This window comes from Tiliqua scincoides, chromosome 3, assembly GCF_035046505.1.
Source record: "Tiliqua scincoides isolate rTilSci1 chromosome 3, rTilSci1.hap2, whole genome shotgun sequence".
NCBI lineage: Eukaryota > Metazoa > Chordata > Lepidosauria > Squamata > Scincidae > Tiliqua > Tiliqua scincoides.
In genome coordinates this window covers 159,559,569-159,831,682 of record NC_089823.1, presented here as the reverse complement: position 1 = coordinate 159,831,682, position 272,114 = coordinate 159,559,569, and the positions used below count along the sequence as shown (strand labels likewise).

The 272,114-nt window shown below is 44.6% G+C and overlaps 4 protein-coding genes and 2 pseudogenes across 4 annotated transcripts; all 6 read right to left on the bottom strand.

Annotated features, from left to right (window-relative positions):
• Positions 1 to 35,141: 35,141 nt before the first annotated feature.
• LOC136645173 (putative lysosomal acid lipase/cholesteryl ester hydrolase) lies at positions 35,142 to 56,021 on the bottom strand. Its single transcript, XM_066621411.1, has 9 exons — positions 55,920 to 56,021; positions 54,896 to 55,013; positions 51,289 to 51,487; positions 48,032 to 48,141; positions 44,559 to 44,695; positions 42,984 to 43,127; positions 41,019 to 41,090; positions 39,169 to 39,234; positions 35,142 to 35,375 (listed from the first exon to the last, which is right to left on the bottom strand). Exons 1-9 carry the CDS (start codon positions 56,019 to 56,021, stop codon positions 35,142 to 35,144), a joined length of 1,182 nt encoding a protein of 393 aa, XP_066477508.1.
• A 34,987-nt stretch (positions 56,022 to 91,008) lies between these two features.
• On the bottom strand, positions 91,009 to 111,592 carry LOC136644082 (putative lysosomal acid lipase/cholesteryl ester hydrolase). Its single transcript, XM_066619596.1, has 9 exons — positions 111,497 to 111,592; positions 109,884 to 110,001; positions 108,242 to 108,440; positions 104,954 to 105,063; positions 103,228 to 103,364; positions 101,969 to 102,115; positions 97,332 to 97,403; positions 93,209 to 93,274; positions 91,009 to 91,242 (listed from the first exon to the last, which is right to left on the bottom strand). Exons 1-9 carry the CDS (start codon positions 111,590 to 111,592, stop codon positions 91,009 to 91,011), a joined length of 1,179 nt encoding a protein of 392 aa, XP_066475693.1.
• A 15,513-nt stretch (positions 111,593 to 127,105) lies between these two features.
• Positions 127,106 to 156,977, bottom strand: LOC136645172 (lipase member M-like; annotated as a pseudogene).
• A 25,294-nt stretch (positions 156,978 to 182,271) lies between these two features.
• LOC136645570 (lipase member M-like) lies at positions 182,272 to 206,284 on the bottom strand (annotated as a pseudogene).
• Positions 206,285 to 214,593: 8,309 nt separating this feature from the next.
• On the bottom strand, positions 214,594 to 236,740 carry LOC136644501 (lipase member M-like). Its single transcript, XM_066620429.1, has 9 exons — positions 236,639 to 236,740; positions 231,774 to 231,891; positions 229,842 to 230,040; positions 226,961 to 227,070; positions 225,856 to 225,992; positions 223,133 to 223,270; positions 221,538 to 221,609; positions 220,092 to 220,157; positions 214,594 to 214,827 (listed from the first exon to the last, which is right to left on the bottom strand). Exons 1-9 carry the CDS (start codon positions 236,738 to 236,740, stop codon positions 214,594 to 214,596), a joined length of 1,176 nt encoding a protein of 391 aa, XP_066476526.1.
• Positions 236,741 to 249,262: 12,522 nt separating this feature from the next.
• On the bottom strand, positions 249,263 to 269,268 carry LOC136645171 (lipase member M-like). The gene is made up of 9 exons (XM_066621410.1): positions 269,167 to 269,268; positions 263,624 to 263,741; positions 263,046 to 263,244; positions 261,434 to 261,543; positions 258,998 to 259,128; positions 256,242 to 256,379; positions 254,317 to 254,388; positions 253,067 to 253,132; positions 249,263 to 249,496 (listed from the first exon to the last, which is right to left on the bottom strand). The coding sequence occupies exons 1-9, from the start codon at positions 269,266 to 269,268 to the stop codon at positions 249,263 to 249,265; spliced, it is 1,170 nt and encodes a 389-aa protein (XP_066477507.1).
• Positions 269,269 to 272,114: the final 2,846 nt, after the last annotated feature.

Sequence of the window (272,114 nt, the reverse complement as noted above, 5' to 3'; positions counted from 1 at the left end):
TGTTCCATTTTGCAAATGCTGCTGCAACCTTGGTCCAATTTGCCAATGCTTGGCAGAAGTCTATTTTCTAAAACACCAGGATGTCATCCTCGTTTCCATGTGAAACAAAATCCCAAAGAGATGGAAATTAAGGAGCTAGGAGATGTCATACCGTCTTCACTTCCATCTAAGGCATTGCTAATGCCACATTTTTTGAATGACATTTTTTGAATGTGAGCATAAACTGGCATGAAGATCCCCCTCTTCTTAGGGTGAATGGGATCATAAACTGGCATGAAGATCCCTCCCTTTATTAGGGTGAATGGGATCATAAACTGGCATGAAGATGCCCCCTTCATTAAGGTTCCCAACATGCATTCTTTTTTGCAGTATTCACTCCATAAGACGCACACACTTTTCCCCCCACTTTTTTGGGGGGGGAAAGTGCGTCTTATGGAGCAAAAAATACGGTATATAGGACTGTGTAGTGACTCTTACTAAAATATACTTTATTGTATATTAGAAAGCTTCTTGTGAAGGGGACCACATAAAATACAAGCTGTTAAGATAGTATTCCTAAAGAAAGCTGCACAACTACCAACTGAAATTAAAAATTCATCATAGAAAATCCTTCTTTCTTACCTTGCTTCTCTTCTCTGACAGAGTTTGGATCTCTGATGCTGTGAAAAGTCTTCAGTAGAAGAACAAGTTACTCATATAGTGCATTTAGTTTTGCAGCATATAAATATGTACTGATCATATTAGACCCTTTCAATCATTAAATAACAATTAAAGAATATTAGGCCTATAATTATGCACCAATGATACTTACAGCTATTTTTGACAACTCCCTGATGGGAAGGGAAAGGGAGGATACGCATCTTAATAAAAATAAAACTATTTTTATGAGTACATTGCTCACCTTCTGAAACTGAGATCATTATATAATGCCTGACCTGTAGGTAGAGACAATGATGAGGCAAACGAGTGCCAAGCTATTGCCAGGCTCTGATGTTGTGGGGACTAATGAGTTCAGACAAAATGCAAATCACCGCCCAGAAATTTCCTTGGTGCAAATTTCTTTCCCATCACTGTTTTCTGATTTGGGGGGGGGGGGGGGGTTGAACTTCTATTGTCACCTGCCTTGATTCTTTGGAAATCAGGCAGGAAGTATGAGTTTTAAAATAAACTTCAAAACCGATGCAGGGTCCAGTTAAGATAATGGCATAATCAAAGCAGTTTCAGTGCTGTCTTTGCAGTCTTTCAGCCCAGTCCTGAGCTCCCATGGTGCACAGCTTCGGCGGCACAGAAAACGGCTGCCGCCGCATCCCACATGACACGGGCTACCGCGGACGGCACCTCGACCACTGAGCAGCAGAGGCCAGGCACCTGCCTGGTGCAGGGCTAGCATGGGCGCTGGCCCGGTGTTGGGCCTCGCAAACATGCCTTATGGCATGTTTGCAACAGTGTGCGCCGGTCCTACGCCAGCACATCAAGCCCAGGATTGGGCTCTTTGTCATTTCTTTTCATATATTCAGATTGAGACTTTTCATCTGATTAATGGGTTCACTGGCTTTGTTTCATTTTTGACTTTAATTAGATTGCTCTTGAATGTTGATTTTTCTTTGGCTTGTCTTAAGTAGCTACACTTCCAAAAAGAATAAGCCCAATCCTGAACTTGGCGTATCGGCTCACCGCTACTCGGCTCACCGCTACTCGGCTCATCGGCTCACTGCAATAAGGCACGTTTGCGAACCTACTGCCGGGTGAACGCCGGTGGTAGCCCAGCAGTGACCAGGCACGGACTGCTGAGTAGTGGAGAAGTAAGCATGAGTGTGGGAGGAGGTGGGGAAGAGACTTCCAGGGAGAGGGAAGGCAAGTTGAGGGCAGGCAGAGGGCAGGGAGTGTTGGAGTTGGTGCAACTCCATCTGCTGTCCAGAGGGGGCAGGATCTGTCCAGAAGGGGTCAAGTTATGGCCCAGTGAATCTGACCTTTCTACCTGTTCTCTCTGTGATCCTTGTGGGCTGTGATCCAGGCTGGGACACAAGGACACAACTGCAGTCCTAGACTTGCAAAACAAGGACCTTGCAAAGGGAATAAAGGTAAAACACTGTGAAAACCATCCAGACAGGTGTGCATGCTGCATCAAAGCCAAGGCAGTCAGTCCATCCTTTCCAAAGAGGAATGAACAGCGCAGTGCCAAAGTCTTGGAAATTATCTACAGTGATTTAATTGGTCCAATGCCCAATTTAACCGCAAACATATTAAAACACATTAACAAATACCCTTAAAAACAGTAGTCAGATAAAAAGTCAGATAAAAAGAGCAAAACGCAGCAAATCATAGAGGAATTAGGCCTATAAAAATACTAAAAGATATAGAAAAGCTATTTAAAAAGGCCATGAACTCAGAAGGCTTGTTTAAACAAAAAGGTCTTCAGGCCTCGCCAAAAAGTCTCAAGAGAGGGAGCCATTCTCAAATCTTTATCTACTAAGAGAGAAGAGTGAAGTTCCTGAGATGCTCAGAAAATACCTAGCTATGGTGAAGAACAGATTTGGAAGGAATCCTGGCGCATTACAGATGGACAATGGTGGTGAGTACACCTCACAGCACACAAAGTCCCTTTTAGAAAACCAAGGAATCAAACATAATTTGACTGTCCCATACACTCCACAACAAAATGCCATTGCAGAATGCAAAAACAGAAGCCTCTTGGAAATCGATAGATGCATGCTGATGCAGAGCTACCCACAAATTTTTGGAGTGAAGCAATAGTCACAGCTAACTATTTGCAAAACAGACAACCCACTAAGGGTGTTTTAGACAGCAAAACTCCTTTTGAGCTGTGGCATGGCATAAGAACATAAGAACATAAGAACAGCCCCACTGGATCAGGCCATAGGCCCATCTAGTCCAGCTTCCTGTATCTCACAGCGGCCCACCAAATGCCCCAGGGAGCACACCAGATAACAAGAGACCTCATCCTGGTGCCCTCCCTTGCATCTGGCATTCTGACATAACCCATTTCTAAAATCAGGAAGTTGCGCATACACATCATGGCTTGTACCCCATAATGGATTTTTCCTCCAGAAACTTGTCCAATCCCCTTTTAAAGGTGTCTAGGCTAGACACCAGCAACACATCCTGTGGCAAGGAGTTCCACAGACCAACCACACGCTGAGTAAAGAAATATTTTCTTTTGTCTGTCCTAACCCGCCCAACACTCAATTTTAGTGGATGTCCCCTGGTTCTGGTATGTGAGCATCTCCCTATCCACTCTGTCCATCCCCTGCATAATTTTGTATGTCTCAATCATGTCCCCCCTCAGGCGTCTCTTTTCTAGGCTGAAGAGGCCCAAACGCCGTAGCCTTTCCTCATAAGGAAGGTGCCCCAGCTCCGTAATCATCTTAGTCGCTCTCTTTTGCACCTTTTCCATTTCCGCTATGTCTTTTTTGAGATGCGGCGACCAGAACTGGACACAATACTCCAGGTGTGGCCTTACCATAGATTTGTACAACGGCATTATAATACTAGCCGTTTTGTTCTCAATACCTTTTCTAATGATCCCAAGCATAGAATTGGCCTTCTTCACTGCCGCCGCACATTGGGCTGATACTTTCATCGACCTGTCCACCACCACCCCAAGATCTCTCTCCTGATCTGTCACAGACAGCTCAGAACCCATCAGCCTATATCTAAAGTTTTGATTTTTTGCCCCAATGTGCATGACTTTACACTTACTGACATTGAAGCTCATCAGAAACATGCAGAGAAGTAATGTGGCTTTCCCAGTTGTTAAGTGATTTGGGCATAGATGAACAAAAGGCAATCCAAGTGTTTGAAGACAACCAGAGTTGTATCAGATTGGCACAATCAGAAAGCCAAAATGCACGCACAAAGCACATAGATATCAGAAATCACTTTGTGTGTGATATGGTCAAGAAAGGACCTGTCAGTCTTGGAACATTAATGGAGCTAATGCTCCAAATAAGAGGAAAAAAATATTTTATTATTTGAAGAAACTTTAAAAAGATGTGATTTGCCTTTTAGAGACGCATATTAAAAAAGGTCATACAAATTATTTAATACAGAGAAAGTTAGGACAAGAATTTTTTTCAACAAATTCAAAGAAGAAAAATGGTGTGGTTATGTATGTTAAAGATTATTTAAAACCAAAACTTGTGTTTGCAGATGAAAAAGGCAGGTGGTTGGCTGTGGAAGTTATAATTTCTGGAGTAAGAACTTTACTTTTGGGTTTGTAAGCTCCAAATCAAGAAAGAGAAGTTTTTTTTAGGCAATTATTGGATGTACTCTTAAATTACTCATATTCAAGTTATTGTTTGATGGGAGATTGGAATGCAGTTGTGTCACCACAAAGGGACAAAAAATCTGAGAAGGAGATTAAGATTTCTCAAGGGAATTTACCAAAAACTTTTTTTGATTTGGTAGAAGCTTTAGGGGTTGTAGATATTTGGCAACAAATGAATGGAAATATAAAAGAGTTTGCTTATTATTCAGAAAGACACAGATCATTTTCAAGAATAGATATGTTCTGGGTGACAAAGGATGTTGCAATAAAAACTTCTAAAACAGAAATTCTATCAAAGACTCTTTCAGATCATAAGCCAATAACTATGACTATTAAGAAGAAACCTACAACATATAGATGGAGATTGAATGAATTGTTGCTACAAAAAGAGGTTATAATAAAGGATGCTAAGCAGAAATTAAGGGAATTTTTTAATTTAATTTAAATAAGGGAACAGAAATGAGGATAGTTTGGGACGCTAGTAAAGCTTTTATGAGAGGATACTTTATTCAGAAAAGTATAGAATGGAAAAAAGAGAGATAAATTAAGTTTCAGAAAATTGAGGAGGAAATTAAAAAGAAGGAATATGAGTTAATAGAAGTCCCAGGAGATTAAAAAATAGTACAACAAATAAAAGATTTACAGCATCAATTATCTTTGATGATGGTGAATCAAATGGAAATTAAATTAAAGTTTCTATTTGTGAAACAAAGATATTTTGAGCATGCCAATAAACCAGGGAAATGGTTGGCCTACAAATTGAGGAAGCAGAGAGAGAAGAGAGTAATTTTAAAATTGCAGGAGGCGGGAAAAATGTATACTGATCAGGAGGATATAAAAAAAATAATTACAAATTATTATGCTAATTTATACAAAAGTCAAAAACTAGATCAAGTAGAAGTAAAGAACTACTTGGATAAACAAAATTTACCAGAAATGTCTGAAGAACAAAGGGAAATCTTAAATAATAGAATAACTCTGTGTGAAGTTGTAGAGGCAATAAAGAAGATTAATATAGATAAAGCTCCGGGTTCAGATGGTTTAACAGGTAGATTCTATTAATGTTTAGAAGAAGAAGTAAGTTTACCATTGCTTAACACGATGAATGATATTTTGCAGACTGGGAAAATGCCAGATTCATGGAAAGCAGCAAATATAACTTTGATTCCTAAAGAAGGACAGGATTTGATGGATATAAAAAATTACAGACCTATTTCCTTGTTGAATAATGATTGTAAAATATTTACAGCAATTTTAGCAAACAGAATGAAGAAGATATTACAAAATCTTATACATGAAGATCAATGTGGTTTTTTACCGAAAAGACACATGAGTGATAATATTAGAATAGTATTGGATTTGCTGGAATATTATGATAAAAGGATAGAGAAACAATTAGCATTGATTTTTTTTGGACTTTGAGAAGGCATTTGACAATTTGAGTTGGACTTCCTTGATTGCTGTCTTAGAGAAGATGAACTTTGGAGGGAACTTTATGCAATGGATAAAGTCAATTTATACATCACAAACTGTGCAGGTAGTGGTAAATGGAGAACTATCAACAGTGTTTGAGATTCAAAAGGGAACACAACAAGGATGTCCATTGTCGCCACTTTTATTTATACTTGCCCTAGAAGTGTTGTGTAGAGATATTAGACAAGATGAAAGACTACATGGTGCAAAGATTAAAGATGTATGCTTTAAATTAAGAGCATTTGCAGATGATATGGTTTTGATTTTAGAAAAACCTTTAAAAGACATAGAGTTGTTGATGGTTAAGTTGAAGAAGTTTGAATCATTAGCAGGATTTAAGATAAATAAACAGAAAACTAAAATTTTATCTAAAAATATGAATGAACAAGATCAATCGAAGTTGATGAATAAGACTGGGTTCAAAGTGGAGAAGAAGATTAAGTATTTAGGTATTATTTTGACAAACATGAATTGTATGTTATTTCAAAATAATTATGTTAAAGCTTGGGGTGAAATTAAAAAAGATTTTGCAAGATGGGAAAGGTTGAAATTATCTTTTTTGGGAAGAATATCTGTAATTAAAATGAATGTACTACCAAAAATGCTTTTTCTTTTCCAGAATATACCAATATTACTTTCTGATAAACCTTTTAAAGAGTGGCAGAAAGATGTGACAGGTTTTATATGGCAAGGGAAAAAACCAAGAGTGAAACTTAAGATTTTGCAAGATGCAAAAGAAAGAGGAGGTTTAGGACTGCCTGATCTGAAGACTTATTATGCATCATGTTGCTTTCTGTGGCTTAAAGAATGGATATTGTTGCAAAACAAAAAGTTGTTGAAGTTAGAAGGATATGATTTAAGATTTGGTTGGCATGGATATCTTTGGTATGATAAGTTGAAAGTGAATATGGAATTCAAGAATCATTATGTTAGACATGCACTGTGGAAGATATGGAATCGTTATAAGAAAAGGTTTTACAACAAAATTCCACTCTTAACTTCACCACAAGAAGCACATTTTGGTTTGGGAACTGTACCAAGAGATAAATGGTTATTGTATAAGAACTTATTGAAATGTAATCAAGGTCAATGTATTTTGAAGTCTAGAGAGGAATTGTTTGTAGAGGGTTTTGACTGCCAATGCTTTATGTATTTACAATTATTAGAAAGATTTAAAATTGATAAAAAATTATATGGTTTTGAAGAGGGAGAGACAATATTGGAGAAACAATTAAGATCAGATGAGCAGGTAATATCTAAAATATATAAATTGCTTTTGAAGTTTGAAACAGAAGATGAACAGGTTAAAAAATGCATGATCCCGTGGGCAAAAAATGTGGGTTATGAACTTTCAATGGACAGATGGGAGAAATTATGGATAAAACAGACAAAATTTACTTTGAGTGTTAGCATTAAGGAAAATATATATAAGATGATCTATTGTTGGTATGTGACACCAAGTAAATTAGCTAAAATGTATGAAACTATGTCCAATAGTTGTTGGAAATGTAAGAAACAAGAGGGAACATTCTACCACATGTGGTGGACGTGTTCAAAAGTTAAAAAATATTGGTCACAGATTCATGCACAGATACAGTTGATCTTAAAAACAAATATACAATTGAAGCCAGAAGTATTTTTATTAGGTATGACAGATGAGTATGTGGAAAGAAAAAATGCAGTTTTATTTTTGTATATGATAAGTGCTGCCAGAATACTTTATGCTCAAAATTGGAAGACTATGAATATACCTTCGGTGGAGGAATGGTGGATAAGACTTATGGATTATGCGGAGATGGATAAATTAACAATTTTGCTTAAGGAGAATTCAACAGAAACCTTTTTGAAGAATTGGAGTCCAGTTATTGATTTTTTGAATCAGAAAGAGGATGGGGATTTGAGGTATTTTGGATTTGAAGATTGATTTTGAAGTATTAGTGGTATAGATTAACATTTGTTAATGTTTGGACTGTATGTATTTGGATTATAAGTATGGGAATGTTTTGGCTTCGCTCGTGCTGCTTTATTGGAATTTTGTTTATGTATGTATTTGTTTTTCTATTTTATGTTTATTATAGTTAAATAAATAAATAAATGACAAAAAAAAGAAGAAGAAAAAAAAGAAAGGACCTGTCCGGATAGACTACTGTCCAACCCAAGAAATGATAGCAGACATCCCAACTAAGCCACTAGTAAGAGATAAATTCCAGAGTCTACGAGAAAGTACGAATCTGCTAGACTCGTGCATCCAGAGTTGAGAAGGGGTGTTGGAGTTGGTGCAACTCTGTCTGCTGTCCAGAGGAGGCAGGATGCTGTCCAGAAGGGGTCAAGCTATGGCCCAGTGAATCTGACCTTTCTACCTGTTCTCTCTGTGATCCTTGTGGGGTGTGGCCCTAACCCATTATCCTTCCCTTCTCCTCTGAGCACTTTCTCTTGTCCTCTGACCACCGACCTGTTAAGATGGCGCACACCAGGGCCCTGATGCCCAGGCCATCTTGAGCACAAGGCATGCAGGGCAAGGCAGCTCCAGGGCCTTTAACAAGCCATTGCCTCTTTGTCTTTTTTTATTGATTAGCAGTCAGCCGGGTGAGGGAGGTTCCCTTGGGTGATACCCAAGGGGGGGTCCGCTGCTTAAGTTACTCTGCTTCCCCCCAAAGAGGAACTATTTTTAATTTCCTCCAACAGGGAGGAAGCATTCCGGGGAGGCAGGAGGCAGTGAGAGGGTGGGGGGAGACATGCTAGGGGAGGGAGGGAGCAGGGAGGAATGGAGGCGGGACCTGTGGAGCTTCGCTCCACCGAATCCAAAGCCTCTGTGTTGGGCTCACCACCCGACAGGAAGGCACTTGATTCACTGCCAACGTTTGGGTTGGTGGTGAATCGAGTAGCTCCATTGCAGGGCTACTGCACTTCCCCGGGGCAAGGAGACAAAAGTCCCCTTCTGCCGAGGTGCTGCCAGCAGCTGCCTTGGGTGTGCACGATGTGGCGTCAGCCATTTTCAGCACCACCACAGTCACACACCCCGGGCAGCTCAGGATTGGGCTGCCGCCTGCTTCTTCTTCTCCTGTGGCTATTAAAACTATAGACTCTCCCATTCGAGGTTTGGATAACTCATTGTTTTGTTAACAACTTTCAGAGCAACTTCACAATCTCTGATTCTGATAGCAGTCTGAGCAATTGTTGCAACTTTTGCCAATGGGAAGGGTTTGAAGGCCTCCATTCACTCCCCTGCAATTTTCTTTTTAATTTTTCTTTTTTCTAATGTATCAACTGGATTGGGCTATATTTTTCTAGTGGGGGTAGGTGCTATAATTTATTATTCTATTGTGATTTATGTAAAATGTTTGATTTTATGGAATGTAAAGGGCTTCAAGATTCTAGCAAGCATTTAAAAGGTTTCTATAACTTGTAAGACTTAATGCTGAAATGGTTTAATTGCAAGAAACCCTCTTAATGGCAGCTGATAAGAGTTATCTATTTAAAGACTGGATTGATGACACTTATACATATGTTAAGGCTGCAGTTTTCAAACTCTCCAGGAGTTTGAAAAGTGCAGTAAGTCCTTGCGGGGGCGGGGGGAGGCAGTGGGAGCAGGGGGAAGGCAATGAAGCAATCCCCGGGATTGGTTTTGCGGACATGGAGCGCGATCACTCTACTTTCATTTCGAACCAGCTGGGGAGCCCAGCAGGCACTCACACAGGACGATGCTGCAGGGACTGGTGAGTACATGTCAGTCCCTGCAGCCCCCCTGAGTGGCATGATCCTGGGGATCGTGTTGGTGCCTCCCCCCTGCCCCCAACCCTTAAGGGGGCAGAGACCAGGGCCTTCAGGCTGGAGTGTCACAACGCCCCTGTCTGAAAACCTCTGTGTTAAGGTGTTAAGATGTCAAGTTAAACGAACCTATGGTTTCACCACTGTTTTAATTAATTGGTAAACGCATCTTAATACTGTTGATTGGTGACAAACTATATGATATATTGGATTCTAAATTAGATAAAAACAGCTCTCCACATAGAACGGAAAGCTTAGATTTATTATTTATACCCTGCCTTTCCTCTGCCTGAGCAAATGTCTAAGGCGGCTTATAATTTCAGACGTTCAATAAAAAACTCACAATATATACAATAATAAAACAATAAATAAAACTTAATAAGGGCATATAGAGGCACAGGGTTCAGATAGACAATACCTCATGCATGCACACACACACACAAAATGAATCAGAAACATTTTGAGCCCTCACTAAAAAGCCATGAGGGAGGGGGTAGTCTCTAGTTTCCCCAGTTCAAATTCCATAGTTGTGGTGTGTAACTGTGGTGAGGCAGATGATGTGGTCTTGTATAGAGATATAATTCTTCTAAGAAGAGGTTATTAGCTGCATTAATTTTGTATTATATCAGACATTGATATTTGAGGATAGTTATGTCATTTTCAACTGCCTAGCTGATGGAAGTTAACTACAGAATAGTGGAAATTGATTCTTTGTGCCCTTGTAATAGCAAGATATATTGAACCGCTGCAAAGATATTTGCCCCCCCCCCCCCACTATTCTTCTAAGGATTGAAAACCTTTTAACTTTATGAACTTTTGAACGTATGGCCTATAGAAGGCAATTACCGATGGACATGTGTCCTAGACATTTGGCAGCTTTCTTAAAGATTTATATATAGATGGCTTATTAATATTTTAATAAGCCGCCCTGGGCCCCTTTAAGGAGAAGGGCGGGACATAAATAAAGTTCATTAGTATTATTATTTTAAGATTTTTGGTAGGTTTTGTAGTCTGCATGTCTTTTATTCATAGTATTATGTAATTTCCTTTTTATTTTTTTTTCCTTTTTTATTTTGTTGTTTTCGTTTTCATTCACAATGAAAGGAGGCTGAAAAAACAATGTTGCTTTTTTAAAATGTTTTTTAACCATTATGGTACAACATGCTATTTCACTTCCAGATTCAAACCAAATGAGATCCATAGGCATCGAGACCTTGCAAACCAAAAATGTAGGTTTCTATTATATGAAAATTGACCAGAATATCATATGCAGGTTGAGTCTCATTATTTGCGAGGAACTCACGTGGATGGCACAAAAACACAAGAAAGCAAATCAATTTAAAAAACAAAGTTTCTTTGCTCCAGTGATTTAAAAACAGCCTTGCTGACCCTTGTGATGTAAGATAAGAGTCATTAAGACTACAATCCATCAGTCGTCCTCCAAGTGCTTAGAAAGGTGCTTCACTCCGCCCCTCCCTTCACCAATGCAAAGTGATTACCTTTATTTCACGTGCTCAGTGGGAAGGGAAGGGTCACCTGGAGAGAGAAGGATTGATGGATTGTCAGCCACCCTCTCTCTCTCTCTCTCTCTCTCTCTCTCTCTCTCTCTCTCTCTCTCTCTCTTTAGCGAGGCTATTGTTAAACGACTGTTCAGTTTTTTAAATTGATTTTAAAGGGGTGCATTTTTCCCCTTCTCCAGGGATCAGCACATTTTTTCTCATTTGCAGTGGCCATTTATGTTGAATCAAATCAATGTATAAAAAATTTGTGTATAACAAGGTTGGACTTGTATATGCATATGTATAACATAAGACAATTATGGAAATAGAAAGAACAAGAAAAATAAAATGTTGCTTCACAGCAGAACTATTTTATTTTGTAGTTAATTTTCTTGTGGCATATAAGGGTGGTTGTGACAGGGAAATTCTGATTAGGGAGTCTGAGGGCCCAATCCTATTCAATTTTCAAGCACTGGTGCAGTCATACCGATGGGGTACACGCTGCATCCTGTGGTGGCAGGAACATTTATTCCCTTACATCGGGACTGTGCTGCAGCTGCATCAGTGCTCGAAAGGTGGATAGGATTTGGCCCTCAGCCATTTGCAACATGCAAAGAGGATTGTTTTAGTATATGATATCATGATAGATGATGTCACAGTCCTGGGTCTCTCCAACTGATTTTATGCATTCCTAGCACTGGCTTAATACTCCCCAGCGTGTCAGCAGTACATGTTCCCACAATTAGTTCTTATGCATCCTACACTCTCAAGGGTCTTCAGTTACGGACCTGCCCCTCATCACGCCCCAGGATGCTGGTCCGTGATCCGACTCCTGCATCACACCACCTTGCTGCCCAGATACCTACCCAGCACAACAGAGCCTTGTGCAACATTAGGGATGACTCAAAAAGCCTCTGAAGCTTCCCACGTACTGCTTAAGACTATATCAGAAGCATCAGAAGGCTTTCTGAGCTGTCCACAACCCCACACAGGTGCTGTGCTCAGGAAGGAAATTTCTACACGGTGAGGGCGCAGGGTGCAGTCCCCAGGCAATAAAGCCAAACATTGAGTACAAGTTCTTGCACGCAGCCAGCCCTTCAGCCAAAGGGATACTGAAGCTCTATGAGCAAACTCAGTTCCTTTGTACTCATGCAAACACAAGCCAGTCATAATATTATTAATTATTATTATTATTAACAGTATTTATATACCGCTTTTCAACTAAAAGTTCACAAAGCGGTTTATAGAGAAAAATCAAATAACTAAATGGCTCCCTGTCCCAAAAGGGCTCACAATCTAAAAAGATGCAAAAGAATACCAGCAGACAGCCACCAGAACAGACACTGCTGGGGTGAGTGATTTATTAGAATGATAATAAATCTATAATAGAATTATAGATAATAGAATGATTTATTTAGAGCAGGGGTGCCGAAACCCTGCCCTGGAGCCACATGCGGCCTTCAAGGCCTCTCAATGCGGCCCTCAGCGAGCCCTCAGTCTCCAATGAGCCTCTGGCCCTCCAGAGATTTGTTGCAGCCTGCACTGGCCCGACACTACTGCTGTCAGCGTGAAGGCAACTGTTTGACCTTTTGCATGAGCTGTGGGATGAGGGCTTCCTCCACTGCTTGCTGTTTCATGTCTGTGATGCAGTAGTGGCTGCAAAGGAAAGGCCAGCCTTGCTATGTGCAAGGCCTTTTATAGGCCTTGAGCGATTGCAAGACCTTCATTCATTCATCTTTAATATATTCACTTATGTAAATTTATGTAAATGTATTCAAATTTTAATTGTAAATTAATTCTTTCTTTCCTCGGCCCCCGACACAGTGTCAGAGAGATGATGTGGCCCTCCTGCCAAAAACTTTGGACACCCCTGATTTAGAGAATAGGATTAAAGTTTTATCTTAAGATGGAAGGCATTTAGATATTTCAGAGATAATTACAATTATAATAAGCTAAGCTCCTCAGCCTACTTACTCCTAATGCTCACCTGGACCGTTTTCAACTTTCTGAGCATAAGCAAAGCTTAGCTCTTCTACCTGTCACACTAAGACAGAAACCAAGAGCTGCCCCTGATGGATGGCAAAGAGCAACTCCAGAACACCCCCTCCCATTACACCCCCTCCCATTACAGGATTTTTTAATACCAAACTTAGCTCTTAGCTAACCGGTGGTTTGGTCTAGCTATCCCAAGTTCCTTCTTATCGCTGGATGTTATCGCTGGAAGCTACTGTCATGCAGTCTGACTATTCCCAATTAGCAAGACAATTTCACATGGCCACCCAAGATAAGGAGCTTTGTACCTTAGCTTTGGGCAGGAGGTCTGGTCTAGAGGGTTGAGCCTCCATTTGCCTGAAGATAACATCTGAAGGTCACCAATTCGAGGCCACCAGCACCGTGCGACCTTGAAGCAGATGACAAGCTGAGCCGAGCTATTCCATCTGCTCTGAGCGTGGGAGGATGGAGGCCAGAATGTGCGGCCAGATCATGAAAGAAACATCTTGAATGTTGTGGTTTCTTGAAAGATAGAAACCTTATTTCAAATTGTAAAAATCCCTACGGGGATTTAAATTGCCTGCCTGTGTAAACCACCTTGAATAAAGTCTAAGGAGAAATCTGAGGACCAAGAAAGGCGGTATAGAAATACAATATAGGTAATTATTATTATTATTCTCAATTAGCTTGCTTCCCACAGCTGCTGGCAAAGGGACTGCAGGCTTATAAAATGGATTCAGTGGTTATAAAACCTACACCAGTGGTTTTAAGCTGTTTGGCATGGATTATAGAAACTTAAATGAAATAAACTTAGGTATGGAGTCCAGAATCATAGTTAGTGATTGTATTAGGCCCAAGCTGAATCCAAAATGATACCCGCCTGTGCCCCATTTCCTACTTCTTTTTCCTTGGAGAAACTGTATGTAAATTTCCAAAGAAATTGCACATGCACAACCAAGGTGTGTAGGATATGGCCCAACGTTGAGTCATCCCACTGATAGAAAGTGCATTGCAACAAAATCAAATAGGTCAACAGAAGAACACGTTTGAAGGCAAGAAGGGCAAAATGGGTACAGTAGGTGAGCAATCAGCAAAAGCACACCCATTCGATGGTAAGATATCCCATACAAAATATTATTTTCTGTATTTTGTATTTTCAAAATACAAAAATATTTACATAATATCATAAATATTATGATACAAAATATCAACAAGCAGATTGGGTCCAGGTTATCTAAGGGACTGCCTTCTCCCATACAGTTCAGCCCATGCTCTTAGGTCATCTGAAGGGGCTCTTCTTCAAGTGCCACCTTTAACCCAAGTTAGAAGAATGGAGGCACGAGGGAGAGCCTTCTCTGTAGTGGTACCACAACTATGGAATTCCATACCGGGGGAATGAAGAACTTCCCCTTCCCTCATGGTCTTTTGGCAAGGACTCAAAACATTTTTATTCCGTCTTGCGTTTGTGTGACGGGTTGTTTGTCTGCCCCCCTGTGCCTCTGTAGCAGTTCTTTGTTTTCAAATAGTTGCTCTCCTCCAGTTAGTTGTGTTCCCTTATTATGAGTTTATTTCCCTTATTTGAATCTGAATTGTAAGCTGCCTTGAGCTTTTGCTTCAGCATAAGAAAGGCGAGATCTAAATCTTCTAAATACATAAATAATTCCCAGGAGTGGAGGCTGGTAAGGTTTTCATAAGGAATAATTTACTCATAGTTCATAGTTGCTTACATACATCTTCTGAAGTGATCAGAAGCCCTTGTACTTTGCAACAGAGAACACTAGAGCTGTTCACTTTGTGTGAAATCTGGTGAGGATGGCCTGATGGGGATGGAACCCTGGCACAGCACATTGTTCTCCTACGATGATCTGGAGAGAAGGGAGAGTGTGAGAAGGAGGGGAGGAAGGAAATCATGTTTAGGACCACACATCTTGCAAGAACCATAGAGGGGGCAGGTGAAGAGGTCTCAGGTGACTGGACATTACAGTCTTCTTGAGTCCTTGAGGTGGAATTGCATTCAAATTCCGATACCCCAACGTTACATGCATGAGCCCACGATTTGCATCTTTTCACACAGACTCTGGAAACAATCTCTTGGTAGGGGCTAAGTCATGTCTCACGTTGAACAGTAGCCCATCTCGATAAGCCCTTGCTCATGCAAGTCATGAACAAAGTGATGCTTGACATCAATGCGCTTTGTGCATCCATTGCCTTTGTCTGGTTGTGCCAACCGTATATGTTTCTGGTTGTCTTCTCTAATTTGAATCACTTACAGACATCTTTAGTTTGTAGGCTAGAGTACCTTTCAAGTAACTGCCTATTCATAAAACTAACAGTTTTATTGGAAAACTTATTTTATTGGGAAATTATTTGATTGGAAAACAGCTTTTTTCTCTGAGGGGTGTATATATAACCATTGTTATATACATGCAGGTACATCCAGTTTGAAAGGCTATCCAGTGCTTAGCCTTTGAAAATGCCTACCATAGCAGTTCACAAAAGGTCAAGTAAAAATGGTTTTATTCAAGCATGGTCTACTAACCCAAATAATTTTAGGAATACTTTTGTGAATAAATTATTTCTTATGAAACCTTTACCAGCGTCCTCTCCTGTGCAGGTGTAGTTGATAGTAACTAGCCTGGGTGCTGAGATATTTTGTCATAGGAAGGGAGTGTTTTTGCTGATTACTCTCCCCCCCTCCTTCCAACAAGATCTGGGCTGGAGGAGGTTCCAAGATGGCTGCCGGTGCAGCTGTTTCTTCAGAGTGCTCCGGCTTTTAACTCGTAAATATTCGTTTTATCTTCCCAATTCTGTTTTTTTTTACTCCCTTATTGCTTATCTATAGTGTATTTTATTTTTTGTAAGCCGAGTGAGATACTGAGTAGTCTTCGAGTCAAAATATAGCATAGTTAAGTTCCTGAAGAGCACAATGCCAACAGCCGCTTCTAGGAAAAAGCCGACAATACCGACAGCTTCTTCAAAGAAGAGACGGAGAACTAGTCCGGTGTCCAGTGGGATTGATAAGAAAGGTGCCAAAAGGAAAAAAAAGAACCTTTGCAACACGGTAAAAGTTTCTCCCTCTATTTGAGCCTTTTCTTTCTCGGACTAAATTACATTTCCTGCCCACAAACTGCAAACAACAGCCGGAGGCTACAATTGTTACTCCTCTCTGCTCCTCCTCCCTGGACTTATCAATAGTTTGTTTACCTGTTCCTGATAAGGAAGAAATTATCCAGAATACAGACTCTGAGACGTTAGGTGGAGCACAGACAAGTTTGGACGGTAATGCATCCTCTGTGGTGCAATTAAAAACCTTGGGTGATGCCTGTCTGTTTTCCGCCCAGACCCTTCAAACAATTTATGAACGGTTTAATATACTAGAAGGCCATTTGCAAACTGCTCTACAGGCATTACAGCATTTGGAAAACAAGGTCCAAATTGGCAGTAATTCTCAGCTATGCCAGCTTGGCTCTCTTTCAGTACCATCCTCTCCTTTAAGAGCTAAGTCTTGCTATAATCCACTACTGGGAGGGGGTAGCTCAACTACCACTGTTTGTAATACACACCTGAGACTAATTCCTTCAGCTGTGGTTCTCAACATTCCCTTTGGGGATGGTTTTTTGTGGTCTTCTAAGTTCAGGATGGTTAAGGCTCTGTCTCAATTGTTGAAGGTACATGTAGATTTGCCTGCTCTCCGGGAATTTTTCTTTTTGCCCTCCAGGAACTATTTTAAAAGGCTTTACTTGGCTTTTAATTCAGATGCAGTACCTAAGCTTATTTTTAATGCCAGAACACATTTTAGGAATTTTAATATAATTATTCAGAGAACTTTTTCACAGTCTGGAAGCCAAATGCTTTTTAAATCCAAACCTCTCAAGCAATTTGTCCCAACTAGGAGATCATCTTCTAGCTCTCGAACAAATGTTTCTTCCAGGATCCCCTCGTGCAATTTAGTGCACAACTTTACTCGAACTACACCTGTGGTGGATCCTGTGGATGCAGGTACTATGTCCACGAAATGTCAGCATATGAAGGCCTTCTCCTGTCCTCAACAGGACTCTCTGATTCATCCCCCTCGCGCTGGTTCAGGAATGCTTCCTTGGGATGATCCTCTCCTGGCCTTAAACCCACAGACTTCAGACAAGCTTTTGATGCCTAATATAGCTGACAAGCTGTTACTTCCGCTTTCTTTGTCTAACTCAACTTCTGATTATTGATTAATCTTATGGACTCTAATTTACAACCAGAGAGGACTAGTGTGCATTCTGCCATAAATGATTTGAGGAATTCGCATACCAATGTGTCCGAGGTGCATGAGACCCAGCAGTGTGAGCGTCTCCCTTCTTTGGAGATTGCGGCATGCCAGCCTCTGCTAACTGCAAGTTCTCCGCTCACACATGATTTAGTTCTCTGTCCTAAGGTATCTTATCATCGATCTCCCCCTAGACAATCCTTCTATCCAACTCTCCCAGCACAGAAGGAACTGTTAGACGCTCCTAATATGTTTATTACGAAGCCTGATCCAGCTGGAAGTCACTTTGATCCAGCAAGAATTAATTCTGGCCGGCCTGTCAAGCGCCCCGCTATGCCTTCACTGAATTCTAATGATTCTCAACAGTGACTAAGGCAACTCTCACCTGATAGCCACTCTTTTAATAGCCCTGATGTTGCCATACACTTACCCAAGCAGGTAAAGCTGGTGTCCTGGAACATTGCGGGCTGGAAACGGAAGTGCATCGACAAGGAATTTCTAACTTATTTAACATCCTTTGACATTATACTTTTGCAAGAAACATGAACCAATTTTTTTTGAGGATTATCAAACTTTCCATCTACCAGCTTATAGACTCAATAAGATGGGCCGTGCTCAAGCGGGCTTAGCAGTACTTATTAACCCACTTCTCCCAGCGACTCTGGTGGAGGCATCAAAAAACTTATGTAATTTATTAATCATCAAATTGGTTGTTCAGCAGCGGACATTTCTTGTTTTCAATGTTTATTTACCCCCTTGTCAAAATAGTTCGCAGTGGGAGCAAGCTTGGAATTTTCTCTCAGAACAAAGTAACGCGATGACAAGTATTTTCCCCAGTGCTACAGTAATTCTTGGTGCTGATTTTAACTCAAGAGTTGGGGATGGTAATGAGATTTTTTATAAGATGGCCTGTGAGGACTGTGAACCTTTTATTTCTACTCATTGACACCTTGTGAGATTTTCTAAAGACACCAGTTTTAATGCTGCTGGGTTTTCTCTGGCAAATTTTAGCCTCCAGTTCAATTTGATCTGGCTTAATGGCCTGTGTAATTTTTCTGGGGCTTCGGAATTTACCTATGTTTCCCCAGCAGGCACCAGTGTCATTGATTATGTTTTAATCTCAGCTCCTTTTTTGCCTTTTGTTTCTACTTTTAAAGTTGATGATTTTAAATTGAGTGACCATCTGCCTTTATGTACTGTTTTTAGCGTAGGCTTACCTTGTATTGATCCTCCTTTGTGTGATAGGGATAGCCCCATTTGTCCTGCAAAAATTAGATGGAATGATTCCATTCTCTCTGAAATTCAATTATTGTTGAATAATTCGAGTGGTTAGATCTTGTGGGAACATGTTCGGACTTTAACAGAACCTGAACTTATTGTGTCTGCCTTTGAATCCTTAATGAACTATCTTCATGTTAATATTGCCAATTCTTTGGCTGTGACTGAGGCTAAAGGCAGACCCAGTAATGACAACCCAGGATGGTATGATCAGGACTGCAAGGCCCATGCCAGGGTGTGTTTTGGGAATTTTAGAGCCAGTAATTCTAAGGATGATTTAAAAACTTATTTCACAACTCCTGCTTTCCTAAAGGATCTGACTCAGTCCAAGCGGCATGAGTTTATTAAAAAGTCCTGGGGAAGATTGATTCAAGCTACAATTAGCAATAACCGTAAGGTATTCTGGGACATTGTCAACAGGTATAGGTAAGCCCAATTTAATTTCTAATCATATCTGGTGCCAACATTTTTCGGATCTTTTTTTATGATCCAGCGGATGTCTGCAACGGGGGCCTAGAGATTCCCTTCTCTAATTTTGAGGTTTGGCCCGACGTATCTGAAAGGGAAATCCTTGATTTAATTGTAGCCTTAAAGTTGGGCAAGGCTCCGGGTCCTGATGCCATTCCTACCATCTGGCTTAAAGAAGATCCTTCATTTGGATTAGGTCATTTAACAATTCATTAGAGCAGATTCAATCAGTTTTCTTAAGAAGCACACTGGGTTTGCCCCGGTGTGCGTCTTATGAGGTGCTCTGCATTGAATCAGGCCAAATCCAACTTGAAACACCCGCGTGGATTAGAGTGATTAAATTTTGGCTCAAAATATTCTATAATACTGACCCTAACACTCTCCTATATCATCTCCTTGATGACCCTTACTTTTCTGATAAACCTTGGAGCGCAAAAATAAAACAATTGGGAGTTGAGCCTGGTTTACTTGGTTATTTGTCACAAGCCGAGACTTTCAGGCTCATTAAAGGGAGACTCCTGGATATTCATTCTTCCAATATTTTATCTGCCACCAATAAAACTTGTTCACCTTTATATTATCACTTGCCGGTTAAAGTAGGCGTAATTCCCAACTATCTTTATATTTTGGAATGCCCAAAAATTAGAAGGACCTTTTCTATGGCCCGTTGCAATTCTATCCCATCTTCTGTTCTTTGGGGTAGATTTAATGGCATCCCTTTTCAGGAAAGAATTTGTCTCTGTCCTCAGCGGGTTGTAGCAACGTTAGACCTTCTTCTTCTTCATTGTCCGCTTCACAATGAGGCCAGAAGGAAATGTCTGGCCCTCCAATTTCACCTTAACTCCCTTGCTAAGGATTTTGCTATACTGCAATTTTTATTAACCTCCTCTGATCTTGACATTGTTTCTCAGATAGCTAAATTTATCTTACAAATTGTGGCGACTAATCTGAAGCATGCCCCTAATCATTGAAGTGCTTGGTTTATAGGTGTGATTTGCAGTCTGCCACGTTATACTTGTGCACATCTGTATGTTCTTTGTTTGTATTTTCAATAATGCCTAATAAAGGTGTCTGAATCTGAATCTGAACAAGATCTGGGATTGGATCAGGGCTGGGGACACATACACCTCGCAACACACAGCCACCTGCACCAATTGCACTCCCATCCCAATCCTGGATGCAAAATGGCTTTTAGAAATCTGACTACTAAAATCAAACCAAAAACTGAAGCTAAAGGGTCACCAGGGTTGGTGCTAATAACACTTGGAGGCCGTGGCATCACTAGGGTTCGCATCACCTGGTGCGGGATGCCAGCACATCACCCCCCATGCAGTGGGTGGGGCAACACCCCAGGTGGTGGGCATGGCGATGTACCATCACTCTGCCCCCACTGGTTTTTGGGCTGTACCTTTTGATAGAGCAAAGATAGAACACATTCTGCATGAAATTACACATTGATTAATATATAACATGCTGGTATTATTCCTCCAAACTGTGATTTTAGTGATTTTGGTCACTAGTGGTGCCACACACCCCACAGGGTGTCAACTTACTAACAACGTATTGCAGCAGTTCTCAAACTTTTAGCACTGGGACCCGCTTTTTAGAATGACAATCTGTCCAAGACCCACCAGAAGTGATGTCATGGTGGAAGTGACATCATCAGGCAAATTAAAATAAATAAGTATACCGCAAAGAAAGAAGGGTTCCACTAAATCCAGGAGAGTGCCCGCATGGCTAACCAGCCAAGTTAGAGAGGCTGTGAAGGGCAAGGAAGCTTCCTTCCATAAATGGAAGTCTTGCCCTAATGAGGAGAATAAAAAGGAACATAAACTGTGGCAAAAGAAATGTAAGAAGGTGATACGGGAGGCCAAGTGAGACTATGAGGAACGCATGGCCAGCAACATTAAGGGGAATAATAAAAGCTTCTTCAAATATGTTAGAAGCAGGAAACCCGCCAGAGAAGCGGTTGGCCCTCTGGATGGTGAGGGAAGGAAAGGGGAGATAAAAGGAGACTTAGAGATGGCAGAGAAATTAAATGAGTTCTTTGCATCTGTCTTCATGGCAGAAGACCTCGGCAGATACCGCTGCCCGAACGGCCCCTCATGACCGAGGAGTTAAGTCAGATAGAGGTTAAAAGAGAAGATGTTTCAGACCTCATTGGTAAATTAAAGATCAATAAGTCACCGGGCCCTGATGGCATCCACCCAAGAGTTATTAAGGAATTGAAGAATGAAGTTGCAGACCTCTTGACTAAGGTATGCAACTTGTCCCTCAAAACGGCCATGGTGCCAGAAGATTGGAGGATAGCAAATGTCACGCCTATTTTTAAAAAGGGAAAGAGGGGCGACCCGGGAAACTATAGGCCGGTCAGCCTAACATCCATACCGGGTAAGATGGTGGAATGCCTCATCAAAGATAGGATCTAAAAACACATAGACGAACAGGCCTTGCTGAGGGAGAGTCAGCATGGCTTCTGTAAGGGTAAGTCTTGCCTCACGAACCTTATAGAATTCTTTGAAAAGGTCAACAGGCATGTGGATGCGGGAGAACCCGTAGACATTTTATATCTGGACTTTCAGAAGGCGTTTGACACGGTCCCTCACCAAAGGCTACTGAAAAAACTCCACAGTCAGGGAATTAGAGGACAGGTCCTCTCGTGGATTGAGAACTGGTTGGAGGCCAGGAAGCAGAGAGTGGGTGTCAATGGGCAATTTTCACAATGGAGAGAGGTGAAAAGCGGTGTGCCCCAAGGATCTGTCCTGGGACCAGTGCTTTTCAACCTCTTCATAAATGACCTGGAGACAGGGTTGAGCAGTGAAGTGGCTAAGTTTGCAGACGACACCAAACTTTTCTGAGTGGTGAAGACCAGAAGTGATTGTGAGGAGCTCCAGAAGGATCTCTCCAGACTGGCAGAATAGGCAGCAAAATGGCAGATGCGCTTCAATGTCAGTAAGTGTAAAGTCATGCACATTGGGGCAAAAAATCAAAACTTTAGATATAGGCTGATGGGTTCTGAGCTGTCTGTGACAGATCAGGAGAGAGATCTTGGGGTGGTGGTGGACAGGTCGATGAAAGTGTCGACCCAATGTGCGGCGGCAGTGAAGAAGGCCAATTCTATGCTTGGGATCATTAGAAAGGGTATTGAGAACAGAATGGCTAGTATTATAATGCCGTTGTACAAATCGATGGTAAGGCCACACCTGGAGTATTGTGTCCAGTTCTGGTCGCCACATCTCAAAAAAGACATAGTGGAAATGGAAAAGGTGCAAAAGAGAGCGACTAAGATGATTACGGGGCTGGGGCACCTTCCTTATGAGGAAAGGCTACGGCGTTTGGACCTCTTCAGCCTAGAAAAGAGACGCCTGAGGGGGGACATGATTGAGACATACAAAATTATGCAGGCACCAGGATGAGGTCTCTTGTTATCTGGTGTGCTCCCTGGGGCATTTGGTGGGCTGCTGTGAGATACAGGAAGCTGGACTAGATGGGCCTATGGCCTGATCCAGTGGGGCTGTTCTTATGTTCTTATGTTCTTAAGTATAAATAATTAAAGTAAAACAAATAATTAAATAAGCAGAAACCAGTCCTGTTTCACCAAGTGAATTTCCTCTGTAGCTTGCCTGCAATAATACCCATCCCTCCAAAATCAGTAAGGTTTTCAGCCCTACCCAGTGCCCAGTTCAATTTAAAAATTTCTGTTTAAACAAGATCACTGTCAGGATCCACCTGGCTTTCCAAGTCTCAGAAAGGTTTAGCTTATCAACTGAAACCTCTGTTTTGATCCTTTTTAGTGGGGGGGGGGGAGGCTGCCTTCTGGAGCACTTGTTTATCTGCAGGTGCATAGGATCAGGACCATTCTGATAGACTTGCATTCTCCTTCACCTGATCTTCCACACCAGCCAAGGCACGTTTGCTTACTCATGAATAAAGTAAGACCATGAGGCTTTGTTCTGCTTTCCATGGGGCTCAGTACATTCGTCTGCTTGGAGGGAGGGCGTGCCTCTCAGCCTGCCCTTTCCTATGAACTAAGGCATGTTCACCTACTTGCAAGTAAATGCGCTATATGGCTCACTTTCACTTTCCATAGGGATTCATGCAGTTTTTGTTCTCTAGTTTTTTGGCCATAACTTTTGATAGAAAGGAGATATTTCACTTGGGTTTTTTGCACTGCACTCCGCTCGAAATTCCACATCCAACGGTATATAATATGTTGGGGTTACTTCTAACGTGTCTCCCCCAGTGCACGTCACCCCCCTGTGCGCATCACCGGTGCAGTTCGCACTCCCCGCACCCTCCTAGTGACGCCACTGCTTGGAGGAAAAGTGTTCCATCAGATTCTCATTAATAACCACTCTTCCAAGGACAGGAGGCAATGCCCAAAACCAAACTCTCTAAGGCATAGGTCCTCAAACTCTTTGGGAATTTGAGAACCAAGGTAAGTGTGTGCAGGGAAGGGCTAAGGCAGCAATGTGATTCCCAGGATTGTGTTGCTGCCAAGGAAAAGAGGGTTTTTTTTTGTTTTTTTTTTACTTACTAGGAGCCAGCGCCATCATCTGGGGGGGGAATCCAGGAGGCCTTCAGCAGGGCTCCCCGTGCCTCTAAATGTTTAAAAACATTCTCGGCCACCACCGAGAAGGCCCTCTTTCTGGCCGCCGCCCCTCTCACATCTCTTAGTGGTGGCACAGTCAAAAGGGCCCCCCCAGATGATCGAAGAGCACGGGCAGGATTGTAGGGAAGGAGGCAGTCCCTCAAATACCGTTTAAATGTATAATGGAACAAGGAGCAAAAATGAAGGTATGTGTGTGGCAACAACACACACATTTTCATGCCTATTTCTATTCACCTCCTTTGGTTGGGAAGCATGAAGAAGAAGAAATGGACAAACCTGCCCACCACACACTATCCAGTTATGGTTCAGGACTAGAAGAGCAGATTTCTGTTCACTCAACCTTAAAACTTAGCAATCGCTTCGGTATGACAATTGAGCTAAAATGGCAGACTGCTGGGGTTCAGTGCTAAGTGAGCAGAAAGAGATGTAGCTTGACCTGGAGTGCAGCATTTTAACACAATTTTAACAAAATTTTAGCATTTTAACATTATTGTGTGTGATAAGAATTTAACATCACTTCCCATTGTTGATTCCTTGTATTCCCTCCCCCCCTTTATGGGCTTGGGCCATTAGCTTGCCCATCATTTTCTTGGTCACTGAATCTTTAAGCCAAGACAGGGCCCTTTAAGTTGGGAAGAGAGGTCCAAGGCAGTACACATAGCTTGATTGTTTATTGTTTTGCTCATGGATTAACAAGCCCACATTCTGGCATACGTAATTTTCTACCAAGTATGTAATAAGTATCAGACTTATTCTTATCCGTGAGATGGCCAGCCTTCCAGGCCTGCATGCTGAGAAGACTTTGTTATTGTGACACTTGTGCTAATAATTCATATTGCTGCATCATTATGTAATCCAGCAGTAGCTTGGCAGTAAAAACACTTTAAGGTGCAATATAAAGGAATGTAATTTTGTTTTATTGTTCATTGGCAATTGTGATGAGTTGTATGCTCGTTCTAGCTTATTGGATACACGTGCGCACCATTAAGTTTCCTAATAAACTTCCTGGTAAGTAAACCTTTGCTTTGTCTCATTGTTTCTTTGACATCCAAAAAGGCCTTGAAGCCCTTGGCCGGGGCAAAACACGCTATCTCCAGAAGAATTGCACAATGACTACACTAAACAAAGTTGGACTAGAGTTCATGCCTATCTCGCTTGAATCAGACATCTTGGTGATTATCCATGGCGGATTTCAAGTAGATGCTGCAAGATGCTACTGTTGTGATGTAAAGTTCTACAGACTTTTGAACCAGTGAAATCTCAATAAAACAGAATGACAAAACCCCTAAAGCAATTTCAGATCTATTGTTTTTTTTTTAAATGGACAACATATAGCAATCTGTGCATTTTCCATTGCAACAAGTCATGTCTCCCAAAACTGTTTTCCTTAGAATGTTGTAAGCATATAATAACAGCTTTGTATGTGATGCATTCCATTTAGGATGTGTGATGAATCTCTGATTCCCCAGGTTTCTCTCTGAGTCCTTTCTAGCTATTTTCCTGTGTTTTGAGCAGTTTTGGCTTCCCAGCAGCTTCTGTTCCTTTAGATCAGGGGTTTCAAAAAGTTTTCGGCAGGAGGGCCACATCATCTCTCTGACACTGTGTTGGGGGCCGGGGAAAAAAAGAATTAATTTGCATTTAAAATTAGAATAAATTTACATAAGTTTACATAAATTAATATATTAGAGGTGGAATTTATATGAATGAATGAAGGGCTTGCAATAGCTCAAGGCCTATAAAAGGCCTTGCACAAAGCAAGGCTGGCCTTTTCTTTGCTGCCGCTATTTCATCACAGACATGAAACATCCAGCAGTGGAGGGAGCCCTTATCCCACAGCTAACGCGAGAGGTCAAACAGTCACCCTCACGCTGAGAGAAGTTGCATTGGGCCAGTGTAGGCTCCAGCAAGTTTCCGGAGGGCCGGAGTCTCATTGGAGGCTGTGGTCTCCCTGAGGGCCGCATTGGGAATCCTCAAGGGCTGCAAGTGGCCCCAGGGCCTGGGTTTTGGGCACCCCTGCTTTAGATCCAGAAAGCAGCAAGCCTGCAGCCCTAATCCCTTTGTTTTGCAAAGGCCATAAGGGGGAAGCCCTTATCTTTCATTTGAGGTAGGAATGAGCCCACTGATTGACTCAAATCAATGAGCCCCAGGATTGACTCCTGGAAGTGGGGGAGGCAGATAATCAGCCCAGCATGGTAGACAGAAGACATCCCTATAGCCAAGTGATAAAATTTGTATGCCAAAAGGAAGGCATGTTCTTCATTCCAGCTGCCCAAAGCTCATTCAGGGAGCTCCAGGAAGAAGAGACCAACTCATGGGGAAGTGAGTGAAAAGTGGCGGAGGTCCCATCCTTCAAGTTCTTAAGCAGAGAATAAGTCTAGCTAGCAATTCTAAGGACTTGGGCCACAATCCTAACCAATTTTCCAGCACTGACATAAGGGCAATTGAACTCCGAAGTAAGGGAACAAACACTGCCCTACCTTGAGGAGTCCTCCATGACTACCCCCAACTGCAGGATGCAGCACATGCCCCACTGGCACAGCTATGCCAGTGCTGGAAAGTGGGTTAGGATTGCGCCCTTAGACTAATTTTCCCTGTTTGCAGTCCTTCCAGCACATGTACTGAGTCTCCAGTTGAACTTGCAACTTCTGGTTTGACACGCAGCACCTGAAATCCTGTGGCATCTCAGCCACCTCTGCTGGTCCCAATTATAATGGAATCTCTTGGAAAACCTCTTTTTATGTTCTGCCAAGCTTACCTCTTGTGGCAGAACAGTGGCAAAGCAGAGGGTGGTACTCTTGGGCTTCCTCAGGGGCTGGATCATGGCCACATAGTATCAGGAACATGCGGTGTGAGGGCAGATGAGGCGGAACCACCCCGTCATTGTCTGTGGAAAAGCACCACAGCTGCCCCGCCTGTTTACACCCAAGGAGGCTCTCCTTACACTTGCTTTCATGGGTATAAGGAGAGCCTCTGCAGGTGTAAGCAGCTGTGGTGCTTTTCCATGGATTATGATGGGGTGTTTCTGCCTCACCTTCCAACCCTGTACCCCATGTCCCTGTAGTAAACAAATGGTTCTGGCTTAGAGGGAACTCAATGAAACCCCCAAATCCCAGATGAACAGCCCTTGTTGTCTCCAAACTGTGTGGAGCCTATGCACAAGTGCTCTAGGCTATCTGAAGCTGTTCAGACCCCCTTTCCCTATTCCAGCACTTCCCAAACTTCTGTGTCCTGTGATCCCCCTACATACTACAAACACAGCATTACTCCTGGAAGTGACTAGCGATTATGTCATCACCAGTTACTTCAGGAATTGGGGACTGTGCAGGATGCTGGAAATGGCCAGTAAGAGGCTAAAGGCAGGTGGGCAAGTGCATGAAAGCCATGCGCAGGAGCTTTGTCCACTGAGCAGAGCCTCATACTGGCCATTTCCAGTATCCTGTATGGTGTCATTGCCAGCTGGCTGGAGGTCCACAGCTCCCTGGAAACTGTCTTGTGTTGCCTCAGGGTATCATGGCACACAGTTTGGGAAACCTGCCATATTCCCAAGAACATCTAAGTCAGGGCTTTTCAAACTGGGGCGTCGCGACCCCCCACCATGTGGGCTCTGACCTGTTTCCCCTTAAGGGGCAGGGGCTGCCTGGAGGCAGGGAGGAGGCAGCAGCGTGATCCCCAAGATCGCGCCGCTCAGGGGGTCTGCAGGGGCTTGGGTACACTTACCAGAGCCTCCCACAGCCTCCAGGGTGTGTGGGGAGCTCTGTGCAGCTGTCTGCAGGGCTCCCCAAAGCTTAACAAGTGAAAGTGGAGCAATTGCGTTCCACTTCCGCTGAAGCGTGGAAAAATCACTCCACTTTCACTTTTGAAGATCTAAGGGAACGTAGGCCAGAAGTCAGTTCAGTATTTTGAGATTCAATAATGTAATGTATTCAATGATGTAGTGTAATGTACACATTACATAAGCCACCAATTAATGAAGCATTTCCAAGAAAGCAAATGTCACACCCAACTCATGTGCTAACAAAAAGAAGACAACAGGACTGGTTTTATCTCTACACCATTGGCCCTACCACTTCTGACCATGCAAAGAAGAATGCTCCAGGTCGCGGGTGGGCAAACATTTTGGCAGGAGGGTCACATTATCTCTCTGACACTGTGTTGGGGGGCCGGGAAAAAAAAAAGAATTAATTTACATTTCAAATTTGAATAAATTTATATAAATGAATACATTAGAGATGGAACTTACATGAATGAGTGAATTTTAGTGAACTTATTTATAAATACACATGAGAACAGGTATGTAGAAATACACATGTAATACACATGAGAACAGGTATGTAGAATCACATGAGAACTATGAACTGTTTGCCACACCTCTTGCACAGTGCAAACATACAGACCAAGCCAGAAACACGGTTAGGGGAGGGGGGTTAAAATAATGCCCAGGGAAAAGCAGAAAATACATGGAGACTATAAAAGGCCTTGCTCTAAGTTGGCCTCCAGCTTGCATCTGGCAGTTGCTACCGGCAGTCAAGGGCCAGCACAGGCTCCAACTGTCTCTGACGGGCCAGAGGCTCTCTGGAGACTGGGGGCTCCCTGCAGGCCAAATTGGGAGTTGATACTAGTTTGCAGTATGAAAAGGAGCATAAAAGACCCGAATGAAGGTACACGAGAGACATTGAAAAATCAGCAATTGCAGAACACGCAGTTACTCCAGCACATAACACACTGGTTATTCTCGTGGTTTCTTCTTTCTTAGTCATGTTGTTTTGGTGCTTGTATCGCTTCTCTATGCATGCGTATATAATAATGCACGGTGTTTAACAATACCCTAGTCATGGGTCAGTGCAGGCTCCAACAGTCTCCAACGGGCCAGAGGCTCACTGGAGATTCCCTGTGGGCCAGATTGGGGGGGTTGCCGAGGGTAGCAAATGACCAGCGGGCCGGGGTTAGCCCACCCCTGCTCCAGGCCCTGAATAAGCTTGGGAATTTATCCAGGTAAGCTGCCTTGCAGATGGTATGGTCTGGTTTGGCCCCCATAAACTTTACTGCTTAAAACAAAGTTCTCATAGTTTGCTGTGGGATAATTGCACCATCTGCCCTTTCTCTTGTTCACCCAAAGCAGAGCAGACACAGAAACAAATGAAGGGAAAGCTGGAGTCGTCTTTTTCTTTTTAAGCTGTGTGAAAGGATGACTGGTTCTTTTGTAATTGTGACAAAATACACGAAGCAGCACTCCCAACTTCTGGCACAGGTCCATTTTCAAGATCTCCCCTTCTCACGCCTTCCGAGTCTTCCTTGGAGACAAAACAAAAATTACTTGAAGAGGCAAAACTTAGCCAGGGAGACACATGGTTTCATCCACCCCTGTTTTGGGCTCTGCCCAAGAGAAAGACTCCAGTACTACCCATGAAAGAGGCTTTTTCTGGTGACAGGACGCACTGCCACTCTGGTTCCAAGCCAGCACATGGAAACAGTGGCTTTGCTAGCGAGGGGCAGGGGGTGGGGTGGTCCGCCCTAGGTATCAGCCTTGAGGGGGTGACATCACAAGTGACAAAAATAGCTAAAATCACAGTGGTTAGGAATAACCCCATCATGTCATATACCGTTGGATGTAGAATTTGCAGCAGAATGCAATGCAAAAACCAGGAGCAAAATATCTCCATTCTATCAAAAGCTATGATTGAAAAGCCAGAAAACAAAAAATGCATGTAGCCCTATGGAAAGTGAAACCGAGCCATATCCCGCGTTTACTCACAAGTGGGCGAACTCACCTTAGTCCATCAGAAAGGCTGAGAAGAATCCAAGGATACCAGAATGGTCCCAATGCAAAGAAAGCAGCCTCCCAAAAACACCTGAGAAGAAAGTCCCTCCCTCCAAGCTGACGAATGTATTGAGCCCTATGGAAAGCAAAACTAAACCATGCATTTACTTGTGAGTAAGCAAACATGCCTTGGCCCTTGGTCAGTTCAGGCAAAGAGGAATACAAGGCTACCAGAATGATCCCAATTGATGAAACTGGAGCTCAACAAATGCTCCAGAAGGCAGCCCCCCCTCCCATAAGAAGAATAAAACAGAGACTTCAGCTGGTAATGTGAATTTTACTCATTTAGACTTGTAAAGTCAGATGGGTCCTGATAGTGATAGTGATGTGGTTTAAATGTAAGAACGTAAATTGAACTGAGCACTGGGTAGGGCATGTTGGGTAGGGCTGAAAACATGAAAAAAACATGTTGAGCATGTTGGGTAGGGCTGAAAATCTCACTGACTTTTGTGTGTATGGGGGGAGGGTTACTACAGGCAGGCTAATTATGGGGTGACAAAAATTTATGGGCCTCGGGTGTCAAATGACCTAGTTACGCCACTGCATGGAAAGCTGTTGCAGCTGTGAATCCCCAGGGCCTGCTCTGCGCAGGCAGCCAAATCTGCATCCTGTCACTGACTTCTGGGATTGTAGCAGCTGCTCTGGATTGAAGACTGCCACTTGGCTGAATTTTAAGGTGGAGGTTGTGATGGCTAGGTTGCCTCTTCTGGGTTGCTTGGGTCACTTCTGGGCAGGCTGCCTGCCTCTCACATGTTTTCTGGTGCTCCAGGGGCCATGCCAGCCATGCTCACTATCACAACGGCTTATGGGCAGCCACATGCCATCTGCTGCAGGCTGGATCAGCCACAGTGACCAGCAACACTGTTCAGCCTGCTTCCTGGGGCCTTCATCGTCACTTCATGTTCTCGCAACACTTTGCTTTGTGTTCATGAAAGAACACAAAGCATCTATGAAGGCCTCCAGAGTGGGGTGAAAAGCACCAAGAGATCAACATGCTCCAGAGATCAACGCTACCACTGGCTTGGGCATTGTGGCTGCTACCGGCTTGGGTTTTTGGTATCACCCTTTGTGAGGGTGACACCCAGCGCGTCCCATACCCCCTAGCGACACAACTGCCCGTCTCCTGGCTTAGGACACCTCTCATGAGGTCTTCGTGTGTATTGGTGGCCTTTAAGGAGCAAGGGCAGAGAGAGTAGTAAGGCAGTGATGATAGCATAGGTGCCTCCTGTTTCCTGGCTGGGACTGCCTTCTCACAGTGAGGAAGGGTTGTGCCAGAGAAGTGTGCCTGCAGTGGTGTGAGCATGGAAACACGAGTCCTTACCTTTCCTTCAACTCACAGATGACTGCATCTGCTGACATTCCTTCCTCTACACAACAGTTAAAGGTCCAGGAGCCTAAAGTTGAAAGGTTGGCCATCTCTGGTTTAATACATGAACTAGCCAATTGCAGTAGGTTCTGCCTAATTGTTCTGGGTGGAACTAATCTGTGCAGGCACCACACTTGGAAGAGAGATGCCTGCCTGAAGCCCTCCTTCTGGCATAGCTACCCTGGCTCAGAATCTAAGATGATCTTGTGACTCTGAACTTCCTAATTGCCAATCCCTGTGGAAGGGGGAAAGGAAGCTGAATTGACCTGTCAGCCCTAAACTGGGTGGTTACTAAGGCTTGCATTACACTCCAAGTCAGTCTCTACCAGCCTGTGCCCCTATGCCAGAAGGCCACTTGAGACGGTTCTGGTTATTCTTCATAACTCTTGCTTGCCTAAGGGCAGGCACCTTTATATCCCCATCTCTTCTCCCTTCCCTATACTAACCTGGCACAACCTACCAGCGCGAAGCTGCCTGCCCAGTCTGGAGTCGGCAAAAAAACCATACCCATGGAACCAATGTGGAATACAGTAATGAATTCTTAACCAGCCCCCCCAAAGCCAGGCATCAGACCAGCCAGGCATCAGTTTGAGCCTGTGGATAGGTTGGGTCTTTGTGTCTAATCGTAGAATGATGTTTGCCTTTTTCCCAGCTGCAGCTTAGGGGCAGCCACAACCAATCCCTTCCCGATACTCCAAATGTGTGCAGGGGGAAAACTGGGCAAGTTAGCCCTACCCACATATTCGTGTGGGCCTGATAGCATTCTGATAAGACAAGTGTTAACATAGTATCTTGCCATATATGTTGTGAGGACAAGAGTTTGTTTATACAAAGTGCTCCCTATCTACTCCAAGTGCATTTTCACCATGATTCCCAGCACTAGTCCTCCTTTGTGCACTCTAAATATGAGCTGTGAGAGGCTAGAAATATATAGCCCCATGTTGCATGGATTATCATCAGAGCTGTAATCCCCCTGGTTGGAGTCCCCCTAGTTGGAATGTTGTGATTGGCTGCCAAATGTAGTCTGTATCCCATGCTCCATTGCAGGAAAGTTGGGTGGTATGGGGGTGGTAGGAGGTACAGTTTTCTTGCGTTATTTTTCCCTTCCCCCTTTTTCCCCCCTATAGGGTTACTGCTTCATATGCCAGCTGTGTCATTACTGTAGCATTTGTCTGGCATTTAGGGGCATGTCTGTTGTCAGAGAGGCATTTGGAAAATGACATACAGACTCCTGCTGATCACACCCACATTAAGCCCCAGTCTCTCCCTATTTTGGTCCCTCCTTTGGTGAAGTAGCACTTTAGGGGCACATTTACCTACAGGCTGATTGCTGGACTGGAAGGGCTGCTGTTGTACCTGTGGACATATGCTATGGTGTACTTGTACATGTCACTGACTAATGGGATAAAAGACTAATTACCCTAAATTTAGTGGCCACTCTGAAATATAGGATTGGACTGAGTTTAATTAATGCGAAATTTGAAACACCATATTCTGGTAAAGGAAACAAAAGTAACTTCTGTAGTGGCTACTAAATTGAGGGTAATTAGGGCGCAAACCTATCCTGCGCTGGAACAGGCAAACCAAGAGGCAAGGGGAAACATTTCCCCTTACATCTGGGTAAGGGCCGCTGGCGCTTATGGGTCTCCTTGGTCTTGCGCCACCTCTTGAGGTGGCGCAAGTTCAAGGAGAGCGGAGCAGCTGGGAACAGGGATCCCCTGGGAACAGGGGTTGGGATCTGGCGTAACTGCCAGATCCAGCCCTGCCTCCCTCTCCCCACCCTGTCCACCCACGGGGCTGCCCACCGCCCGCCCTCCCCCCACTCAGGAATGCATCCCGCCCGCCTCATTCCCACCTCCTTCCTGACTCCCCCCACCTACCTTTAGTCCTTGCATCAGTAAATCCAATCCAATGCAGGGCACTTGCCTCCATCAGCCTCCACAGGCCGCTGCTTCTCCGAGCGCAGGCCTGGCTTCCTCCTGAGGAGGAAGGGAATTGCACCAGCTCAAGTCAAGGGCAGGATTGTGCCCTTAGTCTTTTATCCCATTTGTCAGTGACATGTACAAGTGCACTTATGTACAAGTGTACATATGTACCCAAACATGCATGCTTTGAAGGATCTTTGGGCTGCTGGCTCATGACTCACTCTATCAGAGACTGGTGTTCACGAAAGATGAGAGAGGCCAAAATAGGCATAAGAACATAAGAAGAGCCCTGCTGGATCAGGCCCAGGGTCCATCCAGTCCAGCATCCTGTATCTCACAGCTGCCCAGGTCACCTGATGCCTCAGGGAACACACACAAGACACTTGCATTTCTCTGCCACCTCCCTACACCTAGCATTCTATACACACTCACACCCCCCAGTGAAGACACCAGATTGTCGACAAAGGGACAAGCATGGTAGTATTTCTTGGGGGGGGGGATAAACATACAATCAGAGGGAGGGGCAACAAGGAATGAAAATTAGACAAGGATTCAAGTAGCTACATTCACAATTCAGTTAGCTAGTCTAGTTGCTAGAAAATGGTGCTAGACGAACTCAATTTCTCCAAACTACTAACTTGTCTATGGATGGCGCTATGTTGTACATGAACCTATGGGTACTCTACTATAGATTGGCAATCTGCTTGTAAGTTGGGAAGTTAACTTTCCTTAACCCATTTTTGCCTGGCCCACAGGTGTACACATTTGGTCTCTGTTGTGTACATGCAACGTTGGGCAGATATACTACAGCCCATTCAAATCCATCTGATTTTAATGGCCGAATTAAGTGCATGCACTTATCCCCAATCCCCTGGGGGCTGGGGATAAGAATAGGCTCTCAGTTTGGCTGTACTTGTCGTAAGAGGCAACTAAACAGCCACCAGGTAATAATAATAATAAACTTTATTTATATCCCGCCCTTCTCCCCGAAAGGGACCCAGGGCAGCTTACAACATATTAAAAACAGATTAAAAACATAATTTAACCGCAAATAAAAACATATTAAAACACATTAACAGATACCCATAAAAACAGTAGTCAGATAAAAAGTCAGATAAAAAGAGCAAAACACAGCAAATCATAGAGGAATCAGGCCTGTAAAAATACTAAAAAGATATAGAAAAGATGTTAAAAAAGGCCATGAACTCAGAAGGCTTGTTTAAACAAAAAGGTCTTCAGGCCTCACCGAAAAATCTCAAGAGAGGGAGCCATTCTCAGATCAAGGGGAGATGGGACTCATCAGCCTGGGAAGGCAGCTCATCTGAGAGAAGGAAAACTCTGATCCCAAACCTCCACTGCCTTGTGGCTACATCCAGTTATGGAAAAGGCTTCAGGAGTCAACCTCGAGGCAAAATTCAGAGCCGGAGTCCCTGAGGCAGTTCATGGCTGAACAGTCACATTCTGGCAACTCCTGCGACGCCGCTGGAACCAACCGTATTAGCCTCTGCCTTTCCATTGGACCATTTCAGCGACGTGGAGAGGGGGGATTTGCTGCATGGGAAACAGTCTAACCTCCATATCTGCTTTACCCAGGCTTTGCGCACTGGAGAGGACACTCTGTTCCAGAACCATGATTCAGAGTGCAATACCATAGTCTTCCAAGACTGAAGGATGCCAACAACTTCACAACCCAATCTTTACATGTAATTGAATCAGCTCTTGAGTGTTGTAATTCACATTTGTGCCAACTCGAGAGCTGGCAGTGCCAGTGCAAGGATGTGTACTGATCATCTGGTGCCAGGTATCTTCCCTGTGTTGGCTGAAGCAGGTGAGTTTGCTTAGGGCAGCACAGGAGTAAGAGAGGATGGTGGAAGGGCATTCCACGGGGGGTTTCTGGGCAGGGGACAGCAGAATGGTGGGGTGATTGGGCCCAGGAGGGGGTGGCATCGGCAGCGGGTATCCTAACCCCTTCTCCCAGACCTCAGAGTCCTACATAGGCTGCTTGAATCTGAGTAGTCCCATAGAGCAGGATGGGGTGTTACATGGGGTAAGGAGAAAACTATCTCCAGCCTGCTCCTAACCTGCATTAGATACAGCGCAGGCCATTGTGGCCTGGCTGTACCAGTACAGGTTATGTTTCCACGCTAAATCGGTTGCAATGAAATTGATGGCATTTAAAACGGTTTAGGAAGGATTGTGCCCATTGATTATCATCTGAGAGACCAGTTAAAGAAAAATTAGTTGGTGAATGACAACTACTGGTAGTTAAAATCTAAATTGTTTAAGGAAGAATTCAGAAAAAACAAGCTCTAAAGACACAACATCCATCAGGTTTCTAAATAAACAAAATGTTTGAATAGGAATATACAACATATGCCACATATACCTTAATAAAATTTGTGGTTTTATTTGTACTGCTGCAACAGAGAAAGCACATCAGGATACAGGTGCTCTGGAGCATCAAGACCCCAGATAAAATCTAAATGATTCCATGAGGGAATCAATTTTTTGAAAACTAAATGGGGGATGTGAGGGAGTAACAGTTCAATATCTGTTATGGGTACAAGAATGTCATGTCCTCCATACCACACAGCAGCTGGCACAAGCATGTCTTCTATTTTATAAAATGGAGGTGTGGTCTGTTGATTTAAAAAATCAGAAAGACGGAAACAGGTTTCAGTGATCAATTTTATATATTCTCTGAAGTTTCAGTACCCCAGTACTCTTGGATTTGTAATATCTGGTCCTGAAAGGGTATTCTCTAACCATTAATACCAGCTTTTCTTTTTCAGTGTCGGGGTGTCTCCCTTGGTCAGTAAGGGCCAAGCTAGATATTACAGAAAATGTTTAATGTGATCTAACGGGTGTTCTTTTTCCTTAAAAAAATACTGGCCAGATGAGCCACAGAACAGAATGGAATCACATTGGCGTCTTTGGTCCTGCTGCAGTTCCAGTTCCAACTGCAACATCAGTTGCACTATTTTAAATAGAAAAAAAAGGTTTCCTTTGGCTTTCAACTGACTTTTTTCTATTTAAAACAGCATGCCAGGGAGGGGAGCACAATCAGAAACAATGTGAAGTTTAGTGCTAAAAAGTAATGAACTTTTCCTCAGATAAAGTCAAAGTACACTGTTCTAGAAGTTATATATGCTTGTATTCAGGCTATTTTTTTCTAGCAGGGTCTTTCCCAGTGCCCTGGCATTGCTAAGAGATCAGTGGTAGAACTGCCGCCTCTTTCCCTTTGTGCCTACCTGGGAAGGTAAGTCAATGACTCCTCTGGTCCAGGACACTCTTGTTCAAGCTCTCAGGGTACTGAGAGAAAAGGGCCCAGAGACTACCGACAAAGGACTATTGGCTCAATCCTCTCCAACTTTTCAGCGGTGATGCAGTTGCGATGCAGTCCCAACAATAAGGGAACATTCCCTTACCATGAGGTGGCCTCTGAGACTGTCCCCCCATGCAGCACACACCCTGTTGGCATAGTGGCATCAGTGCTAGAAAGTTGGATGGGATTGAGCCCTAAGTTCTTTGGCCACTCGGCTTTCAGTCCCCAGGCAGTGCTGAAACAAGGGCATCACAAGCTGCTTCAGTTTATCCTTTCCAGGTGACCAAGAAGGTGCAAAGGCAGCACTTCAGCTGCTCTTTACTCAGCACCCAGCACTGCTGCATCAGCAGGGGAGAGCCATAGGATTGGGCTATGTTAATTTACAATCCACTAAATGCTTAGCTGCTCAAGTGTTTTAGTGTTTTTCACCCAAAAGGCTGACCTTTCAATCTACATATTGGGTATTCTTGAAGAGTATACTTTGATTAATGAGATCTCTTCTAATGCCAATTAATTCTGTTATTTTGGTTTCAAGAACTCTAATGGCGAGCAGAGAGTTCTGTAACAGTTTTAAGGAAAAGAAAGAGTAGTCTTCCCAACTGGATAAAGGGGCACCATTTAAGTATGAATTCTCCCAGGAGGGGAGAACAACTGTCCCTGTTCATCTCAGCATCACATCTTTTCCAATAGTGGCTAGCTGGGATCTTAAAAACAAATCTTAAAAAAATGTCAAATTATGAGCCTTCTCATGGGATGAAATAAAGTGCCATTATGCTGCATTTGATAGAACTGATTGTGTTGAATTCCCCCCTTCCACCACAACTTCATTATTGCACATCTTGGGAAGACTGATTTGACATGAATTATGGGTCTTTGGCTGCTCAGGACATGGAGACACCTACAATACTTTTTCCAGGGATCCTTCTGGTGGAGATGCTGCACACAGGGAATGGCAGAAGGCTAGGAACCCTGCCACTATGGAAAGTACATAAAATAAGATTGATCAGGATGTTGCCAAATTGAGACATGGTCTGGAGGGCAGATATGGTAGTAAACCCGCTGGCTTTCTCTCCAGAAATAGTGGGTGAGGAACTTCTGCCATGGTTGGGATGGAGCCTTGGGATGGAACCAAGAGGAATGTGACGACGTTTGCATAGTAGTGGGGCAAGAAGGTGACAAGCAGAGCTGTCATCTTCTCATCACAGGTTGTGAATGGTATGAAGGATGAGCGGGGGCTTAGCACAGGGACTACGCCATGGGAAAGAGTTGAGGCATTGGGGGAGGGGTCCCACTGCCAAAGCTCTTATGACTTTGGGCTTGGAATAGTGTAGCCAAATCATTCTCTACAATCTAACCTCAACCATTTCTTTCCAGTGTTGATCTCTCCTGCTGCTCTTAGTCCCTCATAAGAACAGCCCCGCTGGATCAGCCCATAGGGTCATCTAGTCCAGCTTCCTCTAACTCACAGTGGCCCACCAAATGCCCCAGGGAGCACACAAGACAACAAGAGACCTGGATCCTGGTGCCCTCCCTTGCATCTGGCATTCTGACGTAGCCCATTTCTAAAAATCAGGGGTTGCACACATATCATGGCTTGTAACCCATGATGGATGTTTCCTCCAGAAATTTGTCCAAACCACTTTTAAAGGCATCTAGGCCAGATGTCATCACCACATCCTGTGGCTGGGACTTCCACAGACTAACTACATGCTGAGTAAAGAAATATTTTCATTTGTCTGTCCTAACTCTCCCAACACTCAATTTTAGCCATGTCTCCTGGTTCTGGTGTTGTGTGAGAAAGAAAAAAACATCTCTCTATCTACTCTATGCAACCTCTGCATAATTGCAAAAAAGATAATTTAACTCAATTGCTTTCCATGCCCTCGGCTCGGCAAAGTTTTTTCACTGTCCTTCTCCACGGACCCCTGCATAATTTTGTATGTCTCAATCCTGTCCTCCCTTTGGTACCCTCCAGCCCTGCTTGCCTCACCCACCACCAGCAGCCAGGCAGCTGACGACACTGAGGCAAAGGTGAATATTACAGTGCTCACACCAGGCTACTGATCTGATCAGTCTATCTCACTCATAGGCATCCAGCAATCACTCTCAATTATTTGTTGTATCTCATGCACAGTAGGTGGATTAGACATTAGTGTGCAGATGCGGTTGTGGGGAGCATGCAGGTGTAGCCTTGCCTCTATTTTTATCCTTTTTAGTATGGTGGGGGGCCACCCTCTTGAGCGATTGTTGAGCTCCACGTTCACTGGATCAGGACCATTCTGGTGGCCCTGTGTTCCCCTTCACCTGGCCTTCGATCAAAAGGCCTGGTGGTTACCTACTTGTGAGTAAACGTACACATGTGGCCCAGTTTCACTTGCTATAGGGCTCAATACATTTTCCTTGTCAGATTAGGACTACCTTCATGAGTATTTGTTGGGGCCTGTCCATTGGATCGGGACCATTGTGGTGGTATTACATTCCCCTTGACCTGCCCTTTGAAGTGGACCAAGGCATGTTTGCCTCCTCACAAGTAAACACACACATGTGCTGCTTCATTTCAGTTTCCAGAGGGCTCAATACATTTTCATTGTCTGCTATCAGCTTGTCAGTTTCATGACCCACCAAAAATTGAGTCAGGACTCAGTTTGAGAACTGATTTGCTATAGGATTTTCTGTTCCTTAAGAATTATCTGCTATTTCAGATGTGTATGCTTGAGAAACAAGAAACAATTAGGTATTTTTTTTTTAAAACCATTAACTGCCTCTGCTCCCATGTGTTCACTAAAAGCAGCAAACTAGCTAGGTGGTGGAATTTACCATAGGAGAAGGGGACTTCTGCAGATGGTTTGACTTGCTAGAACTAACTCTGTTTTCCAACAAGCAGAGGGTGCTTGCTGGCAGCAGGATAGAAGTGGGGGGGGGGTGAAGATACCATGGGAAAGGCACAGAAGTGTGCAGTGAGTGGGGCAGTGGGGGCGGGGCAAACCCCAAAGGCCCTCATCCAGTGCCCAACATGACCAGCTTCTATCCCCACCCATATCTGATTCAGACCTCTTAAGAACCAGCTCAAGCTACTCACTTCCAAAATACTACTTCTTTTTCCTTACCGTGTTATAAACTTCTTTATTTCTGGATCCATAGTCAAAATTTTTAAATTGTTTTGATTTGAATATCTAGAAAGAGGAACAGGACATACTCACTTTAAAATCTACTGAACTGTTCAAATTCTAACTCTGAAACACAATTCGTCATATCCAAATTAATACTTGGAGAACAGAAATTCAGAATGCCTTTTATGAAATGTGTAAGAACTTTGCAACAATATTTGAATGTCTAGAAAGTCATTTCAAAAATCATTAACATATGTTGCAATCCTACACACACTTTTATAGAACTAAATCCCATTTAACACAATGAATTCAAGAGTAGATTTCCGTAAGTTCACACTGATATCTATAGGTTTGTAAATCTTGGGAAACTACAAATGCAGTGGTTAAAGTTTTAACTGGATTCTATGTTTGGAAAATGTTGGTTTTCTTTTCATTGCTGGCATAAAATTCTGGAGGGCCATTAGAAAAAGACATGTGCTGCCATCCCATGGTGCTCTCTGTTGCACATGTGCTTCCACACACATGCACGCTGCAGCCACTAAAGTGGTTTGGATGCTCCTTTCTCAGTGTCTCCTGGGTGCTAAGAGGGGATCAGCTGAACTGCCCTCCTTGTTTGTTCTCTTGCTGAGCGCACACAAGGGGGCCACATCTGTAACAGTGCGTAAGTTGTCAGTGTCCTCCGAAGCACCTCTTTGACCATCATCTGTTGCCCATTAGAGACCATTCTTTGACTGAGGCTTGTTTTTTGTCCCATTTTGCTCTTCTAATGATCATGTAATGGATGTTTTAGGATATACCTTAAAAATATTACTATGGAAAATATGCACAGCTCACTAGTGGGTTGTGACCCAATTTTTGGTGGGTCATGGCCCATGTGACTAGGAAGCTGGCAGGCGTCATGGCATGCGATGCAGAAGACCCACATCATTGGCTGTGTCATGCTACAGTGTGCCACAGGGTGCCCTGCAGCTTCCAGATTGCAGCAGGCCTACAAACCAACTCAAAATTGGTTCATGACCCAACAGTGGGTCGCAACCCAGTTTGGGACTGCATCTCATTACGGGGAGTGACATGGTGTGATCCTGTCAATGTCGCAGGTCACATGCCAGCCTGATGCAGAAGCAGCTTCCACATCATACCCCATAATTCTTGGTGGGCCAGCAGCTAGTGGCAGGCCTGCAACCCAATGATGTTGACAATGTGGGCAGCAAATCTCAAAAGTTTGGGAACTGCTATCCTGCAATATTCACAGGGAAGGACCCAAATTATTGTTGTTGTTGTGTGACATTTTATATTTGAGTTTTCAGTCTCTGACCATAATCCTTCACCTTTCATATGCACTCCTTGTGACGCTTCTGATTTCTTCCAACACCCAGCTCTGGCTGGCCCTAAGCTCACCACACCCCTACCGTGCCAAGTCCACTGAAGTGTGCCTGGTTGTCCCTGATTATGATGCAGCCTACGGGGTAAACAGATGGTCTGGTCTTGCCAAGACTCCTCCTTGCTTGCATCATACTAATGCTCAACGATTTATAGACTATAAAGTTAGATGAGATGCAGGAATAGTAGCATATTCAGGAATTATAATTGGTGGCAATTCAAAATTCAGGAATTCAAACCATGAGAATTTCTTGTAAATTTATTATCCATCTAGTTGGAACAAAAGAGCTCCTACAAAACCAATTAAGATGACATTTGATATTTGAGTTAGAATATTACTTTGAACAGATTAAAACAAACATTGTCAATACTAACTGTTTATACACACATACAGTAGAAACTGAACATTCAGTCAAATATTGATTTTTGGACTTTCAACTGCAGAGACTACATTAAGGAAATCCTACCTGGCCCCAATGGATTCCCACCTTCACAGAAGTAAAATCAGGACAGATCCCAGTGTATACATCTGCTCGACTCTGGGGGGGGGGGGGAAATATTATAGAATCTGAGTTCTCAAGACAAAACAAATGAATGCCTTCATTATATAAGCCAGTAGTTCATGACTAATAAAAACATATGCCTTGATTCAGCACCGAATTCCAGAAGTAGAAGCAGATACCGGAGCACACAGACATGGATCCAGATGAGTGTCCAGTTATGCAAAATTAGCTTCACAATCCTTGATTTACTAACACTTCAAGAAATATACTAATATTTCACACTCACGTGTACAGGAACAACTGCTAGGGAAGCATGAACTAAACCCAGGGATGGGAAAACCCAGCATGGCTTGACTCAAATCGAGTTGCCAAGTCACCACCCCCCACGACTCGACTTGAAAAAGAGTAATAATGGGGGCATTTTCTGAGTCTCCGAGTCACCCTTTAATGACTCTAATGGACTCAACTTGAGTCATGTGTCCCCCTTAAAAAGCCAACTGTGGAAAAAACTGGGCTGCTGCCAGTGTGTGTATGTGTGTTGGAGTTCTCTTTAGTCACTCCAAGGTGCCCATCCTTGGTGTGCCCAAGGTGTGTTTCAAGAGCCTCTTCCCCACAGAGACTCCCTCCATTTTGGTGGCGCTTTCTTCCCTGGTGAAAGCCTTCTCCAGTGGTAGGTCTGTGGCTGCACATGTATCGCTCAGTTGCCACCCTGGCACTCCCTTTGGTGATAGCAATTGGGGGAGGTGGTATGATTGCCATGGAAGCCAGCCTTGTTGATGGGCTGGCTACCTGTGCCCAGTGGCTTGCTCTCCACTGCCTCCCTCCTCCCTGTCTTTTGTGGCAATGCTTATGGTATGGCATACATTGCACTGACCTCCATACAGCATCCAGATAGAATTGGGCCTTTAGTGCTTGTGACTTTTTCCTTTCTGTGTATGTGAGCTAATTTACGTGTACATCCATTCTATTGTTGAACTGTTTAAGGGGAAGCCCAAAACTGCATCAGGGCTCTATCAAACAAATCCGCATCTGCTAAGGATTTCAGAACATTCCTCCTACCAAATTCATTTCAGTGGCTTGAGATTTTGGTTGAGGAGATATTTGGTGGGAGAGATTAGTCACCCCACTGCAAGTGGGTGGATTTCACAACAGGCTCTCCCCTTGCTTGTAGCCCATGGGTTTAGGCTACTGAGAACCACTATCCATCACAGCCTTCCACCATGGTCTGAACCGCAGGAACCTTTCTCTCTTCCTTTTCAACCAATCCTCCAATTGTTCTCCCTGCACCTTCCTTTTCTGCACCTTAAATCCCTAATTTCGTAACCCCCAGGTCCCACTGGGAAACCCCAGTTTCCCTTGGTCCTTTCGCATCTTCTGTTCCCCTTCACACCTGCACTGCTTTGTGCCCCCCTTTTCCTTCTACAAAGGTTTTTCTCCTTTTTTCTTCCTACCAATGTCTTACTCTTAGGGTCTAGCCATGAATGAGTGCCAGCCAGTGGTGAACCTCCCCAACCCCGAGCCCCGGGCCAAAGGTCCACAATCGCACCTCTCTGTGGGCTGTCGCCACCCCCTGCATGGAAATCCACCACCCCCACTCAGCTGAGGGTTACGGAGCCTCACACAACCCGTGCCTGTGTCGGGAAAGTCTTCTAAAGTTTCCCCGACGCTATAAACTGTGCTTCCGAGAATAGGCACTGTTTTAGTTCCGGATCTCTCTTCCTCATTTTGAAACTTTGCCCACTTTCACTTTTTGTTGCACATTCACTCTCATGTCCCTATTCCTGTCCCACCAAATTACTATGCAGGATCCCTACGCACAGGTTAATTTTCTCCTGTGTGCAATTCTTATGTTTAAAAAGCACCATTGGTACTTGCAACTTCTCTGACTTTAAAGGAATGTACACAAATAAGAATACAGATTCAGCTTACCACATTGAAGTTCTCATTATATCCTACGAACTTGAGGATGGCTTGGACACAAAGTTGGTCCAACCAAGTATAGCTGCAGATTCCAGCATTGATGGCTTTCAGGTAGTTAGTGAATAAACGGAGTTCTTTCTGCCCCCATATAACCTGGGAATTGAACATGCAGAATCCTTAGAAATGGCTGACCAAATGGTTGGCCCTGAATCACATGGGCTCATTAAGATTCTGTCCAATGATTGTTCTGCCTTAGATTAAGCCATTTCTGCCCAATGTTGCATATACGCAACAGGGACCAAATTTGTACACCTGTGGGTCAGGCAAAAATGAATTCAAGCCGTCTATTTTGCAATGGAGAAGCCATTACATAAACCTGAGACACTTCTTTACTTGAGTCATATTCCTCAATAGGGCCTCTGACACCGCACCTGGGGCCTTGTCCCATGGTGTCACAGGGTTTGGGGTGTGACAACTGTACTTGAGAGAAGTGAACAGGTCAAGCTGTTTGTTGAGTTCAGCTATTTTGTTGCTCATTCTCAGGAGTTGTACACCATTATCCCCAGCACACAGGTTCTGATTCCTTTCAAAGATGTGTGTTATCCCTGGGCTATTTCCTGGTATCTACCACATGGGTTTACCTTGCTTCTGGCCCAATTTTCCCACTTTGCTTCTCCATCATGGCTTCAACCCCTTGCTTCTTCTCTAGTCCATCTTTCCCGTTGCTCCTGCTTCTGCAGCCCCATCTCCTATCCCTGTCACTTGCCCCGTCTGTTCATTCCTCCACTGTCTTCCTTCTTCCATCAGCTCCCTTACATTTTTTGCCCTTGCTTCAGCACTCCTGATTCCCCTCTACCTACTCACTTGCTCCAAGCCTCTCTTAATCCTCAAGCTGCTCTTCCTCCTCCTTCCTCATTCCTTTCTTCCCTAGCCTCACTCTGGTCACTCAGCTTCTCTCCCAGTCCTCCTTCTCCCTTGTTTTCTCTTCACTTGCTTCATGTCTGTCTTGCAGCTTCCAAGCTTCCGTCCTTCATTTTCCTTCCTCTCAGGTCTCCTTCTTTTTCACCCACACCCTGCTTCAGCTCTCCCCATTACATCTCCCTGCTGCCACATTCTCCCACCTTTCCTGATTGCCATAGCTGTGCTTTGGCTAACTCCCACCTATGCACTTTCCCCCAACCAGCATTCCTGTGGCCTTGCCACCAGGAGAACAATATGGGGCTGCCAAGCCTCCTTACCTGCATCTCAGAAGCTGGAGCAGCTGCAGCCATTGCAGCCTCCCATAACACAAAGCTACAACGGGTGATTGACAGGGCACAATCTATCTCAAGAAGCATTTGAATTCCTTTGCGTGTTCAGGGACATCATTGGGTGCAATAACGGTGTACACAGGACAACGTCATTGCTTCGCCAGTATGAAAAGACATGGTCGTGCTTGCGACAGTGTCCTTTTCTTTCACCTACACTTTTTTCCAGATTTATTATCAAGTGGATGTCAGGAGAACTTAGCCCACCGCTAAGGTAAGAAAAAAGATATTGGAATGATTGCTGGTACAATAACAACATAATATAAAAAATACTGACTTTTATCATTGCTTCAGGAAGTGACACAAGTATTTTAAGAGGGCCCTGCACGTTCACCATTGTGTGGCCAGGAGAAAAGCTGATGAAAAGTTTGACCTTTTGAGCCAGCTGCGGCAGAACCGAAAAGGCAATAAGGCCTGCAAAAGAGAATTTCAGAACTAGATAACCTGTAGGACTATGCATTGGAGGAAAGTACTTGCATTAGTTTGTATGTATTGACACCTTTTACTTGTATTCAGGTTTTGGACACCTGAAAATAAATCCCAGTAATGAGATTGCTGTCCCTGTCTGCTCCTCATGCAATCTGATCCTTCTTTCTCAGTATTCCTGATCTTCCAGATTTGGTTTTTTGTGTGTGAGTGTGAGTGTGAATGTGAGTGTTTTTTGGGGGGAGGGTGCCCACGTGCCTTTACAAAAGGCTGAACTTTTCATTTCAGCCTTTTCTATCAGTCCATTAAAGATGTCTGTGTGATCTAGACTAAATTACTAAGGGCTCAATCCTAACAGTACCCTGGGCCAGTGCAAGTCCCTTGTGCCAGCCCAGGAGGGTCACAGACTTGCCATAAAACACATTTGTGCCTCCCCAAGAGTTGGCTGGGCCGGCACAAGGACATGCGCTGGCCCACAGAGGCTGTATCCTGCCTCCGTGCCAACTTGATGAGGGAGAGTTGCATTGGCCGAGCTTGGCCAATGCAGGGGTCTTGGGAGGGTGGGGAAGAGGTGGGGAGGGGGTGGGAGGGAAGCATTCTGTGGTGGGCAGAAGGTGGGCAGAAGTGGTCCCGGGGCAGGTGGGGAGCAAGAGGGGGGCTGGAGCCCTGCTGTTATCCGAGATCCCAACCCCATTCTCCGAGCAATGTGGAGTGGCTTGAAGTCGCTCCGTACTCCTCAGACATGTGCCACCTCCTGAAGCGCTGCAAGTCCAAGAAGACCCATTGGGGCCGTGGTGGCTTACCTGGGGGTAAGGGAAAGTTTCCCCTTGCCTCCAGCTGAGCCATTTCAGGCCCCAATCTTGTGCTCAATACAGCGTAGGCCTCCTGGCCTGCCTGTTCCAGCGCAAGATATGATTGTGCTGTAACTAATTAATCCTGGTTTTCATTAAGTTATCCATTGCTTCTCTCTCCTGTCTGAGTCTCTAGTTTCAAGCTGACTTTTCATCCAGGTCTCTCAAGGGCTGGCAGGGCAAGAGGGAGCAGCCTAAAGAAAGAGACTCGCATGACAGGACTCCATCTCAGTGCAAGAAGGAGCAATTTCTTCCAATTGTTTTGGCCTTTCTTCTCAACAGTAATTGGTTGAAAGTTCGGATAATTCCTTCTCAAAACTTTCAGCCAATTGCTGCTGTGAGGCCATTTTCAGCCAATCACATATAGAACATCCAGTGAGCCTGTCATTAGGCTATATAACAACCAAGAGCCTTGAGTAGGTCAGGCTCTGCTCAGGACACCCCTTGGACACCACTTAGGAGGTAGCTGCCATATTAGAAAGAAAAGACACAGTTCTAAAGATCCGATACCCCCTTCCATTTGGAACAGATTTTGTTCCTGACAGACACAATTGGTGTAGAAAGGTAGGCCTGGCTTAGCACACTTTTGAAAGGCCCATTCAGGAGCAAAATCAGAGCTTTCTCCCTCCACAATGGAGGGATTTGCAGTTTTCTTTGAAGCCTCTATTTCAGATTCCCCCTAAACTCAAGTTATTGAGACAGAAGGAATTATAGCTACAAATCCCAGAGATCCCAGCAACAACTGAGGTTTAAGCAGGCTGGAAAGCCTCCACGGTGCCAGTAATTCAGTGAAAACCTCACAGCTTCCCTTGTCCAAATTTAGGGATAGAAAAGGAGGTCAGAAGCTGACAACTGAGAAGATTTGAAATTAGATGGTCAGTGCCAAACCAAACTGAATTTCAGCTGAGTCAAACTTCAGAGAAAAGTTGAGGTTATCTCATAATGGCCCTTCAAAGAAGTTCATCTCCTCTCCCCCAGCCCTGAAATTAAGTGCCATCTCTACACACAATCTACATGTTAGGCACATGTCACTGCTACTGAAATCCCTATGAACACTCAGTCAGCGCCCAGCCTGGCCAACCCCTGACACCTCCCCATCTATGACCAGCGGTTAAGACCAGCCTTGGATTTCTCTAGCATTGCTTTCAGGAGCTTTCGCCTGAAAATAAGACATGAAAATGGTAACGTGTGTCCTGAAAGAACAATTAAATGCGCTTGGGGTAATTAAATCTGCAATTAAAAGATAGCATAGTTTAATATATATCTTTGAGAGAGGATTGTTGCAAGTTATGTCCATGATACATTAGCTCCACATAGTGGATAACAGAAAAAGCAGCAGTCTAATTGCACAAGCTTATGCATATCTATGCAGAAGTAAGTCCAATTGTTTTCAGTGGGGTTTACTTCTAGGAAAGTGTGTATAGGATTGCAGACAAACAGCCCAATCCTATTCACAGGCTTTGCTGCTATAACTAGCATTCCAGATGTGGAGTGGGCTTTATGGAATTGTAAACGCCATTATAGAAGCGTGTGTATCCATGTGTTTCCAGGACACCTTCACTGATGGTGAGGCAGACCCCCCCCCCATGTGATGGTGGCCAGGAGAGGCCCTGTCAATGTTGGTAAGCTGGCAGGGTGTGTGGAATAGGGTGGGGGATGGGTAGATGGGGAAGGGAAAGGGGCAGAGGCAAGAGGGGGTGGATCTTGTCACAAGCGATTTGCACTGGGATGCTAAGCCCTCCAGAGCCTCCTGACATGCCCCCTTTCTCTTTTCGGACTTGTGCCAGCTAAAGCGCTGACACAGGTCTGAGGAGACCAACTGGTGACCAAGGGGCTTCCAGAAGGTTAAGGGAAGATATTCTCCCTTACCTCTCCCAAGCCTCCCAAATGGCCCCCACACAATAGCATGCAGCACAGCTCGTTTTATCATGGCTGCATACTGTGGTGGAGAAAAGGATAGAATTGGGCTATAAGGATGTAATGTAGCCATAAGTCAAAGAGTAAGAAGAGGTGGGTGACTCCCAAACCCTGAAGAGGCTTTCAGATGGAAAACTGGAAGAATCGTACGAAATGATCATAATCTGACAGGGCTATTCAGATCTTATCAAAGTGTATAGAAAGAAAGTGTGGGGGAAGCGATCTCTGCCCAATCCTGTCATACTCCCCTTGAAGCTCTGGCTCTTGTCTCCAGTGTCAAATGCTCATCATGGGGAGAGGTCCAACCAGTGATTTTGCATCCCGGGCTTCCCTCTCCTGCTCTAGAACATGGGGAGGAGGTTGATCAGACTCAGACAAGGTGCCCTGGGCGTAGCTGAGCCCTGCACTTTCCTTTCATGCTCCACTTGTGGCATGTTCTATGAACCTGAGTTTCAGTCTCCCCCCCCCCCCGACCTTTTCTGCCCCTTGGAGAGACTGGAGAACTCAAGAAGGATTTAAGTGTGAAGCACATTACATTCTATACCTCTCAACTTACCTACTGTAGCACCCTGGGAGTGGCCTACATAGTATAATGAATCTTGCTTAATTTTCTGCAGGATAAAGTTTATTGTTGCTGGAACATCATATATCCCGATTTCATGTAAACTGCAAAACACACATTTAGAAAAAAAAGGAGTTGATATGTTTCCCAACTACACTTAGATATCCAAAAACCACCCACAAACTGACCCTGCCTGCACTGGCCCTGGTGCAGGCTGAGTCCATCAGTGGCATGAGTGGCACTGATGTGGCAATTACAACAGAAGAATGTGAATTCAGCCATGCGTTTCCAGGTCACTTGGAATGTGATGTGAATTCAGACAATGAAATGGATGAGAGATGGAATGCCAGGCTGTAACAAACTGCAGTACCTGTTGTGACAGGATGGAGTCACTGTTGAGCTGATTAGCAAAGCAGTGAGAGAAGTTGTGAATGTGTGAAGCTGGGAATGTGTGAAAAGGCCAGCTGGCAAAGAATGGAGAACAACGTTGAGGACCTGTCTGGGCCTGATTTACGATTGCCTACTGAAGCTCCATGGTAAGCAGCCGGAGGACATAACCACACTGTAAAGGCAGCACCTGGTGACTGAGGATTCTGTGACTCACAGAATATATTTGTAAAATAAAAAAAATGGTGGTTTAGAATAGCCTACCCATGTCAACCACCTTGAACGTCATCTAAACAACAAAGAAAGGTAGTATATAAATACTGAAATAAATAACTAATAAATAAAATAAAATGCCCTGTAGGATTGGGCCATCAGAGCAGTTTTAGGCATACTTATCGGGGAGTAAGAACCGCTAAATAACATTGGACTTCTCAGTACATATACAGTATAATCCTGCATACCCCTGTGATTAACAGATAAGGCCAAGGGTGTCAAACTTGTTTCATACCGAGGGCTGACTGGCATTCATGATGCCTGCTGAGGGCCGGAAGTGATGTCATTAAACAGGTCATAACCAAAAATAAGAACCTTTTCTTACTTAGGAACTCATTAACTGCAAATGACAGAAGAAAAAATACACAAATCTTGATCATATTTCAAGCTACGGGAGAGCCCAATTTTCATGTGGGTTCCCCTTACAGCAGTAATACCTCAGCACTGCTCAGCAGCCGAGAGCCTGAGGGACGGATAAAAAGCTTCCATGGGCTGCATCTGGCCTCTGGGCCTTATGTTTGACGCCCCTGGATAAGGCCATGCTTATCAAATGGCTTATCTGCGGCCATCTGAAGCCAAGGGGATGGTGGTAAGGTGCAGGGCCTTTTCTGTTGTGGCACCACATCTCTGGAATAAGCTACCAGAATATTTGTTTGAACCAGCCTATATGGTTTCTGTAGGAGTCTAAAAACCTATTTTTTTCACTTGGCCTTTGATGAGGGAGGTACCCCCTCCTAGGAACTTTTTATTTATTTATTTTTTATTGTTACTTTTAGGCCATAGTTTTGAAGCTGCTGCTGCTTTTGTAATTTTATCTATATCAGTGGTTCCAAAACTGCGGGTCAGGATCCACTGCTGGGTCATGACCTGATTTTTGGTGGGTCACCAAAGGGTGATGGAAAGATCTAATTATCCTGCAAAGAGCACAGTTCCTACAATTTGCAAGCATGTGTAAGTATAGGGAGATGATGTTTGAGGGTCTTTTGGTGGTTATTACTTATAAATAAATAAATCTGTCAAACCTAGGTGGGTCCCAATAGAGTGTCGTTTAAAAAAGTGGGTCCTGGTGCTTAAAAAGTTGGGTAACCACTGATCTATATCATTTAACATTGTATTTTAAAAAAATTTTCATGTTTCTTATTCATGCACTTTTATAGTTGCATTTTTATTTTTTTTAACCATGCACCAACTGGAACATAGAAAAGACAGTACATAAATTTTTCAAAAAAAAAAAAAAAAGGAATACATAAAGTTGCTGTGCTAAGAAGGGGAAGGTATAAGCCTAGGCATGAAACTGAGTGAATTGCAACAATATCTTCTGTAATCAGTGGTGGGCCTGGAGGGGGGCCAGGGGGGCAAATGCCCCGAGCGCTGCATCCACGGAGTGCTCCAGACTGTGTGGGAAGCCTTCTGAGGCTTCCGAAGCTATCTTAGGCAGTACTTCTGGTTTCCCAGAAGTACTGTTTAAGACCATGGAGAATCCTCAGAACGCTTTTGCAGTGGGTCTCAACATTGCACGAGGCTCCATAGTGCTGGGGAAGTACGGGGGTGGCGGCATGGTGGGGGGGTGGCATTGCGGACCTTTGCCCTGGGACTTGTAGTGGAGCAGGTTCGTTACTGTTTGTAATTCTTTTGAAGGTTTTCTGGGGTGACAACGGTAATCCCACAACACTATGTAGCAGTCAATAGGGGAAGAAAATGCATTCCAACTTCACCTTGTGGCTGTCAGGCAGAACAGCAGTCACTAACTTCAGAAGGAAAGAAATGTGAAAGCACAAGGTCTGCCTAGGCTAGGTGGACTCTTCAATATAGTAATCAAGCTAGAATTCCATTCCATTTTCTTCCACTTCGCAGCTTTGCACCATTGCTATTTTGAATGAGTACTATCTTGATCAAGACTCCTTTGCTATCTTCATGGACTCAACCTAAGATTAAGTTAACATCCATGCATGTGAAATCATATTGTCTGATTTCATAGTTTAGTGAGGATTTTGAATTATTAATTTTGTCTACAGTACAAACACAGGGTAGGAAGCTGCTGGAGGTCACCTTGGAGTAAGGCGATTTTTCCCCATTACTCCGTGTAACACCCCAGCATGCCTTATGAGGCAACTTGGATCTGCACCAGCTATACTGGAGTGGGGAGTGGGATATGGGAGTGGGGGTTAGGAGTGGGGGTTAGGATATGGCATGAGCTGCCACTGCCGAGCCTGCTCCCTCCCAGGCCAGATCCTCCCCCCCATTCCACCCTACCCACACCCAGAAATGCCCCCTTCCCGCTCTGGAATGTTCTCCAGACATGCTCTCCCACCCTCTGCATCATCTGGCACAATCCGACCTGTGTTGGTTAGTACAATTGACCTGAGCTGACAGGATGACTCATATCTTTGTGCAGGCACTACCAGCTCTTGAGTCAGTGTAAACATGCCTTATGGCATGTTTGCAATACTTAAGAGCTGGCATAGGGGGCCTGCACTGGCTCAAGTCCATGTTAGGGTTGAGGTGCCCTGAAATAAAATTACAAAAGATGCCCTTTCACCCAAAAAATTGTTTCCCATCTACCCAAGCCGTGAACTGTTTCTTCAGCTTACCTAAAATTCCAAAATTGTTCCTGATCAATGGACAGATGCTGGTGCCTTCTAGACCAGGTCGTCCCTCTGCAATTTAGAATCCATACATCATAGCCAGCATCAGCTAGAAAAAATGCTAGACTGTTGCTGGGGAGATTTGCAATCCAGACCCTACCCTCAGTCAGAGAAGCATGTACCAGTAATATAGCTGGCCTATATCCTGAAAAAAAAACAGAGGAAACTGTGGAATCTGAGGTTAGTCACTCTGTCCTGACAGGATGGTGGCACCTGGGAGGGGCAGTCCGGACCTGAAGGTCATCAACAGTCATACTAGCTAATTGAAGGAGTTATAGCCCAATCTTATTCTCCCCCACCACCACCATTGCAGCAACACCAAACTGGCAAATACTGCATTCCATGGAAACGGGTGGGCCAGGAGGCTACAGCAGAGAAAGGAGGTTTTAAATTCCCTTGCCACGCATAAGCCTCCCAACCACAATGTTTGCCAGCACAAGTCTGAGGAAAGAAAGGGGATGGAGAGGCCACTGCTCGAGGGGATAATATCTTGTGCAGGCCCCCTCCTAGGCCTCCCCACCCCTTTAAGCCCTCCCCCCACTCAGTTTCACTGCCTCCCAGCCTTCATTCTGTCCTTGCCACCCTCTCCTACCTCTCCTGTTGTCTTACCTGCTCCAGCAAGTGGGAATGTCAGCGATGGCAGGGGCGAAAGGGCACATGCTACCCACCCACACTTCCGGCAGCATGCTAACTCTTGTACTGTCAGAGTGCCTGTTGCAACTGCTTTATGGCAGTGAGCACTATCCTGGGAGTGTCGGCCCCATTGGGCAGCAAGGTGAAGATTGGGCAGCGAGGTGACAATTGGGCTTTACTCCTCATATTCTCCTCATACTATGAGGGGAGTAAAATCTGAAGTTTGGGGGAAGGAAGGCCTTTAGTGTCTCCTTGCCATAGTTTTAATCCTGGTTGCGCACAAACATCCTGGACACTATTTTTATTGGTGAAAAGCCAATGGAAGCCCCCCCCCCACTAAAGATAGCAGACTGGGGGACCTATGATCAGGATCAAAGCAATGGTACTAACCCCTCATCCCACTTAAGGGCCCAATCCTATAAAACTTTCTAGTGCTGATGTAACTGCCATGCAGCTTTGAGGCAAGGGAATAAATGTTCACCACAGGATGCCACACACACCACTTTGGCACAGCTGCATCAGTGCTAAAAAGCTTGGGCCTTTAGAGTGCATTTCTTCTCTGATCCTTATCAGCTCACTCAGAGCTCTCCTAGAGTCAACAGCCTTACCTTACAGTCTGCCACTTGGAGGGCAAAATGGAACATCCAAGAAGATGATTGCATGGTACAAACATCACCTAACCAAGGTCTTAATAACATTAAGGACTACCCCATTAATTAAGAAAAGGTGCCAGCATAAGAACAGCTAAGAACAAATTCAGGGGTGCTCATGTGGTCCACTTGCCAACTGCAATGGCATGAAATTTTCCAGAGGGGTGCAACTGCCATGCCACAATCATAACTTTGAATGGGGTTTCCATTTCCATACACATACATAATATCCCAAGTTGCCCCAGTACAGACTCGCAAGAGGAAAAGAGGGAGAAACCAACAGTTTTTCAAAAGACTGTGATCCTTGTCCTCCACAATTCTTTTCTGCTTAAAGAAAATCTCCCAATTTCTTCTCTTCCACCCCCACCCTCTCATCCAGGCCAAACCGAGACTGACATACATACAACACCTGCAAGCTGGGATGAGGAGAAATGAACTTGCAGCTGGTCTTTCCCCTCACTGAGAAATAAGGGTAGGTTGAACATATGAATATGTTCATATAAACCAGTGTTATTCGAACTGTGAGGCGAGGCTCCTTAGGGAAGCGCCAGGAACTCAAAGGGGAGGTGCGGGATGTCCTCTCACAGCGATACAGTCACACCGCTGGGTAGAATACCAGCCTGTCTTCTGCGCTTTTTTTTAAAGCAGAAGAAAGGGGAGTTGCTCAGCTACTCCCTCCAAGGGGGACTGCGAGAGTGGCTGCTGCGGCCTGCCCTCTTCTCCCTCCACTCTGAGGCTGCCGCCTTCTGCGTTCGCTGCATGTTGTTTCCAAAGTTCTTTGACTCCAACCCCCATCTGGCAAGTACCAAGCATGCTCAGCTTGCAGTCCTTAACCCTCGATGATCCTTGTCTGGTTGGTTCTTAGTTCCCAGCCTGGGATCGCTTCTCATCAAAGTGAAATCTCTCTTTTCAACCCCCTCCCTCTTCCACTGGTTGGTTGGTTGGCAACCTTCAGTCTCGAAAGACTATGATATAAGCCTACAGCACCCGGTATTCCCAGGCAGTCTCCCATCCAAGTACTGACCAGGCCTGACCCTGCTTAGCTTCCAAGATCAGACGAGATTGAAACCCTGCACATGCCCAATCTCCAAACCTTCCCGCTTTCTCCCCCTCCACAAATAAAACGCTTCCTATTTTACCAGTCAGCAGGAGTCTTAAAGTTGTTTCCATGCAATTGGCAAAGGGGGGGGGGGAGAGAGAGACAAGCACACACTTTACTTGGCCAGGAGCAGAAAAAGGGTACTGTTTTTAAAGTGATTTATTTATCTTGTTGTTTGAAGAGGAAAGGCTGTATTTTAAAGTGATGAATCTTGCTATTTGAAGGGAATACTTATCAGCCATTGATGAAGTGATTGCCAGCCCAATCCTATCCACACTTTCCTGGGAGTAAGCCTCATTGACTCTAATGGGACTTGCTTCTGAGTAGGCATGCTTGGGCTGTGCATCTCCTAGTATAGGAGACAAATCAGCTTCCTAACCAAACCCTTATCAGCTCTGATATATTTTCGTGGTCTACTTTTGTTTTCCCCACCAGCTGCTGGAAAAATTTAATTTAATTCATAAAGGGTTCAATCCTATCCAAGGAGAATGGGAGAAATGACTAGTTGGATTGGGGTCCACAGGGGTGTGTGTGTGTAATGTTGGTCAGGCTGGTTGTTCACAAAGTTCATTTGACAAAACAATTATATTGGTATGCTTACAAAGTTTTAAAAAATGAGTCCTCCTGGACCAGACAAAATCTACCTACTCCAGCATCCTGTCTCCAAAAGTGATCAGCAGTTGATCATTTATCAAGCATGTATATTGCTGTGTATTAATAATATATTTTTAAGATCTGCATTTAATTAATGATATGATATGATGAATATAATATTAATATAGTTAATATTTCTGGCCACTTCCTGCTTAATGATGTCACTTCCAGCCCTCAGGAACATGATGGAGAGTCATGGCCAACAGCCACTGGGGATCAAGGGAGCCACTGGGCGGAAAAGTTTGAGTACCGCTGATACAAACCTATGAATAGTACCCTCAAACAATCAAACAAAACACTAGTGGTTTGGGAATTGCACTTAGACCAAGAAGATACAGGTTCAAATCCCCTCTCAGACATGAAGTTTCTAAGGTGACCCTGGGCCAGTCCCTATCTTTCAGCTTCACCTACCTCACAGGGTTGTTGTGAGGACAAAAGGAGGGGAGGAGCAATGTACACCACCATGAGCTCCTTGGAGGAAGGGCAGTACTGTATATAAATATGAAAAAAAATGTACCCATCTTTCCAGGACTAAGCACTCCATACGGAATTCGGTTGGTCTGTAGATAATAGCCATCGGCTGTCAGGATTTCATACCGTTCACTGCGGAATCCCCAATAGTTGATAATTTCACTCTGCAAGGAAGAAGAAAAAATTAACCTTTGACAAAAGTATACAGGAGAACTGTTAAGTTACTTGGCTAACCCAAAGCTCTCATAAAAAAGCAAGCAACATCAAACGATAACATGCTCTCCATCAGAACAAGTCTAGAATTAATACAGTTTCCGATTCCTTCTCCTTGCTAAGACTCAACTGACAGAGCCAATGTTCTACAGAAATGTGAATCTTAAATCTTAAATTAACAGAATATCTTACTGCCCAGTCCTATCCCCTGCCACATTATAGTGTGCAGCCACGTCAATGAAGGATGACCATGAGAAACCAAATGTTCAGCTAAATTCGCTTTCCATGTTCTACATATGAATTAAGTTCCACACGTGAATTCAGGCTCTGTGAGTTCTCTAGGTCCTAGACCAGGGGTGTCAAACATAAGCCCGGGAGCTGGAAGCAGCCCTCAGAAGCTCTTTATTTGGCCCTCAGGCTCTCCCGGCATCAACACCAGCTGCTGAGCTGTGCTCAGGTGTCACTGCTGACAGGGCAGCCCACATGATAATGGGGCTTCCATATCTTGAAAATATGATCAAGATTTGCTTATTTTCTCTTGTCATTTGCAGCTAATGAGTTCCTAAGTGAGAAAAAAGCACTTATTCCTGGTCACGACCTGATTAATGACATCACTTCTGGTCCTCAGCAGGAATCATGAATGCTGTTCAGCCCTCTGTAAGAAATGAGTTTGACACCTCTGTCCTAGACTGTGGAAGGAAAACTTGAACAAAGCACTTCTGAATAATGTGCCACTTTGGGTTAACCTGAGCAGAGATGAAGATTCTCCCAAGAAACATCCCAAAAATTGTTCAATCATCAGATTTCACCACAACAGTGCAACTTACTATTTCAAAACGTATTTATCCTTAACTTACAATATTCATAAATCCTTGAGGATTCACGTGTCTTTTTCTTATCAACTCCTCTATATTTGCTGATTGTAGGATCCAGCATGCCACCACCATAAACAGCCACATTGTAGACCTGTGTAAAATAAAGTCAGTTGTTTCAAAAGGGTGTAATGTCTAGCTATGCAATTGTTAAAACCACTATTTGACCACCTTAAAGAAGGTCAAGATCCTGCAAAGCAAATTTTGCTTTCGACAGAAGCACACAACTCCCTACAACAAATACAACAGCTTAAGAAATGTCAGTTTGTAGATGCCTTCCATTTCAACCTCTTTTGTGGCTAGTACTCCTCCCTTCCACTCATACCCCTACCGGGGTATTGTGTGCTCAAAAATCTGATACTCAAGTTTACATCCTTGAGTGGCTTTATTTGTCATCTAATCCCTCAAGGAATGTCCTGTCCTATCAAGAAGCCATCATTTCCCTCATAAGAAAGGGCAGAGAGAGATCCATGAAGCTTCAGGGGCAGGACCTAGTTAAAATTGTTTTGCCCATCACAAAAAATGAAGAATTACATCTGTGGGAATTTTCCACCTCTTATCAAATTGCCCTAGCGGACTACGTAGGAAAAATAACATTCCACACCCCCAAGGATCAGAGGTTCTCCCTGGTAACACAGGCAAATTTCTCTGTGAAACCAGTCAGACACTCACTTCCCATCTCAAAAGCAATCACAGTTTTTACTGATGGATCCCCAACTCGGGGGGGGGGTGGTTACATATCAGAAAGAGGGTCAATGGAAAACCCACTTTACCAGTTTACAGATCTCAGCACAAAGAACAGAATTAGCTGCAGTGATAACAGCTTTCAAAATCATGAAGGATCAGCCCTTCAACTTAATTGTAGACACACAATATGTTTATAATTTGTTAGAGCACCTCCCCCTTGCCTGCATAACAACTCAATTGGATTATCATTTATTATCTCTTTTTCTCACCCTGCAAAATCTGCTTCAAACCAGAACTCAGCCTTATTTCGCAGCTCATATCAGAAGCCACTCCTCCTTGCCCGGTTTCTTGGCAGAAGGCAATGCAAGAGCTGACCAAGCCCTTAAAAACCTCCCAGTTTCTTCTGTCAACTCCTTGTTTTCAGATCCGATAGCTAGTCACGCTTTTTTTCATCAGTCGGCCAAAATGTTAGTCAAACAATTTTCAATCACTCTCTCACAAGCACAGGCCATAGTTCATGCTTGCCCACATTGTTCCCGAGGCCCTGCCTCATTTCCACATGCTGTAAATCCACGTGGAACCCAAAGCAATCGACTTTGGCAGATGGACGTAACTCACGTTCCTGAATTTAAACCATATTCATATTTACATGTGTGCATTGACACCTATTCAGGTTTTGTGAGGGTCTCAGCTTTTAAAAAAGAGACTGCAAACCATGTAATTGCTCACCTTGTCCATTCAATTGCAGTAATGGGCAAGCCACTTGCATTAAAAACAGACAATGCTCCTGCTTATACTTCACAACAACTTCTTTCCTTTTGCACCACCTGGAACATTGTTTTATGCCATGGTCTCCCTTGGAACTCAACGGGACAAGCAATTATTGAACGCGCGCACCGTTCACTCAAAGCCCTCTTATCTAAACAATTAAAAACAGGGGATATGAGGCATCGTTTGTTTGGACCCATACACATTCAAGAAACGCTGTATGTGTTGCTATATACTTTGAACTTTTTAACACTCAATGCAGAAGGCTTCACTCCCCATGAAAGGCACGTGGGAGTCATGAAAGCCCTTCCCAGGCCAATGGTGTATTATAGACAATTGCCAGATCCAGAATGGAAGGGCCCAGAATCGTTAGTAACCTGGGGACGGGGTTATGCTGCTGTTCTTACTCAGGTACGTTGTGGGTTCCAGCATGCTGTGTGAGGCCAGCAAGGGATGTCGTGGAGCCAAGGGTTGGAGAATCCGATTCCAGAGTTCCAGATGACCCTGGGACTCCAGGAAAGACCCAAGAATCGGTGACCAGCCAAGAGACCGAGGCAGCAAGGCCAATGCCAGGCCCATCCCATAACCTGGGGGGATCTGAAAGCTCTCACGTCCAAAGCCCAGAGACAACTGATGACATCTAATGAACCTGAGACCCCTGAGAAACTGCTTTTAGCAATGATGAGTCAAATCACAAAAAATTCAATGATGATGTTGTTTTTTCTTTCTTTTCTTTGTATGATCCCACTAGGGGAAAGTCACCCAGCACCCCCCTTAAGGGAACGTATGAATTATAACCTCTGGGAGCATCTTGCTCAAATAGTTAACACCACACACTTTTGTCTTTCTAATGATCTCGACGCAGGAAGCATTCTGGGGTCTTGTTTGATACCTGTCTGTAAACAGCCAGAGGCAGTAGCCAATGAGACCATGTTTTTTGGGTTTCCTAATGTCTCCATAAATTATGCCACAATGTCCAACTGGGGACAAGTACAATCACAACTCCCTTATGGAGCACTGTCATTGCACACTCCTCACGTGGCAAGCACAGGCAACCTAACATGTGCCAGAATAGTGAACTGTACTCAGAAACTCAAAAAACCTTGTATGCCTGTGGGAACAGACTCCATGAATTGCTCCATGTATGAAAATGTTACCTTTAATTATGCCAATGTATTGCTTCCCCCTGTATGGTTTTTTACATGTGGAAGTCGCACTTTTAGTTATATTCCTGCTAATTTGACAACCAGTTCTTGTTGCCTTAGTAGATTTGCAATCATTTTACCCACAGCATCTCACTATCATGAAAAAAGAAGTATTGCTCTTCCTTCTGATTGTGATTCAAATGTACATTTATTAAGTAAAGCTGAATATATGTCTTCAGCCATCTCTTTGATAGGTGTCCCAGGTCTAGCAGTAAACACCGTAAAGCAATTAAATAGATTAGCCTGTTACGCAGTCAAAACAATTAATGTAACTAGCCAAGCTGTCGCCCTCCTCAACAATGAGCAGCAACAATTGCGAGAGGCGATACTTGACAACTGCGCAACAATAGATTTTTTGCTTTTTAAACATCATCATGGCTGTACATCATTCAAACATATGTGCTGTTTTAACCTTTCTGACAACAGTCATAGCATTGAAGAACGATTAGCAACATTAAAAAATCTTACTGCTCATATTCAACAAGATATAGGCTTTGGTAATGGATTCTGGGACTGGCTGACAAGTTGGCTCCCTGATTTTGGATGGCTCAAACAGATTTTCGTGTATGGAATTTTTGTTGTTATTTTTTTGATATTAACCTGTTGTTTTATTCAATGTATTCCTTCATTATGTCAAACTTTGCGCTTTGTAGTCCCACAACGCCAACCTGGCATCCTCTCAGTGGACCGAAAAGGCCTGGACATATTGCATAAGCGCCTTTCAAGTTATAGTCCACAAAAACAATAAAAATGGGAAGATGTAGTAAAATGCATAGAATCATAGGTTTTTAGTGAACATGGCAATACGCTGGCAAACCGCATGGCTCTCTGACACATTGGAAAGCCCCTGTTGCTCTCAAACTCTAGCCTTGATTCATTGCTTGGTACGGTAGGGAGGATGGGAGAATAATGTTCTGAAGACTCACTTTCTTATCTAAGGTATGTATTGTGCACTGAAGCTAGAGCTAACGTAATCTTTCACCGGTAGTAACCTCAGCTTGTTTTTGTACATCTTGAGAAACAAATAAAAGCCCAGAAGAGAGTGATCTCAACATCTCTTTCTCCTGCACCTAGATTCAAACCTGTCTGTCTTTTTTCTTGCTGCGACTTCTGCGCCATTCCAAGCAGGCCCAGCTCGGGCTGCTCCCCAAGTAGCATTGCACTGCTACACATGTGGCACTTGATGCAAAACACTGGATAGCCCCCACCCTGCTGCTGGCTGTCTGACTGCATAGCTTTTTTGTTGTTGTTGTTGTTGTTTTATTTAGGGGTACTTTTAAAAACCCTACACTGGTTAGCAGCCCTCTTCTCAAGAGAAGAGGAAGGGCAGTGTCTGGGGCCCTGGCCTCCTCGCCCTGCTGCTGCACTCACCCAGATGCTAAACTCTCGGTTCCTTAGCTGGCACTTAGTTCCCAGAGGCACTTGGGTTCCCAGAGGCCACACTCGTCTACAGAGAGCCTGACACGATGGCAGGCCCTAAGCTTTATACTCCTGGCTGGCTCCTCCTCCCTCCTTCCTTGCTGATTGAAAGGGGGGCTGGTCTTCCCAGGTAAATTTACAAAAGCTCAGGAAGACAAAAGGCTCCTGATGGGCATAACCTACTCTGCAGGCTCCTGAATGGAGTGCTTGAATTAGCCTAATGGGGCTCTTATCACCTCCTACAGGTGGTGATGCTGAATTTCTAAAATGGACTATGCCTGGGTGGTTAGGAACTGGCCCTTCCTAGGTTCTTTCCCTCCTAGTTCTGTTCTCTTAGGCTGGACTGTTTTTGTAACCTCAAGCTAGTTTTTATTTGAGTTTGTTTAATTATTTATTGCTCTCTAGATCCTGTGTCCTCTGTCCCAATTTACTGAACTGTTTAGGTTATGTTCTAACTTACATTAAGTTTAACTTGGGTTAAGTGTAGGTTTAATTTAAAACAAAGTAGAAAAACCTGCTTTCCACTTTATCCTCCTCCCTTCCTTCAGTTAGATTAGGTGCTAACTTAGGTGCAGCTAACTTTCAACTTTGATTTAAGTGCCTGACCCTTCGGCTCTTACTCACAAGTAGGACTCTGCTCCTGCTCAGAGTAGACCTATGTACCTCCCTTACGTGCTAACTTTCAATTTTGATTTAAGGTTGATTTAAAGTTAAAGTTAAGGTTAGAAGACAGGGAGTTAGAAAGACAAAGAGTTAGAAAGAGTACACTTACCTTCTCGTAGTCTTCCTCCTCCTCCTCTCCTTCTCCAAAACTCAGAGGTCTACTTGCCTTCTCCTCGCCCAGATGCTAAACTCTCGGTGCCTTACCTGGCACTTAGTTCCCAGAGGCACTTGGGTTCCCAGAGGCCACACGCATCTGCCACAATGTCTCTGAGCATGTACAGAGTGCCTTTGCTTTAGTGTTCAATAATCACAGCCATCCATCCACACATCAAACATTATGGGACAGTTCCAGACCATTTTGAGCCTCAGCACCTCTCTTTTTTGCAATTCTTAACTTTTGCTTATTGGCTTGCACAAATTACCCATAAGGAGGAAGAAGGAAAGCCCGAAGGGGCCTTTCCTTGGGAGCTAGCACAAGTTGTTCCCGCATTGTCAGCCCAAGCCCATACTGTCATAGGGGTAGATGCCAGATTCCTTAGCTATGCCACTGGCAGTGACAAAGACAGGGCCAGACTCGCTCTTCTGAATGTGCTAATTTTCTCCTTTAAAAAGTTCTTTTGCATTCAAAGGACCACTCAGAAAGAGAGCAAAGAGCACCCTGTGACACAGCCACCCTGCCACCTCTGAATTCTTCCTCCACCGTCCACTGCATGTGCAAACCAGCCTAAGCACTTGCCACACAATGTACCTCCAAGGTTCTGACAAAGCATGTTGCTGCCTCGTGCACAAAGAGAGTGACCACTGTCATTCCACCCTCTTTGGCACTGCCACAGCTCCATAGTATGATAGTGATGCACAAACCCAGCTCTTCCTACAGATGATCATTCCCATGTAACACTTACTGGTATTTTCAGTCCAGCCATGGTCCCAGTGGGTGCATTTAGGGTCACAGACAGATGACTCCACACTAAGTTGGGTAGAATTTCTGCAATCTAGTTTCAAGTGAACTATTAGGGAGAGATGCGTTGTGCGTTTCCATCCCATCCAGAGGTTCTGCATTTTAACACTTGTAATCCAATTAGCAGCTCCACTTTAAAAAAAAAAGTTACATAATTAAAAGAATTTAGCTGATTACCTTATTTTAAAGTTGATCTGTTATATTTCCATTGCTTTCATATTACAAAGTCCTCCTGACAGGGCGAGTTTTGATAGCTAAGAAATGCTAAGGTAATTTACAGCCTTTCCAACAAAAATTGCCACTTAGTTTTGAATGGAAAGACCAGGTTTTCCACTTCCACACCAGAACTGGGGTTTGCATTTTAGCTTTAGATTTGAATACTTTTTTTCAAATTAACCCCCCCCCCCCATGATCAAATAAAACCACAATCAGTTGCCTCAGATAAATTCAGATAAGTTTGCAGCCCGTAGAAATTCAATGACCCAGCCTCCTCCTGGTTATTTAAAAATAAACCCCACTATGTGACCTACTTTCAAAACAAAAGAACAAAGCATAGAATTGCAGTCTTACTGCCAAATAAATACAAACTGGATAAAGGCTCATTTTAGGCTGAAATCCTTGGCATGCTTGCCAAGTAAACATATTTAATATGAGACAAGCTTCTCTCGTATAATCTAAGACATTTTCTCAAACTGGAGCATTGTGACACCCCAGCCCGAGAAGCTCTGACCCTGCAACCTTAAGGGGCAGAGCAACCATGACAGCAGCACCAGCGCTTCTGCAATCACGCTAGTGCTGGGGACATTGAGACTGATTTTAGACTCACTGAAGCCCACAGATGCCCTCCTGGAGGGTGGGAAAGCCTGTGGAATCCTCTGCAAGTCTCCCACACCTTGGAATTGCTGAAATGCTCACATAACCCACCTTTGGTTTTCGTTGTGACTCACCCACAGAAAGTTTGGAAACCACTGATCTGGGAGTAAGACCCATTAAACACAATAGTAATTACTTGAGTTCCGAGTGTACATGAGTAGGATCCAGCTGTTCACCTACTGGCTAAAGCTTATCTGTTTTACATTGCAAAATAAAGTTCTCTCTCCCTGAATTCACACCAAAAACTATCTTCCTTAAAAAAGCTACAGCTTAGAACTGTACTTTGGAAGGCACTTAAGCACCAGTCCTCTGGTTTCTGAAGCTTCCCATTCACCTACTGAGCCAACTCTGCTTCAAAACAAAGATTCAAGGATTTCTGCCTTGCATTTGCACAAGGTGCAGGGAACAAAAAGATCACAGTAGAGAACTGAGGGCCCAATCCTCTCCACCTTTCCAGCACTGGTGCAGCTGCAATGCAGCCTCCAGGTAAGGGAACAAATGTTCCCATACCTTGAGGAGGTCTCTGAGACAGCCTCCCCAACACAGGATGCAGTGCATACCCCATTGGCACAGCAGCACGGGTACTGGAAAATTGGATAGGATTGGGCTCTGAGATAGTTATCAGCCACAGTAATCAAAGCTGAGATGCTGAAACTGATTTAAAAAAATTTTTTTAAAGGATTTCAGCAACAGCTTCCCAAGCAAGGGCTGATCTATAAACTACATTGGTCTTATCTGTCAAGAACCAGATAGAAGAAAACAAACCCAATGAGCCAAAAGCTTATTTCCCTCTGGGAAAAGTTTGAAAGACTGGGTTTGGGTTAAGCACATGATTCCTGAAAGCGAAGTGAAACAGCATCAATGTTTCTATGCCTGGGTACTTTCAAGTGTTTCTGTTGATAGAACAGAGAGCAAAAAAGAGATTTGTTTGGGTGGAGGTGAATTAGGAGTCCAGGAGTCTATTCAAATCTAACATTCATTTACTATTATAAATTACTTTTAAAGGCAAAGAAGTAGCTATAAAACAAAGCTCATCTAAAAGAACCTAGGACTTTTAGGGCACAATCCTAACCAGGTCTACTCAGAAGTAAGTCCTATTTTGTTCAATTGGGCTTATTCTCAGGACAGTGTGGTTAGCATTGCAGCCTTAGTCTCTGCTCCCACAAAACCTAAACCAAAAAGTTGTACTTACCAGCCTGAATGGTTGCCGTATTTGAGCCATTTCATCCTACGTATGCTTTCTTGGAAGTAAGAATCATTGAACTACTGAGTAAACTTGCAGAGGCTTAGGCTGCATGGTAAGTTTCAAGAAATAGGATGCATGCAATTCTTTTCTTAGGCTTTGCGGCACTCACTCCCTCCAGTGTCTCCAAATGGAAGTGATTGTTTCTGCATCCTCCTCTCTAAGGAGTGTCTGCAGGGGGAGTGATTTCTGCCCACAGATATTACTGGAGGACGGGGAGATGTGTGAGGCTTTAGGATCTGCAATGATAAGTCTGCTGCTCCACATCTCCTCTTGGCTCCCTTTGCAGTCAAGACAGGAACTTCCTTACCTGCTGCAGTCAGGGAAGCCCTACTCGCACCTGTACTGAGCTGCATACCCTTCCACCATCTTGTCCTGGTTTAAAATTATTTCCCTGTGACATCAAACTCTGCAGCATGCATGCTCTGGTCCTCATGCCAGGTCCTAGTTCTAAGGCCTACTACTGCCTATCACTGGCAAGTGAGTTGAGCCTCCTCTGAGCACTTGCAAGAACAGGAAGCACTGCATAAACTCTAAAGCTTGGGGCAGCTGTTTCTCAGAGCACATGCACACTCACAGCAGGGGTTGGGGCAATTTTTAGTGATGTCTGAAATAGTGAGTGCGTGCACGCTCCAAGAAGCGGCCACTCAAGTCACTGTAGTGCTTGCCATTCTTGTGAGTGCTTGGGATCAGTGACTCTGCAAAGCTCAGCAGCTGAAGAAGCAACTGCTCCAAGATTTGCTGTGTCACCAAGGTAGGGTGCCTGTTACCACCATCTTGGCAGGGCCTCACATGGCACCCCTTCCAGCCTAGCACCCAGGCTACCTCCACCCCCTGCTTGCTATGCCACTGCCAGGAGGGAATGAGGCATGGCTCCAACTAATTAGGAACATGCTAAAGAACCATTGATTGGAACGGAAAGTTAGAGCAATGTGAGGCATCTGTGTGTCACCTTCCTCTAAGGCAGGGGTGCCCAAACCTCGGCCCAGGGGCCACTTGTGGCCCTCAGGGGCTCCCAATCTGGCCCATGGGGAGCCCCCAGTCTTCAATGATTCTATGGCCCACCGGAGACTCTCGTTTGCAAGCACAAGTCCTCCCAAATAATAAATTAATCTCCAATTTCTAATGTCCAGGCCAGCTGGACAGTCTTCTCAGATTCCTTCTCCAGGAAGCTACTCTTACCAATGACCTAAGCGTTGGTATAGCCCACGTCCTACCACACCTTTTGTCCCTTTCCAACTGGGTGCAACTAAACTTGAATCAACATATCTTAATTCAGTCAAGCACATCAAACTCCTGGTTGCGTGCCCAGGAGATGTGCCTGGAGCAAAAGGTGGCAACAGTGCCAAAAATAGCTGCTGTGGCATCCTGAGCATGCCAGACAGCCGCCGGCAGCTTCTCAGGGGAAGGGGATATTCATTCCCTTCCCCCAGGTAGGGAAAGTAGCCTTACAATGGGACTACTCAACTCTGCACTGGCTATTTAGCTGGTGCAGAGTAACGATGCCTCGTGTCAGGCCACAACAGCCGACAAGGGGCTCTGGATCCAGTGGAGCAGGGTTCCACCAGTCCCACCCCTCCCGCTCCCCCATCACGCCTTCTTCCTGTCTTCCCACACCTTCCCCCACCCCAGAGCACCTCACTCACACCCTCACTCACCTCTCTGCCGCCCGGCACTTCTCACGGAGCACCAAGCAGCAGTCCACTGGCCTCTGACCGGTGCTGCCCTAGTGTGGGCTTGCGCTGGGCCAGCTCTGGTGATGTGCTGTGGTAATGGTCGCAGATGTGCCTTACAGCACATTTGCGACAGTGCACGCTGGCAGTGAGCCAGTGCTCATTCATCAAGATTAGGCCATCAGTTCAGCTGCCAGCCTGACTCTCACTCGCTCTTTCCCTCCTTCACTTAACTTGCACCTGTCCAAATAGAGCTATTTACCAATATTTTTTCACCTACAGCCACTTATATCTCTGTGCAACTGATCACCCCTGCTAACTGGTAAGAGGCACTTTTTCAAGTGGGTGCTCCTCTTTTATTCAGTAGGGGGAGAGTAACTGGCCCACCTCCCCCCAGCAGTGTCTTTTCTAGTGGCTGTCTGCTGGTGTTCTTTTGCATCTTTTTAGATTGTGAGCCCTTTTGGGACAGGGAGCCATTAGTTATTTGATTTTTTTCTTCTGTAAACCGCTTTGGGAACTTTTTGTTGAAAAGCGGTATATAAATACTGTTATTATTATTATTATCTTACAAGTAAGCATTGCCTTTTCCTTGTTTCTCTGTATTGCTTAATAAAATCTACCATAGATACCACATACAGTATGTGAAATTTCTGCCAAGTAATCAAGCTCCAATTATCACTTCACCTTATCTCCAGGTCAATCAGAGGGCAGAGCCTTTCAACTCTGAACAGTTTCCTTTCTCAAGTGGCAGGCAGGCACCAGGCAGGCAGGGCAGAGATCCTTTCTATGGCAACAGGGAAATTCCAGCCAAAGTTCACCTTTTAATCTCCTTCCTTCTGCTGCAGCCTGGTTCTGCTTGGCAAATGCTTGCAAAGCAGGTCTGTTTTTGGAAACACCAGGATGGGACCCTCCTTCCCAGGCTACAATTCAGTGCACCATGACTTCAGAATAACACCCATGGAAAGCAGTGGGTCTGCTTCTGAGTAAAAAGGACTGCAAATATATGCAGCTGCATCTCTCTGCTGTGAATTGAATTGTACACTCCCAGTTATGTGTTCTATGCTGTATGTAGAGCTTCTGGCTTAACACACCAGACACCTTAAAGGTGGATTTGATTCATGGTTCAACCTTTTTCATATGCATATCCCTTGGCAGCCATTTCCATAAATTGTACCCTTCCTATTAGCAAAATGTTTGTAATTAGTAAGACAAACCCTCATCTCCCCCATATGAAAGCCCAGACTTCATGTATTTATCATAGTGTTTTCTCTTTTTATCTGCTTGAAGAACAGAAGACTCTGCCTTTGCACTGTTTTGCACCAGAAGTGTGCTGAGAAATTCTGGGTGATTGATCACTTTCCATATTACGTTTCATCTTTTTTACTGTGCTGGTTTTCAATCACTGGTTCATACATGAATTGATGACCAAAAACTAGCTATTGGTGGGGCTTTCACAGCCAACTAGCTACCTCCCTTCCTGCCTTGCTGGTCCTTGCAAGGCATTCCTGTCTTGCAAGACATTCTGGAGCATGACCTGCATTATGCCATTCTTTTTCAAGTACCCCTAAAGGTCCTGTTGAGTGTCCCTGGGAGTACATGAATCCCAGGTTGGGAACCACTGTTCTACTGGTATGTAGTTTACAGTGCACTTACTCTGATAGTGTTTACAAAAAGGTGGTGAAGACCAGATAATAAACTTTATTTATATCCCGCCCTTCTCCCTAAAGGGACCCAGGGCGGTTAACAACATATAAAAAACACATTTAAAAACATAAATTAAAACAAATAGCAGATAAAAACATTAAAAACACATTAACAGCGACCTTAAAAAACAGTAGTCAGATTAAAAGACAGAATAAAAAGAGTACAAAAGAGCAAGTTACAGTGGAATCAGACCTGTAAAAGCTCCAAAATGTGTAAAAAAATGTTAAAAAGGCCAAAGAATCAGAAGGCTTGTGTAAACAGCAGTGTCTTCAGGCCTCGCCGGAAACTCTCAAGAGAGGGAGCCATTCTCAAGTCAAGGGGAAGGGAGTTCCATAATGTTGGTGCCACTACCGAGAAGGCCCTATTTCTTGCAGCCGCCCCCCGGACCTCCTTGGGTGGCGGCACTTGTAAAAAGGCCTTCTCTGATGACCTGAGAGGGCGAGCCGGATTGTACGGGAGTAGGCGGTCTCTAAGATATCCTGGCCCAGAGCAGTATAGGGCTATAAAAAATGTATCTTATGATATTTTACTATGTTTTTAATAAATTAGAGATACAGTTCTTAGGTAACAATTAGTGGTAGGCTATTTTTCAGGATCTGGCCTCGGGTAAAATCAGACAAAACTATAGTCAGACACCCCCCTAAGTTTAACCCCCAACTTATCCGAGGGTCATAGAAAATTCCATGATAGTTGGCTCATGCCCTCAACTTATTTGTGGGGTCAACTTATAGGCGAGTATCTATGGTATATTCTTTTGGAGAATATCTGTCTTGCAGTTACTGTCAGCCTAATTAGAAGCACTTTGAGTCTTTGGTCTATTATCCAGTCAGTGATCCTAAAGCAGCCATACTTTGCACTGTGGATTTTTGAAACAGGAGAACCCTGTCTTTGTCTGGATTTGATCTCAACAGGTTCATCCTCATTTAGGCCCAACTGCCTCCAGGCAGCACTCCAGGGCCTCAACAGCTACCCTGGAATCTAGAGGAAAGGATAGAGCTTGGTGTCACTCCGAATCCCTGGATGACCTCTCCTGGTTTCATGTAAATGTTAAATAGCATGAGGGGCAGAACTGACCTCTGTGGCACCCCACAACTCAAGGGCCAGGATATTAAACATTTCACAGCAGGTTACCATGTGTTCCTTCTGGCCTATCAGAGGGGCCTAATGGAGTAAGCCTTGCACCACACAGCACAGTTCTGCTGGATGGTTCTCTGCAGTTGCAATAACAGCAGAGAAGAAAGTTTGCTTCACTGCTATCACCACCACAGAAAAAGCTCTATTATAAGCTCTATTCTGTGTTCAGTTGGACTCAGCACAAGTTTTTCATCACTGTCACTTGAGACATCTACCCTGTCGCTTCAACATTCACAATTCCTCAGTAAACCAAGGAGCAGCGCTGAGTTTGCAACCTGGCAGAGGTTGTCCAGGAGCAACCTCATCCATTTCCTCATTCCAGAGGTCTGCCAGGACTTCAGATGAGTCACCAAACTCCCTGGCAAGGGTGTATATACTGGTGTTGGGTATGCTGTGAGAGGCTTCCAAATATAGTCTATATTCCATGCTCAGTCATAAGAAAGCAGATGGCATGATGTGTGATGGGAAGTGCAGTTTTCTAGTGCTTTTCATTCTCTTATTGCTCCATAAGGGGTTACTCCTTGCCAGCTGTCATTGGTGTAACATTTTCTGACATTAGGGACATGTCTACAAACTGAGAAGCACTTGGGAGCAGGGCCTAGGAGAGGGGGGTAAAGGGGGTAATTTGTACCTGGGCCCAGGGTCAAAAAGGGGGTCCAGGAGCCAAAGGAGGGGGTCCAGAAATTTCTTGAAATCTTACATTTTCCTATCTGCACAGGATGCTGGGGATACTACCTCGAGTATATAGCTGCAGCTACTGACAACCCATATATGTTAGGCCAAGGAATGCATGCATGACACAGTGTCATATCTGGGAGAAAACTGGCCTGCTATAGTACCTCTTTGGTTTGTGCACCTGATTACCATGAAGGAGGGTAGAGGAGCTCAGCGACACAGCTACAGAGCTACTGCTACTGCAGAAGCAATTTTTGGTACACACAGGACACTTTCCATTCTAGTGTGAGTCTAAATATGATGATGCAAATTTTCGGCATGGTTTTCTAGATTTAAAAGATTTTAGAGAGACTTAGGAATGTGTTTGGTTTTCTGTATTACTGTATCTAGATGCCAATGCCACATGGGTGGGTAGACCTGGGCTCCAAAGCAGTGGTATCACTAGGGTTCACGTCACCCGGTGTGGGATGCCAGCGCATAACCCCCATGCAGTGGGTGGGGTGATGTACCATCACTCCACCCCCACTGGTTTTTTGGCTGTACCTTTTGATAGAACAAAGATAGAACACATTCTGCATGAAATTATGCATTGATTGATATATAACATGATGGTATTATTCTTCCAAATTATGATTTTAGTGATTTTGGTCACTAGTGGTGTCACACACACACACACACCCGGGTGTCAGCTTACTAATACCTTATTGCAGCAGTTCTCAAACTTTTAGCACTGGGACCCACTTTTCAGAATGACAATCTGTCTAAGACCCACCAGAAGTGATGTCATGGTGGAAGTGACATTATCAGGCAAATTAAAGTAAATCAGTATAAATAATTAAAGTAAAACAAATAATTAAATAAGCAGAAGCCAGCCCTGTCCCACCAAGTGAATTTCCTCTGTAGCCTGCCTGCAATAATACCCCTCCAAAATCAGTAAGGTTTTCAGCCCTACCCAGTGCCCAGTTCAATTTAAGAACTTCTGTTTAAACCAGATCACTGTCAGGATCCATCTGGCTTTGCAAGTCTCAGAAAGGTTCACCTTATCAGCTGAAGCCTGTTTTGATCCTTTTTAGTGGGGGGGCTGCCTTCTGTAGCACTTGTTTAGCTGCAAGTGCATAGGATCAGGACCATTCTGATAGCCTTGCACTCTCCTTCACCTGTTCTTCCACACCAGCCAAGGCACGTTTGCTTACTCATGAGTAAACATGACCATGAGGCTTAGTTTCGCTTTCCATAGGACTGAATACATTCATCTGCTTAGAGGGAGGGACTTCCTTCTCAGGTGTTTTTTGGGGCTGCATTCATTGGATCAGGACCATTCTAGTGTTGTTGGATTCCTCTCAGCCTGCCCCTTCCGATGAACTAAGGCAGGTTTGCCTACTCGTGCATAAACGCGCAATACGGCTCACTTTCACTTTCCATAGGGATCCATCCATTTTTTGTTCTCCGGTTTTTTGGCCATAACTTTTGATAGAAAGGAGATAGTTGCTCTGGTTTTTTGCATTGCATTCCACTCAAACTTCCGCATCCAACAGTGTATAATATGATGGGGTTACTCCTAACCACCATGATTTTAGCACATCACTCCCCAGTGTGCGTCACTCAGTGCAGCCCACACCCCCTGCACCCCCTAGCAACACCACTGCTCCAAAGACTTTTCCAGCTGTGTCCGCCCCTCAATGCCCACAGTCTGCTCACCCATCACCACCCTCCCCCTCTCTGTTTCAGCCATCCCCCTTTGCAAAGGTACCCAAAAGAAATTTTGTACCCCCTGATAAAATTCCTCTCAGAGGCCCTGCTTGGGAGTGCACTGAGAGGCATATATGGACTCTAATTGGCTTAGATAAGATAAAAAGAACTCTTTGTCAGTCGCATTCTCAGAGCGGAAGCAAAGTGCTAAGTTTTGCAAGACGCCTCAATGCGTCTGCCCCTCAGAGCCAGGAACCCAGGAATTGTGACCTGGCCAGCTACAAAACTCTTTTTGATGTGCCTTCCCAACAGTTCCAATCCTATGTGTGTTAATCTGGAAGCAAGCCTTTCTGAATTTAATAGAACTTGTTCCCAAAATAATTCTGCCAATCAGTGCATGTGCTGTGAAGTTTACTTCCAAGGAAATAAGCACGGGGATTGAGCTGCAGGTGACCTTCTGGATTTTTGGCAGCTGCAATCTGTATTTAATTACATCTGTATTTAGATCAATGCAAAGTATTTAAATAAATAAATAAATAAATAATAAATAAATAAATCTAACCTCCTCTTGCCAAAGATATTCAGAGGATTGGTCGCTGGAAGTTTATGGCTTTTTGGTATTATGTTTGGCCATGAGGGGTTGTACCCTGCCTGGTTGGCTATGGTGTGTTGATAATGCTCACTGGCTATCTTAGGATAAGTTGGTGCTTTACAATTGGTAATGGTGTGTTGATAACCCTGGCTAGATACAGCAGCACGGGTTGGTATTTGGCAATGGTTAACTATTCTCTTTTTTCTTAGCATGTGGCAGCTACATAGCACCACTGAAAGTGTTGATTATGGGATATTCCATCATACTTGGAACATGCAAGAGCTCAGTAACCAATAGTGTTGGTACCCAGCTAGGGCTTGTTGAGATGTCCAGCATCAGCTGGGTAGACAAACACGGGATGTTTTGGAACCAGTTATTGCCTCCAGTTCAGGAATATTTGCAATGGAATCCAACCCACCCCATCCTACCCCACCGAGTCTTGCTGATTCTCTTGGGTGAGAATGACCAGGGTCAGATTATATAGGCTTGTCTTTGAGAAGTCAGGCCTGTAGGGGTCTCACTATCATTAAGCATTGACTCTCTGGAATACTGTTGCTCTGGTCAAACATTTTGCAATGGAGAATATTGGGGCAGGGGTCAGCAACCTTAAACACTCAAAGAGCCATTTGGACCCATTTTCCGGAGGGAAAAAAACCTCAGGAGCCACAAAACCCTTTTGACATCTAAAATGAAGATAATACTGCATATATAGTTTTTTTTTTTACCTTTATGCTCTTATAGGTCCCATTTTTATAATGTAGCCCCCTCTTGTAACTTTTAGTTAGTTTTGTCATACATTCTTGTCCTGTGTTTTCAGACGCCTGGTCTTCTATGGTGTTTTGCCTGATTCCAAGGCCAGTCTCTGCCTGGAGAATTATGCCCACTCTAAGCAAATTAGCTCCTCTTCTTTCCCCCAACAAATGACCTTGGTTCTGCCCTGCACTCCTGCTGAACCCCACCTCCAGGGTAGCTTGCCTGTTCAACCTGCAGAGGTCCTCTCTCCTGCCAGCAGCCTCCCACAGCTACAGTAGACCCTTGGTCCTCAGCAGGTCTTGGGCACAGCAGCCACACACCAAACTCCAGTGTCTCCAGCAGTCCATTAGTCACAAAGTCAGTCAGAGTATCCAGGGCAGAATCCAAAGTCAATAAGCCAAGTCACAGTCCAAGGTCAGATTCCAAAGTCAGTCAGTCAAATCAGCCAGAGTATCCAAGTCAAAATCAATAAGCCCAGTCAGTCTCCTCTCCAACCTGCACTCCTTCTCCAACCCACACCCCTCTTCCTGCCTCAGGTGCTCCTTATATCCCTGAGGGCCCTATCGCCTTCAAGTGGCTGCAGCTGTGCAGCACACTCTTCTGGATGCCCAGGCCTTACCCTTAAAGGGGCCACTGCTGACACCACACCTACCTCCTCACCAGATCTTCCAGGATCTAATACATATGGTGGTTATGACATCTGCTTATCTTACATGGATACTAAAGAACTCCCCCCACCTTCCAGAGACACCCTGCTGGAAGGAAAAAAGGACACAGACTCCAGAGGTGGGGAAGAGAAGAAGCCAGAGCTTGGGGGGAGAAGGGGGGGCAGCCACAGGCCAGCTTCTGCCCTGCCTGCCTGCCTGCCTCCCTCACTCAGGCTGCAACCCTCTCCACACTATCCTGGGAGTAAGCCCCATTGACTACAATGGGACTTCTGAGCAGACAAGTTGGTTGGAGCTCTCGGGTTGCAGTCCTCAGGTTGCAGTAACCTGTTCTCCGGCAGGTACCACTACCTCCCCGGGTATAGCCAAGTCCACCCCAACGCTACCAGGGGTGGCACGTATTGGTAGAATGCCACCAGTGTTTGTCTTCCACACCTTCAGGACTGCAGCTGGGGTGGGGGTTCCTAATCCCACCATACGTTGCAGGGGGGTCTGACCTCTGCTAATGGGCCTGCTATTTAATTCAAACTCTGCCTGGTCTAGTACTAGGCTCCATCTTTTTAACGTATGGTCAGGGGTCAACTATCTAATCTTCTGTTTTAGCAGCCCATTCATCCTTTCTATTAATCCAACTGCCCGGGGATGCTGTGGGATGTGGAAGACCCACTGGATCCCCCCACTCGTTGGCCCAGTCCTGCACTGCGGCCCCTGCAAAGTGGCTACCATTATCGCTCTGGACTTGTGTGGGCACGCCATACCCTATCTCCTCGGTAATATCTTCTGCGATGTCACTACAGAAGCCTCCTTGAATGCAGTGCATGCCACACTGGCACAGCTATGTCAGTGCTGGAAAGTTGGTTAGGATTGTGCCCTATGTGTGCAATCCTTAGTGATAGATGGACCAGCACAAGTCTCCTGCTCCAGTCAAGGAGTGCCGCAAAAGTGCTGTAAAGCATGTTTGAGCCTCTGTGTGAACAAGCTAGGCCAGTGTGAGGACACATGCTGAACTCCCAATGCCTGATCCAGACCAGGAAGATGTGAGTTTGTGCCTGCCCAGGCAGGCCAGCGTGGGCGCTGGAGAAGGTGGAACAGAGGCAGGGAGAGGGCATTTTGGGTGACAGTGGGCAGATTGGGAGGTGGTTAGAGCCTAGGAGAGAGTGGGATCAACCATGGCACCTTAGGCCACATCCTAAACTGTGCTGCTCAGATTTGCATTAGCAAATTCACTGGCACAAATTCGAGTAGCCCCATAGGAATGGCTGACACACGACACAGAATAAGGGGGAAAATGTTCTCTTACCCCAAGTTGCACTGCAGCACCTAACTTGTGCTAGTTAGAGCACAGGCCACACAGCCTGCCTGTTCCAGCACAAGTTAGAATTGTGCTGCCAGTCTCCTAAAAAGGATAAGCCTGGTTTTCCTTCTCCTACTGCTGTGAAAACTACAGACTCTCCCATTGGAGGTTTGGATGAACTACCGTATTTTTCGCTCTATAAGACGCACTTTTCCCCCCCAAAAAAGTGGGGGGAAAAGTGTGTGTGTCTTATGGAGCGAATACTGCAAAAAAAAAAAAAAAAAAAACTCCGCCCCTGACCCCCCCCCTGCCCGCTCTGCTCGGCTCCGCTTCCCAGGAAAGCGTGGGTGGGGTGGCAGTCTTGCTGAGCAAGCCCGTGTGTCTACTCAGAAGTAAGTCTCAGACTCACTGGGACTCACTCCCAGGAAAGGGGGGGGGATGGCAGGCTCGCTGAGAAAGCCCACGTGTCTACTCAGAAGTAAGTCTCAGAGTCACTGGGGCTCACTCCCAGGAAAGCGTGGGTGGGATGGCAGTCTTGCTGAGCAAGCCCCTAGAGCAGGGGTGCTCATTACGTCGACCCTCGAGCTACCAGTCCATCTCCAGGCGAAATGAGTCAATCGCGGGCTTCTCTCCTGTCCACGCATCCCTAGGAGTGAGCCCCTGGCAGGCTTGTGAGCCCAGGGAGCGAGCCTAGGGAGTGAGTCCAGGGAGCCCAGGGACTGAGACGGGCTCCTCCCTGGGAGAGGAGGCGCTGGCAGGCTTTTCTCCTGCCCACTCATCCCTGGGAGTGAGCCCCATTGGCTCTACTGGGGCTGACTTACCTTTCCCCTGCTTTTGCACTGCTATGTATGGAGATCTGCGCCCCCCCCCCCACTTCCATCTGTTGGTTCTGTGTGCAAGGGGTTTTGCAATGGCCTTGCTGTGATGCCTATACAGAGATCTTACCTGCCCCACACTTTTCCCCTGCTTTTGCACTGCTATGTATGGAGATCTGCGCCCCCCCCCCACTTCCATCTGTTGGTTCGGTGTGCAAGGGGTTTTGCAATGGCCTTGCTGTGATGCCTATACAGAGATCTTACCTGCCCCACACTTTTCCCCTGCTTTTGCACTGCTATATATGGAGATCTGCGCCCCCCCCCCACTTCCATCTGTTGGTTCTGTGTGCAAGGGGTTTTGCAATGGCCTTGCTGTGATGCCTATACAGAGATCTTACCTGCCCCACACTTTTCCCCTGCTTTTGCACTGCTATGTATGGAGATCTGCGCCCCCCCCACTTCCATCTGTTGGTTCTGTGTGCAAGGGGTTTTGCAATGGCCTTGCTGTGATGCCTATACAGAGATCTTACCTGCCCCACACTTTTCCCCTGCTTTTGCACTGCTATGTATGGAGATCTGCGCCCCCCCCACTTCCATCTGTTGGTTCTGTGTGCAAGGGGTTTTGCAATGGCCTTGCTGTGATGCCTATACAGAGATCTTACCTGCCCCACACTTTTCCCCTGCTTTTGCACTGCTATGTATGGAGATCTGCGCCCCCCCCCCACTTCCATCTTGGTTCTGTGTGCAAGGGGTTTTGCAATGGTCTTGCTGTGATGCCTATACAGAGATCTTACCTGCCCCACACTTTTCCCCTGCTTTTGCACTGCTATGTATGGAGATCTGCACCCCCCCCCACTTCCATCTGTTGGTTCTGTGTGCAAGGGGTTTTGCAATGGCCTTGCTGTGATGCCTATACAGAGATCTTACCTGCCCCACACTTTTCCCCTGCTTTTGCACTGCTATGTATGGAGATCTGCGCCCCCCCCCACTTCCATCTGTTGGTTCTGTGTGCAAGGGGTTTTGCAATGGCCTTGCTGTGATGCCTATACAGAGATCTTACCTGCCCCACACTTTTCCCCTGCTTTTGCACTGCTATATATGGAGATCTGCGCCCCCCCCCCACTTCCATCTGTTGGTTCTGTGTGCAAGGGGTTTTGCAATGGCCTTGCTGTGATGCCTATACAGAGATCTTACCTGCCCCACACTTTTCCCCTGCTTTTGCACTGCTATGTATGGAGATCTGCGCCCCCCCCACTTCCATCTGTTGGTTCTGTGTGCAAGGGGTTTTGCAATGGCCTTGCTGTGATGCCTATACAGAGATCTTACCTGCCCCACACTTTTCCCCTGCTTTTGCACTGCTATGTATGGAGATCTGCGCCCCCCCCACTTCCATCTGTTGGTTCTGTGTGCAAGGGGTTTTGCAATGGCCTTGCTGTGATGCCTATACAGAGATCTTACCTGCCCCACACTTTTCCCCTGCTTTTGCACTGCTATGTATGGAGATCTGCGCCCCCCCCCCACTTCCATCTTGGTTCTGTGTGCAAGGGGTTTTGCAATGGTCTTGCTGTGATGCCTATACAGAGATCTTACCTGCCCCACACTTTTCCCCTGCTTTTGCACTGCTATGTATGGAGATCTGCACCCCCCCCCCCACTTCCATCTGTTGGTTCTGTGTGCAAGGGGTTTTGCAATGGCCTTGCTGTGATGCCTATACAGAGATCTTACCTGCCCCACACTTTTCCCCTGCTTTTGCACTGCTATGTATGGAGATCTGCGCCCCCCCCCACTTCCATCTGTTGGTTCTGTGTGCAAGGGGTTTTGCAATGGCCTTGCTGTGATGCCTATACAGAGATCTTACCTGCCCCACACTTTTCCCCTGCTTTTGCACTGCTATGTATGGAGATCTGCGCCCCCCCCCCACTTCCATCTTGGTTCTGTGTGCAAGGGGTTTTGCAATGGTCTTGCTGTGATGCCTATACAGAGATCTTACCTGCCCCACACTTTTCCCCTGCTTTTGCACTGCTATGTATGGAGATCTGCACCCCCCCCACTTCCATCTGTTGGTTCTGTGTGCAAGGGGTTTTGCATTGGTCTTGCTGTGATGCCTATACAAAGATCTTACCTCCCCCACACCTTTCCCCTGTTTTTGCACTGGTCTGTATAGAGATCTGCTCCCCCCCCCCCCTTGTATTGGAATCCAGGAAGATCTGGTGAGGAGGTAGATGTGGTGTCAGCAGTGGCCCCTTTAAGGGTAAGGCCTGGGCAACCTGGGCACAGCTGCAGCCACTAGAAGGCAATAGGGCCCTCAGGGATATAAGGAGTACCAGAGGCAGAAAGGGTTTGTGGGTTTTGAAGGGGGGGGGGGGGGACTGACTGGGTTTATTGAATTTGGAATCTGACTGTGGCTGGACTTGTATACCCTGATGGATTTAACTGACCTACCTGGAACCTGACCTTGGACTGTAATTTGGCTTATTGGCTCTGGACTCTGATTTGGTAACTCTGAATGATGGGACTGATTTACTTGGCATCTGTGGACTAGAACTGGACTCATTTTTGCTTGCTGCACTGGTGAGTTGCACAAGGGGGACTGATCAGCCTTAAGCGGGCATGAGGCCCAGTGGATTGGAATTTGGCAGAACATCATTGTAGCAGAAAGATAATGTGATCCCCTATTTGTGTGCACCTGCTTTTGTGAGCTTCATAAATTCTGACTCTAGTGATGATGAGTTCTTGGGATTTCCAGAAAACTAGAGTACTCAAACCTTTAAGTCTCTCCATTTGTTAATGACAGTGATAATGGTTCTTAATGCCACTGTTGACTGCTGTTCACTTTACATGGTTCAAATGTTATTCTGTTATAGTTTATTAAATATTTTATTACACTATTTGGTTCAGAATATTTTTTCCTTGTTTTTCTCCTCTAAAAACTAGGTGCGTCTTATGGTCAGGTGCGTCTTATAGAGCGAAAAATACGGTAAATGCTTTGTTAACAGCTTTTGGAGCAATTTCACAATCACCATAATTTTGTCAGCAGTCTGTGCAACTGTTGCAACTTTTTGCCATTGGAAAGGTTATTGAAGGATTGATTCAACTGTTATGAAACTCTTGAAATTCTGAAATGTAATCTTTCAGAGATGAATAATCAGACCGCATGTTCTCAGTAAATAGTCAGGAGATTACTTTGTTCACCTCTCATCATGTTTTATCTAGTAGAATTTCTCAACTAGAACTTGCAGTTCATTCTTGTACCCTGTGTATAAGAACATCAAGATAAGATAAAAAGAACCGCACTGGATTAAGCCAAAGCTTCTTGGATCTAGCCCAGCTTTTTGGATCTCACAGTGGCCACCAGATGCTTCAGGGAGCACAGAAGACAACAAGATACTGCATCCTGTTGCCACTCCCCTGCACCTAGAATTCTGAGGCAGCCTACTTACAAATCAGGTTACATATACCATGGCATGCAACCTTTGTTGAACTTCTCTTCTAGAAATCTGTCCAATCCCCTTTTAAAGGCATCTAGACCAGATACCATCACCACATTCTGTGGCAAGGGGTTCCACAGATTAATTATGCTCTGGATAAATAAATATTTCCTTTTGTCTGTTCGAACTCTCCCAATACTAAATTTTAGTAGATGTTCCCTGGTTCTGGTGTTGTGCAAGAGAGAAGAGAATACCATTCTATCCACTCTATCCATCCCTTGCATAATTTTATACATCTCCTTCATGGCCCCCCTCAGGTGCTTTCTTTCTATACTGAAGATCCCCAAAAGTTGTAGCCATTTCTCATAAGGGTGGTGCTCCACTATATCCTTTTTAAGAGGTACAGTTCTGGTACGCAATACTCCAGATGTGGCCTTACCATCAATTTGTATAATGGCATTATGATATGGGCCATTTTATTATCAACCCCCTTCTTAATTATCTCAAGCATGGAACTGGCCTTCTTCACCACCTCTGCACGCTGAGTCGACACTTTCATCGAGCTGTCCACAAGCATCCCAGGATCTCTCTCCTGATCCATCACAGACAGCTCAGAACCCATCAGCCTATATGTGAAGCTTTGATTTTTTTTGCCCCAATGTGCAATGCTTTACACTTACTTACATTGAAGTGCATCTACCATTTTGCTGCCCATTCTCCCAGTGTGGAGGGATCCTTCTCGAGCTCTTCACAATCCTCTCTGCTCTTCACCAGAAAAGTTTAGAGTCTTCATAAACTTGGCCACCTCGCTGCTTATCCCTGTCTCCAGGTCATTTATGAACAAGTTGAAAAGCACCAATCCCAATACTGATGCTTGGGGCACACCACTGTTCACCTCTCTCCATTGTGAAAATTGCCTATTGACACCCACTCTTTATTTGCTGATCTTCAACCAATTCCTAATCCATAAAGAGGACTTGCCCTCTTATTCCCTGACTGTGGAGTTTTCTCGGCAGCCTTATATGAGGGACCACGTCAAATGCATTCTGAAAATCAGGATATATAACAGGTTCGCCTGCATCCACATGACTGCTGACCTTTTCAAAAAGGAGGTCTTGGTATGCGTGTTGCAACAACAGACACACCTTGTTGCCTATGTCTCTTCTCAACCCTCCTTCAGTTGAGAAGCATGCAGAAGAAGAGATGCACAAACCTGCCCATCATACATTGTCCAGCTATGGTTCAGAACTAGATGACCAACTTTCTGTTCACTCAGCCTTGAACCTCAGTTTCTGTATCACAACTGTGCTAAAATGGCAGGCTGCTGGGGTTCCATGCTCAGTGAGCAGAAACTGATGTAGCTTGACCTGGAGTGCAGCATTTTAACACAATTGTGTGTGAGAAGAGTTTAATTCTACTTTGCATTGATGATTCCTTACACCCTCACCCCTGTATAGCTTCAGGCCTTTAGGCTTCATTTTCCTGACCAGTGTAACTTTCAGCCAAGACAGGGCTCTCTAAGTGGAGAAGAAGGTCCAAGGCCATACATGTAGCTTGATCGTCTACTGTTTTGCTCATGGATTAACAAGCCAACATTCTGGCATACGTAATTATAAAAATATTCTCTGCCAAGTACGTAGCCTGATTTAGTCTTATCAGAGACATGACTTAATTCATGTCAGTGCATCGTTATGTAACTGAGGTGTAACTTGGCAGTAAACACTGTAATATAAAAAGTAAAGTAATGTTTGGACCTGTCGATTGTTTGCAGTGATATGTATGTTTGTTCCAGCTTTTTGGGTACAGGTATGCATTATAAGTTATCTAATTAACCTCTTTGTAAATAAACCTTGGATCTCTCTCATTCTTTCATTGACATCAAGAAAAAAAACAACTTTGAAGCTCACGGCTGGGGTAGTACATCCACCCCCCTTAAGAACTGCGCAATTACTACACTAATCCAGGTTGGACTAGATTTAATGTCTATGTTGCTTGAATCAAACATCTTCACTGTTGGTGCTTATCCACTGCTAATTTCTTTTTTTAAATAATAATAATTTTATTTTTAAAACACGAAAACTTAACAAATACAAACTAAAAATAAAAAAATCTACAAAACATGTATTGAAAGTTATGTGGCAAGTGAGGAGTTCTGAAATAACATTTCTTTTTCTTCTTCTTCTACAAAATCATAAATTAGAAATCATATCTTAAACAGTCTATTGGTATGTCTAAACTACTTTTTCAACCACAGGAAAGAGAAAGAAAAAAGAAGAAGAAAATGTATATCTATATGCCAGTAATTTACTCATTGAATCCATAATTCTTTAAACCCATTTTCCCTTTCGCACGCAGGAAGTCTATGAAAAAGCTTCTGGTTTCATCTGCAAATTGACCTTAAATATCAGTTGCATTTGCTGACGTTTCAGTCCACTATTTTTTCACTTTGATACAAGTCCACCACATATGATTAAATGATCCTTCTTGTTGCTTACATTTCCAACTCAGTGGATAGAAATTTACTGTGGGGGAAACTTGATAAATTGGGACTCAATAAGAGCCTTCTCTACTTAATTTGAAATCTGTATTCACAAACCTCCCTTTTTATAAAAACTTCACTTCAAGGACATCTCTCAGGTATGGTTTCTACAAATATTGGCGTAAGCATGGATGTGTGCTTGCCCCTACATTATTTAATTTATTAATGATAAGGTCTCAGTCTTGACCTCACTGAATGTGCATTACTCTAAGTTAGGTACCTGGGGTGTCCCACTTTTACTGTAAGCCAACGACATGGTATTGTTATTGCACACCAGAAAAGGCTTACGCAAATTGATTTTGAGATGTTTTGATTGTTCGGAAGATAACTTAAAACTAAATTTCAAAAAAATCAAAAATAGTGGTATTTGGTAATTCATGGAAGCCTTATTCATTGTTATTTAAGGGGCAGAGGATACAGCAGGTCAAAGAATTTACCATAGATACTCGTGTAGAAGGCGAAATTTTTTTACCAAAAAAATCAGCTTAGGTCTTTCCCCCACCCTATCTCCAGGACACATGGTGGGTCCGGGGAGAGGGAGAGATATTTCCGTGGAGTCTTAGTGCATGCCTCCTCTCCTTCTCTCTCATTTATACAGGGGGAATGAACAAACACACATACACACACATCCTGCCGTTACTCAGCACAGCTTCTGCCTCTGGAAAATCTTTTACACATCTCTTTTGTCTTGGCAGTAGGCAATGGGGTGCAGGAACAGGAATCACCGCAATCAGCAAGGCACAAAGCTTGCAAACAGGCTCTTGCAGGAAAGCGAGACAAGATTGAAGAAGCAGGGAGAGGGAGAGAAATTTCCCCAGGTCCTAGTGCTTGCCCTCACTCCTTGCTTAAGCAGGGGGAATGAACACACACACAGAGACATGGACACACACAGAGAGAGATAGAGTCCCGATTGCCCAATTACAGCAGGGAAATCGGAGTTTGTATGGCCTGGCCGGAACACATGAGCCCCTTCCCCTGAGGGGATTGGCGGAGGGCTGTGGCTGGGGGGAGCAGAGGTAATTTAAGGACACAGCAACAGCCCCCTTTCCTTCTTTGCTTGTGGGCACCGAGCAGACACCCACCCACCCACCCATTACACAGTCTGAGTTGTACTGGTTGCGGTTTGGTGCCGGGTAGGAAATTTTTGCTGCCTGTCAAGATTGGATGGTGACGGGCAGTTTTTTCACCTACCCCAGACTGCCATGGGTATGGGGCTGCACCCCTATTATATAATCGGGGTAAAAAGCATAAATTTTATGCTGGCAGGTGGTGCGGTAGAGGTGTGCTTGGGACTTTGGAGTGCACCTTCAGACAGCATAGGCCGGGCAGAACCCAATAGCAGTCCTCAGTGGCTCAGCGGCACAAGGACATTGACTGGGTCCTCCTCAGAGGCTCAGAGGTTCAGTGGCGGCACAGCCCGCGGTACGGCTGCCTTCCCCTTATGGGACAGACCTGGATGAGCTGCGTCGCCCAAGAACGGGGCGCAGCTTGGAGTCGGGTGCACATCCAGCCTGGGGGACAGAGTTGGTTCTGGGGCCACCCAGTGGTCCCACCTCCACAACACGCAGGGGTTTTCGCTGCCCCTGCAACTGCAGGTCTCAGCCTCCTTTTCTGTATTAAAATGCTAATAAAGTGGCCCTTTCTCCCATGTGTGTTGTCTCAAGTGTTCATTGGACTGTGCCCAGAGAGAGAGAGAGACAGAGAGAGAGAGACCACAGTGGAAGTGGAAGAGAGAGACCAGCCTCAGCCACTGGAAAAATCTCCTTCTACTCACCTCCTTAGTCTTGGCAGTGGGCAACAGGGGGGGGGGGAGAGAGAGTGGGAGGGAGAATCAACATACCAGTAATGAGCAAGATGTGTTTTAAAAAGACACGAATTGCAAAGGCACTATGGCAGAGACTCAGGGCGCAAATCCTATCCTGTGCTGGAACAGGCAAGCCAGGAAGCTTGCGCTGTATCCAGCACAGGATAGTGGCCAGAGGCAGCTCAGCCAGAGGTAAGGGAAAAATATTTTCCCTTAGCTCCACGTAAGGGCTCCTGGCCCCTATGAGTCTCCTCAGACTTGTGCCACCTCTTGAGGTCTGGGGAGAGTGGAGCGGCTTGAAGCTGCTCCGTTCTCCCTGGGAACGGGGGTTGGGATCCGGCATAACTGCCACTCCCTGCCCACCCACCCGCCCCTGCGGTTGCAACTGACCAGTTTGAGAACCACCGCAATATAAAGTTCCATTGTTTTTTTGAACGGGTGAAATCTCAAATAGCTGGGCTTGTTTCTGGTAAGATAGGATTACAGCCTACATCTTACTGAACTCAATGTGTTTACTTCTGAGTAAAATAAATAACACCATTTTCAAATACCTCTATCTATAAACCAGCACGGTAAAAACCCTAAAACAATTTCAGAGGTGTTTTTTGTTGTTGTTGTTGTTTTTTAAATGGCTAACATATTGCAATCTGTTCATTTTCCATTGCAACAAGTCATGTTTCCCAAATTATTTTCCTCAGAATGTTAGAAGCATTTAGTGATAGCTTTGCATGTGATGCATTCCATTTCGGGTGTGTGATGATTCCCCATTTTCCAAAAGTTGCCCTTTCTGCATATTTTCCTTCTGTTTTCCAGGGATGGGCACTTGAGTGACTAGTCCATGAGTCAGTCTTAAGTCACTTCCATCAAAGTCTCTCACTCGACTCACAACTCGCAGCCAAATGGAATTGGGCCATTTTGGCCTCAAGTTCCTATCAAGTCCATTTATCGTGTGCACTCTTGCTTACTTTTTTTTCTTTGCTGCTTCCACATCACACCGCAAGACCTCGTGGCTGATCCAAAAGCAGGCACCCTGAAGGATGGCAGCAGTCATGGTGGGTGGGTAGCTTCCAGGAGGTGGGGCCAGGTGGGAGGAACGTGCAATGAGGGGAGGAGGAAGGTTTCAGGGATATTTTTGCTGCGAGAGGGTCCAGAAGATGGGGGCAGAGTGCAGGGAGGTTTCACCATGATATAAAAAATAGAATGGCTAAAGATTTCTTTGCTGAACTAAGAAGGAATGGATGAGGTGGGCTACCAAGAGGAGAGGTGGTTCTTTGTGATATACGAGAAACAGCTTCAGCTCCTCTGGCCTACTTTGCATTCAGTGCTGCAGAAGCAAAGTGGGTTCCTCTTACCTTTGCTCTCCTGTATGTTCCTTTCTTTGAGGCCAGGGGAGCAAGCAAGTTTGAACTTAGATGCAATCACTGGTTGTGGCGTACCTGCAACGGGGGAAGGGGGTGGTAACTGCCATCATTTGCATCACCTATTTGTGTGATGCATTAAACACATGTGTAGTTTACTTCATAGCATTTGATTCCTGGTAAGGCCATGAGTTTCCAAGGTACTTTAGCTCATCTCTCAGTTGAGGGGTGAACTGAGTATTTCAGGGGATGCTGCAGGATGCTGAAGTGAGGTTGTTTTTTGAGTTCAGGTCAAGACAGACTTTTTTTCCTACTGCTGCACAGTGAACTCCCTCAGGTGCTATGTGGTTCATTTGCATCATATGTGTTCATTTGTGTCATGTCAGCTTATTATTAGCAGGCAGTCAGTGGCGTAGCTGGTGGGGGGGTCTGCCCCAGGTACCAGCCTGGGGGGGGGGTAACACCACAAATGACCCAACATTGCGGAGGTTACGAATAACCCCATCATGCTATATACTGTTGGATGCTGAATTTCCAGTGGAATAGGATACAAAACAGTGGAGTAAAATATCTCCTTTCCATCAAAAGTTAGACCTATTCCTGGGTATATTTGGGGACATCAGTTTTGCCCTATTGCATCTAGTTTTGGAGGTGTGGCAGAGCCTTTTTGGTGAATAGTTCAAGCAGCTTCCTTATGAAGAACCATGGTATAGGCTTCCTTGTGAGGAAGCTGCTTGGACCATTCACTAATGAGGCTAGGCTGTTGTCATGTCAAGCATGATGGAACATAATTTTCTCTCTATGCCACAAGCCCAGGCTTACTAAATCTACCAAAAAGGCTCCCTGGGCAGAGCCCTTCAATCTTCAAAAAAACTAAAAGGATTATCACCTGCTAATGCAGACAAGGGAAAGGTAAATAAGAATTTAATATTACAACAGGAAGGCAGAGAAACAAAACTTCAACACTACCAATCACTGTAACCAAATTGACAAGGCAAACTTCTGTATAAAAAATAAATATAAAACTTCTGTATATAAAATAAAACCCTAATTACCCTCCCCCAAATAAACACTCACTGGTTATTGTAATCCCTCAAATTTAACACCCCATTCAACATAACCACATAGAATCTAAAATGATTGATAAGACAAACTAGGCCACCACTAAAAGCCTATGCTCTACCTGGTAAGCTATTTCTTACCTTAATCCACCATTCTTTCTAAATCAGGGGTGCTCAAACTTTCAACTTTAGGGATGCTGGACCTTTAACAAGTGTATAGAAGAGAGAATTTCAGCAGGTGCAACTTGTCATCCCACAGATGACAAGCTGCACCTGCTGAAATTATCTCTCCTACACAATTTTAAAGATCCAGGATCCCTAAAGTTGAAAGTGTGAGCACCCCTGTTCTAAATTCTTTACACTCACTACCCAGAACAGCAAGAGTGCTACAACCTTAGTATTTACCTCCCAGCTGAAACCTACTCCACTTGCTAACTGGATAGTGCCAATTCCTTCCTCTCCACTTCATTTAAAGCTAACCCTTCCCTTTTCTACATTCATACAAAAGGAACAAAGGGAGATACAGCTGTAGTGAAATCTCCAAAACAAGATCTCCAAAACAAGACATGATAGGGCAAAACTGATTCCATTTTTGGAATTGGTGCCCCTAATTGGAATTGTGCCTAATTGTGCCCCAAACCACAAATTTTGGGAAAAGAAAAAAAAAAAAGTTTTTCTGACCCTCAAAGTCACAGGCCTGTGTTATTGTTTGTGTTTAACATTTCTTGATAGTATTTTGTTACCCACAAGGTTCTTCCTAAGTATTGAAGCAATTCATGATCATCTTGGTTAATACCCACTTTAAGATCAGGCTAGGGGTGGTTTAAAAAAAAAAGTCTCCCTTCTAAAACAGGAATGACATTCTAAAATCTGACATTATGCTTACCAGGTGTGTGGGTTGAGTCATGCTCCCACCCAGGCTCAGCTGCTGGTAGGAAGGTGGCTGCACTTGAAATAAGCACCCCAACACAATGGAAATTGTTTGCTCTGCAGTGTTATCAGTGGATCTCTGCATTGCTGTGAAGGTTCTCCTCTGTGGTGTTCTCTAGCTGCTATCAGCAGAACTCCACATTGCTGTAAGAGCAAGAGGATTTTCTCTGCCATGCATATGGGTCTCCACTTGCTCTTGGAGCAAACTTTTCTAGCACTTGCTGCATTTAAAAGGTAATCCCTCTCTCTCTCTCCCCCTCTCTCCTGGAATTGCTTATGTGTGATATTGGTTGAATGCCATTTGCAACACAATGGAAGTTTGTGCTCTCTCTCAAGGTTTCCAGGATAAAAGTCAAGAACTGTTCAAGCTCTTGGATGACATTCACATAGGTAATAAACAATACCTTTTATATTTGTATAATGCTATTAGGAAAGAATAATAATTAATTTGCTAGAATCAGGAACTGTTACATAACAAAGAGCTAATGTGGTATGCTGGATGCTATACACACTAGAATCTAGATAAAGGATCATAAAGTTAGTATAATGTATGGTGAAGAGGGACCCCTGGAACCTTACTTCATGTTTCTCATAAGCTCAGTGATTCAGTAAAAATAATAATAATAAACTTTATTTGTATCCCGCCCTTCTTCCTGAAAGGGACCCAGGGCGGCTAGAAAAACCACTGAGTTTCCCAAAAATCTAACTCCAATGGATTATGAGAACTGACTGTACTAATAAGATCTTTGCAGAAGAGACCACTTAAGAAAATATTGCAAAACAAAGATGTCCATTGCCTAACTAAATTAAAGAGAGTCATTACGGGAAAGGCTTCTTTCGTTCTCTGCTTTGATGTTTAGGGTGCTGTTTTATGAATTCAGTTACAATCCAAATTACCTTCCTGATATTGATTATTCTCACCTCCCTTTTAAACTTATGTTGTGAGCTGCCTTGAGTCCTTGTTGAGAATGTAAATGTTTTAAAATAAAATTTGAAAATGATGTTGCTTTCTTAACAGCATCTTTATCATTATAGTTACAACATGATATTTTATTTTCAAACCAAATCAAATCTGGGGGCATGGAACCCTTGCAATTCAAAAATATGGGTTTCCATGAATAAGTATTGACCAGGATGAGATAAATGTACATGTAAAATTAAAGTCAAATATGAGAGGAAAAAGAATGAGAAATTTTTTTAAAAATTGCATCCACATCAGAATTCATTTATTTTAGTTACATTTCTTGTGGCATTTCAGGATGGTTGTGGTGGAGAAATCCTGATTAGGAAGTTATTCATTTGCAACATAGAAAAAGGATCATTTTAATATATTGCACCTATCACAATATTATATGTATGGAATACAGGGTTAGAGTTAATGAATGCTAGAAATGATTAGGGTCAAGCTGAATTCAAAATGAGAGCTGGTTTTCTTTGCATCATTTTTCACTCCTCTGCTTGAAGATCAGATCAGAAACCTTTATTGGCATCACAGACAACAAATAAAAACAAGCAGAGAAGAAACAGCCAATATAAGAGCCTAAAAAAATCACACATCTTCCAATTCACATAGAGCTGCCCAAGACACACACAGTTTCCCCTACACAGTTTCTCAATGTTCATAGCTCATATATTATATAAATCATGGAAATGTTTGCGCCTACTAAAAATCAGACAAAGATACTTGGCAGTCATACAAATGCGTTCTTGATCTCTTCCTACTAACAAGAAACGCACGGTGTCCTGCCCCTCCCACCCTGATGGGGTAACTATCTGATCTTTGTAGTTGCAAATCATTATATAAGCAGCAAGTAAACATCATATGCGCTAGAGTCTCAACAGTACATTTATCACAAGGACATGATCTTCTGCTTATCTCCATCCCCGAAAATCTACCCCAGGGGAGATTAGATGGAAATGTATGAATCTAGCTATGGTGAAGGCTTGGCATTCAAACAGTATAAATAATTGCAGCTTGATTCTTGCACCCAGGAGAGATGAAAAAAAGGGGTATGTTTTTTTAGCTGCCGCTGCTAATTCTTCTTTTCTATATCCCACAATCTAATCCTTACCATTTTGTATGCAGATATTAGAGGTAAGGTACCTATCAGATCACCTGAAAGACCTAGTTGTTGTACTTTTTTTTATAAAATTGGGATAATCCTGGGGATAGAAAAGAATCCCTCAGGACATTTTGTAACAGGGGATCTTCATCTGCCTTATAACAGATATTCATCCAGGTTTTAATATACCTGACCCAGGCTATCGTCTCTATTTTATGCTGTCCTGACTCAAGACATAAAGCTGCATAAGGTACACAATGCGCCACAGCAAAAATTTTATAAAGAAATGTTGCTTGAACTTGTTCCATGAGTTTCGAAAAACCTGTCATCCACACTGGGCTACCATATAACAATTGACCTATTATTTTAGTATTAAAAACCTTTAAGGATGATGGGATATAAGAGTTTCCCTGATTTACAAAAAATCGCAAAACTGCCTGAGATGTTAGCTTTGCAGACTTGATGGCCATGTTACGTTGGGCGACCCACTGATGCCTTTTATCAAATATAATACCCAAATATTTAAACTCAGAGATCTGTTGGTTTGTGTTTCCCCTAAATGACCATCTGTGCCTCCTGTTAACTTTCCCAAATATCATAATTTTTGACTTCTCATAATTTAATTCCAATTTGAGGGCCCAATCCTATCCAATTTTCTAGTGCCAGTGCTGCTGTGCAAATGGGGTATGCACTGCTTCCTGTGGTGGGGAGGCAATCACAGAGGCCTCCTCAAGTTCTGGGGACATTTGTTCCCTTACCTCGAGGCTACATTGCAGCTGCACCGGTGCTAGAAAGTTGGATAGGACTGGGCCCTGAGTTTAGTCAAATAGTCAATTGTTGCATTAATCAAGTGTGACAGACCGACTTTAGTATGTGACAGCAATATCATATCATTTGCATATAACAGAATAGGAATCTGAACCTAACTTTGGGGTAAGAGCATCTATAGAAGTTAAGAGAGGGGATGAATTATTAAGATATAAATTAAAAAGTTTCTTCTGCTTGAAGAAACTGGATGGACATATCTGAAAAACCTGCACTTGTATTGTCCAGGTGTGTAAGGCATGGCACAGTAATGAGTCATCCTATTTGACGAGGATGCATTGCAACAAAGCCAGTTAGGCCAAAAGACAATCAATGGGCTTCTGTTTGAAGGCAAAATAGGTACAGTGCCTAGTGGCGAATGTACCTTCTTCTTGCTCTACTGTTCTTGGTTATACTGGGATTTAATGGGAAATTGATGGCTTTTGCTGCAACCACCAAAGACTAAGGGATCAGGCAGAAACAGGCTGCTTTTGGGGATCCTCCCTCCCGAGTCAGCAAGGAGCATCTCAGTTGGAGGGGTTCCATGGAATCCACACAGTAACCAAACAGCAGCACAGTCTGGTAAGCATAACAAGCTGCTCCCTCCCTTTTGAGCCAAAACCAGATAAGGAATTGGTAAACAATGGAAGAAAGATTGCAATTGAACTTAACAGTTTTTTGGGCTGGGTGCTGTGGTCTAGCCTTTTTACCTAATGAGCCTAAACCAATCCTAAAAGGGGAGGGGGGGTTAACTATCACCAACACTAAAACTAAGTTAAAAACTGAAAACTATAACTAAAACTCAACCTAAAAAGCTAAAACTAAAACCAAGCTAAAAACTAAGAACCAAAAACACTTGAAGCTGTTTGTGGTGTTTCAAGTGTTTTTGGTTTTTGGTTTTTAAGAGTTTTTAGCTTGGTTTTAGTTTTAGCTTTTTAGGTTGAGTTTTAGTTGTTTTACTTTTCAGTTTTTAACTTAGTTTTAGTGTTGGTGCCCCCCCCCCTTTTAGAATTGGTTTAGGCTCATTCGGTAAAAAAAGCTAGACCTTGGTACCCAGCCCCAAAAACTGTTAAGCTCAGTATGGATTCCAGCTGTGAAAGCTTTAGAGCCCAGTCCTGAGGTCTGCAGCAAGGGTCTGCGCCGTGGACCTCAGTTGCAAATGTGCCGCAAGGCACGTTTGTGGGGCTCACTGCCGGCGCTGGGCTAGCATGTGGTGGTTGCCCGGGTTCTGCAGCTCTGTGGTCTCCCGGACTGCCAAGTTGCAGAACGGGAGGCGAGGGCATGGCCAGGGGTGTGGGGGAGGTGTGCCGGGGAGGGGGAGGTGTGGCCAGGGGCATGGGGGAGGCATGTCTGGGGAAGGGAGAGAGGCAGATCTGCAGAGCTGAACGCCACAGGATCCAAGGCGCTTGTGCAGGGCTGTGCGCCCTACACGAGTGCCTTTAATTTAGCGCCGATCTTTTGGTCTCCGCTAAAGTGAGTAGCCCCTTTGTGGGGCTGCTTCCCTTACTCGGGGGAAGGGGGTGAATGTCCCCTTCTCCTGAGGAGCTGCCCGTGGTAGCGCGGGAGGCGCAGGATCCAGCAGTAGCCCTCCACGCAGCTGCCGGACCTGGGCGCTGTGGACAGCTCAGGATTGGGCTGCCCACATGTTTATCAAAGATTGCAATTGATTGGAAAAGTAATGAAGAAAGCCAGGGGTGGTTCAAATGGCAAGCAAGAGCTGCACCACGGGGAAGGGGGGCTGCTGGTAAAGGTGGGCAGAGAGATTACAAGGCAACCAAAACAAGTAACACCCAAGGGAAAATAGCTGGGTACTTTTTCTTACATAGTTCCAGGATTCTGGTCCCTGCTTTCACAAGCCAGGTCTGTCAGTGGTGGACATATAGAGCAGCTGATTGTATCAATTACTCCGAAGCTACCAGCAGAAGCAGCATTTACAATGGTGAAATGTGAATTCCACTATCATAAATCAGTCACAGGGTTGGGCCAAAAGGCAAGCTACAGGGTAGGCCAAAAGCGCATCTGAGCAATGCCTGGGTTATGTGTCCCTCAGAAGGTAGTGGAGTGCAAAACATGTGTGCATAACTACTTCATATCCCCAATAGTACTTGTGCAACCAATTTAATGAAGATTAGTTCATGAGTTACAGCTAGTAACAATATAAATTGTTTAAGGAAGGATTCAGAAACATAAGCTCTAGAGACACACTGGCTATCAGATTTTAAGTTTGAACATTAATATACAATATATGTCGGTTATACCTCAATATGATATGCAGTCTTATTTGTATTGCTGCATCAGAAGAAGCATATCATGATATAGAAGCTCTGGAGCATCAAGACCCACGATGAAATCTATATGATTCCAAGAGGGAATGTACTTTTGGAAAACTAAATGAGAGATGCGAGGGAGCAACTTTTCAACACTTTTTTTGGATACAACAAAGTCATTTCCACCATACCACACAGCTGTTGGCACCATCATATCTTCTACTTTATAAAATGGAGGTGTAGTCTAAAAAAAGAGAGATGAAAAAGGGTTTCAGGGATCAATTTCATATTCATATATGAATGTTTTCTTTCTCTGATGTTTCAGAAATTACACTTTTCATTACACACAGTACTTGGCAGCCCAATCCACCAGGGCTGCAGCCCCAGTCTCAGGCACTCAGCCCTGGCAATGGCTGTCATGAAAATGCTAGAAAGTACTTCGCGGTGGTCACGCAGAGACAGGCACCAACATGGAGGCCAGTGCAGGCAAGGTTCTGGGTGGATGCACTGGTTGGAGAGGCTCTGGGTGCTGACAGCAGGAAGTTCACTGTCGAGCAGGTGTTTCACGAAAATCCCCTTTTGCCTTTTAGTTGTGATTTTTTCTCTATCTGGTTATGTACTATGGACTAAAATATCATGCAGGTTAAACTCACACAGGCCACAATCAAGTCAAGTCAGGCTCATGGTTACACAACCTCCACCTCCCTGTGGTCCCACATTATGGGAGGAAGTCTGGCATCTTAAATCATTGTTTAAGTGTCTCCTACATTACTGTATTCATTGTATTGTTTAACCCAATCACTGCTTAAGCACTGTATGCAAACTGGAACTGCCTTCTTGTGTTGGTATTGTTTAAGTTCCCCCAGCTAGGAAGCCAGCCATTAGACCCCACTGAATTTTGCTGATAAGGGACATCCTGACCCTTTCAATGTTTTACACACTCCAAGCACCCTGCTGGGTGGTAGTAAGCAAGCTACAATCCAGCTCTGTCTGAAAACTCCTTTTCTAAGAGAGGGCTTCATCCCACATGCTCTCTCTGGCTCGATCTCCAAGGACCAACACATTTGAGTTGTGTCAGAGAGTCCTCCACACAGGACTTTCCCGCCCCCCATCCAACTGCTCTACAGGACAGTTGTGCCTGAACTATCTTGTGCCTGAAACTCTTTCTCTTCTTCCCCCCTTTTTTTCTCCCCTTCTCTCCCCATCTTTAGTCAGCAGCTGGGTTTGGCAGACCAGGGACCCCTAAAATCCTTCCTTACAACCTTTCCTTTTTCTAATTTCCTCGGATGCACCAAATACTCTCCACACGCAACCACCATGAAAGCTAGGTACACTGGATTCAAGTACTAGGACCAAGAAACATACGCTTATCATTTCTCCATGTGCATTATGTTTACCTTTGTGCTTTTGTAATAAAACTATAATCTTAAAAGTTATCTTTCTCTCAGTCTCCTCTTTAAGCTAAAGGGAATTTCTCTGCATTTTGCCGTCTTGTTATCCAGCCTGCGATCCTAAGGTTCCAATAAGGGCAGTATAATAATTCCCCTAAACAAAACAGCCCTTTTGGTAACACAGGATGGAGTGTTCCAGGGCAGAGGAGGGCAGGAAAGGGGCAAAACAGAATGGTTGGAGAGTGGTGGTGGGGCAGGGATGGGTGGATGGGGCAGGGATAGGCCTGGGAGGGGGTGGGGATGGCAGCAGAGGAATAAAGTAGGCAAATCTTCAGTTATTAGATTGCCTACTAACCAATCAACTAACCTCAGTGTTTATTTTCACTGTTGGCCTGGCCTGCTGCTCTTAGTTCCTCCAGCCCTGCTTTTCTCAGCAGCCAGGCAGCCAAAGGTGAACATTGCTCTGCTCATCTCACACACAGACAGCTAGCCATCATTCTTGCTTATTTGTTGCACCTCCAGCACAGTGGCTGGATCAGTTATTAGTGCCCAGGTGCAGATGGGGGAAGTGAGCAGGTGCTGAGCTGAATGTGCTTTCTCACAGCAGGGTAGAATTGGGGTGGATGGAAGCCACCATGGGAGAGCCATGGAAGTGTGCAGTGGGGATTGTCACTGGGGCAGTGATGGGCCTGCCAATTTCCAAAGCCCTCATTCAGTTCTCAACTTGGCCACTGCTGATAACCACCCACATTTGACTCAGACCTTTTAATGACCACCTCAAATTGTTTGCTCCCAAAATATTGCCTCTTTTCTTCTTACCATGTTGTAAACTTCCTTGTTCCTGGTTCCATAGTCAAAATATTTAAATTGCTTTGATTTGAATACCTAGAAAGAAGAAAAGGTAATGGTTTGAAATCTGCTGGATTGTCAAAACTGTAACTTTGATATGTTTACTTGCATCCAAATTATCTGGAGAACTAAATAACCAGAATCTCTTCTATACAATGTGCAGGGCTTTTTTTCTAATGGAATGCGGGGAAATGGCGTTCCGGCACCTTTCTGCAGGGGCCCCTCCCCTTCGGAGGCATTCCAGGAAGGGGGGGAGCAAAACAAAGGTATTCGCTGGGTGGGTGCTGGGGGGTGCAGGGTGGGCAGGCTCCTGGCCCCTGCCTGACCGCACAACAACCCCCTCCTGCCCCCATCTCCAAGCTCTCACCTGAGCCCAGCCCAACTCCCCTCCCCCCATGCTCTGCTTCCCAGTGCAGCTTCCAAGCCAGTGGAGGGTGCGGGGGACACGCGCGGACGCCGAGGAGGAGGACGTACAGCCAGCCAGCCAGGGAGACGGGCTGCGGCACCCACAGAATGCCCAGGTACTGGCTTGGCGGAGGAGGAGGGGAAGGAAGCTGGCTGGTGCAGCGCCCCCCCCCCCCCACCAATCTGCAGCATGAGCCTAGGTGTGTCTACTCAGAAGTAAGTCTCATTGTGCTCAATGGGGCTTGCTCCTGGGAAAGGGTGCATAGCCTTGCAGCCTGAGAGCCCAAGCCTATGCATGTCTACTCAGAAGTAAGTTCCATTGTGTTCAATGGGGCTTACTCCCGGAAAGTGCTGTAGCCTTGCAGCCTGAGTAGATAGGCAGATGAAAGGCTCTGAGGCTGCAGTCCTCTCCACACTTTCCTGGGAGGAAGTCCCACTGCCTCTAGTGGGACTGACTTCTGAGACAGGCAGAGGAGGGGCTCTGAGGCTGCAGTCCTCTCCACACCTTCCTGGGAGGAAGCCCCTCTGCCTCTAGTGGGACTGACTTTTGAGGAGACAGGCACAGGATTGGGCCCTGAGGCTGCCATCCTATCCACAGTAAGCCCCATTCACTAAAGTGGACTTAAAGTGGACTGAGTAGACATGCATAGGATTGGGGTCTTAGGCTGCAATCCTAGGCACTTTCCTCGGAGTAAGCTCCATTGACTAGAACAAGACTTACTTCAGAGCAGACTTACCTAGGATTGGGCTCTTAATCCTGGCAGAGATATATATCTGCACCCGTTTTCACATGCTAAGGGCAGGTGAAAAGGGATTCTACGTGTGTACAACGTGCTGTCCAGCCTTGCCAGAGATCCTCCTCATCCTTCCCCCACAAGCATGCCCTCCTCCAGCCAGTGTTTGCAGCTCCTCTCCAGCAATGCACAGCAGCTACTCAGGGCAGCAGAGAACATACAATTGCATTCCAAGTGCCTTCCCAAAGACACAGAGTGTTCTGATACCTGAATTAAACCATATTTAATGGCTTGTTTGCAAACATAGCTGTTTCTATGTGCACCTAAGGACCCCTCTTGTCTAAGAATTCCTTTTTTGGTCTTACTCCCACAGTTGCTTAGAGTAATTTTACTACATGGAACTCATGTAAGCCATTTTTTGGAATCCATTCACTGTTTCCTCTCCTCGAAGTAGTGCCACACTACATAATAATAATAATTAATAACTTAATTTTTATCCCACCTTTCTCCACGAAGGGACTCAAGGTGGCTTACAACAGGTTAAAACAGATTAAAAACATAATTTAAAAACAGATAAAAGCATAGTAACAAGTCCACCTGTACAGTATTTTTCCCCATGTATAGAAAAAGTAGCTAGGGGGAAGGGGATGTGGAGGTTGACAGCCCAATCCTATGCATGTCTACTCAGAAGTAAGTTCATCTTTAGGGGAGAAGCATATAAAAATATTTTATTTCTCCAATAAAAAATGGTTTATAAATAAATAAATAAATAAATAAATAAATAAAAGATTAACAAGTTGTGAGTTCCTGCACTTTTTTTTTTTTTTTACAAAAAAAGCACTGACAATGTGTGAGAGCTTTTGCAGTAATGGAATCTCAAGAAAGTCATTTCAAAAATCATTAACACAGCGGGCTATCCTATATACACTTACCTGGAAGTAGGTCTTTTTCTACTCAAAGAGTTCATGAGTAGACCTGCATAGGCTTGCATTGATACCTGCATATTTATCATTCTTGGGAAACTATAAATGCAATGGCTAAAGTTTTCACTTGATCCTTGTTGGTCGTTTTTCCATTGCTGGCACCACATCGTGGAGGGTCATTAAAAAAGACATGTGCTGCCCACCATGGTGCTCTTTGTTACATGTGTGCTTCCACACACACACACACACACTGCAGCCATTGGAATGGTTTGGACGCTCCTTTCTCAGTGTCTCCTAGGTGTTGAGAGAGGAACAGCTGAACCCCCCCCCCCCCCGCACCTTTTTGGTCACTCAGGTTAAACAGACAGCTTGTGATGCTCTTGTTTCAGCACTGCTTGGGAACTGAGAGAGGTGTGGCCAAAGAGCATAGTCCTTTGCCAGTAGTCTCTGACCCCTCCTCTTACAGTGCCCTGAGAGACTGAGACAAGAGTGTCCTGGATCCAAAGAGCCGTCACCTTACCTTCCCAGGTAGGCACCAGTGTAAAAAGGAGGCCATTCAGCCACTTGTCTCTCAGCAGTGCCAGGGCAATGGGAAAGAAACAACTGAAACTGCTGCCTTTTACTTTGCCAGCTCTCAGGTAAGGTAAACAGCACCAGACTCTACTTGTACTTCTGCATATACTTTCCTCATTAAGTGTCCCAGAGGCTGGAGAAGAGAGATAATACAAGAGTGAATCACTGCCATAATTTCTTTTCTCATTCTTTTCTGGAACACGGAGCTCCTCTGACACAACCAAATTGCATGTGATGAGCGTGGGAAAAGGCAGCACTATCAGGCATTAACTGAATGTTCCCAGCTCTGTGTTATCATCGCCTTCAAAGCCTTAATGTTTTGGCTCCAAGGCTCTTAAAATGCTGTCTCCTTACATATGAACCTGCTGATCCACTTGGATCATCTGGGAAAACCATTTTCTGTAGCCCATCTCCACCTGAAGTGGAGGGCTGGTTTTGTTTTGATAACACTTGGCTCTTCTGATGATCATGCCATTTATTTTTGTTTCATCATGTCTGGTTCTTTACACTTTTGTTTCATTTTGTCATTTAAAATCTATGTAAGCAGCTGTGGATGTCTTCAGCAACACAGAATACACGTAGTTCGTCATGATTCTGCATACCCCAACAGATGCTGGTAGCTGAATTTGGCCTGCTGAATATCTAGTCCTGCTGAAGGATCTGGAATATTCACAGCTATTTTGGTTAAAACGTATTATTTATTTGTTATGATGCGTATATTCTGCAATTTGGGATCTAGCCAAGATACAGGACATCACAGAGATGTCTTCATAGGATCTCTGTTGTTCCAAGTAGCAGTGTTTTCTGGAGCTGAGCTGGTGTCATTTGCTCAAGGCCAAGAATATCGAGGTGTTTCTTCAGACTTCTGGGCACTGCTCCAAGGGCCCCAATGACAATTGGCAAAATATCGACCTTCTACCAGCAACTCTGGTTCTACTCACAGGTCTTGATCTTCTCACATTATTTACCTTCAGTTCTACTGGCTCCTGGGATTGCAATATCAGTGATCAATATCACTGTTATATCTGGCTCATTGTGTTCTAGATGTTTATCTGCCTGTAATCCAAAGACCCAAAGAATATTTGCTTGGTTGTTCTCATTAATTTTATCAGATGAATGTGGTGGGAAGGTAAATTGTATTGTTTGCAAAGATACCAGTGAACCATAGCTGTAGATATATTATGATGTTCTTTACAGACAGCTTGACTGATCTTTTTCACAGGCACCGAGCAGGTGCTTGATAGTTTCTTCTTACAAAGCCAACAGGTGCTGTTGTCACTGGTCTTCTGAATCTAATCTAATCTGAAACTAACTATAGATTTGATATATGAGTTTTGGAAACTACTTTCAATAGATTAAAATAAATCTTGAGCTGTTGGCACACATACAACCGAATCGGAATATTCAAAGATTGACTTTTGGATTTGAATTGCAGAGAAAACATTCACAAAATCCTACCTGTTGCCAATGGATTCCTGTCTTCACAGAAGTATAATCAGGACAAAATGCAACATACTCATCTACTAGACTCTGAGGAAAAAATAGAATAGGATATATTGCAGAATCTTGGCATTCTCAAAGAAGAATGAATGTCCTTATTGTATAAGTTGTTCATGACAATGAAGACACATTCCTTGATTCACCACAGAAAGTCAAAAAGTAGGAGCAGATGTGGTTCCAGATGAATGTCTAGATATCCAATGCTACCTGCTCAATCTTTTTTTTTTCTATTTCAAGCTATGCAGGAGTCGCACGTGGTTACTTGGTGTCCGTTAGGGAAGCCCAACCCAGCCCATTAATGTATTATTATTTCCTAGCCTGCTGGTAAGCAAGAACTTTGAGAACCACAGACCAAGAAAGCTGTTTTTGGTTGACTGATTGCCCAATCTAATGCCCACCATTGTCACTGATGCAGCTGCGCTTGCAGAGCTACCTGTGTTTGTGGAGCCTTGGGGAGTCATTGCCTGCGCAGCTCACCGTTTGCTGCAGGGTCTAAACAGCTTACAACTGTACCACTGGAAAGCTAGTTTTGGCTGCACAAAGCCTCAATAGGATTTGGGCCTGAGTAATTTATCTCTCCCCCCTCCCATGCATTGCCAGTGGCTTCACTTTCCAAAAGTGCACAGTCTCTCCTCCTTCCATCTGGGTTCCCTAGCTGACATTCCTGAGAGTTGACCAGGATTTTGTGCAGGATGCAATGAGGCACGGCTTCATGCTCATAAATAGCCATTGAGTGGCATAGAAAGTTGTAGCACTGGGGGGCATCTGTGTGTCACCTTGCTCTGAGGCAGTGGTTGGGATTCTCCCAACCCACCAGCCAGGGAAGTACTCCTCTCTGGCCCCTTAAGTAAGTAGTTTTCAATCATTATTTTTACTCAGTCAGAGGCTTGGGAGCCATGTTAAGGCACTCATAGGGCTACCTTCACACGCAGCCCCCCCCCCCCAAAAACCTTGTCACTTCAGGAACCTTTCCAATTGGGTGTAAATAAACCTTTATGTACTCCCGGAATGCTGCACCATAACTTGGTCAAATCCAGGAAACTGCTGGCTGCATGCCAAGAGAGGTTCGAGATAACATTATTGCCAAGGAATGCCTTTAATTATTCCCTGCTCTGGGAGTAGAATTTTGGGGTTTATTCCCAACTGAAGTCATCCATGCCATCAGTTTTGGTCTCCAAAAGAGATTTCCATGCTGTTCTCGGTGAGAGTACCCTGCTTAGAAAGCCTCTTGCCTCAGTAGCCCCTACCTTGATCTCCAGCTACTTTCTCTGCCCACCAAGGGAAAACTTTTGGGCTGCATTTTTTGTTTTTTCTTTTCTGTCCTTGCAGAACGACATTGTACCCTAGCTTACCCAGCAGTTTAGTTGCCCAGATAGGCAACTTCTCTTCTCCTCTCTGCCTCTTAGCCTTGTAAAAACTTCCTCTCCCTTCTAAAATTACCCATTCCCTGGTGTTTGTTTTCAGCATCCCACTAACTCCCTCCTCTGTTCATCTAAGGAAGAGAAAACTCAGCCCAGCTGCCAACCTGGTTCTCACTCTCTCTTTCTCTCCTTCACTTAACCTCCACCTGTCCAAACAGAGCTTATCTACCAATATTTTTTCACCTTCAGCCACTTATCACTGTGCAACTGATCTTAAAAGTAAGCATTGTCTTTTCCTTGTTTCTCTCTTTCTCTAAATCTCTCTATAAAAATATATAGTTTTTTTTAAATGTCTGTCATGCAGTTGCTGTCAGCCTTTTTTGTTATTTGATTTTTCTCTGTAAACTGCTTTGTGAACTTTTGTTGAAAAGCAGTATATAAATACTGTTAATAACACAGGCCTACAAAATTGAGGGTCAGAAAAGTTTTTCCCAAACTTTATGGTTGTTTGATATGAATTGGGAGTGCCCATTCCAAAAATGGCATCCGTTTGCCCTATCATGTCTAGTTTTGGAGATATAGTATAGCCTCATTAGTGAATGGTTCAAGCAGCTTCCTCATGAGGAAGCTGCTTGAACCATTCACTAAAGAGGCTATGCAGTGTCTCCAAAACTGGACATGATAGGGCAAAACAGATGCCATTTTTCGGATCGGCACCCCAAATATACCCAGGAATTGGTGTAAAGTTTAAGGAAGCAAAATGTGTGTTGGCCTGTGTAATTAGAGGCACTTTGAGCTTGTTTGCTCTGAGATCCAGTCAATGGTCCTCAAACAGCCACACACTGCATTTCAGCCTCTCGAGTTATAAATTCCCTCCGTCTAGCTTAATGCTAGTTCAGGCAACCCCTGTGTGTGCATGCTTGCTTGTTGGCAACAGTGTTGGCAACGCTTGCTTCTAGTGAGGTTCACCTGCTTCAAAATTAGTAATTTCTCTGGGAACTGGCTGGACGCCCACTAACTCTCTGCATCCAGTGAGCCCAGACTCCAGTCCCTGCCTGACACCCCCAACAACAGGCTGGTAGAGCCCGCTTCACTGGCGTACCTGGGGGGGCGGGGCAAATGCCCCAAGTGCCGACCCTCCAGGGGCACCTCGGAGCCCCGCCCCCACCCCCGGAGAAGCGCCCAGAAAAGCTGCAGAGAGGCAGCTTGCTGCCTCTCCGTCAGCACCTGGGCGCTGACTAAGCTGCCTCTCCCCCTCCCCTCCTCTTTTATAGGAGGATAGGAGACAGGCACCCGAGAGAGGCACTGATGCTCTAGGGCACCCATTTTGTCTCCTCCTATAAAGGAGGAGGGGAGGGGGCGGCCCACTCGGCTCCGAGATGATGTCATTGCAATTACTTCCGTGTCAGGTGCGGGGGGGAGAAGGGGGGTGAAACAGGGTGTGGGGGCGGAATCCTGGGGGTTGCCCCAGGTGTGGGGAACCCGAGGAATGCCACTGGCCTGCTTGCATGGCCAATTCAGGTAGTTGTGTGCCCGAGGGGCCTGACAGGCTGCAGAGAAGTAGAAGTAAGGCCACCAATGGGGCTTCTGGGGTACCAGCTAGCTCTGCAAGCAGAAAGCAGGTGGCCCACCTCCTCCATCCTGGTCATAGATTAAAAGTTATGGCAGTGGCTCTCCAAGCAGCTCTGCTTATTCCTGGACAGCAGCAGAGTGCCAGCGAGCCTTCAGTAAGGGAGCAGAAGGGATACCCATGAGAAAGCACACAGGAAGTGATAAATCTGGCTTATACTGCCTGGGTAGAGAGAAGGGGTGAATCCCTGGGGAGGATACATCCTACTAAACCCCATGGCAGGGTGGTGATGAGAGCAGTAGTGATGAGGCACGCTAGCAAGGCAGACCCTGGCTCACCAGTGACTCTGCACCAAACTGCAGTCAGGGAGGAGGATGGAGAATGCAGGTGTTGGAGGAAATTAAGAATAGTTTCCTCTTTGGGGGGAAACAGAGTAGCTTATGCAGCAGACCCCCCCCCCCTTTTGGGGATCACCCCAGGGAACCTCCCTCACCCAGCTGACTACTATTCAATAAAAAAGACAGAGGCAATGGCTTGTTAAAGTTGCAAAAGTAAAAGTTATTTACTTACAGTTCCATTGAGTGTATAATTATAGCATCTGATTAGGATCAGAGGTTCAGCTGACACTTAGAGATAGCAAGGCCCTGGAGCTGCCTCGCCCTGCATGCCTTGTGCTCAAGATGGCCTGGGCATCAGATCCCTGGTGTGCACCATCTTAACAGGTCGGTGGTCAGGGGACAAGAGAAAGTGCTCAGAGGAGAAGGGAAGGATAAAGGGTTAGGGCCACACCCCACAAGGATCACAGAGAGAACAGGTAGAAAGGTCAGATTCACTGGGCCATAGCTTGACTCCTTCTGGACAGCATCCTGCCCGCTCTGAACAGCAGACGGAGTTACATCAACTCCAACAGCAGGAACCCCCTCCCCCTGAAATCTATCAGAGACCATTCTTGCCCCAGCACTAGCCTGGGGGGACCACTGAGGCAGCACTCTCATAATGGCCGCAAGTCCTCATCACAGCCCTCCGGAGGTCCTGCAGTCAGAGTGCCCCGGGTGGGGATAGGCTCCTGCAGGCGCCAACATAATCACAATTTACCTTGTGACCACAGCCACCCCTTCCAGGCTCCCACCTTTAGGAAAGACAAGATGAGTAAAACAAGGAAAGATTCCCAAGTCCAATTGTCCTCACCACTAATTAAACCCAAATAAGGAAGCATGTTCACAGGCCAATGGAGCTCCTAAACTAGCTACCACACCTGTAGCTGGGTGAGACAGACAAAGGCAGGACATGTCAAGCAGCATTAAGTAACAAAGAAAGGGGCCTTGATTAGCTTACCCCACAAAGAATCCCATAGGATTCTATGGGCAAAAAGATCTATAAAGACCCTGGGCACAAGACCCTCATGTTCTTCATTCTTTGCCTCCATCCTTCCTTGCTGTTGTCTGTGATGTCCTGAATGCACTGGTGCTGTGTGATGCAGTCCAGCTGCCATTCAAGGACCACCATGCCAGAATGCATTCAGAAGGGATCACCCCACTATGCAGGGTCCCTGCATTTCCCCCATGTCCCTACATGTTACTCATGTTCTAAAAAGCAACACCAGTCCTTGAAAAGTTTCTGCCATTTAGGCAAAATATAAACATAAGAATATAGAATCCGCTTACCACATTTTGATTATTCTCATTAAATCCTGCTGCTGTGTAGACAAATTGGAGACAAAGTTGGTCTATCCCTTCATAGCTGCATATTTTGGCACAGTTGGCTTTCACATGTTTACTAGCAAAACTGAGTTCTCTCGTCCCCCATATAAGCTGGGAATTAAACATGCAGGATATTTAGAAAACTGTCCAAATGTCGCCTGAGTCACAGTGAAGCATAAAGGTTCTGTCCGAGGATTTTTCTTCATTAGATTAAGGTTGGCTTTTTTTATACCCATGAATGTAAGTATTTCCTTGTCCTGAGATACCTAGACTTTCAGGTCCCAAAGGGGGGGGAATAGGATTTGGATTAGACCTCTTCAGCCAATCACACCCCTCCCCACCCTTCTTGCACCCAGTTACACCCGCCCCCATTCCACCCTCCCCTACCCCTGCGCTGCCTGGCGGTAGCTTACCTGCTGCATCCGGTGTAGTGTCTGGATGCAGCAGTGACGTGCTGTGGCATTCTGTGCTGGTGATGCACGGAACATCTAGTGATCTGGAAGTGATTTAACACTTCTGAGATACTAGGGCTCCAGGTGCAACTGGAACCTTGTTCTGGTCAGGTCTGGAGCCTGAGGCCTGCAGAGGTTGCGCGCAGCCTCTGCGGGCTTCAGAAAGTCCCTGCAGGTGTTTTAAAAGCTCTTCTGGCATTTGGCAAAAACTGGAAGTGCTTTTAAAACAACTCTAGAGGGCTTTCCGAAGCCTTCAAAGGCCATGCACAGCCTCTGCAGGCCTCAGAAAGGCTCCTGGACATGACCAGAGAACATCTGTTCATCTCTGGGATGCAGTGCCAGTGGGACGGCGCGGGCCTTTCTACCAGTGCATTCAAAAGGTGCATTACAGCACATCTGTGACATCCTAGGCTGGCACAGCAGCCACTGCACTAGTACTAAAAAAGAATAGGATTGTGCCACCAAAATAATCATTTGTGCCTCCCATAACACAAAGCAGATAGGGGTGCTTTGCAGAGCCTGTTCTATCTCAAGAGGCATCTGTGTGTTCAGGTTTATCATCGGGTACATAACAGTGTGTATAGACCACACTTCTAGCTAACTGATGTGAAGAACAGATTGTCAAACATCCAAAAGTGTTATTTTCATTCATCTACAGTTTTTCCAGATTATCAAGTGGATGTCAGTGGCAATCGCCCACTACTAATGTAAGAAAAAAGATAATGGCATGATGAATTAGTACAATGACAACGTTATATGTGAAATACTGACTTTTGCCAAGTTTTCTGGTATTGACAGAAGGATTTTAAATAAACCTTTGGTGTTCACCAGTGTGTAGACAGGAGCAAGGCTGATGAAGAGTTTGACCTTTTGAGCCAACTGAGGCAGGACTGAAAAGGCAATGAGGCCTGCAAAAGAGAATGAGAAAAATCTCAGCTGCACTATATACCTGTATTCAGGTTTTGGACACCTGAAAATAAATCCCAGTAATGAGATTGCTGTCCCTGCCTGTTCCTCATTCAATTTGATCCTTCTTTCTGGGTATCCTGCTAACTTACCCCTGCTAACTGGGTAAGAGGAACTTTTTCAATTGGGTGCTCCTCTTTTCAGCAGGGGGAGAGTAAACTGGCCCGCCTCACCCCAGCAGTGTCTTTTCTAGCGGCTATCTGCTGGTGTTCTTTTGCGTCTTTTTAGATTGTGAGCCCTTTTGGGACTGGGAGCAATTATTTATTTCATTTTTCTCTGTAAACCTCTTTGTGAACTTTTTGTTAAAAAGTGGTATATAAATACTGTTATTAATATTAATATTAGTAAGATAAGAACAGGCCCTCAGTTTGGCTGTACTTGTCGTAAGAGGCGACTAAACAGCCACTGGGTAGATGGGACTCATCAGCCTGGGAAGGCAGCTCATCTGAGAGAAGGAAAACTCTGATCCCAAACCTCCACTGCCTTGTGGCTACATCCAGTTATGGAAAAGGCTTCAGGAGTCAACCTCGAGGCAAAATCCGGAGCCGGAGTCCCTGAGGCAGTTCAAGGCTGAACACAGTCACGTTCTGGCAACTCCTGCGACGCCGCTGGAACCAACCATATTGGCCTCTGCCTTTCCATTGGACCATTTCAGCGACGTGGAGTGGGGGGATTTGCTGCATGGGTAACAAACAGCCTATCCTCCATACCTACTTTACCCAGGCTTCGCGCACTGGAGAGGACACTCTGTTCCAGAACCACCATTCAGAGCATGACACCATAGTCTTCCGAGACTGAAGGATGCCAACAACAATATTAATATTATTAATAATAATATCCTTGATTCTGTGTATTGAGTTGGTTTCTCTTTTTTGGAGTGAGGGTGCCCGCATGCCTTAATATAAGACCAAACTCTGACCAACAGGGAACCATCTTTTCATTTATTTTTCTATACAAGTTACTTTGTAAATACCAAATGTTTTTGTTGGGCAATGGTAGATAATTTTTACTACTACTAAGAGCAATTTGGTCTGTACAGTTCCCAGGGGCCAGTGACTTTATCCACATCTGGTCCTTGTCTGTGCTCTGAAGACTTGCCCCTGCAGTGACCTGAAGTATAGTCTTTCTCTCTAGGGAGGGAGAGATCATGCCTTTGGACAGGCCTATTCAGATCTTGTCAAAGTGCGTAGAAAGAATGTGTGGGGGAAGCAAGCAAGCTCTGTCCCATCCTGTTGTGCTCCCCTTAAAGCCCCGGCCCTTGGCTACAGTGTCAGATGCTCATCACAGGGAGAGGTCCTCCCAGTGATTCCTCTCCTGTTCCAGATCATGGGGAGGAGGTGGATCACATGTAGTCAAGTGTCCTGGGTGCAACTGATCCCTGAACTTTGCTTTCATGCTCCACTTGTGGCATGTTATATAAACCTGAGTTTCAGCATGTTTTTATCCTGAGATCTGTTTTGCCCCTATGGCTGGGAGACTGAGACTTCAGAAAGGATTTAAAAGTGAATTTAATTCTGTTTTCTCAACTTACCTGCTGCAGAACCCTGGGAATGGCCCATATAATATAATGCATGTTGCTTAGTTTTCTGCAGAATAAAGTTTATTGTTGCTGGAACATCATACATCCCTACTTCATGAACACTGAAATGTACACACAAACAAAAAAATTGAGTTGAGACATCTCACAACTATACTTGGATATTATAGTAGAGTATGTGGAACAGAGCATAATAACATTTTCATTAACAGGACAATATTGTAGGCTTATTGTTCTGTGGAAATGATATGATAATAAGCAATATATTTTAGTGCATTTATGCCCTAATTCTGTCCCAAATCTAGATCATCCTGGAACCTTTCAGAAAGCAGCAGGCCCTTGAGCTCATCTGGAAGTATTTCCTCTCCCACCAGAATCTGGATTTTGAACAGAGTAGAATTCTCCCCTATCTCAAATTATGAATAGTGAATATTGAAAATGCTGGTGTTTCCTTTATTAACAGAATTCACATCCCTTGAAAATGCCCTCTCTTTCCACTGATACTTCACAAATATTTCGTTTGGAACATGGTAACTGCTCTGCATTCTAAATCTTTCATCCACCTTTCATTACTCTTGACTTCTAAGCAGGAAACTGAGTAACAATGAACTGCAACTGATCCTCTGAAGTTCTTTAGACCAGTGGTTCCCAAACAAGCTCCGAGTTTGGAAACTACTGTAAGTGCTTGTGAGGAAGGGACAAAGGCAACAATGTGATCACCAGGATTGCGCTGCTGCCAGGGACAAAAGGGTTTTGTTTTTTTTACATACCCTTGGCAGCACCAGCCTTTCTGGGGGTGTGGGGAGCCCGCAGAGCCCTCCGTCTTACGATTTGTGATCACAAAACTGGAAGTGAATTACAACCACTATTTTTAGCTATTCTGTGGTTTAGGGAGTACTGCAGAAGGGTCTGTAGGCTTTCTGCACTTTTCAGAAGATTGGCGCTGCTAAGGATATGTTTAAAAAAAAAACCCTTTGGTCCCTGGCAGCGACACAATCATGGCAATTATGTCACAGCCTTTGCCATTATCCCATCCCTTAAGGAGACAAGTCTTCCCTGGCTAGGCTATCATGATGCCCCAGTTGGGAACCTCTGCTTCAGACAGGTGTTGTTTTTGGAAGTATTAATCCTGCACAACCCTGAGACAGTCAACTGGAAAGAAAATGCAGTTCAACTCCACCTTGTGGCTGACAGACAGAACCACAGTCGGCTGACTCCAGATGAAAGGAAAGTGAAAGCAAATACTTTGTATAGGGTGGTTGGACACTTTGATGTGGTCATCTTGTCAGAATGTCATTTCTTTTTCTGCCACTCAGAAATATTGCATCATTGCTACTTATGAATGAACACTTCCTTGGTTAAAGCCCCAAACCCATCCTCTGCCAGCCTGGATGTTGCAGCACTGCCGGCACAGCGTCCACTGCATTTTATGAACCAGATGAGAACCAGGTGGTCTAGGAGAGGTAAGCAATGACATTTTTACTTACTTCCTCTTCTTCTCCCTGTTCCCAAACCAGATCTATACCAGTTATTTTGCTGGCATAAATCTGTTCAGCTGAAGGGAGCATTTCAGGCCTGGAAGGGAGACATAGGATCCAGCAAACATCGCTGCCACCAAGATCCACCCTAATTCTCTCCTGACTTGCCCCCAGCTTGGCCCAATTCCTGCACTGGTTCCCCAGCCACCTCGTTACCTGTACCAACAACAAGTCTGCACCCTTTCATTGCCAGCGCAGGGCTTACTGGCTGCTGCACTATTAGCAGCAAACTATAAACCATCAGAGGAGCTGCAGCGATGGCAGCCCATGCAATATGTTGGAGGACCACAAGATCTTGTAGCATATCAGGTGGCTATGATTGGGCTGTGTGCCTCGGGATGCAATCCTAACCAACTCTCCAGCACTAAGGGCATGACAACTCTAAGGTAGGGGAGCAAATATTGCCTTATCTTGAGGAGGCCTCCGTAACTGCTCTTCAACTGCAGAATGCAGCACATGCCCCGTTGGCACAGCTATGCCAGAGCTGGAAAGTGGGTTAGGATTGCTCCTTCAGTTACCATCTATATGAAGGGCACAAATGGCAAGTTGAGGAGTCTCCTGAATTCTCAGCATAATCACTGAGAACACTAAAGCAAGTCAATTCAGATATACTATTCACATATAGCACACATGCTACATTTTCAGTGTGTACTTCCAAAACAGTGAGTTTCCTTCCCATTAGAATTCTGAACTGGGAAACCCCCAGGCAAAAATCACAGCTGACCCACAAAATCAGTAGGAAAATTTAGACAAGTCCTGATCTTCAAGGGCCAAGTTGTTCATATTTACATAAAAGAAAAAAAATACACATTCAGTCTCATGTATGTGAAACACAAACCAACAACTAGTTTGCTTGTGGTGCGTAAGAAGCAACTGTTTGCCATTGCATTTGAAGCATGAGTAGCATGACTATTTTCTATCAGCAGTTTGAGGATAATAATATTGACCTGTTTTATGGACTGTTATAAGGATTAAGGATTATTGAGATAATATATAAGAAGCACTTGGAACTACAACTGTCATGGTAGCTGTCCCCCTCCACAGCTGCTAGCCAGTCTGACCTAAGTGATTCTTCCTGGATCAGTCCAACAGAGCAAATCCTAGTCACTATCTATGTGGAAAGAACCTAAGATAATTCTAACATCCAAAGCAAGAAACAACCTCCGTGGATGTGTGATCATAGTATTTAGTTTGATTGTTCAACCAGGATTTTAAAATATTAATTTCGTCAACAATGCTGGAATGGGTTTATTATTTATCAATAACCCTGAGTCAGAATTCATACCAGGAAGGCAGCCATTGTTGTAATTCTTTTTCAGGTAATGTGGAGCCCAATCCTATCCAATTTTCCAGCACCAGTGCAGCTGCATTGCAGCCCCAATCTAAGGGAACAGATGTTCCCTTACCTTGAGGAGGCCTCTGTGACTGCCTCCCCACCAGCACATGCCTCATTGGCATGGTTGCACCAGCACTGGACAGTTGGATAGGATTGGGTCCTCATACTCTCTGAAAAAAGCAAAGAGGCAGTGGAACTTCTTGAATGGTCATTTTTAGGAAAGCTCTGAAAAGCGTTTGACTTGATGTTCACATTATGACATGAGCCCCTGTGTTTGGGAAAACCTCACTGCAAGGACTTGAATTAACAATTCCTGGAATAAAGCTGCAAAGGGGTAGAAGGCAAAGATGCCCTTTCACCAAGATTTGTTGCCCATCTCCCAAACTGTAAACTGTTCCTTGAGCTTACCTGAAATCCCAAAATTGTTGCTGGTCAATGGACAGATCCAGGTGCTTTCTAGACCAGGTGGTCCCTCTGCAATTTAGAATCCAGACATCATAGCCAGCATCTGCTAGGACAAATGCCAGACTGTTGCCGGGGAGATTCATTATCCAGCACCTGCCCTCAGTTGGAAGACCATGTACCAGTAATATAACTGGCCTATGTCCTGAAAAAGGAACAAAGAGAAAACTGGAATCTGAGGTTGGTCACTCTGCCTTGACAGGAAAGTGGCACCTGGGATGCTTAGTCTGGACCCAGGAGTATTATGTGTCACTCTACACAAGTAACTAATTCCATTATGTTGGAGAGGTGCAGCACAATCCTATCTTGCACTGGAACGGGCAAGCCAGGAGGCTTGTGCTGGATTCAGCACAAGATAGGACTGCAAAGTGGCTCAGCCGAAGGTAAGGGGAAACTCTTCCCCTTACCCCTGGGCAAACCACTGCAGCCCCTATGGGTCTCCTTAGACTTGCGCCACCTCCTGAGAGCAGCGGAGTCTGAAGAGAGCTGAGTCTGTGCTACGCTGCTTGGGGAGCAGGGTTGGGATCCAGCATAACTGCTGGGGCCCAGCCCTGCCTCCCACTCCCCACCCATCCACCCCCAGAACCGCCCTCTACTTGTTCTTCCCCGCCCCAAAATACCTCCCTCCCACTTCCTCCCCACCCATCCCAGAGCCTTGCATTGGCCGATGCAAGGTTCAGTCCCTCTGTCGGCGCGGAGACTAGATTCAACCTCTGCAGGCTGGCACAGGGAAGAAGTGGGTGAAGACAAGTGCAGTTTGGGGCCACAAAGGGGGTGAGTTCAGTGGCAGCTGTGTCCACCAATTCCGAACCCCCTTCCTGGGCCTGATCCACCTTCCTGGGTCAGTATGGACTTGCATCAGTGATATTGCTGGCTCGGGTCTGAGTTGACCCACTGGGCCAGCAGGGGCTTACCCTGGGGGAACAAATGTCTCCTTAGTTCTTTACCCCCAAGTAGACCTCCCCCAGGGCCAATATTCTCCTATGAGATTCAGCAGACACTGGGTTGGTGCTGCTGCATTACTGCATGGGGAGTTAATAGGATTGGGCTGCCTGTTAAAAAACAAAACCACCAACATAAGGACAGGTAAGAGCAACTTCAGGTATGCTCATGTGGTCCTGGTGACTCACAAACTGCATTAGCAGGAAATCTTCCAGGGGGTGCAACTGCCGTGGCTTAATCATAACTCTGAATGGGCTTTCCATTTCCAGGCACATACCTAATATCCCCAGCTGCCCCGATAACTGACTTGCAGGAGGAGAAGAGGAAGTCAACAGTTATTCAAAAGATTGTGATCCTTTTCTCCATGAATCTTTTGTGCATAAAGATATATCTCCCAGTCTCTCCCCACCCCACCACCTCATTTGTCCCAAACCAACACCAAAACACACACACACACACACACACACACACACACACACACACACACACACACACACACACACACACACAGTGCATACAGACTGGGATGAGCAAAAGGGAATCTTCCAGCTGGTCTTTCCCTCACAGAGAAATTAGGGAGGATCAAATGTAAAAACAGTAACCTTCAAACAGTTGTACAAAGCACTGGCATTCCATGATAAAATACCTGTCTTTCCAGGACTGTGCACTCCATAAGGAATTCTGTTTACCTGTAGAAAATAGCCATCTGCTGTCAGAATTTCATACTCTTCACTGGGGTATCCCCAATAGTCAATAATTTCACTCTGCAAGGGAAAAAAATAAATAATGCTTGACAAACGTATCCAGGAGTCCAGTTAAATAATTTGGTTAGCCAAAGGTCTCATAAAGAAACAACAACCGAATCCTAAGGTTTAACCCTCCCCCCTTGCAGCTGCACCAATATGGCTCACACTGCATCCAGTGGGGGGGGGGGCAGTCCCAGAGGTCTCCCCTGGGTAAGCCTCCACAGCACAGATGGGTGTACTCAGACTTGTGCCAGCAAAATCACTGCCGCAGGTCTGCATGGACCCATGTTGCAGGATGGGTCCCGCAAACAAAACAAAAAGGAGGTTTAGATTCAGCGGCAGCGACTGAAAGCACCCTCTTCTCAGACCTGATCCACCTGCAGTGCTGCCTCCATTGCCTTCCCTTTCTGACCAACCCCTGTCCCCATTCCTCTTTCCCTCCTGCCCTGTCATGCTCTCCTACTGTCCTATTTGTGTCAGTGATGATGATGGGGATCCATGATGATCCTCCGGCGCACATGAGAAGGTTCTAGCCTTCCTGCTGGCACTCTGGCAGCACACAACCCCATGTGCTGCATGAGGGCTTTTACAACTACTGTAAGGTAGGTAATGATGCTAGTGGAACACTTATTCTCCCAGTATTGGGCTCTAAGTGACATCAAACCATAATATGCTATCAGAACAGTCTAGAATTAATACGTTTCCTGATTCCTTCTTGCTAATGTTCAACTGGTAGAGCCAATGTTCTACAAAAAAATGTGAATCTTAAAGCAGAATTGCAATAACAGAATGTCCTACAGCCCTATCCTAGGCACGCCTAATCACAAGCAAGTCCCACTATAGCCAATAGGGCTTGCTGCCAGGTAAGTGTAGATAGGATTGCACTCAGCTTCACCACTGCTAACATGTGTAACCTAAAGGCATTTATGATGACTCCAGATCTGAGGATCTCCATCTCAGAGCCAATGATCCCAAAGAGCCTTCAGATCAGCCATTCAGAGTGGAATGGGCTGAAGTATATATTAAGAAATAGACAAGTTGAAGGCCCAGGTCACATTTATAGCCACCAGAAAGAGGCTACTTTCACTTTTGGGCAACCATCACCATTTGATGGTTGAGAATTGCTGTTGCCATGTTGAGTGATGCTGGTTTTCTCTTGACGACAATAAACAGCCAATGAAAAAATGGTCCATAGTACTATAAGGTATGCTGTCTAGTGTCCATCTGTATGGTGAATCACTGCACAGGAATGGATGAACATGTGAAATGTATGGCTCACTCAGCTAAGCCCCCTTTCCTTGGTTCTTTATAGGAAATAAAGCTTTGGAAGTCCTCCAGGTCCCTGAATATGAAAAGAAGACCTGACTCAAGCACTTGACTCAATACCCTGAGAAAGGATGAAGATTCTCCCAAGATATATCCTGCTCCTGAACACTGGTTTTTAAAAAGTCGTGCAATTCCTTCATAACAATGCAACTTACTATTTCAATATGCAGCTGAGTAAGTAACTTACAATATTCATAAATTCTTGAGGATTCACGTGTCTTTTTATTAACTCTGTATTTGCAGGCTGTAGGATCCAGCATGCCACCACCATAAACAGCCACATTGCAGACCTGTGTAAAATAATATCAGTTGTTTCAAAAGAATACCATGTCTAGCCTCTGAAATACCCATTTTGAGGATTAAGGCTGAACGATGCAATATAGATTTAAAGATACAACCATACAGCAACCTGAAGGAAACTGTGAAGCAAGGTAAATGTCAAGGTAAGTGTTGAAATATCCTACAACCTTCTGCCTGCTTGCTGCTGCGGAGAGGAGGAAAGGAATCTCTCTAGCCTAATACTCTCTTCTCCACCACCTTCTCTTCTGCTTCTCCTTTCCCAGTTCAGTGCAGGACATTAAGCATCTATTTACCTGCCACCCAGGTGTTTCACCACCAACCCCTGGAAAGAGGGTCAAGGAAACTGAATTGTTCTGTCTACCTGAAGCCAAACAGCTTTTAAGGTAGACATTGCAGTGCTATGATGTAGCATATGCTATGCTATGCAGTGCTATGATGACATCACGTAGCTAATGATCGTGTAACCCAGTGCCAAGCTCAAAATGTTGCCCCGGAAGTGACATCACAATCGGAAGTGACGTCACGCTCAGGCTTTTTAAAAAGTGAAAATTGGGAGGAACCCACGTCCTCTCCCCAGCAGCTTGCCACCTACTTGCTCTGCTGCCTCCCCCCAGTCAGTGGCATAGCTAAGGCATCTATCTGCTACCTGGGGTCAAAGAAGGTTTGTGCGCCCCCCAGACAAAATCAAATTAAGTAAATAAATAAAACGTGTGCCCCTTATAGTTTTGAGATAATGTGCTGGGGTGAAGAGGGATGATTGTTCTCCCCTTGCTAAATATAAGAGGGGCACCACTTGAAAATGTGCCTTTTACCCAGTTAGCAGGGGTAACTGTATTATGATACATGGAAATGAGAGCTGACTCATATTAGCAAATAATTGGTTTCATGCTATATCATGATAACATGTCATTGCAATGTCAATAATAATAATAATAATAATAATAATAATAATACAGGCATTTATATACCGCCTTTCTTGGTCATCAGATTTCTCCTCAGAATTTCATTCAAGGCAGTTTACATGGGCAGGCTGTTCTAAATCCCCATAGGGATTTTTACAATTGAAGAAAGGTGCTATCTTTCAAGAACCACAACATTTCAGATGGATCTTTTATGGTCTGTTATCACTTTCTGGCCTCCAGATTCCTCCCACGCAGGCTGACAAGCAACTCCTTCATCTCTCCAAGAGCAGGTGGAATAACTTGGCTGGGCTTGTCAGCTGCATTCAAGGTCTTGCCATTCACGGTGCCGGTGGCCTCGAACTAGCGACCTTTGGATGTTATCTTCAGGCAAACGGAGGCTCAACCCTCTAGACCAGACCTCCTGCCCTAGACCAGACCTGACCTCCTATTAATAACATAATAATATGTCACTGGCTCTCAGAACTATCCGTCTCATAGGTCAGTTTTCAGTTAAGAAAATCCACTTTTTGTTCCATAATGCAATTCTGTTTTGATTTTCTGATTAATTGGCCATAACTTTTGATAAAATACAGATATTCCAGTGCAGCTTGTTTCATTGCATTCTGCATTAAATTACCTTTCCAATGATATACAGTACAACCTCCATAGTTGACCACCTCTCTATAATGACCACCTCCTTAAGTTGAACTAATTTTCACAGTATGGACAGACACTGCATATAAGCTATGGGAGACCAACCCCTCTATATTGACCACCTCCATAAGTTGTATCTTGACCACTTAGACCATTGCACAGAGTATTAATTTACCCTCTGTAAGTTGCCCACTGAACGCGATACTGTGGGCCTGTGTTTTGTCTGGTTTGTCCCATCTTGGAAAAGCAAGAAGCCATGTAACAATCCCTCTCCTATGCCTGCTAGTGCATGTGCGAAAGGTTTTTTATAGGTGGGCACACTGCACATAGCCGACAGACCTGCACCGGCTGCCAATTGTACCTGGACATGTACCAAGTTGTGAGGGACATGAGATTGCTTGTGCATAATTAAGCCACTGTCCTTTCACTTTGGTTCCCATCACCAGTGCATTACTTTACACTTATATTGAAACACAACTGCTATTTTGCTGCCTATTCTCCCGGTTTGGAGAGCTCCTTCTGGAGCACTTCACAATCCCTTCTGGTCTTCACCACTCAGAAAAGTTTAGTGTCATCCACAAACTTGTCCAGCTCCCTGCTTATCCCTGTTTCCAGGTCATTTATGAAGATGTTGAAAAGCACCAGTCCCAGGACAGATCCTTGAGGCACTCCACTTTCCACCTCTCTCCACCTTTTTGTCAATTGCCCATCGACACCCACTCTCTGTTTCCTGGTCCTCAACCAATTCCCAATCCATGAGAGGACCTGTCCTCTTATTCCCTGACTGTGGAGTTTTCTCAACAGCTTTTAGTGAGGGACCGTATCAAACACCTTCTGGCATTTAGTGAATCTGAGGAGACTCAGTGGAGGCCAGGCAGCCTAAGTAAAAAAGTGTTGTTTTTTTTAGCTGTTGGGGCTATGTAACATGCTACATGCTATGGGCTGGCAAGGGATAGCATTAGTCTGCCTGTCTGCTATGAAACCAAGTATTTTTTTTAACTTACAATTTTTTTTAAGCTTATGAATTTTCAGGGTTTTTTAAAACACTGATTGTGGGCTGTTTATTCTCTCTCTCTAGATATAGGTGATATAAATAGTAAGCATCACAAGAGGATCAATTCTCATTGATATTTGCAATAAAACTTTTAAAAAATCCAATCTAAATAATAACTTGGCCTTGCATTTGTTGTCCTGGGAGCTAAACATGATAATATTTAAATGCCTTTTTTCCCCTGTATGTTGACCACCTCCCTATGTTGACCAATTTCCTCCAGTCCCTTGGGTGGTCAACTTAAAGAGGTTCTACTATATAACATGATAGTATTATTCATACATACCAAGATTTACATACCAAGATTTTCACAATTTTGGTCACTAGTGTCATGCTCAGCCTGTTGCCCCCCCCTAAAGCTTGATGCCCGGTGCAACTGCTACCGCCTGCACTCCCTTAGCTACGCCACTGAGTGCAAGCCTGGACCACCAGCCTGAATCCGTGAGAGTGACAGGCTATTGAGGTCAGTTCAGGTTTTCTTTCTGACTCCTGCATGCCTCAGGGCAGGCACAGGGTCCCAACTCCCTCTCTGTCCCACACTATACCTGACATCCATTTCTGCATATTTTTTGGTATTTTTGTACACTTCTAGACCACCAGAGGACTACTCTTTCCTAACATATTAATATACATGTGTATGCAGTGCCAGTGCAGGAGGTCTGGTCTAGAGGGTAGAGCCTCCGTTAGCCTAAAGATAACATCGGAAGGTCGCCAGTTCGAGGCCACTGGCCACTTCTTGAATGGCGAGACCTTGAAGCAGCTGACAAGCCGAGCTATTCCACCTGTTCTTTGATATGAGCGAAGAAGTGTCTTGGCTGCCCTTCAAGTGAGAGATGCTGCTTGTCAGCCTGCGTGGGAGGCAACTGGAGGCCAGAAGTGATACCAGACAAGAAAGATTCACCTGAAATGTTGTGCGGTTCTTGAAAGAGAGAACCTGCATCTGTGATTGTAAAAATCCCCTTGGGGATTTAGAAACAGCCTGCCTTTGTAAACCGTCTTGAATAAAGTCAGAGGACTAATCCGATGACCAGAAAGGCGGTATATAAATACCCAGTTATTATTATTATTATTATTATTATTATTATTATTATTATTATTATTATTATTATTGGCATACCAAGCGAGCCAAACCCATTTCCACCTTTGCACCCTCTGAACTGGGAAATCATTTTATTTAGCTAAGTAGCCGTAATCCCTGCATCTACTCAAGCTTCCTCCCAGCAGATACAGTAAGATAATATTGGCCATTGGCACTGCTGGTCATTGGTCCCTATATGGTCTTCGGTGTCTTGTGAGCAGTCAAACTAACACCCTTCGTGTTTCTATCTCCCCCCTTTGGTTTGGTGTGATTGTTGTGTATTTGAGTCTAGGACAGTGTTTCCCAAACTGTGGGTTGGGACCCACCAGTGGGTCATGAGGTGATTTTTTTCTTTTTGTAGGTTATGAAAAGTTTTTGAAACATTAAAAAAAAGCTTTGTAAGCATCCTTCCCTGGTTTACAGAAGAAAAGCATTAGCTGGAATGCTAACCTGTGGTTTATGGTAATCTTCATAACCCAAAATTAAAATGCCATTTTTTAAATTTTCTCTAGCAATTGGTGTGCCATAGATCATGTGTGAACGCAGTTTTAGCCTTCTGCCTGGCCTGGAAGCCCCCAATTGCACATCTTGCTCTCCAGTTCAGCCTTCTGGGTAACCTGGAATGACTGTAAAGGTTTGGGAGGAACAGTCCTTGGACTCCATTTCTAGGGAGAGTCTAGAAAATATTCACACACATACTATATATAATAGCAGCTTTAGATACACAGGACACCAATTATTATTAATAAATTAATTATAAATTATAAATTAATAATATATAATTTCTTTCTAGATCTCTTTTTTTTCTAGTGGGCTACGATAGATTGTCATTTTTAAAAGTGGGTCCCGGTGTTGAAAAGTTTGGAAAGCACTGGTCTAGGATGTCTTGATCTATCTTTTAATTATTAAGAAGGAGGCCTGGAAATTAGTCCAAGGTCTCTAAAAAAATGCACAGCTTACCTTTATCTGATAGAGCAGTGTTTCTCAAACTGTAAGCTGGCACCCACTACATGGGTCGCAAGCCCATTTCAGGTGAGTTCCAAATTCATTTCAATGTGTTATTTTATTTTTAATATATTAGACTTAATGCTACCAGGGTATGCGACTTCATTTGGGGAAATTACAGAACTGTACTTTTAATAGACTACTATGTATATGCTTTTAACAATTATAGTCAATGGGTTTCTCTCATCCATTCAGATGACTCTATCACAGGTATGTGTGGATGTCAGTCTTTGAAATATTTGGGAAATTTTTTAAAAAACAGATCAGCTTGGGAGGGTTAGGAGGGTGGTTTTTTATTTTAAATAAATTTTTAAACTTATACATAAGCTTTTAATTTACTTAGGCTGCAATCCTAACCACACTTTCCTGAGAGTAAACCCCATTGAACAAAATAGGACTTACTTCTGAGTAGACCTGGTTAGGATTGTGCCCTTAATTGATTTGATTTTGTTGTATGGGAGGTTTTCCTCCTTGATTATGTCACTTCCAACCATGACATCACTTCCAGTGGGTCCCAACAAACTGTCATTCTAAAAAGTGGGTTCCAGTGCTAAAACATTTTAGAATCACTGCATAGAGCAAGGGCTCTGAGGAGCAAGGACAATCTCTACTTTCACACGATCTCCTCCTTAGTCACTTGGAGCAGTGATTCAGAGTAATTGGGCAGTGGGAGAGACTAGCTTCTCCCCTCCAAACAAGTGAAGTGCTTTACAATCTGTTTGGGGGCTCACTTTTGCACCTCAGTCCCTGCTCATGCAGTCAATACCCCCATTGCACACATGTTAGCCCATGTCACAGAGCATGCCAGATCACACTACTCCACCCTAAAGAGGCTGCTTGACATCCTAGATGCAGGAGCTATTATCTGCGGTTTCACCTCTGAGGTTCTTTGAAAACCACATGTGCAGGGTTTACTTGATCTTTTTGCTCTGCTGCTGAGACTGCATGCGCCCAAGTCTTGAAAAAGGCATTGGGATGGAGTGGCCGGGTGGGTTTCCCTCATCCATTCAGATGACTCTGTGTATGACATCACCAAATCTAGATGATTTAAGTTCCAGCACATAGCTAGAGACATTCATGGAAGGCACATCCATTTACTTTGCCATTAATACAGAAGGCCAGCATTACTGAGACAATGTAAATAGTTATCAATAGGGACTGAATTTCTAGCTAGATGCAGTTAGGGCAGGGTTTTTCAAACTGGGGCGTCGCGGCGACCCAGCCAGTGGGCCCTGGCCTCTGCCCCCTTAAGGGGCGGGGGCAGCCTGGAGGCAGGATGGAGGCAGCGGCGCGATCCCCAGGATCTGCTTTAGTGGAGGTGGGATGCGATCGTTCCGCTTTTACATTCACTGCTGCAGGGAGCCCTGCCAAAGGTTCGTACCGGGCTCCGCATACCCTGGGGAGGCTGCAGGAGTCTTGGGTAAGTGCTCCCATGCCCCTGCAGCCCCCTGAGCAGCACAATCCTGGGGATTGCGACACTGCCTTCCACCTGCCCCTGCTGCCTCCCCCCCCACCCCCCTCAAGCACTTACAGTGGCTCAAACTCTCTATGAGAGTTTGAAAACCACTGAGTTCGGGAATTTATCTTGTTTTGCTTGCTCCTCCCACTTCAAGCCATCCTGCAGAATTCATGGTAGGGATTCAGTGATGTAGTTGAGGTTTTGTGTGCTCTTTTTCTTGAGAAGCTATCTGGCTCCCCCTGCTGGGCATTACTAATTACTGCATCCAGTTCAAGCTGCTTGTGATCACTGCTGCCAAACCTAGCATTTTTCATCAACCTGCTTGTTCTACTTCCCTCTATCCCTCTTCCAATCTGTTGAATTATTTTTTCCCTTTGGGGCTTTAATCTTGACTCTTTGCCCGCCTAGTCCAAGTTCACTTGGGCCTATTGGAGTAGGTCTTCCCATCTCTGGCGCTGCTCAAGTTCACTACTGCAATTTGTTTTTAAACAAGAATCACAAAGCTCTGTGCTTTCCTGGGAGGAGAGCTCTTCCTCAGGCAACCTCCCTCTACTTGGTTCCCCCAGCCACTGACCCAGTAAATCAGTAAAACAGAGAGCAAGAAGGAGTGTGCTGAGCACTAACCACTAGTTACTACCGAGTTCCCTAACACTCCAAAACAAACAGGCTATGGCTCTGGTTATTCATAAGCTATTTTGTATCAGTAGCAGGCCAGAAAGCAGTGTCTTTAGCAGGTGCAGATCTGAGTAGACCACTGGTTCCCAACCCATGGTCCAGGGACCACAGGTGGTCCGCAAGACCCTGAGAAGTGGTTCGCGAAGTCTCAGGGAAAAAAATAAGTTTTGATCACTTTCAGTGTCTCTGAGCAAGCAGTCCCCCATGGACTCCAGAGAGGGTGGAGAATGGACCTCCTGCAGCTGGCAGCAAAAGCAGCAAACCACAAATCTTCTGTATTAATAATAAATCTCTAATAAATCTTTTCTAATTACAGGCAACCTGCATTCTCCGTAGGTTTGGTACCCATGGATGACTTCATCCATGGGTTTTCGAGTCTGTGGTGCAGGCCAACCTGGAGCCACCAGAGGTGAGGGGAGCCATGCTCCTCTCATCTCCGTAGGCTCTTCCAAAGCCCGCAGAGGCCATGCACATCTGCCTGAGGCCTCTTTGGGATTCAGAAGAACCTCTGGACTGACCGGAGCTTAGGTCCAGACAGGTTCAGGGGGGCGAAAACTGCAGGTTTCAAATACTTTCAGTTTTCTTTATCCACAGAGGTTCCAGAAATTGGAACCCCCATGGATAATGAGGGCCACCTGTATGATTTAAATGTATTTTTTGTGTTCAAGCGTGGGGAGTTGCATGTGGTCCATGACAATTCCAATTTTTCCCTCAGTGGTCCACAGTCTCCTAAAGGTTGGGAACCACTAGAGTAGACCCACAGAGTAGGCTGGGGCATTACTCAATGTAAAGGGATATGAGGAAACCTCCAGCCTGCTCCAGAGCTGTGCTGGACACAGCAGAGGCCATGTGGCTCTACTGTGACCATGCAGTTTAGGATTAGGCTGCCCACATTTTAACAGCAAGTAATTTTTTTATTTCTAATTCGACACAATTTGTTCACTAAATTCTGCATTAAATTACCTTTCTAATGATATATAACTTATGGCGCAATCCTAACAAACTTTCCAACACTGAGGAAAGTCCAATACAGCTCCTAGGTAAGGGAACAAACATTCCCTTATCTTGAGCAGGCCTCTGTAACTGCTCTCCAAGTGTAGGATGCAGCATATGTCCATTGGGACAGCTATGTCAGAGCTGGAAAGTTGGTTAGGATTTGGGCCTCAATGGTATTATTCATAAATACAAATTTTCCAAATAATTGTCCACAATTTTGGCCACTAGTGGTGTCACCTGGTGTGATCTCCCCTCCCCCCCCATTGTCAGTGTTGTGAGTGTATTTATTTTTATTTATTTAAGAAATTTATATCCCATGCCAAAGCAATTGCCCAAGGCAGTTAACAAAGCTTTGTAACCAAATAAAGTACAAAGTATAGCAACAGGTAGAAACACCAAATAAGGCATTAAAAATGTTAAATTTTCACATTCTGCACTAATTGCAGTTTCTGAACTGTTTTAGAGGGTAGTTCCCAGTGGAGCACATTGCAGTAGCCCAGTTGCAGTAGTCTTGAAGTTACTAAAACATGGGTCACCGTAGCCAGGTCCAGATAGCTCAAGTATTGTCTCAGTTGACGCACCAGCCTAAGCTGGGTGAACACACTTCTAGCAACTGCTGTTACCTCATTATCCAGGGAGAACTGAGGGTTCAGGAGAACTCCCAAGCTGCACACCTGTTCTTGTAAGGGGAGTGCAACCCCATTCAAAGAGGGTAGATGATTCAGTGTCTGCATTGAGGATTTCTTGATCAGGAGAACCTCTGTCTTTTCAGGATTTAGTTTCATGCTATTGGCTTTCATCCAGTCCCTAATGGCATCCAAACAGCACCCCAGGACTTCCAGAGCTTCCTTGGAGCAGGATGGCAAGAAGAGATAGAGTTGGGTGTCATCCGCATATTGGTGGCCCCCCATTCCAAATCCATGGATGATCTCCCGCAGCGGTTTCATGTAGATGTTAAAAAGCATGGGGGACAGGATAAACCCCTGAGGATAAACCCCATACCATAACAGCCAGGTGCCAAACAGGTGTCTCCCAGCATCACCATCTGGGACTTGTTAGATAAGAAGGAGTGGAACCATTGCAGAACAGTGCCCCGAAGCCTAATTTGGTCAGCTGATCCAGGAGGATACAGTGGTCAATGGTGTCAAAAGCTGCTGTTAATAAATTTTAATAATTAATAAAGTTTCAGCAGGACCAGCAGTGATGCACTACTCCATCTAATCCTTGGCAAAGGTCATTTATCAGAGTGACCATGACTGTCTCCATTCTGAAACCCAGTCAGAAACCAGATTGGAAGGGGTCCAGATAGTCCTTCTCATCTAGGAACCCCTGGAGCTGGGACACCATCACTCACTCAATCGCTATCCCCAAGAAAGGAAAATTGGAAACTGGTCGATAATTGTTTAAATTGTTGGAGTCCAAAGATTGCTTTTTAAGGAGGGGGCGCGCAACTGCAGTCATCAGGATGTTGGGCATCACTCCCTCCTACAAGGATGAATTTACCATGGGTTCCATCCAATCAACTAGCATGTATTATGATTATTAGTCTGCTTTTAAAATGTTTTAGGGGAGGACTGAGCCCAGTCTCTGACATCCTTTCCAGGCAGATTCCCTTAACTCTCACAACAGCCACTCAAACTCAGCACTTCAGGCCCCTTGGCCCAGGAAGGTTCTCACATCTTGCCTGAAGCCAACTGTTCAGGCTACAAAGTCATGTAATTGAGGTTTGGCCTTTTGACATAGCCTGAACTTTGCAAACCTCTTTGCTTCTTTTTTCAATATCCAACAGTTTTTCTCCAGGGATGAATTGAGTCATGAGTCTCCACCCCCGTCAAGTAGAAAATGAGTCATAACAAGAGGACTTTTTGAGTTGCCCAGTTTGGTTTCGTGACTCAAAAAGATTTGAGTCTCAAGTCTTTCCCTTTAAAAACCCAGCCTTGGAAAAATACAGGGCTGCTGCCAGGGTGTGTGTGTGTTGGAGGTCTCTTTAAATACTCCCCTGGTGTCCCCATTCCATCTGTAAACAAGGCAGGAGGGGGTGGGATGAACTGTGTGAGAGCAGGGACAGAAGTGGCAAGAGGGAGGAGGGTCACGCTCAGCAGCTACGAGGCTTACCAGGGTGACCCAATCTACGTGTTGCACGGAGCCTCACTGCAGGCATACAAGCAGCCCCCTCCCCTTCAGAGCAGGGATGTACAGTGTGTGGGGCAGTAGGTGAAGCAGAACTGCCCTGTTGTTGTCCATGGAAAAACACCACAACTGCCCAACCTGCTTACATACGAGGAGGCTCTCCTTACACTCAAGGAAGTGGGTGCAAGGAGAGCCTCCTCGGGAGTAAGCAGGCAGGGCAGCTGCAGTGCTTTCATACGCCTCTCTCATATCTTTATATAGCCTGTTATTCTGAGTATTAACATTTTGCACTATTTCCCCCTTTCCCTTTATCCTATTCTCTGTAAACTAACTTGTTTACAATCATCAATGTGTTTTAAATTCCAGAAGCTGCTCCAGCCAGGCTCTGCTTTTATCTGGTACAGAGGGTTGCAAAATCCCTTTTTCCTCATTGAAGCACTCCAATTAGTCTAGATACCGAGGCACACCTGCAGAGTTCCATGAACTCCAAAGGTTATTGGCATTCCTGAGTCTTGTATACTCTCAGGGAAGCTACCAGAATCTACTAATAGCTTCTGCATAAAGATAGTATACTGCCTTCCTCTCCTAGTCCTTGGCCTTGTCTAGACTATGGCTGAGACCATTTGTGCTACTATTACACAAAACAAGAGCTGTGACTGCAGATCTCAGGCCTTGATATCTTGAGTAGGCAAACAGGCAAAGAGTGAAAGTGAACCTGCAGTGCAATCCTCTGCAAATCATGTCAGAAATAAGTCAGGTGATAGAATTGTAACCCTGGACTCCTTCTGGCCTTCCGGTATCAGCCACTATGCAAGGATGTCTGAAAGTGTCTGTGGTTACAAAAAACGCCAGTAATTTGGCACCAGACTATAAACCGATGAACACACGGCAATGAAAAAGGACTTCTGCAAAAATCCTCTTTAGCTGCAGTGTCCACTTAAAATGGTCAGTGTTCCTGACATACAAGTTTCTATTGGTGACCAGGAAAATTTTTTAAAAAATAGAATAGAAAATAGAATGCTTTTGCCCAGGCTGAGGCAGATCCAAGTTTTTCCCACACGACCATGATATACAACCAAGGGCGCAATCCTAACCAACTTTCCAGCACTGAGGTAAGGGCAATGCAGCTCTGAGGAAAGAAAACAAACATTCCCTTACCTTGAGGAGGTCTCCATGACTGCCCCCCAACTGCAGGATGCAGCACATGCCCCACTGGCACAGCTATGCCAGTGCTGGAAAGCTGATGAGGACTGCACCCTAAAGCACTTGTGATCTCAAACCATGAGATTATCCATGTTTTAGATTGCTATAATAATCATGTTTCCCTAGAAGTAGATCCCACTGAGGTCAATGGGACTTATTTCTAAGTGCACATGCCTAGCATTGTGCTGTAACTTTTACTAAAATATACTTTATTATATACTAGGAAATAAAAGTAAAGTACAAGCTGATACAGAGGGCCCCCATATCCACAGATCTGTATCAGCAGATTCAGTTACCCACGGATTGGGTCTGCAAGCATCCTGGACTGGATCTAAGTGTGTGCACCCCCCTGGGCTTTCCTGGAACTCCCAAAGCCTTAGGGCACAACCCTCTCCAACTTTCCAGCACCAGTGCAGCTGCAATGCAGTCCCCAAGTAAGGGAACAAATGTTCCCATACCTTGAGGAGGCCTCTGTGACTGCCTCCCCACCACAAGATGCAGTGCATGCCCGCTCTGGCGCTGGAAAATTGGATAGGATTGGCTTCTTAGAAGGCATTAAAAATGTTGCTTCCAGTTTCACAGAGAAACTGGATCTTTATGGGCTGAACTCTAGGGCTCTGTCTGAGCCCGGCAGAGGCCATGGACACGCCTCTGCTAGGCTCAGAGGACCCACCAGACGTGAGGGGAGATAAGTTCTCCTTGACTCCAGAGGGTAGGGGGCAGGCATTCACCCATATTTGCAGTTTCAGTTAACAGTGGGGGGTTCCAGAACAGAACCCCTGCAGATACAGGAGCATGTCTGTATTGCAAAACAAAGCTAATCATCAATTTAAATTAAGAGATTCACCATGGAAAAGCCTTCTTTCTTACCTTGCCTCTTATCTCCAGTATAGTAAGAATCTCTGGTGCTGCAGAAAAGTCTGCAATGAAATAACTTGTAACTCATAAAGTGTATTTAACTTTACTGTTTACAAGTAGGCACCAATGATATTAGATCTTTTTAATTATTAAATAAATAAAGAATATTAGGCCTCTAATTATACACCTATATTAAACACTTTTCTTCCATACCTCCCTGATAAGCAAGTGTAGGATGTACATCTAAAGACAAGATAACCGCAATTATTATTATGAACAACCTATCACTTCTGTTGAAATAAGGATCATTACACCATGCCTCACATGTTCTTTGAAACAAGGAAGAGGCAAACCATTGCAAAGCTCTTTGGCAAGATTTAATGTGTTTCCATCCAAGGTCACAGAAGGCAGATATAGGCAAATACCATATAAAGAACGCCTCTGCCCTTGTAATTTGGGAAACATTGAATCAGTCATACACATTCTTTTTTATTGTCCTCGGCTCACTAGGTCCCGCCATTCTTACATGACTCCACTTCTCGGCAAAATGAATGGCCTTTTGGATGAGGCAAAACTGAAGTGTCTCCTAAATGACTGCTCACCAGATGTGCTAGAGAGAGTTTCTAAATTTTTACTTTTAGTGATTTCTAAGCCTTCTTAATGTAATGTGTCAAAAAATTGATATTTTATGTTGAACTGTAAATGTATTATTAGTAATTATGTAAAATGTATTAGTAACTTAACTCCATTTTTGATAAACGGGATTAGGACTGATTATGTTTGCTTTTACAGTTTCTTTATCTATGCCTAATAAAGGTTCATTCATTCATTCATTCATTCATTACAAAGCTTTGATGTTGCAGGTGCTGTCTTATGAATTCAGAAAAACTGCAAGTTTCCTTTCTGGGGACATCTTTGCTGCAAATTTCCTTCTTTGAATGGCTTGTTGGTTTTCTTCCCCTTTTTAAGCCATTTGTGTCCAACATGCAACATGGACCAAGTGTGGACACCTGTGGGCTAGGGCAAAAATGGGTTAATTGTTTTGCTTTTATTGTGCATTTAAACATATTTTGTGAGCTGCCTTGAGTCTTTGAACATAATACAGAATATAGAGGTTTTAAAATAAAACAAATTTTTAAAATGATGTTGATTTCATAAAATTTTTTATCTTTTTAAATAAGATTTTTTAAACCATTATATTGTAACATGGCCTCCTAACATGGAGATCCTGGCTGAGGCAGTGGGCAATGTATTTGCCACCCCAGCATGGGAGGAGGGGGGGCAAAGTGCAGGGTCCAATTTTGTCAGATCAGCTAAATCAGCTTAAGGCCTGCCCTGAATTCACATGTATAATGTAAAGTAATTATAGAAAGAGATAAACAGAAAATTGCATCCACAGCAGAATTCATTTTACAACTAATCTTCTTAGGCATTTAAGGGTGGCTGTGGTGGGAAAATTCTGATTGGGGAGTTCCATTCATTTGCAACATGGAAAAAGGATCATTTTAATATACCATATCATAATATGGTATGGATAGAGAGATGCTCTTTTCCCTCTCACATAACACCAGAACCAGAGGACATCCACTAAAATTGAGTGTTGGGAGAGTTAGAACAGACAAAATAAATTATTTCTTTACTCTGCATGTAACTAGTCTGTGGAACTCCTTGCCACAGGAAATAGTGATGGCATCTTGTCTAGATGCCTTTAAGAGGGAATTGGACAAATTTTTGGAGGAAGAGTCCATCATGGGTTACAAGTCATGGTAGATGTGTGAGCTCCTGGTTTTAGAGGTAGGCTACGTCAGATTGCCAGATGCAGGGGAGGGTACCAGGACGCAGGTTGTGTCTTGTTGTCTTGTGTGCTCCCTAAAGCATTTGGTGGGCCACTGTGAGATTCTAGAAGCTGGATTGACCTGATCCAGCGGGGCTCTTCTTATGTTCTTATAGTAGATGCTATATGTATGGAATCTAGGGTTATAATTATTGAATACTAGAAATAACTTGGTCCAAGATGAATTCAAAATGGCACTTTTCCTTGCACTCCTTTTTGGTTGGAGAAACTGTATGGACATTTCTGAAGGAACTGCATGTGCACAATCAAGGTACATCATGTATGGTACAGCATGGAGACACCCTACTAAAAGAGAGTACATTGCAACAAAATGAATTGCAGCCCAATCCTAATTAAATTCCCGCATGGCAAGGCATCAGCACAGATGCAGGCTGCACTGCATCCTGAGGGGGAATTTCAGCTGCTGGAGGTCTCCTTGAGGTAAGGGGACATTTATCCCTTGCCCCAGGGTAAGACCTAGCAACTGCAATAGGTCAACTTGGATCTGCGGCAGTGATATTGCTGGCACTGCGTCAGCAGATCAGGCCCAGGAAGAAGAATAGGTAGAAAACACAAAACACTGCATTGAAGTTATTTTCCAGAAATTGAAATAGATTACTTTTCCAATTAGAAGTAATACATGGGGCTGCATCTGCTGACACTATGTCACCTACATAGTACACTTTTAAAGCGTTCAAAAATAATAAAAATGAGCATTAGAAATAAAAACATGGAACACCACTTTCTGCCTTTCAGATCACAAAATCTGTTTAAAAAAACTATTTTCAAACACTCCTAGGGATTGGTGCAGCTGATCCCACCCCCAGGCCCAATCCATTCACTCCCTGCCCCCATCTCTATCCTCCCCCACCCTGTTTCACACCCTCCCTGACCTACCTGCTCTAGCAGGCATCCATGGGTGCTTCAGTACCAGCAGGAATGTACTAGCCATCCCACTCACAGGCCTAACCTTCCTATTGTCACATGATAATGATGGCTTTTGCAGCAACCACCCAAGGCTAAGTGCTTGGGCTTGAAGAGGTTTCTAGGTTTTGGGTGGCCAGAGCCATCAGTGATGGTCACTGGGTTAAGGGTGGCAGCGAGGGAGAGGTATCCAGGACAGAGGCTTAGGGCCTTCGAGTAGTAAAAAGAGAAACCCAAGTAGCCTCAGACATGGTCAGGGGAGGTGGTTAAACCACCCAGCTTCCTCCTCCTGCCTCTTTCCCCCAGGGATCACAGGCAGCCACCCTCACAGGGCAGATGCCCATCCTCTACCGAGCTCCTCATTGGCTGCTGGGGAATCTTTATATACAGGCCTCTCCACCCTACCCCTTCCTGCCCTTGTCCCTGTGTAGTGCTGATCCTCACAGGCCCTGATCTTGAAGGGAGCATTCTCTTCATGCCTGGTTGTCCTTCTGCTGGCAGTCGTTGTGGTTGAATGGCTGTACCATAGGCCAGTTATCTGGAGGGAGTGGGACCATCCATTATCTAGGTCAGGGATCGGCAACCCGCGGCTCCGGAGCCACATGCGGCTCTTTCAGCCGTCTGCTGCAGCTCCAGAGTCCGGGTGAAAGTGGCAAAGGGACCTTGTCAGTTGTTAAAAACCTGATGGGGTTCCTTCTCGTGTTCCGCGGACATCGCCGGCGCAGCATCACTCCAGGCCCCACCGGAAAACAGCTCTGAGAGTGGGAGGGGCCGAGGCCGTGGCCAGCGCTCCTGCAGTCCAGCGGCCACCGTCCTCCCTCAGTTGCTGCTGCTGGCGGCAGCAGGTGGGAAGGTGCCCTGTGGGGGCTGGTGGCGGAGGCCAGGCCCCTTCCGCCGTCAGCCCCCAGCCAGCCTTGGGGAGGTGCCTCCGCGGCAGCAGCAAGCAAGAAGCTCCACCTTGGCCCTGAGGAGCAGGGACGCCGCCACCCTCAGGGAAGTGCGGCCCAGGCAGGGGAGGGTTCCCCCTAAGGCTGCAGTCCTGTCCATGCTGGCCTGGGAGGAGGCCCCATTGACTATGATGGGACTTACTTCTGAGTAGCCATGCCTAGGCTGGGGCCCTGAGGCTGTAGTCCTATCCACACTTACCTGGGAGTAAGCCCCCTTGACTACAGTGGGCCTTACTTCTGAGTAGACCTGCTTAGGGTTGCGCTCTCAGACTGCTGTCTACACTTTCCTGGGAGTAAGCTCCACTTAATATAATGGGGCTTGCTTCTGAGTAGGCATGCATGGGATTGGGCTCTGAGGCTGCAGTCCTACCCACACTTTCCTGGGAGTAAGCTCCATTGACTCTAATGGGACTTACTTCTGAGTAGACATGCATAGAGTGGGCTACGCCACTGTATGTGAGTGCCCTTGGCAGGGGTGCCTGGGTGGCCCAAAGGCTGTGCTTTCTGAGGCAGCATCTGCCATAAACAGGCACCAAGTCGTGGTTGGGACAGTGATCAGCACATACAGCCTTCCTGGGTTTCTCCACCAGTAAACACAGTCGTACCACCAGTGATGCTTGAGGGGTGTCTGGTGGGATTCACACGACACCTGCCACAGAGACCAGGAGGCCCATCTGAGTGGGCAGTGTTATCTTCATTTTAGATGTCAAAAGGGTTCTGTGGCTCCCGAGGTTTTCTTTTCTCCAGAAAATGGGTCCAAATAGCTCTTTGAGTGTTTAAGGTTGCCTACCCCTGATCTAGGTGCATCACAGTGAACCTGGGGGTGAATGCTGCATTGGGCAAGGATCCTGTCAGCTGGCTGAGCTCACCCCAGCAGCTGAGTTGCTGCTTCAGGGGGATGCTGTGGTCAGGCCTCCTGGCAAAGGGCCTGATCAGACCACAGAAAAGACCGCTGGCCGTCAGGGTCAGCCTGCAGGGGCCAGAGGTTAGGACCACCCCAGACAAGGCTGCTTTGGGGAAGCTTGCCTCCCAGGTCAACAAGGATCTCTTCAATTGGACAGGTTCCACTGAATATAGACAGTAGCCAAGCAGTAGTACAGTCTGGTAAGTATAACATGCTGCTCCCTCCCTGTTGAATGGAGGCCAGGTAGGTGATCAGTAAACAATGGAAGGAGTCTATGGTAAAGGGCTGAAGGAAGAGCATAATCAATGGGAAAAGCAATGAAGAAAGCCAGGCATGACTCATACAGCAGCCAGGGGCTGCACAAACTGGAAGGGGGATTGCTGACAAAGGTGGGCACAGAGGTTACAAGGCAAGCAAAGGAAAACATAAATCCCAGGTGGAAAAAACTGAGTACTTTTCAACTACTTTTTTATGCAGTTCCAGGAGTGTGGTTCTTGCACTCATAGACTGAGTGGACATGACTTCCACTGAAACAATAGTCATTTCCATTGACAGACTGGGGCAATACTGGGGCAGTCCCTGTCCAGGACTCTAGGATTTATAAACCTAGAGATGACAGTGTCACACAGGGCTGGCCCAACCATGAGGCCAACTGAAGTAGTTGCTTCAGGCATCAGGTTTGTGGGGGGACACCCATCTCTGTCCATCTACTTGCCTTCACTGCTCCTCCTTCTACTCCCTGGACTGTAAAAATGAAAACTGAATAGCCTCATCTTCTCTCCATTATCACTTCCCCATCTTCTCCATGCAACAACCCTCCTGTTTACTTGACCTTTCTTTTGTTTCAGACAGCACTAAACACCCCCTTTTTGTTGTTTTTGGCATCCCTTGCCACCTTCAGCTTATTCTGTGCTTCCTGACATCAACCTGCAAGAGCAGCCCTGACCTGTCCCTTTGTTAACTGTTCCTTCTTCTACTTCTTGTATTCCTGCCTAGTGAGGATTTTATTTCATGCATCTGTAGCCTGATGCAGACTACAGGCTTATGCTGAAGCAAATTTGTTAATCTTTTAAGGTGCCATGGGACCTTGGTTGGGTTTTCTTCTATGCCTGAGTCTTTTCCTCTCACAAGTAACAACCCAAATCCTGAGCTGCCCGATGCATGAGGCAGTTGTGGCACCCCCCACTTCCCCCTTGCCCTGGAACACCTCTCCCCCCTGCCTCTCCCCATGTCTCCACTCACCTCTCCACTGCCCAGCAGTTTGGGCAAGCCATGAGGCAGCAGACTGTGGGCCCAGTGCAGGAGCACATTTGTGACTTCACTATGCAACTCAAAATTTATGAAGAATTAATATCATATAATCTATCAGAACTTAGTTGCAATACCCAGGTGAGAAATAGAAGAGGGGATCTCCAGCGAGCCCTGGTTTATTATTATTATTATTATTATTATTATTATTATTATTATTATTATTATTATTATTATTAACAGTATTGATAGGGAGTTTGATAGGGAGTATAAGAATCTTAAAGTACAGTTTTGTGATTGCTATCGTAATTATAGGGATTCCCAAATGACAAGACTTCCATCACATTATTTCACCTTAAAAAATCAACTGAGTCAGGTTATCAAGAGGAAAAGACTAGAGTTCATTAATGAACAATGGGAAAGGCTACTACAAGCAATTTCCCAAAAGAACTCTAAACAATTCTGGACTATTGTGAAGAATTCCTGCCATGTGGCTAGTCCAGATTTGTCTATCATTTCCCCTGATGGCTGGCTTAAGCATTTTCAAACCCTATTCTTTGAGAGGGACCTGACTTGCACTGATCCTTGTGTTCTGGTTTAAAAGATCTTCCAGATTGGCCTCCAGTATCACCAGAGGAAATGAAAGAACTTATTTGTAAATTAAAAATAGGGAAGGCCCCCCAGACCAGATATGATTCCAACTGAGCTTCTAAAAGCTGACCCAAATTGGTGGGCACCTCTGTTGGCTACCCTGTTCACTATGGTGTATTGGAATCACGGAAGATCTGGTGAGGAGGTAGATGTGGTGTCAGCAGTGGCCCCTTTAAGGATAAGGCCTGGGCATCCAGCAGAGTGTGCTGCACAGCTGCAGCCACTTGAAGGCAATAGGGCCCTTAGGGATATAAGGAGCACCTGAGGTAGGAAGTGTTTGTGGGTTGTAGAAGGAGTGTATGTTGGAGGGGACCGGACCGGACCGGACCGGACCGGACCGGACCGGACCCTACCCTACCCTACCCTACCCTACCCTACCCTACCCTACCCTACGACTCAGATTATTGGCTCTGGACTCTGACTTGCCACCTCTGACTGATTGGACTGGCTTACCTGAAAACTGACCTTGGACTGTGACTTGGCATATTGGATCTAGACTCTGATTTGGCAACTTTTGTTGATTGGACGAGGAACTGACTCTGACTTTTGCTTGCTGCACTGATGAGTAAACAAGGGAAATTAATCAGCCTTAAGTGGGCTTGAGGCCCAGTGGGGAGGAGCTGTGGCAAGACATAAGGTTGATAGAATGGGTATTATGCTAGTGTCATGGACAAATGCAATTGTAGTTCCAATCTTTAAAAAAGAGTGACACAGGGACAGCTTCAAATTACAGAGTGATCAGTCTGCTGTAGGGAAATTATATGCTAAATATTTGCGCGCCAAGCTTATTTTTTGGATATCTGACCAGAAGATTCTGGGTCCTGAGCAGGTGGGATTTCAACAGGGTAAATCTACCCTGGACCACTGTACCATCCTTTCATACTTGATTGAGAAATATATTAGGAAGACAAGATCTAGATTTTATACAGCCTTTCTAGATTTAAAAGCAGCCTTTGACTCTATAGGTAAAGAGATACTCTGGAGTAAATTAGAAAAGTTATAAATGGACAAGAGACTATTATTCCTTATAAGGAGGCTCCATCAGAACACCACTTGCCAGTTAAAGTGTACCTCTGCGGGGAACCTTACAAGGAAAATTGTGTCAAACAAGAGAGTCAAACAAGTGTGTGTGCTGGCCCCTACCCTATTTACTCTATTTATTAATTATTTGGTTCACTCTCTGAGGTGGATGGGCACTGTCCCAGATTATGATCCACTCAGGTACCAGTCCTCCTATATGCCAATGATGCCATAATAATGTCCCACAACCGTTTGGGGTTAAAACGCCTTTTGAAAAAGTGTTTGGAGTATTTGTCAAAAAACCATTTACAGCTGAATTTTGACAAGTCTAAAATAGTTGTGTTCTCTAGAACATGGAAGCTGTAAAATTGGCAACTAAATGGACACAAATTAGAACAAGTTAAACAGTTTAAATACCTTGGTCTAAATTAACGTTATAATCTCTCCTGGGCTACTCACCAGAAAATGGTAATTAATACAGCTAACGTTCGCTCTAAGTCCATCGCTTGCTTTTTCTTTGCAAGAGGTAGCCCTTACATGCCAGCAGGCTTGAAGACTTTTAATGCCAAAGTGATTCTCCAATTATTTTGTGGAATTCCTCTTTGGATTGGGACTTTAAACAATGCCCTGGAGTCTGTCCAAGGTACATTTCTTTGAAAAATCTTGGGTTTCCGAATTGTGTCATTTATGCAGCCTTGTGCCAAGAAATGGGCCAATCATTGCTAGAAACCAGGGCCTGGCTGATAGCCATCAGATATTGGCTGTACAGATATTACAGCTATGACCCTCGAAGCTTACTCTACATGATGTTCCTTGAATCTAATCGGCCTCTTGTTATAACCGTTTTGGGAAAGAAAATTAACTTAATCAAGCTGTCTTTTGAATGTTTAGGCTCACTTCCATATCATTTCAGTGCATCAAACACAGATTTTTTGACATTGAAAGGTAGGATCTTTACAGCATGACAAATAGAGCATGTTCCCCGTTAAGTCTGGCGATCCCCATATTGTATGGTCAAGTAGCCTCATATCTATACTCGATGCACAGTTATCCAAAAAACAAAGGAGAGCCTTCTCCCTTGCTAGATTTAATGTGCTTCTGTCTGCCTTTCTTTTTGGGAAATTTCATAAGATAGCTCATGCTGATGTATTGAGATCATTGTTCACTCCATTTTTTATTGTCCCTTTTACACTGAGATCCATCAAATATATCTGGATCTGATATTGAGAACAAGAGAAGGATTTACTGATGTGGCAAGAATACTCTACCTCCTAAATGATTCTTCAGTTGAAATAACCAATACTGTGGCAACTTTCCTGTGTCAGCAAACTGAGCTGTGCAGCAGAGAAGTCAACTTGCTTCCTGGCTGATCAAATGTATATAGTTGCAGATAAGCTTGCACTGCCAATAAAGGATTCTATTCTATTGCTTTGACTTTAATCCAAGGCATTCACATATGCAAGCTTTCTCTAAACCCTCAAAGGGTGGGGGAGGTTTACAATAAGGAAGAAGTTCTAATCTTTCAAGAACAAACAACTTTCCAGATGGATCTTTCACAATCTGGTATAAATTCTGATTGTGGTTTCCTCCCACGCTGACTGACAAACTATATACAGAAGTAGCCTGTTAAAAGTACAGATCTGAAACACTTCCCCAATGCAGTCACATGCCATGGTAGCATCGAGTCTAATATATTAAAAATTAAATATTGAAATGTATGGGGACACACCTGAAATTGGCTTGTGACCCACCTAGTGGGTCCCCACCCACAGGTTGAGAAACACTGCTCTAGACCAGCTCTCCTGCCCAGTAACAACAAACTGTAGCAACAACTATGTTAAATACTTCTGGCTGAATCCTATCCAGCATACATGTATGTGCTATGTATGCCCACACAACAGACTTACCAGCCAGACACCCTTCTACTGATGGATGCAACACAGATGCTGGCACAACAGCCGGAAAGTGCACTGCCATCATAACATAGCCCACATGCCACTGCAATGCTGCTGGCAGAGAGGCCAATAGAGATAGAAGAGCAAGGTGGGGTGTGGGAAGTATATTGGAATTCATTTCCATCTTAGTATTTCAGTACATTTCAGTTTCAGTTACTATTGAGAAGCCAAATTCATGGTACCAGTCACTAATGCACAGAGATCACCACTCTAAGTCAGAGGTGCCCAAACCCTGGCCCTGGGGCCACTTGTGGCCCTCAAGGCCTCTCAATGCGGCCCTCAGGGAGCCCCCAGTCTCCAATGAGCCTCTGGCCCTTTGGAGATTTGTTGGAGCCCACACTGGCCCCATGCAACTGCTCTCAGCATGAGGGTGACTGTTTGACCTCTTGCGTGAGCTGTGAGATGAGGGCTCCCTCCAATGCTTGTTGTTTCACGTCTGTGATGTTACCAAAAAGGCTGGTTTGTTTAGGGGAATTATTTATATTAGCCTTCTGGAAACTTTTGGGACCATAGGCTGGATACAAGACAGCGTAGAGCAAAGAAATCCCTTGTTTAGCTTAATGAGGAGACTGGGAGGAAGGTAACTTTCAATCAAAGGATTATATTTTTATTGCAAAAACACACAAAGGTAACATAATACACATGGAGAATCGATAAGTATATACTTGTCTGGTGTACCTAACTCATGGTGGATGCATGTGCTATGTATTTGAGTGCATCTGAAAAGGAAACAGAAATGGTTAGGGTGTAGGAAGGTATTTTAGGGGTTCCTTAATCTGCTAAACCCAGTTGCTGACTAAAGATGGGGGGAGAAGGGAGGAATAGGTAGGGAAGAAGGGGAGGAAATTTAGACGCATGATATATTTACCTGTGGGGGGGGGAGCTGGAGGAAGAGTCCTGCAGGACCACTCTCGCAAGAGAGCAATCAGAGAGAGACCGCATGTGCTCTGAGTTCTCTCTTAAGAGTTGTCTTTTACCTGGAAGTCAATCCAAACTGACCGGAAGTATCCCAGAGCTGTGGGCATGCTCAGTAACACTTGGAGTATGTAAAGAAAAGGTGGAAGGGTCCAGAACTCCGCTATCAGCAAAGCTTGACTCTGGGGGAGGGAGGCAATTTGCATAAGGTGCTTAAGAGTGTTAAAGCTACAACAAAAGAACAATAGACTTCCTCCTCCGTAGGTGCATGCTTGTTTTGCATAATCAGGAGACACAGTGATTAGGTTATACATTGACCTGCAAGGAATTGGGGGTTTGTGTAATTCATGTGTTTGTAGCTTGGCCATGGCCCTTAGAAACATGTGCTGGGGGAGGAGTGGCCTGCTTGCTTGGTCTGTATAGTCCAAAATACATAACTAGATATAAAAACACAACTTGGAAGGGAAAAGGGGATTTTCACGTAACAGTGATGCAGTAGTGGCAGCAAAGGAAAGGCCAGCCTTGCTTTGTGCAAGGCCTTTTATAGGCCTTGAGCTATTGCAAGACCTTTATTCATTCATGTAAGTTCATCTTTAATATATTCATTTATGTAAACTTATTCAAATTTTAAATGTAAAATAATTCTTTCCCACCCACCCCCCCGACCCCTGACACAGTGTAAGAGAGATGATGTGGCCTCCTGCCAAAAACTTTGGACACCCCTGCTCTAAGTAACTGTATGGGCTGAACTCAATTAAAGGTGATATGTTACAAGGATCATTTCCACTCCACAGGAGGTTAGAGTAGCTTTTTTTGTAACAAATACTTGCTCAGTGTAAGCATTTCCTTCTCTTTTTCTGTACGAAATGCACATAGGATGAATATTTAAAATATCAGTGTTGTTAAAGGAACTTGCTGCCAACTGGAAAGAATTCCAGCCCGAATTAGGCCTGAATCAAATGTGCAGAAACCCAAAGGTCATCTTCCGTGAAATAAGTGTTAATACTTATTAATAAATATTGTTAATACTGTTAATAATAAGTGTGCATGAGAATGAAATGCTCACACACCTTGCAACACATAGCCACCTACTCTAATTTCACCACCACCCCAAGTCCTATATGGCAAGGCTGGCCAAACTGCACTTGCAAGCCACGTGAGGCTCTTGCCATATGATATGCAACTCTCAGAAACATGTCAGTTGAGCTCCTTTCTGCAACACAACATAAAAGGTAAATGAAAAACTTTATACCAGGTATAAACTGAGAGTCCACTGAATTAAAATGCAAGTTTAATGTTCATGGTGACTAAATATATTTATGAAGTTAAACGCTTCTTAAATATGGTGGCTATCAAGCGTCTCTCTTGTGGCTCTCAAACATCTAAGGGCGCAATCCTAATCCACTTTCCAGCACTGACAAATGCAGCTTGGAGATAAGGGAACAAACATTCCCTCACTTTGAGGAGGCCTCCATGAATGCCACCCAACTGCAGGATGCACCACATGCGCCATTGGCAATGCCAGTGCTGGAAAGTTGGTTAGGATTTGGGCCTAAGTTTATTGTATGTGGTTCTTAGGTTAAGGCAGGGTTAGTCACCCCTGCTATATGCTTTGAAGAACTTGTACCATAAAACCAAGCCAAACGCTGACACTAAAGGATCTCATGGATGGGGGTTAGTCACATTTGGAGGGAATGCTCTCTCACATCCTCATTAATCATCACAGGGGGGCAATGCCCAAACCATTAAAAAGTATTGTGGAATAAGGAGTAAAAGTGAGGGTATATGTGTTGCAAAAACGCACAGCAATCCTGATACCTATTTCTTCTCTCAACCCTTCCATACATAATGAAGACAACAATCAATCTGCACACCACACACTGTCCAGCTATGCTTCAGGACTAGATGATCAACTCTCTGCACACTCAGTCCTCAACCCTAGCAATTGCTTCTGCATTACAATGGTACTACAACAGCAGGCTGCTGGGATTCAGGGCTAGGTAAGCAGTCAGCCACATGTCTGGCCTGGAAATACAGCCTTTTAATGTAATTGTGCTATGAGAAGAATTTCTCATCATTCCCATTCATAATTCCTCATACCCCCATAAGAACTCCACAATAATTACAGTAAACTAAGGTGGACCAGAGTTAATGTCAATGTTGCTCGAACCCAATATTGTAACTTCACTGTTGGTGATTATCCATGGCTGGCTTCAAATAGATACTATTATGCGCAATCCTGAGCACTCTCTAGACCAGCACAAGTCTCTTGTGCTGGACCAGTACTGTCCCAAATGTGCCATAAAGCATGTCTGTGACAACTTGTGCATTGGCTGGGCTGGTGCAAGGACAGGAGCTAGCCCACAGGGGCCAAATTCTGCCTCTGTGCTGACAGAATTAGGCAAGTTTGCACTGGCCTCCGGGGGGGGGGGGGTTTGGAAGGGAGGGCAGTTCAGTGGGTGGACAGGCCTGGGAGGGGGGCCTTACACGGGGCTGCTTGGGCTGTGATTTCAGTGGCACAGATCTGAGTAGCCCCATTGCGGTAGCTTCCACACGACACAAGGTAAGGGGAATTAATTCCTCTTACTCCAAGTTGCACAGCAGCCAGTCCCAGCTCCACGCTGGATACAGGCAGGCCAGGAGACTTGCCTGTTACAGCGTGGGTTAGGATTGAGCTGCCTGATGCTTACTGTGGACAGTTCCACTGTTTTTGTACTGGGGGAAAAAAAAGATCAATAAACTGCCCAATAGAAGCCCTATAAATCTTTCCTACGTTTTTACCCCTGCTAACTGGTTAAGAGGCACTTTTTCAAGTGGGTGCTCCTCTTTTATTTAGCAGGGGGAGAGTAACTGGCCCACCTCACCCCAGCAGTGTCTTTTCTAGTGGCTGTCTGCTGGTGTTGCATCTTTTTAGATTGTGAGCCCTTTTGGGACAGGGAGCCATTAGATATTTGATTTTCTCTGTAAACCGCTTTGTGAACTTTTTGTTGAAAATCGGTATATAAATACTGTTGTTGTTGTTGTTAATGGACTTGACATAGCAATTTGTGCTCTTTCCCTCACAATGTCCCATTTCCCTAGATTCTTTTTCTAAGAACTTTGTGAGCAATTAATCATAGCATTGCATGTTATTATGCTGTAATAATACCACTTAGGGAGGATAGGAGTCATAATAGCTATGCTTGCATATTTGGTATCCTTTATAGTTTCACTGTTGTTATCTTTCAATTGATTACCTAATAATTATGGTACAGTTGGATGACCCTTCCATTTTCCTGCCTTGACTTGTGTGCTGTTGCACAATCCTCCCTATTGTTATGGATTGCAACACTGGCAATACTTCTTTGTCTTCCATCCCCAGTCTTTTTCCCCTGAGCTGGAGAACAACACTAACCCTGAGGTCAGTGGCCCATTGATCCCCCTTGTAAAAGCTTTTCTTTTACAGCTTTCTAGGGTTATGTAAAATAGAACACAAGGTTGATAGATTGTAGCCATTTTGGGTATTATGTTTTGAGATGGAAGGATAAGATAGCTAAATCAAATACCTGGAGAATGGAGTGGAAGAGAGAGGAGCAAAGACTGAAACATTTTTCTCACCTAGTGAGATAACATACCTTGAGCTGACTCTGCTTTGAAAACGTCATTGCCCATGCACCCCCCCCCCCTTAAACATGCAGAGATTCAGGTTAAATTGGGTCACTTTATCAGAAGCCAATCTGCAGCAGGCAAAGCCTAGAAATCCAGGAGGGTGCCTGCATGGCTACAGAGCCAGGTTAGAGAGGCCGTAAAGGGCAAGGAAGCTTCCTTCTGTAAATGGAAGTCTTGCCCTAATGAGGAGAATAAAAAGGAACAAAAACTTTGGCAAAAGAAATGTAAGAAGGTGATACGGGAGGCCAAGCGAGACTATGAGGAACGCATGGCCAGCAATATTTTAGTCAAGAGATCAGCAACTTCATTCTTCAATTCCTTAATAACTCTTAGGTGGATGCCATCACGGCTCAGTGACTTATTGATTTTTAATTTATCAATTAGGTCTGAAACATCTTCTCTCTTAACCTCTATCTGACTTAGTTCCTTGGTCACGGAGGGCCATTTGGGCAGTGTATCTGCCTGAGGTCTTCTGCCGTGAAGACAGATGCAAATAACTCATTTAATTTTTCTGCCATCTCTAAGTCTCCTTTTATCTCCCCTTTCCCTCCCTCACCATCCACAGGGCCAACCGCTTTTCTGGCGGGTTTCCTGCTTCTAACATATTTGAAGAAGCTTTTATTTTCCCCTTAATGTTGCTGGCCATGTGTTCCTCATAGTCTCTCTTGGCCTCCTGTATCACCTTCTTACATTTCTTTATGTAATTACATTTCACCTTCTTTACATTTCTTACTGTTTATGTTCCTTTTCAAACAGTTAGACAAAAGAAAATATTTCTTTACCCAGTGTGTAATTAGTCTGCAAACTTGGTGCTCGAGCCCACAGAATTGGGTTCCTAGTTAGTTTGTGGCACAGACAAGGTTCAAACCAGAAAAAACTCAGCTTAGTCTTTTGCCATAGGATGTGGTAATGGTGTCTGGCCTAGATGCCTTTAAGAGGGGATTGGACAGATTTCTGGAGGAAAACTCCATCACAGGTTACAAGACATGATGTGTGTAGCCTTCTCATTTTAGAAGTAGGTTATCTCAGAATGCCAGGTGCAAGGGAGTGGTAACAGGTTGCAGGTATCTTGCTGTCTTGAGTGTTCTCTGGGATACCTGGTGGGGCACTGTGAGATACAGGAAGCTGGATTAGATGGGTCTTTGTCCTGATCCAATGATGTTCTTATGTTCTTAAGTGATGGGAAAGATGGGGAATAGCTGCACAGAGTTTATAGCAGTAATAGCACATATCATTTTGCTGACAATTCATATCTGTTTATCTCTGATTTTTGCCAATTTAGCCATAAACAACTAGCCTATAGAAATCTATATGTTTATCCATTGTGTTGCTTGTACTTTGCTTAGCAGGCTGCATCAAACTGCTGAGCTTCCTGGAAATGCTTCTGTTTTACACTCTTTGAGTTTAGATGGGGCATGATGGAGCAGTCTCACTTGCATGCCAGCTGTGAAGGCTTCCTGATCTCCCCCCCTCCCCCAATGCCTCTGAGTAGCAGGCTGCCAGCAAGTCTAACTCCTGCAGTAGGGCTTGTGCTTCCCCTAGAGTTCACTAAGGGCATGCAGACTCTTCCACTCCTGAGAAATCAGGCCATGCCTGCCTCATGGCATTAATGATCCAATCTAGCACGTGCATTGCAGAGTTGGAGTTATGCAGAAGAAGTACTTTAAGGTGTGGTGGATGTTTACTTCTCTAAGTGTCATCATTTTGTCAGCTGAACCAAGTACCCTTCCATGTCCCACATTCTCACCAGCCAGGTCAGAGGGTTTGCCTCTCTTTTGCTGGTAGTTTGAGGCAGAGCACTGAGATCCTGGCTGGTGTAATCCTTCATGACTTGTATCATATCCATTTTGGGCACATTCTGCACAGGAGCTGTTTGCTGGTGAGCTTTCTTCTGCAGGAGGGGTCTGGCTCATATTCTGGGCCCCCCTTCCCTGCCCTTGCACTGAAGTTTACTCCTTCTCCTTATTGCTCACATTGCATAATTCTATAGGTGTGTACATACGTGTATTAATATACCCAAGATACATTTTCTCTTATATTAATCCATTTATTTCTGAGCTTAAGCCAACATGCAGGTCAAAATGCCCATTATCTTTATAATCCAAAATGGTGTGGGTGCAGCATATCTATAGCAATGACCTGTCCCATTTCTGTCTCCCTATATACTCAAACCACCACCAGACATCTGGCGCTTTTCTCTATGTCACATGACATGGGGTGGGCAAACATGTGAAACAGAACAAGCCTTCTTTTCATGTGGTGCCTCAACTGTGCAATGTCCTTCCCAAGAAGGCCTGTCTGACACCATCACTTTCTCCTGTATGGTGAAAACTTTGCTCTCAAAGACTGAGTAACTTGCAGTCTTCTGAGTATATTGACATTAGAGACATACACATTTGTTACTCTCTGCTGCTGAGTTGTTTCTGTTGGCAAGCATTTAAAACAATCAGTTCTTCTTAATATCCCTTCTATGATTTTTCTTCAGTTTCTATTTTTCTTTATCAACGTTCCTTAAGATAGAAATCTCTGCTGTCAATATTTTAAAACATAAACAAAAATATTCATTTTTAAAGTATTTTAATGTAAATATGAGTAGTAGTCTGTTAGTTAAACAGAAAAATACTGGCAATCAAAAAAGGACAAGAAGCAAAGCTAAAACCCAGAGGGTAAAGGACACATAAGTACATGTACCAACACAGAACACATTCTTTAAATAAATTCTCTGTGTCTCTGTGATGTGCTCTCAATCCTTCACCTTTTCCACAAGAAATGTACAAGATGTCTACAAATGACAGCATAGTTTACACTGCAAGTTTAACTAACAATCACATCTATTCTTCTGAGTCTTTCAAAATATTTGATAAATCATTCTTTCCTCTTCTTGTTTGTTTGTTTGTATCTCTTCACTCCCCTTAGAAACAAGTTTAAGGACTTTTCTTACCATGTTGTATACAGCTTTGTTCTTAGGATCATAGTCAAAATATTTAAATTCATGTGATTTATAAACCTAAAAAGGGGGGATAAGAATTATGCAGAGTTTGAAATCAGGTGAAGTTTTAACTTTGAAATGGAGAATCACATGGAAGTACCACGTCTGAGACTCTGAGAAGTTACCAGAGTTCGTCCCATTCCTCAGTGCTAATTAATGTTAAAGTTTATAAAACATCATCCATATAGGTATAAAGCTAGATTTGGAGAAAATGCAGATGAAGAATAAAGACTTTAGGTTCCCAAAGCCATGCGCCTTCCCCTTCCACATGCTAGCATATGTGGGAGGGGGCTCTTTGTACAAGAGGAACAAACCACTGGATTAAACCATTTCTGCCCAACGTTGCATATACATAACTGGGATCAAATGTGGACTGGGCAGAAATGGGTTTAATCAAAATTAAAAAATTTTGAATGGGTTAAGCATTCCCTTTAAAATACATTACTACTGTTGTTGGAATCACAGACTAACTAGAAAATAATTTCAAAAATATTTAAGAATAGGACTTTTGAAAATAACACTTCAATAGATGACCTTTGTAACTGTTGCCAAATTCTGGTAGTAAGTCTCACATAGGTAATAAAAATGGGAGATTTGGTTAAAAAATTCAGACATTAATCTCTAAGAGTGCAATCCAGAGCACTCTTTGAGCCGGCACAAGTCTCTTGCGCCAGCCTAGGACTGTCACAAACATGCTGTTTGTCTTCATCTGCATTTTCTGTGATGACCTGGGAGTTGGCGGGGTAGGTGCAAGGAGGTGCAAGGCCCACAGATGCCAAATCCAGTCTCTGTGCCGCTCCAGGAAGGTGAGTTCATGCCAGCTGAAGGCGACAGACATGGGGGGCTTGGAAAGGTGAGGGAGGTCATTTCAGGGGAATTTCGGGGCAGGGAGAGGGAAAGTGATGGGTGGTTGGTGGGCGGACCAGACCCCGGGGGTGGGGGTGGGACCAGCTTCTGCAGTTAGGCTGGATCCTAACCCCTCTCCCAAGCAGCCCGGGGTTACACCGGGCTGCTTGGATCTAGGCCAGTGATTTAGCTGTCACAGATCCAAGTAGCCCCACTGAGGTGGCTGCCACACAACATGGGGTAAAGGAAAATAAATGCCCTTATTCTGAGTTGCACAGAATCCACCTCAAACCTAGATCTGGATAAAGTACAGGCCAGCCAGTTTGCCTGTTCCTGCACAAGATAGGATTGGGCTGTCAGTTTTGTAATATTGAGAACATACCTGGCTCCAATGGATTATTGTTTTTACAGAAGTAAAATCAGGAAAGATTCCAACGTACACATCTGCTCGACTCTGGAAAAATAATAGGATGAAAATATCATGAGAATCTACTTCTCTGGCCGTTCCCAAAGAAGAAATGCATGAGTACAGAGTTTTAAAACCCCCAAATACAGTGTCCATTAAGCAGAAGTACACCGCTTACACTGAGGATTCAAGTATCACTGGGGATTGAGTATTTTTATATTCAAAATATGACATAACATGTATAAATGGAGTGCTGGACTGTCAGGAATTGTTATGTGCACTGTTCCCTCTAAACTGCGCAGAAGCTTCAGGAGCTTCGTACCTGAAAAAAAGGAGCTGCACATGTATGGAACTTACCACACACTTATCAGTTCTCACATTCCCTTCCCTCTGACTTTTCTCTTATTGCTCTCCCACTACAGAGCCTGTTGACGGAGAACCAGGCCTTGTGTACAGACAGCAGAAAGAATGCTTGATCAGCCAGGCCTGGGTGCAGATCACTGATGGGCAGCCCAATTAAGCGCAAATTTCTGTGCAATGGTGCAGCAGTGCAGTGGCACCGGCGTGGCCAGCTCTGTCTCCTGCATGGAAATTTTGGCTGCTGGTGGTCTCCTCAGCAGCCACAATGGGGCAACTTGCACCCGCATGAGCTCAATCACTGGTGCATTGTCCCATGTTGGTGGATTAGGCCAGGGAAGGGAGATAGAATGTGATGTGTGCTGGTACTGCTAATACTACTGGGTCCAATCCACTCATTGGTGCCCCAATGCTGCTCTTCCCCTGCCCTGTCCCACCCCTTCCCAGCCCTCTCACCACCATCCTCCCTTCTTATTCTGCATCCACGTTCCACCTCCATACTACTCAGCATATAACTCACCTTCTCTGGTGCATACTGCTCCTTCTGGTGATATGTGAGGGTCAGCACAGGCCTTCATGCCAGCAACTGCTATGCTATCACAAAGTGCTTTATGGCACTTTTGCTATGGCTAGCATCAGTACAGCATGCGCTCTGCTGGTACGCATGCTGCTCAGGATTGTGCCAAAAGTGATGCTTCTGTCGGTGTCTGTTTCCACCCTCCTAAAGAGGATAGCCTCTTTGCTATGCAGATAGAAGTGACAGAATGGGGCATCTGTCTTTGCCATCAGGAAAAGGATATCTTGGAAGAAGGTCCAAAGATGGGCTGCCTAAATGATCAGGGACTTTATAGCTTGGGGAAAAAAGACAGGGGAAGGAGAGGTTTATAGAAATATTTATATCTATAAAAATGGCAATTACAAACATAAGGTCCCACTGCCCCCCATTAGTTGTGATGCATGAGCAGTACTGCACTTCTTAGTGGTCAGACTGGCCAGTACCCATTTTAAGATTACAGTGGTTATAGATTGTAAGTAATAAGGAATATAACAGTGGTTATAAATTACTCAAGTCATTAACTGTTCCACACAATGGGGGAAAAATTAGAGGGAACAGTGGATATGGGGTTCTTAAACAAATAAATTAAGATATCACCTACCACGTTTAGGTTTTTTGTAGTATACACAGGAATTACTTGGAGACAGAATTCATCTATGACTACATGACTGCAGATAATGGTGGACATGGCTTTCAGATTGTTACTGAAAATGCAGAATTCTTTGTTCCCAAATATAAACTGTAAAATAAATTGCAGAAACCCTTTTGAATCTCTTAAAAAATTTAATTCATAGTACTTCAAATAAGACACTCTCTCTCTCTCTCTCTCTCTCTGTAACATTCCAGCAATAGATCTCTCTCCTGTGCATTTATTTAAAGGATTTATTTCTCCTGAAAAGGGCACTTTACATTTGTATCTCATCTTTCTTTGATAGAATGCAAGAAGTCCTGCATAGGGTTGCCAGGTACTGTTCCATCTAGGTATTGACCCGATTCAGACCAACCCTTTTTATGCCTGAACTGAACTGAACTGAACAGACCAACCCTTACATAACTTTAGGCTCACTCTGTCAGCTTGAGTTCTGAGTGATGCAGAACCAAAGCTTACATGTTGGTTCAGGGAGCAGGTGCAGAGCAATGATTCAGCAGAATCAGCAAGCACCTGGGACAGGCACACCCTGGGTGTGACCAAGCCAAATACTGATTGGCTGAGCTGACTATATGAAGATAGTCAGGAGGAGTCTCAAGTGCAGCAGTAGGGGAGTTGATGGAGTAACTGTGAGACTGCTGCCAGTGACTGAAGAGGCTGGATACTGTATGTATGTGATATTACTGACTTATGGACTGAACCTTTGACTGTGTATTATTGGAAACTGATTTGGACTTGTTATACTGGAACTGACTGCTCTCCGTGCTGACTCTTGGACTGTTAAATGACTACTCTATATGTGATATCCCTTGACTAATACAACTGCTGAAAGTACTCTGCTATAGTTGAAGTGTTCTTGCAACCTGCTCATATTGGGACAAGACTGGGAACCTACACCAATCCTCTTATAAGTTTATATAAGCCCCCTTTAAAACCTTAACACACTCCTACCATAACCCCCCTGTCATGGTTAAACCCACACATCACTGGCTGAACAACCTCTAGTAACACAGAAGTACATGTTCTCAGGGAAATGAGCCCACAGTCATAGTATAGGCATGGTATGTCATCAGGCCCTGGCTTGAATTTAACACTTATGCCCCAATGCTATCTCCCAGAATTAGCATTGATGCAGCTGCACCATGGAATATGCTGTATCCAATGGCAAGAAGGCAATCAGGAGTCCTTCTTGAACATTCATTCCCTCCCATCAAGGTAAGCCCCTGTTATCCTATGCATCTACTCAGATCTGCACCACCTCTTTGGCTGGCACAAGTCTGGGAGGACCCAAAGAGGTGTGGCAAGGCCTGGTGGGAGTAGAAAATATCAACTGGACCATTGCCACCGAGATATACCTTGACACTCCTCTGAGCAGCCCCAATCTATACTCTGATCCTCCCCTTCTCCACCCCTTTACCCCTCATACCTGCCTACTGCCCACCCTCCATGCCACTCAGTATAAACAACACTGAGCAAGTTGGACCACTAGGCAGAGCAAGTATAAGACAGCTTCATATATCCCTATGAGAGGGTTTGACCAACTGCAGGAGATCAACTGCAGGAGTACAGGACATCACCCTCATGAAATTGTATGGATGATACTCCAAATCTTGATTAATCTCAAAAAAAGGACTAATTAATTATTGGAGGTTCAGCAGATATTTTCTTAATATTTTATTCAGATCAATACAACATGGATGGCAGTGGGATTGTCAAACAGTTGCCACATAACGAAAAGGATATGGAAATAATAAGATATGAGGATTTATATTACGTACATACTGTTAAGACTCCTTCAGGAGGTAACAGAAGGGGTAAGAACAGCCCTAGAGTATCCACCAGTGTGTAGGCAGGAGACAAGCATATGAAGAGCTTCACCTTTTGACCAAGTTGTGGCATGACCGAAAAGGCAATTAGACCTGTAGAAGAGAAGGAATTTAAAAGGGTGCCATTGTATCAAATGGAGATCAGGATGTGGGCCTGGCCAGGTTGGGCAGAGGGCTCACATCCATCAGAGAATCCTTGTAGCCGGGCTAGCTGCTTATACCCAATACCAGTGTCACTGTTAGAGCCCAATGCACCAAAGAGATACCACGAGGGACACTGTGTAGGCTTTGCAACCTGGCATTAGCACTGGGCATGATGGGCAATACTAGCATTTACTTTTGGAACTATACAGCTTCATCTGTGTTGAGTTTTTTGGACCTCTAAAAATAAATACCAATGAAAGCTCTACTGTCTCTGCAAGTGGCTTGTGCAATCCAAGTCTTTCAACATCTTTCCAAATACCCTTTAGCCACAAAATTCCCCTTCTGTATATTGGGTTTTTAGTCATGGCACACCTGTTTATAATATTGTTGAAAGGAAGCAGGAACATAGCTGACCAGAGTCTTTTGGAGAAGTCAGTGACCTCTGCATGATCAGCTACCAGCCCCTTCTATCTCATGATTATGGGCTTGATGGGGGCTGCATACACTATAGAGAAGATGCTTCCATAAGAATTCAGGAGTAATATAAGGTATATGCATTTCTAATACTTCTCATTTGCTGTTTTATTACATTACATGCTGCAACTGATAGCAGAGGAAGTGGAACAAGTCTTGCCAAAGAATGCCAAAGGACACAGAACCTTGCAGGGGAGTTTCTGCCTCCTGCGCCTCCTTGGGATAAGGGAACAAATGTTCTCTCACATCGGGGTAAACCTCTATGGGCCTGGTGGGTCAACTCGGACCTGCACCAGAGATATCAGTGGCACAAGTCTGTGTTGATCCATGAAGGTGCATCAGGCCTGGGAAGGGGTTCAGGACTGCTGAACCAGCCCCCTTCCTGGACTCTCCGCCCCAGCGGCCCCACCCCACTCACCCACGCAAACTCATTCTATCCCTCCCCACTTCCCTCTGCGCAGCTTTACGTGAGGTGGTGGCCATCCACCATCCATCCCCAAGCAGAACTGGCTGCTTGCCATTTCCAGCATTTGCATTTACATTTGTAATAGCACACAATTCAAGCAGAATGTGTTTATAGCACCTATATAGCACGCTGTTAGGACTGGGTTCTTCATGTACCTATTGTTGCACCCTGGGAATGACCAATGTAATATAATCCATCCTGCTGAGTTTTCTCCAGGATAAAATGGATTGTTGCTGGAACATCATACATCCCCATCTCATGAAAACTATAATAGAAAAAAACACAGTTGAAAATTTCCCTAGCTACCTTAGTATATAGTGCTGTAAGCACATTACTGGCCCAATCCAAGAAATAAGCTCTGGTGATCTGCCATTGTCTCCCACAGGCCACTAGTGTGGGAGCTCCTCCTTCGTTTTGCAGAGAGTCGCTTTTAACACAATGCCCAGAATACCACGCGCTGGTAATAGTGGCCTGCAGATCAGCCACTAAGCAGGTAATGCCATGCCCAGGGTGGATCAGGGGCAAATTGGGGTGCAGCAGATCTCACCATCATCAACAATACAGATCTCTGTATTACAATACAGGTCTGTATGTACAGATCTCTGAGGCTAAGAGGCAAAGAAGGAAGGCCCATAGCCAGGGAGACAGACCAGGGACAGACTGCACTTGCTCCCGGTGTGGAAGGGATTGTCACTCCCGAATCGGCGTTTTCAGCCACGCTAGACGCTGTTCCAGAACCACCATTCAGAGCGTGATACCATAGTCTTTCGAGACTGAAGGTTGCCAACAACAGTGTATTGTTTTAACCCAATCACTGCTTAAGTACTGTATGCAAACCTGAACTGCCTTCTTGTGTTGGTATTGTTTAAGTTCCCCCAGCTAGGAAGCCAGCCATTAGACCCCATTGAATTTTGCTCATAAGGGACATCCTGATCTTTTCAATGTTTACCCTGCTGTGTGGTAGTAAGGAAGCTACCATTCAGCTCAGCACATTTTGCAAACCCCTTTTTAAGAGAGGCCTTCCCTGCCACATGCTCTCTCTCTGGCTCCTCCTCCAAGGACACAACACATCTGTGTTGTGTCAGAGGGTCCTCCACACAGGACTCTCTCTCTCCCCCCCCCCCCCGCCCATCCAACTGCTCTACAAGACAGGTAACTATCTTGCATCTGGAACTTTTTCCCTTCTTCCCCCCCCCTTTTCCTCCCCTTCTCTCCCCATCTTTAGTTAGCAACTGGGTTTGGCAGACCAGGGACCCCTAAAATCCTTCTCTACAACCTCTCCTTTTTCTAATTTCCTCGGGTGCACCAAATACTCTTTACATGCAACCACCATGAAAGCTAGGTACACTGGATTCAAGCATTAGGACCAAGAAACATACACTTATCCATGTGCATTATGTTTGCCTTTGTGTTTTGAAATAAAACTATAATCTTTTATTAAAAGTTATCTTTCAGTCTCCTCTAAGCAAAAGGGAATTTCTCTGCATTATGCCGTCTTGTTATCCAGCCTGCAATCCTGAGGTTCCAATAAGGGTAGTGTAATAATTTCCCCTAATCAAAACAGCCCTTTTGGTAACAGCCATGACAGTGACTTGGGCACTTCATCATGTGTACCATCAACCAAAGGCCCAGACAGGACTTGGCCATAAAAACCTAAAGTCTATCATGATACAAAAGGAGGATAAAAATGCATTCTAGTTTGGAGATCAAGGGATGTAAGAAGGAAAGAAAGCAAACACAAAACATCATCTTTGATCCTTCCAAAGTCTGTCCACAGTTGATGTCTTTTGGCTAGAAGGCAGAACATACTAAGATCACTCAAGAACAATATACAGAACAAGGATCTCATAAATCCAAGCCTCAAACTATTCCACGAATGTACCTGAAATCCCAAAATTGTTCCTGATCAATGGACAGATTCTGATTTCTTCTAGACCAGCTTGTGCCCCTACAATTTAGTATCCAAACATCATAGCCAGCATCTGCTAGGAAAAACCCCAGACTGTTGCTGGGGACATTTGCAATCCAGGTCCTTCCACAAGCGCAGCATGTACTAGTAACACAACAGGTCTAGGTCCTAGAAAAGAGACAAAGGAGACCGGAGAGAAGCCAAAGATGAACTGTTGCACTTTTAATATTTAATATTACTCACATGGATTTAAAAAATTGCTCATTGAAATAATCTGGGATGACCCAAAATGGCCCAGTCCTAACAGGCTGCTGAGCCACTGGAACTTAGTTGAGAAAGAGAAAAACTCAGTGATAACTGGGGCAGAAAGGAGATGTGTTGAGAGTAAAAAGAGGGCTGTTATTAGTAGCAGTGGCTCTGTCAATATTCTATTCTCCTGTTCTCGTTCCCAGCCTCAATTCACCTTCCTTGGAAGTAGCACTATCCATGTCCACTCGGTGTTGCCCCAGCAAAAGCAGACCGATAAGGGAAATGGAGGCTTACTTGGAAGAAGCCTCTATTACTGCCCACAGCCCCAGGATAGAGCTTGCGCTTGGTTGGAACAAAGCATTGGCACAATGGATTTTAGTTTGCATTGGGTTATTCCATATTTATAGTAATAATTTATAGTGATTTTTTTGGAAGACAGAAGTTATTGCTGGATATTAGGATCATTCCATTATTAGGTGATTTTTAGGAGTACTTTACAGAATCTTTACAATTCACTTGTTTTCCATATAAAAGCATCTAAACATTATTGCCAACATAAAAAGATTAGTTTAAGGAAGCTAAACCAAATGGTGTTTGAACATTATTGCCAACATACAAAGATAAAATGAGATTAAGGAAGCTAAACCAAATGGTGCTTGCACATGCCTAAACCTGACAGCCAGAAAATCAGTCATAGTTGGGCAAAGGTCTTCCACTCCATTCACTTAGTGTTATGGGAGATGCTTCTCCACAATGAAATTCCAGGATGCTGCAACATGGGACTACCACATGTTCCTCTCTAGGAGGAATGATGATGACTGGTAGTAAAGATCCTTGTGATTGGCTGTTCCCATCTGGGCCTTGTATTCACATGTATTCTTCATTGGAATACACATAAGAACATAAGAACATAAGAACAGCCCCACTGGATCAGGCCATAGGCCCATCTAGTCCAGCTTCCTGTATCTCACAGCGGCCCACCAAATGCCCCAGGGAGCACACCAGATAACAAGAGACCTCGTCCTGGTGCTCTCCCCTACATCTGGCATTCTGACTTAACCCATTCCTAAAATCAGGAGGTTGCGCATACACATCATGGCTTGTACCCCATAATGGATTTTTCCTCCAGAAACTCGTCCAATCCCCTTTTAAAGGCGTCTAGGCTAGACGCCAGCACCACATCCTGTGGCAAGGAGTTCCACAGACTGACCACACGCTGAGTAAAGAAATATTTTCTTTTGTCTGTCCTAACCCGCCCAACACTCAATTTTAGTGGATGTCCCCTGGTTCTGGTATTATGTGAGAGTGTAAAGAGCATCTCCCTATCTACTCTGTCCATCCCCTGCATAATTTTGTATGTCTCAATCATGTCCCCCCTCAAGCGTCTCTTTTCTAGGCTGAAGAGGCCCAAACGCCGTAGCCTTTCTTCATAAGGAAGGTGCCCCAGCCCCGTAATCAGCTTAGTCGCTCTCTTTTGCACCTTTTCCATTTCCACTATGTCTTTTTTGAGATGCGGCGACCAGAACTGGACACAATACTCCAGGTGTGGCCTTACCATCGATTTGTACAACGGCATTATAATATTAGCCGTTTTGTTCTCAATACCCTTCCTAATGATCCCAAGCGTAGAATTGGCCTTCTTCACTGCCGCCGCACATTGGGTCGACACTTTCATCGACCTGTCCACCACCACCCCAAGATCTCTCTCCTGATCTGTCACAGACAGCTCAGAACCCATCAGCCTATATCTAAAGTTTTGATTTTTTGCCCCAATGTGCATGACTTAACACTTACTGACATTGAAGCGCATCTGCCATTTTGCTGCCCATTCTGCCAGTCTGGAGAGATCCTTCTGGAGCTCCTCACAATCACTTCTGGTCTTCACCACTTGGAAAAGTTTGGTGTCGTCTGCAAACTTAGCCACTTCACTGCTCAACCCTGTCTCCAGGTCATTTATGAAGAGGTTGAAAAGCACCGGTCCCAGGACAGATCCTTGGGGCACACCGCTTTTCACCTCTCTCCATTGTGAAAATTGCCCATTGACACCCACTCTCTGCTTCCTGGCCTCCAACCAGTTCTCAATCCACGAGAGGACCTGTCCTCTAATTCCCTGACTGTGGAGTTTTTTCAGTAGCCTTTGGTGAGGGACCGTGTCAAATGCCTTCTGAAAGTCCAGATATATAATGTCCACGGGTTCTCCCGCATCCACATGCCTGTTGACCTTTTCAAAGAATTCTATAAGGTTTGTGAGGCAAGACTTACCCTTACAGAAGCCATGCTGACTCTCCCTCAGCAAGGCCTGTTCATCTATGTGTTTTGAGATCCTATCTTTGATGAGGCATTCCACCATCTTACCCGGTATGGATGTTAGGCTGACCGGCCTATAGTTTCCCGGGTCCCCCCTCTTTCCCTTTTTAAAAATAGGTGTGACATTTGCTATCCTCCAATCTTCTGGTACCGTGGCCGTTTTGAGGGACAAGTTGCATACCTTAGTCAAGAGATCTGCAACTTCATTCTTCAATTCCTTAATAACCCTTGGGTGTATGCCATCAGGGCCCGGTGACTTATTGATCTTTAATTTATCAATGAGGTCTGAAACATCTTCTCTTTTAACCTCTATCTGACTTAACTCCTCGGTTAGGAGGGGCCGTTCGGGCAGCGGTATCTGCCTGAGGTCTTCTGCCGTGAAGACAGATGCAAAGAACTCATTTAATTTCTCTGCCATCTCTAAGTCTCCTTTTCTCTCCCCTTTCCCTCCCTCACCATCCAGAGGGCCAACCGCTTCTCTGGCGGGTTTCCTGCTTCTAACATATTTGAAGAAGCTTTTATTATTCCCCTTAATGTTGCTGGCCATGCGTTCCTCATAGTCTCGCTTGGCCTCCCCTATCACCTTCTTACATTTCTTTTGCCACAGTTTATGTTCCTTTTTATTCTCCTCATTAGGGCAAGACTTCCATTTATGGAAGGAAGCTTCCTTGCCCTTCACAGCCTCTCTAACTTGGCTGGTTAGCCATGCGGGCACTCTCCTGGATTTAGTGGAACCCTTCTTTCTTTGCGGTATACACCTCTGCTGGGCCTCTATTACTGTTGTTTTAAGCAGCCTCCATGCACTCTGGAGAGACTGGACTCTTTTTACCCTCCCTTTCAACCTCCTTCTAACCAGCCTCCTCATTTGAGGGAAGTCCGCCCGTCGGAAGTCAAGGGTTTTTGTTAGAGATTTGCCTGGTATTCTTCCCCCAACGTGCACGTCAAAACGTATCGCAGCATGATCACTGTTCCCCAATGGCTCAGTAACGTTTACATCTCTAACCAGGTCCTGCGTACCGCACAAAATTAAATCCAGAGTCACCTGTCCTCTGGTGGGCTCCTTGACTAGCTGATCTAAGCCACAGTCATTTAGCACGTCAAGAAATCCGGTTTCCTTATCGTGACCAGAATACAAATTGACCCAGTCAATATGAGGTTAATTGAAGTCCCCCATGATTACAACCCTGTCCTTCCTTGTCACCTCCCTGATCTGTTTCCTCATTTCAAGGTCCCCATCAGATTTCTGGTCTGGAGGACGATAGCACGCCCCCAGTATTACATTGCTGCACAAGCCTGGTAATTTAACCCACAGAGATTCTACGGTGGAGTCGGACCCACCTTCAATCTCTACTTTGCTGGATTCTATCCCTTCCTTAACATAAAGGGCCACCCCACCTCCAACACGCCCCTGTCCCTCCTGTAGAGTTTATAGCCCGGGATTGCGGTATCCCACTGATTCTCCGCATTCCACCAGGTTTCCGTTATGCCCACTATGTCAATATTTTCCCTTGTCACCAGACATTCCAGTTCTCCCACCTTTGCTCGTAGACTTCGGGCATTCGCATAAAAGCATTTATACACGGAATGCCCCAGGATGGGCTGCTTATTCGCTCCTTTGTCCCCGCATCCTCTCATTGTGCCAAACCGTCTATCACATCCCATCACCCTACCTTTCCCAATTTCTTCTCCTACCCTGCCTTTGTCTTGTTGTTCTCTAACCTCCCCATCCTCATCCCATAGGGATGAGGAGTCCCGAACCGGATGCCCCTCGGCTCCTGTCGGCCTTCCCCCAGGGATCAGTTTAAAAGCTGCTCTGCCACCTTTTTAATGTTATGCGCCAGCAGTCTGGTTCCATTCTGGTTCAAATGGAGCCCGTCCCTCTTGTACAGGCCCCGCTTGTCCCAAAACGTTCCCCAGTGCCTAACGAATCTAAACCCCTCCTCCCTACACCACCGTCTCATCCACGCATTGAGACCCCTGATCTCCGCCTGCCTAGCTGGCCCTGCGCGTGGAACAGGTAGCACTTCAGAGAACGCTACCTTTGAGGTCCTGGCTTTCAGCTTCCTGCCTAAAAGCCTAAATTTAGCCTCCAGGACCTCCCAGCTACACTTGCCCACGTCGTTGGTGCCGACATGCACCACAGCCGCTACCTCTCCCCCAGCACTGTCTACTAGCCTGTCTAGACGAGAAGTGATGTCCGCAACCTTCGCACCAGGCAGGCAAGTCACCATGCGGTCCTCACATCCGTCGCAAACCCCCCTCTCTATGTTTCTAATAATCGAATCCCCCACTACAAGAAGCCCCCGACCCCCCTCCCGCCGAGGAGTATCCCGAGTGCGCTCGGATACGGGCCCATCCCCTGGAGAAGGGATCCCCCCTAGGGGATTGTTTCCCTCCTCTCCAGGATGACGTCCTCCAGTCCCGAGACTTCCCACCCGGGCAGCCGAGGAGCTGCACGCCTGAGGTTGGGATGAAGCCTGATCGTCCCCGGAAGTCTCCCCACGGTCCTCCTCTGGCTGCCTGCGCTTCTCCAGGTCGGCCACCAAGGCTTCAAGGGAGCGGACGTGTTCCCTGAAAGCCTGGAGCTCCTTGCACCGAGGACACACCCATGACTTATGCCCCAGAGGCATATAATCATACATGTGGCACTCAATGCAGAACACTGGATAGCCCCCACCCTGCTGCTGGCTGTCTGACTGCATAGCTTTTTTGTTGTTGTTGTTGTTGTTTTATTTATGGGTCCTTTTAAAAACCGTACACTGGATAGCAGCCCTCTTCTCAAGGGAAGAGGAAGGGCAGTGTATGGGGCCCTGGCCTCCTCGCCCTGCCGCTGAACTCGCCCAGATGCTAAACTCTTGTGCCTTACCTGGCACTTGGTTCCCAGAGGCCACACGCGTCCACACATATATACATTCCACATATATACAAATATACATGACTCTCACTTACCCTCAACTACAGAATCACAGAAGAAAAGGAAGGAGGAAATGAGAAGTCATCTTTGCAGAAGAGTTTACTCTTTTCCCATAATGACCTCACCTCCGTACATAGTAGCTTCTTCCAGTCCCTTCCTTCTCACCATCACCAGGATTCTCTTAGCCACAGACATACACGTGACACAGTGGCCAACAGGTTGAGAGAAGTGAATCCTGCAGCAACTCTTCCCCTTAGGTGGGAAATGAGGAGAGAGAGCTCCCAGTACAAAGAGTACACTCAGACTATCAGCCAAATACCTGTCTTCCCAGGACTGTGTACTCCATAAGGAATTCTATTCACCTGCAGGTAGTAGCCATCTGCTGTCAGGACTTGATATTCTTCACTAGGATATCCCCAGTACTGGATGATTTCACTCTGCAAGAAGTATAATCTTGGCAAAAATCAGACTTCACCAGCACCCATTTAGTCATAAGAAAAATGCATTTTGCAGGGAACCTGCCAGCACAAGCAGCCATGAGGCCCTGCAAACAGATGTGTAGTGGCCTCAGTGTGTGACAGACAGAGCAACAGAATGTTCTCGTCCACCCTGAGCTGCGTCTATCTCACATCTTTTGCCCACTGTGTGGAGGCGAGCGACCCTGCCATCCACGTCTGATGTTTCTCATGTTTCACAATTCCTGTAAACAACACAGGAAATAGAGAACACAGTGGGAGCACTTATAGTAAGTTCCACACTTCTTGTTTAAAAGTATCATGTAAAGGAGAAAGGCGAGGTTCACTGTCTTCCAATTCTCTTCCTGCTTGTTATTTAGCCAACTGAAAGCTGTTCTGTTGGGACCTAGTGGGTCCTGACCCACAGTTTCAGAAACACTGTGTTAGCTTATACAGCAAGAGTGACCATTTGGGAGATATTTGGAGTATATCCACATGCTGATGATTAGATATTCTGTCTTGCAGCAAATTATATCTATGGAATGTGAGGCAAATCTCTTAATTTATGTGGTAAACTAGTGCAGTGGAACGCCTCATTGTAAGGAACATAAATTTGTATATGCAGGGCAGTGGCATCACTAGGATTCGCGTCACCCGGTGCGGGACGCCTGCGTGTCACCCCATGCAGTGGGTGGGGCAATGCCCCAGGTGGTGGGCATGGTGCTGTACCATCGCCCCACCCCCACTGGTTTTTCGGCTGTACCTTTTGTTAGAACACAGATATTTCAATATGGTTTGTTTCATTGCATTCTGCATGAAAGTACGCATTGATTGATATATAACATGCCTTTAAAAGGGGATTGGACAGATTTCTGGAGGAAAACTCCATCACAGGTTACAAGCCATGATGGGTATGTACAGTCTGATATTAGCTGGTTGTTCATTATGAGGGCCAGGTAGGAATTTTTTTCTGTCATCCGAATTGGCCATGGATGGTAGTTTTTTCGCCTACCCCAGACTGGTGAGGGTGGGGAGGTATATTCAGTAGGTTTCATGCGTTAAAAATTGGTCACTATGTTTAATAAGGTAGCACATGTTAAACCCAATTGCAATCTGGTGTCTTTGCTGGGGAGTGTGAGTGTAAATAAAATGCCTGATGCAGGGAGATGGCAGCGAGATGCAAGTATCTTTTGGCCTTGTGTCCGGCCTTATCCCTGAGGCATCTGGTGGGCCGCTGTGAGATATAGGAAGCTGGACTAGATAGACCCTGGGCCTGATCTAGCAGGGGTCTTCTTAAGTTCTTAAATATCAGCAGCTAAGAAAGACAATTTTATAGTGTAATGTTGTTGCCCCAAAGGTTTCCAGGCAATGGACACTGTGATTTCTAACAGCTTACACTTATGTGCCTGAAACCCACTTCCTTGCAACATCATCTGCTTTGGCCAAGCTACCAAATGTGTCCCCTTCCCACATCTTTCCTGTGCTGTCCCACCTCCAAGGGTAGCAGATAGAAGAAGGGGAGTTCCTGGACACAGATAGTTTACTCCAACCTTCCAAGTGGGTCCCCTATGGTCAAACCCCTCTGGTTAAAAAAAAAAAAATACGTATCCAGCAGTTTATTTTAAAAAGTTTATTAACACTTGCCAGTAAGTACAGGAAACCTCCACCCCAAGCTGGGGTGTGAAAGGGGTTTCCCAAAGCATTAGTGAGATTATATACATTTCAAAGACAGCAGCAAAACAACAGGCAGCCCAATCCTGAGCTGCCCAGAGCATGGGGCTGCCATGGTGCCAAAAATGGCTGCCGCGGTATCTAGTGGCATCACTAGGATTCACGTAACCCGGTACGGGAGGCCTGCGCGTCACCCCATGCAGTGGGCGGGGCAACGCCCCAGGTGGTGGGCATGGTGATGTACCATCGCCCTACCCCCACTGGTTTTTTGGTTGTACCTTTTGTTAGAACACAGATATTTCAATGTGGTTTGTTTCATTGCATTCTGCATGAAATTACGCATTGATTGATATATAACATGATCGGATTATTCCTCCAAATTCTGATTTTAGTGATTTTGAAAACTTGTAGAGTATCACACACACACACACACACCCCTCTGTCAACTTACTAACAACTTATTGCAGCAGTTCTCAAACTTTTAGCATTGGGACCCACTTTTTAGAATGACAATCTGTCCAGGACCCATTGGAAGTGATGTCATGGCCAGAAGTGACATCATCAAGCAAATTAAAATAAATAATTATAAATAATTAAATTAAAATAAAAGAAATAATTAAATAAGGGGGAGCCAGTCCTGTCCCACCAAGTGAATCTACTCTGAAGTAAGTCCTATTGTGGTCAATGGGGCTTACTTTCAGGAAAGTGTGGGTAGGATTGCAGCCTGTGAGCCCAATCCTATGCATGTCTACTCTGAAGTAAGTCCCATATTGGTCACTCTACAGCTTACTCTGTAGTCTTCCTGCAATAACCCCCCCCAAAAAGAATCAATGAGATTTCCAGCCCTCCCAGTGCCCAGTTTAAAGTTCTTCTGTTTCAAGCATATCAATAGAAAGACCCTCCTGGCTTTGCAAGTGTAAAATAGAAAACTTTCCCCTTACCAGTTCAAGCCTCTTTTTTGTCCTTTTTAGTGGGGGACGGGGGACAGAACGCTGCCTTCTGGAGCATTTGTTGCACTCCAGTTCCATCAGATCTGGACCATTCTGGTGTTCTCACGTTCCCCGTTGCCTGGCCTGACCACCAGCCAAGGCATGTCTGCCTACTCGCAAGTAAACACAACCGTGAGGCTGCTTCACTTTCCATAGGGCTCAATAGACCAACTGGGAGGGATGGGACCTCCTTCTCGGGTGTTTTTGGGGGCTGCATTAATTGGATCAGGACCATTCTGACTTCCTTGGATTCCTCTCTGCCTGCCCTTTCCGATGCACTAAAGCAAGTTCGCCTACTCGCGAGTAAACGCGTGATACAGCTCACTTTCACTTTCTGTAGGGATCCATGCATTTTTTCTTTCTGGTTTTTTGGTCATAACTTTTGAAGGAAAGGAGCTATTTAAATTCTGTTTTTTGCATTGCACTCCGCTGGACATTCCACATCCAACAGTCTATGGCATGATGGGGTAGCTCCTAGTGCTGTGATGTTAGCGCGTCCTCCCCCCCAGGGCGTGTCACTCCCCCAGTGTGTCACCAGGTGCGTCCCACACCCCCTAGCGATGCCAGTGGTGGTATCTAGCATGCCCTGGGCAGCTGCTACCAGTTTCTCTTTTATCCCCTTCTCCCTGGTAAGGGAAATAGTCCTGCAGTGGGGCTAATTGATTCTACACCGGCTCGGGAACCAGCACAGAAGCAAGGAGTTTTGTGAGCTCAAAACACATAGACGAACAGGACTTGCTGAGGGAGAGTCAGCATGGCTTCTGTAAAGGTAAAGTCTTGCCTCATGAACCTTATAGAATTCTTTGAAAAGGTCAACAGGCATGTGGATGTGGGAGAACCCATGGATATTATATATCTGGACTTTCAGAAGGCATTTGACATGGTCCCTCACTAAAGGCTACTGAAAAAACTCCACAGTCAGGGAATTAGAGGACAGGTCCTCTCATGGATTGAGAACTGGTTGGAGGCCAGGAAGCAGAAAGTGGGTGTCAATGGGCAATTTTCACAATGGAGAGAGGTGAAAAGCGGTGTGCCCCAAGGATCTGTCCTGGGACCGGTGCTTTTCAACCTCTTCGTAAATGACCTGGAGACAGGGTTGAGCAGTGAGGTGGCAAAGTTTGCAGATGACACCAAACTTTTCTGAGTGGTGAATACCAGAAGTGATTGTGAGGAGCTCCAGAAGAATCTCTCCAGACTGGCAGAATGGGCAGCAAAATGGCAGATGCACTTCAATGTCAGTAAGTGTAAAGTCATGCACATTGGGGCAAAAAATCAAAACTTTACATATAGGCTGATGGGTTCTGAGCTGTCTGTGACAGATCAGGAGAGAGATCTTGGGGTGGTGGTGGACAGGTCGATGAAGGTGTCGACCCAATGTGTGGCGGCAGTGAAGAAGGCCAATTCTATGCTTGGGATCATTAGGAAGGGTATTGAGAACAAAACGGCTAATATTATAATGCTGTTGTACAAATTGATGGTAAGGCCGCACCTGGAGTATTGTGTCCAGTTCTGATCGCCACATCTCAAAAAAGACATAGTGGAAATGGAAAAGGTGCAAAAGAGAGTGACTAAGATGATTACGGGGCTGGGGCACCTTCCTTATGAGGAAAGGCTACGGCGTTTGGGCCTCTTCAGCCTAGAAAAGAGACGCCTGAGGGGGGACATGATAGAGACATACAAAATTATGCAGGGGATGGACAGAGTGGATAGGGAGATGCTCTTTACACTCTCACATAATACCAGAACCAGGGGAAATCCACTAAAATTGAGTGTTGGGCGGGTTAGAACAGACAAAAGAAAATATTTCTTTACTCAGCGTGTGGTTGGTCTGTGGAACTCCTTGCCACAAGATGTGGTGCTGGCATCTAGCCTAGACGCCTTTAAAAGGGGATTGGACAGGTTTCTGGAGGAAAAATCCATTATGGGGTACAAGCCATGATGTGTATGCGCAACCTCCTGATTTTAGAAATGGGTTATGTCAGAATGCCAGATGCAAGGGAGGGCACCAGGATGAGGTCTCTTGTTATCTGGTGTGCTCCCTGGGGCATTTGGTGGGCCGCTGTGAGATACAGAAGCTGGACTAGATGGGCCTATGGCCTGATCCAGTGGGGCTGTTCTTATGTTCTTATGAGTTCCATGTTGGGCCATGAGGCCCATCACAGGGCTCAGTATCCGATGGAGCTGAGCTCCACCCTCCCATCCCACTCCCTCTCCTGCCATACCTCCTCTCCACCGTCCCCCACCTCCCTCCTGCCCCCACTCATCTGTCTGCTGCCCGGCGGTCTGGGTGACCACTGGGCAGCAGATCACCAGCCTCCCACCAGTGCTGGCCCAGTACGGGCTTGCACTGGGCCAGCTCTGGCTCTTGGCTGGCTCTAACCGTCACAAACGTGCTTTACTGCCAGCACTGTGAGCTCAGGATTGGGCTCTAAATTACACAGGTCTGCAAAAAAAAAAAAAAAATTTGGACAGCTGTTTTGGTTTTGTTGACTGATTCTTACGTTTTTTGGTGCGCTGAATCCAAAAACGATAGCAGTTTTGTCCTGGGACGTCAGGTTTTCAAACAAACGGGTGGTCATCGTTTTAAAAAATCTCTTAATGCAAATATTTTATTTACATGAAAAATATTAACTCATTTGCACAGGTGACAACAAAATTAACACCACACTCAAGTAGATTGCTTGTGAAATAGTCTTTTTTTAAACTCTAAACTTCTTTTTGAGCTTTTCCTCTTGTAGGTGGCTTCCGGAAGATCCCTATACAACATCCAGCAGTAGTCAGCCATCATCGTTACACTCCATTTCCCATGATACCTTCTTTCCATTTCTTTTATATCTTGATGGAAACGTTCTCCCTGCTCTTCACTCACTGCTCCCAAATTTTCAGGAAAATAGTCAAGGTGTGAGTTGAGAAAATGGACTTTTAAGCTCATGGAGCAACCAAGCTTGTGGAACGCTTTCAACATTGTTTCCACCATTTCCTTGTAATTTGGGTCCTTTTAGTTTCCCAAAAAGTTATTTATGACCACAGTAAAGGCAACCCACGCTTCTTTTTGAGTTGGAGTCATTGAACTGATGAAGTCTTTGTCAGATATGAGTTTTCTAATATCCGGGCCAACAAAAACCCCCTCTTTCAGTTTTGCCTCCGTTAAACCTGGAAACTTGGATCCCAAGTACTTGAAGCATTCGCTATCTTTGGGAAGTGCCTTAACAAATTGCTTCATTAATCCTAATTTTATATGGAGTGGTGGTAATAAAACCTTCTCAGGGGGTACCAATGTATCTCTGAGAACATTCGTTTCACCAACAACTAGACTTCTTGGTGGCCAATTTTTTTGCTTCGAGTGATTTTGTCGGTCTCTACTGTCCCATAAACATAGAAAACAAGGGTATTTGGTGTACCCAGCCTGTTGTCCCAGCAGCATACACAATACTTTTAAATCCCCACATACCAACCAGTTTTGCATGCCCCAGCAAGCACACTCAACAATGCAGTGATCACCATCAGGACCAATAAACATGTATTTTCATGTTTTTGGGAGCACTGGCAGTGAAAATAAATTTGTTTTTCCATGTTCAGTTTTTCCCCCCAAGTATGATGAATTTGAAATTTAGCGATTTCCAGCTACCTGTTTGACCAAGGCACATTTCGATTGTGAAAAAACCTGACATCCCAGGAAAAAACGGTGGTCATTTTCGAATTCAGCGCACCAAAAAACATAAGAATCAGATAAAATTATGAAAACAGCTTTTTGGTTGCAGACCTGTGTTATCTACTTACTACAGTGAATTGGTTCTCTAATGGCCAATCCTAACTAGTACCACAGCCAGTGGAACATGAGTTCCACCAGCGCATGGTGTTGCAAAGCTGCTTTGTGACAGTGCAAAGCTCAGGTGATTGACAGGAAGGCTTCCTTCCCATATATGCCCATGGTATTCTGGTGGCTCACTGGAGCAGGTAAGTCCAGCACAGTGGCAGGAGCAGGGCGGAGCAGGGCAGGGGATGGCAGATTGGGGCCTGTGAGAAGGTGGGATTAGTGGCACTGGTGTGGGCTGAATCCAAGCCCCCTTCCTCTTTTTGGTCTTTAACCCCTCCCATTTCAAAGTGTCCAGCTAAAGTTAATTTAATTTTCTACCCAGAATTTCACAACTGAAGATATTCTCCAGATAGGGCTACTCCTCTTGTTGGCACCAAAAGAAGAAAAGCAAGCAGATACTGGTAGGCATTATCTCTGGGCAGTATTTTATAGCTCTCTACGTAATTAACAGAAAAGCCTGAGATCACCAGATGGACTCCAGACCTGGGCAATATAAGTACATACAATAAATGTCCTTGATCACACATGTCCTTAATATCACTACGCTTCAAAGAAACAAAGGATCAAAATATCGAAGATGTTATTCGAACCACCAAAAAGATGTGGATTGCTGTTCCTTTACACAAATGAAAATGGTTTCCTTCATGTGCCCCTAACCTCAAACAAACCATTGAGCCATTTAGTTATTTGACTTTTCTCTGTAAACCGCTTTGTGAACTTTTAGTTGAAAAGCGGTATATAAATACTGTTAATAATTAATAATAATAATAACCAGTTGACCCAGAAGGATCATGGTTGACAGTGTCATAAGCTGCTGAGAGCAGGGTTAATAGGGATGGCCTCCACAAGGGTAGCCAAAGCTGTTTCTTTCCCAGACTGAAAGGGGTCCAGATAGTTTCCTCACTACTCGTGGTGGGGGCAGATGAAGTAAGCCTCTAACACAGCCATTTTCAACCAATGTGCCACGGCACACTGGTGTGCCGTGAATGGTCCCCAGGTGTGCGGCGGGAATTTGGGAGAGGGTCATTTATCAATCGGACCATTAGGGGATGTAAGCCCCCCAATGACAGCACAGTGTGCTTTGTCAATTGTCAAAAACCCAATGGTGTGCCTTTCCATTTTAGTGCCTTTGCCAGTGTGCCATGAGATGAAAAAGGTTGAAAATCATTAACCACCCAGAATAGCTCAGCTGGATGACCCACAGGGACATGATAGTGGCAGGGAAAAAAATGTGTTCTACGCTGTCATCACTGCCCTGAAGTGGTCCCTCTCATTCATGTTTGGTCAGATTTATCACAAGTCTTTCTTCATAGTTGCTCAAGATGTCTGCTGAATAATTCCACTGCTTGCAACTTCACAGTATCATGAACATCTGCTCTCTACCTGCACCCCCGATCCCACACCAGGACCATTGCATGGCCACAGTCTTATTTGGGTGGTTGGAAATGACTCACAATGAGGTCAGCGGCAGCAGCTAGGAAGCCTGAAGGCCTGAAGGCAAGCTGAGCTGAAGGCAAGCTGAGCTCACACAAACAAGCACTCAAGGAGGAGGGGAGGGAGAAAACCAGTTACAAAAAAGCCTGCCTGCCTATCTTTAATTATCCCTCCCATTTTAAAGTGTCAAGCTGAAATTATTTTAATTAAGTACCTAGGATGATGATGATGATAATAATAATAATAATAATAATAATAATAATAATAATAGTAATTATTATTATTATTATTATTATTATTATTATTATTATTATTATTATTATTATTATTTCAATTACTAAGACTATAAACTGCTTTTCTACAAAAAGTTAACAATGTGGTTTACAGACATATAATTAAATGGCTACTTTTCCCAGAGGGGCTCAGAATCTAAACACACCTTGTTCTTAAAGATGGCATAGGGATATGCCCCAGCTATGGTTATTCCCCTTGTTGGAACCGACATAAGAAAAGCAAGCAGATACTGGTAAGAACTCTCTCTGGGCAGCAATGGTATAGCTCAGGCATCTGGCACCCAGGGGCACAAAAGTTTTTACCACCCCCATTTTAACACCCCACCCAAGTGCCAAATGCTTTTAGAAAGTGCCTGGAGGCCTTAGAAAGGTACTTCCAGTTTGTACCCCTCTGCCCTCCTTAGCTATGCCACTGCTGGAGCAGAATTTTATAACCCTAACACAAAAGCCATAGATTACAAGATAGACTCCAGACCTGAACAGTATAAATATATATAAAATCAATTTCCTTTACTGTCTTTCTTTTAAAATAAATCTATGCAGCTTCCTTCATGTAGCCTGAACTCCAGACAAACCAGTTGACCCAGAAGGATCTAGGTTGGCGGTGTCAAAATCTGCTGAGAGGTCCAACAGGGCCAAAAGAGGTGAACTCTGCCTACATAGTCCCTACTGAAAATAATTCACAAGGGCAGCCAAAACTGTTTCTGTCCCCAAACCAGACCTGAAGCCAGATTGAAAGGGGTACAGATAGTCCGTTTCACCCAGGAAACCCTGAAGTTGACCTGCTACTACCTACTGACTCTGATAGGTAGCATATTCTAGACTCTGGTTGTCTAATGATAACCTTTTTCAAAGTTGCTTGCTCTTATTATATTGTTTAAGATTTACACATGCAGTAGTATGTTTGATGTGGCGCATAATTATCTACTGTATGTTAAAACTGGTTGCATTTTCAGTGAGTTGTTACATTCTGCAGCGTTCCATTGAGATTCATTCTTTCCTAGAGAGCAGTGTCAGGTAAGAAACTGTGCTTTCTGTCATGAATCTGATTTATTAGAATTTGCTGGTTTCATCTAGTGCAGGCATGTCCAGCTTCAAACAGGTCGTGATCTACTTTTTCTGGCCAAAAGTGCCGGTGATCTACCACCATGAAAATTAAGTTTCAAATTAGTTTCAAATTAAATTTTAACCCAATAAAGTTGGAGGATCCCCCCCCCCATTTTTAATCAACTTTCTGTCATTTACTTGGATGTGATCCAAGCTGTTAAGCAAATTAAGCAAAAACAAAATAGAGACGAAGATTCAGTAAGAACTGTGAGGGGAAATGGAAAGTACATTTTTTCTTAAAGTTTAATTGAGTAATAACTTTCTTTAACTGTCTTAATAACTTTCTTTAACTTTTATTGAGTAATTTGTGTTAAATTTAGGTCGAGGATTGATCCAGGCTGATCTTGCACAATCTTTAATATTTCGCTCTTGCTCATTAGTGAGACGTCTGAGCCTGCATTTCATCCACCAGCTTTTTGAAGTTGGGTGAATATTGCCTGAGGGCCAGTCTCAGGGAATCCTGGAGATGTTCATCTGTCATTTTGGAACGTTGTGTACTCTTTGTCATTTTCAGATGGGAAAACGCAGATTCACACAAATAAGCTGAACCAAAACAGGAGTGTACAGCTTCACTGCATCTTCTCTAGTTGGAAAATTTGTCTCTAGGCTTTAGCTTCCAAAATGATTCTTGCTCAGCACGGGTCTTGAGAAAAATGTCATTTTTAAGGGTTAATATTTCGTTTTCAATAGATGGCTTATTCAATGAGTAATTTTTACTGATAGTAGCTGCAATTTCTTTAATGTCCATATCTACTTTGAATGGGTATGTCAAGTACTCCACAACTGTTCCAATTTTTTGGAAGTCACAGAATCTATTTTCGAATTCCTGTATAACAGAACAGATTTCTGGCACATACTTCTCGTTCTGAAAAACAAAATTTGGATATTGTCCCAGATGGTCCTGCATATATCGCCTGGTATATGACACACTTCTAAGGGGTGTTGGGGTGGGGCAGGAATGGGTGATTCTGAGAGGCAGGAGACCAGGTATGATGCTGGGCCTGTGGCGTCTCATCGCGGGGTGCAGGCGGCGGCCCCCTGGGGTACCCACAAACTATTGGCACGAAAACAACAAGCGCCCCCAATACACCCGCAGATACAGGCAAGATTCCCGCAGGCAGGGAAAAAAGACAGGCAAAGGATTAGCAGCGGCGGCAAGCCCTCGGCAGACAACCTGCTGGCACAAGCTCTCTCCTAGTGATGGGGCGAGCTGCTGGAGAGATGGAGCCAAGTGGAGCTGGCGATCTACCTCTGACCCCTCCACGATCTACAGGTAGATTGCGATCTACCTGTTCGACATGCCTGATCTAGTGTATTCAAAGCTTTTATTATAAGCTATCCTTGTTTCAAGATTAGATGCAATATCACAAAGGCCAAATTAGTAGTTAAAGTTAAAATTACAAAGGCCAAGTTAATAGCTTTTCTTTCTTTACTGATTTGATTTTCTTAAAAAATTTAAAATTTGGTTTTCTTAAACAAAAAAAAAGTATGATTGATTAGAATGCCCTGTTCTGGAACTAGACCTAGAATATAAACTGACAGCTAGCTCTCTTCTGTGTTATTTTTAATAGAGAAAGAGGACTGAGATCCCCACTCTTACCTCTTCTTTTTGATTTGTGTTTGGGTGGGAGGGTAAAACAGTGTGGCAATGGGGGTGGGGAGGAGGACAAATTAGGTTCAGGAAGGGGGTGTATTTCCCCTTCCCGGGAACACAAATTCCTTCCAGGACCTAATCCAATGTCCCTGGTTCATCCAGACCTGTGCCAACAATTTTGCAGGGGCAGGACCGTGTAGACCTCTCTGGAGGATTACCCCCAGGAAAGGGAACAAATGTTCTATTATGCAGAGAAGACATACAAAACTCCCCCCCCCTCACCCCGCAGCATGTAGTGCAAGCTGTTTTGGCATGGTTGCTTTGGCAAGGGGGAAGCATAGATTGGGTTGTAAGTAAAAGAGTTCAATCCCCTTGAAATTTATAAGATTTAAGCACTTCCCAATGAAAAGTGAAAAGACCAATCATACATAAGAACATAAGAACAGCCCCACTGGATCAGGCCATAGGCCCATCTAGTCCAGCTTCCTGTATCTCACAGCAGCCCCCCAAAAAAGAATCAGTGAAATTTCCAGCCCTCTCAGTGCCTAGTTTAAAGTTCTTCTATTTCAGGCACATCAGAATAAAGACCCACCTGGCTTTGAAAGTGCAAAATAGATAACTTTCCCCATACCAGTTCAAGCCTCTTTTTTGTCCTTTTTAGTGGGGGGAAGGCTGTCTTCTGGAGCATGTCCAGCTCCATCAGATCCGGACCCTTCTGGTCCCTTCACATCCCCCTTTGCCTGACCTGACCAGCAGCCAAGGCACATCTGCCTACTCATGAGTAAACATGACCATGAGGCTGCTTGGCTTTCCAAAGGGCTCAATAGACTGCAGCTGGAAGGGAGGCAGGGACCTCCTTCTCCCTTTTGTGTTTTTGGGGGCTGCATTCATTGGATCAGGATCATTCTGACCTCCTTGGAGTCCTCTCAGCCTACCCTATCCAATGGACTACTCGCGAGGAAGTGTGGCCACATGGCTTCATTTGGGATCAGGCTCAGACCTGATCTGGGAGGGATGGGACCTTCTCAGGTGGTTTTTGGAGCCTGCATTCATTGGATCGGGGCCATTCTGGTGTCACTGGATTCCTCTCAGCCTGCCCTTTCCGACGGACTATGGGAAGTGTGCCTACTCACGTGTAGTTGCGCGATACGGCTCACTTTCACTTTCCATAGAGATCCAGGCATTTTTTCCTTCTGGTTTTTTGGCCATAACTTTTGAACGAAATGAGCAATTTCAATTCTGTTTCTTGCATTGCACTCCACTGGCCATTCCGCATCCAACGGCATATGGCAAGACCTGGTAGCTCCTAAAGTCGCGAAGTTAGCGCATCCTCCCACCAGGGGACGTCACCACCCAGGGCATGTCACCCAGTAAGGTCCGCACCCCACCCCGCACCCACCTGAGGCAAGGCCATGAAAGCCAGCCATTTATGCAAATGCTTAAAATTTAAACATAGCAAGTTATTATGTTATGCAATTAAAACAGATTATTAGTAAAAGCCTAATAGAAGTCTAATAGGGAAAATGTATGCTTGAACTTAAAATCCACATTGTCTCTGAAGAGGCCCAGGTCTGAAATTGCAAACAGTGGCAGTTTAAAAATAGCAGTCTCAAGGAATGTCTCCTGGCAGACTGCCAAGGCATCAGATAGCAGTTCAAAACAATACACACTTCATGAATACAAGGGAGGAAGGGAGTGAAACAAATTCCCAGCTTCTATGTCAAACAAGTGAACAGAGAAAACACATGGGAAAAAGGGATTTTTGCACTTTTAAAACATTATATTTTCAGAAGGACAGTGTAATAACACTAAGAGAGTTATTTAAACCAGAGGACAGTCTTGTATGCATATATTAAAGACTGTGAGGAGCTATAGAGATGCCAAATAAACTACTAAGTTAGCATGCTTGCCAATAAAATATAATTAACATATATATAATGTTAGTGGCAATATGTAGTGGCTGTAAAGTGAGTTTTAACTGCTTGAAAGTTCAATAAAATGCACAGAAAAGTGAAAAAGTTATTAGAGAGGCTTAAAGCCTCACGTCTCAGATGTAACTCAGAAAAAGCCATTCCAGCTCTAATCAAAGGTCTGTCTCACAGGGAGACTCTGGAATGTGGTATAAAGTTACTCCTCAAAGATAAGAGCATTCGCTGAGTCTGTAGGACCTTGAGGTCTTGCATTGATACTTTTAGAATGAGAGCAAAGGAGTTGCCTTCCAGACAGACTTTGCAACAGTATGTGGGGAAGCAAGATGGGGTAGCCAGGAAGCAAGCGTAAACCAAAAGATGCAGTGAGTGCACTTGCAACATTAGAGATGAGCAATATTATCTGTTGGCACCAGAATGCAGGGAAAGCTGGAAAGGTATAAGGCTAAGATACACAAGTTTGCAACATTCTGGTGGAGGCACTTGCAACATTTGATAGGGAAGTCTTAGCAATGCAACTTTTTATCTTGTTTGGCAGATGGAAATAGAATTTTCTCTACAAATACCTGCAGAGACAGCTACACAGGAACAAGATAACAAAGTTGTCTATGGGAAAGTCCCCTGATGAAGCCAAAACATCATGAAAGCATTTGTCTGAGCTAAAGCTGACAGAGAAAGCTGAGATTTGGTCAAATTAAATAAGAAAGGTATCTTAAAATCCTTTTGTACAATAAGAAGTTGGTTTGCCTTGTATTAAATATTAAAGTATACCACTATACACCACTATACATCAAAGTAACAGGTCAACATATAAGATCACAACATGGAATAGAAAGAACTTGGCTCAGTTTTATACAAGGGTTGGCACAGAGCCCCATGTTGTCTGGGAAGAACAAAGAAAGGAATGTAAGGAAATAGCACTGGTGGCTCTTGCCAAGGTCAAACATGTGAAGAGTGCCAAAAGATAAGTGCAAAAGGCCAGTTCTGAATATAATTAAGTAAAGAGTGCCATCTAGTGGTTGTTGAAATCTTTAAATTATATATGTCTCAATGTATATTTTTGCCATATTTGAAACCTGTAATTTGAAGCCAACCAATCAAATGCTTGTAAAGTTATCTGTGGCCAATGCAAAGAAAGCCCCATCTATGATGTTAGACCCCAGCCAATGAGAGGTGCACAACACCTCAGACAAAGGAGCCAAAATGAAATATAAGTGAGAGGCTCACACTGGAAAAATTGCTCTCTTCGCTTTGGACAAGGAGTCCCTGAGAAGCCTGTTGCTGGCAATGAAATAAAGCTTGCAGACGATCACCACTCTTGCCTACTGAGTTTGTTTTTGACCTTGCAACACACCTAGCAATGCCAGTGATGCTGGGATTAGGCTTTGGATACCCCTCTTGTAAAATAGACTCAGCTAATGCCAACAATCACATTTTGTCAATCTCTTAGTCCTTCTCAGAGCAGGATTTCTAGCTAATTGAGCTTGCAATTCAGAGAGCAATCTGGAAACAAGACTTCAAATTAGTGCAACTTTGCCAGAGATACTATCAAGTGTTTCTAAAGCCACTTACGATAGTCATAAATTCTTGAGGATTCAAATGTGTTCCACCTGAGGCTTCCTGTGAACCTGTGCCTTGTAGGATGAAGCATGTCACTACTAGGAACAGCCACATCTTGGACCTATGGAATACAATGCCAGCTATTTCACAAGAAATATTTTATTAAGCATTTATAGCATCTAACAATTATCTCACAATAGCATTTACTAAGTTTTATATTTTTTCAACAAAACAACCAACTCTCAGATATCAAAATCTGATCTGAATTAAAGAAACATTTATTGAGTTAAAAAGTATAGCCAATTAAAAACAATTACTACATTAATGTTTCGTCTGCTATCTGTGGTGAGATTCTTCAGAGGTCAATGTAATCTGCAGAATAATACCTCACTTCCTCAACCAAATCTTGCTCCTGGAATTTATATCCCCTAATGAAACATTACTCCCTTTCCAATGACATATCTAGGAGGACAAGAGGGAAAAAGGTCCTGGGGTGTCACATTTGCAGGGGTGGTTCCATCTTCCTGCCCCCCACTGCTACCGCCTTCTCTGGTCCCTGATGGAGGCCTTTGGAGGGCCGGGGGAGGCTGTGCACAGCCTCCCCACTCCATCAAAGGCCTTCTAAGACCTCCAGCCTTCTAAGACGTCCTTTAAATCCCAGTTCATCTGAAAACTGAAAGTGACGTTTTAGGCCCTTAGAAGGCCTTTTGAGAGTGGGAACACTTAGCGGCCAGCACTGCCCTTCTGCTTTCTGCCAATGCAGAGGTTCAGAGCAGAGAGGTGTGGGCCTTTCTGCCAGCGTTGCGTATCTCCTTCCAGTGATGAAGTGCCATACAGCAGTTTTGTGACATCCATGGCCAGTGCTAGGGCTGTAACACTGGTGGTGGGCCTTAAGTATATTAACATAATGGGACAGATTTAGAGGGGCACATTAATTTGTTAATACATTCTATACCTTATGGTCCGTTAGTGACATCATTTCAGATTATACCAATTAAATGAATAATTATCAAATCTATCTCCTAAAACAGTCATCCTAAAACTTCCAGTAATTTGGGTATAGTTATCTGGGCATCAAAAATAAATATGATTTTAAATCCTTTAACATTGTATTTTAGACTGTGAATAGTTTATCTGATATCACATGCTAACGGTTCCAAACATAAATCAAAAGTAAGAGGTGAGTGTCAGCACCTCTGTATTGTTCCTCTCTTCAAAAATAATGCAGAAGAGAGATAGCCATTAGTTAATATCCTAGATCTAGTTCCAGAATACAAAAATCTAATTCATTTCAAAAAGTTTTTAAGAAAACCAAATTTCATTAAAGTAAGAAAAACTACTAACTTGTCCTTTGTCACATTAATTTTAATTTACTAATTTAGCCTTTGTGATATTAAGAATTGTATCTACTTGGGACTAGGATAGCTTAAAGTACAAGCTCTTAATATGTTAGATAAAAACCAGCAAAAATAAAATAGAGCAGATGTATGCAAGAAAAGAATGCTTACCTGCCGCTGCTCTCTAGTAGAGAATGAATCTCACCGCAGCACACCAAAGGTCCAGAATATAACAACCCACTGAAGATATAATTAGTTTTACCATACAATTATATTTCATTAATTATGGGAGGGAGGGAAAGGGGAGATAAAAGGAGACTTAGAGATGTCAGAAATTAAATGAGTTCTTTGCATCTGTCTTCACGGCAGAAGACCTCAGGCAGATACCGCTGCCTAAACGACCCCTCCTGACAAGAAATTAAGTCAGATAGAGGTTAATAGAGAAGATGTTTCATACCTCAGTGAGGTGGCTAAGTCTGCAGACGAAACCAAACTTTACCCAGTGGTGAAGACCAGAAGTGATTGTGAGGAGCTCCAGAAGGATCTCTCCAGACTGGCAGAATGGGCAGCAAAATGGCAGATGCGCATCAATGTCAGTAAGTGTAAGGTCATGCACATTGGGGCAAAAAATCAAAACTTTAGATATAGGCTGATGGGTTCTGAGCTGTCTGTGACAGATCAGGAGAGAGATCTTGGGGTGGTGGTGGACAGGTTGATGAAAGTGTCGACCCAATGTGCGGCAGCAATAAAGAAGGCCAATTCTATGCTTGGGATCATTAGAAAAGGTATTGAGAACAAAATGACTAATATTATAATGCCATTGTACAAATCGATGGTAAGGCCACACCTGGAGTATTGTGTCCAGTTCTGGTCGCCGCATCTCAAAAAAGACATAGTGGAAATGGAAAAGGTGCAAAAGAGAGCGACTAAGATGATTACTGGGCAGGGACACCTTCCTTATGAGGCAAGGCTACGGCGTTTGGACATCTTCAGCCTAGAAAAGAGACGCCTGAGGGGGGACATGATTGAGACATACAAAATGATGCATGGGAAGGATCAAGTGGATAGAGAGATGCTCTTTACACTCTCGCTTAACACCAGAACCAGGGGACATCCAGTAAAATTGAGTGTTGAAAGGGTTAGAACAGACAAAAGAAAACATTTCTTTACTCAGCATGTGGTCAGTCTGTGGAACTCTTTGCCGCAGCATGTGGTGATGGCATCTGGCCTGGATGCCTTTAAAAGGGGATTGGACAAGTTTCTGGAGGAAAAATCCATTACGGGTTACAAGCCATGATGTGTATGTGGGCTATGTCACATGGGCTATGATATGTGGCTATGTCCAGAAATGGGCTATGTCAGAATGCCAATGCAAGGGAGGGCACCAGGATGAGGTCTCTTGTTCTCTTGTGTGCTCCCTGAGGCATTTGGTGGGCCGCTGTGAGATACAGGAAGCTGGACTAGATGGGCCTATGGCCTGATCCAGTGGGGCTGTTCTTATGTTCTTATGTATGATTGGTCTTTTCACTTTTCATTGGGAAGTGCTTAAATCTTATAAATTTCAAGGGGATTGAACTCTTTTACTTACAACCCAATCTATGCTTCCCCCTTGCCAAAGCAACCATGCCAAAACAGCTTGCACTACATGCTGCGGGGTGAGGGGGGGGGAGTTTTGTATGTCTTCTCTGCATAATAGAACATTTGTTCCCTTTCCTGGGGGTAATCCTCCAGAGAGGTCTACACGGTCCTGCCCCTGCAAAATTGTTGGCACAGGTCTGGATGAACCAGGGACATTGGATTAGGTCCTGGAAGGAATTTGTGTTCCCGGGAAGGGGAAATACACCCCCTTCCTGAACCTAATTTGTCCTCCTCCCCACCCCCATTGCCACACTGTTTTACCCTCCCACCCAAACACAAATCAAAAAGAAGAGGTAAGAGTGGGGATCTCAGTCCTCTTTCTCTATTAAAAATAACACAGAAGAGAGCTAGCTGTCAGTTTATATTCTAGGTCTAGTTCCAGAACAGGGCATTCTAATCAATCATACTTTTTTTTTGTTTAAGAAAACCAAATTTTAAATTTTTTAAGAAAATCAAATCAGTAAAGAAAGAAAAGCTATTAACTTGGCCTTTGTAATTTTAACTTTAACTACTAATTTGGCCTTTGTGATATTGCATCTAATCTTGAAACAAGGATAGCTTATAATAAAAGCTTTGAATACACTAGATCAGGCATGTCGAACAGGTAGATCGCAATCTACCTGTAGATCGTGGAGGGGTCAGAGGTAGATCGCCAGCTCCACTTGGCTCCATCTCTCCAGCAGCTCGCCCCATCACTAGGAGAGAGCTTGTGCCAGCAGGTTGTCTGCCGAGGGCTTGCCGCCGCTGCTAATCCTTTGCCTGTCTTTTTTCCCTGCCTGCGGGAATCTTGCCTGTATCTGCGGGTGTATTGGGGGCGCTTGTTGTTTTCGTGCCAATAGTTTGTGGGTACCCCAGGGGGCCGCCGCCTGCACCCCGCGATGAGACGCCACAGGCCCAGCATCATACCTGGTCTCCTGCCTCTCAGAATCACCCATTCCTGCCCCACCCCAACACCCCTTAGAAGTGTGTCATATACCAGGCGATATATGCAGGACCATCTGGGACAATATCCAAATTTTGTTTTTCAGAACGAGAAGTATGTGCCAGAAATCTGTTCTGTTATACAGGAATTCGAAAATAGATTCTGTGACTTCCAAAAAATTGGAACAGTTGTGGAGTACTTGACATACCCATTCAAAGTAGATATGGACATTAAAGAAATTGCAGCTACTATCAGTAAAAATTACTCATTGAATAAGCCATCTATTGAAAACGAAATATTAACCCTTAAAAATGACATTTTTCTCAAGACCCGTGCTGAGCAAGAATCATTTTGGAAGCTAAAGCCTAGAGACAAATTTTCCAACTAGAGAAGATGCAGTGAAGCTGTACACTCCTGTTTTGGTTCAGCTTATTTGTGTGAATCTGCGTTTTCCCATCTGAAAATGACAAAGAGTACACAACGTTCCAAAATGACAGATGAACATCTCCAGGATTCCCTGAGACTGGCCCTCAGGCAATATTCACCCAACTTCAAAAAGCTGGTGGATGAAATGCAGGCTCAGACGTCTCACTAATGAGCAAGAGCGAAATATTAAAGATTGTGCAAGATCAGCCTGGATCAATCCTCGACCTAAATTTAACACAAATTACTCAATAAAAGTTAAAGAAAGTTATTAAGACAGTTAAAGAAAGTTATTACTCAATTAAACTTTAAGAAAAAATGTACTTTCCATTTCCCCTCACAGTTCTTACTGAATCTTCGTCTCTATTTTGTTTTTGCTTAATTTGCTTAACAGCTTGGATCACATCCAAGTAAATGACAGAAAGTTGATTAAAAATGGGGGGGGGGGATCCTCCAACTTTATTGGGTTAAAATTTAATTTGAAACTAATTTGAAACTTAATTTTCATGGTGGTAGATCACCGGCACTTTTGGCCAGAAAAAGTAGATCACGACCTGTTTGAAGCTGGACATGCCTGCACTAGATGAAACCAGCAAATTCTAATAAATCAGATTCATGACAGAAAGCACAGTTTCTTACCTGACACTGCTCTCTAGGAAAGAATGAATCTCAATGGAACGCTGCAGAATGTAACAACTCACTGAAAATGCAACCAGTTTTAACATACAGTAGATAATTATGCGCCACATCAAACATACTACTGCATGTGTAAATCTTAAACAATATAATAAGAGCAAGCAACTTTGAAAAAGGTTATCATTAGACAACCAGAGTCTAGAATATGCTACCTATCAGAGTCAGTAGGTAGTAGCAGGTCAACTTCAGGGTTTCCTGGGTGAAACGGACTATCTGTACCCCTTTCAATCTGGCTTCAGGTCTGGTTTGGGGACAGAAACAGTTTTGGCTGCCCTTGTGAATTATTTTCAGTAGGGACTATGTAGGCAGAGTTCACCTCTTTTGGCCCTGTTGGACCTCTCAGCAGATTTTGACACCGCCAACCTAGATCCTTCTGGGTCAACTGGTTTGTCTGGAGTTCAGGCTACATGAAGGAAGCTGCATAGATTTATTTTAAAAGAAAGACAGTAAAGGAAATTGATTTTATATATATTTATACTGTTCAGGTCTGGAGTCTATCTTGTAATCTATGGCTTTTGTGTTAGGGTTATAAAATTCTGCTCCAGCAGTGGCATAGCTAAGGAGGGCAGAGGGGTACAAACTGGAAGTACCTTTCTAAGGCCTCCAGGCACTTTCTAAAAGCATTTGGCACTTGGGTGGGGTGTTAAAATGGGGGTGGTAAAAACTTTTGTGCCCCTGGGTGCCAGATGCCTGAGCTATACCATTGCTGCCCAGAGAGAGTTCTTACCAGTATCTGCTTGCTTTTCTTATGTCGGTTCCAACAAGGGGAATAACCATAGCTGGGGCATATCCCTATGCCATCTTTAAGAACAAGGTGTGTTTAGATTCTGAGCCCCTCTGGGAAAAGTAGCCATTTAATTATATGTCTGTAAACCACATTGTTAACTTTTTGTAGAAAAGCAGTTTATAGTCTTAGTAATTGAAATAATAATAATAATAATAATAATAATAATAATAATAATAATAATAATAATTACTATTATTATTATTATTATTATTATCATCATCATCATCATCATCATCATCATCATCCTAGGTACTTAATTAAAATAATTTCAGCTTGACACTTTAAAATGGGAGGGATAATTAAAGATAGGCAGGCAGGCTTTTTTGTAACTGGTTTTCTCCCTCCCCTCCTCCTTGAGTGCTTGTTTGTGTGAGCTCAGCTTGCCTTCAGCTCAGCTTGCCTTCAGGCCTTCAGGCTTCCTAGCTGCTGCCGCTGACCTCATTGTGAGTCATTTCCAACCACCCAAATAAGACTGTGGCCATGCAATGGTCCTGGTGTGGGATCGGGGGTGCAGGTAGAGAGCAGATGTTCATGATACTGTGAAGTTGCAAGCAGTGGAATTATTCAGCAGACATCTTGAGCAACTATGAAGAAAGACTTGTGATAAATCTGACCAAACATGAATGAGAGGGACCACTTCAGGGCAGTGATGACAGCGTAGAACACATTTTTTTCCCTGCCACTATCATGTCCCTGTGGGTCATCCAGCTGAGCTATTCTGGGTGGTTAATGATTTTCAACCTTTTTCATCTCATGGCACACTGGCAAAGGCACTAAAATGGAAAGGCACACCATTGGGTTTTTGACAATTGACAAAGCACACTGTGCTGTCATTGGGGGGCTTACATCCCCTAATGGTCCGATTGATAAATGACCCTCTCCCAAATTCCCGCCGCACACCTGGGGACCATTCACGGCACACCAGTGTGCCGTGGCACATTGGTTGAAAATGGCTGTGTTAGAGGCTTACTTCATCTGCCCCCACCACGAGTAGTGAGGAAACTATCTGGACCCCTTTCAGTCTGGGAAAGAAACAGCTTTGGCTACCCTTGTGGAGGCCATCCCTATTAACCCTGCTCTCAGCAGCTTATGACACTGTCAACCATGATCCTTCTGGGTCAACTGGTTATTATTATTATTAATTATTAACAGTATTTATATACCGCTTTTCAACTAAAAGTTCACAAAGCGGTTTACAGAGAAAAGTCAAATAACTAAATGGCTCAATGGTTTGTTTGAGGTTAGGGGCACATGAAGGAAACCATTTTCATTTGTGTAAAGGAACAGCAATCCACATCTTTTTGGTGGTTCGAATAACATCTTCGATATTTTGATCCTTTGTTTCTTTGAAGCGTAGTGATATTAAGGACATGTGTGATCAAGGACATTTATTGTATGTACTTATATTGCCCAGGTCTGGAGTCCATCTGGTGATCTCAGGCTTTTCTGTTAATTACGTAGAGAGCTATAAAATACTGCCCAGAGATAATGCCTACCAGTATCTGCTTGCTTTTCTTCTTTTGGTGCCAACAAGAGGAGTAGCCCTATCTGGAGAATATCTTCAGTTGTGAAATTCTGGGTAGAAAATTAAATTAACTTTAGCTGGACACTTTGAAATGGGAGGGGTTAAAGACCAAAAAGAGGAAGGGGGCTTGGATTCAGCCCACACCAGTGCCACTAATCCCACCTTCTCACAGGCCCCAATCTGCCATCCCCTGCCCTGCTCCGCCCTGCTCCTGCCACTGTGCTGGACTTACCTGCTCCAGTGAGCCACCAGAATACCATGGGCATATATGGGAAGGAAGCCTTCCTGTCAATCACCTGAGCTTTGCACTGTCACAAAGCAGCTTTGCAACACCATGCGCTGGTGGAACTCATGTTCCACTGGCTGTGGTACTAGTTAGGATTGGCCATTAGAGAACCAATTCACTGTAGTAAGTAGATAACACAGGTCTGCAACCAAAAAGCTGTTTTCATAATTTTATCTGATTCTTATGTTTTTTGGTGCGCTGAATTCGAAAATGACCACCGTTTTTTCCTGGGATGTCAGGTTTTTTCACAATCGAAATGTGCCTTGGTCAAACAGGTAGCTGGAAATCGCTAAATTTCAAATTCATCATACTTGGGGGGAAAAACTGAACATGGAAAAACAAATTTATTTTCACTGCCAGTGCTCCCAAAAACATGAAAATACATGTTTATTGGTCCTGATGGTGATCACTGCATTGTTGAGTGTGCTTGCTGGGGCATGCAAAACTGGTTGGTATGTGGGGATTTAAAAGTATTGTGTATGCTGCTGGGACAACAGGCTGGGTACACCAAATACCCTTGTTTTCTATGTTTATGGGACAGTAGAGACCGACAAAATCACTCGAAGCAAAAAAATTGGCCACCAAGAAGTCTAGTTGTTGGTGAAACGAATGTTCTCAGAGATACATTGGTACCCCCTGAGAAGGTTTTATTACCACCACTCCATATAAAATTAGGATTAATGAAGCAATTTGTTAAGGCACTTCCCAAAGATAGCGAATGCTTCAAGTACTTGGGATCCAAGTTTCCAGGTTTAACGGAGGCAAAACTGAAAGAGGGGGTTTTTGTTGGCCCGGATATTAGAAAACTCATATCTGACAAAGACTTCATCAGTTCAATGACTCCAACTCAAAAAGAAGCGTGGGTTGCCTTTACTGTGGTCATAAATAACTTTTTGGGAAACTAAAAGGACCCAAATTACAAGGAAATGGTGGAAACAATGTTGAAAGCGTTCCACAAGCTTGGTTGCTCCATGAGCTTAAAAGTCCATTTTCTCAACTCACACCTTGACTATTTTCCTGAAAATTTGGGAGCAGTGAGTGAAGAGCAGGGAGAACGTTTCCATCAAGATATAAAAGAAATGGAAAGAAGGTATCATGGGAAATGGAGTGTAACGATGATGGCTGACTACTGCTGGATGTTGTATAGGGATCTTCCGGAAGCCACCTACAAGAGGAAAAGCTCAAAAAGAAGTTTAGAGTTTAAAAAAAGACTATTTCACAAGCAATCTACTTGAGTGTGGTGTTAATTTTGTTGTCACCTGTGCAAATGAGTTAATATTTTTCATGTAAATAAAATATTTGCATTAAGAGATTTTTTAAAACGATGACCACCCGTTTGTTTGAAAACCTGACGTCCCAGGACAAAACTGCTATCGTTTTTGGATTCAGCGCACCAAAAAACGTAAGAATCAGTCAACAAAACCAAAACAGCTGTCCAAATTTTTTTTTTTTTTTTGCAGACCTGTGTAATTTAGAGCCCAATCCTGAGCTCACAGTGCTGGCAGTAAAGCACGTTTGTGACGGTTAGAGCCAGCCAAGAGCCAGAGCTGGCCCAGTGCAAGCCCGTACTGGGCCAGCACTGGTGGGAGGCTGGTGATCTGCTGCCCAGTGGTCACCCAGACCGCCGGGCAGCAGACAGATGAGTGGGGGCAGGAGGGAGGTGGGGGACGGTGGAGAGGAGGTATGGCAGGAGAGGGAGTGGGATGGGAGGGTGGAGCTCAGCTCCATCGGATACTGAGCCCTGTGATGGGCCTCATGGCCCAACATGGAACTCATAAGAACATAAGAACAGCCCCACTGGATCAGGCCATAGGCCCATCTAGTCCAGCTTCTGTATCTCACAGCGGCCCACCAAATGCCCCAGGGAGCACACCAGATAACAAGAGACCTCATCCTGGTGCCCTCCCTTGCATCTGGCATTCTGACATAACCCATTTCTAAAATCAGGAGGTTGCGCATACACATCATGGCTTGTACCCCATAATGGATTTTTCCTCCAGAAACCTGTCCAATCCCCTTTTAAAGGCGTCTAGGCTAGATGCCAGCACCACATCTTGTGGCAAGGAGTTCCACAGACCAACCACACGCTGAGTAAAGAAATATTTTCTTTTGTCTGTTCTAACCCGCCCAACACTCAATTTTAGTGGATTTCCCCTGGTTCTGGTATTATGTGAGAGTGTAAAGAGCATCTCCCTATCCACTCTGTCCATCCCCTGCATAATTTTGTATGTCTCTATCATGTCCCCCCTCAGGCGTCTCTTTTCTAGGCTGAAGAGGCCCAAACGCCGTAGCCTTTCCTCATAAGGAAGGTGCCCCAGCCCCGTAATCATCTTAGTCACTCTCTTTTGCACCTTTTCCATTTCCACTATGTCTTTTTTGAGATGTGGCGATCAGAACTGGACACAATACTCCAGGTGCGGCCTTACCATCAATTTGTACAACAGCATTATAATATTAGCCGTTTTGTTCTCAATACCCTTCCTAATGATCCCAAGCATAGAATTGGCCTTCTTCACTGCCGCCACACATTGGGTCGACACCTTCATCGACCTGTCCACCACCACCCCAAGATCTCTCTCCTGATCTGTCACAGACAGCTCAGAACCCATCAGCCTATATGTAAAGTTTTGATTTTTTGCCCCAATGTGCATGACTTTACACTTACTGACATTGAAGTGCATCTGCCATTTTGCTGCCCATTCTGCCAGTCTGGAGAGATTCTTCTGGAGCTCCTCACAATCACTTCTGGTATTCACCACTCAGAAAAGTTTGGTGTCATCTGCAAACTTTGCCACCTCACTGCTCAACCCTGTCTCCAGGTCATTTACGAAGAGGTTGAAAAGCACCGGTCCCAGGACAGATCCTTGGGGCACACCGCTTTTCACCTCTCTCCATTGTGAAAATTGCCCATTGACACCCACTTTCTGCTTCCTGGCCTCCAACCAGTTCTCAATCCATGAGAGGACCTGTCCTCTAATTCCCTGACTGTGGAGTTTTTTCAGTAGCCTTTAGTGAGGGACCATGTCAAACGCCTTCTGAAAGTCCAGATATATAATATCCATGGGTTCTCCCACATCCACATGCCTGTTGACCTTTTCAAAGAATTCTATAAGGTTCATGAGGCAAGACTTTACCTTTACAGAAGCCATGCTGACTCTCCCTCAGCAAGTCCTGTTCGTCTATGTGTTTTGAGCTCACAAAACTCCTTGCTTCTGTGCTGGTTCCCGAGCCGGTGTAGAATCAATTAGCCCCACTGCAGGACTATTTCCCTTACCAGGGAGAAGGGGATAAAAGAGAAACTGGTAGCAGCTGCCCAGGGCATGCTAGATACCACCACTGGCATCGCTAGGGGGTGTGGGACGCACCTGGTGACACACTGGGGGAGTGACACGCCCTGGGGGGGAGGACGCGCTAACATCACAGCACTAGGAGCTACCCCATCATGCCATAGACTGTTGGATGTGGAATGTCCAGCGGAGTGCAATGCAAAAAACAGAATTTAAATAGCTCCTTTCCTTCAAAAGTTATGACCAAAAAACCAGAAAGAAAAAATGCATGGATCCCTACAGAAAGTGAAAGTGAGCTGTATCACGCGTTTACTCGCGAGTAGGCGAACTTGCTTTAGTGCATCGGAAAGGGCAGGCAGAGAGGAATCCAAGGAAGTCAGAATGGTCCTGATCCAATTAATGCAGCCCCCAAAAACACCCGAGAAGGAGGTCCCATCCCTCCCAGTTGGTCTATTGAGCCCTATGGAAAGTGAAGCAGCCTCACGGTTGTGTTTACTTGCGAGTAGGCAGACATGCCTTGGCTGGTGGTCAGGCCAGGCAACGGGGAACGTGAGAACACCAGAATGGTCCAGATCTGATGGAACTGGAGTGCAACAAATGCTCCAGAAGGCAGCGTTCTGTCCCCCGTCCCCCACTAAAAAGGACAAAAAAGAGGCTTGAACTGGTAAGGGGAAAGTTTTCTATTTTACACTTGCAAAGCCAGGAGGGTCTTTCTATTGATATGCTTGAAACAGAAGAACTTTAAACTGGGCACTGGGAGGGCTGGAAATCTCATTGATTCTTTTTGGGGGGGGTTATTGCAGGAAGACTACAGAGTAAGCTGTAGAGTGACCAATATGGGACTTACTTCAGAGTAGACATGCATAGGATTGGGCTCACAGGCTGCAATCCTACCCACACTTTCCTGAAAGTAAGCCCCATTGACCACAATAGGACTTACTTCAGAGTAGATTCACTTGGTGGGACAGGACTGGCTCCCCCTTATTTAATTATTTCTTTTATTTTAATTTAATTATTTATAATTATTTATTTTAATTTGCTTGATGATGTCACTTCTGGCCATGACATCACTTCCAATGGGTCCTGGACAGATTGTCATTCTAAAAAGTGGGTCCCAATGCTAAAAGTTTGAGAACTGCTGCAATAAGTTGTTAGTAAGTTGACAGAGGGGTGTGTGTGTGTGTGTGTGATACTCTACAAGTTTTCAAAATCACTAAAATCAGAATTTGGAGGAATAATCCGATCATGTTATATATCAATCAATGCGTAATTTCATGCAGAATGCAATGAAACAAACCACATTGAAATATCTGTGTTCTAACAAAAGGTACAACCAAAAAACCAGTGGGGGTAGGGCGATGGTACATCACCATGCCCACCACCTGGGGCGTTGCCCCGCCCACTGCATGGGGTGACGCGCAGGCCTCCCGTACCGGGTTACGTGAATCCTAGTGATGCCACTAGATACCGCGGCAGCCATTTTTGGCACCATGGCAGCCCCATGCTCTGGGCAGCTCAGGATTGGGCTGCCTGTTGTTTTGCTGCTGTCTTTGAAATGTATATAATCTCACTAATGCTTTGGGAAACCCCTTTCACACCCCAGCTTGGGGTGGAGGTTTCCTGTACTTACTGGCAAGTGTTAATAAACTTTTTAAAATAAACTGCTGGATACGTATTTTTTTTTTTTTAACCAGAGGGGTTTGACCATAGGGGACCCACTTGGAAGGTTGGAGTAAACTATCTGTGTCCAGGAACTCCCCTTCTTCTATCTGCTACCCTTGGAGGTGGGACAGCACAGGAAAGATGTGGGAAGGGGACACATTTGGTAGCTTGGCCAAAGCAGATGATGTTGCAAGGAAGTGGGTTTCAGGCACATAAGTGTAAGCTGTTAGAAATCACAGTGTCCATTGCCTGGAAACCTTTGGGGCAACAACATTACACTATAAAATTGTCTTTCTTAGCTGCTGATATTTAAGAACTTAAGAAGACCCCTGCTAGATCAGGCCCAGGGTCTATCTAGTCCAGCTTCCTATATCTCACAGCGGCCCACCAGATGCCTCAGGGATAAGGCCGGACACAAGGCCAAAAGATACTTGCATCTCGCTGCCATCTCCCTGCATCAGGCATTTTATTTACACTCACACTCCCCAGCAAAGACACCAGATTGCAATTGGGTTTAACATGTGCTACCTTATTAAACATAGTGACCAATTTTTAACGCATGAAACCTACTGAATATACCTCCCCACCCTCACCAGTCTGGGGTAGGCGAAAAACATGCCATCCATGACCAATTCGGATGACAGAAAAAAATTCCTACCTGGCCCTCATAATGAGCAACCAGCTAATATCAGACTGTACATACCCATCATGGCTTGTAACCTGTGATGGAGTTTTCCTCCAGAAATCTGTCCAATCCCCTTTTAAAGGCATCTAGGCTGGATGTCATCACCACATCCTGTGGCAAGGAGTTCCACAGACTACACACTGGGTAAAGAAATATTTTCTTTTGCTCTAACGCTTGCAACACTCAATTTTAGTGGATGTCCCCTGGTTCTGGTGTTGTATGAGAGAGAAAATAGCATCCTTCTATCCGCTCTATCGATCCCCTGCACAATTTTGTATGCTAGCAAACTTTTAAAGCACTCTGTTCACTATGCTTTTTATAGTTTTGCTTCTGCTTTTATTGTTTATCATCATTTAAAAAAAAAAATCTTTTCATATTAATATGAGATATATATGGTTTATATGACATACCAAGACTTTATTGGTATTTCTGCATCAAAGAAAGCACATCTGAATATAGAAGCTCTGGAGCATCCAGACCCCAAATAAAATCTTGATGGCCCCAGTAAGGTTCATCCTTATAAAAAACTACATGCTTGATTCGAGGGAGAAGTCGTTCAACATCCTCTGTGGTTACAGATGTGTCCTTTCCACCAGCCCACACAGCCATTGGCACAATCATGTCTTCTGTTTTGTAAAATAGAGGAGTGGACTGTTGGCGAAAAAATAAAAAGTGAGAAAACTGATTTCAGTGACTGTTGGGAACATACGAGTATGGTCAATTTTATATATTTTCTGATATTTTTCAGACATGGAATTTTGGGGGGTTTGTGTAAGATCTGCTCACATTTTTCAGTTCAACTGGATAATCAGAGGTGAGCTCTTTCCCAATAAAAAAAACCTGACAATTTAGAGATGCCTGGGTCTGGCATTTTGGAAAGTTGTTGCATCATGAGCAAACAAGAGGCATCCAGGTTATCTGATGAGCCGCCGAAGTGCAAGGACATCACAAGTGGGAAAGAGAAACAGGATTAGCACATGTGCATGCCAAACATGGTAAGGTCCTCACTGATCAGTGGAGGGTGGGGCGTGGCAGGGAGGAGTGGAACAGGCTGGAGGGAGGGTGGATCAGGCCTCAGAAGGGGCAGGATCAGTGGCAACAGCATGTGCCACATCCTATCTCCCTTTCTGGGGGGGGAGGGAACACAGATCCACTTGGTAAGAAATTTCTCTGGCACTGGTCCAAGTAGACCCTTTGTGCACACTGGTGCTTTCCCATGGGAAAGGGGACAAATGTCTCCTTACCCTGAGGAGACCTGCAGCGGCATGGGGGAATTTGCCCTGAGGAGACCTGCAGCGGCATGGGGGAATTTGCGCTGGAGTGGGTTACCCATCTCCTTGATGTGCTCTCAAACTTTCCACAAGAAATGTATTAGATGTCAAAAATGACAGCATTGTTTACACCAGGGGTGTCCAAACATTTTGGCAGGAGGCCCACATCATCTCTCTGACACTGTGTCAGGGGCCGGGGGGGGAAGAATTAATATACGTACATTTACATTTAAAATTTGGATAAATTTACATAAATGAATTTATTAGAGATGGAACTTATATGAATGAATGAATGTCTTACAGTAGCTCAAGGCCTATAAAAGGCCTTACACAAAGCAAGGCCAGCATTTCCTTCTCTGCCACTGCTGCATCACAGATGTGAAACAGCAAGTTGTGGAGGGAGCCCTCATCCCACAGCTCAGGTGAGAGGTCGAACAGTTGTCCTCATGCTGAGAGCAGTTGCTTCAGCCCAGCATGGGCTCCAGCAAGTCTCTGGAGGGCCAGAGGCTCATTGGAGATTGGGGGCTGATTGGGAGCCCCTGAGGGCCACAAGTGGCCTCCGTGCTGTTGTTTGGGCACCCCTGGTTTACACTGTTTAACTAGCAACCAAACTTGCTGTTTAAGTTTAACTTGCTGTTTAAGTTTAACTAGCAACCAAAGTTATTATTCAGACTTTCAAAATATCTGACAAATCACTCTCCCCTCTTCTTATTTATTTGAAGATCTGTATCCTTCCTCTCCCCTTGTAAGCAAGGCCGAGAGCTTAGCTTACCATGTTGTATACAGCTTTGTTTTTCCAGCCATAGTCAATATATTTAAATTCATGTGATTTCCAAACCTAAAAAGAAGGGAAAAGAATTATGCACAGTTTGAAATAAGGTGAAGTTTTAATTCTGAAAAGGAGATTAATAAGGAGATGAATAATTAATAAAATAAAATAAAAGGAGATGAATAATTAATTCATGATAAAGTATCTAAAATGTCATTCATGTATGTATAATGCTAGATTTTTAAAAAATACAGTTGAGTAATAAAGACTTTAGCTTTCCAAAGCCATGTACCTTCCCCTCCCACACACAACTGTGTGTGTGTGCAGGCTCTTTGTGCAATAGGAACAAAATGGAACATGTGAAACAAGCCCCTTGGTTAAACCAAAATTAAAAATTCTATAATATGTGAAGCTTTCCCTCTAAAATACATTACTGCGTCTTTGAAATCATAGACTAACTAGAAAATAACTTCAAATATATTTGAGAATCTTATTTTGAAAACAACTTTTTAAAAGATTAGGTTGGAACCTTTACGGCCCAATCCTACTGAGGCCTGCACTGGCAGAATGCAAAAAGCGAAAGCGCTGTAAAGCACTTTACTATAGCAAAGGGAGTCAGAGTGCCAGGAGGAAGGCCAGAACCTTTCTTTATGTGCTGGCAGAGGGATGGAAACCTGTCAGTAGTATGTTCAGTGAAGGAGTACAGGGAAGGCAGGGGGATGGATGGGAGGAGTTGAACAGGGGAGGGGAGGGTGGAAAGGAGTGGTGATGGGGGAGGGATGTGGGCAAATTAGGCCTGGAAGGAGGTGGGATCAGCAGCACCAGTGCGTGCCATATCTAGACTCCCATCCCAGGCCTGATCCACCTGCACAGATCAATGTGGACTTATGCCACAAGTATCGCTGGCACAGGTTCAAGTTGACTGATTGCAGCTGCTGGGGCTTACCCGAGGTCTAGGGGGACAAATGACCCATTACCCCAAGGAAACCTCTAGCACCCAAAAGTGCCCCACAGAATATAGCAGAAACTACACTAGAGATGCTGCATTGCTGCACAGGTATTTAAGTAGGATTGGCAGTTGCGGACCTACCATTAGGTTTGATGAGGCAAAAGCTCCAGGCGCAAGCCACTAGGACCCCACAGAAGCCTCTCTGAGGCTCCTGACGGGGTTGGAAATTCTGCTTCTAGTTTCCCAGAAGCACAGTTTATAGCATCGGGAAACCTCAGAGAGGCTTCCCCGACATGGCTCTGGGTCACACAAGGCTCTGTGAGCCTCAGGTGAGTAGAGGGGGTGGATTTTTGTGCAGGGGGATGCCGATAGCCTGCGGGGGGGGGGTACAATCACAGACCTTTGCTGTGGGACTGGGGAGGTCTGGTGCTGAGGACTGAACTCTTAGCCAATTTTGTAAGCCGCCTTGTGTGCCCGCTGGGCAAAAAGGCGGGGTATAAATTAATAAAATAATAATAATAATAATAATAATAATAATAATAATAATAATAATAATAATAATAATAATAGTCAAACTATTGGTAGTCAGTCCCACACATGTACTCAAAATGAGAGATACCATTAAAAATCAGACATTAATAATATATTATAACAACAACAACAACAACAACAACAACAACAACAACAACAACAACAATAGTAGTAGTAGTAGTAGTAGTAGTAGCCAAACTATTGGTAGTCAGTCCCACACATGTACTCAAAATGAGAGATACCATTAAAATCAGACATTAATCTCTAATTTTTGACACATTGGCAACATACCTGTTTCCAGTGGATCATTGTCTTTACAGAAGTAAAACCAGGATAGATTCCAACATACACATCTACTCGACTCTGGAAAAACAATATGATTAAACAAGCAAGTACAGAAGCCATTGAGCAGCCGTACACTGCTCATACAGAAGATTCACATAAGAGACAGTTGAGAGCCATGCTACGTGCAAAATATGACATTAGAACATGTGTACACGTGGTGTACTGGACTGTTGGAAATTGCTACGTGCATGGGGTTCTTAAACAAATATAGAATCCACCTACCACATTTATGTTTTCTTTTCTATACACATCAATTGTTTGGAGACAAATCTTGTCGATGACTGCATAACTGCACAGCTTGGCAAAAATGTGTTTCAGTTTGTTACTAAGAAGACAAAATTCTTTTTTTCCAAATATAAGCTGTAAAATAAAATGGCAGAAATGCTTCTGAAACTCTTGAGAAACACATTTATTTAATGGTGCTTAACAGAACACACACATGCACATTAAGATTCCAGTCAAAGCTATCTCCCCTGTACATTTATTTATTATGTTAGTATCTCATTTTTCTTTGATAGAACACAACATGCGTAGTGAGCCCAATCGTATACTTATTGGCTGTCATTGGTAAGGATCCTCTGCTGGTACTGACATCTGTAAAGCAGTGAGCGTCAGTCATAAAAGGTGCTTTGACAGCACACTACTCAATCCGCTGCCGGGAATGCCAGTGGGAAGGCACCTTCCCACCCCTGTTGTCGCCTCCCCCACTGCTCATTGGAGCTGGTAAGTCAGCAGCACAGGCAGGAGGTGGGGGGGAGGGCAGACTGCAGACAGGGAGGAGTGAAATAAGGAGGGATAGGCTGATTGGGTCTGGGAATGGGGTGAGTTTGGTGGCTACCAAATTCTAACTCCCTTTGCAGACCTCATCCTGCAGTATGGTCCACGTGAACCTGCACCAGCTAGTTAGCTAGCTCAGGTTCAAGTAGATCTCTCTGCAGTATGGAGGCTTACTCCTAGGTAATGGAACCACTGTTTTCTTTCTCAGAGGAGACCTCCACAACTGCACTCCTACTGCAGGATGTAGCAGTAGCTATTTTGGCACCACTGCATCAGCAGTGGAGAATAGACAGGATTGGGCTCAATGTTTGGGGGTACACTTCCACCTAGGCATTGACCAAACTTAGACCTGCTTAACTACAGGTAAAACCTAAGACCCCCAATCCTATCCTTTCTCCCTGCCCCCTGAAAGGAGATTCAGCTGTGTAAGCCTCCTGATCTGTAATCATTCACCTCAGTCCTGCACTAGCAAGTTTCCTAGTGCAAAACTGAGGAGAGAGAGGAGCTGGGGAGGTTGTAGGAAAGGAGGATAAGATCCAGACATTTGCCATTGCTTCACCCTATCCCCACCCCTATTCCACCCACCCCATACCTCCCACCAACTTATCTGCTTCTGCGGGCGGCAGGAGATCCAACAACATGAGAAGGATGGAACCAGTCCACTACTGAGTGCACTGCTGGTGTGCCTTTTACAAAGGTGCTGACTGCATTTTGGCAATCAGCGCCAGCAGAAGAGGTGCTAAGATGTTGGCCAGTTAAGTAAGGCATTAGTCTCATAGTTAACTTTGTGTCATATGTCAACTGACTATGCCCTAGAAATTCGCACTCATGTCCCAATGCTATCTCCCTCATTGCAGAGACAATGCAACCATGTCTTGGAGACATGCTGCACCCAAAGCAGGGTGGTGAGATCAGGATGCCTCCATGAAGTAAGGGAACTGTTCTCCCTTTCCTCAAAGTGAGCCCCCTATTACTCTCTGCACCTAATTTGTCAATTCCAGCTCCGTGGCTCCGAGGAGACATGGTGAGGCCAGGTAGGGGGCACAGGGTATCTGTGGCCTCATTGCCAATGAAAACCACTGACTATCCTCCTCACTGCATCTCTTAGTAGCCCCAAGCCCCACCCCACTCCTCCACCTCTCCACCCCATTACTTCTTCTCCCTGCCTACATGCCACCCCATAAGACAACTCACTAGTGCCGGGAGATCCAGGATAGCTGCTGCTACATGGCCAGCACCACTTGCCATTCGCTGCAGTGGCCTGGCAGCGGGAAATAGCACATTGCATTTTGCAATGCTGCAAATGATGCTGTGCTGCTGGAACACAAATTCTGGCAGTGCAGTTGGGGACAGGATTGGTCAGTAAGTTTATACTGGAGAGCCAGAAGCCTTCCTAAATCCTGTTACTCTGCCACAGCACAAATGGGGTCTTCTCATCTGTGCTCAGCCTCCATCACGTACCATGAAGTTGGTAAAGAAACCAGAGCATGTTTTTGAGAAGAAGATTTTGAGGAAGGGCTGGGAAGGACCCTTGTCTGAAACTCTGGAGAGCCACTGTCACTCCATATAAACAATACTGAGCTAATTGGACCACTGGTCTAAGTAAGGATAAGGCAAGCTCATATGTCCCTATAAAAGGGCTTCACCGACTGCAGGAGACTTTTTAAGGACATCATCAGACACATAACATTGTACGGATGATACTCAAATGTGTCAATCTCAAAAAAGGATCAATTAATGATTGGAAATCCTATAGGAATCTTCCTACTCTTCAGATAAACTACATGGATGGCAGTGGGATTATCCCACTGTAAACATGCAAAGAAGATTTTGAAGTAATAAATGATAATTGATATTACATACTCTCCGGAGGTAACAGAAGGGGTAAGAGTGGCCCTTGCATTTAACCAACATACAGGGAAAAGCCAAGCATATAAGCAACTTGAATAGAATATTGTCTGAAACTCTGGAGAACAATGCTCAGAGGTATATAATGCAGAGCCATTAGATATTTGATTTTCTCTGTAAACTGCTTTGTGAACTTTTTGTTGAAAAGCAGTATATAAATACTGTTGTTGTGGTTGTTGTTGGTTCCCAAACTGTGGGTCAGGATCCACTGGCGGGTCGCTACCTGATTTTCAGTGGGTAGCCAATGGCTGGGCAGAGCCTCCAATGTAAATGCAGGTAATGGCAAGATCAGATAACTAAATGCCTCAAACCTTGAGTCTATTCAGATAGCTGCTAATTACCTTGCAAACTGCTCAGCTCCTGGAGTTTGCAAAATAGCTGTTTGCCCTGCAAAGATTGACCTGCAAAGAGCACAGCTCCTGGGGTTTACAAGCAGCTGAGCTCCTGCAGCTTGCATGCATGGAAATATAAGGAAATGAATGTGTCTTACAGCCGAACCCTGAGCTGCTCGGGGCGCCCAGGCTCAGCAGCACCAAGAAGGGCTGCCGCCGAATCCAGCGTCTCCCGCGCTAACGCAGGAGGCACCTCGGGAGAAGGGGACGTTCATCTCCTTCCCCCAGTAAGGTAAGCAGCCCCGCAATGGGGTAACTCACTTTACCGCTGACCAAAAGGTCGGCAGTAAGGTAAAGGTGCTCATGTAGGGCACACAGCCCTGCATGAGTGCCCTGGATCCTGCGGAGCAGAGCTCCGCGGATCTGCCTCCCATCCCTCCCCCAGGCATGCCTCCTGCCCACCCCTCCCTGCGTCACACCTTCCTGTCACGCCTCCTCCCCTCCCTCTCTCTGCCCCCGCTGGCCTCCCCCCTCCCCAGAATCCCTTACCCCCACCCCGCTTACCGTTCTGCAGCTTGGCAGTCCAGGAGTCCACCAAGCTGCAGGAGCTAGGCAACAGCGCTGGGCTAGCACGGGCGGCAGCCCGGCAGTGAGCCCCGCGAACATGCCCTACGGCACATTTGCAACTGTGCTCAGCGGCACACACCTGTGCCGCCAAGCACAGGATTAGGCTCTTAGTTGATAAAGGATTTTTTAAAAAATCAGAAGATTTTATATTTTTTTATTTTTCTGGGGAGAAATGTGGGAAAGGAAGGAGAACATTCATTAAAGTTTGTTAGGGTTGCTTCATGATGAGAAATGGATTGAGTTTTTTGTAAATAAAGAAACAAAATATTATTACTTGTAAGTAAATAAATAAAAATGTTATTTCTTTCTAGATCTTTTTTTAAAAGTCCCATAAACCTAGGCGGGTTCCCATAAGAGTGTCACTTTAAACAGTGGGTTCAGATGATAAAAAGTTTGGGAACCTCTGTTATACAGCATGTCTAAATGTCCATTTGAGAGGACATTTCAAGGACATCATTAATCATGTGAAATTTTAATTAATCTTAATTTTTTCAGATCAACCATGATACAAGGTGGATAGCAGGAGTGTTGTCCCATCTAAACACATTAAAGAAAAAGATATGTAACTGATTATGGAAATATTAAACACATTAGAAAATAAAGTATATTACATACCGTTACGATTCCATCAGGGACAAACGCAACAATTTGAGGTACTAGCTTAAAGCCCACCAATGTGTAGGCAGGAGCAAAGCACATGAAGAGCTTGACCTTTTGACTAAGTTTGTGGCATGACTGAAAAGGTAATAAGACCTGCAGAAGAAAAGGAATTTAAAATCCAGTGGGTTCACTGTTTCTGTGGCAGATTCAGTTAAGAACCCACTCACCCCCAGACATACACATGGATACCAAATCCATGGATGCTGGAGTCCCAGGTGCAGCCAGGATCCCAGTACTGCAACCATTTACTTTGATTGCACTGGGTCCTTTTGAGGTTGGGATGTCTTGCAACCCACTACATGGGCTTCTCAGCCTCCCCAAAAGGTCTCCCAGATGAGATCAGAAGCCACTTCTGATGACATCCACAAGGTGTTCTGAGGCCAGAGAAGGCAAATGAAATGGGTTGCAGGCCTCCCCAAATCTCAGAACACCTTTCAGATTTGACCAGAAGTTTCAGACATGAACCAGAAGTGGCTTCCAGTCCCATCCAAGAGGCTTTCTGAGGTGGGGGGGGGGGGTTCCTGCAGACAGCGGAATCTACAGATGCCAAGCCTATGGATATGGAGGGCCCACTATATTACAATTGCCTGGGAATGGGGACAGAATCTGGCATAACTGCCGGATCCTGGCCCTGCATCCTGCTCCCTGCCTGCCCTGGGAATGCCTGCTGCCTACCCTCCGTTACCCTGAAACACCTCCTCCCCACCCCCCAACCCCTGCATCAGCCAAGCTTGACTGATGCAAAAAACTCCGCCGGGCCTGGATCCGGCACAGGGAGGGCAATACAACTCCTTGCCCTGGCCTCTCCGACTCCTTACAGCACATTTGCAACATCCCTAGGTCAGCAGAAGTGACTTGCGCCGGCCTAATCCAGGAGTTAGGATTTCACCCTAAAGCATCTTCTCAGCCATTAGTACATCATGTACAATATCATTGCAGGGCCGTAGCTAGGGGGGGCCAGGAGGGGTTTCACCCCTCCTGAGCCAGCAGTTTCCCCCCCCCCCCTAGAATTTTTTCCTACCATGACCTCTTTGTGTCTAGTCTGGCATCAGTTGGGGATGATTTGAAGCCCTTTCTGCAACTTTTTTCGTGCACAGGAGGAAAGAGGGCTTGGTCCTTCTGGCAGGGATGGGAGGGAGAGGGAGAGAGTTCATGTGTGTAGAGTGAGTAAAACAGGATCCTGGAGGGCTCCTTGGAAGTTATGACCTCTGGTCATCCTGCCCCTATCCAGAGCACATGGAGAGCTGGGCTGGTCAAGAGAAGCTACAAGGAAGGTAGGGAGAGATTTCTACTTGTACTGGCAGGGGGAATGGGGAGGGTGCTATTTCTTCTACTGTGGAACATGCTAATTACTACAAAGTATTGCTGTGGAGCTGCAGGGAGAAACGTTTCTGTTTGGAGACTTCATAGTGGGATTTTTGCCTTTCATATATATTTTTAAAATTAATGGCTGTTGCTTGGGGACTGGGGAGACCCTTTTTCTGGTGGAGAAAGTATGGAAAGCATTTGAGCTACAGAGAACCAAGAATTTAAGTGTGGAAAAGATTCTAAGTAGGGGTGAATCCAGGGGAGGCCATGGGTGCATACCCACCCCCCAACTGTCCTGCCAGCAGGGAAGGGCACCCATCAGAATGGAGAGCAAAATCGGGTATCAGGGAAACACCCACTGGGCGGGTGCCAAGGAGATTGGTTGGAACGGGAGCCCAAGTCTACCCACCCAGTAAATAGCCACAGAGCTCAGTCTGGAGCCCAGGTCTACCCAAGCAGGTAGACCTGGGCTCCAAGTCCAGCAAATAGCCACAGAGGCCTGAGGGAGGACATGATTGAAACATACAAAATTATGTAGGGGATGGATGGAGTGGATAGAGAGAGATATTCTTTTCCCTATCACATAACACCAGAACCAGAGACATCCACTAAAATTGAGTGTTGAGAGAGTTAGGACAGATAAAAGAAAATATTTCTTTACTCAGTGTGTAATTAGTCTGCAGAACTCTGTGCCATAGGAAGTGGTGATGCCATCTTACCTAGATGCCTTTAAGAGGGGATTGGACAAATTTCTGGAGGAAAAGTCCATCATGGGTCATGATAGGTATGTGCAAGTTCCTGATTTTTGAAATGGACTACCTCAGAATGTCACATGTAGGGGAGGGCACCAGGATGCAGGTTTTGTCTTGCTGTCTTTTGTGCTCCCTGAAGCATTTGATGGGCCACTGTGAGATCCAGTGGGGCTCTTTGTATGTTCTTATGTAGGCTATAAACTCAATCGGGAGCCCAGGTCTACCCAAGCAGGTAGACCTGGACTCCAAGTGGGAGCCCAGCTCCACCTGCGCAGTAAATAGCCACAGAGGCAATAAGCTCAATTGGGAACCCAGGTATACCCAGCAGGTAGACCTAGGCTCCAAGTCCAGGTGGAACCCCAGGTCTACCTACCCAGCAAATGTCCACAGAGGTGATAAGCACAAACAGGACCCCAAGTCTACACAGCACGTAGACATGGACTCCAAGTTCAGGCAGGAGCCCAGATCTACCCACCTGGTTGACCTGGGCTCTGAAGGTAGTGCACACGGTCTCCCCCTTATACACTGGATCCACCCATAAGGAGATTCAACTCTCAGAAAGATAGGAGAATTCAGCTCTACTAGGTAGATTCAATAATTCAAGTCTTCTGTACTTTGCTTTTTCAATGTAATGAATATTGTAAAAAAAAAAACTAATGTTCCAAAGACGTTACTGTATTTGACTTGCATATCTTTCCTCTTGCTTTTATGTAAAGTAAAAAAAAAATTATTTTAGTATGTATCAATGCATCAGCAATGTGTCATCAGCTAATGAAAGGTTTTCAATACAAGCAAATACTCTGCATCTCAGTGCTATGTTTTACTTTTGCAGGGATGCAAACCTGTGTATTGTGCTGGTGTGTAAAATGAAAGAATATGTTGCATGTTATTTCTATGTAGACAAATGCATTTTACATTGCATACAGAGATGCATTTATTCTATGCAATGTTTGTTACATTGGTTTACAGATAATGAATGCGTCTTTCAAACACACACCCCCAAATATTTTGGGGGGGGGGGTGTGTCCCCAAAATATTGTCCAATTGTTTTGATTTTTCCCCTCACCAATTTGTCTCATTTGGAAGAATCAAATTCCGATATCATTAAATGTAGGAGGCTACCAGGCTTCGAGTAGAAGTATATTTTTAACCAGTAACGTATGGTTAATAATCATGCTCTGGTTATTAGGTGTGATTGCCCTGTCTCCAAGCATAATGCTGCATAGAGTGCACTTCTGGATAGACCCAGAGTTGCCCTCAGAAAATTAGCTTGTACACACTCCAAGTTAATCTTTATTGAGTTGATCCATATAGGGCAGCCATTGAGGAGTTGTAGCACACCCTTCACGTTAAATGCCTTCAATGCGGCTGGGAGATATTGGTTACCCTGCTTAAAGAAAAACCTAATAATACTTTGGGATGTTAAGAGGGCTGTGTTAGTTACCAACTTCTGATGCGTGCCCCATAAAAGGTTATTTTGAAAGTGTAATCCTAAATATTTGAAAGTTTTAACTTGTTTGAAAGTTTCCCCCTTTATGGTCCAATTTCGGGGTCTCCAAGATTTAGATTTAGAGAAAACCATAATTTTGGTTTCCTGGACATTTAAGGTAAGTTTGTTCCATTTCAAATATTCAAGGCTTCTATCTATCAGGTGTTTAAGGCCAACTTGTGAACGCGAAATGAGGACTGCATCATCTGCATATAATATAACAGGGATATGTTTTGGACCTAATTTTCGGCAGTGACCATCAATCTGGAGCAGTAAGGGGGCCAGGTCATTAAGAAAGAGGGTGAAGAGAGAAGGTGCTAAGGCACATCCCTGCTTCACCCCCTTATCTACTGGGATTTTAGATGTTAACTTCCCCAGTGGTGCAAAGTTGACCTGGCATAAAGTTCCTGAGTGGAGCTTCCTGATAAGGGCCAGCAGGTCCATATTCAGTTTAAAAAGTTTCTCCCATAGAAGATCCCTGTCAACCGAATCGAATGCCCCTTTTAAATCCAAAAAGGCCACATATACTTTTTGCTTAGGAGACCTGGTATACTTATCCACCAGATAAGACAACACCGCGAAATGATCAACAATCGAGGCCCCTTTACAAAAGCTAATTTATTCTTGGCCCGGAAGCCCCCGTTCTGACAACCACACTAATAACTTAGTCAAAAGATGTCTCCCATAAAGCTTGCCCACCACAAATAAAAGACTAATAGGCCGAAAATTGGAAGGGTCCTGGTGGTCACCTCTTTAAAAAATTGGTACTATGACCGTACTCAGCTGGTCATCTGGTATAATACCAGTTTTGTCTACAACCGTATAAAGCAGGGGTGTCCAAAGTTTTTGGCAGGAGGGCCACATCGTCTCTCTGACACTGTGTTGGGGGCCAGGGAAAAAAAAGAATTAATTTACATTTAAAATTTGAATAAATTTACATAAGTTTACAAAACTGAATATATTAAAGATGAACTTATATGAATGAATGAAGGTCTTGCAATAGCTCAAGGCCTATAAAAGGCCTTGCACAAAGCAGGGCTGACCTTTCCTTTGCTGCTGCTCCTGCATCACAGATGTGAAACAGCAAGCAGTGGAGGAAGCCCTCATCCCACAGCTCACGCGAGAGGTCAAACAGTTGCCCTCACAATGAGAGCAGTTGTGTTGGGCCAGTGTGGGCTCCAACAAATCTCCAGAGGGCCAGAGGCTCATTTTAGACTAGGGGCTCCCTGAGGGCCGCATTGAGAGGCCTCGAGGGCCGCAAGTGGCCCCAGGGCCGGGGTTTGGGCACCCCTGGTATAAAGGGATGCTAATAAAGATGCCCACCAATCCAAATCCATTTGTAAAGCCTCTGAAAGGACTGAGTCAAGACAGTGAGATTTCCCAGTCTTGCTTTGAGAGATTAACTTTTTAATCTCCTCTGGCACCACAGGGGGCCATGAGGGGGCCGTATAAAGAGAGAAATCTCTAAAGCAAGAGTGCTGCCTGCCATATCCTGATGAAAAAGGGCAGAGAAATGCTGATGCCACTCCTGAGAAGAGATGGCTGCAGCTGAGAGACAAGTTGAAGGTTTCTGGAATAAACTTGTAATTACAGCCCAAAAATGCTTGGAGTTCTTTTGGTTTACTGCAACTAATAACTTGTTCCACAAAAGAGAAGCATGTTCATGTTTTTTTTTTCTTTTTAATTAGTAGCTGTAACTGCCTTTTGGAGATAAAATATGTATCAGGTATTTTAATATCTCCAGAGAGGCGGTACTGGTGATAAATTGACCTAATCTGATTCTTAAGTGCTTTGCAGTCCTGGTCAAACCAAGCCGCAGAGGAATAAAGTCCCCCTCTTTTGGAGTGAGGGGGTTTGAAGTTGGAAACAAAGACAGATGTCAAATGCAAAATTAACATCTCATATGAAGTGCCTATGCATTTCTCATCTTTCTGATTTCATGCTATATGTCTGAAATGATGTCAGAGAATGGGGTACAAGTCTTGCCAAAGAACATCTAAGAGCACACCTTGGATTCAAGTGCTTCACTCAGAATAAGTGAGGGTGAATAGGAATTTGCAAGGCAACATGCAAGACTTTTAGCTGTGTTTAAACATTAAGACTGGAGCTTCCTCATGAGTCAGTTCCTGACAACTCAGGAACGATGCACGGGGAAATACATTTCAATATACATGTGTGCATCACAACAATGGAAATAGGTCTTCTATACCTGTTAAGGAATTTCGTTGTTATGTGGACATTCAGCCTACTGCAGTGGTTTTCAAACTGGTGAGTCACAACCCACCAGCTTGTGTAAAGGTTCCCCCATCACTTTAAGGGGTGGGGGAAGGAGGGAGGTAGTGATGCAATCCCCAGGATTATGTTGCTAATGGAGGTGAAAGGGGGCTATTTTTATTTACTGAGGGTTACTGACTGCTGCAGGAGTTGTGGTGAGCCCCAAGCAGCCCTCTGCATGGCTCCCTGATGCTTAGAATGTTGACTTAGAATATTTATAATGTTGAGAAAAATGGGCTGCCGAGCAACCCGGAAGTGCTTAGCGACTGGTTTTTCTCAACATTCTACATCAACATTCCAAGCATCGGGGAGCCCGTGGAGGGCTGCTCGAGACCACCACCCCCCCCCCCCCGCAACTCCTACAGCTGCCAGCAGCCCTCAGTAAGTAAAAATAGCCCCCTTTCATCCTGGGGATCACGTCACTGCCCTAGCCCCTCCCCCACAAAGACTTAAGGAGTAAAACTCTCCCTAAGTTTGAGAACCACTGGCCTACTGTATTACATTCTTGTCATTTTTACTGCATCACATTTCATAGACGTTATACCCAGTGCTTTTTTTTGTATTAAAAAAAAAAGGTGCAGGAACTCACAACTTGTTAATCTTTTATTTATTTATTTATTTATTTATTTATTTTAAAACCATTTTTTATTGGAGAAATAAAATACTTTCTATGTGCATCCCCCCTAAAGATGAACTTACTTCTGAGTAGACATGCATAGGATTGGGCTGTCAATCTCCACATCCCCTTCCTCCTAGCTACTTTTTCTACACATGGGGAAAAATACTGTACAGGTGCACTTGTAGCATGTAGTATGTAGTGTGGCACTACTTCGAGGAGAGGAAGCAGTGAATGGATTCCGAAAAATGGCTTATATGAGTTCCATGTAGTAAAATTACTCTAAGCAACTGTGGGAGTAAGAACAAAAAAGGAATTCTTACACGAGAGGGGTCCTTAGGTGCACATTGAAACAGCTACGTTTGCAAACAAGCCATTAAATATGGTTTAAATCAGGTATCAGAATACTCTGTCTTTGGGAAGGCGCTTGGCATGCAATTGTATGTTCTCTGCTGCTCTGAGCAGCTGCTTTGCATTGCTGGAGAGGAACTGCAAACGCTGGCTGGCAGAGGGCATACTTGTGGGGGAAGGATGAGGAGGATCTCTGGCAAGGCTGGACAGCACATTGTAAACACATAGAATCCCTTTTCACCTGCCCTTAGCATGTGAAAACGGGTGCAGATATATCTCTCTGCCAGGATTAAGAGCCCAATCCTAGGTATGTCTACTCTGAAGTAAGTCTTGTTCTAGTCAATGGAGCTTACTCCCAGGTAAGTGCCTAGGATTGCAGCCTAAGAGCCCAATTCTATGCATGTCTACTCAGAAGTCCACTTTAGTGAATGGGGCTTACTGTGGATAGGATGGCAGCCTCAGAGTTCAATCCTGTGCCTGTCTACTCAGAAGTCAGTCCCACTAGAGTCAATGGGGCTTCCTCCCAGGAAAGTGTGGACAGGACTGCAACCTCAGAGCCCCTCCTCTGCTGGTCTACTCAGAAGTCAGTCCCACTAGAGGCAGTGGGGCTTCCTCCCAGGAAAGTGTGGAGAGGACTGCAGCCTCAGAGCCCCTCCTCTGCCTGTCTCCTCAGAAGTCAGTCCCACTAGAGGCAGTGGGGCTTCCTCCCAGGAAAGTGTGGAGAGGACTGCAGCCTCAGAGCCCCTCCTCTGCCGGACTACTCAGAAGTCAGTCCCACTAGAGGCAGTGGGGCTTCCTCCCAGGAAGGTGTGGAGAGGACTACAGCCTCAGAGCCCCTCCTCTGCCTGTCTCCTCAGAAGTCAGTCCCATTAGAGGCAGTGGGGCTTCCTCCCAGGAAAGTGTGGAGAGGACTGCAGCCTCAGAGCCCTTCCTCTGCCTGTCTACTCAGGCTGCAAGGCTATGACACTTTCCCAGGAGTAAGCCCCATTGAACATAATGGAACTTACTTCTGAGTAGACATGCATAGGCTTGGGCTCTCAGGCTGCAAGGCTACGCACCCTTTCCCAGGAGCAAGCCCCATTGAGCACAATGAGACTTACTTATGAGTAGACACACCTAGGCTCGTGCTGCAGATTGGCACGGGGCTGCACCAGCCAGCTTCCTTCCCCTCCTCCTCCGTCAAGCCAGTACCTGGGCGTTCTGTGGGTGCCGCAGCCCGTCTCCCTGGCTGGCTGGCTGGCTGGCTGGCTGGCTGGCCGGCCGTCCTCCTCCTCGGCATTGGCGCGTGTCCCCCGCGCACTCCACCAGCTTGGAAGCTGCAGGGGGAAGCAGAGCGTGGGGGGAGGGGGCTGGGCTCAGGCGAGAGCTTGGAGATGGTGGCAGGAGGGGGTTGTTGTGCAGTCAGGCAGGGGCTAGGCGCCCACCCACCCTGCACCCCCCAGCACCCACCCAGCAAATGCCTCTGTTTTGCTCCCCCCCAGAATGCCTCCGAAGGGGAGGGTCCCCTGCAAAAAGGTGCCGGAACTCCATCCCCCCACGTTCCATTAGAAAAAAAGCCCTGGTTATACCTCATTCAGCCATTAGATATGTCAATGTAATGTAACGGTGGAATTGACTAGAATGTAATACAGTAGGCAACTGTAATTCCGGGACTACTGTTATAAATGCGGTCTGACTTTCAATGGAACGTCTCTAAGCAATGTATTCCTCTCAAAGTACCTATTGTTGCACCCAGGGAATGACTCATATAATATAATCCATCTTGCTGAGTTTTCTCCAGGATAAAATGGATTGTTGCTGGAACATCATATATCCCCATCTCATGAAAACTGTAACACAAAAACACACTCAGTTGAATTTTTTTTTTTCTAGTTACAAGGCCCAGTCCTACCTGAGGGACAATCTGTCAACTATTGTGGCAGCCACTTCACCTGTCTGAGCTGCTGCCCAGAAATGGGCAATGGGGGTCTGCAGTCAGCCTCTGAGCAGGCAAGGGTAGAGGTTGATAAGGGGCAAATTAGGGTGGAGAATGAGCCAAGGTGGATCTTGCCATTACAGCATCCTCTGCATCCAGCACACCGATTGGGAACAAGGCCAGTTGGGAGGGGTAAGAAATGAAAATTTACTTACATCCTAGCCACATGGTCCCCAATAAAAGTCCTCAGATCGATGCTACCTCTCTTGCTGGTGTAGCTTTTACAAAACTGTCTGGGGCATAACTAGATTAGGCCAGAATTTCTGGATGTGGTGGACATCAGTGCTGCCATGTCCCACACCATAACCTCTGTCTCGCCCTGTTCTGCCTTGTCCCAATCCTTGCCCCTTTGCTAGTACTATCCTGCCTGCAGCACTCTTCTGGTGGCCCCCAGGTTTGCACCACTCTTCTGGTGGCCCCCAGGTTTCCAGCTCTCACGTCGTTGGCACAGTCCACAGACCAGCAGAAAGGTTGCTACACCAGCAGACCTCATGGTATGCTGCATACCACAATAGGGTAAGCCCATTATGTTTAAAAGATTGGTTCCTGTTCTGTAGCTCACAGAGTCCATTCCTGATTTCATACTTTTAAAAGTATAAGTTAACAAAGGGAAACTTAGACATCTGTTGCTGGGTTTTTCAGTTGGAGCTTCCCATGCCATGCTATTCAAAAAACAGATTCAAAGCAAAGTAGGTTTTATGATCTTGATCTTCACTCCAGTAAATTGTATCTTGCTCACAGTTAAGATTTGGTTTTAATTCTGCATTCAAATGGACCAATAGCTCATAGAAAGGAATAAAATACATCTCATGATTGATTTCTTTGTTTTTCAGATTTTCATATTTTCCTTTCTTCAAGTGAGCTCAGGGTGGTGTGCATGGTTCCTTCCCTTCTTTTTTTCTCATAATAATCCTGTGAGGCAAGTTAGGCTGAGAGATAATGACTGGCCTGTGGTCACCCAGGCAGCTTCATAGCTGAGTGGGGATTTGAACCTGAATCTTCCAGGTCTAAGTTCAACAACACCACCACCACCACCAGTACAACATCCTGGTTCTTTACACGTTTTTATTGCCCAAATGAAAGGTGGGTGAAATTAATACTAGAGAAGGGATAATGGGTGAGAGTTAAGAAAATGTGTCACTTTCACCCCAATCCTATACCTGTTGGCTATAGCATGCAGCCACACCAGTAGAGGTTGCGCTGCATCCAATCAATGGGTGACCAGAAAGCAAAACAGAGGTAAGTGGGAAAAGTTCATTATTTATCTTCATGTAGGCCTCTTGACTGCCTATGGGTCTCCTCAGACCCATGCCAGCTATGGAGCTGGTGTAAGTCTGAGAGCCAGGAAGCATTCTGGGGCAGGGCCCCAGGGATAGGATCTAGGGTGAAAATTGCCATTGGATTCACACTGTCACTCCCCCACATGCCCTTCCAGTTCCTCCCCCAAAACATCCTGATTCCTCCCTCCCTGCCCATGGCTCATTCCTACTGCCAACTTACAGGCACTAGCAGTGGCTAGGAACTCCTGTGGCACATGCACACAATCAGTAACCATTCACACCGATATCCCAATGCACATGCCTTTGATGCAGCTGCCAAGTCAATCCGGGCCCTCCATCGACAGAAAGCAAGTTCCATCACTGGAAGGCCCAAATAAGATTGGCCATAAGCCCCTGAAGGCTACCATAGTACAAGAGGAGAGTATAAGAGTATCCTAGATTAAGGGATTTGAGCATGTAAGAAAGAAAACACAAAATACCATCTTGGATCCTTCCAAAAATTTGTTCAGAATTGATACCTTCTGATTAGAAGGCAAAACAAAATTGGCTGCCTACAGTGGACCCTCAAGAACAGCATTGCAGAACAAACATCTCACCTATGCAAGTCTGAAACAGTTCTCTGAACTTACCTGAAATCCCAAAATTGTTCCTGATCAATGGGCAGAGTCTGGTGTCTTCTAGACCAGGTTGTTCCTCTGCAGTTTAGAATCCAGACATCATAGCCAGCATCTGCTAGAAAAAACCCCAGACTATTGCTGGGGACATTTGTAATCCAGTCCCTTCCGTCACCAAGTGTACCATGTACTGTCAACACAATGGGTCTAGGTCCTAGAAAAAAGAAAAGGGAGAACCTAAAGATGTTCAATTGCACTTTTAATTTTTAAAAACTCACCTTGAACATAATAATTGCTCAGTGCAATAATCTGGGATGGCTGAAAATGGAGACAATGGTGCTTAGGGCCCAAACCAAATAGGTTGCTGCACTGTCAGAACTCAGCCCAGAAAGGGAAGAACAGGGTGGGAAGCTCTGCAGAGAGGAGTGTGTCAAGAGTGGGAAGGAGGCAGTTATCAGAGGCAGTGGGTCCATTAATATCCCAACCCCCTTCCCACCATCCATGTTCCCAGGTTCACTTTGAGTTGTGCCAGCCAAAGTAGATCTATTGGGGAACTGGAGGCTTCGTTCAAGGCTGCCGCTCTCCAGCATGCAGCTTGCAATCTGTTGGTGCTGCTGCATCAGCATGGGGGGAGGGGTTTAGTTAGTTAGTTAGGACTGAATTACATACTGAAAGAAAGAATGTGATGGGGGGAAGAACTTACTGCTTGTGATGCTGTAGTCCCATGTTAGTCTAGGTCAGGACATGGAATGCCACAAGTGCAGAGGAAGTGTTGCACTGCTTTGACAACAGTGATTCTACATTTAGAGACAAGAGTAAAACTAAATGCTTACAAACCTTTTGCTTGCTAAATTACAGCCCAATCTTGAACTGCCTAGAGCGCAGGGCTGCCGTGGCACCGAAAATGGCTGCTGCAGCATCCAATGCACTACTGGGCAGCCGACGGAGGCTCCTTGAGAGAAGGGGCTGTTTGTCCCTTTCCCCCGGGTAAGGAAAGCAGCCCCACAATGGGGCTACTTGATTCTGCAGCAAACTCTTGGACTAGTGCAGAATCAAAGAGCTCAGTGTTAGGCCATGCGGCCCACCACGGAACTCCCCCTCTGCCCGCCTGCTCCCTCCACCTGCCATACATCCTCCCCAACTTCCTCCCGCCCTCTGCCCACCTCCCCATGCCCCAGAACGCTTCTTCCCCACCTCCCCCCACACTCCCACCTACCTCTCTGCCTGGTGGTTTGGGCAAAAGTATCTACAATCCCCTGGTGCTAGCCCAGCGCCTGCTGATACTGGGCTAGCTCCAGTGCTCAGCCAGCACTAAACCCCACAAACATGCCTTACAGCACATTTGCAATAGTATGTACCGGCAGTGAGCCAGCGCACATGGCATAGGATTGGGCCATTAGTAAGATAGTTTCATGCCCTCACCCAGTGCTTTTACTACTAGTCACCCAGTGACTTGGTCCTTGAAGATAACCACAAGGCCAGTCTGTGTAAATACCCTGTTATCTTGCAAGAACAGCGAAATATGTCTGAAGGAAGGACATCGCTACCAAACCGAGGGGTAGAGAGGGGCTTGGGTGAGGCAGGGGTGGAAATGTATTAATCTTTTGCCTGTTAAATCGTATTGCTTTGAACTGAGTACAAAAGGCTGGCTGCATCCAGCTGAACTTTGTACATGATTTGAGAATGTTCTCCTTGTGCCTTACTTGGTTAACCTGCAATAAATAGCACTTTGGAGTTCAGTGTGTTATTGGATCAAGGCACACCAGGCACGACTTCACGCTGCCCTCAGGTTTTGGGAAGGGCAACACTTGTTATTAGGTTACATTTTATTATTATACGTAGACTTTCAAGGCAATGTTACAATATGTTCACAATATGCTACTTTTCAATATAAAAACACTTAAACATTATTGCTGACAGATGAAGAACAAAGACCAGACTATGGTTGGAATGGACAGCTAAACCAAATTGTGCAAACCTAAATTTGGCAATCAGAAAATCAGCCATAGTTGGGCACAGAACTTCAGCTCCATTCAGGTAGTGTCATGGGAATGATGCTTCTAATCAGTGAGATTCCATTCTCACATTGGGACTGCCACATGGTTGGTTCCAACCAATCATCTCTTGCCTAGGAGGGATGATGATGAATGGGAGTAAAGACCCATGTGACTGGTGATTCCCTTCTGGGTCTTTTATTTACATACATTCTTCATTGGGCATTCCAGATGTATATTTATATATGCCCCCAGTTACCCACATCTGCAGAATCTCAGAAAGAAATGAGAGGTCATCCTTGTGGAAGAGTGTACTCTTTTTCCCAGAATGACCTCACCTCTGTATAAAGTAGGTTCTTCCAGTCCCTTTCTTCTCGCCATCACCAGAACTCTCTCAGACACAGTCATACATGTGGCCCACATGGCCACCAGGCTGAGATGACAGGTGAATCCTGCAGCAACTCTTACCCTTAGGTAAGAAATGAGGGGAGAGAGCTCACACTTTGAACTAGTTCACTTCAACAATCAGCCAAATACCTGTCTTCCCAGGACTGAGTACTCCATAAGGAATTCTGTTCACCTGCAGGTAATAGCCATCCACTGTCAGGATTTGATATTCTTCACTGGGATATCCCCAGTATTGGATTATTTCATCCTGCAAGAAGAAATATATCATTGGCAAAAATCAGGCTTCACCAGCACCCATTTAGTCAGAAATAATACATTTTGCAGGGAAACTGTTAGCACAAGCAGCCTTGTAGCCCTGGAAACAGATACACAGTGGCCCCAGTTTGTCACAGACAGAGCCACAGCTGGTGATCCACCACCCCGTGCAGCCTCTGTCTCTTTGCCCCACTGTGTGGAGGGGAGAGACCTTGTTTCCTACAGTCTCATGTTTTTCTGCCTCATGGTCCTATAAACAACATAGGAAATACAGAACATGCTGAGAGCTCTCCTAGTATGTCCCACACTTCCTATTTGTTCAAAAGGACCAAGAAGGAGGAGAACAGTGAGGTTCAGTGCCCGATTCTCTTCCTGCTCAGTTTTAGCAAACCAGAAGCACTTTGGAGTGACTATTTCAATGGCAGGCTGTAGGGTGGTGGCAGCAGACTTAAGCTGAAAAGTGGCGTGACCAAGACTTTTTGCCGCTCCCCAGAGTTCACTGTACTATGTGAAACACAACAGTCACCTCACTATTGTTCTACCCCAGTGGTGAAGCACAACATGCTCAATTTCAGAGGACGTGGGAAGCACAGATTGAGGCTTCAATCCTTTGCACACTTTCCTAGGTCTAGGATCCATTGAATTTGGTGAGGCTTACATCTGAGTAAACATCTCTTCCCATAGGAGAAGATAAATGCAGATAATTACCCAAAATACTGATCTGGTTTTTTTTACAGTTGACAGTTCAGAGATGGACATTTTCAAAACTACAGGTCGAGTCTCATTATTCTTGAGGATTCCATTCCCAGGACTCATGTGGATGGCAAAAAACTGCACTAAAGCAAATCAATTTAAAGAACAAGGTGCCTTTGCTCTGGTGATTTAAAAACAGCCTTGTTGACCTTTTGAAATGCACACAGAGGCAATCACTCTTTCTCCAGGCACTTAGGCTTCACTAGGATGCAGCAAACCCTCCATCACCAGGATACCCAGCTAGGGGGAAAGAATGGACAAGGTGATAATCACTGCCATTAAGCAATCTTTCACATGCTCAGGGGAAGGGAGGAGTGCAGCTTGCAGAGAGAATGATTGATGGATTGTTGCTGCCTTCTCTGGCATTATTAAATAACTGTTTACCTTTAATTTAAAGGGCCCTTCTCATCAGCTTTGAGATAGAAAAATCTGTGGAAACTGTGGATAATTAGGTTATACCTGTAATCCAGTGGTTCTCAAACTCTCTGGGAGAGTTTGAGAGCCACTAAGTTCTTGCGTGGGTGAGAGGGGGGAGGCAGCAGGGGCAGAGGAAGGCAGCAGCACAATCCCCAGGATCATGCCACTCAGGGGGGCTGCAGAGAGCCCGGTGCAACCTGCAGCAGGACTCCCCGCAGCAGTGAAAGTAGATGCCAAGCAATCGCGCCCCACCTCCGCTAAAGCGGAAGTGGAGCGTGATTGCTCCGCATCCACTTTCACTGCTACCGGGAGCCCTGCTGCAGGTCTCCCCGCACCCCTGGGAGGCTGCAGGGGCTTGGGGCCCTGCAGCCCCCCTGAGCGGTGCAATCCTGGGGATTGTGCTGCTGTCTCCTCCCTGCCTCCAGGCTGTCCCCACCCCTTAGGTGGGCAGGGGCCAGGGCCCGCAGGCTGGGGTGTCACGATGCCCCAGTTTGAAAAGCCCTGCTGTAATCACTTGCATGACTGTCTCTCTGCAACATTAAAAAGCAGTTTTTACAACTGTGATTTTAAAGGGGTACATTTTTTCCCTTCTCCAGGGATCAGCACATTCCTTCTCATTTGCAGGGGCCATTTGTGTTCAGTCAAATCCATGTATGACAAGGTTGGACCTGTATAGTTTTATAAGTGTACTGCCATGACATCACATAAAATGGGGGCAGAAGATAGGGCTTTAGGGGCTAAAGCCCTAAGCCCTGAAGGGAATTGTACCAAAGTACACCTCTGGTCATTTCCATTGTCAGCATGGTTTACCTATTCTTTTCCGGGTTCTGCTCTTTGCATTAGCATAAGCACTGCATGTGGAGCCCTCCATCACAAGAGCCTTGTGATGGAGCCCTCCTTTCTCCCTTCTTGTTCTGCCTCCCTAGTTCTTTCATCTCCTTCTTTGTCCTCACTGAGTGGCTACTTGCTGGCAGGCCAGTCAAATGGGTGATTGATGGAACCTGTCCCCTAGGAAAGCAGGAGCAAAGCTGTAAGCAAGAACCAGTTGAGCCAGAAGTAGGCAGGTCCTACTGCCTACTGTGTGAGTGTGTGAGACAGAGAGAAAATGGAGTATAGGTTGGAGGGAAAAGCTAACTGACAGAGTTGAAATAAATAGTTATTACATATTATGAAATCATTAAGGATAGTTATCAGAGAAATGCCTCTAAGGATATGGCCTGATATGTTTTTATCTGGGAGTAAACCCAACCAAACACAAAAGGGCTTACTTCTGAGTAGACTTGACTAGGATTGTGTTGATAGTTGGAATCAGTGGATTGATTTGTTACAGATATTGGATGGAATCCTACACACATATACTGTACAGTCCTACGAACATATTCTTTTTAGACTTTGCATCTTTTGGGGACAGGGAGTCATTCACTGACTTGCTTTGCAATGTAAACTGCTTTCTGAACCACCAGTACTTTTTGTAAAAAAAAAGTATATAAATATTTATTATGAATACTAATATATAGGGGGCCCCATATCAAGAACTTATCCACAGATCGGGTCTGCAGGGGGCCCCCCTCCATGCATACCTCCGGAGGACGTTCTGAGCACAGCAGACACCCCACACATCTGTTCAGTAGATACACACACCGTTCCAAAATGAGCCTGTGTACGCCACTTACGATAGTCATAAATTCTTGAGGATTCAAATGTCTTCCATCTAAGGATTCTTCTGAATCTATCACTTGTAGGACGAAGCATGCCACTGCCATAAACAGCCACATCTCGGACCTGTATAAAACAATGCCAGTTGTTCCCAACAAATCCCCATGATGCATTAGCCACTGACATTTAAAGAATTTAACAAGTGACTCACAACAAAGCATAGTAGATTTTAAATTTATTTCATTCAACAAAACAGTCACCTTTCAGATATCCAGATCTGAACAGTGACTTTCAAAGAACTTTTGGAACAACAAAAAGATCGGTTTTCACCCCAGTGGCATCACAACAGGGGTGATGGGGCTGGACAGCCCAGTGACAATCCCAGAGGGAGGCAACAGACCACACAGCCGCTCTGCTTTACAACTCATTTGTGATGCCATCAGCCAGCACAGGGACTGCAGTGCCAGTGTCCCATCTGGTTTGCATTGTGCTGTTAGTCTGCAATGCTGTCCAGACTTAACTGGGAGTAAGTCCCATTGACTATAATGGAACTTACTTCTGAGTGAACATGCATAGAATTGGGCTGCAAGTATTGTTTTTAAGAGAAGGGGATTTTCTGCAAAAAGCTGGTATGTTTTCCAGTCTCAGATTCCTTGTGGCAACACAGTTGTGCAATTCATGACTTCCCCTAAACCCAGCTCTTCAGTAACAAGCACTTGCCTTTTGGGCACAGCTGCATGCCATGGCATGGTGAAGGAAAGGACTGGACTCTGGATTTTGCATTGGAATGTGCTTCAGTCCTATTCATTTCAAGGTAATTAAAATATGCCTAACTCTTAAGTGATATTAATAATCGTATCTAACCTTGGTAAGAGGATAGCTTAAAATTCAAGCTCTTAAAACTCTAGACAAAAATCAGCAAAATCAAATAAAGCAAATGCATGAAAGAAAATAACTTCTCTTACCTGCCACTGTTCTCTAGCAGGGAATGAATCTCAATGCAAGGCTGTAAAAGTCAAGTAACAACCTGCTGAAGATGTAATCAGTTTCACTATGCAATATATAATTATGCACCACATCAAACATACTATTGCTGTGGTTCTCAAACTGTTGGGTCACGACCCACCAGTTCATGTAAAGGATCCTCCATCTCTTTAAGAGGTGCGGGAAAGGGGGAGGGCGGCCATGAGACCCCCAAGATCCCGTCACTAAGAGGGGCAAGTGGGGGTGCTTGTACTTGCAGATGTCCAGCACCAGTAGCAGGAGGTGCCGGGAGCCCTGAGCAGCCCTCTGCAAGGCTCCCCGATGCTTAGAATGCTGAGAAAAAGTGAGTGCACACCACTTCAACAACATGCTAAGCATTGGGGAGCCCTGCAGAGGACTGCAAGGGGCTCCCCGCACCTCCTGCTGCTGGTGATGGACATCTGTAAGTACAAGCACCCCACCCTGCCCCTCTTAGCAATGAGATCCTGGGAATCCTGTTGCTGCCGTTGACCTTCCCCCACAAACACTTACTTAGGGAGTAAATCTCCCTAAACATTTGAGAAACATTGTACTACTACATATGTAAACCATAAATAATGAAATAAGAGCAACCATCTTCAAAAGAACAACATCATGATATAACCAGTGTCTACAACCACCCCATGGCAGGAAGGTGGGAGGAGGGTGGGAGGAGGGAGGAGGATGGCAGGGGAACTCTGGGCCAGCCTGTTTCCCTGCTGCACAGCTGGGGTAGCCCCCAGCTGGCCCGACACCTGAGCAGAGGCTATGCTCCCTCGGTGCGCTGAACTCACACTATAGGGTGGAGCGTTTGTCAAGGGAGCAACTTCCTGGTCACAGCTGGGCCCATCACTGGCTGGGCCTTGGCCTAGCCTTGGGCTGGGAGCAAGGCTGGAAGGGGCAGCATTGCACAGCCCTGGCTGCTGGACTCATAAAGAGCCCGGCTGCACTGGAGGAGCAAGTTGCTCCTCCTTGAACTCCTTCCTGGAAACATGGCTCAGGGAAGCCTTGGTGACCCCATACCCTTACCTTAGCCTGTTCCCAGCCTCGAAGGAGCTCAAAAAGCCCTTGGGAGGATGAGGGCCCTACCCTCCTGGGACAAGCAGATCCAGGAAGTGCATAAGGGTCAGCCCGCCCCAGCTGTCCTGGGGTACCAGGCATCCAGCCACTCTGGGACCTGGAGGCAGGCCCTGGACAATTCCCCAGGATGCCCCCAAACCGCAACCCCTCAGTAGGGAACCCCAGGAGTTTCTCTGCCAGCATGCACTGGCACCACAACCTACCAAGATGACCCAAAAGACCACCTCCGGGGAGACTCCTGCCTGTTCACCCGCATGGCCTCCCACACCTATGAAGAGAAACAGGAGATTTTGTTAAGTACTGGGGTGTATGCTGGTCCCTGTAGTTAACCCAAATCAATCGTTTGATTGCATCAATTTGCATAATACAGTCAGCACTTACTTTGATCTCCCAATTTCCTTCTTTCCTAGATGGTATCACCGCAGGGGTTTTCACAGCTTAGTGGCAAATTTCGCCATTTCTCCTTATCTGCCTCAATGGCTGTGTCCCAGGAGGAAAGCCCCCCCCCCCCGGCCAAGCTCTGACATTCAAGAGACACTTTATACCGTCAGGATGACGAAAACTCTCCAGGCTTTGTCCTTGGATTTCCTTGAATCCGCAAATAATAAGGAGAAAACAGACTAATTCCAAAAGCTCTGGAATCTGCTGTTCATGCACTGCTTGGTCCCACCCCCTCCGCTCCACTTTCACTTCTGATGCACTAGGGAGCCCTGCAAATGCTCACGCAGGCTCCCGCACCCCAGGACAGCTGCTGCAGGGACTGGTGAGTGCATCCTCCCTGCCTCTTCACTTCCTCTGCCCCTTAAGGGGGCAGAGGCCAGGGCCAATTTGAAAACCACTGCCTTATGGTAATTACACCTCATACAGCCAACCAGAATACAGAATGGTCATAAACTTCCAGAAGACTGGATAAGTAGGCTACTTTTGGGCACTGCTCTTACCTGTCCCAACCAGAAAACACACAGGTGTAAGCAATTCTCTCTTGATTCTCTCTTGGCACACCCACCTGGAGGTGCCCACCTGGAGGTGGCCCCCACCAGGCCCCCACCTGGAGGTGCCAATTCTCCAGGTTCATTGTCTCCCCTCACAGAGGCCTTATGGAGGCCAAAATCCATTACTTCTAGTTTTCAGCTGAAAACTGGAAGTGTCGGTTTTTGGCCCCAGAAGGCCGTCTAGGTACCAGGGAAGTCACATGTGGCCTCCCCAGCCCTCAGAAGGCCTCTATGAGAGGAGGCAGTGGGCCAGGGGCGGCACCTCCCGGGGGTTGCATCCGGGTGCGGGGGGCAGTGGCATAGCTAAGGGGGTGGAGAGGGTAGCAGTTGCACCAGGCAACAAGCTTTAGGGGGGCAACAAGCACAGCTTGACACTAGTTGCCAAAATTGTGAAAAAATTGGTATGTACGAATAATACCATCATGTTATATATCATTGGAAAGGAAATTTAATGCAGAATGCAATGAAACAAACCCATTGGAATATCTGCATTCTATGAAAAGTTATAGCCAATTAACTAGAAAGTGAAAACACAACTGCCTTAGGAACAAAAAGTGGATTTTCTAAATTCAAAGCTGACTTATGAGACTGATTGTTCTGGGAGCCAATGAGATGTTGTTATAACACAGGGTGGAACCAATAAGGTGTTAATATGCATCAGCTCTGATTTCTGTGTATCATAATATAGCTACTCCTGCTGGTAAAGAGGCACTTTTTCAAATGGTGCTCCTCTTATATTTAGTAGCGAGAGAATAACTGTCCCTCTTCAACCCAGCACAGTGTCTCTAACCACTAAGGGGCACGCTTTTTATTTATTTACTTAATTAAATTTGATTTTGTCATGGAGGGGGGGACTACAAAATCTTCTTTGATCCCAGGTAGCGTATAGAGGCCTTAGCTATGCCGCTGGCTGGGGGGAGGTGCAGAGCAAGTGGATGGTGAGCTGCTGGGGGGAGGAGGCAGGTTTCCCCTCAATTTTCATTTTTTAAAAGCCCGCACATGATGTCACTTCCAGCTGTGACATCATTTTGAGCTCTGCACCCGGCTACACATTCATTAGCTATGCCACTGTGCAGGGGCAGTGGATGCCACCCCAAGACCAGGTGACCCTCTGGAACCCCCCCTCGAGGTATGCCACTGTCTAACTTTATCTACTTATGTTGGTCCCTGAGAAGCAGATAACTTCTTTCTTACCTGACAAGCAGATAACAAGTTCTTTCTCAACAGCTAATTAGCTCCTTTCTCACCAGTTGCAAAAGAGGCAGTTGCAGTTCCCAGATGGACACAGACTTGGGCCTAGATTTTACCTGTTCATGACACTAAGTCACCCCCCTCTCTACCATTGCAGGTTCTGTTCAGGCTTTCCACATCATGGCTAGGCTAGGATAATTTAAGGATCTCCTCCTTCCACATGAAAAAGCGCTTCCCTTTAGTGATCTAAGGGCCCAATCCTATTCAACTTCCCACCACCGATGCAACCACAATGCAGCTCCAAAGTAAGGAAACAAGCATTCTCTTAACTTGAGGAGGCCTCTGGGACTGCCCCTCTCCCACCGCAGGATGCAGCCAACACCCCATTGGCATTGCTGCATCAGTGCTGGAAAGTTGGATAGGATTGCTCCGTAAGGAAAATTGACCGTATTACTGCCTCCGTTATTTTTTTTCCTTTGTGTGAGTGCTGTGTGTTTGTGAGTTTAGAAGTCTTAACACCCACTCTCAGTAACAGACCTGCCCCTCAACCTGTCCTGGGGCAAAAATCCATCATGCCGCCCCACTCACACTATCCCACTCCCCCCACACCACACCATACCCATATTTACCCAGCGCAACAGAGCCTTGCACAGTGTTAGGGACAACTGGGGAAGCCTTTTGAGATGCCCCACACAGTCTTAAACAGTACTTCTAGAAAACTGGAGGTACTATTTAAGATCACGTCGGAAGCCTCAGAAGGCTTCCTGAGTGGTCTGCAATGCCACGCAGACACAGCGTCCAGGGCATTTGCCCCTCCTGCCCCCTTCCAAGCCCACCACTGCCCCATTCTCAGCCTGCCTACATGATGTAGCAGATGGAATCAGTCAACAACACTTTAGAAAATCTGGATGGGTTTGTGGTAATGAACTCTACATGAGGCAGTTGTGTAACTTCAACAGCCAGGATTTTGCTGAGATGCACAATTGTGTATTTCGACAAGGCTATACATATGCGTATTTATAAATACAAGATATATTTTCTCTTAAACTAGTTATTCAATTTTTTTGGGGTGGAGGGAGGGGCTCAAGTCAAAATGCTGGCCATTATCTTTACAACCCAAAATGATCTAGACCCAGGATATCTATACAGATATCCATTCTCCCATTTCTGCCTACCGATATACTCAAACCAACATCACACCCCAGCTCTTTCTCTTTAAGCCACATGACATGGGATGATATGTGCAACATAACAAGGCTTCTTCTCTTATGAAAGCTCAGTTGTGGAATGTCCTTCCTAGGAAGGCCTGTCTAACACTATCACTTTCTCCTGTGCAATGAAGATTTAGCGCTCAAGGACTACTGAGTGACTTGAAGTCTTCTGGATATTTTGGTATTGGAGACATACATATCATGGAAGTGGTTCTCCGCCCTCCAACATTACATCCTCTCTGAGGGGTGCATGGAAAGTGAATCAGGATACATGGGAGGTGTGCTCTGAAGTAGAGATTCCCTTCCTTCTCCAGGTGGCTGTTATCTGATCAACTTGGGATGCAGTCCTAACTTGTGCTGGAAACAGGCAGGCCAACCGGCCCGCGCTGCATCCAGCGCAAGTTTGGGGCCAAAAGCAGTGGAGCCAGAGGCAAGGGAAAACTTTTCCCCTTACCCCATGCCAGGGTCTAGGAGAAGGGGGTAAAGGGGGTAATTTGTACCCAGGCCCAGGCTCAAAAAGGGGGCACAGGAGCCAAAGGAGGGGGCCCAGAAATTTCCTGGGAGCTTACATTTTCCTCTATACTCAACTTGTTGCCTGCACAGGATGCTGGGGACACCACCATGAGCATGCAGATGCAGCTACTGGCAAACCATATTTGCTGGGCTGAGGGATGCATACATGACACTCCTTCACACAGTGTCAAATCTGGGAGGACACTGGCCTGCTACAGTAGCTCTTTGGCTTGTGGATTTGCTTACCATGAAGGAGTGTATAGGAGCTCAGGGACACAGCTACAAGACTACAGCTGCTGCAGAAGTCCGTTTTGGTCTGCACATGACACTTTCCTTTCTAGTGTGAGCCTAACTAAATTATGCTACTTTTCTGCATGATTTTTCTATATTTAAAGATTTTAGAGAGACTTAGATGTGTTTTTGGTTTTCTGTATTACTGTTGATGCCACATGGGTGGGTAGTCCTGGGCTCCTATTCCACCTGTCTCCACCCTCCCCCACCCTGTTTTGCCCCTCCCTGCCCCCATTCTGCTTACCCATTACCACCCTCCCCTACTATGTTTCACCCCTCCCCCTTCTTAGAGGGGTCCAAAAGAAACCTGTACCCCCTGATAAAATTTCTCTTAGAGGCCCTGCCCCATGTCATGCTGCAGTGGCCCCAATGGATCTACTCGGATCTGTGCCACCTGACACAGTGGTGCGGATCTGAGCAGAATGGAGCAGCCGAGGGTTGCTCCACATTGCCCGGGAACTGGGTTAGGCTCCACTTCCCGCTCCCCACCTGCCACCCTCGGGAACACCCACCACCTGCCCTCCCCTGCCCTGAAATGTCTCCTGCCTCCTCCCTGCCCTCCCTGCCCTCCCTATGCCCCTCCCCACGCCTGCATCAGCCAAGCTTGGCCAACAAAACTCACCCTCTCCCTGGGGTCCGCATTGGTGTGGGGAGGCCAGCGAAGGTCTGTGTGCCAGCCTATCTTCCCTCAGAGTGACACAAAAGTGCTTTAGGGCGCTGGACTGGCGCAAGGGATTTGCATTGGCCCAGGTGCCTCTCAGGATTGTGCTCTTAGAGTTGCAAGGACAGACATCAGGCACTGTCAGCTGCAGCTTTTTCAGACACCTGGGGGGAGATGGGAGCTATGTGCCTTAGCAACCAGGGAGCAGAAAATGACACCGCAGAATCAGGTCCTGATTGGAGTGGACTGAGAGGGGTGTAGCTATATCATCTGGGAGAAATGATTTCCTCAGCTCCTATCTTGGCCAGCAGTGCAGAGGGACACTCTGCCCATTTGAATGACAACCCTGCATGGTGGGACAAACAGCCCAATCCAACTAAATTCCCATATGGTGATGCAGCAGTGCTGGTGCAGGCTACATTGCAGCCTGCAGTGTAGAGATTTTTGGCTGCTGGCTGTCTCCTTGGGGTGTTTGTATAGTGACCTGAGCCAGTGATATCGCTGGCACAAGTCCATGTAGATCTGTACAGGTATGAGACACAAGAAAGGGGTTTAGATATGGCACACGCCAGCATTTCTGATCCCAGCCCCCCTCATATATTCAGTCTGCCCACCCCATTCCACCCTCCCCCTGCCCCATTCCCCATCTCCACACTCTCCTCGGCCCTGCACTGGATGTACCTGCTGTAGTGGGACTCCAGACAACCTTCAGCATGTGCAGGAGGACTCAGGCCTTCCTGCCTCCTCACATGGGCTTTGTGCTGTCACAAAGTTTGGCACTTTTGCAACACCATGCATCAATTCAGGCCCTAGTAAGGGTTGGGCTGTTAGAAAATCAATTCAAATTGGATCCTTAGAAAACCAATTCAATGTAGTAGTAGATAGTTTAGTTGTTTTGCTGCTGCTTTCGAAAAGTATGTCATCTCACTAATGCTTTCAGAACCCCCTTTTTGCTTGGGGTGGAGATTTCCCCTACTTATTAGCAAGGAACATTTTTAATAAACCTTTTATGTAAACTGCTGCTGTGTGTTTTTGGTGACCAGAAAGACTTGACCCCAGGGGAAGTCTTGGAAGGCTGGGATAAATATCTGTACCCAGGGACTCCCCTCCTTCTGTGTGCTGCCATAGCTTAGGGAAGTATGAAGGTGCAGGAAAGAAGCAGGAAGGGGACACACTTGGTGCTTGGCCAAAGCAGATGACATTACAAGGAGGTGGTGTTTGGGCACAAACGTTTGGGGCTGTTAGGAACTATAGTGCCCATTGTCTGGAGACCCTGGACCCCCAAGGCAACAACGTTACAGTACACAATTGTCATTCTCCACTGCTGAAGTTCTTCTGCTATCAAGCTTTTAAAGCACTCTGTCTTAATAAGCTTTTTAAACTTTTCCTTCTTTTATTATTTTTATCATCATACGTAAAGCATAAACAAAATATTCATTTAAAAATGTTTTCATATTACTATGAGGTTTATACCTCATATCAATTCTTTATTTGTATTTCTCCATCAAACAAAGCACATCTGAAAATAGATTCTCTGGAGCATCCAGACCCCAGATAAAATCTTGATGGTCCCAGTAAGGTATCTCCTTATAAAAAACTAACGGTTTGATTCGAGGGAGCAACCGTTCAGTATCCCTGGTGGTTACAGTTCTGTCCTTTCCACCACTCCACACAGCCGTTGGCACAATTATGTCTTCAATTTTGTAAAATGGAGGAGTGGACTGTTGGTAAAAAAATAATAAAAAAGAAGAAAGCTGGTTTCAGTGACTGGTGAGAAAATATGGTCACTTTCATGTATTTTCTGATTTTCAGACATGGAACATAAGAACATAAGAACAAAAGAACAGCCCCACTGGATCAGGCCATAGGCTCATCTAGTCCAGCTTCCTGTATCTCATAGCGGCCCACCAAATGCCCCAGGGAGCACACCAGATAACAAGAGACCTCATCCTGGTGCCCTCCCTTGCATCTGGCATTCTGACATAACCCATTTCTAAAATCAGGAGGTTGCGCATACACATCATGGCTTGTACCCCGTAATGGATTTTACCTCCAGAAACTTGTCCAATACCCTTTTAAAGGCGTCCAGGCTAGATGCCATCACCACATCCTGTGGCAAGGAGTTCCACAGACCGACCACACGCTGAGTAAAGAAATATTTTCTTTTGTCTGTTCTAACTCTCCCAACACTCAATTTTAGTGGATGTCCCCTGGTTCTGGTGTTATGTGAGAGTGTAAAGAGCATCTCCCTATCCACTCTGTCCATCCCCTGCATAATTTTGTATGTCTCAATCATGTCCCCCCTCAGGCATCTCTTTTCTAGGCTGAAGAGGCTCAAACACCGTAGCCTTTCCTCATAAGGAAGGTGCCCCAGCCCCGTAATCATCTTAGTCGCTCTCTTTTGCACCTTTTCCATTTCCACTATGTCTTTTTTGAGATGCGGCGACCAGAACTGGACACAATACTCCAGGTGTGGCCTTACCATCGACTTGTACAACGGTATTATAATATTAGCCATTTTGTTCTCAATACCCTTCCTAATGATCCCAAGCATAGAATTGGCCTTCTTCACTGCCGCCGCACATTGGGTCGACATTGGAAACTTTTGATACTGTCAGAGCTCTTGGCTGTGGGACATTTGACTCTTGAACAATTTCTTGCACCCATCTCTCTTCTCTACCTGAACCTTTCTTCTTGGTTAGTGGAACAAAAGTGGCATTTGCCTCTTTTTTGGACAGTCCTTAGGGGTGGGGATAAGTGGTGACGGATGGTAAAGGATGGGGGGGAGGTGTTTTCCCTGGAGTTGTGAAGATTTTATGTGGTGATTTTCTTTCTTGGGAGTTGGAGGCTGGTAGGATAGAAGATGAATATTTGGTAGAGGTGTTTGTTTTTGGTGAGCAAGATCTTAAGTCTTAATGAACACAATGAACTTACTTCTGAGTAAAATAACACCTTTTTCAAACACCTTTAGTTAATGGGATGTGTAAAATCTGCTCCTCTTTTCAAGTTTGACAGAATGGTCAGAGGTGAGCTCTTTCCCAGTAAAATAAACTGGCAATTTAGAGATGCCTGACATGAGCATTGAGTTGCTGCAAACCAAAAGGGAGGAATCCAGGTGGCCTGTTGTCTGATGAGCTGCTGAGGTGCAAAGACATAATCATAGAGCTATCACTGGGATCTTTGCTAGCCTACAGGGGATGGGATGAATGTGCTTTAGCAAGGAGGGGGCAGATTCTGGCTCAGCAAAAATTAAGGTCCAGACTGAATGGAGTGGACCAGGTATAAAACTGAGATGGGTGAGTTCACTGTAGCCTGCTCTTGCTGTATGTGCAGTGGGATGTTCTGTTTGTTTGAACAATGACCACACTGCATAGCAGAATCAGTCAAATGTAAGACATGTTGTGCTGCTGTAAAATGCAAGTACTCTCCAATTAAGCTTCTGGAAACCTCCTTTGATCACCCCAGGATCCTGAGGTAGAAGTTTCCCTTCCCTTCTCTTACTTCCCAAAAACAAAGTTAATAAGTTTTTTAATGAACTGCTTGGGCATGCTCTATTTGATGATCAGAGAAATGGGCCCAAGAGGAACCACTTAGAACATTGGTAAGAAACATGGTAACCCAGAGATCAAGGGGAGTTTCTCTGAGCCTCCTTTTCCTTCTTCTGCCCACTGCCAGAGCCTTGAAAGATAGAGGGCACAGGCAGGAAGGAGGGGGAAGCGCTTTGATGCATACCAGAGCAGACCATGATGGAACTGGGTAAAGGTCAGGTGTGCAAACATGGGGCTGGCATTTGGCTACAGTGCTCTAGCACAAGGCCTTTGTGTAATCCTCTCCCAGGGGAACTATTCTGACATTCAGTAAGAAAGAGCAAAAAATATTATGCAAAGAATTTAGATTTAGGACACTGTTCAGAATGACAGCCTTAGACAGTTACAAAGAATAGCACAGTTTATTACATTCTGGACCATGGGCTGTACACTAAGAAAATCAGTTGTGACTAGAAAACATTGCTAGAAAACATTGAAATCCATGAGACAAGTTTCTCATGGCTAGTATCAATCCCATTAATCTCAACAAGACTTTTGATGTGGGAGGAGGAGCCAACAGTGGACGAACAAACATGTCTCCAGAGGCTCCTGAGAGACACTCTGTTTTCCCCCAAAAAAACTGCAGGTCTGAAGAGGATCTGAAGATCTTTGTCAGGAGAGATAAGATCTTTCTACGGTGCAGGTATCTGGGAGATTGAAAGCCCAACTGGGGGGGGGGGGTGTTTCTTCTCAGAAAACCTAATAGTAAGGAACAGCATTGGGGGAGGTGCAGTGATCTGCAATCAAGCTGCTGGCTCCATGCTAAGACACCATATGGAGGAAAAAAGCGTGAAGCATAAAGCTTAAGTTGGAAATTTCAGATAAGTATGTGTTAATATTGTCCCCGGCTTTGATTGACTGATTTGGCTAAAAGCCCTGGATATACTGGAGGCATTAATGAGAAACTTTTTAAGGATGTTGGAACTGCTCTTTATCTTTGTAGTGGAATAAATCAGTGGTGGATTATAACTATAACTTGGTGTGTGGACTAAAATTCAGAATTATTTTTGGACATAATTTTCATTAGACTGGAGTTTTGTCTTCTTGAGACTGTTTCTTTCGTCTTGTCTCTCTCTCCATTAACCACACTGGACTGTTATCTGCAGGAACTATGCGAGGAATGTCTGACCGATAGAGCAGTACAGACTTGGTGGAAGGAAGGAGAATAATACACTGTGGACATCTTGTGGATTAGAGAGAAACTGCAAGATGGAACCTGTTCCAGAAATTTGGATTCAAATGATTTTGACAAATATGGAAAGATTGCTCACAATGAGATGACAGCAGTTGAGTCGGTCTTTGCAGATTCATGCCAGTTTAGAGACTCTCTCCCAACAGATGGATTTGGGTAAAGAGCAATTGGAAGATGTGAAGAAACAAGCAGAACATAAACAAGCTAAACAAGGGAATGAGAAAGCGGAAAGGATGATAGTGAGGGATGAAATGACCATCAGAAGAGTGGATATGGTAACCAGAAGAGCAGATACGGAAAGAAATCAACGGGATGAAGAGGGGGCGCGGATGGAGATCAAGATAGATAAGATGGACAGAGTAACATGGGTGCATAAAGTACAAAATCTGTTGGAACAAGAAGGAGAAAATATAATTCAGTTAACTGGAAGAATGAACACATCTTATACAAGAAAGTGTGGACCTATTAGATTCTACTACGGAGGTAAACTATTAAAGATATCACAGGAGAAAAAAATGGAAAGTAAGAAAGAAAAAGAAACCTGAGGGTTAATCTGAAAGTTAAAGAAAATTTGAGGATTAATATATATGAATTAGAATGTATTTTAAAAATAGCTGGAAATGTTAATGTGTGGATGAATTGTTTTATATGTGGCTATTATGTCAAAGAAAAAAATGAAATTAGATTGGAGAATTAGATTGGAGAATGGTAAAGAATATATTATAAGAGATTGTTGGTTCCACCATAGTTTGGAAATTAGATTATTTTTATTTGATATTAATGAGTAATTGAATTAGTTGAGATAATAGAAAGTGAATATTTAGAAAGTATATTATAGGGAATTAGGAAAAATTTATTATATATGATACAAGAAATATATAAATGAGTAGAAGAGTTAGAAGTAGATGGAAGAATTGTTTTATATGTTATATTGTGGTAAATAGATTATTTTGTTTTAATGTTAATGAGCAATTGAAGTTAGTTTACGCTTGATAGAAAGTGAATATTTATAAAATATAGTATAGGGCATTAAGGAAAATTTATTATATATTATATAAATAAAAAGATAAATTAATAAGAGCTATAAGTAGATGAGTAATAGATAGATATAGTATGATAGTAATGGTATATGGTATTTAGCACTCCTAAATGTATATTATATGTTTGTATGTCTGTGTTAATTACAAAATAAATAAATAAATAAAAATCTCAACAAGACTTTTAATTTTCATATGATACATCATATGAATTAGAGTGAATAACATTTCTTCATCTAATATTCCTTGATTTTTTTAAGTGCAAATATTTTGTAACATAGAGTTGAAATGTAGTGGCATATTTGATGGTCTGTAATATTTTTCATGGGAGAAATGAACTCTACAATTTTATTATTTATTATGAGCTTTGAGCATTGGGATGTCAAATGTACTGCATCAGTTTCAACGATGCATACAAATCACCATTCTATTACTTGTGCACCACTGCTAGAATCCAAAGGGAAAGACCACTATTATTTGGACACAATCCTGCCGACATGGAGTATGCTGCACCGGTACGAGCTGTTGCAAAAATGTGACAGCATGGCAGTTGCTGGCACCATTGAGAGGTCTGTGCTAGTACACATGTGCTGGCAGAAAGAGCAGCACACTCTGGAAATGGTAAGTTCTGTGCCAAGCACTGTGGGAACAGAAGAAAGGTGGTGAGGGGTGGAACATGGTAAAGAAGGGTGGCGACAGGAGTGGGGGTGGGTAGATCATGTCCAGGAAGGGGTGGAATTGGCTGTGCCAGTGCAAATAGCATCCTATCTCACTTCTGGAACCTGATCTGTCAACACTGATCCACTTGAATTTGCACCAGTTATTTCACTGCTGTGTGTTGAAGTAGACCAACTGTGCCAACTGGGCTTGTCCCAGTGCAGGGTGATGAATGTCCTCTTATCTGAGGAGATCTCCATCCAGCCTGATAAATTCCCCATGGAATGCAGCACAAGCCATGTCCTTGCTGCTGCATTGGTGCAGGGTAATTTACACTGGATTGGACTGCCGTCTCTTTGTTGTGTGCTCAGTATTCTCACAGGAAATGTATGACGTAGAAAACAATAAAAAAAACATATTTTTCTGATTTTCAAAATACTCCATCTTCTGATTTATTTGAAGATCTATACCCCTTCTATCCCCTTGTAAGAAAGGCCAAGGACTTTGCTTACCATATTGTACATCTCTTTGTTCTTGCAGCCATAGTCAAAATATTTAAATTCATGTGATTTCCAGACCTAAAAAAATATGCACAATTTGACTTCAGGTGAAGTTTTAATTTTGCAACAGAAATTCACATGCAAATCTGAGTTACCAGAATTCCTCCCATTCCAAGGAACAAAGTTCCTTATTAACTCTTGTTAAAATATTGGAGTTCAATTCCTCAAATGTCCTTTTAAAAATAATTCATATATCTATAATGCTCGTTTTTGAGAAAATGCTGTTGAAGTATAAAGACTTCAAACTGGAGACCGCTGCACACCAAAAATCCCAAAGGTCGAACAGAGCTTACCTTTCTGCCAAAGAGCCTCATATCTTCTTCCCAACCTCCCTCAAACATCGCAATGGGCAGCTGCATCTGCCTGGAACTCCAGGCACAAAGCCTGCTGAGATTATGGAACATGGAAGCGGCTGACTGGCACAACAGTTGGGGGTGAACAGAAGCATAGAAAGGAGACTCCCTGGCAGAACAGTAAGCTGTGTTCAACTGGGGGAAGGACTGTAACCGGATTCAGCCCACGGGCTGAGGTTTGGTGCCTGCTGGTATAAACTCTTTATGGATGCGAAACAAGCCACTTGGTAAAACCTAAATTAAAAATTATAGAATATGTGAAGCTTTCCCTTTAAAATTCATTACTGCTGTTGTTGGACTCTTAGACTACCTAGAAAATAATTTCAAAGCTATTTGAGAATCATCTTTTGAAAATAACACACTAAAAGAAGGGTTGGAACATTTTCAGTCCAATAAATTGAGGGCCTGCTCCAGCAGAACGCATATTCCACCAGCAATCCTTGTTGCGAAAGCACCATAAATCACTTAGTGACAGCTCAGAGATCAGGCATGCCAGCAGGAAGGCTAGAGCCTTCCCATGTGCACTGGGGGAACAACACAAGCCAGCTGGAACAGGTAAGTCAAGTGAAAGGGCAGGAGTCAGCCAGGAGGAGGGTGAGGAAGGGCTGAATTGGGCAGTAGGAGGGTGGAAGGGGACAGCATTGGAGAAGGAGTGTGGATGGATTGGGTTCAGGAGGGGTGGAATTGGCCGTACCAGTATGTGCCATATCCAGACCCCCTTTCAGGGCCTGATCCGCTGACATGGATCAACACGGACTTACACCCGAGATATTGCTGGTTCAGGTTGACACACTGCAGCAGCTAGGGCTTACCTGAGGGCAAGGGAATAAATGTCCTCTTGCCCCAAGGAGACTTTCAGCAGCCAAAATTTCCCTGCGGATATAGTAGAGGCCATGCTGAACCAACTGAATCGCTGCACAACATTTTATGTAAGATTGGGCTGCTAACCAAACTTTTAGTAATAAGTCCCACACCCATGCTCAACATGGGAGATGTGATAAAAATTGGACATTAATCTCTGACTTTTGTAATACTGACAATTTACCTGGTTCCAATGGATTATTGTTTTCACAGAAGTAAAATCAGGATAGATTCCAATGTACACATCTGCTCGACTCTGGAAAAATAATAGGATAAAAAATATCTCAATGAATCTGACCATTTCCAAGGAAGAAATGCTACACATACAGTGCGTAAACCAGTGCGGGATGGGGAAACCCAGTGTGGCGCAACTCTAATTGAGTCATGAGTCACCATCTCCCTGCGACTCAACAAGAAAATGAATCATAATGGAGGCACTTTCCAAGTCACCAAGTTGCCCTTCCACGACTCGATAGGACGAGCTGAGTCATCCTGCCCCCCTTTGAAAAGCCCACTGTGGCTCCATGGAGGAAAACGGGGCTGCTGCTGGATTGTGTATGTGCTTCAGGGTTCCATTTAAACTCTCCCCTGCTGTCCCGCACACCCCAACGTTCAGCAGCAGCACAGAATGCGCCAACCCCTTCCCTCCTTCCATGTAATCCCATCCGGGCATGACAGAGAGCGAGAGTGCATCCCAGCTTGGCCAGATGGGAGGGCATAAGGCAGTGTGAGCCGAGTTCGTGAGAAAAGCCCACCGCGGCTCTGTAGAGGGAAATGGGTCTGCACCAGGCAGTATGTGTGTCTCGATGTTCCCTTTAATCATTCACCTGCTGTCCCCACATCCATCCCACCTGTCAGGCAGCAAGGCAGAACTGCCTCACCCCTTCCCTTCCCCCATACTGTGACCCCAGCCCAGCTGCAACGAAACCCACCCCCCTTCCCTGGCTATGGCAGGGACGGAGCGAGCGATGACACATCCCAGCTTGGCAACTATACAATGTATTATATTTGTATTTACAAGAGCATATGGATTGGGAAAGCCATTTCGAAAACTAAGGCTGCTTCTTGCCTGCCTGGATAGAGGCTATGCTGGGAGAGAACTTCTTTGAGTGGGTGCAAAACAAGGAATGAGAATGCAAGCTGTGGTGTGGCTGTTTTTCTGTGCTCCGAGAACAGCCCGCCCCTGCTTGTCCCAGTCTCCTGAAGCCCCTCCTTCTGCTTGCAAAACCCATTTGTCCCGTTGGGGAAAAATGGCTGCTCTTGTCCCCCTCGCCCCCTCTCTCTCCCAGAGACATGCCCGTCGGCCAATTGATGCTGTGGAGATGTGTTCTTCGGCCAATGGATGCAGTGGAGGACCAGCGGACCAACAAAAAAAAGTTAATCCTTTCAGCCCATCTCTGAACATACTGCACCCTGCTAGCTGCTGGTGCTGGAGCTTGCACATGCAAAATATGGCTTCCCAGATGAACACAGGAGATTTTTCTTGTGAGACAGAGGCAGTGCATTGACCATGTCCATGACCATGTCCATTGACTCAAGTTGTTAGGGTGAAATGCGAGTCACACGTCAGGGCATCTCAACTCGAGTGTTTTTTCAGGACTTCCACGTGCACCACTCATTAGTCCATGAGTCAACGAAAAATGTGCATTTTCGTGACTTGAGTCTGAGTCACTGGACTCAAGTTCCCAACCCTGGTTTAAAAAAGCAAATATAGAGTGTGCTGGACTGTCGGAGATTGATACATGCATGGGGTTCTTAAACAAATACAGAGTCACCTACCACATTTAGGTCTTCCTTCCTATAAACATCGTTTGTTTGGAGACAGATCTTGTCTATGATTGCATAACTGCACAGCTTGGCAAACATGGCTTTCAGTTTGTTACTAAAAAGGCAGAATTCTTTTTTCCCAAATATAAGCTGTAAAATAATATTGCAGAAATCGTCTGAATCTCTTTAAAAACGCACTGAATTAATGGTGCTTAACAGAACATACATGCACATTAAGATTCCAGTCAAAGATATCTCCCCTTACATTTATTTATAACATTTGTATCCCTATACTTTCTGACTGCCATGTGTAAGGATTCCCTGCCGGCACTTACCACTGTAAAGTAGTCATAAAAGGCACAAAAGGCACTTCAATAGTGTGTTGCTTCGTGTGCTTCCGGGAATGCTAGTGGGAAGGGGGCAAAACATCACAGAGTGGGTGGGTTCGGTCTGGGGGCAGGTTTAGTGGCAGTGGCCTAATCCTAACCTTCTTCCTGGACGTAATCCTGTGGCACAGGTCCATGTAGACCTGCACCAGCTATTTAGTTAACACAGGTCCCTACGCCATGAAGGTGTACCCCCAGGTAAGGGAATAATTGCAGACCTCAGCAACTATCCCCATTGCAGGATGCAGGGATCACCATTTTGGTGTTGCTGCACTGGTGAGTGAGGGGAATGGATAGAATTGGGCTCAGAGTTTCCAGTGTTTAAATCACTTTCCAACCCACAATGAGTCTCGACCTGCCCTAGCAATTTCACTAGTGCAAGTCTGAGGAGAGACAGAGCATGGGGAGGCTGCAGAAAAGTGGGATAGGATCCAATGTCAGCCATTGTTCCCTGATCCACCACTTCTCGCAGCCTCCCCACCCCTCTCTACCTAATTTCACCTCCTGCTTACTTCCATTCTGCCCTCTGCCCACTCCTCCCACCTCTCTGCAGACTTACCTACTGTGGGAGTTGGTGCAACTCCGTCTGCTGTCCAGAGGGGGCAGGATGCTGTCCAGAAGGGATCAAGCTATGGCCCAGTGAAGCTGACCTTTCTACCTGTTCTCTCTGTGATCCTTGTGGGGTGTGGCCCTAACCCTTTATCCTTCCCTTCTCCTCTGAGCACTTTCTCTTGTCCTCTGACCACTGACCTGTTAAGATGGCGCACACCAGGGCCCTGATGCCCAGGCCATCTTGAGTACAAGGCATGCAGGGCGAGGCAGCTCCAGGGCTGTGATATCTCTAAGTGTCAGTGGAACCTCTGATTGTAATCAGATGCTGTAAATATATACTCAGTGGAACTGTAAGTAAATAACTTATTTTTTGCAACTTTAACAAGCCATTGCCTCTGACTTTTTATTAAACAGCAGTCAGCCGGGTGAGGGAGGTTCCCTTGGGTGATACCCAAAGGGGGGGGTCCGCTGCTTAAGCTATTCTGCTTCCCCCCAAAGAGGAAACTATTTTTAATTTCCTCCAACACCTACTCCATCAGCTGACAAGAGAGGCAATGATGCAAACAGGAGGGTACTGGACTTCCTGCCAGTGTCCTCGGTAGTACAATACTGCTGGAGCGCCTTTTACAATGACTCCAAAAGATGTCAACTGGTCTAAGATCTAAGATCTAAGATCTAAGATCTAAGATGTCAACTGGTAAGTATAGCATAGAGCTGTTACTTAACTTTGTGTCATACATAATCTGACTGTGCCCTGGGAATTCACACTTATGCCCCAATCCTATCTCCCTCCATTACTGCCAAGGCAGCCATGACAAGGATGCACACGCTGTATCCAAGTGTGGGGTGGGGACCAGGATGCCTCCATAAAAAAAGGAAACTGTCATTCCCTTTCCTCAAGGTAAGCCCCCTATTACCCTATGTGTGTAATTGGATCTGTTCCAGATTTGTAGGTCCAAAGAGGCATGGCAAGGTCAGGTTTAGGATATCAATGGCACCACTGCCAATGATTTCCAACATATGCCTTCCCTGTCATACTTCCATACTAACATACATGGTGGCCCCACTCCTCCCCCTCTCCACCCCATTATTCCTTCTCCCTGCTTACAGGCCACCCCACAAGACAACTCACCAGTGCTGGGGGATCCAGGATAGCCACTGCCACATGGCCAGCACCACTTGCCATTTCCTGCAGTGGTCTGGCTGCAGGAAAAGGCACACTGCATTTTGCAATGCAGCAAATAATGCTGTGCTTCTGGAGCATGAATTCTTGCTGTGCAGTTGGGGGACAGGATTGGGCAGTCAGTTTATAGTGGAGAGCCATAAGCCTCCGTCTTCTTCTCCACTTTCATCTGTGCCCAGCCTCCATCATGTAACATGCAGTTGGCAAAGAAACCAGAGTATGTTGATTTTGAGCAGAAGATCTTGAGGGAGGATTGAGAAGGACCCTTGCCTGAAAACCTGGAGAGCCACTGCCACTCCATATAAACAATACCAAGCTTGTTGGATCAGTGCACAGAGTAAAGATAAGGCAGGGTCATATGTCCTATGAAAGGGGAGCAAGAGACTTTTTAAGGACATTATCAGACGCGCAACATTGTACAGATGATACACCAACTCTTCATTGATCTCAAAAAAGGATAAATTAATTAATGGAGGCCCGACAGGTATCCTCTGAATTTTTTCTCAGAGCGACTACATAGTTGTTGGCACTGGGATTGTCCTACTCTAAACTCATAATGAATGGGATATGGAAATGAAGGAAATAATGAAAACATGAGAATTGATATTACATACTCTTATGAGTCCTTGAGGAGCTAACACAAGGGGCAAGAATTTCCCTCGCAGGTCAACCAGTGTGTAGGCTGGAGCCAAGCACATGAACAGCTTGACCTTTTCACCAAGTTGTGGCATGACCGAAAAGGCAATTAGACCTGCGGAAGAGAAGGGATTTAAAATGCAGTTGTACCAAATGCAAAGCAGGATCAGGACCTGCCCAGGTTGGGCTGAGGATTCAAACATACCAAAATCCATGGATGGTTGAGTCCCAGATGGGGGCAGGATCCCAGCACTACAATCACTTATTGTGATGATGCTGTGTCGGGCCCTCCCAAAGTTGTCATCCCATAGCCCACTCCATGGACCATCTACCACCTGAAAAGGCCTCCTGGATGAGACCAGAAGCCACTTCTGCTCTCATCCAAGAGGTATTCTGAAGCCAGGAAGGAATTGGAGTGGGCTGTGGGCCTTCCTGTGCCTCAGAACAGCTCTCAGATGTGACTGGAAGTTGCGGACAGACACAAGAAGTAGCTTAACGTTGCATTCTGGAGGTATGGGGAGGCATCTGTGGATGATGGAATCCATATATGATGATATTGAGGATATGGAGGGACTACTGTTTTACAACTGTATGAAATGTAAGAATTGTATGAAATGTGGGTCAGCCATGGCCAGGTTGGGCACTGACTGAGGGCTCATTCCTATCAGAAGTTCCTCCTAGCCAGGCTGGCTGCTAATATGCAATACTGGTGCAGGGCTTTTCAACCTGGTTTGCAATTGATGGCAGCTAAATAGGCTACACAGAGAAAGAAATGCTTCCAAGGGGGGTTCAGGAGGAAAACAGTGCCCCTCTGCATTTCTCATCCTTCTGATTTTCTGCAATGTGTCAGAAACAATCCGAGAGAAAGTGGCACAAGTCTTACCAAAGAATGCCGAAGGGCTCACCTTGGATTTGAGTGCTTCACTCAGAATATGTGGGCGTGAATAGGAATTTGCAAGACAACATGCAAGACTTTTAGCTGTGTTTAAACACTAAGACTGGAGCTCTCTCATGCGTCAACCCCTGACAACTCAAGAATGACTCAAAGGAGAAAAACATTTCAATATATTCCTCTTAATGTACCTACTGATGCACCCTGGGAATGACCAATGTAATATAATCCATCCTGCTGAGTTTTCTCCAGGATAAAATGGATTGCTGCTGGAACATCATATATTCCGAGTTCATGAAAACTGTAACACACACACACACACAAAATGCAGTTAAAGTTTCTATCCAGCTACATTTGGATATAATAGCATAAGTTCACAAATGGCCCAGTCCTAGCCAAGGGATAGGCTGGCAGATCTTGCAGTCTTCCAGTATATCCCACAGGCTACCAGTTTAGCAGCTGCTGCCAGCATAAGGCCCAGAAGGCCACACGGGGTTAAAACATGGGTCTCCAAACTAAAGCCCGGGAGCCATATCAGCCTCCACAAGATTTTTTCTGGCATGCAGCAACTTAAAACATTTTTATTGCTAATTTTTTTGTTTTGCTAATGTTTGACATTTTTACTCATTATATATCATTTCTCTTTTTAAGCACAGCATTGTTTCTTTGTAACTGTCACATTTCTCTTTTGTTCTGAATCATATCATGCTGATTATAAAACAGATTCAAGTAAAACTCATTCATTCATTCATTCATTCATTCATTCATTCATTCATTCATTCATAAAACTGATTTTTTTCAGCCTGCGCATATGTTTAAAATATACAGTGTGGCCCTCCTACTGAAAAGTTTGGAGTCTCCTGGGCTATAGTGAACTGTAGATCAGCTGCTTAGCAGGTAAGGTGTTGGTGGGGAGGATCAAGGACAAATTGGAGGAGGGATTTGGCCAGGGCAGATCTCAGTGGCAGCAGTGTGTGTGAGATCCTATGTCCTGGCCTGAACTTTACACATCCCTGCAGCGATTCAGATCTATACCAGCAGAATTTCTTGTCCCATACCTGTCCCATCTGCCATGGTCCTCTGCTGGCCTATGGGATACAGCTGGGGTTGAAATAGCAGCTGCATCACACGTGGATAAGACTGGGCCCTAAACCTGACCCAACAACACCAAAGATATTTGTATGGCACTATTGCAGATATATTACCCTGTAATGACAGTACACTGTACTATGCAAACTATATAGAAATATAAAGAACAATTCTTCAAGGTGAGTTGTATGACCTTGTCCTACACTCCAGTTCAGTGGTTCTCAAAACTTTAGCACTGGGACCCACTTTTTAGAATGTGACTCTGTTGGGACACATAAGAAGTGATGTCATAACTGGAAGTGACATCATCAAGCAGGAAAATTTTTAACAGTCCTAGGTGCAGTTCTACCCACACTTACCAGGAATATGTTACATTTACTATCATTGATAAAATCATATATATAGTAGTCTGTTAAAAGTACAGATCTGTAACATTTCCCCAAATGCGGTCACTTACCATGGTAGCATCAAGTCTAACATATTAAAAATAAAATATTGAAATGAATGGGGATCACCTGAAATTGGCTTGCGACCCACCTAGTGGGTCCTGACCCACAGTGTGAGAAACACTGCTCCAGTTAATTGTATCCTGAACACTCTTAGTTCTGCATTCAAACAGCCCAGTCACTCACATCAAGGAATAAACTCGTAATTGTTCTCATGTTTTCACATCTTTGATTGGCTGGTCAAATGAAGGGTGAGCGAAACTAACAGTGGAGATAGGGATAACTGTTAAAGTTAGGAAACTGTGCCACTCACAGCCAAATCCTGCCCCCCTGCCATGCTATAGCAATGGAGACTGACCAGGATGCAAACTGGAGGTACCTTATAAAGCATTTTTACTTACCTCCATGTAGTCCTTCCAGCTTCCTATGAGTCTCTGTGGACCCATGCCAGCTTGGAGCAGGCATGATTCTGAGGAGAGCTGGGAAGTACTCTGGGGCAGGGTTACAGGGATAGGATCCAGCATCTGCAACTGCTGCCAGATGACCGCTTGCTCCCATGACATGCCCCTCCCCAGTTCCTCGCTCCAAAATCTTTTGATCACTGCTAATGGCCCACACCTGCTGCCAACTTAATGGCACCAGCTGTGCTGGATGCTTTGGTTTCACACATGTGTGGTTGCAAGCTATTTGCACTGGAGCCGTGCTGCACATGCCACCTCTTCTGGAAGCCACACCAGCAGCCTGGGCCTTCCATCAACAGGAAGTGAGTGCCATCACCAGAAGGCCTGGATAAGACTGGGCTAAAAGCACCTGGAGGCCACAAAAATGTAAAGGAGGGATATAATTGCATTTTAGGTTGAGGAACAAGGGATGTGAGCATGAAAGAAAGAAAACACAAAACATAATCTTTGAGCCTTCCAAAGTTTGTCCAGAATTCATGCCTTCCATCTAGACCAGGGGTGTCCAAACTCATCTCTCTGGGCCACATCATCTCTCTGACATCTCTCTGACACATCAGGGCCACATCATCTCTCTGACACTAAGTCAGGGGCCAGGGAAAAAGAACTATTTTACATTCCAAATTTGAATAAATTTACATAAATGAATATATTAGAGACGGAACTTATATGAATGAATGAAGGCCTTGCAATAGCTCATGGCCTATAAAAAGCCTTGCCCAAAGCAAGGCCGGCCTTTCCTTTACTGCCACTGTTGTATCACAGACGTGAAACAGCAAGCAGTGCAGGAGACCTCGTCCCACAGCTTACACAAGAGGTCGAACTGTTGGCTGTCACGCTAAGAGCAATTGTGTCAGGCCAGCACAGGCTCCAGCAAGTCTCTGGAGGACCAGAGGCTCACTGGAGACTGGGATCTCCCCATGGAGTCCTCGAGGGTCACAAGCGGCCCCAGGGCCAGGGTTTGGGCACCCCTGATCTAGAAAGAAGATCAAAATAAGATGGCTACATCTATCCTTCAAGAACAACACACAGAAAAAGGATCTAATCATCCCAAGCTTCATACTGTTCCCTAAACTTACCTGAAATTCCAGAATTGTTCCTGATCAATGGACAGAGTCTGGTGCCTTCTAGACCAGGTTGTGCCTCTGCAATTTAGAATCCAGACATCATAGCCAGCATCTGCTAGAAAAAAACCCAGACTATTGCTGGGGACATTTGCAATCCAGGTCCTTCCTTCATAAAGGAGACCATGTACTAATAACACAACTGGTCTAGGTCCTAGAAAAAAGACAAAGGAGACAAGAGAGAATTCAAAGATGGTCAGTTGGACTTGCAATAATCTGGGATGACCCAAAATGGAGACAAAGGGCGCAATCCTAACCGGCACTTATGCTGGCATAGGAGTCCTGGGAGGGTCACAAACGTGCTGCAAAGGACGTTTGCACCTCTGTGGGAGGAAGCTGCGTCAGCACATCTAGATGCGCCAACGCACAGAGGCTGGCAGAAGCCTCTGTGGCGACTTCCTTGCCGCCACTTGTGTCAGCGCACCCGCACCGACACAAGCAGAGAAGGTAGGCGTGGGGGGGTGGGGAGGAGGCAGGAGGGGACGTTTCTGTGTGGGGGAGGGTGGGCGATGGGCGGCCCCGGCAGCAGACGCACAGGGAGCCAGGGGCGGGCCTGGGACCTGGCGGTTATGCCAGATCCCAACCCCCATCCCCGGGGAGAACAGAGCGGCTTCAAGCCGCTCCGCTCTCCTTGGACGTGCGCCACCTCCAGAGGTGGCGCATGTCCAAGGAGACCCATTGGGGCCAGAAGCCCCTACCCAGGGGTAAGGGGAAGAGTTTCCCCTTGCCTCTGGCTGAGCCGCTGCTGGCCAGAAACCCGCGTTGGATGCAGTGCAAGCCTCCTAGATTTGGATACAGTTTGGATTGTGCCAAAAGGGACTTAGGGCCCAATCCTAAGAGGTTGTTGCACTGTTGGGATTCAGTGTGGAGGAGGAAGAAAAGGGTTGGGACCGAAGAAGAAGGGGGGCATAAAGGGCAGGACAAGGATCGTTATTATCACCTGTATCCTATCCCCCTTCCCAGCTTCAATCTACCTCCCTGGGTCTACTCAGAATTGCACCAGCCAAAGTAGACCTATTGGGGAATCAAAGACTGATCTTTAGAACGGGGGTTTAGTTAGGGTGAGGCTTCTACAGATTCATAGATACAATGGGATTTTTTTAGGCCAGAAGTTATTGCTCATTATTAGAGAGACTGCATTGTTAGGTGGTTTATTGGGCTGCTTTGCAATATCTTTACAGTTCACTACTTTCCAATATGGCATTGGCATCCTTCAGTCTCGAAAGACTATGGTAATATACCTAAACGTTATTGCCATCATACAAAGAATGAAGACCGGAATGTATAGCAAAACCAAATGGTGTTTGCGCAAACCTAAACCTGACAGCAGAAAATCAGTTATAGTTGGACAAAGGTTTTTAACTCCACTGAGTTAAGCTCCATGCAGTTCTCATGGGAGATGCTTCCAATCAGTGAGATTCCATGACATTCCTATATGGAACTACCACATGGTTGATCCCACCCAATCATCTCCTGCCTAGGAGGGAAGATGATGAATGGTAGTAAAGACCCATATGATTGTTTATTCCCATCTGGGCCTTGTATTCACATGCTTCCTTCATTGGACCTTCCACATACATATTTGTATATGACTTCCATTGACTCTCAACTACAATCACAGAAGGAAATGAAGGAGGAAATGAGAGGTCATCTTTGCAGAAGAGTGTACTTTTTCCCCATAATGACATCACCTCTGTACAAAGTAGCTGCTTCCAGTCCGTTCCTTCCTGTCATCACCAGGACTTTCCTAGCCACAGACATACACACTGCACACATGGCTAATAGGCTGAAATGAGGACAAGTGTATCCTGCCTCACTTTTTTCCCTTCAGTAAGAAATGAGAGAGCTCCCAGTACAAACAGTGTGCTCAGACGATCAGCCAAATACCTGTCTTCCCAGGACTGTGTACTCCATAAGAAATTCTGTTCACCTGCAGGAAATAGCCATCCTCTGTCAGGACCTGATATTCTTCACTGGGATATCCCCAGTATTGGATGATTTCACTCTGCAAGAAGAAATATATCCTTGATAAAAATCAACACCAGTTTAGTTAGAAGAAATATGTTTTTGATGGAAGTTGCCAGCACAAGCAGCCTTGAGATCCTGGAAGCAAGTCCCAGCATGTGACAGAGAGGAGATGATGATCCTCCAGCCTAAGCTGCCAAGGCCTCCACTTCACACCCTTTGCTCACTGTTTTGTGGGGGGAGATCTTCCATTCTATGGTCTGATGTTTCTCATGCTTCACAGTTCCTATAAAAAACACAAGAAATATAGAGCACAATGGGAGCACTTGTAGTGTGCTCCACACTTCCTATTTTGATCAAAAGGGCCACAAAGAAGGAGAAAAGTGAGGCTCACTGCCTTCCAATTCTCTTCCTGCTTGCTTTTAGCAAACTGGAAGCAAATGAGAGTGTCCCATGGCAGGCTGTCGGATGGTGGAAGCTGACTTACGCTTAAAAGTGGGATGTATTGGGACAGCTCCCAGCATTTTCCATATCTTTTTCTCCTCCCCATAGTTCACTGCTCATTGCGAGCCATAGCACTCTGCTCACCACTGATCCATCCCTATTGGTGGAGCACAACTCCTTCAATTTCAGGGGGTGGGGTGCTCTGATTAATGCTTCAATCCTTTGCACACTTTCCTAGGTCTATGTCCCATTGAACTGCATGACATTGACGTCTGACTAGGCAACAGGAGAAATTATGTGCAGATGAAATGGGCCAGAAACATTGATCTGACTTATTTTACTGTTTGCAGTTCAAAGATGGACCTTTTCCAGTCTAGAGTTTTTATAAGTGTATTGTGGTAACATGACATAAAAGGGGGCTGACATTAAGGTTTAGGGCAGTGATTTTCAACCGTTTTCATATTGCGGCACACTGGCAAGGCACTAAAATGGTCAATGCACACATCAGCTTTTTGAGAATTGACAAGGCACACTGTGCTGTCAATGGGGGCTCACATCCCCCAGTGGTCCTATTGATAAATGACCCTCTCCCAAATTCCCGCGGCACACCTGGGGACCATTCGCGGCACACCAGTGTGCCACAGCACAGTGGTTGAAAATGGCTGGTTTAGGGGCTAAGGTGACTGTAATTTGGCCCATTCATAAAGCCCCCCTTAAATGAAATAAGAGTTTGAAAGTTGGCATGTTTTTAGGTCAGGGACTTGCCTTAATGAGTCAGTGTAACTGAATGCTTTCAGTGAAAGATTAACATATCTAATCACCTTTTGAATGTAATGGTCAAAACTTACCAGTCAAAACTCAACTCTAGTCATTCCCATTGTTAGCACAGATAATCTATTCCAGTGGCACTCAACTATTTTAGCACCAGCACCACTTTTCAGTACGATAACCTGTTGGGACTGCCAGGCCGGAAATGATGTCATTGAGCAGGTTACTTAATGACTTCATTGTGCTGGCAGGGCTGGACAGGATGTCATTAAGCAAGAACCAGTGGAACCAGATGTGAGCAGGTCCAAGTAGTGTAGCAAGGCTGGGACTCGGGATACATTGCCCCTCTGCAGCAAAGTGGTAGTTTTCCACCATCTCCACTGAGGGGGAGTGACAGCTCCTACCTGAGACGTGCAGCATACTCCCTCCTGCCCTTGTCCTGTTTGGCTCCAAATTGAGCTGTTTCTGGGGCCAGGGCCACAAATACTTGAGGAAGGTATGACAGTGCATATGCAGGGGTGATGCAATGATACAGGGGGTATTACTGCATCATCTGGCCCTGAGCACCAGCATCATCTGGTCCTTTGTGTATGAGAGAGAGAGAGAGAGAGAGAGAGAGAGAGAGAGAGAGAGAGAGAAAATATGGTGCAGGTTGGAAAGAAAAATCTAGCTTACAGTACAGAGTTGAAATAGTTATTACCATATTATGGAATAATCAAAGATATGTTTCTATATGTTTTTACCTGGGAGTAAGCCCCACTGAATATGGCTTACTTCTGAGTAGACTTGCATAGGCTTGTGTTGGATTCAGTGGACTGGTTTGTTACAGATATTGGATGCTACATACATACAGGTTGAGTATCGGTATCCACAAGTGTTCCGTTTCCAGAACCCACATAGATGCCAAAAATCACGTTAAAGGAAATCCATTTAAAAAACAATGTCCCTTTGCTCAGCAATTTAAAAACAGCCTTGCTTACTTTTGTAATGCAGGACATAGGCAGCCAATCAATCAATAAGTCTCTCTCCAGGAGCTTAGAAAGGCTTCACTCCGAGACAGCTACTCTCGTCACTGGGAGCTCATCATGGAGAAAGAATGCAAAGAGGAGGTGATAATCACTTCCACTTTGCATTATTTTATGTGCTCAGGGGGAAAGGGTGGGGTCACTTGCCTGGAAGTAAAACTGTTGTAAGAGTTTGGAGAGAGATATATTGATTGTCTGCCAGCTGCCCCCTCCCTCATTAATAAGGCTATTGTTCAACGACTTTTTCCCTTTAATTTAAAGGGCCTTCTCATCACGTTGAGATAAAACAGCAGGTGAAAAATCCATGAATAATTAGGTTATACCTGTATACAATCCAATTCTGTTTAGACTGTGAGCTCTTAGGGGGCAGTGAGCCATTTATTGATTTGTTTTGCTATGTAAACTGCTTTTTGTTGAAAAGCGATATGCAACTATTTATTATTATTATTATTATTATTATTATTATTATTATTATTATTATTATTATTATTATTATTATTATAGATAAAATGCCAGTTTCCCAGCCACTTAGGGCCCAATCCTAACCAATTTTCTAGTGCTGGTGCAGCTGTGCCAATGGGGCATGCACTGCATCTTATGATGGGGCAGCAGTCACAGAGGCCTCCTTGAGTTATGGGATCATTTGTTCCCTTACCTTGGGGCTGCATTGTAGCTGTACTGGTGCTGGAAAAATTGGATAGGATTGGGCCCTTAGATGCTAACCCAATAACAAAGGAAAAGCACAAAACAGTACATGCACACTAACCACTAGGTGTTACTCCTGCTCATCAACCTATCTTCTCCGAATACATTTCCTGACAGATCGTATTCAGAAATATTTCAACAGCTGAAGAAATACCAGAACTGGGGCACTTGTAGCACTGAAGGTCCACATGGTCTCCAAAGGCTCTTGGAGAGTTTCAGATGGCATTAGAAGATGATGCAACACTTAAAGCTTCTGGAAATGGAACTCAGCGTGGCTCCTGCCACATTTCTTTATACAGGATTATTATTATTATTATTAAGAATACTTAAACCACTTTTCAAGTAGTTCACAAAGCATTTTACATAGTAAAAGATTGTGCAGATTGTAGGATGGCTGTTAAGACTTGGAATGCTTCAGCAGCCTAATAGGTTAGCTTCAGGGCAGAAGGCACAAATACACTCCCAACCAAAAAGACACCTTGTTTGTTTTGTGCTGACAAACTGATTTCAAGATCCCTTGATCCAGCACTTATTATTGTTCTGTTGCCAGAGGGGCAAACTAAATGAATTTTTTCTTTCTGTTGTTGCGTTCCAGAGGCAACAATCTTCCCTGCCCCAAAAACCAAATATTCTTCAGAAACCCAAGTCTCTCATTTTCTGCCACCATGAACACCATGGACATTTATAATGATTCACGCCCAAGGCTGCCTGCCTCATGCTAATGGCCTAAGCACAGTGGCATAGTTTCTAGACTCATTTCAAGGTGGGATAGACAGAAAGAACACACTGAGAAAAGTCCAAGACGCAGAATCAGAAATTCACAGATTACCACCCCATATGGAAGAAATCAGTTAGTTTGTATAGCAACAATGACCATTTGGGTGATATTTTGAATATACCAGCATGCTGATGAGAGATTTCTATGTCTTGCAAGAAAGGAAAATATATCTGTGGAATGTGAGGCAATATGTGGTAAACCATGCAGAGAAATGCCTCACGATGAGAAACATACTTTGTAGGACTACGTCTGAGATGCGACCTCCAGTAAAACAGGTTCAGCTAATGCCAATGATAAGTTTTTTACAAAATCTCTTAGAGCACAATCCTAAGATTGTGCTGGGCTGGCGTGAGCCCCTTGCACCGGCCTGGGAGTTTCTGATATAACTCAGGAGCATGTCACTCCAGCAGAATGACACATGCCAGCCTGCTCCCACCAGATCCAGTGGTGGAGGGAGTATGGAAGCACTGGCCTGGGGAGGCCGGCACAGGAGTTGGGAAGGGGTGGGGAGGTCATTTCAGGAGTGTTTCAGGGTGGAAGGGGAGAAGAGGGCCTGTGGGCTGACCAGGCCCATGAAGGGTGTGGGACCGGCTTCTGACACTTAGGCCAGAACCGAATCTCTATCCCCTGCAGCCCAACATTATACTGGGCTGCTCAGATTTGCACACAGCTATTCCATTGGCACAGATCCAAGTAGCTGCATTGAGATGGCTGCTGTGTAACATGGGCTAAGGGGAAATAAATTCCCTTACTCCAAGTTGCATGAGATCCACCTCAAACCCTGTGCTTGACACAGTGCAGGCCAGCCACCCTGCCAGATTAGGATTGGACTTCCCATGCTTCTTAGAGTAGGAGTACAAGCTAATCGAGCGTGTGGTTCAGTGGGCAAATTTGAAAAGGATACTTCAGATTAGTTCCAGTTTGTCTGACACAGCTCAGGCAACTATGGAGATTATGCTGTTCAAAGCATCTGATCTTTGCAACATTTGCAAAACAGAGCTAAAATATAGGAATTAGTTGAGCAGTGCAATGCATTGATTTAAAATGAGCCTGTATAAGCAACTTACGATAGTCATAAACTCTTCAGGATTCAAATGTCTTCGACTTAAGGATTCTTGTGAGTCCGTAGCTTGCAGGATGAGGCATGCCACTGCCATAAACAGCCACATCTTGGACCTGTGGAAAACATAAGAAATATGTTACCCAGGTGTATTTGCGGCCAACCTTTAATAACAACAACAACAACAACAACAACAACAACAACAACAACAACAACAATAACAACAACAACTTTATTTTTACCCCACCTTTCTCCCTGAAGGGACTCAAGGTGGCTTACAATAGGTTAAAACAGATTAAGAACATAATTTAAAACAAATAAAAACATATTAACACATATCATAAAAACAGCAGTCAGATAAAAAGTAGTCCGGTAAAAAGAGCATAGAGCAGCAGTAAATCATAAAAGAATCAGGCCTGTAAAAAATATAAAAGATGTTAAAAAGATGATTTTTTTTAGAATTTATCAAATGATTGATAGTAGTGCTCAGTAGATATTCTACTTGCTTCATAGCCCAATCCTAGGTAAGTCCCCTCGCAGCTCTTTAACCTGAGCCAAATCAGGAGACATGCAAAGAGCACCTCATGGAACATTTAGCATCCTGTAATACCGAAACAGACAAACCTGACTGGGAAACTGTAGCACATGGAACAGAGTGATCAATGCATGAATCTATCATTGAGCTTTCATATAACACAGAGCCTCTACTGCAGAAGCACATCCATTAATCCACCCTCCCCCCTCCCTCCCCCACACACACACATCATGTCCTTATTGTCATTATTGCTGACACCTGCTGCACGGCAGCCCTGGTGCAGTCGTTGTCATACTGCCCCTCCTCTCCCTCTTTAACCAAAAGTGGAACCCACAGAATTAGGGAATGAAAATGACTCTGAACAGACTCTGAACCCTGGTAACAGAGAAGTACCTCTTCTATCCCTTGCAGCGTCCCATACTGACAGAAGAAACAACTAAAGTGGGGAGGAGGTACCCCATCTGCTAATAAAGAGACAACGTGTGATCAGGTCGCCCAGGGCAGGTGCCCATCTGGCTCCACCCTAGTTATGCCTCTGATCGTAACCCAGCAGGGCTCTTATCCCTTTGCAAGCTATCCAATAGACAGCAAAGTAGCAGGTAACAGTGAGAACCAGTTACACCAGTCAACTCACTGTCTGCCATGGGGTACACAAAGGAACAGGAGCCTGTCTCGAACAAAAGTAGGTCAGCAACTCCTCAGAGGAACTGCTGGAATCACACATCTCATGGCTGCCAGGCATCCTATGTGCTTCCTTTGTCATCAGTATGACTGGTCACGTGCTGACACGGGTTCTCTTCCCATGTCAGAGAGCAATGAGAAACACAGGGAACACTGCAAGACACAAACAACACCATCAGCCGCACTTAGTCAATCTGAATACATGCTCAGTGTTTGTCAGGAAAAGTGGTGCTACCCAAAGCCAACTTATTCAGTAGGCACAGTGCCTAGGGCCCACAATACGTTTAGGGGCCCACGAAAATGTTTTAATGTCATTTAAAATCAGAAGGAAAAAATGAGACTTTTAGGGTCCAAAGAAATCTATTAAATTTTGCCTAAAACAGAAAAAAACAAAATGTTGACGTATTTAAAATTATATCAAAAATAATAATATTGATGTTATGGTTGGAGGCCCATGAAGGCAAAAGTGCCTATCACCCACAGAAGCCGTAATGCAACCCTGGTGCTACCTACAGTTGTGCCCTGTCAGGGGTGAGACCACGGGGCTTGAAAGCAGGACTTTTCCCTCCCCTGATGGAAGTTGCAGTGGAACTCTTTGCAATGGAATAACTCTTGTTATTCCACTTGTGGCAATGCTGAGTCCTGAAAAACAAAAGGGCTTCAGAAGAATGTTTGTCCAGCAGTGTTGTAAGTCCCTGGCATTCACCAAGGGAAAGCAGACACTCACGGCAATTGCCTGTTGCAAAAGGTAGCGATGGCTAGGAAACTCAGCTTATATCAAAGACACATTTGACCATATTGAATAATCAGTACTTGGGGATGGGGGGGGGGGCTAGAGACAGGAGACGTGCCACATCAATGTGTTGCAGCACAGGTAATCTAAAGAAAGGAAAGTATGTTTTAGTCTTGCACTGGTAAGTGCTTAAATCAGGCGTCTCTAAACTTTTTGGCCAAAGGGCCGCATCAAATATCTGGCAAGGTGTTGACGGCCGGAAAAAAAATTAAATATAAAATTTAAATAAATACATTAGAGATGGAACTTAGATGAATGACTGAAATGAATGGATGGGCTCAAATGTCCAGGATTTCTCCAAGCACCAACACAGCCTAAGAAATAAAGCACACACACACATTTAAATGGACCCCCATTCCCCCACCCCACAAGCACAACTCTGGTTGTGTTTGGTCAACTGGGCCAGAGGCTCTCAGGGGATCAGAAGCTGGCCGCGGGCCAGTTAGAGGCTCTCCGTGGGCCACATCTGTCCCCCAGACCAGGGTTTGGAGACCCCTGGCTTAAATCATAGTGGTTTCAATGGGGTTTATGCATGCCTAACTCTTACTAAACTGTTCTTTCTTGTATTGATAGTCATACCTAACCCTGATAAATGAACAGCTTAAAATACAACTCATAAAATGCTAGGTAGAAATCAGCAAAAAACAAATTAAGGAGCTAAAGGAAAGAAAAGACATTTTCTTACTTCCCACAGTTCTCTAGTAGTGAAAGCTTCTCAAAGCAAGGTTGGAAAGAGTTCGGAATGCAACAACCTGAAAGATTACAACACGTTTTACCACACAGTGGTATAATTATGCATCACATCACACAGACTGCAGGTGCTTTTGTAAGCTGCAAGTAATGAAACAGAAGTAGTTATAGTAATATTTTTGAAAGAGAATACCACTACACACTCTGTGCCTGGAGTATGCTGGCTTAGAGCCAAAGAAGAGGGCAAGTCTGTATATTTGATTTACGTTATGCTATGTCATGTGTGAGATGAATCAACTCGGATTGGCATAATATTCCTCCTTGAAATAGATGCTTTTCATAAAGTTTGGATTGATTAAAAATGTCTTTGTTACATCTTGAGATGTCCTTTCTGGACTCAAGTTAAATGAAATCTCAAGGTAACAAATAACAAGGTAACAAATAACAGCAGGCTAGTGTGCTGCCCCGAGGCAAGCTGGTCATCCTGTAGCCCCCTCCACGCCCGTCCCCTCTGCCCTGGAAATAATCGCAGTGATGTGGTGAAGTCGTCACAATCACTTCCAGAAAGCTCGGGTCAAAGCAGCAGACCTGGCTCCGAGTGACTTCATCAAGAATGACTTTGGGGGTGGACAGGTTCTCCTGCCCACCCCCACAGTCATCTTCAGTGTGGTCACATGCCTCTCAGAGCCAGTGTTGAGAAAGTCTGCATGTTTGGTTCTAGCTGTGTACTTGTAAGTTATTTTGGCCCAAATCCTAACCAACTTTCCAGCACTGGCATAGCAGTGCCAACGGGACGTGTGCTGCATCCTGCATGTAGGTGGCACTCACAGAGGCCTCCTCAGAATTTGTCCCCTTACCACTGAGCTGCATTGCACTTATGTCTGTGCTGGAAAGTGAGTTAGGATTGTGCCTTTTGTTCGTAAGTACAGGAATGCACCTGCCTCTGTTACTGTAGCTATCAGTTTCACTTCAGAGGAGTCAGGATCGTCGGTTTCACTCAGACCATTGTCTGTTTCACCACAGGGTCTTGGGAGTACTCCTGAGCAGCTTCTACAACCCAGGTGCATTGGAAGCAAATTGGATGTCAGGACATAAAGTATTCTCATGAGCTGGACATTCAGGAGGGCTTCTGTGCTTGTTTGTTGTGCAACCCCCTTCCCTCAGCAATAGCTAGGAGCAGAAAGTGTCTCCCTTCTCTTGTTGAATGCCATGTACTGCAACCATTGCTACTGTCAGGAACCAAAAATGAGTCCTCAACTTTATTAGACAGAGTCCACTTTTTTCTGGGAAGAGCAGAGGGGTTTTTAGAACAGAGCAAAACTCCAACTATAATTTGTTAAATGGTAAACAGAGTGGAGATAAGATACAGCCAGACCATTGTCATGCATACTTCTTGATCAAAGATGTGGTTAGAGCAGGATTGTCAAACATAAGGCTCATGGGCCTGATCCAATCTGCATGATAATTGTGATAACTGAGATGCAAAACAACTGTTTAGCAGCAGTTGTAGGAGCTGAAAGAAGTTGCTGCCAGTTTATCCCTTTGTGGTCTAATTTCTCTCCTGCTGGCTGGAGCCAGGCAAGGTGTGCAGATCACTGATAGAAGTGATGCTTCTAAGAAAGTCAGTGACATAGGGCCAGGGTGTGGTGACTGAGGGAGGCAGCATTTGAGGGCCAGTGCTGGTTGAGGGAGGATCAGGGGATGTGGGTGATGTTGTCATTATAGTTAAGTCAAACTACCCATTGTTCCTAGGTGAGAGCAAAGTGCTTTATTTCCAATCATCACTTACTTATGGACATTATTTCCACTTAATGATGCCACTTCTGACTCTCAGCAGGCGCCATCGATGCTAATTTTGACCTACTGTATGAAATGAGTTTGACACCATGGGCTAAAGCAGTGGTTCTCACACTTTTAGCACTGGGACCCACATTTTAGAATGAGAATCTGTCAGGACCACCAGAAATGATGTCATGACCAGAAGTGACATCATCAAGCAGGAACATTTTTAACAATCCTAGGCTGCAATCCTACCCACACTTACCCAGGAGTAAGTTCTATTTACTATCATTATTAAAAGAATATACATAGTAGCTTGTTAAAAGTACAAGTCTGTAACATTTCCCCAAATGCAGTCACATACCATGGTAGCATCAAGTCTAATATATTAAAAATAAGATATTGAAATGAATGGGGACCCACCTGAAATTGGCTTGCGACCCACCTAGTGGGTCCCGACCCACAGTTTGAGAAACATAGGGCTAGAGTGTTTCAGCTTGAGAATTAAGCCCTACACTGTGGGAAACCCCTCTCAAAGCCCACCTGGTCACCCCAGATAAGACAGGAGCCAATGGTCATGGTTGGGTGGGTGGCTGAATTATAGAAAAGGGGCTTGCAATAGAGATTAGAGGTATCTACCTTCTTCATCTGCAGAGAGTCCCACCCTGAGGTTGAACCACTACCAGCTCTTCCATGGCAACAGCTAGGTTAGGTAGATATGCCTGTGTACCATGTTGGTTTGCTGGAGGCCATAAAAGAGCTTCAGCAGGCAAGACTTTGATCTGCTCACTGTGCGTGATCCATCTCAATAAAAACTGGAGTTGTTAATATCTGAAGTGTCTTATTTCCTCCCACCAAAACAAACACAATCCTGCTGCCCCTCACCATTCCTGTGTTGGGACAGGGAAGCCTAAAGGAAAGGGGGGTTAATCCCCCCTTGGCCCCTGTGCCTATTTCTAACACTACTGGTTATGAATGCTCATCTGCTCATCTGAAGCCTTTTCCTTTTCAGAAGTGCAGCATTGCCTCAGTCATTACCCAGAGTTCCACAGCAGCCCCCACAGGGCACTGAAAGGTAATGCCCCCACTACTGTGCTCTCACCCCAACAGGGCACCACGGCATGTGTTCCCAGGCAGCACCAATCTCGTGCACAAACACTGAGCTTGCATCTTCATGGTGCTTGATATTGCTGCTGCTGCTATCCTCTTTGTGTTTCTCTTTACTCTCTATGGGTAGATATTCAATGGGCGAAGATCAGGGATGTGCAAATCCACCACAGCTAGACTCGAGTCAAGTTCCAAGTCCCCATTCTCTTTGACTCAACTTGTGCACGAGTCTTAAAGGACAGCCATGGGGACTTGTTCAGAGCATTTTCAGGACTATTTGACTCAAGTCAGAGTCTTTTCCATAAACAAGTCAAGCTTAGCTCTGTGGAAAAAATGGAGCTGCTGGTTGTGGTGGTAGTGGTGGGGTTTGTGTGTGTGTGTGTGTGTGTGTGTGTGTGTGTGTGTTGGAGTTCTCATTAAACACTCCTCCTGCTCCATCCCATTGGTAAGCAAAAGCTCTGCTGTTCTTCTAGTGAAGGCAGCAGTGCAGAAAGTTCCCATCGGTTCCTGATGAACCCCAGCAACAAAACACCCCTCCCCCCATTCACATCACCCCTTCAGAAGAAGTGCCAGGCATGCCGGGGCACAGAGCAACAGGGATGGGGAGGTGCCTGAGCTGGGCAAGGTGGGAGGAAGTAGATGGACTACATAAGAGTGGGACAGAAGTGGCAAGCAAGAAGAGGGTCGTGGGAGGCTTACCAGTATAGCCTAATCCTTTGCAGCTCTACTAAGAAGTAATCCTACTGCGGCCAGTCATTCAATGAGCCCACCAGAGCCATGAGTTTCTCTTCAATCACTAGGAACTGCCTCCCCCCTTAGCTTCTCCACCTTCTCCTTTTCTCCCTCTGTGGGCTTCTTCAGCCACTCCTAAACAAGAACCCCACCCCCATCCCTTGGACTCCTCCTCCTCCTTCTCCCCTCATTTGTCCAGGGAAAAAAGAGCCTTCATCCAATGATCACTGGTTCCTTCAGAGACAGACAAGAGAGTCCACTCCCACCTCCCTCCATGTCCTGCTTGATGCAAAATAAACATTAACTTTTTTCTGCCACCTGGTTGGAACTTCTCTGCTGCTCACCCGGTCTGAATGATGGCCCCCTGACATCTTTCACACCGTGAAAAAAATAAGCAAGCACACCCAGACTTGCAGACTTTTTTCAGATTTGTGACTCTTCAGAGTCAGTACAGTGGAGTCAGTGCCCAAGTCATTGACACACATGACTTGAGTGTACACAAGTCAGCAAAAAACACATGTTTTTGCAACTTTGACTGAAGTCCTGAGATTTAAGTTTCCATTACTGGGGAAGATGATAAGGCAACTTCCACATTTTCAGCTGTGTAAGTAGAAGAAAGCCCACTGCATGTCTGGCATCCCAGAGGTGGCTGAGACTGGCAGAAGCTTCCTGGCTGAGGCCAACCAAGGCTGATCATGGCTGGCTGAGGCTGGCCAGTTCAGGGATGGTGGGGGTGGCAGCAGCTGGCACAGGGTAGCCTTGAAGGCTTGGATTGGCCATTCAGAGCAGGGCCTCTCACATTCAGCAGCCATGAGTTAGACAGGCACCCAGCCCACCAAGGCAGCAGTGGGAGGAGCCACAAGGGGGTGTGCTCATCTGTGCCCATGGCTAGGGCACATCTGCCAACCCCTCCATCTGCCAGGCCCAGCAACTTCTATCATAGCAGCAGCAGGAGGTAGAGGTAGAGGAGGAGAGCCAGCAGTTGAGGAAATTGTGGCTGGTGGCAGTGGGCTGGGCCAGCCACAGTGACAGCCATGGACCAGCCCCACCCTGCCAGGCCTCAGATTCAGCAGCTGGACAAAATACCCTTGTGAGTATATCCAATCCACCCAACCAGTTACACCTTGGGCCCCACCTGTGCACTAACCCCCACCCTCCTCTTCTGTTTTCAGGTTCCATACTGGCTTCTTGGGTCTTGGATGAAGCGGATTATCTGGATCATTTTCAATCTGGTTTCAGGCCGGGCTTTGGGACGGAAACTGCCTTGGTCGCCTTGGTGGATGACCTACGCCGGGGACTGGACAGGGGGAGTGTGTCCCTGTTGGTCCTGCTGGACCTCTCGGCGGCTTTTGATACCATCAACCATGGTATCCTTCTGGGCCGATTGGCCAAGTTGGGAGTTGGAGGCACTGTTTTGCAGTGGTTCCGCTCCTACTTGGAGGGTCGGTCCCAGATGGTGGTGCTGGGGGATGCCTGTTCGACACCCTGGCCCTTGAGGTGCAGGGTGCCACAGGGTTCAATTCTGTCCCCCATGCTATTTAATATCTACATGAAACCACTGGGAGAGGTCATTCAGGGGGTTGGAGTGGGGTGTCATCAATATGCTGATGACACCCAGCTTTATCTCTCCTTTCCTCCAGACTCCAGGGTGGCGGTTGAGGGCCTAGAGCGCTGTCTGGAAGCAGTGAGGATCTGGATGGGGGCTAACAAGCTGAAATTAAATCCGGATAAAACAGAGGCTCTCCTGGTTCGGAAATCCTCAATGCAGGTGCTGGATTATCGGCTTGCTCTGAATGGGGTTGCACTCCCTCTGAAGGAGCAGGTCCGCAGCTTGGGGGTCCACCTAGACTCGCAGCTGCTCCTGGATTCCCAGGTGGCGGCTGTGGCTAGGGGGGCCTTCGCTCAGCTTTGGCTGGTGCGCCAGCTGCAGCCGTACTTAGATCGTGCAGACCTGGCCACGGTGATCCATGCTACGGTGACATCGAGGTTAGATTATTGTAACACGCTTTATGTGGGGCTGCCCCTGAAGACGGTTCAGAAACTGCAACTAGTGCAGAATGCGGCGGCCTGTGTGGTCACTGGAGCTAGGCAGTTTGACTCTGTCAGCCTGCTTCTCCAGGGGCTACATTGGCTGCCCATTCGTTTCCGGGCCCAATTCAAGGTGCTGGTTTTGACCTTTAAAGCCCTATACTGCTCTGGGCCAGGGTATCTTAGAGATCGCCTACTCCCATACAATCCAGCTCGTCCTCTCAGGTCATCAGAGAAGGCCTTTTTACAAGTGCCGCCGCCTAAGGAGGTACGTGGGGCGGCGGCAAGAAACAGGGCCTTCTCAGTAGTGGCACCAACGTTATGGAACTCCCTTCCCCTTGACTTGAGAATGACTCCCTCTCTTGAGACTTTTCGGCGAGGCCTGAAGACTCTGCTGTTTAAACAAGCCTTCTGATTTCATGGCCTTTTTAACATCTTTTATACATCTTTTAGTTGTTTTTTACAGGCCTGATTCCTCTAAGAACTGCTGTTTTATGCTCTTTTTATTCTGACTTTTATCTGACTACTGTTTTTATGGTTTCTGTTAATGTGTTTTTAATATGTTTTTATCTGTTGTTAAATTATGTTTTAATCTGTTTTTAATATGTTGTAAACTGCCCTGGGTCCCTTTCAGGGAGAAGGGCGGGATAGAAATAAAGTTTATTATTATTTATTATTATTATTATTCCCATGTCCTAGACATGATCAAGAGGATAAGGGGAAAGTCCCCTGTGTCTTTCCTTTCCTCTCTCTGCTCCTCCTCCCTTCCCCCATTTTATCTCATGAAGCCCATGTACAACCACTGTGGCATGGAGTGGCAATGCTTGCTGCTGGTTTGATGGTGTGCAAAGCTGTGCCCAGGTGGGGTGTCATTGTATTAGGCTACCATAGACCACCCATGGCCTGCCCTGCAGCTTGTGGCTGATGCACAGGGTGCCTTGCGTCTGGAGCTATTTGGGCACAGCAATGTCTGATACAGTAATTTGTGTGGTGTATGCCCTGGGGGCCCACCAGTGTCTACAGCAATCAGAAAGTTGCTTCTTCTCATTATGCAGGAGTACCACTTGTGGCCCTCAAGGGCTCCCAATCTGGTTCTCAGGGAGCCCCCAGTCTCTAATGAGCTTCTGGCCCTCTGGAGACTTGCTGGAGACCGTACTGGCCTGATGCAACTGCTCACAGTGTGATGGCCAACTGTTGGACCTCTCGCATGAGCTGTGGGATGAGGGCTCCCTTCACTGCTTGCTGTTTCATGTGTGAGATGCAGCAGCAAAGGAAAGGCTGGCCTTTTATTCCCATTAAAGCTATTGCAAGCCCTTAAGCTATTGCAAGCTTAAGCTATTGCAAGCCCTTCATTCATTCATATAAGATCCATCTCTAATATATTCATTTATGTAAATTTATTCAAATTTAAAATGTAAATTAATTCTTTTTTTCTTCCGGCCCCCAACACAGTGTCCGAGAGATGATGTGGCCCTCCTGCCAAAAAGTTTGGACACCCCATCATTATGTGAACTGCATATTATGTGAACTGTGAGTATTGGGATTATTGGCAGCTCTCTGCTTTTGAACCCTTGCGGCCTGTGCCACACTAGCCTCTGCACTGGGATGCAAACTGGGTTGTGTAGTATGCTGATGTCATGCAGACATTCATCCTTACATTCACGTGGGGAGGTGCTCCTAAATTTGACACTGCTTCTGCATGCCCAAGAATGATTTTTGCCAGTCTGGCAAATCGGCAGGTATACACTTTCCTAGAGAAGATAGATATGGCTGCAATTAGCACCTTACAGCCCAATCCTAACCTGCCCCGGAACTGGCAGGCTGGTGGGCCTGCACTGCATCCAAAGCAGGATTGGGGCTGAAAGCGGACCAGCCCAGGGCAAGGGGAATTGCTTACCCCAGGCAGTGGCATAGCTAGCGAGGGGTGGGGGGCGGTCCACCCCAGGTACCAGTCGGGGGAGTGACACCACAAATGACCCAACATCACTAACATCGCGGTGGTTACGACTAACACCATCATACTATATACTGTTGGATGTGGAATGTCCAGCAGAATGCAGTGAAAAAAGTCGGAGTGCAATATCCCTGTTCCATCAAATGTTACGGCCAAAAACCCAGAAAACCAAAAATATATGGAGCCCTATGGACAATGAAACCGAGCCATAATGTGCATTTACTCGCTAGTAGGCAGACATGCCTTAGTCCATCAGAAAGGGCAGGCTGAGAGGAACCCAAGGATACCAGAATGGTTCCTATCCAATGAATGCAGTCCCCAAAGAACACCCAAGAAGGAAGTCCCTCCCTCAAAGCTGCGAATGTATTGAGCCCCATGGAAAGCAAAAGTATTTATTTATTTATTTATTTTTTTATTTATTTTTTTTTTTTCACATTTTTATACCACCCTTCCTCCAAAGAGCACAGGGCGGTTTACACAGCTGCTCCTCCCCTCTTTCTTGTCCTCACAACAACCCTGTGAGGAAGTAAGCAACACAGTCGCATTTACTCATGAGTAAGCAAATGTGCCTTGGCTGCTGGTCAAGTCAGGCACAGGGGAATGCAAGACTGGCCCTCCAAAAGAATAAAACAGAGGCTTGAACTGTAAGGTAAATTTTTATTTGTTTTTAGACTTTCAAAGCTAGGTGAGTCCTGATAGTGATATGCTTGAAATATGAGAACTTACACTGGACTGGGCACTGGGGAAGGCTGAAATTATCAATGATTTTTTTTGTGGGGGGAGGGGTGTTATTGCAGGCAGGCTACAGAAAAAATTCACTTGGTGAAACAGGGCTGGCTTCCCCTTATTTAATTATTTGCTTTTCTTTAATTTATTTATAATTATTTATTTTATTTTGCTTAACGATGTCACTTCCAGTCGTGACATCACTTCTGATGGGTCCCGGACAGATTGTCATTCTAAAAAGTGGGTCCCAGTGCTAAAAGTTTGAGAACCACTGCCTTAACTCAAAAAGAACCAATGAGACATCCTTGGGGGGAGGGGGTGACAACCTAGTGACCAAAGTTGTGGAAATTGTGGCTTTTAGCAATAATACCATCATGTTATCTACCATTTGATGCAGAATTTCATCCATTGCTTGTGGGAAGATATTCACTGCATTTATTTTCTGGCCATTATTATTAATCATTTCATGTCATGACTACTACTATCTCTCAGTCTCATCTACCTCACAGGGTTGTTGGAGGACAAAATAAGGGGACAAAATAAGGGGAGGAACCATGCACACCATCCTGAGCTCCTAAGAGAAAAGTGGTATAAAAATGTGTTTGTTTAATCAATCAATCAATCAATCAATCAAGTCATATGGGGTTGACAAAAATTTATGGGCCCCAGCTGTCAAATGACCTAGCTACGCCACTGACCCCGGGTAAAGCCACAGCAGCCCCAATGGAACTACTGGGATCTGGTTCATCTCAAGAGGTAGCGCAAATCCAAGCAGCCTAGGACTGCCCTGGGATGCCTGGGAACGGGGTTAGGATCCCGCATAACTGCCTTCCACTCCCTGCCCACCCATCCCTAGTTGCCAGCCCTGAAATGCCTCCCTCCAGCCTCCTCCTTGCCCTCCCCATGCTCTCCCCCCCCCAGACCTCTGCTGGACTGAACTTGGCCAACACAACTCACCTGTCCTCTGAGACCTGCAGCAGCGCAGGGAGACAGGCACATGTCCGTGTGCCGTCCTAATTCCATTCCAAGTGGTGCAAAAGTACTTTACAGCACTTCTGCAACACTCTTGGGCTGGTGCAAGGGACTTGCACTGACCCAAGTATGAGTCTGGATTGCGCCCTTAGTAACATCCACATTGGAGTACCGTTATAAACTCTATGTGAGGCTGCTCTGCAACTTCATCAAAGTGCCACTGCCAAGATTTTGCTGAGATTATATGGATGGAATGTCCAACTGATATGTTGAGCTATCCATTCATTTCTGGGCCCAAGTGAAAATGCTGGTCATTACCTTTACAACAAAAAATGGGCTAGGAGCAGGATATCTACAAGAGTGCTTCCTCCCATTTCTCCTTGACTATATACACAAACCAACCTTGGGCACCCAGCTCTTTTCTCTATGCCACATGACATGGGGTGGGTGGACACGTGAAACACAAGGCTTCTTCTCTTGTGGTGCCTCAATTGTGGAATGCCTTCCAGCTGAAGTCCCTTAGGACTCCAAGATTTTCTCCTGAATGGGGGGAAAAAAGTCTGCTATAAATGTTTTCAGAAAGAAACAACTAATTAAAATGTGAATTTTTATTATGTAATATATGTGTCAATATTTATTGATACTTATCCATCAGATTAAGCATATCTGGATACAGACGCTTTGGAGCATCAAGCCCCCAGACAAAATCCATATGCCCCCAGTAAGGTACATTCTCATAAAAAACTAAATGTTTGATTCGAGGGAGCAACTGTTTAACATTTCTGTAGTCTATAGTTGTATCCTTTGCACCACTCCACACAGCCGTTGGCACAATCATGTCTTCTATTTTATAAAGTGGAGGAGTGGTCTGTTGGTTAAAAATAAGAAAACTGGTTTCAGGTTATGTGCTTTCTGATTTTTCAAACATCCGCAACACAACTATAAAAACTCTTGGATTTGTGTCACGTGACTCTGGAAACAATTTATTCCACCCTTTTTTCCTTCTCTACCTGAATCTTTCCCCTTGGTCTGTAAAAGGAGAAAAACCAATCAGATGAAGCTCACATCCATAGTCCATTCCAAATTATAGCAGTCTACTGCATTCCAGATCATGTACTGTATACTAAGAACGTAAGTTGTGACTAGAAATAATTGAAATCAATCAAGTTTGTCAGGATTAATTTCAGTCCAATCAATTTCAACAAGCTTTAGGAATTCTAACTTTCATATGATACATTCCATAAGAATCAGCATGGATCACATCCGCTGGGAGAAGGATGTCTACCTCATCTAACTCACACTGAATATTTAAAGTGTTGATATTTTGAAGGTTATAGGTTGAAATTTAGTGGCATATTTGATATTTGGTATTATTTTGATAAATGAATTACGTCATTTTAAATAATTCAGTCAATTCTGATGCATTTGCATTACCTATTACACACAGGTCACCATTCTATCATTTCTGCACTTCTGCCCCATATTTGATTCCCAAGAATATTTTTACATGGCGAATTCTATTAAAGTTGATATGTATGTCAGCTCTTCTCCACATGAGATCAGAATGGCTTAAAAAAAAACCAATAACAAATATTTTCCAAGTGTTAGTATTTCTGTAGCTCAAGAGCTTTCCTATCCATTCTCATACAGCAGTGGTCACCAAACTTTTTTGACTGGTGTTTCCCTTGATCTACTGTGCCATTTGCTTTGGCTCCCCATTAGATCTACAAACCCAGTATAGGGCAGCAGGTTTTTTGCAAGGATTCCACAGCTCCCCAACTGGTTTCTGCAGCTCCCCAGGGAGCTGTGACTCACATTTTGGGAACCACTGCCATACAGAATGGATATTTCTTTAATACATGACAAGATGTTAGCAGTGTATGTTGTTAAACTGGAAAGATTTCAAATCAAAATAGCTGTGAGAAAATCAATCATGGAAAGGTATACCAGGAGAAGCAGAAAGAATTAGATAGGCTTAGGCTGCAGTCAGATACATCAATTCTCATTATCTGCTGGGGTTAAGTTTGTGAAAAACCTAGCGGATCTGGAAAGCGCAGTTACTGAATAAATCCTATAGGATTGATGGGGATAGATTCTGTGAACTATCTATGCTATACACTGTATAGGGTATAAAAGAACTGCCTAATGTCATATTCATTTGTGTTCCCTCTTTTGCTGAATGACCCCAGGGGAGATAACAAGAATGTAAAATAATAAAAACAATTTGCAGTTGAAAAAAAAGCACACTGTGCTGTGTGCTACACTGAGCTGTGGTGCTACAAGCATTCTGGGATGCTATTGGCTGCTGCATGGCATTCTGGGGTGCTGCCCAGACTGGCTGCAGAATAGCTTCAGAAGGACAGGGATAGTTTCAAAATGGCCACTGCAGACAAGGCCAGCTTTAAGCCAATTGGCCTGATCACCCTCAATCAGGGCCCCTGTTAAAGGGTTTAGTTTGAGGAGATTGTCACTAAAATGAGTGGCCTAGCAACTATTTACCTCAGACACTCGCCTATAAGTCAATCCCACAGATAAGTCGTGGGCAGGTCTTGAGCCAACAATCGTGGAATTTTCCACGACCCTCACATAAGTCGGGGGTTAAACTTAGGGGGGTGTCTGACTATAGTTTTGTCTGATTTAACTCAAAGCCAGATCCTGAAAAATAACCCACCACTAATTGTTACCTAAGAACTGTAGTCTCTAATTTATTAAAAACAGAGTAAAAGATCATAAAATACATTTTTATTCTTTTTAAATTCTGGTCTTCATCACCTTTTTGTAAGCACTATCAGAGTAAGTGCACTGTAAACAACATACCATAAAACAGTGGTTCCCAACCTGGTATTCATGTACTCCCAGGGACACTCAACAGGACCTTTAGGGGTACTTGAAAAATAATGGAATAATGGCAGAAAAAGGCAGGTGCCTCCAGAATGCCTTGCAAGACAGGAATGCCTTGCAAGGACCAGCAAGGCAGGAAGGGAGGTAGCTAGTTGGCTGTGAAAGCTCCACCAATAGCTAGTTTGTGATCATCAATTCATGTATGAACCAGTGATTGAAAAACAGCACAGTAAAAAAGCTGAAACATAATATGGAAAGTGATCAATCACCCAGAATTTCTGAGCACACTTCTGGTGCAAAACAGTGCAAAGGCAGAGTCTTCTGTTCTTCAAACAGATAAAAAGAGAAAACACTGTGATAAATACATGAAGTCTGGGCTTTCATATAGAAGAGATGAGGGCTTGTATTATTAATTACAAACATTTTGCTAATATGAAGGGTACAATTGATGGAAATGGGCTGCCAAGGGATATGCAAGTGAAAAAGGTTGGGAACCATTGCAGGAGAACTATGAATCAAATCCACCTTTAAGGTGTCTGGTGTGTTAAGCCAGAAGCTCTACATACAACATACAACCCATAACATAACTGGGAGTGTGCAATTCAATTCACAGCAGAGAGATGAGATATTTGCAACCCTTTTTACTCAGAAGTAGACCCACTGCTTTCCATGGGTGTTATTCTTAGGTAATGGTGCACTGAATTGTAGCCTGGGAAGAAGGATCCCATCCTGGTGTTTCAAAGACCTGCTTTGCAAGCATTTGCAAAGCAGAACCACGCTGCAGCAGAAGGAAGGAGAATAAAAGGTTAACAAATTGCTTCTAAGGAGCTGTGCCTGCCTGCTGCTTGAGAAACACGGCGCCTGTCTGCCCTTGAGAAACAAAATTTTTCAGAGTTGAAAGGCTTTGCCCTCCGATTGACTCGGAGATAAGGCGAAGTAATAATTTGAACTTGATTACTTGGCAAAAATTTCACATACTATAGGCAAGTATCTACAGTACTTTTCAAAGGTGATCTACATATTTTATTTTGATTGTACAGATGTTGGTTGCGAACCTGGGGTCCCACAAAAAATGTTTCCACTTGGGCTCCTAAGGCCAGCCTTGGTTGCAGATAGAGAATGGCCCCATGGATAGCCTGAAAACAGCTGTGAATACCTTCAGATTGGCATGCAGAGTGAATGCAGTGAATGTTCATTGGCATAGAACAGGCAGCGGATGGTACATTAGTAACAATTGTGTTCCCATGGATAAGCGAATCCGTGGGAACCTGGTGCACAGTTATCAAGTATTGACTGTACACACTTAAACTCCCACTGAAGTCAGTGGGACTGACAGCACAGTCCTATTCATGTCTATACAAAAGTAAGTCTCATTGTGTTAAATGGGGCTTACTCTCAATAAAATGTGTATAGAATGGTTGCCTCAGTTTTCAGTAGACATGCATAGCATTGCACAGTTGAAAGAGAGAAGGAATGCGATAATCACCCAGTGAAAAAAAAGACCAAGAACTAAAATCCAGAATATATACATATATACAGATACACACACACACACACACACACACTCCTTCTGAGCAAGGCCAAGAACGTTTCTTACCGAGTTGTAGACAGCTTTGTTCTTGCAACCATAGTCATAGTATTGAAATTCACATGATCTAGCAATCTAAAAAGAGGCAAAAAATTTATGCACAGTTTGAAATCAGGTGAATTTTAAATTTTGGAACAGGGACTCGTGCAAATTGCAAAAGTGGATGGTGGAGCTACCAGAATTCCATTCCATTCCTTGGGGTTACCTCTTGATAAAATGTTGGAGTTTCTAAAATGTCATTAAAAAATTATTCATATATGTATCATGCTAAATTTTAAGACAATACAGTTGAAGAATAGAGGCTTTAGGTTTCCAAAGTCATGCACTTTCCCCTTCCACATGCAGGATTCCCCACAAACATTTTGTTGAATTTTCTCTTTTTCCTCCATTGCTGGTGCTCAGACAGACACAGAACTTTTGTCATGAGTCATTTTTAGATGTTTGATCTTTTACTAAATGTTGGAAAATTATTCTGTGTGTGTGCACACAATAGCGTAGCTAGAGGGGATGTAAAGCACTAAGTTTTGCATGACGCCTCACCGCGGCATGCATGTAGCCCCTCGGTTTTGGAGCTATTCTGGACTGCTAGAGCAAAACAGAGGCATCTCCTCCATGATATCAGGGGTAGGAAGACAAAGGGCAGGCAAAAGGGCAGATGACAGCCCCAAACTTCATTTCATCCAAGACTGCAAACCATAACAAAGTTATAAGATTAGAAAAGGATAAAACAAGCATATAACACACATATAAATTAGTAGACCTTTACCATCAATTGGCAGCAACTGTTACCCTGCACATGCCTGATCTTGGAAGCTAAGCAGGGTCAGGCCTGGTTAGTACTTGGATGGGAGACCAACTGGGAATACCGGGTGCTATAGGCTTATACCATAGTTTTTCGAGACTGAAGGTTGCCAACCATCATCAATTAAATGCTTTTTGAAAAATGAAATAAAATTTTTATGTAGTCAGAATGGTGTCTGCAGAGCCCTTTTTGTGTAACACTTTCCTTTTAAAAATGTTTTACTGCTCTGGTTGGAAAGATGGACTACCTAGAAAATTATTTCAAAAATATTGAAAAATAGGAATTTTGAAAATAACACTTTAAAGGATGCTTGCCTCCTACACTGGGGAGGGTCACACACATTATCCCAGATATGGCACATGTGGTCAAAAACCAAATGATTATCTCTGAATTTTGAAATATTTGAAATTATTTATTTAAAGATTTATAATACTGAGAAATGAATATTAAAAATTACCTGTTTCCAATGGATTATTGTTTTTACAGAATTATAATCAGGATCAATTCCAACATACACATCTGCTCGAGTCTGGAAAAACAATAGGATGGAGATATATTGGGAATTTGCTTCCCATTCTCAAGAAAGACATGAAGGGTACCATCTGGGCTCCATCAAACTGGCTGGTTGCACTTTTGGCTGTGGTTTGAAATGCACAACCCTCCTTCCCCTTGAAAGTTTTTGCATCTAACTAGTTGCTCATAACTAGAATTATACTGAGGTCATCATAAACTACTAACAGAACACACCAATTTTAATAAACTTGAGATACCATTGAGGCTTGACAAACTAAGGGCACAATCCTAAAGTGGGGATGGGGTGCAAATGTGCTGCAAATGTGCCATAAAGCACATTTGTACCTCCTCTGGTGACAGCCAAGCTGGTGCAAGGACATGCACCAGTCTACGGAGGTTGCATTCAGCCTCTGCAGCAACCGAACCAGGTATGTTTGTGACAGCTGAGCTCAGCCAGCACAGTGGTCTGGAAGGCATGGGGAGGGTGAGGAGGAACCTATGGGGTGGGGGGAGGTCGGGCGGCAGAAGAGCAAGAGTGGGACCAGGATCCGGCACTTGTGCCAGATCCTGACCCCGTTCCTGGGCAGCCCGGTGCAGTTCCAGGCTGCTTGGATCTGCACCACCTCTTTAGGTGGTCAAGAGGTGGTGCAGATCCAAGTAGCCCCATTGGAGCTGCTGTAGCTCTACCCGGCATAAGGGGAAGCGATTCCCCTTGACCCAGGCTGAGCCACTTTGGGCCCCAACTTTGCTCTGGATATAGGGCAGGCCAGCCAGTCTCCCCATTCCAGCACAAGTTAGGATTGGGCTGTAACAGTCTAAAAGCAAAAATTAATATGTCTTTTCATACAATGCTTGTACTAGGTTCTCTTCCACACTTTACTTTCCAAATTCTAACTGGAGAGGAAAAAACAAATTTTAGAAAGAAGTTGATTATGTAGGGGGAAAAAGATGGTTGGTAAATATTTGTGCTTTTTTCTCTTGAAGTTGCTTCAAGAATTTACTTTAGAGCAGGGGTGCTCAAACATTTTGGCAGGAGGCCACATCATCTCTCTGACACTGTGTTGGGGTCTGGGGAAAAAAATTAATTTACATTTAAGATTTGAATTAATTTACATACATGAATACATTAGAGATGAAACTTATATGAATGAATGAAGGTCTTACAGTAGCTCAAGACCTATAAAAGGTCTTGCACAAAGCAAGGCCAGCCTTTCCTTCGCTGCCACTCCTGCATCATAGACGTGAAACAGCAAGTAGTGGAGGAAGCCCTCGTCCCACAGCTCAGGTGAGAGGTCGAACAGTTGTCCTCACACTGAAAGCAGTTGCATCGGGCCAACAAGGGCTCCAGCAAGTCTCTGGAGAGCCAGAGGCTCATTGGAGATTGGGGGCTCCACGCAGGCCGGATTGGGAGCCTCCAAGGGCTGCATTTGGCCCCTAGGCTGGGGTTTGGGCCCCTGTACTTTAGAGTAATGTTATATGTAAAAAGTTTAGTTTTTCTAACAAAAGTCCCAGGGAGAGGTAACTGGATTAGGACAGTAGTGTGGCAGATGGAGTCTTCATCCAGATTGGGGACTCCATAGCTGTTATTTACGTGTCAAGTGGCATTAGAGTGGAAACAGCCAAGATGATGCATGAGGAAAGGAAAGAAGTTTGTCCAAACCTTCCCTCTCTTTCAACTCATAATACAGTGAGAAGCAGCACACTGATGATTCAAGTGAGAGGCAGCTGAGAACTACGTATGTTAAATTTCAAAATCTGAAAATAAGTTCATGTGTGCAAATGGTGTGCTGGACTGTCAGGAATATAATTTTTTTTCCCTATAGTTATGTGCATGGGATTCTTAAACAAATATATATAAAGTCTACATACCACATTTAGGTTTTCCGTACAATACACTGAAAATCTTAGGAGACAAAACTCGTCTATGACTGCATGACTGCACAACTTGGCAAGGGAGGCTTTCATTTTGTTACTGCAATAATTAAATTCTTTCTTCCCAAATATAAGCTGTAAAATACAATCACAGAAACCCTTCTGAATCTCTTTAACAATACATTTAATTAATTATCCGTAAATGAAAATTCCATTATAATTCCATATATTACAATTCCAGCCACTGATAGCTCCCCTGTACATTGATTTATGACATCTACATCTCATATTTCTTTGATTGAGATGTGGCATTGATAGGTTGCCACGTCTTGTTCCATCCAGGAACTGACAAAGTTTCAGACCTACTTAACTTCAGCAAGGGTTTCATTTCAACACACCCTCCAACCATCCCTGTGAACTAGAATTTGGTTGATATTGGTGAGTCTATAGGTTTTCTGAATTTTGTGGCACCACCATACCACAAATTGGAACTTCTCATTTATGCCCAGTGCCTGTTTTGTACCATGCAATTAGTGAAGAAGCCATAGGTCACATTTTGTCTGCAGAAAGTTCCAGGTTTACACCTGGAGTCTCCAGGAAGAAGGGGGAAAGAATCTTGTCTGAAACTCGGGAGAACCACTAACTGACAGTGTAAACAATACTAAGCTAGATGGACCAGTGTTTGGTGTTAGTAAAGGCAGTGCTTTTTTTGTAAATAAAAAGGTGCAGGAACTCACAACTTGTTCATCTTTTATTTATTTATTTATTTATTTATTAACCATTTTTTATTGGAGAAATAAAATATTTTTATGTGCTTCCCCCTAAAGATGAACTTACTTCTCAGTAGACATGCATAGGATTGGGCTGTCAACCTCCACATCCCCTTCCCCCTAGCTACTTTTTCTACACATGGGGAAAAATACTATGTAGGTGCACTGCAGCGTGTAGTATGTAGTGTGGCACTACTTAGAGGAGAGGAAGCAGTGAATGGATTCCGAAAAATGGCTTACATGAGTCCCATGTAGTAAAATTACTCTAAACAACTGTGGGAGTAAGAACAAAAAAAGGAATTCTTACACAAGAGGGGTCCTTAGGTGCACATAGCTACGTTTGCAAACAAGCGATTAAATACGGTTTAATTCAGGTATCAGAATACTCTGTGTCTTTGGGAAGGCGCTTGGCATGCAATTGTATGTTCTCTGCTGCCCTGAGCAGCTGCTGTGCATTGCTGGAGAGGAGCTGCAAACGCTGGCTGGCGGAGGTCATGCTTGTGGGGGAAGGATGAGGAGGATCTCTGGCAAGGCTGGACAGCATGTTGTACACATGTAGAATAACTTTTCACCTGCCCTTAGCATGTGAAAACGGGTGCATATATATCTCTGCTAGGATTAAGAGCCCAATCCTAGGTATGTCTGCTCTGAAGTAAGTCTTGTTCTAGTCAATGGAGCTTACTCCCAGGAAAGTGCCTAGGATTGCAGCCTAAGAGCCCAATCCTATGCATGTCTACTCAGAAGTCCACTTTAGTGAATGGGGCTTATTGTGGATAGGATGGCAGCCTCAGAGCCCAATCCTGTGCCTGTCTCCTCAGAAGTCAGTCCCATTAGAGGCAGTGGGGCTTCCTCCCAGGAAAGTGTGGACAGGACTGCAGCCTCAGAACCCCTCCTGTGCCTGTCTCCTCAGAAGTCAGTCCAATTAGAGGCAGTGGGGCTTCCTCCCAGGAAAGTGTGGAGAGGACTGCAGCCACAGAGCCCTTCCTCTGCCCGTCTACTCAGGCTGCAAGGCTATGACACTTTCCTGGGAGTAAGCCCCATTGAACACAATGGAACTTATTTCTGAGTAGACATGCTTGGGCTCTCAGGCTGCAAGGCTATGCACCCTTTCCCAGGAGCAAGCCCCATTGAGCACAATGAGACATACTTCTGAGTAGACACGCCTAGGCTCGTGCTGCAGATTGGCACGGGGCTGCACCAGCCAGCTTCCTTCCCCTCCTCCTCCATCAAGCCAGTACCTGGGCATTCCGTGGGTGCCGCAGCCCGTCTCCCTGGCTGGCTGGCTGTCTGTCTGTTCTCCTCCTCGGCGTCGGCATGTGACCCCCACACCCTCCACGGGCTTGGAAGCTGTGCTGGGAAGCAGAGCATGGGGGGAGGGGAGGCAGGCTGGGCTCAGGTGAGAGCTTGGAGATGGGGGCAGGAGGGGGTCGTTGTGCGGTCAGGCAGGGGCCAGGTGCCTGCCCACCCTGCACCCCCCAGCACCCACCCAGCGAATGCCTCTGTTTTGCTCCCCCCCTCCTGGAATGCCTCTGAAGGGGAGGGGCCCCTGCAAAAAGGTGCTGGAACTCCGTCCCCCCGCGTTCCATTAGAAAAAAAGCCCTGAGTAAAGGCATGTCTAAATGTCCATTTGAGAGGGTTTGACCCTTTCAAGGCCATCATCAATCACATGAAATTTAATTAATCTTAATTTTTTTCAGATCAACTACTGTACAAAGTGGGTAGCAGGAATGTTGTCCCATCTATACATGTAAAAGAAAAAGATACAGGTGCAATCTTGTTATATGTCTGCCTAATCACTCTGTCTTAACATCACAAAGGTCAGCAAGGCTGACCTGAGCAAAGGGACTTTGTTTTTTAAATTGATTTGCTTAAGTGCATTTTTTTGCCATTCAAGTGAGTTCTGGGAATTGAACCTTCTCAAATAATGAGACTCAACCTGTATATGATTATGAAATAATGAACATGAGGATGTATATTACATACCCATATGATTCCATCAGGGATTAACACACTAGTTTGAACTGTGCTAAGACCAAATGTGTAGGCAGGAGCAAAGCACATGAAGAGCTTGATCTTTTGACCAAGTTGTGGCATGACTGAAAAGGCAATAAGACCTATAAAAGAGAAGGAATTTCAAACATTGCAATTGTACGAAATACAGATCAGGGTCTAGGACCAGGCAGGCTGCACACTGACTGAGAGCTCACAGCCATCAGAGGGTCCTCCTGCCCATGCCAGCTGCTGATATGCAACACCATGTCACTGGTAGAGCCCAATGTGCCATTGAGTAAGTGGGGCCAAGTGGGACCCAGTGCAGGGCTTTGCAACTGACCACAAGGGGCAATATTTGCATTCATCTTTGGATCTACACAATTTCATCTTTGTTAAGTGATTTGGTCATTTCAAAAGAAATACCAATGACAGCACTGCTGTGAATCTCTGCCTGTGATTCATGCAATCTGAGTCTTTAAAGCAGTGATTCTCACACATTTAGCACTGAGACCCACTTTTTAGAAGGAGAATCTGTCAGGACCCACTGGATGTGATGTCATGACTGGAAGTGACATCATCAAGCAGGAAAATTTTTAACTAGCCTAGGAAAATTAGCAGATCCTAGGCTGCATCCTACCCACACTTATCCAGGACTAAGTCCCATTTACTATCATTGTTAAAGAATATACATAGCAGCTTGTTAACAGTACAGGTCTGTAACATTTCCCCAAATGCAGTCACATACCATGGTAGCATCAAGTCTAACATATTAAAAATAAAATATTGAAATGAATGGAGACCACCTGAAATTGGCTTGTGACCCATCTAGTGGGTTCTGACCCACAGTTTGAGAAACACTGCTTTAAAGTATCTTGCCCGATGCTCTTTTTCCACAGAATTCTGTTTTTGTGTGTTGGGTGCCCAACAGTTTTCAATCATGGCACATCTGTGTACAATGTCGTTGAAGGGAAGCAATACTTGCATCAATGTATACATCTCTGTTAAGTGGTTTGGATCTCTCAAAATAATTACAGTAGCACATGATCACATATCACCACTCTTGCCTGGACCCCTCCTCTGTGCTAGTCAGAGGTGCAAAAATAAGGTCTCCCTATTGTGTGGGACATTGTTGGGAGGTGAACTGCCTTGGAAGACCAGTGTGCATGCCTACCTGGCAGTTGGGCTCTGTTGGGCGACCTCCTCATTGCCCTTCAGGAATTAGCTAAGATTAGCTTGTTGCTGGATAGGAATTTTTTGCTGTCAGCCTGAGTGGTTTGGTCCTGGTAGTTTTTCAGCTACCCCAGGATGCTGCTGGGTGGTGAGGTTAGGTTGACTCACTCCTTCTTTTGTTCCCTGTGCTTTGGTCACTTTAGTAAGGCATAGTGTAGGCCTCGTGGGCAGGAGTTGAAAGTCTGGTGTCCATCCTGAGGTAAACAAGGTCAGTGGGTGCACCAGGACTGCTGAGACAGTGCTTTTCCAGCTCAGTGAGGCTGGCTGGTCAGCTCTCTGACTGGAATGCATAAAAACTACCACAAAGCTTCTGGCCTGTGAGAATCTGCACTGACCAAGTGCCTTGACACTTCAGGGTTGACTGTGATAAGCTCACTCTGTCTTGACAAAAGGTAACTTTGAATCAGATGGTTTTGCCCATTGACTATCTGGGAGAGGTAGATGGTTACCACCAGTTCCCTAGTGAACTGGCCCGCACACCTTGGAGTTTGAAGGGGGGTTCCCCTGCTACAGCTGTTTTTGTGTAATGTTTTCAACAAAATGGCCCAGTTAACCCAAGTCTCTGTCTTGTGGGGGGGGGGGGGAGATGCCCATGTAAGTATTAATGATAGCACTGCTGTCCCTGCCTGTAGTTCATGCAATAAATTTTTAAAGCATCTTTCCAAAAGCCCTTTCTCCATGGAATTCTATTTTTGTGTGTTGGGTGCCCAACAGTTCTCAATCGTAACACATCAGTGTACAATATCATTGAAGGAAAGCAGGAATATATCTGACCAGTGTCCTCTGCAGAAACAAGTGACTTCACTTTTGCATGACCACCTTCCAGTCCCTGCTCACTCATGGTTATGTAAGTGATGGGAGCTGCATACAATACACAGAAAAAGAAATGCTTCCATGGGGGGATTTGGAGGGGGAGACAGTGTCTATGCATTTCTCATCCTTCTGATTTCATTCTATGTGTCTGAAATTATGCCAGAGAATGGGGCACAAAGCTTGCCAAGGAACATCCAAGAGCACAGCTTGGATTCAAGTGCTTCACTCAGAATATGTGGCTGTGAATAAGAATTTGTGAGGCAACATGCAAGACTTTTAGTTGTGTTTAAACATTAAGACTGAAGCTCCCTCATGAGTCAATTCCTGAAAACTCAGGAACGACATAAAGGAGAAATACATTTCTAGGTATTCCTCTCAATGTACCTATTGATGCACCCTGGGAATGACCAATGTAATATAATCCATCTTGCTGAGTCTTCTCCAGGATAAAATGGATTGTTGCTGGAACATCATATATCCCCATTTCATGAAAACTGTAACACAAAAAGACACACAGCCAGCTGAAGTGTTGTCCAACAATACTTCCATGCAATAGCATAACTCCACCAAGGGCCCTCTCCTACCTAATCTTCCAGCACTGAAGCTGCTGTGGCAACAGGCTGTGCACTGCATCTTGTGGGGGAGGGGTGATGGAGGCCTCTTCAGGGTGAGGGAATGTTTGTTCCCTTACCTAAGGGCTGCATTGCAGCTGCATCGGCACTGGAAAGCTGGATAGGATTGGGACCTCAGGCTGAAATCCTATCCACATTTAGCTGGGAATAAGCCCCATTGACTGTAATGGGATTTCTGTGTAGACTGGGATCTAACGCTTGCATTATAACAACACTGATATTTGTATGACAGCATTGGCAGGTTTATTAATCTGTGGAAATGGTTACAGAAATAAAAACTCACCCTGTTGGTCTCTCAAATTTGTACATTCTCACTGATCTGAAATGTAATTTGTTTCTTTCAATGATTGAATATTTTGTTTGTTTTAAATTTAGTTGAAAATATGCAATTATATGAAAACAAACAGATTGTTTTTATGGTCTTTATTTATATCTTTATCTCTGTTAGAAAATATAGGTAACAGTCAGGCCCTGCAGGCATGAATTAATGAGTTGCTTATTTTATTAATTGTCTTTCTTTTTGTATAAGCAGTAAAACTGGTAATCAGTTCTCTACTTTCTTCTCTTTAGTCACTTTCCATAATGTTTTAAATTGTGGCTTCCCTTCCATAGATCACAAAATCCTCTTATTCTGTCTCTACTCTGCATTTTCTAATCTTATCAAAGGAAACTTGGACCCCTATTGTTGTGGTTTCAGGTTTAAGTTCCCATTATACCATCAAAAGACTTCTCTCTAGGAGTAATATGCAAAACAAAGCAAGTTATATGACTAGTTCTACAGTTCAAATGGCCAGTCACTTAGCACAAGGAATTAAGTTTTGTCTCATGATTCCTTCCTTTGTCAATGATTGGGCGGTAAGAAGAATGGTGGATTAAATTAAATGTGGGACAAGCCTTCCTTGTAAGATATGCAGCCATGTAGCTGGAAGAGAAGTCCCTTACAGCCTCCTCTCAGTACTCCAGAGCTTGGCAATGATGAAATCATCACCAACCACTCCACAGATGTTGCCACATAGCCACAGTAGGTCTGCACACCCTCTGCAAAAATTAGGGAGGAAACTGCTATGGAGTAATGGAGATGGGATTAAGGAATAAAAGTTATGAAAGTGTGCCATGAAGCACCTGAAGGCTACCATAATGCAAGTGGTAGATAAAACTGCATTCTAGGTTCATGATCAAGGGATGCAAGCACATAAGAAAGCAAACACCATTTTTGACCTTCCCAAAGTCTGTCCAGAATTGATGCCTTCCTGCTAGAAGGCTACAGTTGTTGGCTACAGATGATGGCTACAGTTGTTGCTCAGGAATAGCACATAGAACAAGCATCTCATCTATCCAAGCTTCAAGCTGTTCCCTGAACTTACCTGAAATTCCAAAATTGTTCTTGATCAACAGACAGAGTCTCGTGTCTTCTAGACCAAGTGTTCCCTCTGCAGTTTAGTAGCCAAACATCATAGCCAGCATCTGCTAGAAAAAGCCCCAGACTGTTGTTGGGGATATTTGCAATCCAGTGCCTACCTTCAGATGATATACCATGCACTATTAACACAGCTGGCCTAGGTCCTAGAAAAAAAGTCAAAGGAGACAGAAGATAATGTGAGGATGGTCAGTTGGACTTTTAACTTTTAAATCTCTCCATCAAAATTACCCAATGCAATGTTCTGTGATGACCCAAGATGGAGACAAAGGGAAAACCCCCAGAGGCTCCCAGGAAATTGTTCATCTTCCAGAATGGCTTCTTTTTGGAGCTATTTGCAGCAAGGGTGGGTCGGAGGAACCACCTTGCTTGGGCTTGCAACCCACCTGTGAGTTATGACCCGCAGCTTAGGTTTTAGAAGCAAAACATAACTGGAAAAGTGTATCCTGCCTCACTTTTTTCCCTTCAGTAAGAAATGAGAGAGCACCCAGTACAAACAGTGTGCTCAGACAATCAGCCAAATACCTGTCTTCCCAGGACTGTGTACTCCATAAGGAATTCTGTTCACCTGCAGGTAATAGCCATCCTCTGTCGGGACTTGATACTCTTCACTGGGATATCCCCAGTATTGGATGATTTCACTCTGAAAGAAGAAGTATATCCTTGGCAAAAAAAAAAAAAAAAAATATGAAAATGAAATTTCAATAGCACCTGTTAGGCGGAAGAGAAACCATTTCCAGGGAAACTGCCAGAACAAGCAGCCATGAAGTCCTATGAAGAGATGTGATGTGAGCATGGTGGACCACCACAGCCTCACTTCTAGAGGGGGGCAGAAGGTTGACTGAATTAGATTGAGTGAAGCACATGATGTAGCCAAGAACCAACCTCCCCATAACCCTCTACTGCCCATGAGGAGCAAAAGAGATTCAGTAGCAGTACTCTACTGGTTAAACAAAGCAGGAGATCAGAAGATTGCCATGCTCCAGGGTAGTGACATTGCTAGCCTGGGCCTTTGGAGGATTCAGACTCCTTCTCCCCCCCTCCTCCCAGTCCATTTGATAGAGGGTAATACAGAATGAAGGGTAATATGCCATTAGGGCAAATCATTAGGGCAAATGCTTAATAGGTTAAAAAGTCACACTATTTTCGTTTAAGGGAAAGCTTAGAAATTGCAAACTGGCTGTTCTGCTGACTTGGCAAGCTCTGCTAATTGTCAGGGTTGCTCAAGGCATCTAGTTACTGGCAAGAAGATAAGAGGAAAATACAAGGGAGGCTTCTGCCTTTGGCAAAACAGATAACAATGAGCAGATGGGCATTATTTGGCAGAAGAATGCCCATCTTAGCAAAACAGTTTGCAGTTTTAAAATTATTATTCTTTCATGCTTTTTAAAGCAAAGGACAGTGTTATTGTCTTAGCTAAGAAGCCTTACATTAAAACACTGGAAGAATTATTTCAGAACACAGAACTGCCAAAGATATCACCATGTCTGTCTATCAGTTATTCTTCCAAAGCTTCAAAATTAGTCTTTGTCCTTAAAGTGTAACCAACATATATATAGAAATATGGTAGCTATCAGAGTAAATTTTAATTGCCTGATTTTATTAAAGGCTTGATGAAAATATAGAAACACATAAGAATAATGAAAACTATGTCCAGCAAAATCATAGTTAGCCTCACAGAGAAACCTGCATAGTAGTTGTTTTGCTAGCTGAGACCTTGAGGCCTCAAAGTCTTGCGTTGATGGCAAAGAGAGTTGTATCTCAAAGACAGATAGAGCTCTTTCTTGGCAGCAGTATGTGGGCAAGCCGAGATGTCACAATGCTGGGAAAACACACAAATATGCAACATTGTCGTACAGAAACATTTTGGTATTATCAGTTGGCAGGCTGAAATAGGGTTTTTAGCTAGCGAGATACAAACACCTGCAGATACAAATTTAGAAACGAATACATTTATACTAGATAAGCGAAACATTCTTGGGAAAGCCCCTGTTTGAGCTGCAATTGATATGGAGAACATGTAATGTGTTTAAAAGTAAATGAGAAATGGATTTCTCATTTAAAAGAAATCCTTTATACAGTGAGAGTTTGGCTTGTTTATGTTAAAATATATGAAAGGTATATAACTATAGATCCCTTAAATGTACTCAAAGTAACAGGTCACAAATAGAATTAACGCATAGAGTAAAAGCAAGTTCAAAGGAGCTTGCTTAACAAAGGTTGGCAGAAAGCCCCACAGTGTTTTGCTGAGAACAGGAGAAGGAGTGAAGGAGAGATAAGCAGGTGGCTCAACCAAGGCCATCCTTAATCAGGAAAGGAGATGTATGCCAAGAAATAAGGTCTGAAGACTTGCCAAAAGGCCAGTTCTGAATAAGATAAGGTTAGAGTGCACTCTACTGGTTCTTGAAAACTTTATATTCAAAGTTTACGTGGGGCAGCAGCAAGAAATAGGGCCTTCTCAGTAGTGGCACCAACGTTGTGGAACTCCCTTCCCCTTGACTTGAGAATGGCTCCCTCTCTTGAGACCTTTCGGTGAGGCCTGAAGACCTTGTTGTTTAACCAAGCCTTCTGACGTTATGGCCTTTTTAACATCTTTTATATATCTTTTAGTTGCTTTTTTACAGGCCCGATTCCTCTAAGAACTGCTGTTTTATGCTCTTTTATTCTGACTCTTATGACTACTGTTTTTATGGGTTCTGCTAATGTGTTTTTTAATATGTTTTTCTCTGTTTGTGAAATTATGTTTTAATCTGTTTTATATGTTGTTAGCCGCCCTGGGTCCCTTTTTGGGAGAAGGATGGCTTTTTGGGAGAAGGACGGGATAAAAATAAAGTTTTTTATTATTATTATTATTATTATTATTCCACATGTTTAAATGTATAATTTTGCCTTATTTGGAACCTGTAACTTGAAGCTCACCAATCAAATGTCTCTAAGGCTATTTACAGCCTATTAAGAGTTAGCTCCATCTATGATGTCAAGCTTCAGCCAACGGGAAGTTCAAAATCTTCAAACAAAGGACCCAAAATGTTATAAAGGATCTAGTTAAGATTGACACAGGCTCTCAATGCTTTGGACAGGAGTCCTTGAGACGCCCATTGCTGGAAACAAAATAAAATCTTGCAGATGATCACCCTGACTACTGAGTCTTGCTTTTGAACCTTGCAACACCTTGCAACACATTTGTCAAGGAAGGAAGGTGAAACAGCACCATGCTGCTTTGCTTCTCTCCTTCCCTGACTGGTCCTGGTGAGTCTTCCTTTTCTCATTCCCTTTGGCTCAGTAACTCAGTCACTTCTCCCTTATTCTTACACTGCTTCTCTGTGCCACCCCTTTCCTTCCTGTCTCCCCTTTATTCACATTCATTGTGAAGTGTTAATCAGCTGATAACTGTAAATTTTGAAATGCAGAAATTTGTCAGGATAACCATATAACAGAACCATATAACAGAAATTTGTCAGGATAACCATATAAGACTCACTAAGACCATACAACAAAAAATCTGCTTTGAACTTCTTAATTAGAATGTTTTCTTCTCCAGTCAATTATTCCTACTTTCAAATGTATTGTAGATCATTTAAGGGTCTAGCCAATTTCATCCCAAAGTCTTGTTGTGGGCTGCAATAGTTTAAAACAGCATTTCTTAAACTGTCGGTCATGAATCCATGTATGGTGAGGTAACAAACCCATGTGCAGGACCACAACATAATGCTCCTTGTAGCATTGCAGTACCTTTTGGGGAGCCCCTGGAGGCATGTTCCGGGTTTCACTGGGCCAGCAACCCATTCCATTGGCCTCTGTGGGCTCCAGAATGTCCCACAAAAGCAACTACTGGTTTGGAGACGCAACTTCCTGTTTGACCAGAAGTCACTTCCTGTCATTTCCATGGGGCATTCTGGCCAATGGAGTGGATTACTGACCCAGTACCGTGTAGAAGAGGCCTTCAGTGGCTCCCAATAAGGCACTGCAGCGCAACAAGGAGCATTGTGTTGCAACCCACCACAGAGGACAAGGTGGACTGTTGCCCCTAAAAAGTTTGGAGCAGCTGGTTTAAAACATATAAAGTAGAAAAATGGAATATTAAGAAAAAGATAATTAATATAAAATGTACATCAGAGTGATACATGTTGTGTACATGTTACGTCATGCATGCATTACCCATGTTAACTCAGAAGTAAGCACTGTTATGGCCAAGAGAAACTCCTGAGTACATCGGCATTGTAACTTGGTGGGTGATATAATGCAAAAGCCAACGAATCGCTCAAACCTCAATCACATAGTTTTGTTTTCAAATGAACAGCCATTGATGTATTATTGCCTTTTTCAAACATAAGGATGGATTTCAGAATGCTGTGGCTGGTGCAGAAAAACTCATTCACTTTGTATGATATATTTCAGATTTAGATATGAAATATGATGGAATTTGATTGAATGCAATTTTTTTTAAAGCAACCATTCAGTGCACAGTGGAAAGGCTGGCAACAGAATTCACGAGAAAGATGCCAAACTTGGGATTTGGTTGCCAACTATTTTTCTGGCAAAGTGCCATTAAGAGCTGCCAGTGAAAAGAAATTTAGCACGAAACATGTAGACGCAATCATGAGAAAAGTTGTGACACCTGAATTTCTGCTGATTCTGTAGCTATTAAAAGCTATTAAAAGAACAGAAGCCCTGAAAAGAAAAACACCTTGCACTTATTTAAATGTTAATTTCAAGGAAGGAGATTGGGTCCAGACCTCATGCCTTTTCTGCCTAATCTCTACTCAATAGTAAATGTCATTGTAGTCAATGAGGATTACTCCTAGGAAAGTGCGTATAGGAATGCAGCCTTAGTGGCTGTTCTTAAGAGGCTACACTGAAGCCATCATTTGACTAATACTAATTTGACTAATGATAAGTGGTGGGGATTCTGAACTTCATTAAGCAACCCACACATTTATTTTCCACCATACTATGAGTACTGTGGGCTTTTGCAATGATTCCAACCCAAGGTTGTCTACCTCATCCCAAGGGCCCAAGCATGACATCTAGAGAGAGGTCTGAGGATGGAATAAGCAGAAAGAACATGTCCAGAAAAGGCCAAGGCCCAGCAGTTCACAAATTGCAGCTCTCACACGAAAAACATTTCAGCTAGTCCGCGAAGCAACAATGATAATGAGCATGACATTTTGAGTCTATTAGCTTGTTGTCGACTGGTTTTCTCTATCCTACAACAAAGGAAAATATATCAATGGAATGTGAGGCAAACTGCATGACAAAGAAGTCATGTTTGTATATTCCAGGAATAGGATTTGGGTACAGCTTCTTGTAAAACAGTCGGACAGCCCAATCCTGAGCTGCTCAGAGCATGAAGCTGCCACAGTGCCGAATATGGCTGCTGCAGCATCCTGAGTGCAGCTGGGCAAGCACTGGCGGCTCATAGGGGAAAGGGACTTTCCCCAGATAGGGAAAGTAGCTCCACTATGGGGCTACTTGATTCTGCATGAGCTCAGGATTCGCTGGACCTGAGCTCCACCAGTCCTGCCCTCTTCCTGTCCCACTCCCTCCCCTGGCACACCTCCTCCCCACCCTCTGCCCACTTCCTCCTGCCCTGGAACGCCTGCCTCCCCCCCATGCCCCTACCTACCTCTCCGTTACCCAACAGTTCAGGCAACCGTCAAGCGGTGGAACACCTGCTTTCCACCGGCTCATGCTAGGCTAGATCTGTTGTTGCGCCAGCACAAAGCCCAGAAAACGTTTCTTACGGCACATTTGCAACAGTGCGCACCAGCAGTAAACCGGTGCACAGAGCTCAGGATTGGGCTATCAACTAAGAATAATAATTCTATTCTGCCAACCCTCTTAATGTTTCTTAGAGCAGGAGTTCAAGCTAATTGAATTTGTCAGGATATTTGGAAAAGAAATTTCAAATTAGTGCCAGTTTGTCTGAGATAACACAGGCAAATATGGAGATTCTGCTGTTCAAAGCATCTGATCTTTACAGCTAGTTGCAAAATACAGCTAAAATATAGGACTTGGTCAAGCAGTACAATCCACTATTTCTAAAAGCAACTGTATAAACAACTTACGATAGTCATAAATTCTTGAGGATTCAAATGTGTTCCACCTAAGGATTCCTCTGAATCTGTAGCTTGAAAGACGACGTATGCCACTACCATAAACAGCCACATCTTGGAACTGAGGAAAACAATGCCAGTTGTCCACAAGAAATACATGCCCCACATGCATTAGACCCCAGCATTTAGCAAGTGATTGACAATAGTGTTTAGTAGATTTTATGTTACAGTATTTAATTCAACAAAACTATCATCATTCAAGCTTGGATATCCAACAGCTGAATGATGACATCAATGGACAGTTAATTTTGGCAAAAAATAAAATAAAAAATCAGCTTTAACCTGATTTAAGTCCTGCCTTAATTGTGGAAATCTTTACAGAAACCATATCGTGCTTTCTTCATTTGGTCACAGAAACAAAACATGCTTGAGCAGCGCATCAAGAAGATGTAGAAGCAAAAACTTACCTCTATTGACTGTAATATGAGGACAATTATTTTGTAGCAACTCCTTTTCTCCTCTCAAATAAGGCTGAGGAATGAAAAACCTGCATTCTACGTCTACCCCTTGCAAGCAGAGATCGTGGAATTTGCACACAAGCCCTGTAATCTTTGACTGCAATAATTATCCTCTGTTGCCAAGGAAAGGTCCTAAGGGTCCTTCTCAGATGAGCAGAGCTTCATTTGTAGCTGAGGAATGTCTGCTTTGATACTGGCCTGGGGGCAGGAGTACTTGGCAGTTTTCATAACACTCTTTGTAAATTCCCTGAAACTAATTCCTCTTCTTTGGTCAAATGACAACATCCTCTACTTATTGGCTGTTTTTCCTGTAGTCAGGGCAACACTCAACAGAATAAAACAGTATCAAACCAAAAGCACCAACAAAATCAATTAGACTACATGAGGAGCATATAAAAAGTGAGATACCACCACCATGACACAGACACACAAAAGCCTAATTAAAAAGATGCCACTGAATGCCACCTGGAAGAGTTTTACTCTTAAAGTTGAAAACTTTCACGAACTGTGGTGAAATACCATGAATGCAATCTAATACAGGCATAATAATAATAATAATAATAATAATAATAATAATAATAATAATAATAATAATAATAATAATAATAATAAAAGCCATTTCTGCCCAAAGTTGCATATAGGCAATAGGGACCAAATATGTACACCTATGGGCAGGGCAGAAATGGGTTAAGAATATTTATATGCAGCTTTTCAACAATTGTAGTTGAAATTTATAGTTGAAATTAGTTGTAAAGTTGTGCTTTACATAGTAAAATAAATCAACGTTTTAATCTTACATTGGAAAGTCCTTGAATCCTACCACTTTGGGACTTAAATATGCCCAATTCTTACAATTTTGGTCTTTATGATATTAAGGGCACAAGCCTAACGCCTTATGTCAGTGCTTTCCAGCACTGACATAAAGGCACTGCAGCTCTGAGGTAAGGGAACAAACATTCCCTTACTTTGAGGAGGCCTCTGTGAGTGACACCCAACCGCAGGATGCAGCACACATCCCATTGGCAGCACTATGCCAGTGCTGGAAAGTACTGACATAAGGGGTTAGGATTGTGCCCTAACAATCCTATCTAACCTTGGTAAGTGGACAGGTTAAAATATAAGTTCTTACAAGTTCTTACAGCACCATCAATCCATGCCTACTCAGTCACAAGTCTCACTGGTTTCAGTAGGATTTACTCCCAGGTAGAGATATGTTTAGGATTGCAATCTTCAAGACAAAGTCAGATTAAGGAGATACATGGGGGGGGGGGAGATGCTTTCTTACCTTTCACGGTCCTCTAGTGGAGACTGAATTCAAACTAACAATGCGAAAGGTCTATAATGTACCTGAAGGTACCAGAAGGAAATAAAATGTGCTTCTCCATACAGAACATGTATAATTATTCACCACAGCAAGGTATTACATGTGCTTCTGTAAATTGTATATTATGAAAAAGGAGGAGAGGTAATAGACATTTCCTCCTCTACATGACTGTTAAAGCCAAGTCCAGGAGCCCCAAAGTTGAAAGGTTGCCAACTGTGTGCCAACTGTGTGCCAACTGGTTTACTGTGTGCTATTTTGTGACTTCAGATGACTGCAAACTAATCTTCTTTGCCATATCTCTTTTTCATAAAGTTTTGATTTCATAATAATAACATAGACGAGTTTTTCTCAAACTGTGGGTCGGGACCCACTAGGTGGGTCATGAGCCAATTTCAGGTGGGTTCCATTCATTTCAATATTATTTTAATATTATTTTTCAATATTATTTTTAATATATTAGACTTGATGCTATCATGGTATGTGGCATTATTTGACTGAACAGGCAAGCTCCTGTCAGTTGCATTTTGCACCAAATGAGCTTTGCCCATGAACTTTTAATAAACACATGGGACAGATGTTTAGGTTAAACTTGGCCACTTCATTGAACAAAATTACAGGAAAGATAAAAAAAAAAAAAGAAAACAAAATCAGCAGCAGGAAGACTTAAAAATTCCTCTCCCTTAAGTGAGAGCCAATGACTTTAGGGGAGACACCAAATGATTGTCTGTTCTCCTGGGATGGGCGTTCCCACCCTGGCTCCAAGATACGGGCTGGGACACATGGATCTGAGCTTCTCAATCTCAGTCGTGTTACGGTTGACGCAGCCAACCTGCCTCTCTCCCCCCCAAGCTAGAAATAACAACAACAACAACAACAACTAGGTATTTATATAGTGCCTTTCTGGTCATCAGATTACTGCTCTGACTTTATTCAAGGCGGTTTACATAGGCAGGCGTTTCTAAATCCCTCAAGGGGATTTTTACATTCACAGAAGGTTCTCTCTTTCAAGAACCACAACATTTCAGATGGATCCTCTTGGTCTGATCTCACTTCTGGCCTTCAGTTGCCTCCCACGCAGGCTGACTAGCAGCTCCTTCATCTCTCACATGGAGGGCAGC

Coding starts and splice junctions, on each gene's coding strand:
- LOC136645173 (XM_066621411.1), bottom strand. CDS start 56,021: ATGTGGCTGTTTATGGTGGTGGCATGCTGGATCCTACAATCAGCAAAT. Junction 55,014..55,919: donor CTCAAGGATTTATGAATATT/GTAAGTTAAGGA, acceptor TCTTCCTTGCAG/AGTGAAATTATCAACTATTG. Junction 44,696..48,031: donor CTCCCAGGGTGCTACAGTAG/GTAAGTTGAGAG, acceptor TCTCTTTTGCAG/GCCTTATTGCCTTTTCGGTT.
- LOC136645171 (XM_066621410.1), bottom strand. CDS start 269,268: ATGTGGCTGTTTATGGTAGTGGCATACGTCGTCTTTCAAGCTACAGAT. Junction 259,129..261,433: donor TTCCCAGGGTGCATCAATAG/GTACATTGAGAG, acceptor TCTCTTTTATAG/GTCTTATTGCCTTTTCAGTC. Junction 253,133..254,316: donor CAATAATCCATTGGAAACAG/GTAATTTTTAAT, acceptor GCCTCTTTTTAG/ATTGCTAGATCATGTGAATT.
- LOC136644082 (XM_066619596.1), bottom strand. CDS start 111,592: ATGTGGCTGTTTATGGTGGTGGCATGCTGGATCCTACAGCCTGCAAAT. Junction 93,275..97,331: donor CAGGAATCCATTGGCAACAG/GTAGGATTTTGT, acceptor TCTTCTTTCTAG/GTATTCAAATCAAAGCAATT. Junction 91,243..93,208: donor ACAAGGAAGTTTACAACATG/GTAAGAAGAAAA, acceptor CTCTTTTTTTAG/ACTACACCTCCATTTTATAA.
- LOC136644501 (XM_066620429.1), bottom strand. CDS start 236,740: ATGTGGCTGTTTATGGCAGTGGCATGCCTCATCCTGCAAGCTACGGAC. Junction 231,892..236,638: donor CTGAAGAGTTTATGACTATC/GTAAGTTGCTTA, acceptor TTCTTCTTGCAG/AGTGAAATCATCCAATACTG. Junction 225,993..226,960: donor TTCCCAGGGTGCATCAGTAG/GTACATTAAGAG, acceptor TCTCTTCCGCAG/GTCTAATTGCCTTTTCGGTC.